At 43.5% G+C, this 286,300-nt stretch overlaps 8 protein-coding genes and 2 non-coding genes across 24 annotated transcripts; 4 read left to right on the forward strand and 6 right to left on the reverse strand.

Moving 5' to 3' along the window:
* The first annotated feature begins 291 nt into the window (after positions 1-291).
* PEA15 (proliferation and apoptosis adaptor protein 15) lies at positions 292-71,630 on the forward strand. Of its 5 annotated transcripts, none has more exons than XM_076000287.1 (5): positions 292-462; positions 6,252-6,425; positions 7,693-7,848; positions 10,874-10,924; positions 67,038-71,630. In XM_076000287.1, exons 2-4 carry the CDS (start codon positions 6,254-6,256, stop codon positions 10,903-10,905), a joined length of 360 nt encoding a protein of 119 aa, XP_075856402.1. In that variant the 5' UTR covers positions 292-462; positions 6,252-6,253; the 3' UTR covers positions 10,906-10,924; positions 67,038-71,630. The 5 variants fall into 5 exon arrangements, with proteins under 5 accessions (XP_075856402.1, XP_075856401.1, XP_075856400.1 ...); XM_076000286.1 differs by lacking the exon at positions 67,038-71,630 and adding an exon at positions 14,819-17,297; XM_076000285.1 differs by lacking the exon at positions 67,038-71,630 and having other exon boundaries at positions 10,874-12,147.
* DCAF8 (DDB1 and CUL4 associated factor 8) lies at positions 7,886-53,248 on the reverse strand. 7 transcript variants are annotated; one of them, XM_076000282.1, is made up of 15 exons: positions 52,934-53,168; positions 51,954-52,027; positions 37,696-37,770; positions 32,457-33,127; positions 31,341-31,481; positions 29,534-29,628; positions 24,141-24,251; positions 20,292-20,364; positions 19,761-19,818; positions 19,148-19,255; positions 17,293-17,423; positions 13,476-13,595; positions 12,963-13,079; positions 12,214-12,344; positions 7,886-12,111 (listed from the first exon to the last, which is right to left on the reverse strand). In XM_076000282.1, exons 3-14 carry the CDS (start codon positions 37,742-37,744, stop codon positions 12,228-12,230), a joined length of 1,791 nt encoding a protein of 596 aa, XP_075856397.1. In that variant the 5' UTR covers positions 37,745-37,770; positions 51,954-52,027; positions 52,934-53,168; the 3' UTR covers positions 7,886-12,111; positions 12,214-12,227. The 7 variants fall into 7 exon arrangements, with proteins under 7 accessions (XP_075856397.1, XP_012604615.1, XP_012604614.1 ...); XM_012749161.3 differs by having other exon boundaries at positions 7,886-12,344; positions 53,104-53,228; XM_012749160.3 differs by having other exon boundaries at positions 7,886-12,344.
* On the reverse strand, positions 69,992-79,071 carry PEX19 (peroxisomal biogenesis factor 19). Of its 3 annotated transcripts, none has more exons than XM_012749170.3 (8): positions 78,865-78,970; positions 77,347-77,456; positions 76,756-76,921; positions 76,215-76,300; positions 75,835-75,996; positions 74,433-74,609; positions 74,170-74,214; positions 69,992-71,221 (listed from the first exon to the last, which is right to left on the reverse strand). In XM_012749170.3, the coding sequence occupies exons 1-8, from the start codon at positions 78,932-78,934 to the stop codon at positions 71,135-71,137; spliced, it is 903 nt and encodes a 300-aa protein (XP_012604624.1). In that variant the 5' UTR covers positions 78,935-78,970; the 3' UTR covers positions 69,992-71,134. The 3 variants fall into 3 exon arrangements, with proteins under 3 accessions (XP_012604624.1, XP_012604625.1, XP_012604623.1); XM_012749171.3 differs by lacking the exon at positions 69,992-71,221 and adding an exon at positions 72,863-74,000; XM_012749169.1 differs by lacking the exons at positions 69,992-71,221; positions 77,347-77,456 and adding an exon at positions 72,863-74,000 and having other exon boundaries at positions 78,865-79,071.
* A 3,001-nt stretch (positions 79,072-82,072) lies between these two features.
* On the reverse strand, positions 82,073-124,105 carry COPA (coat protein complex I subunit alpha). The gene is made up of 33 exons (XM_012749154.3): positions 123,948-124,105; positions 120,383-120,496; positions 120,120-120,193; positions 115,501-115,581; positions 113,106-113,182; positions 109,873-109,982; positions 104,065-104,174; positions 102,566-102,665; positions 101,806-101,941; positions 100,809-100,891; positions 98,588-98,738; positions 97,627-97,693; positions 96,627-96,702; positions 94,634-94,716; positions 93,816-93,955; positions 93,169-93,254; positions 92,914-93,052; positions 91,835-91,997; positions 91,582-91,728; positions 90,624-90,813; positions 90,407-90,502; positions 88,789-88,877; positions 88,461-88,584; positions 87,007-87,096; positions 86,720-86,829; positions 86,190-86,267; positions 85,952-86,020; positions 85,242-85,378; positions 84,792-84,978; positions 84,598-84,708; positions 84,107-84,268; positions 83,082-83,276; positions 82,073-82,759 (listed from the first exon to the last, which is right to left on the reverse strand). The coding sequence occupies exons 1-33, from the start codon at positions 123,985-123,987 to the stop codon at positions 82,700-82,702; spliced, it is 3,675 nt and encodes a 1,224-aa protein (XP_012604608.2). The 5' UTR covers positions 123,988-124,105; the 3' UTR covers positions 82,073-82,699.
* On the reverse strand, positions 83,853-83,993 carry LOC142869647 (U4 spliceosomal RNA). Its single transcript, XR_012918227.1, has one exon. It is a non-coding gene; the product is annotated as a U4 spliceosomal RNA (small nuclear RNA).
* A 40-nt stretch (positions 124,106-124,145) lies between the features above and the next one.
* NCSTN (nicastrin) lies at positions 124,146-139,053 on the forward strand. Of its 2 annotated transcripts, XM_012749155.2 has the most exons (17): positions 124,146-124,296; positions 125,520-125,624; positions 129,012-129,135; positions 129,560-129,681; positions 130,128-130,273; positions 131,402-131,552; positions 131,849-131,958; positions 132,198-132,350; positions 132,979-133,083; positions 133,254-133,331; positions 134,224-134,396; positions 136,136-136,238; positions 136,371-136,466; positions 136,763-136,850; positions 137,116-137,270; positions 137,527-137,739; positions 138,278-139,053. In XM_012749155.2, the coding sequence occupies exons 1-17, from the start codon at positions 124,215-124,217 to the stop codon at positions 138,398-138,400; spliced, it is 2,127 nt and encodes a 708-aa protein (XP_012604609.1). In that variant the 5' UTR covers positions 124,146-124,214; the 3' UTR covers positions 138,401-139,053. The 2 variants fall into 2 exon arrangements, with proteins under 2 accessions (XP_012604609.1, XP_012604610.1); XM_012749156.2 differs by lacking the exons at positions 124,146-124,296; positions 125,520-125,624 and adding an exon at positions 128,416-128,672.
* Positions 139,054-150,076: 11,023 nt separating this feature from the next.
* Positions 150,077-150,646, forward strand: NHLH1 (nescient helix-loop-helix 1). The gene has a single exon (XM_075993114.1). The coding sequence runs from the start codon at positions 150,117-150,119 to the stop codon at positions 150,516-150,518; it is 402 nt and encodes a 133-aa protein (XP_075849229.1). The 5' UTR covers positions 150,077-150,116; the 3' UTR covers positions 150,519-150,646.
* A 38,401-nt stretch (positions 150,647-189,047) lies between these two features.
* VANGL2 (VANGL planar cell polarity protein 2) lies at positions 189,048-198,611 on the forward strand. The gene is made up of 7 exons (XM_075993119.1): positions 189,048-189,304; positions 189,437-189,557; positions 191,993-192,600; positions 193,384-193,520; positions 194,029-194,164; positions 196,975-197,206; positions 198,350-198,611. Exons 1-7 carry the CDS (start codon positions 189,234-189,236, stop codon positions 198,608-198,610), a joined length of 1,566 nt encoding a protein of 521 aa, XP_075849234.1. The 5' UTR covers positions 189,048-189,233; the 3' UTR covers position 198,611.
* Positions 198,612-255,466: 56,855 nt separating this feature from the next.
* Positions 255,467-255,574, reverse strand: LOC142869734 (U6 spliceosomal RNA). Its single transcript, XR_012918305.1, has one exon. It is a non-coding gene; the product is annotated as a U6 spliceosomal RNA (small nuclear RNA).
* Positions 255,575-255,683: 109 nt separating this feature from the next.
* SLAMF6 (SLAM family member 6) lies at positions 255,684-280,797 on the reverse strand. 2 transcript variants are annotated; one of them, XM_012749221.3, is made up of 8 exons: positions 280,660-280,797; positions 265,081-265,413; positions 262,299-262,562; positions 261,738-261,851; positions 261,353-261,391; positions 260,245-260,324; positions 258,185-258,259; positions 255,684-257,834 (listed from the first exon to the last, which is right to left on the reverse strand). In XM_012749221.3, the coding sequence occupies exons 1-8, from the start codon at positions 280,763-280,765 to the stop codon at positions 257,787-257,789; spliced, it is 1,059 nt and encodes a 352-aa protein (XP_012604675.1). In that variant the 5' UTR covers positions 280,766-280,797; the 3' UTR covers positions 255,684-257,786. The 2 variants fall into 2 exon arrangements, with proteins under 2 accessions (XP_012604675.1, XP_012604676.1); XM_012749222.3 differs by lacking the exon at positions 261,738-261,851.
* Positions 280,798-286,300: the final 5,503 nt, after the last annotated feature.

Here is a 286,300-nt window from a genome sequence, read left to right on the forward strand (position 1 = left end):
TAACCCTGAACTTACTCTGTGCCTCCCAGAGGTCCCAGCCACCGCGGTCATCCAAACGCTAAAAGGAGAGGAGGATGACCTACTGAGAAAGAATTAAATGTGAGAATTGTTTCGCAGTTTAGAAAGCAGCAGCAGCACCCCCTACTCCAGCCCTCCACTCTGTTCCGTCCCCCATCCTAGCAGTCTTCCAGAACCCAAGCCCCTCGGTTGCCCGCCCCCTCCTGCTCCCCTCCCCCTCCTCCTGCCACTCCCCGCCCCCCGCCCCTCCCCGGCTCTGACATCACCGGCCAGCCGGGTGGAGTGAGGCGGCGCTGGGCTCCGGCTCCGGCTCCGCGGGCGGAAGAGGCGGCGGCGGCGACAGAAGCGGCGGCGGCGGCGGGAGCCAAGGAGGAGGCTCCGGACGCTACTCAGGAACCGGGGACCCGGGAGTGCCCGCGCCCTGAGCGCTCAGCTCCAGAGGCGGTGAGAGGGATGGAGAGGAGATATGTCGCGGGGAAGGGGCAGATTTGGGGTCTGGGCTTGGAAGGACTAGGATCCGGGACGCCGGGGGCCAGATGGGGGAACGCGAGGACCCCTGACGGTCCGCTCTGTGTCAGGCCCCGCGGGTCCGATCCTCGCTCCGTGCGTCCCAAGCGCCTGTGTGCTGGAGGCGGCGTGGCTTTGGCCGCCCATTCCACGCTGAACGGCAGTTTGGGAGTCGGACCGGGCCTGGGGATTAGGATGCAGCCTGCTTCCCGCCCAGCCGGCTTGGCCGGGCCAGCTCCCGCCCCTCCCTGCCCGCTGTGGCTTCGGACTCGCCTCCGCTGGCGGTCTCTCCGGCCAGCCCCGTCTCAGTTCTGCGGCCAGCCGCCCGCTGGCACCATGTGCCCTCAGCCCCAGCCCAGTGCACCTGGGGAAGAGGTGGGATTGGCGAAAGCTTGTCCCGAGGGAAGAAAGCACGGGGGGACTGTAGATGAGTGATGTATCTAACGTAAAACCCCTGATTAATTTCATAGAATGTGTCAGAATTGACAGGGACACACAGCATACCTTCAAGAGACACGCCAGCACAGTGACACACACCCATGTGACTCTTACACACATCGTCTCACACACACCAAATCACAAACGTCCCTGCACTACGCATCCAACCACCTACCACACCCCCACTGCTTCCCATATGGAGTCTACTGAACTGTGGGCTCCATGTCATCAATCTAACAGAACAGCTGAGTGGACAGAACGGGCCACCATCCCCATGTCCAACCCTGATTTTCTGGGCAGCTTTTCCCAGCCCCTGGCTTCCTTCTTTAAAACGGTGGGAAAAGATGGGAGAAAGCTGTGATCTCACTCCTCTAGAACAAGCAGATAGTATGCTGAGGGCTAGTGAGCCTGGTCCTCTTAGCTGTGTGAAAGAAGGTAGGGACTTCTGGTGACCTCTCTTGCTGGGTCCAGCTAGAGCTTAGGGTGCTAGGAGTGGCTAGTTTCTGGCCATCAGTGACCAAGGGATAGAGGAGGCGGGTGGAAGAAAGGGAGAGGGAGAAAAAGAATGAGTCAGCCAAGAATGGAGCCCAAGTCAGTGAGAAAATGAGAGGAATGTGTGTGAGAAGGAGACAGACTTCAAGAAAGGGCTAGAGGGCCAGAGATAGGGAACCAGGGAGAGGGAGGAAGTGAGAGACAGAGATGGTCAGGAGTGCGAAGTGTGCTGGAAAGAGGAATAAAGAGGCTCAGAAATTAGGGAGAATGAAAACAGGATGGTGGGGAGACCACAGGGAGTTAGGGGAAACATGCTGAATATGTTTGTTTAGTTAGTTTACCTTGTGTCTGGCCCCTAGGCTGTCAAAAAGATTAGCTTTAATTGCTCTTTCGTTTGTGGTTAAATATACTCTGTTGGAGAAATTGCCAGTGATGCCCTAGGCTACAGGCTTCCCTGGTTGCCTGTTCCTCACTTCTGTGACATCTGTGCCCATCTTGTGTGCATGTATCATCATGCATGAAGGGGGTCACACCATAACACAGTGTCTCACCCAATCACACAGATCCTCAAGTACAAGGTCATGATGGATTTCTCCACCAGCTGATAGGGAGCCAACCACTGGACCTCCAGGCCTCTCCCACTAAAACTTTATCTTTTGCAGCTGGGATGCTCACCCCTTCCCAATAGTAGTTCTGAGCATTCAGATGGGGACACTGATGACAGAACCTAGGAGTCCTAAGTATTCATGGTTACCACCAAATGGGATATGTGAGTGGAAAAAGCTGGAAGGGATGAAAGCCCATCGAAAGGCAAGGAGGAAAAGAGACTAGAGAGAGGAAACAGATGAAGAGAGATGGGGGAGAGAGAAATAGGAGCAGGAAGTGCCACAACCAGATGAGTGGAGACAGAGATAGGCTAGGGAGAGTCACAGGTCCCACTCCCCTCCTCACCATCACACAGCCCTCCTCTGCCCTGCCTGACCTAATGCCAAGTATCACCTGATGCCCCATTTTGGGTCTGGCCCTTTACTTAGACTAAGTGATGAAGGCTTAGTCCCTGTCCTCATGCTCAGCGGTAAACCCATTTTGCTTCTTAGACTAAAGTGAACCTTTTGGGGCCCAGGTCTCCTGCCTTCCCTCATTCCCAGGCTGACTTTGAAGCCTCAAAACCCTAATTATCTTCCTTATTACAGGAATAAAGACACCTTCCATCCCCCACCCAAATCTTGATAAAAGTTTAGGGAAGAAGTCAATCGAGTATGATATTAAAGGAAATAAACTACAGGACTACTTGAATTTGGGGCCTGGATATAATTTAAAATACGATAGCTGGCACCCTAAGCTTTCCCTACAGGTAGTTATTCCATTTGCCAGGCTTCTCGAAGCACTCCCCAGGCCTGCCTCTTCCTGAGTGCCCATGGAGCACCCACCTATCATTCTCCCAACTCCTACCCTAAAAGGTTAGCATACAATGATCCTTACCTCCTGCCCCTTTTCCCCAGCATCCTCAGTTGGTTTGACTTTTATCAGGGCTCTGCCTGGGGCCAGCTTGCAAGGAGAGGGAGGAAGGAAGGTGTGAGGAAGCGGTGAGCAGAGCACAGAAAGCTGGGAGGGAAGGGGACTGACTTCCTGGCAGCCGAGGCTCCGGTTCCTGCCCTGGTATCCTGTCCCAAGAATGGCCTCCGCCCAGGCTGCCTGGTGATTCCTAGGCAGCCCTCTGTAGTGTTCCAGAGATAAGGAGGATTTTTCAGATCCCAAAGGGTAGAAGACCTCTTCTCCACAGGCTCTAAGGAATTCTGATTCTCTGGTGAGGAAAGTGACATGGAAGACGAAAGAGCCATGGCCAGCCCAGCCCAGGGACAACAGTTGATCAGTGAGACTTGAGAGCCATGTAAGGAGATTCCACCTCCCCACAACCTGAAAATTTCCCCCAAACTATTGCTGCCCTTGCCCCTGCTGCCACACCCAGGCCTAGGCAAACGGATCTCCCCAGGGAGGGAGGCAACCAGGCTGCCTTTTCTTATTGCCTCAGGGGGCCTTATTCCTATCCTTTCTGTCCCTTCTTACCATTCCCCACACTCCTCCCATCCAGTGGTACCATTGTCCTAATGACTGGGTGGTGGGGAACCCAGAACTGAGGTTGCTATGGTAACGGCTGAACTGAGGCTTCGAGTTGTGGACTGTGTGCTCCTTCCCCCCACCCCATTCCTCATTTGCAGCCTCAGTCTCTTTCCCTCTCCCAACCCCAGCTCTCTTCTTCCATTATGGAGGCTCCTCTCCCTCTGGATGTGAGCCAGTGGCTATATACCTTCTTAACACATACTCTTGGCTGGTTCAGACACATACAAACACACAGATACTCACAGCCAGTGCACACATAGCCACACATCCAGTGCTGGTGCACACACATCTGCATTACCAGGACACATCCAAACACACTGACAGATACCCACCCACTGCCTCCTCCACAACCCCTATCCATACCCAGCATCCATAGGAGACTGGCAAACACACATTTCTCCTCTGCCACTTTAACATTCCCACCCCCTATTTCTCTTAGGGGCCTCCTTATTATCTTTCACTCTTAGAAATTTCCTACCCACTCTCCCCCCCTTTGTGGGTGGGTGTGTTACACACATTAATCCCTTCCCACCCACCTCCTCTGTAGATATGTGTTTTAGATTCAGAGCCCTAAATCTTAACGCTTCTCAAGAGATACATACACACACACACACACACACACACACACACACACACACACACACACACCTTTCCTCCCACAGGATTTCTCATATTTACAAACTCTTCTTCCCATGTGAAGGCAGGGGAGTATAACTCTAAATTCTGCCCCCTTTTTTAGGCCCCCAAATCTGCTCCTTTGGGGCAGGGTCATCTTGTCTCCTTCCCATGCTACCCTTTCCCTTCCAGCTCTCCTTACCTCCCCCATTTTTATCTCCATCCCTGGACCCCCTCCCCATCATCCCCCTCATCTGTATCTCCCCCTCTCTGTCCTTGGATTATCAGTGGAGGAGGGGAGGGGTTGGGCTCCAGAGCCTGCTGCTGTGACCTAGATTTCAAGGCGAGACAGTTCCTGGTGCTGACAGTCAGAGAGCATTGTTCCTGGCCCAGCCTGGCAGGGCCACCGCTGGGCCCTTCTGTATGGTTGCACCTGGCTGTGCCTATGTGTGCCTGTTTCTCTCAGGGGTCGTGCTAGCCCTGCTGTCTGGCTCATTGTCTGTCTGTGTCACGGTGCCTGCCACTAGGGGAGGCTTGTTTATTCTGGTCCAAGTAGGGGGCTGGGAATGGGGACTTACAGGGCCATACCTCTTATTTTGCAGTGGCCATGCCTCTGCCTCAGTTCCCCTGCAGTAGAGGGGGAGAAGTAAGGAAAAGGTGAGTGTGTCAACCAGCCACTTTGATCTGCCACTTTCCCAGCCCAATGTTGGGGTGATTTGTAGGCAGCCTCAGACAGGTACAAGTTCATCTAGCTCCTTGCCACCCCTTGGCCTAACCACAAAGTGTTTATGACATGATTTACTTTTTAAAAATACTTTGCTTTTCTGAATACAAGGAAATATATACTCATTATGGAAAGTTAAGTCCCTTTTTTGAGCTTACCAGTAGAGATTCACATTTATCAAATCCAGAAAGTTCATTCTAAGGTACAACTTACTTTCTTCTGTCTTAGCCAGTTCCTATCTTAGTGGAAGATAGGCCTTGAATGTTCTCTACCTTTTTCACTTAAGGATCATGATAGAGGGATGGGGGTGAGGCCTAGATGAGACCTGGCCTTGCTCAGCCCCATATGGGAGGCTATGCTGAAGGCAGTGCCAGCAGGATGCTGATGCAAGAAGGGGTAGCAGTCCCCTTCAGCAGACTCTCCCAAAGCAGCCTCTAAACTCCTCTAACTCCCTTCCCTCCCCTCCCCCCACCACCCAGTCAGCCTGGGAACTGGGCAAGGGGCCAGGGGCAGCCGCTTGGTATTCTTGGGCGCGGGGGCTGCAGGCACAGCACAAAGGCTAGGAGAGAGGGCTAAGTGGGGGCCTGGTAACCATCAAGGGAGAAAATGGGCTCTACAAAGGTGGGGGTGGGCCACTGCTTCTCCCACCTCAAGCCCTAATGACAAATACAAGGCTAAGTAAGCATGGAGGGGCCAGGGAACTATCAGACCAAGCAACTAGGCATCCATCCAAAATGAGTCATTAGTGAGGTGGTGGGGAGTTGAAGTGAGGGACCCCTTTGCTTCTGGGGAAGAATGGAAGCTAGAACATGAGCTCCTACCAACCCCTCCAGTTCCTCCTTCTCAGCTTCTGACTGCCACAGCAAGCCTCTCCCTAGTTGTTGTTTTTGAGTGTTTTGGATTTTTTTTCCTGACATGGGGAGGGGTTGCAGGTGGGTGGGGCGATTCTGGGGGGGACTTGGAGACAGCGGGTGAGAAAGTCGGGAGCAGGTTGCTATGGTAACCGCCTCCTCAGTCAGGGGAACTGTTGCCAGGGTTACTGTTAGAGGGGGTAAAAGAAGAAAAAGATGGTGGGGAGAAGGAGGTATGACTTGTCACTCTAGGCTCCAGCCTGGCTCCCAGCTCTGAGTTTCTTCCAGTCTACCCCTATCACCTTCCTAGGTCGGTCTTCCTTTTCTCCCTCCAGCCGTGGCCACCCCCAACCTCCATGTTCTAGGCACATGCCTGGTAGGGCAGAGTGGGGGGATGCAGTAGTTGCCAGTGAGTGAGCCAGATTCCCATACTTTCCCTCATATCTTAAGCTCAACTCCTCTCCCTTTGTTCCCTCCCAACCCAGTCATGGCTGAGTACGGGACCCTTCTCCAGGACCTGACCAACAACATCACCCTTGAAGATCTGGAACAGCTCAAGTCAGCCTGCAAGGAGGACATCCCCAGTGAAAAGAGTGAGGAGATCACTACTGGAAGTGCCTGGTTTAGCTTCCTGGAGAGCCACAACAAGCTGGACAAAGGTGGGGGAGGGGACACAGGGATCCTGCCATCAGCCTTTCAAGCTCAGTTCATTCAGCAGATAGAGATGAGCTCAAAACTCTTATATATACAAAGCGTACCCCTCTATGACAAGGCAGAATAAGAGAGATACTCTAAGAAAGTATAGGCGGCTTTATACAGTTTTGACATTTAGACATTTTTCATTGTGCCCCTTGTCAGTAAAAATGTTATTCAGATACTCCTGTGCTATTATCACATACTTAATAAAAACAGAATTTAGAAGTGGTAAAATTTAAAATAAAACCACAGTTCTAACATTTTTTTATCCACTTTTGGAGACTACTGCTAGGAGTGAAGGGGGAGGAGGTCTATGGGTAGAGCAATCCCATGCAGCTGGGGGCTTTAGGTAAGAATTGGTCTTTAAGATGGCCCTGGAAAGCAAGTGGGATTTCTAGGGCAGGATTCAAAAAAGGCATGCCAGGCAGAGGAACACAGTCACAGAGGTGAAAGAGTATCTGGTGTGTTTGGAAAAGCAAAGTGTCCTGCTTGGCTTGACTGGGACATAGGGTATGTTTAGTAGTGGCTGAGAAGGTAAGTTAAGACTGTTGACAGGGTATTTGATAGGTGAGGCGAATGACCTCAGGGCCCTTCAGATATGCTATTCTGACTGTAGTGTGGATAGCAGGGAGGCTGAAGGAGGACATATTATAGTTAGACTACTGCAGCACTCGGAGGGCAGGAGCCAGGGAAAGTCTATGGGCATCTATAGTCTCCTGGAACTGGCCAAGCCATGGATCATCCTTCTGGTGGTGTCCAAGCCTTTTCTCATTAAGAATAACCTTTTTCACTAGACCCAGGATCTCTCCTAGGTTGTCTAAGATTCTACCCCCTCCAGTCCTATATGTGCTGCCAGCAAATTCTTTCTGATACTTACTTGGAGAGAATGTAGAAAAAGGACAGGGTGGGAGTGGGGTATCTGGAAGGCAAGTTAATTTTTCTATTGTCCCCTCCCCCTCCGATATGGGACCTCGTATCTAACCTAAATCTCTCATTCTAAATCTACAATTGAAAAACTTTACTATCTGCCCTTCTGAGAATAGTGCTTTTACTGTCTGGGTACTTTAGTTTTCTTTTCCTGGCTTAATAGCCCCTCTTCTGTTAGTGCTGTCCCTTCCCATAAGCAATGTGAGCAACTCAGCCTTGGTTCCAAAACACTAGTCTGGCAGAGTGCGGGAATATGACCTTCGCAGCCTAACTCTGACTGTCAATCTCCTGCCTCTTCTACAGACAACCTCTCCTACATTGAGCACATCTTTGAGATCTCTCGCCGTCCTGACCTACTCACTATGGTGGTTGACTACAGAACCCGTGTTCTGAAGATTTCTGAGGAGGATGAGCTGGACACCAAGCTAACCCGTATCCCCAGTGCCAAGAAGTACAAAGGTAAGAGGCCATGCCTTTAACACAGCTGCACCTCTGCCCACTCCCATGATTATCCCTGCATTTTGGGAGAGTCAAGGCTGATGCTCAATGGCCTGCCTGGTATCTCCTACAACTTCTATCCCTGGACACATCCCTTTTTGCCCCCAGACATTATCCGGCAGCCCTCTGAGGAAGAGATCATCAAATTGGCTCCCCCACCGAAGAAGGCCTGAGCAAGGGGGAGGAAGAGGAGGAAGGTTGGACCTTCATCAGACCACTTCCTTCCCCCATCCTCCCGGAGAGGGGGCAAGCCTCCCCCTATCTACCCACTTACTAACCTGGTCCTAACCCCCTTACTGTGCGCGTGTGTGTGCGTGTGCGCACGCTCTGGCTGTATGTCTGTATGTCTAGCTCATCTAGTTCCTCCTTATGAGGGGATGGGGGTCAGGGGCTAGAGGGGGCTTAGTTTCCCCACTCTAGGAGGACAGGAGGTGGGGGCTATTTCTATGCAAATAGAAATCAGCACATTCCTCCTACTTCCCTTTCCTCCACTCTCCCCCCACATCTTTAAAGTGCGGAAGTAGAAGGGACCTGCATTTTCCTACACTGAGGAGCTGAGGTGGGGGTGAGATGGGAGAGGTAGATGAATCCAAGGAAAAGCAGTGGGGAGGGAAGGTGAAGAGGCCACCCAACTCCTACCTGGAAGGGGCAAAGAACAGGCAGAGTTTAGTATTGTACCCTCATGATGAACTGACTGAAGAGTCCAGTTTCTTGGTGTTCCTCAGGTTGGAGGGCCTAGGTGCCAGCAGTCCCTTTCTGCTCCCCTCTCATGGGCCTAGGATGGGTATGAGCCAGGGATCTAATGAGAAGCCACTGGATCCTTTCCTGATCCCTAAGATCAAACCCATGGAGCAGCCAGCATTAGATGCCCCACCCACTTGTGCTCTGCAGAGACTATGCTGGGAACATACACCACTGAGCCTGAGATGGGGATGAGGGCAGAGGGAGGGGGCCCCCTTTTTCCACTCCTTTATTGCTACACAGACTGTTGCATATTCTGACTCTGAACCTAGGGAAATTGGGGAATGAGATCCTTAGGTTTTAACCCCAATCCTGCCCCCACCTACAGGGTCCCAATGTGATTTTTGCAGGCAACAGGCAACCTTCCCTTTCACCTTGGTCTGGAACATCCCAAGCCAGAAAGAAGTGAAGTTAACGACAGTGTTTTCCTTTGCACTCATTCCTGCCCCAATTCAATCCAGGAGGGGATTTAGTAACCCTTCTCGCTTAATATTCTGGACCCTTGGGCTTGTGGATGCCTCCTAGCCAAGTCACTAGAGTACAGTGAGTAACCCCAGCCTCCTACCTGTCCCAAGATGCCCCTCCCCACCCGACCGTGCTAACTGTGTGTACATATATATTCTACGTATATGTATATTAAACCCGCACTGCCATGTCTGCCCTTTTTTTGTGGTGTCTAGCATTAACTTATTGTCTAGGCCAGAGCAGGGGTGGGAGGGGAATGCCACAGTGAAGGGAGTGGCAGAGTAAAATTGCTACATAGTCCAAACAAAAAAGAAAGCTTTTTTTAAAAAAAAAATTAAACTCACATGCAATCTCAGAAACTATTTAAAGAAAGTTGAAGTTAGAAGCTTTTATGATGAGGAGAAAACCTTTAGTGTGAGAGGAGGGCTGGCTGTTGGAAGAAGGAAGAAGCCAGACTGGTTAGAGAGTACCCTTGACTCCTAGCCTGGTCCAGCCTGCCCATCCCCTCTGGCCACCGATGCGGACACCTGCCTTAACACACACACCTTGAGGACTCCACGGTTTTGCCTTAAAGGACCTTCTCAAGTCTCCCCAGCCCTGTCTGGCTTCTCCTTTAAGAGAAAGATACCTATAGAACTAGGAGGGGGGAAATTAGCATGAACTGCCCTTCCATTCGGGATGTGTTATGTGAGAATAAGAGTGAGAATAGGAGCCTTACTTATGGAAGAAATGGGAGAAGAGAGACTGGGTTATTCTCAGCAGAGTCTAATAGTTTCTCTGTAAGGCAAAATAATCTAAAAAGACTAACCTGCCCACCTACCCCTTATATTGCTGTGAGATTGCCCCATCCTGTGCTCCTCTGTCTGCAGTGTGCACGGCCTTGTTCTAACCCTGGAATAAAGGTGACTGATTGTACTGTACCTGATTGATTCTAAAATTTCTGTGAGTGACCAGAATTTTGAAGCCTTTGAATTACTGGGAAGGGAAGGGGAGCAATATTTATCCTCATATCCCTCTTTGTAGCCTATAACAGGGACTGGGGAAATACCCCAAATAATATCACCCCCCCACCATCCTGCCCCTACCTTCTAACTATCACTGAGCCAAATGGACAACAGTCACCAGCTGGAACCCAAGCAGTGGAAGCATGAATATCCTAGATGGGACTTGCTAAATTGTAACATGGACAGAGTGAGAGGGAAGGGTCAGGTACCTACATTGAAAGGAGCAAAAACAGTCCATCATAAATGAATGGACCACATACCACACAGAGCAGCAGTCAGGAAAAAAAAAAAAAAGCTTTACTGAGAGAAAATACAACAAATTCCAGAGTGCATGGTTTTCAACCCACCCCATCACCCCACTAGCAATAGGAACACAGACCACTCAGTCACCACACATTCTCTACCTCAGGGAGGAAGTGCAGCAGCTAACCACAGGTCTGAGAGCTGCTAGGAAAAGGGGCAGGAGGAAGGAGTGTCTGAGAATACCATCCTCTTTTTTCCCCTCCTTCCTGGCCTGGTTTAGTAGAAACCAACTGTCCCAGGATGCAGAATTACTGATTGGATCTTATGGGAACTGTGGGCAAAAAAAATAGCAGCAAAAGCATTTAAGGGCAAGAATTCAACTGGGACTTTCATACTCAGTGACCAGTGATAGGACAAGTGCCCAAATTCCAGCCACCGTAATCAATCCTTAGATTACTGACTTGTTCCTCAATACCAAGATAATATGGTATAAAGTCAAACCCAGGAAGTCTTTCCCTTCACTCTTCCATTAGGAAGGGAGCTGGCGTGGAGTTGGATGGCTTAAAGAATCAAAGCAGCTAAAGGTAAGAGACTCTGTGTGTGTATGTGTGTGTCTTCTGTCATAAACAGTACCAGAAAGAGTCTGCAGTGGCGGCACCCTTCTTGAAGTCATAGTTCAGTCAAGTTTTAAAGACAGGCCAGCCTCAGGTTAAAAGAACCATCCTGGGGACCCCCATAAGATTTAAGGAGAGGTAGGAGATGTGAGGCAAAGAGTTGAGAGAAATTTCCTGTTTTTCCCAAATCCCACACCAAGGCAGGGAAGTGGGGAAGGGAAGAACTGAGGATCCTTCCATTCTTGAGCCTCCTAAAACCTCAGGGATAAGCCCCAATCATTAATGGCCATACAGTGAGTAAGCTGACCCAGTTGTCACCTCCACATCATTACTCTCGCTCGCTCTTCCTTTAAGTCCCTTTATTGCATTCATAGAGAATATATAGGTATTTAAACTTTGACAATTTTACCTTGATACATCCAAGTTTGACTTGCTTTTTAATATATTTATAGATATAAAATTAGGCCTCTAACAGTGATAGGGACAGGGAGATTGCTGCCATCAAACAACTTTTTTTTTAAATAATATAAGAGGTAACATCCTTCCTATTCTTTCTCCACCTCTGCCCCTCCTCCCACTTCTCCCCAACCTCACTCACCTAACTTATTTAGGGGGTGATGGGATGAAGAGAAGAGAGTGAAGGATACACAATCAAGTGCAAAACACTGTGATAAGTACAGAGAATGAATGAGGTGGAAAGGAAAGTGAAGAGTGTGGGATGTTTAGGGACTCTAAGGACTTCCCAGAAAAAACTGGATCCTGGGATGGGGTTGTTAGGGGGGAAACAATGAAACTGTCATAGACTTTTAAAAAAACAAAGGAAAAAAAGGTCAAAACCTAAACCAAAGACAGAGTGGCACTTCTACTTCCCACTCTGGCCCCTTGGTACTGAATAGCCAGGTGTTCCCCCCACCCCCCTGCCCAAGAAACAAGGGAGATTAAAGAAAAAGAAACCCCATACCCTATCCCAAACCAGTTAACAAAATAGGCTCTCCTCTTCCCCCCGCAAAAAGAGGCTTTGAGTAGAGGCCATTTCTGCTGAGTCCTATGCACCTTTCCATGGAACCCCATTTCAGGGCTCAACTCCCATTCCTAGGTATTCTCTGTTGGTTCATTCCTTTCTGGTTTGTCCTTCTCCTGGGATGTCTTTCTTTTATCTAAAGCAAAAAGTCCAAAGTGCATTTCTGCTGAATGTAAGGGCCCGGGAGAGGAAAGGGTTGCCCAGGCAGGATCGGGTTGGTAGCCCCAGCCCGCCCCACCTAGGTACGAGGCCTCAGGATGGCATGCACTGCACCCGGTCGGGGCCCTCCTCCTCGTCCGATGTGTCTGAGGAGCTGGGAGACTCATCAGAGTCCGCGTCTGTGGCCCCAACCCCAGGTTCTCGCCAGCGCTGTGGGATGGGAAAGGCTTGTTAGTAACTTCCCTTGATGGAACAAGGACAAGCCTGTTAAGTCTTAGCTAGAATTCAGATGCTCTAGGACAGGGATCAGCAGAATTTTTCTTAAAGGGCCAGATACTAAATATTTTAGACTTGTAGACCATACGGTCTTTGTCACTACTATTCAATTCTGCCACTGTAGCATGAAAGCAGCCATAGACAATATGCAGAATGGATGTGGCTGCATTCCAATAAAATTTTATTTACAAAAACCAGCAGCATGTCAACTGCCAGTTTGCCAACCCCTGTCCTGGACCTCTTTTGGCATAAAAGGAAAAACAGAAGGGTTACCCTGAGACTTATTTCTTCTCAACTCCTTCCCCACCCTCTTGCCTTTGCCTTTATGAAGATAGCACTATGCTTGTATGACGATGGAGAATAAGAGAAGAAACCACCCTTTTCTGCTGGTGGGCTCTTTCAAGGCTATATCAGGGATCTGATGGAGATAAGGAACAATGGATAGGAAACCCAACCAAGACCTGATTTTTCCTTAAAGTCACTACTCTGCAACTTTTTAGCCCTCTTGAGAGGGTCGCTGCCCTTGGGAGCTCACTTTCAACCCCAGCTTACCCGGTGATGGCGTCTCTGTCTCAGGTGATGCATGAGGAACCAGAGCATGTGGCTATCAAACAGGTCAGTGTGGTGCAAGCTGTCTTCATCCCGCTCCCGCTTGTTCTTCTTAATTACCTGGAACCCAAAAGGGTTGGGGGTGGGGGCAGCAATGTAAAGGAACCCTGGACTTGATCAAGAAGGCTGGTGTTCAATCCCGATAAAAGTTAAGCTGAAGTGGAGTAAATTAGGAAGGATGCCCTGGGTTCAGCCATTGAGAAAGTGGGAGGCTTTAAAATAGGATAATTCTTGAAGATGCTCCCTACTCCAACCTACTCCCAACTAGTGGCACTTCACAGCTGCCCCTTGGAGTAGGACTATTCCTACAGCAGCAAGGACAGGAATGGGGGAGGGAGGGTTAAAGCATTACCTTTAAAGAACTGGGCAGCAAATTATTCCTTCCTATGACAACAAAGAATCATAACAATATGTGGAAAAGTAGAAAGAAAAGAACTTCTGCAGTCAGCTACTTACATCTTTTAACCCCGTCAGCTCAGTGGAGGCTTCAGCTGTGGGTGCCCAGATCTTCACATCATGGTCTAAGCCACTGGTTGCCAGTACAGGTAGGTGAGGGTGGGGCTCAAGACAGTTTACCTGGTTAGGAAGAAAGGAAAATACAGATTCAGGGGTATGTGGGAGTAGGGTTTAAAAATCACTACTCACCTTAAGCCGAATAATTGCCCTTGATCAGGGCTGAGGCAGCTGCTGGAAAGGCAGGCCCACCCATCCTGAGCCTAGGCCAAAGGGCCCTGAGAGTAAACACCGGACACAGACTGGGTATAAGATGAGGCACATCTATCATTTCCTATGTATAAGTCAGAGGTGGCTTCATCCCCAGATATAGCCCTAAGGGAGGCCGAGTAACTGACCAAGCTTACTGCTGGCTTCACAAAAACACAGTAAGATCCAGATGACCTCATTTACTCCAGATTCCAAAGCTCCAACTTGCCCAAGGCTGGAAAAAACCATCTCAGTGGCTTTCACAAAGTGGCAAATAAATTTTAAAAAATGAAGAAAGCAGCAGCTGCCACTGAGCCCCCAGAGAAGAGTCAGAGAACAATTACACTTATTTGGCAGTGTTTACTAGAACTGGAGGAAGGCATAGGCTGAGAAGAGGAGGCTGAGCTAGGGGGTGGAGGTGATGGAGGCTCATGTCTGCTTGAGAGAAGCATGCACATCCCAGGGGGCAACATCCTCCTACCTGCCCTCACAGCACAACAGCTCAACTACAGGGCAGGATGGTACAAGGCAGCTTCCTGGGGCCCCACAGCCTCAATCTCAGCCACGCTCTGGGTACCTTCTTGAACAGAAGAAATGAACTATGGCAGGCAGGCCTGTGGCTGAGGCAGCTTCCTTCTGTTTGAAAGCACTCATGCCCCCTGCTGTCTGACTTGGAAACAGGAGCTTCCCTAGCAGGGTAGGGCAGTTCCCATCCCTACCGGAAGAGCTAGTCCCAGATCTAACTGCTAAAGCATTTTCAAGCTTTTAGTCAGATGAGGAACACACAGGAAAGGCACTCCGCCTTGCAGCTGCCCTGGAGTCCAAGAAAACAACCCCTGGCAAAAAGCCTCTTTTAGTTCTTTCTGGACCAGCTTCCCTTGCCTTGCCTGCACAGCAGCTGAGGAGAAGCCAAGGACAGACATGGAAAATAGAGCTGACCTACAGCTTTCTTTCTTTGACTTCCATTTTACAAACAAACAAACCAATGCTCACAAAAGACCGAAGCTAAGTCTGAGCCTAGAAGTAAAGCCCATTCTTTTCTCCTTCCCCATTCTACATATAAGCTCATTGCAAAGTTTCTGTTTGGGCTCTTTCAGGCAGTGCATTTGGAGCATGAAGAGGAACTAGGAAAAAACTTCACTGCCTAGAAATATTATCAAAAGATATGCAGCAACTTCCACACACAACCTGACCTTACTCATCCATCTTCTGATAAGCCCTTGCTATAGAGCTCTGTACTCTGAGCTAGCTCTGTTTGCATAAGTCAGCAAAATAAAAAAGCCCAGAGGAACAATTCCTTTGAACTTAAAACCAAGAACAAAGCCAATGGCAAGAGGAACAAGAGAATAAATTACATACAGTACCTGAGTTGGAGCCTGCTGGGGGAGCCGACAGAGAACTTCTGGGCCAGGGTACCTGGTCACGTCACCAGACCTGTCTGAATGCCAGGACTTATCCTGTCAATAATGCCTGAGCAGAGAAAAGAGCTCTGGCCTTAGATGACTGGGCTGGGGGAATGCAGAGAATGGGATCAAGCATCAAAGTGCTCTTGGGAGACTTAGGAGTTGTCCTCTGACATCATCCCCCACCCTTGTCCCTATGAAGTTGAATAGGAACGAAGAAAAGACTCAAAAACAGAGTCAGGAGACCTAGGCAAGGTGGACAACAACTTCTAAGATCCCTTTTGGTTCTAACATTTGCTTTATGATACAGAACTGCTATGAGTCTACATTGAGGCTGGTGCCTGGGTGACCCCCATTGCTGGAAGCTTAGAACACACAAAAAAACCAGAGGGAGCCAAGTGACGACCATGTGGATCACTCAGCTTACACAGAGGCAAGAACAAGCAAGGGAAATCACTTCAGGGAGTAGGCTCTGTATCTCTTATACTACTCTTTCATTCTTAGGACCACTGTAACTTAGGCCTGGGGCCCACCCATTCCAAGTAGATGCCCTCCCCACCTGAGCACCTGGATTAAACATCAAACCCTGGTACTGGCTGAGATCAAAGGAAACTGGCCTGCAGAGTGCTTTTGGAGAACGGACAAGTGTTGGCCTGGGAGAAGGCATTCAGCCCTGCATCTCTCTGGAACAGAATGCAAGACAATAGTTTATGATCAAGAAAGGATTCACTGGCACCTTCTGACTTCCTTCTGACTACATGCCTATTGCAGAAATCTCATTAAAACTCCAGTGTTTTGGGTTTGTTCACTGCAGATGACAGTGGGGGACCTATGGAAGAGTAGGAAATGAAGCAGGGAAGAGTAAGACACATCTTGAACTTCTAGAATCCTCTCCACTTATATTCACAGGTCACAAAAGTCCTAGATCTATTTAGATCCCAGGTCCCCCAAATTTAGAGAAAACCAGAAGAAAATCTGAAATACCCTCATACCAGGGCAAGAAAAACCACAAGAAAGAATGGAATCCTGATTACGAGGAACCATTCAAAATTCTAAAACCACTTTCTGAATAAACCTCATCAAGAGATGACTGAGATCTATGAATCAGTACAATCTAGTCTTCTAATCTCTTCCTATCTTCTGTAATACAAAAGCCTAATTACAGAAAGCTACTGAATTCTTTCCCAACTCTGGGTCTCAAAAAAATAAAAAATAAAGTTAACTAGATACATCTTAAGAGCTGATCACTTTTCATTCCCGAATTCGATCCTCTTCCTTTTTGCCCTATGTCCACAAAGGTTGTCTGTGGAACTCAAAGGACAGGCTGACTGTGATAGGATCATGAGTTATATAGCAAGCAGGCTGCTCAGCCACTTTTTAAAAAAAATATTTTGCCACATTTGCCTTCTCCCTATATATAAACATATATATCATGTGTATCTTTGTATCCATTTAAATGTAAGCACATTTCACTCCTAAATACTTCAACATGTATCTCCTAAAAGGATATTCTCCTATATAAATAGATTATCCAATCAAATAAATTTAATACTGAATATCATATTACCTAATGTATAAACCATATTCTGATTTCCCCAATTGTCTAAAAAATGTTCTAGTTTTATCTGCTGATGTAGGTTCCAGACAAGATTGCTACTTAGTCAACCTAAAGAACTAGACATGGAGACATCTTTAGCATCTGTATAGGAGGGTATGCACTCCACCACTTTTCTTTTAGAAAAGATCCACGCCTAGAGATATGTTATCTCACTTAGAACAGAAGTTCTTCCCTAAGATCTCTTTCTCTTCTCAAGAAACCATGCCTTAGAGGGATAGAAGACAGGAAAAGGAAGAAAATATTCCATTAAAACCTCAGCACCTCCAGGCTACTGCCTTTTTAAATTTTTTTCCTTGAAACAGGGTCTTACTATGTTGCCAAGGCTGGACTTAAACTCCTGGGTTCAAGTGATCCTCCCACCTCAGCCTAAGTAACTGAGACTACAGGCACATGCCACTGCACCTGGCCTTATACTGCCTTCTAATTTAGCTGGCCAGACCTCTAAGACATGGTATCACATAATCCCAGTGAACATTCAGTGGCTCTGCTAAAACCTACCTTAATGACTGAAGAGACTAGGGAGCCAGCCAGCCCAGCACATCATACTCACCACGCCTCCCTTGTCCCCCTCCATGAACTGAATGATCTGGCAGGATGATTTCTCCCAGAGGAAGATGTGCCCGCAGTCACTACCGCTCACCACAAACTCACTCTTGGGGCCATAGAAATTGACGCCTTTTACTGAAATGATAAATGAGAGAACAGACCACATGAGGTTGGCATCAGTCCTATATATATTTATCTCACAGGGAATTTAGTTATTCACAAACTCTAAATCAGCTGAGAGCCAAATAATTCATTTTCACAAAACAAATCAAGAGATTATGTGTGTATAACAGATAGTTGCAAGAATCACACCAATCCCAGAAACTATTTATATTCTCCCAGAGATCTCCATAGGGCAGGAGTCTGCAGTCCCTTAGCAACAGCCTCAGTCCCATTAGTCCCACTCTATCAGATAACCACAGGCCTCACTAATGCCTAACCTATCCCAACCTGAATTGCCCCAGCTCTGCCCATTCCTAGGCAGCACTGTCCTATGCCCTAGGATTATCCTTGATATGTGTACTTCATTGGTACCTTGTCAGTTGTTTCTTGGGTCATCAGTTAATCTGAGACTGATGAAGGTATATGCTGCAATTGCTTGTAAGGAAGTGAACTATGCTTGCTGCCAGGACTCCAAATAACATGGCTCCATCTCTAGAATTAAGCCAGGAGCCCTAATTATTATGGCCAATACCATACTGGCCATGAGACTGGCACTCTTCCTTTTGTCTGCCTGTGGACTGAGATAAAAGTACAGATTTTTTCCCTCCCTTCTCACCAGCTCAAGAAAAAAAGGAAAACTAACTGCTAACTGCTGTCTCCAAAATTATTGACAGATATCTGTTAAGAGTGGTAATAATAACAAAGAGCAGTGATTCCTCAACTTTTCTGCACATCAGAATCACATGGGTAGCTTTTAAAAATCCCAATGCTCAAGTTGTCCCCCATATGAATTCAATCAGATGTATGGGGTTAAGGCCAGGCAGCTGTATTTTTTTTTTTTTTTTTTTGAGTCTGAGGCTTGCTGTGTTGCCCAGGCTAGAGTGCCGTGGCGTCAGCCTCGCTCACAACAACCTCAAACTCTGGGCTCAAGCGATCCTCCTGCCTCAGCCTCCTGAGTAGCTGGGACTACAGGCATGCGCCACTATGACCGGCTAATTTTTTTTTTCTATTTATTTTTAGTTGGCCAATTAATTTCTATTTTTAGTAGAGGCGGGGTCTTGCTCTTGCTCAGGCTGGTTTCAAACTCCTGACCTTGAGCGATCCACCCGCCTTGGCCTCCCAGAGTGCTAGGATTACAGGAGTGAGCCACCTCGCCCGACCCTGGCAGATGTATTTTTAAAAGACTATCAGGTGACTCCAATATGCCCCAAAGTTTGGGAACCATGGACATGGAACAAAAAGAGGAATCTAGGGCTAGGTACTACCACCATTCCTCATTCTCTGCCTCATTCAGAAGAATCCTTTACTCCTCCTTCCATAGAGGTACAAGCTCACCCCCATTTTAGGCAATTCAATACCATTAACTAAAGAAGGCTTTCCCTGACTCCCTAATAAGGCATTTGTGCCAATTCTGAAGTTACCTGAAATCATTAAACAAAAAGTCTAGTCTCCTTATGCCCACCAATTAGAAGCAACATCACTGCAGTGGTGAGAGATGCTCTTTAAGCCCTCCTCCCCTCTAGCACAGTGGAGAAAACATGGTAACTCTAGCCCAATTCAGGATAACCTCTCACTGCCCACAGTGATGACAGGAAGCCTACTTCTCAGATAGTTCTCATCTGCACAATCTCAATGAGATACTATGGTTCCCCAAGCCAACAGACTTGGGCTACAGAAACCTAGAAAGACAGTCTCACCTGTGGCGTTATTTCTGTGGCCCTTATATCTTTTAATATACTGGGCCCCATCACTGTGAGAGGAGTTGAAGAGGTAAATGTCTTCATCATTGTAACTGGCCAGGAGCTCTGCCAAGAACAAGAACAAAGCAGTGAAGGCAAAGGCTGAAAAAAGCAGGGACCAGGAATTGGGGGTTGGGGTGGGGCTTCTTGCCAGTAGTGCCCCCTCCAAATACCCAGGTATAGCACCCATCTTAGATGGAACAGCAGGCAAGTCAGGGTAGACTAGGAACATACTGCCAACCCAGGGGTAGCAGAATGCTCAGAAAAAAATCATACCCATTAACTCAGTAATGAGTCAAAGGCATGAGAATCTGCTCAGGCAAGGAGCCTGGGTTTCAGGACAGGCCCTGCCAAATATCATCTGCAGCATTCTGCAAATGGTGCCTGGCATCTCCAAGGGTCATCTGCTGCATCCTCCCACTACGTGCTCACCATCAGCAGCTACTCCCCAGCTGCTCCACTTGGAGCTATAGCACAGTGGTGAGCACTGGAGGGCACATGCCTCACTGGCTCAGCAGCTCCCTAGACAGAGGGGGCATGCCAGCCTAGGAGCTGGGCCCTGCTCACGTACCTGTGCCGTCGTGGCTGTACACAAGACAGGTGATGTTTGCTTTGGACTCACTGTTCACCTGCAATAAGGAGCAGATACTGACTGATGCCCCACCCCCCCATTTGTTATACCACCTTCAGGAAATAGGCTTTCCTTCAAACTCCCCTATATCTTCTCCCAAAAATTGAGAGAAAGACAGACAGAGACAGGAGTACAACTGATGAAATGTGACCACCGCGGGGAGGAAAGTCTTAGGACCTTCTCTTGGTTGTCTGCTGTGTGCCAGCCATTTTATATACACTGTCTCATTAGGCCTCATCGTCATGGTGCAAGGCAGTTATTGTTATCTCCATTTTGTTGATTTAAAAAACTGAAACTAACAGAGGTGAAGTGACTGCCCAAGATCACACGCTGGTAAGTGGAAAAGCCAGGATTCAAATCCAGGTTACTGACTCAAAAGTCCAAGCTCTTCCCATTATACCAACAAGTTCAGGTGCAGCCTTGGGGTCAAGTGAGGGAAGCCTAGAGCCACTGGCCTTTCATGAATCTTACCAGGTGATGAGGACAGAATTTCTTGAGTACTCCATTGTTCTCATTCTCATCAATTTTCCTCTGGTCATAAATCCTATAGTGGAAGAAGCAATGAAAATGTCATAACTTACAAACTGGTCCTTTGAAGAGCTGCAATTTGATGCAGTGGCAAGCAGCAGCCAACTGGAAACATATAAAAGACATTTTCCCAGAAAGCTTTTTGTTTATGCTCTTCCTTAGAGGTCCTCCCTTCCCCAATCCATTTCCAAACCCTCTTTAATCCAAGTACTTCCCATTTCAAGGGGCAATCCTCAATCCTCTGTCAGTTGGAAGTGGTTTATCTCTCAACTTTTGTATCACTTACTGTTAATTTTTACTGAAAAAAGTAACAATTATAGACATGGTTTTTTCCTTCTTTTTTGGGGGGGGGGGAGGGGAATAGAGTCTCACTCTGTTGCCCTGGTTAGAGTGCAGTGGCATCATCATAGCTCACTGCAAACTCAAACTCATGGGCTCGAGCAATCATCCTGTCTCAGCCTCCCCAGTAGCTGCGATTATAGGTGTGCGCCACTATGTCCACCTATTTTTTTTTTTTTTTTGGTAAAGACAGGGTCTCATTCTTGCTCAGGCTGGTCTTGAACTCCTGGGCTCAAATGATCCTCCCACTCTGGCCTCCCAAAGTACTAGGATTACAAGTGTGAGCCACCATGTCCAGCCTATTTTAGAGCTTTATATATATATATATATATATATATATATATATATATTACACAAAAGGGTTTATTACTCATCATCAGAGACCGTGATTAATATAAGTCAGTGGGTCTTCAATCCCTCCTTGAAACCTTCTATATGGTCAGTTCTCCCTCTCAAACACTACAACTATTACAAACCATCACCTATCTCTTTAAGACTCCCTTCTCCTCTCTTCATTACCATCAAGCAAACTACCTTCACCTTCCCGCCTCTCTCCAATCTAAGCTTTATTTTTTTTCTTTTTCTTCAACCAATTACACAATCTAAGCTTTAAATCAAGTATTTATGAAACACATATTTTATGTCGAATATTATGCCAGGTGCTGGAAATACAGGGAAGAACAAGACAGACCCAGTCCCTGTCCTCACTCATCAGTCTCCTCTGATCTCAAAGCCTATCTCTGGACATGTTATTTATTTATTTATTATTTTTTATTTATTTATTTTTTTGAGACAGAGTCTCACTTTGTTGTCCAGGCTAGAGTGAGTGCCGTGGCGTCAGCCTAGCTCACAGCAACCTCAAACTCCTGGGCTCAAGCGATCCTACTGCCTCAGCCTCCCGAGTAGCTGGGACTACAGGCATGTGCCACGATGCCTGGCTAATTTTTTTTTTATATATATCAGCTGGCCAATTAATTTCTTTGTATTTATAGTAGAGACGGGGTCTCACTCTTGCTCAGGCTGGTTTTGAACTCCTGACCTTGAGCAATCCACCCGCCTCGGCCTCCCAGAGAGCTAGGATTACAGGCGTGAGCCACCGCGCCCGGCCTATTTATTTATTTTTTGATTCAGAGTCTTACTCTGTTGCCTGGGCTAGAGTGCCATGGTGTCAGCCTAGCTCACAGCAACCTCAAACTCCTGGGCTCAAGCAATCCTTCTGCCTCAGCCTCCCGAGTAGCTGGGACTACAGGCATGCATCATCATGCCTGGCTAATTTTTTCTATATATTTTTAGTTGGTCAAGTAATTTCTTTCTATTTTTGGTAGAGACGGGGTCTCACTCTTGCTCAAGCTGGTCTTTAACTCCTGAGCTCAAACAATCCACCCGCCTTGGCCTCCCAGAGTGCTAGGATTACAGGCGTGAGCCACTGCGCCTGACCTGGACATCTGTTATTAATCTCACGCCTCCAAGGACCTTGTTTGATTTAGTCCTTTTCTCAATCTCTTCCTAATCACCACCTGCCCACTTTCTAAAAATCGTTCTACTGTCCTTACCTACTATTGCCTTTTCTCTCCCCTCCTTGCAGTCAAATTACTGAAAAGAACAACCAACATTCAAGATTTTCACTCCCTTATTTCCTATTCACTTCTCAACCCATCCTAATCTGGCTTTGGTCTTCAACTCACTGCTGAAACTTCTCTGGCTGAAGTCATCGGTATCCTAACTGCCAAAGCCAACAAGATACTTTTCAAGCCATTTTCTCTAGCCCTGACACTGTTCACTACTCCTTCCATGAGACACCTTCTTTCCTTGGTGTCCAACCACTTCTCAATGTTGTTCATGGGTTTGTCTTTCTTTGTCCAGCCTTTAAATGATGAAGTTCTCCAGCAGCTTTTAAGCTCTTATCTGATTCTATACTAGGGAAATTTAACATGAAGTCAAAGTAGTATGTGAACCTCTGAAGAAACTGTGTTTGTGTGCTGGGGAGAAGGGACTATATTCTCAAAGGGACCAGAGACTCAAAAGGGGGAAAAACCTTACCCCATACTTTCCTTTGGTTATCAAATTCCATTATCAATGCTTTAACTACCACCTATACATGGATACATGACTTAAATCTGTATCTCCAGATCACATTTATTCTGAGCTCTCAATTTTTATCTACTTAACAAATGGATATAATATCTATAATGTTATAATTATGTGTAACATTGAGATGCCCAAAAGTAAACTCATTCTCCTTCTTCCAGAACTAAACTCATTCTAAGTCTATACTTTCCCCCCTGAATCTTTGTTAATATAACACTACCCTACATTCAAGTGGCCAAACCAGAAATCAGGTCCTTTCTTTCCTGTCAATTCTACTCTCTGGGTATATTTTTTAATTATATTTGCTTCTCTACCCCTTGTCATTTTTTGCCTAGATTACTGTAGTATTCTTCTAACTGATTCCTTTGCTCATACTGTCACCAGAATTATATCTAAAATGCAAAATTTCATATAAATTTCCTGCTTAAATATCTTCACTGATGTTTTTTTTTTATTTTGAGACAAGGTCTTACTGTGTTGCCTCGGCTGGTCTTTTTGATGTATGAACCATTTTATGTTCCTCAGTATCTAATACTCTTTGTCCTTCTTTTTTATAGGGATATCCTTACCTTCCTTCTCCTTTCTTCCATAAGTATTAATAATCTACTATATTCTAGATATGATGTTAGACCAAGGGATGGCAAACTTTTTCTTAAAGGACAAGACAATAAATATTTCAAGCTCGCAGACAATCTAATCTTTATTGCAACTACTGAACTCAGCCATTATAGTGTGAAAGTGGCCACAGGTAATATATAAAGAAATATAGTTTAAGTAGGCCAACTGGATAGGGATACAGTTTATTACCAAGGATCAGAGGAAATTAACAGGTACATATAGGGATTGAATCCATGACATCTGTTTTCTTTAGGATATCTCAATAGCCAGTGTTACTACAGATGTTCACAGTAATAAAGATATCACTATGGATAAAGAAAAATGGTTTAGGACAGTGCGAGGCAAAAACCTTCAGTTCAAACTGAGTGTTCCCAAGTCAAACTATTTCTGAATTCAAAACCAGTATTCAGAATTTCTAGTGCATGTTAATTTATATATGAAAATGGTAGAAGTTATTTACTAATACAGCACTTGCTGGTAAACGTGTTAACACCTTAGATGCTATGTGGTAACCTTGGTCAATTCATCAAACCTCTCTAAAACTTGATAATTTATATAATATGTAAAGCCACCCCTCAGAGATGGTTACATTAGGGAAGAGAACACCTCAAATGGCACTTAAAAAAATTCAAGATGATGGTTAATGGATTCCCTGGCAATTCACACCTCTCCATAGGGAGAACCTAAGAGTACACAAATAAATCAGCATTTCAAACTATCAAAGATACAAAAGAGCCACAAACTTACCTTACGAATTGATCTCGTCCACCCACTGCAAACTGGTGGGTATTGGCAGGATTCACATAGATTGTATACAGCCCCACCTTCTTCTCTTTTTCTTTTGTCACCACCAGTTTCCTTAAGTAGAAGAACATACAAAGTTATATTCTCCAAAAGATCCAGATAGTCATGGCAAGTGACAGCCAAGAGAGTAATATAGACATGGCTAATAAGAAACCAAAGAGATTCTCATTTGGAAAGAAAAAAAAAGCTTTTTGGTTTTTTGTTTATTTTGAATGTTGGCACAAGAAAAGCATATACATTTACTATATGCCACTTTGGGTATTGGGAAAAACAAATGTAGTAAAGTCATTTTCTAGCATTCCTTAAAAAGCATAAGCTAAAGGTATATCTATGTGCTATTCCTTAGGAAGCTTCAGTTTAGCTGCAGTCCAACACAATAACAATCAGTCATTAAACAGGCAATACTACCCATACATCTTCCCAATCACCTGGAAACAAAGAGGGGGTGGAGGAAGAATCACAGAAAAAGTGGGCTAAAAAAAGACCTTAAGGTAAAAAAGACCTTCAGAGTCAGAGTCTATCTTCCAAATTCCAGAAAAATATCTTCCGATAGCTAAAGGTCAGAGTCTATCTTCCAAATTCCAGAAAAAATATCACTTAAAACCCAGTTGTAAAAATGAACAATGAACTGAGGAGGGTGAGGCAAGAGGATCTCTTGAGGCTAGGAGTTCAAGACCAGCCTGGGCAACATAGCAAGACCCCCATCTCTAAAAAAATAAAAAAAAAAAAACTAACTGGGCACGCTAATGTGTGTCTGTAGTCTCAGCTACTTGGGAGGCTGAGGCAGGAGGATCATTTGAGCCCAAGAGCCTGAGACCAGCCTGGGCAATATAGTGAGATACTGACTCAAAAAAACAAAACCAAAAAAAAAAAGTATACTGAAAAATAACAAGGCATAGTTTTCTTTTCTTCTTTTTTTGAGACAAGTCTTGCTCTATTCACCCAGGCTAGAGTCCCATGACATCAGCCTAGCCAGCAACCTCAAACTCCTGAGCTTAAGCAATCCTCCTGCCTCAGCCTCTAGAGTGGCTGGGACTACAGATGCGTGCCACCATACCTGGCTAATTTTTTCTATTTTTAGAACAGACAGGGTTTTGCTCTTGCTCAGGCTGGTCTTAAGCTCCTGACCTCAAGTGATCCTCCCACCTCAGCCTCCCAAAATGCTAAGATTGCAGGTGTGAGCCACTGCGCCCAGCCCACAGTTTTCTAACATAGGGTCAACCCAAAGGAAAACAGCATTCTTCCCTTATCTGAAGCAAATTAGGAAAGGGGATTCTTATAAGAGCATTTCTAAATTATTCTCATTGTAACACAAGACAGGTGATCCTCAGGAGGGCATGAGGTCCTGAGGAAACATTAGAAAACTGTACAAAAGCAATTTATGTAACCAAAACATTTGTATCCCCATAATATTCTGAAATAAAAAATTTTAAAACCCTAGAAAACTTCAAGTTAGTCAGAAGAATCTGGCTAAACAAATATAATTTGTCCCAGCTTAAGGGCAGTAATATAAATATTCTTCCCATATCTAAGTGTCCAACCAGTCTATGACATTGTGAAGATTAATAAATTTATAGGAAAAGAAAGACTTCAAGAAACTACAGGAAGGGGCTTGGCTTTAGATTTTGTTTTTAATCGTAACATTTTACTAGTTTCTGATGCCATGGAAACAAAAACACACATAATTATGACAGCAAGTTTCTTTGTAACGAAATGATTTTAGCATCCTCTCTGCATGGTCAAAGTCACTCCAGCCTAGACCTGCTCTAGGCAAAGTGGAGAGATTTTCTTTGATTTAAACTCTTTGCAGGTTTCCATTAAAAGAATACAGAGGTCACTGAAAATGTCACTAAATGAACCCACCCAACACCCCTCAAAAACACAAGGCAGAAAACGGGTCAAAATAACAGTTTCAGGAACAAAACTAGCTAAGCAGAGGCAGCATAATCTGCATTTTAGACAGGGAAAAGGAGTAGGAGGTGATGCTGCTCCTTTTCCAAGGGCCATCTCATTTCCTCAACAATTTGAATTTTCAGAAGGACAAGATCAGACAGATACAAAAGTTACCATGTAGAAGCAAAATGAAGAAACTAAGGGGTAGATTATGAAGTACTGGCTCCACTGTTACATAATCCTAACAAAGAGCTCCATTTTTCTATGCTTCAATATATTTCCCTAAAACATTTCTCTCTCCCAATGGATAAATGCAGAGTGCCTTGAGCTCTCCGGGAACATGCAGAGGTGCTATAAAAATGATTAATCATGGCAATAAGGAGAAAAACATTTTCACATTGGAGGAAACCATACAAAACAAATTCGCCAAATTTTGCCTTAAAATTAATGAGCAGGTATTGTCCCAGCAAAAAGGGAAAGATAATTACTGATTAGACCAAAGGATTCTTTTGAAGAATACCTCAAACTGGATTCCACTGCCTAAAGGAGTATCCCATTCACAGTTTCAAATCACACTTGTTTCCTAAGATGTTTCACCAGCTCACCAATTTCACCAGCTCCTAGAGACTCAGCTATCATATATATACAAAAGAAAAATTCCCCTATGCCAACCTTACACAAAAATGCCTCTGATATAAGCAGATGCTCAGGCATCAGTTTAATATATAAAGATGGGTTGGATTTTCTGGCTATGACTTTCACAATCTGCCCTCCACACCATTCCAGGCTGTAACACTATTTTTTCTATCCCTAACGCAAAAACTTTTTGAAGACTGTCTCTTATTCCTCAAATGTAGGATTTGGGCTTCCTTCTACTCGTAAGTTTCTCTCATGTTCCCCCCTTTAGTTTCTTTTTTTTTTTTTTTTTTTTTTTTTACATCACATTCTGTGTTCATCCCCTTTAGTTTCTATACTGATGATTGCTTGTGTCCAGATCCATGGTCAACTCTCAGCCAGATTTTATGCCTGTATCATTTCATTCCAAATTCAATAATCTGCCAGAATCATTTGCTCTACTCATTCCTTTAACCAGATTCCCAATTCCTTGTGGCCTAACAGTAGTTTCCCTCTGAACCTGATCCACAGGGTAAGATCTCATTCTGATTCACAACTCTCTAACACAGCAGATCAAACAAACTCATTATCATTTCTTGCATTTTTGCTCTACCATGGGAACATTCCCTATGGAAAACCTACTAATGTTCCATTATCATCACAGAACCCCAGAACTTCAGAAATGGAAATAATAAACATCATTCAGTTCAAGAGATTAAATGATTTTCTCAAAGCTATGTAACTGCAGAGCTAGTACTAGAAGGCAGACCCTTTGGCACTTAGGCTTATTTTTTTTCCAGTATAAGTCCATCATCTTCCAACCTTCATCTTCTTGATGGTTATATAAAATAAAGGTCTAATAACAATCAGCCTTCAGATTATGTTTCCTAAACTAATTTATATTTTACTCCTATGTAAATCACTGACATCCCTTACTCAACACTGGTACTGACCTCCAAGATTTGTTATAATAATTTTTGAGACTCACAGGACAATCAATAAACTAGAGACCCATCAACCAGGTAGTGGTAAAATAAACTGTGTTACACCAATGACATGTATGCCATGGTTAAAAATGAAGTAAGCTTTCATGGTCTGACATAGAAAAGTCAGACACATCATAATAAGAAAAAAGCAAATTGAGGAAACATACATATGTGTATGTTTATATATAAATGTAATTGTCCCATTTATGGGAAAAAGTATATGGATATATTTAGGTACATAAATGTATACAAAAGGGACTTGAAAGGTGTTCCAAATTACTAATAACAGCAATAGCTAGAAATACAAGGAGTGGAGGTACAGGAGAGAACACTTAAATTTTGTCTTTATACTTTATTATTTGAATCTCTTGATATGTATTTATTTATTATAAGAGCAATAAAATGAAAAAGGGAATCTAAAATAAGTATAATACAGGGTATCCCAAAAGTTGCCATATGTAGGGAAAATGGGAAATTGTAGCTAAATGTACCTTTATTTACAAAATACTCATTACAAAATTTTACAATATTTTCCCTTTGTATGGAGACTTTTGGGACACCCTGTAGTAGCTACAACTTAATTCCAGCCATCGTGTGGGACACTATACTGGGGCATCTAATACGTGTGTGTGTGTGTGTGTGTACAAACACACACACAAACACACACACACACACACACACACACACACACACCCCAACAATCATCACAGAAAGCCAGGCACAGTGTGGCTCATGCCTGTAACCCCAGCACTTTGGTTGGCTGAGCTGAGAGGATTGCTTGAGGGCAGGAATTCAGACCAGCCTGGGCAACATAGCAAGACCCATCTCTATACATGCACACACAAAAATTGGGTGGGCATAGTGGTGCCTGTAGTCCTAGCTATTCAGGAAGCTTCAGCAGGAGAATTGCTTGAGCCCAGGAATTCGAGGTTATAGTGAACTACCACTGGGCTACTGCATTCCAGCCTGGGTGACAGAGCAAGACCCTGTCAAGAGAAGAGAAGGAGAAGGGGAGGGAGAAGGGGGGAGGGGAGAGGAAGGGGAGGAGAAGGGAAGGGGAAAAGAAGGGGAAGGAAAAGGAAAGGGACAATAAAAAAAAAAATCCTCATAGAAACCCCAGGGACTTGGGAGGATATTATGTCCAGAGTAAGACTGAAGACACTGAGATGTGGAAGGTTATATAAGTCATAAATAGTAAGTGCCTGAGTTGAGATTTGATCTAGGTCTTTCTGGATCCAAACAAGATGTTATTATTTTTTCTTATTTCAGCATATTATGGGGGTACAAATGTTAAGGTTATGTATATTGCCCATCCCCCCAAACAAGATGTTATGTTCTATGACATCACACAGGTAAGAAGGGATACAATTTACCCATGAGTCTCAAATTCATGTACAAATGAGCAGCGATATGACAGAACTCTACTGTAGCTACCAATATTTTTGTTCAAGATTTATCGTTTAATTTTCTGTATGTTTTTACATATAATTAAAAACTTTATAGGAGGATCGTATCTCTAAACTAGTATGTGGAATAATATGCTTTGTGTTAAGTTGAATGGCACCCAAGTGAATGGAGAACAGAAGATTATCAAGTTATGAAAGGCCACATATAATAAGATAACTAAATTTTGTTTGAGAAATGAAGGTAGTAGACTGAATAGGTATTTGACTCCTAAGAAACAGAGGAAGTAAGGAATTTCCCTAAACCTTAAATTATCGCTTTATCATCTGCACAATGCTACTGTTCTAATGGACCAGAGAGTTGGACATTACCAGGATACATGGAATATCTTCAAGGCCAAAGGATACAGTTTTGTAAAGATGTTACTGCTATACTTACGAAGCTGGGCGGTCTTGTCTCAAGTCTATGGTGAAGACAACTGCATCTTCACCTGCAGATAGGAACGTACAGGGAGAGTCTGGTTCCAGGGCCAACTGAAAGAGAAAAAGAGAAAAGATAAGGCTTTTAAAGATTAGAATTAGAGGTCACTTGGTTCATTCTTTTTAACTTCAAGAAGGGCTGCATTTAAAATGTTTTAGGAAGGGCTGGGTGCAGTGGCTCATGCCTGTAATCCTAGCACTCTGAAAGACCAAGGTGGGAGGACTGCTTGAGCTCAGAAGTTTGAGACAGCCTGAACAAGAGTGAGATCCTATCTCTACTAAAAACAGAAAAATTAGCCAGGCGTCATGGTGTATGCCTATAGTCCCAGCTACTTGAAAGGCTAACGCAGGAGGATTGCTTGAGCCCAGGAATCTGAGGTTGCTGTGAGCTACAATGACACCACTGCACTTTACCCAGGCGAAAGAGTGAGACTCTGTCTCAAAAAAAAAAAAAAAATCTCAGGAAGAAAAATGTCTACTTTTGTTATAACATCCTAGGAAAGGAGATAATTTAAGCCCACTCACAGTTGTTCTGTGTGAATTATTTACAGCTTGTTTATTCTATACAAGTTAAAGGGACAGGTGATTTGCTATTTCAACTAAGTCCCCAAGGGATATGAATAGAAATGCCAAGGAAAAACACCAATCATTAGAGTTCATTCTCAAATAAAATCAGTTCTATACCCCAGGTACAGAGTAAAATGGTGCCCAAGTTTCATTCCCTACATCTGAGTCCCAAAAACCAGTTATCTTGTGAGCTGGGAGTAGGCTTAAGAATCAAAGAAATAGGTAATTTTCACATTTCCCAAACCATCTGGGCTAGAAAGGATACTCGAGGTCCACCTACATATTTGCTTAGGGTTTTTTTTTTTTTTTTTTTGAGACAGAGTCTCACTTTGTTGTCCAGGCTAGAGTGAGTGCCGTGGCGTCAGCCTAGCTCACAGCAACCTCAAACTCCTGGGCTCGAGTGATCCTTCTGCCTCAGCCTCCCGAGTAGCTGGGACTACAGGCATGCGCCACTATGCCCGGCTAATTTTTTTTTTATATATATATCAGTTGGCCAATTAATTTCTTTCTGTTTATAGTAGAGACGGGGTCTCGCTCTTGCTCAGGCTGGTTTTGAACTCCTGACCTTGAGCAATCCGCCCGCCTCGGCCTCCCAAGAGCTAGGATTACAGGCGTGAGCCACAGCGCCCGGCCTTTGCTTAGGGTTTTTAAGAAGAAAGTACTATCCTCTTTCCAGGTGTGGAAGAAAACGATGCCTACCCTGACCTGAGACAAGGCAGCTCTTAGCTCCTCGCTGGCTGCCACAACGACTATTTGGCCTATATTCTCAGCTCTAACTAGAGCTTCCAGAAATAGTGCTATTTGCGAGCAGGAAAGTTGATGCTCTCACACATGAGGAACCAACCACTAGCACCTTGGAACTATTAAAATATTCTAAAAACAATTAGAGTAAATTTAAGAGGTTTAGAGGATACAGGAGACCTCAAGGATCTGCAAACTAACCACAGCTCAGCTTAGGGGCCAAGTATAACCAACTGATCTGGGGATCAGTGCATGATCTGGGGATCTCTCAAATACTTGCCTTCCAAGAAGTTTAGGGTGGCTGTTTTTACTTCCTTAACTATATAAATCCTAGGACCAAAAGAAGTGAGACAGGTAACACAACAAAGGTGATGCAATGGGCAAAGATAAGACAAGACCTTGGCTAAGATCCACAGAGGATCTGGATTGCACAAAATTTGGAGCAAGTGCTTACTTACCTTATGGGATGCTCCCTTGTGCTGGGCCACACGTTTTGTATTCTTGCAACACTGTGTGGCAGATAGTTCTGCTACCCGAACTTGCCCATCACGGGCACACATAGCCAGAGTAGAATCGCCACTATTAGGAAGGAACTTGGCCTGAGGTGTTAAGAATGAGAAAAAGGACACACAAAAGAAATGGAAGAGGTGAATTTGAGAGGTAAAAATGCACTGACCCCAATTTACCACCTTTTCTCACATGACAGCTGGAAACTTAGCTTTCCTATTCTTGTACAGCTTGCTAAGCCCAACTTCTTCCAGTAGTTAAAGGAAAGGGAGAGAAAAAAAACTTCCTCTGATGTAAGAGAGCATTTTGGTTGGCTCTGGAAGGTTGAACTGGTATATGATAAGTGCTCAGGTGAACTAGAGCTATACCTAGTAGAGGAAAAAAGCAAGCAATAAAAGAGGAAAATCTACCTTGATGCAGAAAGCAAACAAATTTGTCATAAATAAAAAGGAAACTCAGGGGAAATTTGTTGGAGAAGGAAAGAGAACACACTTAGGGATAAATGGCTAGTATCACTATAGTAGATGAAGCAGGAGAAATAAAATCTCCACAGAATAGTTAACAATATGAGCTAATATTTAGCAAATGTTTAATAAGTACCAGCCATAGTTCTAACTGCATACTTTTATAACTATTTAATCCTCATAACCCTATGTATTAGTCCCATTTTACAGACAAATAAACTGAAGACAAAGGTAAAATAACTTATCCAAGATCACAAAGCTAGTAAGTGAAAGGGCCAGTTTGAACCCAGGCAGTTTTTTGTTCAAGAGCCTGTGCTCTTATGCTATACTGCCTCCTACTAGTATACATTTAATACCTTCCTGATGAGTTCCAAGCATCCTACCTATAACAAGGCTTCCAGTGGTCCTTATTTATGCTCAAGGAAACAAACGGTCGCCATGGGGTCTTTCAGTGTACTGAAGTCATTATGGGAGCCACAGTAAGGGACAAGTCCTGATGTCTAATCCCTACAACTCACTTCCAGCTCCCATTCCAGGTAGCAGCTCAGATTTGTCTAACTCATGCCTGATTCTCTCAGTTACTATTACACTCCCCTGCCTCACCTGGAAGACATTACTTTTGTGGCCGCTCTCAAAGTCCAGTACTGGCTGCCGCCGCACCCAATCCCACACCACCACCTTCAGGTCATCACTGCCACTGGCCAGCCAGGTGCCGCGCTGGTTAAAGTGCAGGGTATTGACACAACCAGTATGGCCCTCAAGCCCATGCTGCAGGCGGAAACGCTGCACAAAGACTCTTGCCCCACAAGCCTCATATACAAAGCGGGCACTTGAACCCAGCTCACGCTCCCGAAGGGCAGGAAGGGCTTGCCAGCGAGGTCGGGGCAGGGCTGATGTTTCCGATGACACCCAGTCCTCTAGGGCCCGCTCATCATCTGATGAGTCCTGATCACGGTTGGCCCGCTTGCGTTGTACATGGCGCCGAGGCTGCTCTTCTTCCTCCTCCTCCTCCTCTTCCTCTTCCTCTGAGCGGTCATGGACTCGGTTTTCATCATTGATGGAGTAATGGCCAGTGTCCTCCATGCTGTCCGAGTCCTTGTCTTCACCTGAGCTCTCTGTGTCTGTGCCTCGACTTTCTGTGCTGGTGCGGTTGGGGCCACCATCATCCCCGGTCAAGCTCAAACTCAGGTCTGAGGCCTCCACTTCAATGCCTGAGGATGTCTCCCTCCCCTCTTCAGCTCCAGACATCTCCTCTGGACTGCTAGACAGGCTTCCTGCATGTTAGTGAGGAACGGGTGGGTGAGAGGAAAAATAAGGAACTAGGAGAGCAAGCAAAAGGATTTTTCAGCTTAGTCTAAGAAATCATCACATCAAAAGACCAAGAAACAAACTTTGGTCAAAGAGTTTTCAATACAAATGCATATAAAGAGTCCCTTCTTTTTTTTTTATTTTTTATTATTCTTTTTTTTTTTATAACTCAGCTTACATCATACTTTGAAGGAGTACTTTCTGAGGGGAGATCATGTAAAGGACAAGAAACTGAAAAGATTAAGATCCAAACCACACACAAATAAAGATACTTTAAAAATGAATCTCAGCCAGGCGTGGTGGCTCACGCCTATAATCCTAGCACTCTGGGAGGCCAAGGAGGGCAGATTGCTCGAGGTCAGGAGTTCGAAACCAGCCTGAGCAAGAGCGAGATCCCGTCTCTACTATAAATAGAAATAAATTAATTGGCCAACTAATATATATAGAAAAAAATTAGCTGTTCATGGTGGCGCATGCCTGTAGTCCCAGCTACTTGAGAGGCTGAGGCAGTAGGATTGCTTGAGCCCAGGAGTTTGAGGTTGCTGTGAGCTAGGCTGATGCCACGGCACTCACTCTAGCCTGGGCAACAAAGTGAGACTCTATCTCAAAAAAATAAAAAAAAAGACCAGCCTGAGCAAGAGTGAGACTAAAATAAAAAGAAATTAGCTGGACAACTAAAAACATATAGAAAAAATTAGCTGGGCACAGTGGCACATGCCTGTAGTCCCAGCTACTTGGAAGGCTGAGGCAGAAGGATTGCTTGAGCCCAGGAGTTTGAGGTTACTCTGAGCCAGGCTTTCGCCAAAGCACTCTAGCCGGGGTAACGGAACAAGACTTTGTGTCAAAAAAAAAAAAAAAAATGAAGAATCTCATGACAGTCTCAGATTATAATAAGTGTTCAAAGACAAAGCATTGGCGTATTGTATGAAATGTGCCTTATACAACACCTTAGGCTCTGTTCTGTTGGATGGGCATCCATTAGTCACAGCAAGTAGTTAAATAGAATATAAGAAAAAAGAATAGCCATCTTCAGCAAGAGCTAGCATAGCTATCTTCTTAAGGAAACATGGAAAATAACTGATAAAAGTCACTCACACCTGTAATCCTAGCACTCTGGGGACCGAGGTAGGAAGATCGCTTGAAATCAGGAGTTCAAAACCAGCCTGAGCAAAAGAAAGACATCCATCTCCACAAAAAATAGAAAAATTAGCTGGGCATGGTGGCACTAGCATATAGCCCCAGCTACTCAGGAGGCTGAGGCAGGAGGACTGCTTGAGCCCCGGAGTTTGAGGTTGCTATGAGCTATGATGACACCACTGCACTCTAGCCAGGACGACGACGAAGCAAGACTCTGTCTGGGGTGGGGGTAGGGGGATCACCCTGACTTATGAATATGGAGTTGAACCAATTCCTACTTTGAGAAGCACCACTATTCCTAGGTTTAGACGTAAACCTTGGATTTATGTTTAAATCCTAGGTTTCTTCCCTTAAGTTCCTAAAATCTACTAAGAAAGGAAGTTGAAGGGGTAAGTGGGAATTGTGACCATTTCAGTGGGTTCTCACTCTCCTTTTGCTAGTATAAATGTATTCTGACTTCCATTAGTTCACAATTTTTAGTCTCTTTTTTAGTCTTTTTATTGAGATAAGGTTTTATGAGGCATATATAAAACTGATAAAAAGCAGGGCTATTACAATAGTGCCTGAGAAAAAAAGTTCAGTATATTCTAGGTCTGCTATGTTGGTAGTTAAAAAACTTGGTCACTTTGCCCCATCCGATCTCCTACAATCCTGCTTTCTCTTATCTAACAACAGCCAAATCACATTACAGTGAGCACTTGGGTAATATCCTAGGGCCAATACAACCACAACTGCCAACCTAAGGTCAAGGTGTGAAGAAAGGAAAGGGAGAATGAGGATTTTAAACACTGTTCAGGGCCTCCTTTCCTAAGATGGCTATAAATTTTATCCTGCCAGAATAAAAGCTGTTACGAAAAGCAGACAAGCTGTATATGACTCTAGTATGAGCTATTCAACTAAAATACCACACTGATATTTAAGGATTCAAAGTTGGAACACCTTAATGCCTAGTCATCTGGATTAGTGCAGTAATTTGTGAACATCTTTAAAGCAATGGAAATTATTTGCAATGAACTCTTAGGCAGAATCAAATTTGGAAAACAACCAATGCAAGTGCTTTGGTTCAAGTAGTAACAGAAGGTTGGGAGACATAAACAGCTCCTGTCAAAACAAAAAAACCTCAACTAACAGCAGTGTGAAAACAAGTGGGCTAGGGGCTAGAAGAAAACAGAAATTTGAACCTAAGAACCACATTTGTTGAGACTGTTATACATTCTGAGAAAGTTTAATAGCTGTGGCTTTTAAAAATGCAATTCTGCCTGAGCTTGAGGGCGATTAGAAGGAATAAATACCACACCTAACAGGTCTGTGGAGAAAGAAAAATAAAACATCAAAATTTCCCTGGTCACCTAGTGGTGAGGAAGAAAGAAAAAAAATTTTAAAATCAAAACTACTAGCATTTATTGTTATAATTATGATTAACAAATTCAGATGATTTTGGAGGATCTACCACATTAATATAAGAGCCAGAGTGTATCACAAGGTCAGCAAGAGAGCCCCAACAGTCACTGACCAAGATCTACCACAGGGGCTGGCAAATTTTCTCTGTAAAGTGTCAAACAGTAAACATTTTAGGCTTTGCTAACCATAGGAAACTCTGTCACAACTCCTCAACTTCACTATGTAGAACAAAAGCAAACCACAGACACTACGTACATGAATAGGTATGACCGTATTCCAAGAAAACTTTACAAAAACAAGTGACAGGCTGGATTTGGCCTGCAGGCTATAGTTTGCCAATCCCTGATCTAGCTAGCGGCCAACTTCCAAATCGACAGCATACCTCAAATTCCTCTAAAAACCTGTACCTTTCAACTAAGCCCAATGAAAAATGTGAACCACTTTTCTTTACAAAAAATGAAAAATGTGAACCACTTTTCTTTACAAAAAATGAATGGTAGAGGCTGGACGTGGTGGCTCACACCTGTTATCCTAACACACTGAGAGGCCGAGGCGGGAGGATTGCTCAAAGAGTTCAAAACCAGCCTGAGCAAGAGTGAGACCCTGTCTCTACCATAAATAGAAAGAAATTAATTGGTCAACTAATATATATAGAAAAAATTAGCCGGGCATGGTGGCACATGCCTCTAGTCCCAGATACTCGGGAGGCTGAGGCAGTAGAATTGCTTGAGCCCAAGAGTTTGAGGTTGCTGTGAGCTAGGCTGACACCACAGCACTCACTCTAGCCTGGGCAACAAAGCGAGACTCCATCTCAAAAAAAAAAAAAAGGAATGGTAGTGATAATAACAAGGGAACAAAAAAGCATGTTGAAAATCTCACCTACTCTTCCTCAACTTCAATGCTCCACCAATCACATCAACTAGAATTTAGCCTATAATCCTGAAATTCAAAGTGCTAAGGAACACTAGACTCTGTGTTGCTCAACTATATCCATTTGAAGATTTCTCTAGTTTGAAAGTTAGCTTAGCATTGGTCAAATAACCCAGGTAGCAGCTATAATCTATTAGAAACTTGGTATTCTACCTTCAAATCTGTCCCAGACCCAGTAATTTAACACTTGTTAGCATTGGTCCTGAAAAATAGAAGAGGGAAAGAAGGGAAGAAAAAGAAGGAAAGGTAGGGAAGGGAAAGAAATAAGAAAGGGAAGGAAGGAAGCCCTAATCCCAGTTGGTTTGGATTGCAACTTCATCTTTTATGTAATATCTCTACCAAACTATGACCTATCATGGTAAGGGACCTCTCAATATAACTGGGAAACTACATCTTCCCCCAAACTTCCTTGTTCCCATCACCAATTGGATCTTATTTTTCTTCTTTATTAATAGCATCTCCTAGGTTCTGCCCATTGTATAGCCTTTCAGAATTCCAAACCACTTAACCTCTCATAAGTACAGCTCTGGGCCAGGCATGGTGGCTCATACCCATAATCCTAGCACTCTGGGAGGCTGAGGCAGGAGGATCACTTGGGCCCAAGAGTTTGAGACCAGCCTGGGCAACACAGCAAGACCCTGCCTCTACAAAAAAATTTTTAAAAATTAACATGCATGGTGCCTGTAGACCCAGCTACTTGGGAGGCTGAGACAGGAGGACTGCTTGAGCCCAGGAGATTACAGTGAGGTACAATGGTGCCACTGTACACTAGCCCAGGCAACAGAGTAAAACCCTGTTAAGAAAAGAAAAGAGAGGAGAACACAGAAAAGAGAACAGAACAGAACTGCTAGCTCTGTTACTGATCTTCTGAAACAATCAGATAAAATTTGAAGGAGCAAAAGTACCAGATAGCCCAAGATGTTTCCTGTGTAGTTTCCTATCGTCAAAACAACACAGGAAGGGTTCCTTCCCTTTACTGAAATCCAGGTCTCCACTCTACATTGAGGGGAGGAGGAGAACCTCAGCTGACAGTAAAATTAGCTTCACCTTCATTTTGGCCCCTTACCATTAGCTAAGTCTGTTTTGCCATCTGTGCTGCTCCCTTTGCTGGACATCTTGAATGATGTTTGCTGTAGCCAGCCTGAATTTGGGAGAGGAAGAAAATAAAACAATTAGGAAACAACCTGGGAAAGATGACAAAAGAGACAAGGAGATTTAACAGTGTACAGGCTTTATCATTTTTATAAAAATGATTGTTGTGTGTGCTTAACAGGGCTTCTCAGCTGCTAAAAAGCACACCAGAATTTTTTTCCCTGTCTAAATTCCATAAAGGTACAAATTTTGGGGAGGTCAACTGCCCTCTCTTTACTTTATTCACCAAGTAACTGGCAGTAGTTTTTCAGATGGGAAACTGGGAACTGAAATAAAATAAAACCTGAAATAGGAGGCACATAAAGTGACAGGTACTGTAAACAAAAAGCCTCAATTCAATACGAAATACAAAAAGCTAGCTTCAGCAATGCCCTCTGCCAATGAATCTTCCAATGTATTTAATAAATAGTCATATATATCTACAAACTCTATAAAATACTTGTTTTCACAAAAAAATGAGGTGGGTCAGATTCTGAGTATCATTTTATACACAAATCAACGGAGATAGAAGAAATCAAGTTCTTAGGGTAAGAGCTTAGGCTTTATGTTCACTCAGATGCCTAGCTTCAAACTTATTATAGGCACAAATACTAACTAAAGATTATAAGAAGTAGAGCTGGAATTAGAACTCAGGAGCACTCCACCCTAAGAAAGAACCTTAAAGCTGTTTATTTGTTTTCTCTTAGGACTAACAGTCAGTCACCAGAGGCAAACGTGGGGGGGGGGGGGATGGAAACATTTCCATTAAACCATCTCAGCCCATTTCATATAATGGCAAACATTTTTTCACCTAATTCCACCAACTTTCACCAGACTTATCTTTTCTTAACTAGGAATAATCAGGGTATCTAGCTTATTTTATTTTATTCTCCCAGGGCCTCACTGCCACCTCCAGTAAATTCCAAAGAGCAAAGAATAATATTATTCAGACCAGAATTTTGTTAAGCCCTTTCAGTGCCTTGGACAAAAGGCACTGGTAAAAGACAAAGTATAATTATGACCCCAGCCCTTGTACCCAGGCACACTGGCCTCTAATCTTTCAACAGCCCTTTCATTCCCATAACAATTATCCCAGAAGCAGCCCATCCTTATTCTTACCCCCTACTCTCCTCTACAGAAATCCAAGCTGATTCAAAAAAAGTGTTCTCTGCCAAGAGATAGCTGCCCAAAGATCAACCATAGTAGGCCAAGGTGGGAGAGTAGAAATACTACAAGAGCAAGGCTGAGGCCAAATCTGAGGAAAGGATATCTGGAAGGGTGGTGATGAAAGTGCCAACACAAAAAAATATGTAAAGCAGCCACATAAAGAAAAACAGTGTCCACATCCATCGGGTTAAAAAAAAGAAAAAGAAAGATAATTTTAATTTAAAAAGAAAAACAGTGAAGAGCTAGTTGAAAAGCATGCTGTTTTCCTCCTCTTACTTTGATGTATACACTTTTGGACAGCATTCCTCACACAGCATTTGTGTTTCCTTCTCAATAGTTTGTTTACACTCTTGAGCATCTCAGCAATATCTTCTACCCCATCTGGGGTTTAAAATCAATCACATTAATTACAAAAGTCCTATGAAGTAGGGAAACTGATTACACTACTTTCTTAAGATTGAAAACTAAAGTCATAAGCAGGCCAGTGTATCATGGTCAACTGAGAACAGATTTTGATGTTTTCCCCCCTCTAGAATCAAAACTGTCTCTGATACCATGATTGCACTCCAATATTATTTACTCCCAGAGAAGAATAAAAAAGCTGCTCCAGAATACCTTTCTCAAAACTAAACATCAACTCCTACAGGAGCCCAGACTGCCTGAACTTTAAACTTGTAATTGCTCTAGAAAACACATGTGCTTTCCAAGCCTCCAAGACTAGGAGGAGCCAAAGCCTAAACTCTCACTCAGCTATGAGAAGTGGGAAAAAGGGAGTAATGAAGGTCAGCCCACACCTAGATATTGCAAAGTAGTCTTTTGGAAAAATTGGTTTAAGGTTCTTCTAAGAAGAGATCTTCTCTTTGAGGAAAATAGTTGACAGAATTTACTGCAGAAGCAGAGAAACCCCTGTGAATGCTTATGCTTACTCTTTAATCACTGAGTTGATAGGCAGATAGCTTCTAAAAGTCACATTTTTGGAAGCCACAGAGTTTAGCAAAATCAGTCTTAGACTGAAAATTAGAAGTCCAGGGTTCTGGTATCAACTAAGCCATTAGCATTCTTTGTACCCTTGGATGAGCTTCTTAATCATCTCTGGAATTCATTTCTCTATTCATTTTCATACTTCATCTATAAAGTACAAATTCCAGAGATGATACAGATAAATAGAATTAAATGTTAAAACTTCTGCAGAAGGGTACTCTAGAACAGTGGTCTCAAGACTTTATGAATCTCTACCAGTGTAAACTCTGAGCATGAACCTCCAATATGTGTATACATTCATGTACATACAATCAACTCACATTAAATATTTAGCTTAATTTTTCTAGAAGAAAAAAGCTATTTCAACATTCTTTTTCTACATACCACTGGATGATCCTGCATACCCCTTAGGGGTGCATAAATTTCCACTTTGGGGAACTAATTCTTTAGAAAGTAAAAAATGATGACAATAATAAAATACAACTACTTTGGGGATGAGTTGTTATGCTTATAATATAAATTTCAATCAAAATGAAGAAACTTAAAACCATTTCAACTCTTGTGTGGAAATCAGAGTCACTGCCTGCTATGGACTGAATTCTGTACTGTACCCCCAAATTCATATGCTGAGGCCATAACTCCCAAGCTGATGTAGAGATGGGGCCTTTGGGAGATAATAAAGTTTAGACGAAGTTACAGGGTGGAAGCTCTGATGGAATTAGTGCCCTTAAAAGAGACAGCAAAGAGTTTGCACATACACTCTCATTCTTAGGCATTCTCCTACACTTCCCCCCAATCCCCACATGAGGACATAGCAAAAAGGTGATTAGATACAAGCCAGGAAGGGAGTCTTCACCAGAAACCAACCATGCTGGCACCCTGATCTTGGACTTCTAGCTTCCAGAACCATGAGAAAATAAATTTCTGTTATTAATATTTAAGCCACCCTGTCTATGGTATTTTGTTATGGCAGCCTGAGCTTAGACAATGGCCAAACTAAAGCAAGTGGAGATACTATGACTGTGCCCTAGGCCCAGTATAGGAGCCACTCTAGAATCTTTTCCATCACCAAAGAATACAATCTTCAATTTTATAATCTGAGGTTAGGGACCATATTTGACCCAAATCCAAACTATCTCCTTCATTCTTCAATGCATTATATTCCCAACAAATTTACTGTTTTTACTTTAACTTCCATGTAAAATCCAGTCCAGAGCAAACCATGCTGAGCTGGGAAAAGCTGTTGAGCTCACTGCCCCAGGTAGCTGTAGGAGTTTAATTAGATTAACTCTACCGCCTGTACTCTAAAAATAACCATAACCCCCTGCCAAACTGAAGGTTAAAGAGTAAACTATCAGAGGATGGGGAAAAAAGACTCAGGTGTCATTTTAATTCCACCAGGAAATTCCTGTGACCTAGATTTTTCTTGTCTTAATAAGAGAGGAGTTAATACACTGGATAAGAGTACTTGTAGGAGAGGTACCAAGCATCTCTTGTTTAAAACCACTGGGGATGATATCAACCCCAATACCGATAAAAGATCTGTAACGTACAAGAGACCATGTATACAGGTTGAGTATCCCTTATCTGAAATGCTTGAAACTAAAAGTGTTTTGAATTTCAGATTTTTGAATATTTGCATTATTCTGGTTGAGCATCCCAAACCTAAAGATCCCAAATCCCCAGATAAGCATTTCCCTTGCACACCATGCTGGTGTTCAAAGTTTCAGGTTTCAGAGCATTTTTGATTTCAGCGGAATGCTCAACCTATACTAGAATAACTGGACACCTAACTACCAAAAAAAAAAAAAGAACTTCAACCCATACGAATAAACAAAATCTAACTCAAAATGGATCATAGACCTAAACGTAAAAGTTAAAACAACTTCCAGGAGAAAACAAAGGAAATAATCTTCATGACCTTTGGTTAGGCAACTATTTCTTAAGATAGGACACAAAAAGCACAAAAGAAAAAAATTTACAAATTGGACATATCAATATTAAAATCTCTTCGAGACACTGTTAAGACAATGAAAAGACAAGCTATAGACTGGAAGAAAATATCTGCAAAACACATACTAGATAAAGGGCAGTAACCAGAATGTTTTTAAAACCATCACAATTAAACAATAATCACTTGAAAAGACCCTCAACATTAATAATTATGAAAATATAAATTAGATGAGAATACAGTAAACACCTATCAGAATGGTTAAAGTTTTTAAAATACTAAAAACTTACTTTATCAAGAACTAAGAAGGAGTAGAGCAACTAGAAACTCTCATACACTGCTAGTACAAATTCAAAATAATACAGTCACTTTGGAAAAGTCTGACATTTTCTTATTAAGTTAAATATACTTACCATACAACGCAGGAATCCCATTTCAGGAATTTACTCAAGAAAAGGGAAAATATATGTCTGCAAAATTTTAAAAACCCTTTAGGTGAATGTTTTAGTAGTTTTATTTAGAGTCATCAAAAAACTGGAAACAATCAAATGTTCTTCAGCTCTGTCATGGATAAACAAATTACGGTATGCCCACACAATGGAATATTACTGAGCAATAATTAAGGAATCAACTACTGATCCAAGCAGTAACATGGATGGTTCTCAAAGGTTATGGTAAATACAAGAATCCAGACCCAAACAGCTATGTGATATATGATTTCATTTATGATATTAATACTTTCTGGGAAAGACAAAACTATAGGGATAGAGAGCAGATCAGCAATTGTGAGGGACTAGGGATAAGGGAATGGAATTGACTACAAAAAAGGCAAGAGAAAACTTTTGGAATAATGGAAATGTTTTATGCCTCCATTATGGTGGTGTTACATGACTATTTGACAGAATCCAAAGAACAGATCAACTAAAAAGGATGAATTTTACTGTATGTAAATTATATCTCAATAAATTTGGCCTAAAGAAATAAGAGAATGGTGGCCGGGTGCAGTGGCTCACGCCTGTAATCCTAGCACTCTGGGAGGCCGAGGAGGGCAGATTGCTCGAGGTCAGGAGTTCGAAACCAGCCTGAGCAAGAGCGAGACCCCGTCTCTACTATAAATAGAAATAAATTAATTGGCCAACTAATATATATAGAAAAAACTAGCCGGGCATGGTGGTACATGCCTGTAGTCCCAGCTACTTGGGAGGCTGAGGCAGGAGGATCGCTTGAGCTAAGTGGTCTGAGGTTGCTGTGAGGTAGGGTGATGCCACGGCACTCACTCTAGCCTGGGCAACAAGGCTAGAGACTCTCAAGGCTTGAGACTCTGTCTCAAAAAAAAGAAATGAGAGAATGGGAGAAGAGTGATAGAGGGGGAAAAGGAAATTATGCAAATAAATTGTTAAATGACAGATAATATTCAGTAATTAGCAACATTAAATTCTTAAAGATGTGATTATTAATAGAAGTTAACTAAAGTGGTCACTATATCACAGCAAATGAAAGAAAAATGTCAGTTCTTCTCACTTGAAAATGAAAGTGCTGTAACGATTTTTGCTGCAACCAAAACTGCCTGTGTGGTTTATCAGCAACCACATTAATGGCAAGATGATTCCTAAATACATAAACCCTATTGTATTGGGGATTACTAAGACTATTAGAAGCTTAAAGTAGTTCAGAGTAGTTCTAGCAGTTATTCTTTTTTTCTTTTCTTTTTTTTTTGAGACAGAGTCTCGCTTTGTTACCCATGCTAGAGTGAGTGCCATGACGTCAGCCTAGCTCACAGCAACCTCAAACTCCTGGGTTCAAGCAATCCTGCTGCCTCAGCCCCCAGAGTAGCTGGGACTACAGGCATGCACCACCATGCCCAGCTAATTTTTTCTATATATATATTAATTGGCCAAGTAATTTCTATTTATAGTAGGTAGAGACTGGGTCTCGGTCTTGCTCAGGCTGGTTTTGAACACCTGACCTCGAGCAATCCACCCGCCTCGGCCTCCCAGAGTGCTAGGATTACAGGCGTGAGCCACAGCCCTGGCCTATAGTAGTTGTTTATACTATTAATTTGTATGTTTATGCTTTTTATTTTTTGTATTTCTCTCAAGTTCATTTTAATCCTTTGGCATCTAGGATCTATAAACACTGGTCTGACAACTCTACCTTCCTTGGGCTCAATGGAAACACCAACATCTAAAAAATATTATTGTCCTTGATCTCTTTACTAAGATCTGAACTTGTCTTTGTCAATTCTCATGACTTACATAATCCCAGCATTCTCTCAGGCCAGTCTCATTGTGCATGCCTCATTCTGCTACTCAAGTGCCCAACTCTCCTACACAAACACCCATATTTAAATGAGACAAGGTTTTAGAATTTCCTCTGAAACTGAAGGTGATGGTAAAAAATACTTCAATTATTAGTAAGACAGAAAGCCACACAATCCCTAGTTCCTCTGGGGAGGACAGATGTCCCATACCACTCATAATTGAGCAGCTGTTCAGGGCTGAGCTCCATCCAAAGTACAAATTTGCTTTTCTAGGACCCACAGTCCATCTGGTACCAACTAGCTCTTTCCCCACCCACAATTTTGGTTTTCAAGCTGAAATGGCTCATTTTAAATTCATTTTCCTTACCTTAATATTTTTCTATTTCACAATATCTCTCCCAAGCCAACTTTCCTGACTCCTTGCTGCCAGCCACAACTATTAATAGTAAAGTATTTATTAATCAGAGAAACTTAGATACTAAAAATCAAAGGATAACCTCAAAGAGACAAACACTCATCCTATTGATATATAAAAAATGGTTGGCAGGACTTTAGTTCTGGGCTACTTTCTATTAAGTAATTGGAGGAGTTGAATATATGACACTGTTTTCATCTCCTCTGGTATGTTGGATAGAGAAGCAGAAAGAAACTGTGAATGTTTCTGGATCAGGGAAATTAATCTCCATTTCTACTATGCAGAGGATTTGACAGCACAGGGCAAACCAACTGTACAGAGGCCAGGTACCGTCTGTGGCCTGTTAGGAACCAGGCTGCACATCACAGCCTGAGCGCCTCCCCACTCTGTGGAAGAACTATCTTTCATGAAACCAGCAAAAAGGTTAGGGACCACTACGCTACTCATTTTTTATACAAATTATAGGCCTCTGGCACCACCCAGTGGCCTATCTATAAACAAACATGCTTATTTGAAACAATGTAACAGGCAATATAGAAGCTACAAATAAAAAAAGCAGTCACAATCCCTTTTGTAGCCAATTAATCAATTAGGAAAAATGAATATACAAGTATGATACAAGAGATATAAGTATCAGCATCATTAAATATAAATAAATAGAATGCTGTTGCAGACATTCCATAGGATCAGAATGAAAAAAGATATGGATATTAAAAACCTGACATGTCCAAAAAAATATATGTGTAGTCTGGTTTGGCTAGATGGTAAGGTATAGTTGACTAGTTAAGAAGTATAACAGAAGGTTGCAGGGGGAGGCAACAGGGAGATTATTTTGTCAAAGATAACAAGATGGACTGAAATAAACAGAAAAGGAAGGAGAAACACATTTAAAGGTTATTACAGTTGCCAACATAAAAAATAACAAGGGCCTGTCTTAGGTTGATGACAGCGGGAATTAAAAAGGGATCAACGTGAAAATCGTTGTAGAGGTAGATAAAGTATTTGGCTCAATACCCAGTTAAAAAGCTGAAAAAGTAAAAAAGATAAGTTTTGAGTCTGGTGCTCAGAGAAAATCAAGTGCCACAAACGAGAAGCTGGCATGTGGTGGAAAAGGTAAATTTGATTTAGAGTATGTTTAAAATCCAAATTGACATGTTAGGAAGGTAGTGAGAAACCAGTGTTTGAGTCTGGAATGTAAATAAGTTAGGGTCAGAGATGCAGATTTGTGAATCAAAAAGAGAAACTTCAACACCAAATACCTTGTAAATTATACTTCATTAAAGCAAACAAACAAACAAGGACCTAAGAAAGCCCTGAGGGAGGAAGTTCAAGAAAAGAATGTTAGGGAATACCTATCCTTAGTAAAAAGAAAGAAGAATGGAGACAAAAAATGGCCAGAGAAGTAGAAAGAATAATGAGAGAGTTAAATGCCTTGGAAGTCAAAGATAAAAAAGTTTCAATAAGGTGAGGATGGTTCATGTTTCCAATGTTATAGCAAAGCACAGAAAGATGTATACTGAGAAAAGACTGTAAGAGAACAGCTTTCCCTGTGGAATTACCTCAGAGATTGAGTGGAATGCTAATTTTTTCCCCATTTGAGGATCATAAAACACTAGGATTCAGCTATCTCTTAAGTATACAAAAATTATTTCCTTCAAAAACTCATTAATCTGCCTGGCCCAGTGGCTCACGCCTGTAATCCTAGCACTCAGGGAGGCCGAGGTGGGCGGATCCTTTGAGCTCAGGAGTTTGAGACCAGTCTGAGCAAGAGCAAGATCCAATCTCTACCAAAAATAGAAAAAATTAGCCGGGCATGGTAGCGCATGCCAGTAGTTCCAGCTACTCGGGAGGCTGAGGCAGGAGGATTGCTAAAGTCCAGGAGTTTGAGGTTGCTGTGAGCTAAGCTAATGCCATGGCACTCTAGCCGGGGTAACAGAGTGACACTCTTGTCTCAAAAAAAAAAAAGCAAACCAAAAAACAAAAACTCATGAACCCACCAATTTATCATAACCTGAGACCCACGTCTAAATAAAATGTTTTTATTCCTACTGTCATTTGAATACTTTACATGTACTTTTATAAGAAACATTCAACTCTACCTTTCAGCTCATCTGCTTCATCACTTGGCTTTGAAAACCCCTGTTTTTAAAGGCAGCATATGGTATAAGAGATAGAAAAGGGCTTTAGTGTGAGACCTGGGTTTGAATTCTACTTCTACCACCTACTTTTCAATTTGTTTCTTTTGTAAAATGGGATAATACCATTACCATGTAGGAATTGCTTTAGAAGACAACATATGCAAAGAGCCTGCCTGTACATAGTAGTCACTTATATTATTTTTCTAGCTTCCTATCTCTATAACAAACTGCACTTCCTAGAGAAGCCTGGGCTTCTTTGCCACTCAGCAATGATCCTCCAAACATCGTACACAATTTCCAAGTCTATGAAATCTGCTCACCCACTCTCATTGGCCTTTTAAAGAATTCAGAAAGCTCTGTTAATATCTTCTTTTGAGCCAGGCACGGTGGCTCACGCCTGTAATCCTAGCTCTCTGGGAGACCGAGGCAGGCGGATTGCTCAAAGTCAGGAGCTCGAAACTAGCCTGAACAAGAGTGAGAATCCGTCTCTACTATAAATAGAAAGAAATTAATTGGCCAACTAATATATATAGAAAAAATTAGCCGGGCATGGTGGTGCATGCCTGTAGTCCCAGCTACTCGGGAGGCTGAGGCAGGAGGATTGCTTGAGCCCAGGAGTTTGAGGTTGCTGTGAGCTAGGCTGACGCCACAGCACTCACTCTAGCCTAGGCAACAAAGCGAGACTCTGTCTCAAAAAAAAAAAAAAAATCTTCTTTTGAGCACATTCATGTTCTACAAACTGGGGTAAAGTAATTTACCCAGGAACCCACAATATAAACCTCTAAGTTCTTCTCCCTCTTGAAGGTTCTGAGGATACCCAAGATGGAGGGATACAAAACAGTCACCACAGATGAAGATGAAGAAGTCCTCCATCAATCAAACTATAAATAAAGAATTTCATTCCTTCTTTGGATTAATGTAATGTCTGCTGGTAATACCAAATGCCCAATGTTTATAGTTGATTGGCTTTGAGTCTAATAACAGTATTTCAGAGTATGTTAGGAATGTACTCTAACCCTTAAGTGCTGATCACTAGTAGCAGAACTCAGGAACTTTTTTATAATAACATCCAAACCCATTTATCTCAATTTAACTAATTCTAAGGAACAAACTTTTTCTATTGTGATTCCACCAGGATTTACCTTTACATTAGAATTCAGTTCTCATTACCAGTTCTTGCTGGAAAAGACACCAGAGAGATGAAAGGATGATGCTCCAAAGGTACAACTTCCTAATCAAACAATAAAAAGAGGCTTAAAACATCAAGAAGTGCCCTCCTATCCTCATTAGGTTAGAGGGCAAAGGCTGGGTCCTACCTAAGGTTAACAAAAAATACCTGATAATGTGCCAATGATTAAAGTACACTAGAGGAATATATTTTCTGGTTACCACTAGAGGTGAATCTTACAGTAGCTTTCCAGTTGGCTAAGAAAAGACAAACAAAAAAATGGCATGTGAGGCAAGCATGGATGCTTCACATTAGAACTTGGCCAGACCTCCTTAAACAGAATCCTCAGAGGATAAAAGCAAATATCTAACTTCTCAAATACAACGATAAAAATTTTTGCAATGGCCCAATCCATTAGACATACATTTCACTGATAAGATGCCATCTTTGTCATGTGAATCACTCCCCAATGCCTCACTGGCAAACTCAAGGCAGGCTCAGTTCATTAGTTTATCTATATCATAACACATTCCTGGGGTAAGGTGGTACTTGAGAAATTGGGCTTCTGGCCTAGAAACTATGTCCTGCAGAGGCAGAGATAAAAGACTGCTATAAAAAGTGACTAATTCACAAAATTCATCACACAATTTTTGAAGAGTTTTCATGGACTTTCTTCTCACTCCAAGAGTAGAATGACTAAATCAGTAAACAAGAGCATGTTAACCCCCTTTCTGACCAATTTTAACAGCAATGAAGTTTCTTGGATACATTCATGAAAATGAAAAATAAAGTCTTCAATATTATTACAAAGATAATCTAAAACTCACTGGCATTTGGCTCTAAAATGAAGATATACATAGTCACTACCTCCATACCTGTTGCTGATTCAATTAACTCAGTTGCCTGGGTTCCAAATGGGTGAGGGTAAACAACAGATTATCTTGGCTCACTGATAATCTGCTTTAAAAAAAAAAAGCTAATTCAATCTGAGAGACTTAAAAACTAACTCTAACACCAATGTTATGCAATAAAAAAATTCTGTTTGGATACCCCTTTTCTCTTTTATAATCCGGACATTTCCTAGACATGTTTAAAATAACTTTTCTACAGTAGAAACAACCCAGTAATAAATCAATCTATTATAAGCAGAGTTTAACTAGTCACTTCATGATTTTAAAAGCTGTAACTCACCTAAAAGGATACAGAACCTAAAGCATGAAACTCTGAAGATCTGTCTTCCACAACAGGGCATACTTCTCTACAGAATGTCTTGAGTCCTTTTGGCTTTTGAAATGCCAGTATTGCTTTAAACTGGTAACAAAAAGGCTGCTTTCTTTTAGCTCTCTGAAGACAAGCTTCTGTCTTAGGTTGGTCCAAATGAACACTAAGGACCATGCATTGGGACTGATTCTTATACATTTAATAGGCTATATAAAATGCCCTGCCAAGTTGGTGGTAGAAAATAAAAAGTCACAAGCATACCTAGCCTCCCACCCTAGCCATCCAAGGAAATATTTCCTAATGAGATATCACAATTCTTAGGTAACACCTAAAACCCTAAAATATAAAAATGTCTTCAGAAAGATAAGAATTTTAGAGTTGTGGTCCACAAACTAGAAATACTGATTCACCTGGAGCATAAAATGTGATACTCTTCCTGAAGGTTAGGGGGAAGGGGATTCTTATCCAGCACTTAAAGAAATAAAGAACAAAGTTCTTCCTCTTTCAACATATTTCCTTTTCTCCTCCTACCCTTTCCCTCACCCCACATGGATCTTCTGATCTCATAAAATAAAAACGCAATTTCAGCAGACCTTACCCTCACTCCCACCCTCACAAGTCTTTACTTTACAATAGAGAATTCAGACCCTAGTGATGATAATGAAAGTTGGTTAACCTTAAAATCACTGGTCTGAATAAGTAAAGTTGCCTTTACTACAATATTATCAGTACTTTCTTAATTTTCATGTGCCCCTGCCTCCTCCAAAAAGATGTGGAAGAAAAGCCAGCAAAAGGAGGTTTAAAATTCTTCATGTGTTGTCATATTATTAAGGTGGTCCACCTGTGAAAATGAAAAACGAACTCTGCTATCCTAAACTCCCTAGCCCTAATTCACTTCAGAAAGAAGTGCTTTTCATGGTCTAGTTCTTTGACAATCTGTTGATGATGACCACTGTGGAGCCCAACATGTATTCCCTCCATGGCAAAAAGGAAAGGCATAAATAAAGGGTAGTTACAGCAGAGGTGAAAAATGTTGTAATTGCAAGGGAAAGAATTACCACACTGTCAACTCTCATCAGGTGTGCTAACAGAGAGACCTTGAAGAAGAAAGCTTAAAAACAAAATTGATGTTTAAGAATGCATTTAGAAATATATATATATACACACACCAACACCTAATATTCCCTCCATCCTCTAGTCACTAACTCCACTGAACTGCCCGGAATCATGTTCAAAAGACAATCCTAGGCTGGGTGGCTCACGCCTATAATCCTAGCACTCTGGGAGGCTGAAGCTGGCGGATTGCTCGAGGTTAGGAGTTCAAAACCAACCTGAGTGAGACACCGTCTCTACTAAATATAGAAATTAATTTACCAACTAAAAATATATATACAAAAAATTAGGCAGGTATGGTGGCACATGCCTGTAGTCCCAGCTACTCGGAAGGCTGAGGCAGTAGTATCGCTTGAGCCCAGGAGTTTGAGGTTGCTATGAGCTAGGCTGATGCCACGGCACTCACTTTAGCCTGGGCAACAAAGTGAGACTCTGTCTCAAAAAAAAAAAAAAAAAACCAAAGACAATCCTAGGTGGGCACTTACAATGCACACATCTAAACTGACCAATTAAATATGCATTTTAAAAATTAAATGGGAAAACATGTTCTAAAGCAAAATGCAAAGGAGTATAAAAACTAAGATATAACTTATTAAAAGCTCTATCAACGTTGTACCAAAAAAACCCACAAAATATTTTTTGAATGTCTACCGTATGCTAGGCATAATCTAAGAGCTTTATATAGGTTTCCTCATATAATACTAACAGTAACTTTGGGAGATAAATGGTATCCCACTTTTAGAGTTGTGAAAATTAAGAGTCAGAGAAGTTTAAGTAGCTTGCTCAAGGTCACATGGCTAATAAATCTTAATACAGTATTTAAAGCCTGGTCGGTCCATCTCTAATGACTGTACTTTTCTCTTTGTATCTTTTTGATAAATACCCACCATCATCAATAATTTTATTCCAGTCCACAATAAGCATTTTCAAATCCAGGCACTACAAGGAATAAAACTTACCAATGTAAATCTCAACCTTTCCCTACTACAAATCATAAAGATATTAAGAATTGGCCAGGCCTACTTTCCAGAGCCACTCAGTTCTTCTGTCACATCCCATGAGCCTCTATTCTCTACTACTAGAAACCTATGAGCCTTACAAAAACTGCATTTATAAGTATGTTCTGACTCCCTTTTTGGCACTGTTCCATGCTGCTAAATGCACAGGATGATTCCTTTGCTAACCAAGAATTCTTCAAACCAGCTACAAAAGAGCAGCTATTTTACTTTTTTATCCAAAACTTCCCACTATGTCCTGAAAGTTGGAATTCTGAGGTGGACTGGACTCAGACACCAACTAAAGGCAGCATCACTTTCCAACTTTTAGTCACAAGCAGCTAAATAACTTCTTACTAGCAAGAGATGACAGGCCAAAGTCATTAGAGGGGGAAAGACCTGATTTGATTTGACAAAAAGGCTGAACAGTACTCAGGCAAACTAATACTCAGTGTTCAACAACATAAGAAACATGAACTACACAAAAGTAAAAGAATAAAAAGGAAAGAATAAGACATGGAGTGGGAAGCACACACATTCACTTCTAGGCTTAACTCAAGTCATTTGAAGATACATAGTAATATTTAGGACAGAAAGACAAGAAACCCACAGCCAATTAAACTTGTAAAAGTAATTTAACCAGAGCTGAAACAAAGCCAAGAACAATATCCAAAATGTTTGGAAAACTGTGGTAGGAATTTTATGACTTAACCCGTCAGCACTGAGCATCAGGGCAGGGTCTGTCTGGAACTCAGGAATTTAAATGCCTTCAACTCCCACTCACCTTTCCTCCTTTTATCACTGAAGTAAGGCCAGGCTGAGCTCCTGAGAAAATAGGTCTGTAGATTCACTGAAGGACTGAGAAAAGTTAAAGTTTACATGGCAAAGATGTGTCTTCTACTAACATAATAAAAATATTTATGAACACATTTCAGTAGTTTTAGGCTTCCTCAGAACTATATAAAACCAGAATAATTTATCTAATTCTGATCACTGAACAAATAACCCACACATATAAGGAAATAAAATGAACCAACGCGAGAATTAGAAGCCAGGCAAGTAATCTCCCAGCTCCACTAAAACATAGAAGTCATTTTAAAAGGAAAACCTGAATCTTTTCAACGCTAAACCATAACCAAACCACCTCTCAACAAGCCACAGAGCAAGGGGGGGAAATCCCGGAGAGAATGTGATAGCGCTAGTGCAGGTTTGTTTACAGACTCCAGTAACAATCATATGAGTCAGAAATTCAAACCACCAGATGCTTTCCAACTAACAGGGACCAAGTGGGACCGTTCTACGGTGTCCTGAAAGATTTGGGAGTAAAGGGAGGTAAATTAAGAAAATTATATCACAAAGGGTACAAGACCAGATGACAACTGACTCCGGGATTCTTGGACCTCGGCCTTCCGTACAAGGTGCTGGGCCTGAGAACTTGGGATGGGGGAGGGGGACACATTGCGCGGTGGCCCTGAGGTGACGGGGAGACGCTGGGTGAGCCATGTCCCTAAATCTAAGGGGAGAAATGGGAGCACACAAATAGGTCACCCGACGAAGGAAGACGTCCCTGTGAACTCTGGGGCTGGCTCTTGGGGACAACCCCAGAGCTAACCTGAGGAAAGGGCAACCAGTCCTCCCAGCGATAACTCGGTTCAGGGGAAGGAGAAAACCTGAGCCCTAGAAGCTTAGGAAAGGGGTCAGGTCCATCCTGAGGGGGAACTAGCCAGGGAGAGGGGTCAGGCCAAGCCGGAACGAGACACGGACCGGTTAGGTCAAGGGGGGGGTGTCCGGCTGGGGCAGTTACAAGCACGGGAGTCGGCGAGGCTCAGCAGCCTGCTTCCCGTCTTGAGTCATCCTTCTGCCAGCGGCTGCTCCGACTGTTCCAGGCCCAGCCGCCCCGTCCACTGCCACCACCAACGCCGCCGCCATCTTACACTGGCCAGCGGCCGCCACCGCCGCCGCCTCCGCTCTCTGCGCTTGCGCCTGCGCTTCCACGCTTTCCGGCCCCGTTTGCGACGATGTGCTCGAAAAGACTGAGGGAGAGTGGTCGCGCGAGCTCTCAGCTCGCAACCCGCCTCAAAGGACGCATACGGGGCGGGGCTTAAAGCCAACGGAAAACAGAGCAGGGGCGCGTGCGCATTACCGAGGATGCAAAGTTTTGTGACAAGAAAAACAAATGCGAGTTAGGAACGTCTCACAGTTGTTTCTTGAAATAAACTTCGTTTCCAAGAGACTGGCAAGCAACTTCCTGGGCGACCGCCAATTTTGCCGTTTTTTAAACACTGGGAATGAGCAATTGTTGCCAGAAAATTTCTTCTGAAGTACCCCATTTCCTTTCAGGACTTTATTTGCTTAAGTGGTTCATTTTATATGTCACCGAGGACTGCTTCCCTCTGAGAGCCTCCATTGACCCATTCTTAAAGTTGGGACTCAGAAACTTGAGGTGTAGCAAAGCTATTCAAGAGACTCTTTCTCCAAAGAGGTGTGGTGTGAAGGTTTCCAAGAATGGGTTAGATGATGTAGGGTGGCTTTTGTAACTCTTCTTCGTTCTGACATCTAAAGGAAGAATGTGAGGCCAGACGTGGTGGCTCACGCCTGTAATCCTAGCACTCTGGGAGGCCGAGGAGGGCAGATTGCTCCAGGTCAGGCATCCAAAACCAGCCTGAGCAAGAGTGAGACCCCTGTCTCTACTATAAATAGAAAGAAATTAATTGGCCAACTAATATATATAGAAAAAATTAGCCGGCATGGTGGTGCATGCCTGTAGTCCCAGCTACTCGGGAGGCTGAGGCAGGAGGATTGCTTGAGCCCAGGAGTTTGAGGCTGCTGTGAGCTAGGCTGACGCCATGGCATTCACTCTAGCCTGGGCAACAAAGTGAGTCTCTTGTCTCCAGAAGAAAAAAAAAAAAGCATGTGGAGGATTACTCCCAGCTGCCAGGCTAGGGGATTTTTTTTTTTTTTAACCAGAAAGCCAGAGTGCAAGAATCGCACCCCTCACCTCCTCTACCGCTGCCACCCTATTCCAAGTCATTATATGTTACTTAAGATTACTGCAATAGACACTGAGCTGGTTTGTCTCCTTCCATTATTGCCCTGTTTCAGTTAAACATAGGACAGCTGACGTGACATTGTAAAATGTAAATTAAGTCACGTTATTCCTCTCCCCCACCACCACTCAAAAATCTCCAATAGCTTCCCTTCACATAATAAAAATCAAAATTATCACAATGGCCTCTAAGGAAGACCTACATGATTAGCACCTATTTTTCTCTGATTTCATTTCCTCCCAAACTGCCTAGCTCTGCCCTAGCCACACTGGCTGTCTAGCTGTTACTCCAACCAAAGCAAGTCCCAGCCCCAGGGCTTGCTTCCTTTTCTTGGCATGTCCATCTACTAGATCTTTACTAGACTTGATCTCTCCCCTTAATCAGGTTTCTGTTGAAATGCTACTTCCTAAGAGAGGCAGCTCTTGACTATTCCAACTAAAATGGAATCCTGCCCTATCATCCTCCTCTATCCTCTTAATCTGCATTGTTCTTTCCATAACTTTTTTTACCTATACCATTTAACCTATAATTATATATTTGTAATCAAGCTATACTACTAGAATATAAACTCTCAAGAGCAGGGACTATGTCTTTTTCATCTTTGTAACCTCAACACCTAGAAGAGGGCTACAGCACAAAGCAGCTATTTAATACCCAACCATCCTATTCATTCTTTTATTTACTCTGTCAACAACTACTTATTGAATTCCTGCTACATGGGAGGCCCTGTTTTAGGTGCTGGGACTGCAGCAGTGAATATTACAAATGAAGACTCTTGCATCCATGGAACTTGTTAGTAGAGGGGTTAGGATTGTGGAAGAGAGATACATACAGACAATATTAAGTGATAAAGAGTACTGTAAAGGAAAATAAAGCAGAAAGCAGTGAATAAAAAGGTATTACTGGCCAGGCGCGGTGGCTCACGCCTGTAATCCTAGTACTCTGGGAGGCCGAGGCAGGTGGACTGCTCGAGGTCAGGAGTTTGAAACCAGCCTGAGCAAGATCGAGACCCCCATCTCTACTATAAATAGAAAAAAATTAATTGGCCAACTAATATATATAGAAAAAATTAGCTGGGCATGGTGGCGCATGCCTGTAGTCCCCAGCTACTCGGGAGGCTGAGGCAGCAGGATTGCTTGAGCCCAGGAGTTTGAGGTAGCTGTGAGCTGGGCTGACGCCACGGCACTCACTCTAGCCTGAGCAACAAAGTGAGACTCTGTCTCAAAAAAAAAAAAAAAAAGGTATTACTGCAGTGGTTGGGAGTGTATGGGGAGAGCAACATACAGATAATAATATAAAGTTATGAAGTTATGGAGAGTACTGTAAAAGAAAATAAAGCAAGCTAAAACTGGGTCACCAGGATGGGTGTGCTCTTTTACACAGGTGGTTCAGGAAATGAGCCCCCCACAACCTGCTCAGGTGACAATTGAATAAAAGATCAGAAGTGAGAGCGAAAGCTATACACACTTGGAAAAGAACATTCCAGGCAGAGAGAGTAGCAAAGTAAAGACCCTGAAGCTTCAGTGTCCTTGGCAAGGAAGCCAGTGTGGCAAAAGAACACATAGGAAATTAGTTTGGAAAAACAAGATGGGAGCCAGATCATTTATGAACCAAAGAGAGAACTTTGGATTTGTGGACCAAAGAGAGGACTTTGGATTTCATCCTAAGAGTTCTAAGAAGCCATGAAGGGTTTGGAGTAAAAGAGTGACATGATCTGATTTATAATTGAAGAGGTTCACACGGTTGATTCTTTAAGAACTGCCTGCAGGGAGGCAAAACAGAAGATGAAAGATCCGTTAGGAAGATATTGCAGAAGATCTGCAAGACTGCTGTTGCAACATAAGTGGTACAAAGTGGCTGGATTCAAGAGATACTTTGAAAGTGGTATAGAGGACTGGGCACAGTGGCTTACACCTTTAACCCCAGCACTTTGGGAGGCTGAGCTGGGAGGATTACTTGAGGCTAGGAGTTTGAGACCAGCCTGGGCAACATAGACCAAATCTCCACCAAAAAAATTAGCCAGGTGTGGTGGTGCATGCCTGCAGTCATAGCTACTCAAGAGGCTGAGGCAGGTAGGTTGTTTGAGCCCAGGAGCTTGAGGTTGTAGTGAGCTATGATGACGCTACTGCATTATAGTAGGGGCAACTGAGGAAGTCTCTCTCTCTCTCTCAAAAAAAAAAAAAAGTGGTGTAGAGATGACTTGCTAATTGATTGAATGTGGGGCACAAGATAAAGACAAGAATCAAGGATAGGATGTGTCAGGTTTTTTTTTTTTTTTTTTTGCTTCCACAAACCAAATAGCAATAGTTTTTTTGTTTGTTTGTTTGTTTGAATAACTAGATAAATAGTAATGACATTTACTGAGATAGAGCACCTGAGGGGACAAGAGTAGGCTTTTTGGAGGGAAACATCCAGTTCTATTTCAGACATGTTGAATTGGAGATGCCTATTAGATTTCCAAATAGAGCTACTGAGTAAACAATTGGAAATGTGAATCTGAAGCTCATAGGAGAAGAGACAATTGGATGTATAAATTAAGGAGTCATTAGGTTATGAATGGTATAGATAGCCAAGGAGTGGAGAGAGCTCACTTAATATGGAAAAGAAGCAGTCTAAAGACTGAGACCTCTAATCCTGAGGGATTCCAACTAATAGAATTCAGAGAGGAGGAATATCCAGCAAAATTTATTAGATGTGCTGCCAAAGCAAGCACACAGAAAAATTTGTTAAAAAGGAATACCTTGGAAATACAAAGAATAAGAAAACTCAAGAGAGTGAGGGGTCTTATAAAACAAACCAAAAAAAGTTTCAAGGAGTCACTATAAATTGCATCATTCCTGCTCAACAGACTGAGGTTAAGATGACTAAAAAGGACTTGGAAATGTGAAGGTTAAGACCATGACAAGAGCAATTTCAGTGGATCTATGGGGATAAAAGCCTCCTTCTCTATGATTTGGTTTCTGTACTCATTATTTTGTGGACACCATTGCTATTACCACCAAATCAATTAGATACTCAAACCATGGGTTTCCGTGACACTATATTGCATGGTCCCAATTCTTTTTCTCTGATCAGTTATTATCTTTCAAGCTTTAAACTCACATACCTGGTGGCCAATGACATTTTTTAATAAACAGCTTTATTAAGATTATATAATTAACATACAGGTCATCCATTTAAAATACACAATTCAGTGGCTTTTAGTATATTCAAATATGTGCAACCATCACTACAATTTTAGAACATATTCATCACCTCTAAAAGAAACCTAATACTTTTTAGCTATCACCCAACCCCTATCTTCCCATGCCCCCACCCAGCCATAAGAAACCATTCATCTACTTTCTGTGTCTATAGATTCCCATGTTATGGACTTTTTTTTTCAAGATAAAGTCTCACTCTATTGCCCAGGATAGAGTGTCATGGCATCAGCCTAGCTCACAGCAACCTCAACTCTGGGCTTAAGCGATCCTCCTGCCTGGCTTAGCTTCCAGAGTAGCTGAAACTACAGGCATGTGCCACCATGCCCAGCTAATTTTTTCTATTTTTAGTACAGATGTGGTCTTGCTCTTGCTCAGGCTACTCTTGAACTCCTGACCCCAAGTGATCCTCCTGCCTCAGACTCCCAGAGTGCCAGGATTAGAGGCGTGAGCCATCACGCCCAGCCTTGACTTTCATATGAATGGAATCAGATAGCACAATGTTTTCAAGGTTCATTCATGTTGTAGCATGTATTAGTACTTCATTTCTTCTTCTTCTTCTTTTTTTTTTTTTTTTGAGACAGAGTCTCACTTTGTTGCCCAGGCTAGAGTGAGTGCCATGATGGCCTAGCTCACAGCAACCTCAATCTCCTGGGCTCAAGCAATCCTGCTGCCTCAGCCTCCCGAGTAGCTGAGACTACAGGCATGCACCACCATGCCCGGTAGTTTTTATATATATATATTAGTTGGCCAATTAATTTCTTTCTATTTATAGTAGAGATAGGGTCTTGCTCTTGCTCAGGCTGGTTTCGAACTCCTGACCTCAAGCTATCCACCCACCTTGGCCTCCCAGAGTGCTAGGATTACAGGCGTGAGCCACCGCGCCTGGCCGAGTACTTAATTTCTTCTTATGGCCAAATAATAAATATTTCATTGTATGGATGAATCACATTTTGTTTATGCATTCATATGTTGAGGAACATTGGGGTTGTTTCTTTTGGCTATTATGAATAATCCTGCCATAAACATTCATTTACAAGTTTCTGTGTGCACATGTTTTCATTTTTTAGGGGTATATACCTAAGAGAATTGCTGGGTCATATGAGTAACTCTGTTTAAAGTTCTGAGTGCCATTTTACACTCACAGCAGCAGTGCATGAGGGTTCTGATTTCTCCCCATCCTTATCAATACTTATCTCGCTTTTTGATTCTTGTCATTCTAGTGGGTGTGAAGTGGTATCTCATTGCGGTTTTGATTTGCAATTCTAAGATGACTAATGTCAAGCATTTCTTCATGTGTTTATTGGTGGTCACTTTTATGTCTTCTCTGGAGAACATCTACTTACGTCTTTGCCAATTTTTAAATAGTGTTGTCTTTTTTTTCTTTCTTGTTTAAGAGACAGGTGTCTATGTTGCCCAGGCTGGAGTGCAGTGGCTATCCATGGATGTGATCATAGTGCATTATAGCCTTGAACTCTTGGCCTAAAGCAATACTCCTGCCTCAGGCTCCCAAGTAACTGGGAATACAGTTGCATGGTATCGCACCCAGCGCGTTATCTCCTATTATTGAGTATATATTCTAGATACAAGTCTCCTAATCAGGTATGTGATTTGCAAATATGTTCTCCCTTTCTGTGAGTTGTCTTTTCACTTTTGTGATGATGTCCTTTGAAGCACAAAACTTTATTTTTATCATATCCAATCTATTTTTGTTGTTGTTGCTCATACTTTTGGTGTTGTATCTAAGAATCCTTTGCAAAACCCAGTTGAAAAGGTTTTGTCTCTGTTTTATTGTAAGAGATTTAGTTTTAGTTCTCTTAGGTCTTGGATTCATTTTAATTTTTGTAAATGGTGTGAGGTAAGGATAGAACTTAATACCTTCGCATGTGACTATGCAGTTTTCCCAGAACCATATGTTGAAAAACTATGCTTTCCATATGGGATGGTCTTGGTACCCTTGTCAAAGATCAGTTGATGACAGATACATGGATTTATTTCTGGACCCTTAATTCTATTCCATTGATCTCTATGTCTGTTCTTGTGCTGGTACTACACTGTCTTTGTCATTGCTTTGTAGTAAATTTTTTTTTTTTTTTGAGAGACTGGGTCTCACACTGTTGCTCAGGTGGGAGTGCAGTGGCGTGATCAGACCTCACTGTAACCTGGACTCCTGGGCTCAAGGGATTCTCCTGACTCCTGAGCAGCTGGGACTACAGGCCCCCATCACTGCACCTCACTACTTTTATTTTTTGCAGGGATGGGGTCTCACAAAACAGACCCCATCATCAGAACCAGCCTGTGTTGCCCAGGCTGGTTCTGAACTCCAGGCCTTAAGTGATCTTTGCATCTGGGCTTCCCAAAATGTTGGGATTATAGGCATGAACCACCATCAGCCATCTTGTAGTAAGTTTTGAAATTGAGAAATGAATCCTACTTTATTCTTCATAGGGATCGTTTTGGTTATTATGGTCCATTGCAATTCCATATAAAGTCTAGAATTGACTTATCAATTTCTTTCTTTCTTTTTTTGAGACAGAGTCTCGCTTTGTTGCCCAGGCTGGAGTGAGTGCCGTGGCGTCAGCCTAGCTCACAGCAACCTCAACCTCCTGGGCTCAAGCAATCCTGTTGCCTCAGCATCCTAAGTAGCTGGCACTACAAGCATGCACCACCATGCCTACCTAATTTTTTCTATACATATTAGTTGGCCAATTAATTTCTTTCTATTTATATTAGAGACAGGGTCTCGCTCTTGCTCAGGCTGGTTTTGAACTCCTGACCTCGAGCAATCCGCCCGCCTCGGCCTCCCAAAGTGCTAGGATTACAGGCGTGAGCCACCGAGCCCGGCCTGACTTATCAATTTCTACAAAGAAGTCCTCTTGGATTCTGATAGAGATTGCATTGAATGTGGAGATCGATTGGGGAGTGTTGTCATCTTAACAATGTTAAATATTCTGATTTGTGAACATGGATATTTTCCCATTTATTTAGATCCTCTTTAATTTCTTTCAACAATGCTTTGTAGTTTTCACAACAGTTTTTTCCTTCTTTTTGTTAAATTTACCTTTTTTTTCCTTTTTGATGCTGTAATGAATAGAGTCATTTTCTTGACTTCATTTTTGTATTATTCATCGTAAATGTATAGAAATAGACTTGACTTTTGTATATTGATTTTGTATTCTGCAACCTTTCTGAATTCATTTATTAGTTCTAATAGTTTCTTAGTGGATTCCTTAAGATTTTCTATATACAAAACAATGCCATCTGTGAATATACTTTTATTTCTTCCTTTCCAATCTGGATACCTTTTATTTCGTTTTCTTGCCTAATCATCCTGGCAAGAACCTGCAGTACAATGTTGACTAGACGTGGCAACAGTGGATACCTTTGTCTTGTTCCTGACATTAGGAAAAAGTATCCAGTATTTCACCATTAAATATGTTAGCCATAGGTTCTTCATAGATGCATTTTTATCAAGTTGACGAAGTTCCCTTGTATTCTGACCAATGACACTTTTTTTTCCCCTTTTGAGACAGGGTCTTGCTTTGCTACCTAGGCTAGAGTGCAGTGGCATCATCTTAGTTCACTGCAACCTCAAACTCCTGGGCTCAAGCAATCCTCCCACCTCAGCCTCCCAACTAGCTGGGACTACAGGTGCCTGCCACCACACTCAGCTGATTTTTCTTTTCTTTCTTTTTTTTTTTTTTTTTTGGTAGCAACAGGGTCTCACTGTGTTGCTCAGGCTGGTCAAACTCCTGTCCTCATATAATCCTCCTGCCTCGGCCTCCCAAAGTGCTAGGATTACAGGCATGAAACATTGTACCTGGCTTTTTTTTTTTTTTTTTTTGAGACAGGGTCTCACTCTGTTGCCCAGGCTGGAGTGCGGTAGTGCAGTTACAACTTACTATTGCCTCCTGGGCTCATGTGATCTTCTTGCCTTAGCCTATCAAGTAGCTGGGACTACAAGCACATGCCACCATGCCAGGCTAATTTTTAAATTTTCTATAGAGATGGGGTCTCACTATGTTACCCAGGCTGGTCTCAAACTCTTGGCCTCAAGTGATCCTCCTGCTTTGGCCTCTGGAATTACAGGTGTGAGCCACCGTGCCCAGCCCTGACACTTTAACATTCCAAAACTAAACTCACCTTTGGTTTACCTTCTGTCAAACCCAATTTCTCCTATTTTTGTTATCACTGAGAACCCATTATTTGCCTGTCTTGGGTTGGATTCCATAAAAACAGCCCGAGAAAGGGATTCTGTGCAAGTGATTTATTGAGGGATTGTTCTCAAAACCTGCAATAAAATGAGGGAGGCAAGATAGGATGGGGGAAAGAGGCAGAGATATAGGTTCAGGTGATAAGTTTAGACTCCACTGGGAAGTCTGGGACATAAATGGCACCATATTTGTCCCACCTTGAGGAAAGGGAGGAATTTCGTACCCTAGTATCACTTGCTGATAACACAATTACTGATTGCATATCAGCACTGCTAATGTCTCTATCAGAATTGCAGCTGACTTCTTTGTAGAAATTGACACCACTCCATTGGCTGTGGTGCTATCCCTGGGAGGGCATACCTCCCAAGAAGGTCCAGAAGTGGCTTCTGTTTACAAAAGGTAATTCTCAGGAGAAAGATGCAGTGGTGAGCTATTAGCAGCCTACACTCATTTCCTGGTTAAAGGACTCTATCTAGCACTGCTCAGATCCATTTGCTTTGTACATTAAGTTCACTCTATCCAGGTAGTTGTTCCAGCATTCTGGTTAGTCACAATTTATAGGGACATGTGAGAGGAGTTTTGCTGCAGTTGGTCCTGAAGCTATAAATCATTCTTTCTCTTCTCTACCACCCATTCTGGTTTCATTTCCCCCTGGACTAGCACTTCTGCTGGTCTAGATGGCTTACCTGGTGAGGTGACCTAGACTCTCATTCCTGAAGGTTCTAAGCCCCTGGTAACTATGCCCTTATCAGGCAGTAATTGTTTACTTACCCACTTCAGTTAAAACTGAGTATGGGAGGACCAGAGGACATCCCAGAAATAACACATCCATCACACACTTTCCTCTTACGTAGCAGCAGTTCTACCTCCTCATAATGATCAATTATTCCAGACAGTATGGTAAGTTCTTTTCTTTGCCTATAAGTGCTGGCATTAGGTGCCCAAGCTGACGAGATGGCAACCATATCTTTAAGTTTATTGAGATTCTTATGCTGTGCCTGGTGGAAGCATAGCCCTTGTGGGAACCAGGACCTCCAGATCTACAAAGCTTAAAGTTGCAGAGGGGAAGGACAAATTCCTCAAATGGATTACTGGGAGTGATGCTGAGCAGGGTAACTCCTACTTCCACCCTTGGTTCCAGAGCCTACTAGTGGTAAAGCACCCTATTATGGTCAAGTAGGTTCATATTGCATTGGGAAGGATAGTGCCCCATCCTTGCTGGCACCACAACTGTACCTTCAAAAGGCCATCCTACTGCTCTACCAGGCTAGTACCTTCTGAATGGAAAGACATTTGGTCAATCTCATTGCCCATATGACCAAAGTCATGTGCCCACTGCCACACCTACTTTGCTATTTAGTGGGTCTCTTGTTCCAAGGCATTATTATGTAGGATCCCATACTGGCTGAGGCACCATAGGCAGAATATGGAAAATGGGAATGGTCTCCCCTTCCAAGACCTAGCAGGGAACTCAATTTGGCCACAGGGCACCCATAGCTAGGGCAGGGCAATTTCCACTATGGCAATATCAGATGGGGGCTTGAATGCACAAGGACAGCCAGTAGGGTATTATTGGACTTACACAAATCGGGATCCTAATGTGGGTGCAGACAGTGTGAGAATAAATCATTACCATAAGTGTATTCTGGCAGGCCTCCAGAGGGAAGTGCCTAGACAGAAGAGTTAAAACAAGGTCCAAAAATTATAACCAAAAGATGATGAAGATCCCTCTGAATTTTTGGAATGCATCTATCAGGCTTATTGGATATATACAGATGCAGATCCAGAGGCCCCTGAAAATTTGTGCATCATTAATATGACTTTTATAGGACAGCATGTTTCAGATATAAGGTGAAAGCTGCAGTGTGTGGAAGGGGCAATTGGCATGAATCCCTCACAGCTTGTTGATACCACCTTTAAAGTATATAACACTAGGGAAGAAGAGAAACTGAAACCTATGTATGTTCTGTTAGCCTTGCCACCCAAGGGTAGAGACAACCAAAAGGAAAAGGGTGGAAAAGGTTGCCCCAGGTTGAAGCTTTTATAAAGAGGAAGAAGGTTGGAAAGAACCACCCAAAATTGCAGAAAGCACCAGGTAACAAGAAACCCCCAGGAAACCAAATGGCTTTTCAAGTTTAGGACTTAGATGACGAAGAAGGGAGCCTGGGGCTCCATGCCTCACTAGTGGCTCCAATTCAAATATCCCCACAGGAGCCCCAGGCTTGACTGACAGTGGGGGGCTCAATAAATGAACTTTTTCATTGCCATGAGAGTGGTGCCACCCCAGCCCCCTGGCACCAGCCTCGCACGGTGCACTGAGAGTCAGGCAGGGGACAGGGGAAAGAGTGGTGGCTGAGAAACTTCTTGTTGCAGGCCCAGAAGGTGGGCCCCGGGGAGCCACTGCCAGAGCTGGCACTGCTCCGCCGCCGACTCTGGTGACCCCAACATCTTCAGTGGTCAGGCTGAACCTGGACAAGCAGCAGGAGTATTAGGAACTGTTCCAGAAACAGTTAGAAGCTTGCTTCCAGGGTGCTGCCAAGCTCCTGTTGGCTTTGAATACCAGGGCCTGGTGAAGCACACAGGAGGCTGCCACTGCAAAGCAGTTCATTTTGAAGTTTGAGCCTCAGCAGACTTGCACATCTTGACTGCAACTGTAGCATTTGCAAGAAGCAGCAGTTTCTGTTCTTTCTCAGGTTTACCAAAAAGGTAAGGCCTGGCTGGGTACAGTGGCTCACACCTGTAATCCTAGCACTCTGGGAGGCCGAGGTGGGAGCATCGCTCAAGGTCAGCCTTTTGACCTCTGCTGCCCAAAGCATGTTTCCACATCCAGGCCCAGAGTACCTAGTCTTTATCCTAAGCTCTGGTGGCTTTTGCTCCCACAGAACCAAACCAAACCAAAACAAAATAAAAAGCAGGAGAGCCACCACTACTATAATTAAACAGGCAGGTGGAAAGAGAAAGACAACTGATATGCAAAAGTCTGTATTTATTAAAATTCCTATTTCCAAGTATTGCAGAGAAGGCTTTGCTGGGCCCTAATGATGGAGCCCCAATAAATGTCACTGGATGGCTGGGCTCAGTGGCTCATGCCTGTAATCCTAGCACTCTGGGAGGCCAAAGTGGGAGGATCACTCGAGGTCAGGAGTTCAAAACCAGCCTGAGCAAGAGCGAGACCCTGTCTCTACTAAAAAAAATAGAAGTTAGTTGGCCAACTAAAAATATATAGAAAAAATTAGCAGGGCCTGGTGGCGCATGCCTGTAGTCCCAGCTACTTGGGAGGCTGAGGCAGAAGCATTGCTTGAGTCCAGGCCCAGGAGTTTGAGGTTGCTGTGAACTAGGCTGATGCCACGGCACTCTAGCCAGGGCAACAGAGTGAGACTCTGTCTCAAAAAAAAAAAAAAAAAAAAAAAGGTAGGGCCATATGGTCCAATGGGGCCCCAGGACATGCAGAAAGAATTTAAATTCTCTATACCAATGAGTATATATTTTTGCAGGATCTATGAGCCATTAATGACATTGTACAAGTGACTATGAATGGTCCTGAGTCGTATCTGAATGACAGGATCCCAAGACTAGGATGACCTCACAGCATTGCCTCAGGGGATTAAAAAAATTCTAACCTGTTTAGTGAGAGCTTAGCAACAGACTTACAGAACCTGCAATTGGACAGATTTGCAAACAGCAGGTTACTTATTTGGGATTCCAAATTAGCAAGGGAACCCATGGCAACTGCATGACTTCCTAGGAATGACAGGGTTCTGTTGCTTCTGGATCCCAAACTTTGGACTAATAGCAAAGCCACTGTACGAGGCCCTTAAAGGGACAGATGTAAAGCCTCATCTGGACCGCAGACTGTCAAAATACCTTTGAAAAACTAAAGCAGTCTTATGACCACCTGCACTTTGGGGTTGCCTGACTTGCAGAAAGAATTTAAATTGTATGTTCATGAAAAACAAGGAATGAGCCATGGAGTCTTAGTACAGATACTGGGAGACATCCCATAGCCAGTGGCATACTTGTCAAAGCAAGTGTAGACAATACTGGGAGAGAATGGCCTCCTTGCCTCCAGGCAGTAGCAGCTACTTGTTAAAGACTGTGTCTACTCCCAAACCTGCCACCCTGTTACCAGCTGTAGAGAATGAGCCTTTGCAGCATAACTGTTTAGAGGTTCTGGAGGCTGTCTATTCTAGCAGGATCGATCTATCATATCAGCCGATGCCAGAGCCAGATTGGGATCTTTTCACCAATGGAAGCAGCTTTATGGACAATGAAGGGCTGGATATGCGGTGATCATGGAACGACAGGTATTAGATGCAATGGCACTGCTGCCTGGTGCTGCAGCTCAGAAAGCTGAGCTGATTGCTTTAATCAGAGCTCTTCAGTTATCCGGAGGAAAAAACGTAAACATTTATACAGACTCTACATATGCTTTTATGGTCGTGCATGCTCATGGTGCCATTTGGAAGGAAAGAGGGCTCCTGACAGTAGGGAATAAGGATATTAAATATGCCACTGAAATAATGGCCCCAATATAGGTCATGGATGAGCCCATGCACTGTCCTGGTGCCCCCCCCCCAAAAAAAAAAAGGACACTAAAGCTGATCTGTTCCTCAGGGCCTTCATATCCTGGCTAGATTTAGATTATAAACCTCCTTTAAGACTGAAGACTGGGGCTGTGACACGGGATGACACAGCTAAGTGGAGACAGAATTCTTACAAACTCATTCTTCTACTCGAGGCTTATGAGGCATCTACATGAATGCACACACTAAGGGCATGATGCCTCACCGGTATGGTGGAGTCTCATTTAAGAGGACCCTGTTTGACAAATAACTCAGGGGTGCCCTTTATGTGCGCAAAACAAGCCAAAGACAGAAAAGTGACCGGCTCCATGAGGAACCCAACATGTGGGGACCCACCTTTCAGTGATTGGCAAAGTGATTTAAACTTTAAATGCTTGCTTATATTAGATACCTTTTCAGGTTGGGTAGAGACTTATCTTACCTGAATGGAGAGAGTGTCTGAAAGTTACCAGAATCCTTCTGAAGGAACTCATTCAGAGGTTTGGGCTCCCTTCCTCTATACAGAGCGATAATGGACCCTCCTTTATATTGGAGGTAACTCAGCAAGTAAGCAAAGCTCTACATCTAGAAGGGAAATTGCATGCATCCTGGGAAAAACTGATGCAGGAAACCCAACTAAGGTGGAATAGGGTATTGCTGCTTGCCCTCCTCCAAATAAGGGTAGCTCCTAAAAGCAGGCTTAACATAAGCCCTTATGAAATAGTTTATAGGATACCCTTTCTAGCACCCCAGGGTAAGTATGGTAATGTTAACTATAAGTGAAGAAAACAGAGTAAAGCAATATATCCGATACTATCCACTATGCATGAGTTTGCTTTTTTCAGGTGCCCACCCCAGTTGGAAGCAGAGAAGTGGAAGGAACCCTACAATGTATCTCTAACAACTTACACCTTGAAATTATGAGGAGTAAAACCTTTGGTCTATCATGCCAGGGTAAAGAGGTGACACATGGAGGAAGAAGACCCAAGCCTCCAATGGATGGGCCAGACTTTGATCTGAAGTATCTGTTTAAGAAGGAAAAATGAAATTGTTGATATTTTCATTAACTGTTCCTTGGTTATTTCTTCCGTCTATAGGATAGAGAGAAGACTCCTTAGTAAGGATTTCCTGGGCTACTGCCTCTTCTGCTGATCTGCTTCACTGTTGTTTGCCATCCTAAACTTCATTCAGTGCAAATATTCCTGTACCAGGCGTCCTCCGGCCCACCGGGTGTTTTTGCCACAACTGCCTGTCCTGCTTAGCAGCCAACTTGTCCCAGGCTCACAGTGCGCATGTGTGGAACGTGCGCCATACTCTCCAACGGCCCTCCAACGGTCTGAGGGACAGTGAACTGGCCCCCCCGTTAAAAAGTTTGAGGACCCTGATACAATTTCTCAATTTCTGGATTTGCAAAAGCTGGTCTCCCTGATCACCTACAGGGTGCAACTAATGGTTCTGTCCATACTCAGATATCCCATGTTTCTTTCTTGCCCAGCCCTGTATCAGACATTATGTACAAGGTGACAGCAAGGACCCACAGTCCTACTGGTGTCTTAGATACCAAGTAGGGAAAAATAACTCTTATCAGGTTATCTTCCATTTTGCCTTGTCAATCCTCATGGTTGTTGTTGCTTATGCCCTTGTTACCTGGTAATCGGTTATATTCTTTATTTTTGTAAATCTACTGCCAAAGTTTTGCAATGGCATAAGTAAGTACAAACTTTCCATCTAATTCAGCAGGAAGTAGCTTAATGATGGACTATGTCAACCCTCTTCCAACAGATATATATGGAAGAGTAAAACTGGCAGTGGGGAATATGTAACAGAGACAAAGGCCTGAAAAAGAGCAAAAATGTTTTATGAGTTGTCTCTTTAAAACTCCCTCACCCTTTTTGGGAATTAAAACCTGCATTCCTGCCTGAGGCCAGTAATCAAAGGGGCAGAAAAACATTCTTTATTTTTTCTTTCTAGTATCTTAAACCACAGTAGACAGCTCAATGAAAGAGTGGTCAGGAGATCATCTTCATCAGAGATGCTACAGCTGAACTATGAGATCTTCACCAGAAATGCTATAATTGAATAGCAATAGCCCAAAGCTGAAAACTCTCTTTTAAAAGCTCTGTATTTCTGCTAAAAGGAAGATGGTTCTTTAAGATAAGAGACTACCATCCTCCTCATTTGCCAGCAAATTAATGAACTTTTCTTTCCTTTTCCTCAAACTGCTTGTCCTTGTTCTCTGTTCAGCCACAGGAACAAGTACCAAACTTTTGGTAACAAAATCTTCCAGGTCATATAGCCCCTTCAACCTCCTGCAGAGTGCTTCCTTGCCTTCCCAAGTACAGAACATGCTGGCTCCAAAACTGTAAGAGGCCTGCAATAATCTGTCCTTTACTTTAGAGATGTCCCAGAATGCTCCAGACCATTGGACTGAAAATGTCACCAATGTGTCAGGCCCCTGCATCTTTCTAGGACTGCATCTTTCTAGGACTTATCTTCTACCACCTTGAATATGTATATCTCACCAAGGAATCCAGAGTACTTGATACTGCTTGGTCATCAAGTTAAGTAACATATCCTTATTGCCTAATTAGCATAATCTTAATATAGCAAAAAAGGTGATATTCTGCAGAATATCCAGTTCCTTTTAGACTATACTATGACAGAGAGGTTGATAAATTAACATCTATAAGTCAAGACTGTGAACATACAATGTTGCCCACACTGTGTGAATGCAAACTGCTTTCATACTCCTTCCTAATAAGTATTGAGTGAACATATTCACTAGATCAGGGGTTCATGAACTTCAGATAGTAAATATTTTAGATTTTGAAGGCCATATGATTTCTGTCACAACTACTACACTCTGCCATTATAGCAAAAAAGCATCCATAGATGATACATAAATGAATGATCCTGGCTGCATGTCTATAAATCTTTATTAACAAAAACAAGTAGCAGGCCAGATTTGGCTTGTGGGCTATAGTTTGCTGATCCTTGTGCTAGACTAACAGAAGAAACTATATCCAACACAGCACCGCAACTGGGACTACTACTTAAGTTTGCAGGTAGTCCATTGTCATCCACCATAAGTCATCCAGTTTTTGCAAGGCCCACACAGCTGAAACTAAATGAGGATATAATGGAGACCAATATCCCAACAACCTTTAAATCTTTAAGGGTTGAACTAATTTCTTCCATTTTCCCCCAGAACGCAGTATTATTTTTTATTGACTATCTTGGCAGAGGTGGGGGTACAATTTCAGGAGCTTCTATTTGGGCTCTCTGAGAACTGCTAAACATGTTCAATCTCATTAAATATTTGGAAACTGGGAAATGACCATCAAGTGGGTTTCTTGGACACACTGTGAGAAAGATTTAGGCCAGCACTTCATTTTATTACCTGACCGACCACATACTTCCCCAAAGTAATGAAAGTAGTTAGGGGTATTGGGAGGGAAGGCACTGCAATGGTGTTTTGGGTCCCTGGATATCAGTGTCAACTTAGACTCTGTATACCTGTTTCCCAACTTATAAAAAATCTGGTATTCTTTCCACAGTGTATGGTTGTGATATTATAAAATATATATTTGGTCTTTGACCCCTTTTCTTGGTATACCCAAATCCTTAAAATCTTCAAAGTGATACCTTTGTATTCTAGTAAGTTGACTGATGGCTAGCAGCCCCTTGGCAGCTTCAAGATGGGAGCTGGTCACCAAAAAGACCACAGCTGGATTAGAGGTTTGGAACTTTCAGCCCCAGCGTCTAACCTCAGGGGAGGGGAAATGAACTGATGACAGAGTTAATCACTAAAGGCCAATGGTTTAATCAATCATGCCTACCTATAAACCCTCCATAAAACAACAAAAGGACAGAGTTCAGAGAGCTTCCAAGATAGCTAAACACCTGGAGGTTCCTGGAGGGTAGAGTGCCGAGAGAGGTCATGGAAGCTCTGTACCCCTTGACTTATACATCTTTTCTTCCATATTTGTTGTAATACCCTCTATAATAAACTAGTAAGTATAAGTGTTTCCCTGAGTTTTGTGAGCCGCTCTAACAAATTAATCAAACCCAAGGAGGGGGCTGTGGGAACCCTGATTTACAGTATAGGCAAAATAACCTGTGGCTTACAGCTGACATCAGAAGTGGGAGGGGGCAGTCTTGGCGACTGACCCCTCAACCTGTAGGATCTGACACTGTTTCCAGGTAGACAGTGTCAAAATCAAATTAGAGGACGCCCAGCTGGTATCCACTGCAGAACTGATTGCTTGCTCGTTATGTGGGTGGAAAAACCCACACAGTTGGTCGCTGAAGTCTTCTGTGTTGTGTTAAGACAACAGAGGAAAACAGACTGTTTTCCACTCAATAGTTAACTGAGTAAATGGCTCTCTTTCAACTGATGGTTTGTGAGTGTAAGAACTTTCTAAGGCTCAGAAACTGGACGAGGAATTGTGACTTTTCATCAAAGTTACTGACCTCAGCCTTCTGTATATAAATCAATACTCTCCTTGTCTACTGTCTTACCTCTAGGACCACCCATGTTCTATTACCCATCTCTACTTTGACCTTGCTACCCTTATTAAAATGCACCCACCTTTTCTGAGAGCTAAGTGTTGCCATCTAGCCTTTATTATGTCAGAATCCTATTATCCCCATTGCTACCAGGGAAAGCAGTTCTTTAACATCTTCTACCAGTTTCAATCTACAGAGACATCCACTTCTAAATTTCTCAAAGATGCTAGTGCTCCTTCACCAGTGCCTTTCCTATTGCCTTTATTTAAAACAACAAAAATTCCCTAGGACTTTTTGAGGTATATATGGTCAGTTGATGTATTTTCTAGTGTTACGTAACATTCATTTCTACATGCCTACTTCCTCAAGTCTTTTGGTCCTTTTTTGTATTGTCTGCCATCTCCACTTCATTTAACATGGGCCACTTTTTTGCTCAAGCTTCCCAAAGCCATCTCAACAGCATATTATAACTGCTTCTTGGAGCCTTGACAGGATGTTCCAGAGTCACAGGAAAATGTTCCTATTATAACAAATTCTGTATGAATTCAATTCTTAATTCATGAAGCCAGTCATACAACCACAAATTTGTTATCTAACATACAGAATTTTGGAACAGAGGAGCAACTCCTTTAAATTTTGAGAGTAGCATAAATATTTCATATAGCTTAAACCTAAGCTTTGTAATGGTTATTTTTAAGCAGCAGAAAAGGCTAGAGAAATACTACAGATGTTCTAACAGTGCCACATTCTTGCTGAAGAACAAGTTCTCTAGAGGCAATCCTCAAATAGAAGAACAAGTACAGATATGTATCAGTTTGGCTAGAATCTAGGGAGAGATGGAGAGCCGTAGAGCAGTGCTATTCAAAAGTGGTTTGCAGACTTGTGGTGGTCTGTGAACAGTTTTTTTTACCTGTCTGAGACATGATACATTAGAAAATAAGAATGTTTAGAAACTTTCTAGCATTTTGACATTGCGGTGATACCCAAGTACGTCATCAGTGGACTTAATCTGTTGAATAGGGTTTGGCCAGTTTGGGTGATTTCAAACTTGCATGGTAGATAGCATACAGTGTGAAATGTATACCTGTCACGGGCAATAGGAACACATATTGACACATAAAGGATTGAATATTCGAAACACCTGGTCCTTTACCATATATAGTTTGAAAAGGATTGATAGAGAGTACCAAGCTCCATACCTCTACAAGTTCTAGAATAAGTCAAATAGTGTTTCTGAAACAGAAAGTAAACTGAGGTTAACTAGTTCAAATTTAATCAAAATAAAAATGGACTAGGGTATCTATTTAGATTCCTGGAGTAAGCCCTGGCCAGGCTAGCAGAAGTGAGAATCTATAAAACAAAACTGGCAAGACAAGAGGCACAAGAGTCAAGGGGCAGGGCCCTTTTGTTCTTCCCTCCTCCTCTCCTTGTCCGGTTTTTGGTTGGAGCTTTAAGGAGAAAATTTGGGCCTTAAGGCTCTGTGACAATCATCACAAGTCTGCCTGTACTTTTCCATCTCTCAAAGAATACACAAGTCTCACATTCAGACCTAGGCTCTTCCATGCTCTGATAAGGTACAGTAGCTGGACCTTCCCAAGCAGCCTGAGGCCTCGAGAACATTTCCTTCCCTGCCAATACCACAGAATGTGTGAGATCTTCAAGGGGTGAAAAGTCTTAATCCAAGGGGAAGTGACATGTCAGGAGCTCAAAGGACACAGATGATAAATGTAAATCTGCTCTGGCAGATTTTCTGAGTGAAAATAACTCACTCAGCTGGGCTGACCAGAGTATCCTCCAACATATAATAACCAAGGTCCACAGAACCACTGGGATCCACAGAGAAGGGCAAGGTCAGCTCAAAGAGAAATAATTTAAAAAAACATGTTAACAATATATTACTAACATTAACAATGGGAAATGTTAAAATAGAATTACAAGTTGAAGGGCTTTCCAGATTGAAATACTCAGGAGAAAATGAAGAAAAGATGGCCAGCCAGTCTCCTTTGCCAACTGAAATACAGAGTGAAGTGGGGAAGTGTGTGGGGGGGTGGAGCCCAGCACTACAATATCATGTAGAACTAGTCTCCTAACATTCCTCACTCTGCAGCTTATAGAAGGTGAGGGAGATCAGAAACAGACCTGAAGGAAAAACAGGCCACACTCCTCACTCAGAATATTTATTAGTGCCTCATGGGGCCTGCAGGATAAGGGACCCAGTCTGTACCCCTCCCCCTTATCCAAACTACCTTCTTGAACCAAGGGACAGGATTCTAAGGGAATGAAGTATCTTAAATAAGCCAGTATGTACCTGGGGAAGTATGGCCATTCATTTCCCAGACCTGACACTACAACTATTTGCCAGGCAGAAAGGAAGCCAGTGAGACTGGTGGATAGACTAGACAAGGGAAAATAGGATGGGCCCTTTATTGTCACAGCTTGGGCTCAAAAGGGTTAGAATAAACAAATATTTAAAAAAGAGAGGAAGTAAGAGGACAGGCAGGGGACAAAGGAAGGTCAGGGGCTGGGTTACCCAGATCACATAGCATCATAGGAAGAACCAGGGTAGTGACCTGAGTTCTCAGGCTAGAACAGGGACTAATGGGCTCAGCACCTGAGGAGAAGAGAATTTCAGGGCTTCTCTTCCAACCCTTCCATGATTAGATGCAAAAGCCCTTTCTCCCTTTAGAGAATTCATAACAGTCTGTCTGACGGTGAGATGGCATGGTGACAGACCTGTAACCCAGCCCAGACTAAGCTTCTCCGCATTCCCAAAGGCCCTACGAAGAGAACTAGAAATACAAGAATCCCAGGACTCTGTCCCTGCTCCCCAGATTCAAGAGAGGGAGTAGAGACAAGGCACAAAGTCCCAGGCATAAAGGTGAACATCAGTGTGGCCACATATATTATTTTGGGAGAGGAAAGAAGGTGCATGCCACAAAAGGGATGCCTTCCTTCACCTGGCATGGAGCTAGGCCTTTGATAGCAGCAGAAACCACAATGGAGTAGGGCTCACAGAGATGGCCTGCAAAACAGACCCTACTCCTAGAAAGACAGAGGAAAAGCCTCAGCTGGTATGGCACAGTCTTGAATGGGATGACAAAAGGGCAGCGGGCAGACCGCTCCCACAGACGACACTCCTGCCTCTGTTCCCAGTGGTTCTGCTGACTCCAGATGTTCCCCATGGCTGGGACTCAGAGAGGAAAACGTGTTGTTTTTCACATGATCAGACACTGTTCACCACTGGCACCTGGTGGGCCCGAAAGATTGAGGGCATCCAGGTCAAAGTTGAGGCCAGGAGGCTGGAGAAGAGATGAAGGGACTCAGATACTGCTCATATTTCAGGTCAGAGCTTCCGAAGGTCCATCCCAGTAGCCATAATTATCACCTTAAGTGGATTCACTAGAGGTTATAGATTTATGGAAACTGTGGGAGCTCAGATTAAAATCTAGGAGGAGAAGACATACTCACCATCTCCCCAGCCAGCTCTTTTGGAGGATGGCCCAAATCCTGTAACTGGAAAATGAGGAAAGAGAAACGTGAGATAGAAGAAACCCCAGAAAAATAGCAGCTCAGAAGAGAAACCTGATTAATGATCTTTCCAATTTCTTTTGAGAACCACATTATGTGGCCTCTCTTGTGATCCCTCCTCCACCCAGGTGTGGCAGATTCCCTCCTCTACTGAACATCTAAGTCAGCAGCACCAGTGGGCAGATGGCAAGAGGAAGCCTTACCTGTTGCATAAGATCCAGGACTGTCTCAAAACGAGCCTTTTGAGTGGCCTCACTGTCTGTGGGGGTCTCTGCCTCAAACTGCTCACATATTTTACCCATGACACTGTGCTGCTCCTGATATTTTTCAAACTGTTCTGGAGGTAGAGATTCCCGGTGACTCTGCAACCATTCTGGATACTAAGGAAAGAGAGAATGGGTAAAGAACAATTAAGCAAACAATGAATATGGAAAGGTACTGAGAACAATACTTAAAATGTGAAGGGAGGCCAGGCGCGGTGGCTCACGCCTGTAATCCTAGCTCTCTGGGAGGCCGAGGCGGGCGGATTGCTTGAGGTCAGGAGTTCAAAACCAGCCTGAGCAAGAGCGAGACCCCGTCTCTATTATAGATAGAAAGAAATTAATTGGCCAACTAAAAATATATAGAAAAAATTGGCCGGGCATGGTGGTGCATGCCTGTAGTTGCAGCTACTCGGGAGGCTGAGGCAGAAGGATTGCTTGAGCCCAGGAGTTTGAGGTTGCTGTGAGCTAGGCTGACGCCATGGCACTCACTCTTGCCTGGGCAACAAAGTGAGACTCTGTCTCAAAAAAAAAAAAAAAAAAAATGTGAAGGAAAAGGGAAACAGAAGGAAAAGCTAAATAAGCAAGTTCACCATGAAAAGCAGCATTGCCTCCAACTAGATCACCTGGCCATATCAGCATTTACAGTCACCAAAGATTGGCAAACTTTTCCTAACGATGAAGGGCCAGATAGTAAGTATTTTAGGCTTTGGGGGCCACATATGGTCTCTGTTGCATATTTTTTTTCAAACAACCTTAAAAACGTAAAAACCATTCTTTGCTTAAGAGTTGAATTGGTCTCACCCAGACCTTGGTCTGCTCATTCTTGGTCCACACTATTCATTTTACACTTAACCATATGTTGCCCTGTGTCACTGAAATGCTTCCATGCCTATATTTTATATCTCCAGCTAAACCATAAACTCTCTGATGGCAGGGACCATTATTTAAACTACTCTTACACTATTCATGACATAAAGCCAGTAAATGCTCAGTGAATCCTTGCTGGGGAAATGAATGAAGTCAGAAATGAAAGAAAGGATTGATTATACAACAACCCCAGAGTCTTGAACCAGTTTACAAAAAACTAGAGCTGAAAGATTTCCCCTTCTGCCCTAGACATTCTCAATGTGGTAGCTTTATTCTCTCAGAGATACAACTTTCCCCACCCTGCAACTCTTCCCACCCCCAATAAATGAACAAAGGAGAAAAAAAAAACAAACAAACAGAGGGATTTGCACACTCAAGTTACTCTCTCTCTGCAGGCTATGAGTAGACAAAATAGCCCATATGAGTTGATATAATGGAGAGTGAGGAAAAAAAGCAGAAATGAAAGTTAACAAACCTTTTCTGTGATCTCCTTCAGTGATGGGTATAGCACATCCTTGGACAATAGGTTCTGCATGATACTCTGCATGATGGGGAGGATGTTTCCTTCCCCATCCCCTTCATCCATGCCCAGCCCCTCCATGGCCTTGGTCAGCTCCTCTTCTGACATGCCTGAGTTCTAGATAGGACAAGAGAGAGGTAAGCAAATATATTGCTTTATTGGGATGCTTCCCACTCTTTTTGGTAGGAAAGATAACTTATCTAAACTTGCCTGTAGCAAAACAGTGAGGCAGAGACAGACCTGGGATGATACTCAAGACCACCTGTCTTTTGAGACCCTGCTGGTGAAGTGTCTGGGAGTGGGACCCTTGTGGCCCCTGACCCCCGCCCCCTCACCTGAAGGTCAGTGGCATTTTTGGCTAGTCCACTTAGTGTCTCCTTTAGGCAAGAAGTGAATTCTTGTTGGGAGGTTGCATCACTGCCTAGGAAAGATAAAAAACAAAAACAAACAAACAAAAAAAAAACAGTGTCATTTAAGATTTTAACTACTTCTTTGCCTAGAATGAACGGGTTATCAGTTTGGATATGAAGCATTTACTAGTGAATCACTATCACTCCAAATCTTTGAATTCTATCATTATCCTCAGTCATTTCATAAATCTACATTATGTGTTAAATTTATTCTTTAGATAACATCCACAGTAATACTATGGCCTTTAAAATGATCAGTTTTAAATAATCTTTTCTATTACTTTCCAACTTGTCTTCTCCCTTTCATTGAGTGGGGTTCCCATCCCTCCTCCCATCACCTTGCCCCACCCCATGGCTGTGACATCATGACTGCTATCAACTTTACTAAGAACTCTGGTGTTCTCAAGCAACAAAGACTTAAGAGGTCTGTTCAGATGTATCCATTTGTCTGAGGCCCTCTCCTCACCCACTCTCCCTGCAGCTTCTGAGAGCTTTTGGAACTGTTCCACCAGGTGGGGTTCTTCCTCAGCCAGCTCCTTCATTGCCTTCTCAAACTCTGCAGTGGCTTGGGAAGCCAGCTCACTGTCGAATAGTTCCTGGAAAAACTTCTCTTGGGAGGCGAAGAGGGCATCCTGCAGGGAAAGGGTGGCCAAAATGCATCTTACTTGGCATGGTACTGCACCTGACCTCTGACAGAAGCCACAGGCAGTTGTTCTGGGAAATCCAGTACCTCCCTCCTGCCCACTTCCACTGACATTCTAACTACTGCTCCTAATGAGGACAGCAAAAAAGGTATCTGGCCATTGAAGGAGGGTATGGGGTGGCATACTAATCCAACTATTTAAACCTGCTCTTTTCTCAAGGACTCCCTTGAGATCCCTCCACTCAACCTCAAGTCCCTGTTTTACAAGGACTGAGGTCTGTAAGAGCACTCAGCAATGTGAGGCCAACGCACCCTCCCCCAACCTCTTCCCCTCTGGCCCACAGGGCCTGCCCCACCTCTATTCAGAGCTACATGCCCAACCCCTCCCCCTCCCTTAAGGGGTGGAATTTATACTTTGGCAGTGTCTCCTGGCGATCTCTTCTGGGGCCCCGAAGCATCAGGGGCCGTGGTGGTAGGAGGGGGTGCTGGGGAGGGTTTGGCTTTATCGAAATCATCAAGAGCACCTTCAGAGACAAGAGACATGGTGTATGTGTTGAGGATGAATGAGGATGGAAGGCTGGGTAGTTTCTGGGCAAAACATTAGGAAAAAAATCTTTCAAACTGCCCACTTTTCTCAATTTCCTCCTTTTTTTTGAGTCTTCCCTTCCCACCCAATAAATAAGCCTCCCACTTCCCTTTGAATTACCTAATTTATTGTGATCAAAGGGTTAAAAATCCCTTAAGGTGGAATAAGTGTCCATCTCAGAGCTGGAAGGAGACAGTTAAAAGAAGTTCTGCAGAGACATCACCATTTACACAGTGTCTCCTCACCACACTCTAATGATTCCCTAGAAATTTCATATAAATATCCAACAGAAGCATAAATATCCTTATCCCTCTGAACTCACTGTGGAGTCCTAAAGGGAATAATCTTTGGCAAGAAGGGACAAGATGTCCCACCCAGCTTACCACTGGTCCTGGTACTAGTACAAACTGAGGGACTACATATTGCACTCCATGGGACAGCATTAAACTCTCTTCTTTTATCCTCCAGCATAGCTCTTAACCTGCAAGCTCCTAGCGCTCCCTCTGGCCTCATCTCTGCAGATAACTGTATGCCAATTCAGAGTCACTTGGCACACCTCACTGTTTCTGTTCATTTTGCTGCCTGCCCACATCTCTGTGACTAGGCAGGGAATAAAAAATTCACCTCTGCCCTGAAAAGCCTGTGTTGTCACCACCACTCTGTCTGCCAGGCCTAGGGAGAAGGCACTGGCCCAACTCTGGGAAGGAAACCAACAGAGTTAGAGTAAGGGACAAGGCACCGTCTTTCAGGAGAGTGAATTGTCTTCCCCTGAAATCATGTCGTCCTCAGTTTCTCAAAATAATAGGATAGGAGTCTTCTTGCGCTACTGACATGAAAAAGAACTGTAAGGGGCCTGGTAAGAGAAACAGAAAAGACTAGGACGAGAAAAAAAAAGTGTCTTTTGTGTTAAGGAAGACAGGACAAGGCACAGAAGGATGGGCTGCAGGCTTGTTAGGAGTTAATGTTAGTGTCGGTTCGCTGCCCACTGAGGACCAAATGCTACTGGCCCTAACGGGGCTTGGGGCGGGGAGTCAGACTTCCAAGAACTTAACTAACCTGAGCAAGAGGAGTCTGGAGGGGGATCGTGGCTTACTGTTTCCTCCTCCAGCAAGAAAATCCAAGGCATGGGACGCTCAGGGACCCAAGTTGAGCTCCCCAACTCCCGCCGGGGAGATGGGACAGGGTGACCCAAAGATTTTTTTCGGGGTCGCAGTCAGACACTCCGCCCCCGGTCTAACATTTGGAGAGCATCTTCCACCCTGCCCCAAATATCTCAGGTTCACTTAACCCCCTGACTGGGTCCTCACAATCGCCCCTGTCGGGCCTTTTCAACAACGGGCTCTTACTTTCCAGAAGCTCCTCCAATTCCTGGTCCGCTTCGGCGCCGCCACCACAGTCACCCTCAGCAGCGGCCATCTTGCTGCTTCTGACGTGCCGTAGGAGGCGGGACCTCTCGGCGCCGCCACGCGCCCCACCCCTCGCTCGCGCGATTTGCCTCGTGCACCCAATGGTATTGTTGGCCAGTGCGGAACCGCCATTTTTAAAGGGACAGGAAGCTCTGGGGTTTGGGTGTTTTTTTTTTCACCCCTTCACCTGGAACCAGAGAACTAGGGAGAGGGCGAACTTACTGTTATCTTCTACCTGGTTTCTTAATGGCCTGGCCTCCTTTCTTTCAACTTACCACATTACCCGGAGAAACTTTCATTACTTCTTCCTGAGCTGAGGGTAGGCCAGATTGGGACAAACTGCCTACAAATAACTAGAATCTGTGCATATGTAACCGAGAAGACATGGGGCGTAACATACTATTTTCTCTCCCTTCCTTCAGTATATCACTCAAATGTTATCTTCTCTGAAGCGCTTTGGCCTTACTAAATAAAATTGCAAACCCGTCCCAATACACACACACACATCCACACTTTCTATGTCCCTTCCTTCTTTTTCTCCCTAACATTAACACTATCTAACATACTGTGTCATAACATAGACAGTACTTGTTTATAGTCTGCCTCCCACCTTGCAGAATTTAAGCACAGATTTAGGCAAGGATTGTCTGTTGTCTTCACTGCTGTATCCCCCGCTCCTAAGCTACACCTTAAAACTTACTGCACTCATTGGCCACTCTGCTCTCTCCAACTGTAATTAGGCATATTTGCCGAATCTAGTGGATTTCTCTCATTTCCTATTCTCTATTAGTACTGTCTGACTAAAGAACATAGGGCCAGGGATTTAGAACTCAATGTTATAAAAAGAGACTCTGGGGCCTTGGACTGAGCAAGAGGGCAATTTGAATATACTTGCTTTCCCTGACCTATCTCCTTTTCTACATACAGAACCCAACCTCCAATTGAGTAACAATGAGGGATGCTCAGATAAACTCTAGGCTTCCTTTCCCTCCTCTGGAATTGTTCTATTTAGATCTGTCAGAACATAGCAACTGTTTCAGACACAAATCCATTTTAGCAATTAGAGAATACCTTGTGCTGAGGCTGGGTGCTGTGTCTCATGCCTGAAATCCCAGCACTTTGAGAGGCTGAGGCAGGATTGCTTGAGGCTCAGAGTTCAAGACCAGCCTGGGCAATATAGGAAGACCTTATCGCTACAAAAAAATTAAAAATTAGGCTGGGCGCAGTGGCTCACGCCTGTAATCCTAGCACTCTGGGAAGCTGAGGAGGGGGGGGTCGCTCAAGGTCAGGAGTTCGAAACCAGCCTGAGCAAGAGCGAGACCCCTGTCTCTGCTATAAATAGAAAGAAACTAATTGACCAACTAAAATTATATATTCAAAAAATTAGCTGGGCATGGTGGCACATGCCTGTAGTCCCAGCTACTTGGGAGGCTGAGGCAGGATTGCTTGAGCCCAGGAGTTTGAGGTTGCTGTGAGCTAGGTTGACGCCACGGCACTGCAGTCCGGGCAACAAAGTAAGACTCTGACAAAAAAAAAAATTAAAAATTAGTTGATGACCAGGCATGATGGCTCATGCCTGTAATCCTAGCACTATGGGAGACAGGAGGATTGCTTGCAGTCAGGAGTTTAAGACCAGCCTGAGCAGGAGTGAGACCGTCTTTACGAGAAACAGAAAAAATGAGCCGGGTGTGGTAGCATGCGCCTGTAGTCCCAGCTACTCGAGGGCTGAGGCAGGATTGGCTGAGCCCAGAAGTTTGAGGTTGCAGTGAACTGTGATGATGCCATTCCACTCTACCCAGGGTGACAGAGTGAGACTCTATCTTAATAAAAATAAAAATTAGCCAGGCATGGTGGCGCGTGCCTGTAGTCCCAGCTACTCTAAAGGCTTAGGCAGGAGGATCATTCAAGTCCAGAAGTTGGAGGCTGCAGTGGGCTATGATTGTTCCACTGCACTCTAGCCTGGGTGAGAGCAAGATCCTGTCTCAAACAACAACTTGTGCTAGGCACAGTGCAGGACAGAGAGAAAAATCAGGACTAACACCTGCTGTACAGTAGCTGACTGGGGTTAGGCTAGAGGTTGGATTAGATATACACACAAGTATGACAGAAGAATCTTTTTTTTTTTTGAGACAGTCTCACTTTGTTGCCTGGGCTAGAGTGCCTTGGCATCAGCCTAGCTAGCAGTGTAGTGTACAAATACATCTTACTTGATATCTATCATTCCTGCTGATGAAACCATGTATCTTACACTGAACCATTTTACTGTTTCCAAAACCTTTGTTGTGATGACCTTCTTGTCCCCAAAGGCAGGTACTGCTGATGTAAGACTGCCCAGGCCACTGCTCCCTGCGCTGCTGCCTGGTGCCAGGCCTGGTGTTGGCAGCGCAGAGGGTAGTGGTGGCAGGTGGCTGCTGGGTCTCGGCCTCACTGCTCATGGTTGCAGTGATGGTGACTGGGGCCAGCTGTGGCAGCTATGGCTCCTTCCCATGTGTAATGGTAATTAGGCCAACAGCAGCAGTGGAACTGCTCAGGGCTCTCTGGGGGTTGACTCTGTGCTCCCGCTACCTATTGAACTCCAGTTATTCTTAGTATGTGACAAGCAAAATACTCAATTGCCAATGTAATCATTGTAATACAACATAAAGTACTAACTATTCATATATATATGTAAAACATGTAAAATATCAAAAACAGTGACAGGCACATGGTAGGTGCTCAATAAATACTGGCTACAATTAGCAACAGATGGAAGGTTGCAATCAAAAATAAAATAGGGGCGCTACTTGCTTTCTATCATCCTCATAGCAGTTTAGGTCTATGCCTCACATATAGCCTATGAAAAATATGTGCTTTCTTCCTTTTTCAATAGTGAATATTATGTTGTAATTAAAACTAATTATCGCGCCAGGTGTGGTGGCTCACTCCTGTAATCCTAGCACTTCGGGAAGCCGAGGCAGGAGGATTGCTTGAGGCCAGGAATTTGAGACCAGCTTGGGCAACATAGCAAGACCCTGTTTCTAAAAAAAAAAAAAAAACATAGAATAAAAGAAAAAAAAAATTACTGAGAGAAAGGTATCTGCTTTGGTGGACAGCTGCATGAGGTAAATAAGAATACGAGTATGTTCAGGAAATAAATGGAAAGCCAAGAAGCTCTTGTAGAAATTTATTTAGTGTAAGAAACAAAATATGAAAACAGTGGCTGTAAAGGACAAATTAATAGCAAGTGGTTATGCACAAGTGGTGTGCATTTTGGAAAACCAAACGATTTCTTCTCAGACCTTAAGTTTCTGGGTACGCTGCCTGGGAATTTAAATGCCTAAGGAAAATAGGAAATGGTAAGAGCTGGTATGACTGACTCAAAAAACGGCACCTTGTTTATCACATCCTACTACTCTCTAGTAAAGAAACAAAGCTGGTGGGGAGGGGAGGAATAAATACTGAAGGAATTCACTAAACATATGTTCGTTATAGAGTATTCATTTGTTCCTTGAAGGAGCTAAGCGAGAAAGGAGAGACCAACTCTGACCATAACTGTAGTCAACTTCAGAAGATATGTCTTCAAGAGTCAAGTTTCGACATTTTGATTTGCCATAGAAGAAGAAAAAAATGACACTAGGTTTTAGGGCAGAGAGGGTCAAATATCAATAATCTGAAGGGTAGATGCAGGGCTGGAGTGGGGGTAGGTGGGTGGGCAGTGGTGTTAGAAGGAGAATATAAAGATTAATACGTTCTGGGGGGAACATATGGTAGCTGACCCACACACACAAAGGGGGCCTTAGCGAAACTGCAGAGGACTGATCCTTAGACCAATCACATCTTTGCCAATCTCTGTCACCTGCAGAAGAGGAAACAGAGGAACAAATTAGAGATTCCTGAAGTTAAGAACCCTAGAAAGTTTATTCCCTATACCCCTCAATGAGCACGGTAGATGGGTATATTTGTTGCTGATTGGTAAAGAGCAATGGGGAGAAACTCAAGCTTTCTCTAGTGCACACCTCAGTGGAGTTAAGGGGGAATACAAGAGAAAAAAAGGACCATCATGCTTTCTCTTTCCTCTTCCTTCAATACCATATATATTTTTTTTTCTTAAATTTCTTTCTTTTTTCTTATCGCTTAGGGAGGTAGAATTAAATATATTTCTTGAGAATAGTACTTACTGTAGTGACTTTGCAGATCTGACCCTTGAACTCAGGGGAATAGCAGGCCCCGCTGAGCGGACACTTCTCTACTGGCTTTCCACGGTAGATGGGCCGATAAGATGCAGCACAGATGTCGAAGGGGTTGTGCATGTCATAATTGAGCTGGTAGGCATCTGTGGGGTTCTTCTCACAGGCTGACAGGATTTTTCGGGTCTAGGAGAAGGAAGGAGTGTTTTAGTTAGGACAGAAAACTGCACGCAACTCTAAGGATCCCATTACCATGGACTGGTAATTCCTTTGATATGAGATGCAACTGTATTATGTGGATACAGGTCCCAACCTCTGTACAGGATGTATGTGAATAGTTAATAGTCACCATTCCTGTTGTATCAAGCTTTCCCCCTCTCAGTACTAAAGCAGACTGATGGATCTAGACCCACATTCCTCCATCAAGTCTGGGGATTATCAGGGTCAGGCCCCAGAAAGGGATAAAACAGGCTTCCATCACCCAAGAAGAATGCTTTTGGAGGGCACAAGTAATAGGATGTGTATGTGATAGTTAGTGGTGGTTATGTTGGGATATCTGAAGCTTAAGGATAGAATTGGGGCTCCTTTCAAGTGAGACAGAGCCTTTTCCAGGTTGCAGATCACTTTTACGCCAGTGGCATCTATGAATAAATTAAATTCAGTTTCCAGGAACAAAAAGAAGCACCTAGGTCAGTAAGTAAACAGAGGATGGCATTCTGTTGGCTTTTTTGGTTGAATATTTTTTTTTTTTTTTTTTTTCAGTCTCCGTAGAGACTGTCAAAAATTGCCAATGCCGACTATATTTCAAGTCGTCATGGCGGGGTATTGGGAAAAGTTTTCAATTAGCAATAATCGCGCCTCGGATAAACCTCATTGGCTACGATACTGCCACTGCGCAAAGCTTGGTTGAATATTATATATTGCTTTATTTCAGAGGCAAGGACTTTGGTCTGCTCTTTCCATGTAAGAGAATAATATCTGGCTCCCCTTTGGTCACTGAAAGAGTTCCCACCTACCTGTTGAGCCACCTCAGGCTTGGGACCAAGTTCCAGCAGGCGCCGAGCAAAGGTGGCAGCTGTCTTGAAGTTCTTGAGCTTGAAGAAGAGGTTGAGGGCTGTACGCAGCACCAGGATCATGTGCACAGGCTGCAGGTTTGAGTGGGTGAAATAGGCTGCCATCTGGTGGACAGAAAGAGGAATACATGCCAGGCTGATGCCATAGCTAGTACAGGTCATTTCTAACCTGCTACATGGGCAAAAAAACAAAACAGAACAACAACAGGACTAGCCATAAAACAAAGAGTTACCCTCCATAACTAGGAGTCCTCCTAATTATGGAGGATTGATGAGATAAGGAAATAGCGTGAAGAAATGTAGCTTCCTCAAGCAGAAATGGACCCAAATTTCTCCCCCAGAGTCAGATCTGGGTTTGGAATTAAAGAATTTAGACCTAATGGAGGGAGAAAGGGAGGATGCCTATGTAATGCTCACAGTTCCATAGCTCTTACCTCACAGATGCGCTTCTGCTGTTCTAGAGTCTCTTTGGGCAGCTTCTTCCTTTCTATCTCCATCGACAAACCCACAATGTACTCGCGGCAAATAGTGATGAGCTGCTGGGCCTGGAGAGATGGCAGAGGAAGGTAATGGAAGAGAGACAATGTAGGGGTGCCCAGGACTGGCACAGTGGCTAGACCCCTCCTACCTCTGCAATCTCCTGCTTATTGTCCACAACAAGAAGTGGCACACTCAGGAGGATGGAACGGAATTTTTCCACAGCCTCCTCAAACTTGCCAACTGTGGTGAGTTGGTAGCACAGCTGCAACCGTTGGATGAGGTCATTAAGCTTCAGGCCCACAGCCGGTACACCATTCTTTAGCCCTGCATCCTTCCTGGAAAGGGAAAAGTAGGAAGGAGGATAGTCAGTAGCCAACTAGGACTCAACTTTTTCTGGCAAACATCATCATAGCCATCATCCTGTGAAATTAGCTGGAGATAGGATGGCAGTAGGTATAAACCCCAAACCCCATAGAATAACAAACCAAAAATCTTTTCCTACTAGGAAACCCTGGTTCTGAGGTGATTCTGTGTCACTGAGGCTACTATTTGAAATACCTACCAAAACCTCCTGGAAAAAAGGAGCAAGGAGCCTTACCAATTACGATTAGGGTAGCCATACATGGAAGGCAGGCAGGGCAGAGCCTGATAGGTGGTACGGCCTCGGGCATATGTCTGTAGGAACAGCTGCTTGTAGGGGCCAAACTGGATTACCCCTACCTGGTCATGAAGGAGCTGGGACACAGAAGGAAAGAAACATAAGGTTTTTGGTCCTGCCACTTAAAAACTAATTGACCTTAGGCAAGGTACTTAAATTCTCTGTACTTGTTTCCTCATCAGTTATAGACACTTAATTATAAGACCCTACCACATTTAATAATACCTATAACATATTTAGGATAGTGCCTGGCACATAGTGAACATTGAATAAATGTTAGTGGTTGTTGCAGTTGCTATTATTGTTGTTAATTTTATTATAATACATGGTTTAGTGTTCAAACATATACCTATTCAGGAAGGGGTGCTAACTTCACTGATGTGAGCTAGAAGGCAAGCTGGAAATAGGTGGAATTGGCTGACGGATCCACCTTAAGAGATTGCTATGCCAAATGTAAAGCAGGCAAGAGGAAGACCTTATGAGGTAGGTATACTTAAGCAAGACCAAGGGCTTCCATGATGAATATATACCTCTGCCCTTTGAGTAGGATCATTTCCATTTGATTAAAATCAGTTAATCATCTATCTCCCTGTGACCCTGAGCTAGGCACACTGAAGAGGAAGAGCCAAGATTACTTTAAGAAGACTTACCCGCATGGCTGTTTCAAAAGAGCCTGCCAGGATGTGATCAACTGGAAGCTGAGAGTTATTGCACCAGATCTAACAAGAAACCAAAAACCCAAGCCAAGTAAATATTTTGCCCCTTCTCTTCCCAAACTATCCTCTTCCATACCTATAGTACAAAAATATCCAACACTTTTTATATGTTAATCAAGTATTAGCCAGCTCAGATATACTCATCCCTACAGGGCTGTGTTTTCCTGCTTACCTGAGTGGGGCTTGTTCCCTTGGTTGGTGGCACAAAGAATCCATCTTCAGCCCCACCCGCTGCCCCAGAGGGTACATCCTAGAAGAAAAACAAAAATTCAGTCACGTTTTAAGCCATTTTGTTCCAATGAATCTAAAACACAACATTTACCTTATTCCCTGCCTCTGTTGAGGAGGAAGGGTATTAGTTGTGGGAGAAGATCCCCAAAATAGGAGCCACCTCATTAGGGACAAAATGACACAGCAAAAAGCTTGTTGCCTTTTCAGAAGCTACTACTTGTACAACCCTGACTCTTCTTTCAAATGAGACAAAAGCATCTGATTTGAGGATAGATGGAAGAAGGCCTTATCAGGATAAGGCCTCTGACTCTCATTCTTCCTTCTTTGAATGGGAGATAAGCATCAGATCAGAAGAAAGGTCTAGACTCCCTTCCTTTTGGAGTCTTCAGTATAGGGGTAGGGAACAGTAAGGCCACTGGCTTCCACAGGGAGGAATGGAAAGAACCTCACAAGGGTAAGAATTCTACATACCAGCTCAGGAGGGAGCTCTAGATCCTCTTCTACATCCCAGCCACCTCCTTCTTCCTGTCCTTTCCCAAGAGCATCATCCCCCAAACCTTCTGTGGCCTCCACAAACCCATCTGTAAGGAAAATCACACTCAAAATAGATTTGGATAGTCGCACAATCTTAGCAAATGAAGCCAAATGTTGGAATCCTGGTTGGCTTTATGGTCTGGAAGCCTGTAGAACTGTTCCATAACCCAGTCCTATTCCAGGGAATCCCTCTTCCCAGAACAGTCCTAAAACAGCACTCCTACCTTCATCCAGCTGCAGCTCCGCATCTTCTCCCCAGCCCTCAGTACCAACAGTGTCAATGTCAATGTCAGCAGCCAGTGCTCCTCCCTTCCCTACAGAAGGAAGGAACAGAAAGAAGCTTGTTACACCCCAGCAAGTCTGAGATTCTGAAATATGGCCTTCTTTGCAGGCAAGCTGCATTCCTTCAAAATCAGGTACCAAGGTTCTGCCCACTTATTACTTTTATGTGTCATTTATTTTTGTGGTATATATGTTATGCTAACTTGCAATAGGTTTCATAGAGGAAGAGAATATAAGAGAGATGGATGCAACTGGCCTTCATGTTACCAAAAACTGGCTATTACACCATTTTTTACTTAACAGCCTTTTCAAATTTCTTCCTGATGGCTTGGCAGGGCTTTAGAACATAGAGTAGGTGGAGGAGACAGAGGAAAGAGCAGTGCTGGGCACAAAATGTCCAGGGGTCTATTTAACCCTTTGCACTCGGATGTCGAGTGTGATTCGACATGGTTAGCAAAAATTATAGAAATTAAAATTACTCTTTGAATATATCAATTATTTGAAATATAAAAAAATCCAAATAAATAAGTTTGTATGAAAAGAAACTCCAGTTTTTTATTCTACTGCTGCACTTTGTAAAATCTGGGGTATTTAAAAAATTAAATCCCAAGTAGAATAAAGGAATTGGGCAAAAAAGCAAGCGAGTGTAAAGGGTTAAGCCCTTATTCAGAAGTGAACTAGGAGACACATCCAAGAAACAGGAGGAGAGTAAGGGAGTGGTGGAGGGTTGTAGCACACATCTGCACATAGCCAAATAACAGAATTAGAGGTAGCTGAAGTTGTTGTTGTTGTTGTTTCTAATTGAAACAGGGTCTCACTCTGTTGCGTGGGCTAGAGTACAGTAGTATCATCATAGCTCACTGCAACCTCAAACTCCTGAGGTCAAATGATCCTCCTACTTCAGCCTCCCAAGTAGCTGGGACTATAGGTGTGTGCCACCATTTCCAGTTAAATTTTTTATTGTTTGTAGAGACAGGCTCTCACTATTGCCCAGGCTAATCTCAAACTCCTGGCCACAAGTGATCCTCTTGCCTTGTCCTTCCAAAGTGCTAGGATTACAGGTGTAAGCCATAGCACCCAGCCAGCAGCCGAAGATTTATGTCATGAATAATAAAATACTGAACAGAGACTATGACTAGATACATATGGTAAAACCTAAGGGAATAGTAAGGCATCCCTGCTCCACCCCCCCATTTTCCAAATTTTCTTTAATGATCTCAAAATGCTTTTATTTAGTTTTTAAGACTACACTATAACTCTGATTGGCATTTTAGTGCTTCATGAGGCTTCATACAGAAAAAAAGACAGATGAAACTAATTACTAATGGTACTCTTTAGGACAGTTCTTCACAAAACATAATACAACAAAAATGCTATGACCGAACTGGGCACTTACCCTTGCCGGCAATGGAGCCTTCAAAGAATCCTTTGGACACAGTCAATAAAGGCCAATTGGTATCTAATGGCATGATAGGTGCAGGAGGCTGAAGCAGCTTGGCATTAGGGTCAATGTCTGGGATCTGAACAGCAGAAGAAGAAAAGAGACAAAAAGCAAACAGCTCTCAGAAATCATGTAGGCAAAGTTATAGAGCTTCCTTTGATCTTATTTGTTTCTCTGCCTCCCCGAGTAATGAGGTGGGAGAGTGACATTTATAGCTTTAAATGGTTCCCAAGACCTCAGAGTTAATCCTATAATCAGAAACAATATGTAAGTAAAGACTCACTGTCTCCTTCTCTGGGTCAAATGTCTCCTTCAAGCTCTCAGCTTCTTCATCTAAGCCATGGGTAGCAGCTGTGAGATAGGCCAGGGACTCTATAGAAAAAAACAGACTTTGTGGTACAGGTACACCAAGTGAATGCTGTTGTGGCAGGCAGCTCTGAGATGAACACCACATGATCCCTGCCTCCTGGCATTCAAATTCAAATTCTTGTGTAATGCCCTCCCCCTAAGTGTGGGCTGGACTTATTAACTAGCTGCTAATGGAGAGAACATGGCAGAAGTGATGGGATGTCACTTCTAAGATTAGATTACCAAGACTGTGGGTTTTATCCTGGGTGTTGTCTTTTGTTCACTTGCTCTGAGGGAGACCACTTGTCATGTGAACTGCCCTATGGAGAAGCCAGCAAGGCAAGAAACTGATGTCTCCCAGACAACAAAGAGCAAGGACCTGAGGACTGCCGACATCATGTGAGTGAGTGTGGAAGTGGATTCTCCCCCAGTTGAGCCTTGAGATGTCTGCACCTTGGCCAGCACCTTGACTATAGCCTCATGAGAGACACTGAGCCAGAGGTACCTAGCTAAGCCATATCCCAAATTGTGGGATGATAAAGGTTTGTTTTAAACTACTAAGTTTTGGGGCAATGGTATTACATAGCAATAGATAACTAATACAGTTGCTTATCTTTAACATCTATCATCGTGTTAATGACAACTTTGGCATCATCCCTGACTTGTCTCCATCACATCTCATATCTAGTACTTCAATAAATCATGTTGTCCCTGCCTTCAAAATGTACCCAAAGGCTAGGTGCGGTGGCTCATGCCTGTAATCCTAGCACTCTGGGAGACCGAGGCAAGTGGATTGCTTGAGGTCAGGAGTTCGAAACCAGCCTGAGCAAGAGCGAGACCCCATCTCTACTATAAATAGAAAGAAATTAATTGGCCAACTACTATATATAGAAAAAATTAGCAAGGCATGGTGGCGCATGCCTGTAGTCCCAGCTGCTTGGGAGGCTGAGGCAGTAGGATTGCTTGAGCCCAGGAGTTTGAGGTTGCTGTGAGCTAGGCTGACGCCACCGCACTTTCTCTAGCCTGGGCAACAAAGCGAGACTCTGTCTCAAAAAAAAAAAAAAAAAATGTATCCCAAATCTGACCCTTACTCCTCCACTAATAGCACCTTGGTCCAAACCACATCATTCACCTTTCTTGTTCCCTAATGCATGTCAAATGCTAGTATAATGCTATAGCAGGTACTCAAAAAATATACTCTGAATACAGAGTATATTTTGAATGAATACATAATGAGTGAAACCTCTAGAATTAGAAGTAAAGGAATAAAATTCCAACCAAATATATTTACTAGAGTATCCATTCTAAGCCTTCTAAAACCTCCAATCTTCCCCATGAGTATTTTTCTAAGGGTGTTTGGCCAGACTGAATATTCTGGCTGCGCCTCCATTTGGCTTTGAAGAAAATTTAAGCATGATAGGAGCATGTTGTTTCTCCTGAAAAAATGCACAATAAAGACAAATCACACACCACTATATAAAAATAACTCAACATAAAGAGAAAACACTTGCTAAGGCTCCAAAGGAGCCGGTGGGTTCTGGACAGATACTTACTCTGTCCACAGTTCTTTAGGATCCGTACTCGCTCTGACACGTCACCCAGGTATAGGGCATTCTGATAATGGCCACTCATGTCCTTTCGGATCTCAGCTGCATCAAGTCAGTAAGAGAAACCATGTTATGTCTTCTCTCTTAAGTTCTCTCTATCCTCTATTCATCCTCCTCCTTCTCCCAAGAACCCTCTTTCCATCCTTAGTTTCAGGGGCCTCACCAATCTTCATCATCTTGCGAAGTTTCTCTAGGTTGCCAGTGATAAGGTACAAGAAGGAAAGTTTGTCAAAATTTTTGGTACGCTGATAGCACATTTCCACAATCTGGTGGTTCCCCTGTAGCAGGGCCACTTCTCCCAGCTTTTCCCAGCAGTTCTTATCATCCAGTGCTTTGGCTGCTTCCAGAGCAATCTAAAGAAATCCCCAGGATCAGTGTTAACAGGTTGGAGAATACTGTGATTCAAAACCAGGGACTCTGCAGTCAAAACATTTGCCTCTAAATAAAGTTCCCAAGGAACTTCCTATATTTTCAATCACTCCTAGCTTTTAATCTAATTCTATTGAAAATCCTATCAACAAATAGCACCCCTTTGAATCCATGGACAGAAGAACCACATCACACTATCCTCCTCAGAAAGTTACTTTACAACAGAATCACCTAGCAGTTGCTGATTCCATAAGGGCAGCTTTTGCTTAGCTACCTTATTTCCTACTTGAAAGGGTTTGAAGATACACAGGGACTTTAGGAAAAAAAGAAGAAATAATAAAAGGAGGAGGTTCTGAATTAAAAAAACAATCTCCCTAAGCACTTTCCCCCTTTGAAAATAATGCCTATATAATCTGAGCCCCAAAACTTAATAGGTACTCCATATAAGTAGCTAGTCAGCAAGATTAAGTGTTAAGAAAATAATGAGATCTTCAAATCCCATGATACCTGGCTTTTAACATAGAAGTTTTGAATTCAGAATGACAATGGTACAAATCTATGGCAGAAGCAGAGACAGGAAAAAATAGAGATAAGCAAATAGCTAAAAGAGAGCTTAACCCAACAACTAAAAAAATTCCAAACTTCATTATTCTGGCTAAAGAAGCAAGCCCAAGATAATGCCACCCCAATGCTACCGTAACCCTCTCACCTCCTCTAAAGCAATATGGGGCTGATAACCATATTCCTCTCACCTCAATGTTTCCACACTCCAGCGCCAGACTAAAGCGAGTTTTCTCATCCTTGACAAAATGCAGTGCCACTTCAGGATAGCCCTTCTTCTGGAGATAAGCAATAATAGACTGGCCTACTAATTTGGCATTCCTCACCATGTGCAGTACCTAGACATTTGGGGTGTGGTAGGGCAGGAAGTAGAGATCACTTACAGGAAAAAAAGAAGAGTGCTGTCCCTCTTAATACTCCTGGTATGCATCCCCACCTTCATACCTCATCATATTTTCTGTTGATCAGAGCCAGCTTGAATTTGAACTCAGTGGGATCAATGGTAAGTACCCGAGGACGACACTCCCTATCTAGGCAATATACATTGTTGCCCTTCACTCGTGTGACATAGATGGGTAAATCCAGAGTTCGAATGATTCCATGGTCCCTAAGAATAGGGGATAGAGGGCACAATTTTCAGTAAGTGAGGGGAAAAATACAGCCTGTAAAGAAATGGAACATCAGACTTGTGGGGGGTGGGGGAGAAAGGGCATTTATTGAAACCTTAAAATTTGTACCCCCATAATATGCCGAAATAAAAAAACAGTATAGGCCGGGCGAGGTGGCTCACGCCTGTAATCCTAGCACTCTGGGAGGCCGAGGTGGGCGGATTGCTAGAGGTCAGGAGTTCAAAACCAGCCTGAGCAAGGGCGAGACCCCGTCTCTACTCTAAATAGAAAGAAATTAATTGGCCAACTAATATACATAGAAAAAATTAGCTGGGCATGGTGGTGCATGCCTGTAGTCCCAGCTACTTCAGAGGCTAAGGCAGGAGGATTGCTTGAGCCCAGGATTTTGAGGTTGCTGTGAGCTAGGCTGACGCCATGGCACTCACTCTAGCCTGGGCAACAAAGTGAGACTCTGCTCAAAAAAAAAAACAAACATTAGGTGGTAAAATTGTGAAGAAAAGCAAGAAAGAAATCACCGTAAAAATCAGAATGTTATTTTTGGGTGGGAAAGAAGGGGGCTGTGATCAACAGGACCCACAACAGGACAAAGGGCTTCTGGGTTGTCAGAACCGCTCTATTTCTTGGCTTGGGTGGCAGTTACACAGATGTTCACTACATGACTTATTTGCTATTCTGTGTATTTATAATTTATACAATTTTCTGCATATGTACTATATTTCATCATAGTTTTAAAAATAGTTGAGAAAACAATGCTTAGATGCCCCTACCATATATATGCCAGATAAGGCTTTTCCATGAAGAACAGTGATGAGGGCCTTTACCCACATCTCAAGACAGGACAGTAATTTCATGAAACTGCCTTCTCCCACTCTGTATCCCAGATAATTAACTTACCCAGTGGTGACAGCATATTTGATGTGGTTGCTTGTGGTATAGATAAATACCCCACTCTCATCCCAGGCCCCACTCTTGACACGAATGTTCTCATGAATGTTACACAGAGCATCCAGTTTGCGGTTACAGATCACAATGGCTGTAAGAGGCAAAGGGCATGAGTGCTCTGTTGGATAGGGTGAGTGCAATACACTGGCAGGGATGGGGGAGGGAGGGACTGGTCTCTAAATCAAGGTGGATATAATGAAGACTTACCATGTTTGGCTAGTAGTGCTACATGTGACATGTCTGCTGACCAGATAACATATTTCACCTTGGAAATCTTCACGGATGCCAGAGTCCTGAGATAGAGGGCAAACATGAATGGATCTGATTCTTTTATCTCAGGCTACGATCTACATCCTTTCAACCCTAAATTAATGTAAATCCCAATTTCTTAATGTAATATCACATAAAATTCCCCACATAGTAGCTTAATGATGTAAACATCTTGGCTTACACTGTGCACTTACTTCCCCCTTCTTCAACCTCCTATCCCTCATTCCCCTGTATTACTGAGGATTTGTGCATATCTTCACTACTGGATCATAAGCTCCTTTAGGTACAGGAACTATGTTATTAATCTCTGTGTCACCCTCATTCTAAGCCCCAACAGCAATCTTTATTTAGGTAAGTACTGTAAAAACAGATAAACAAGCCTCTTTGCTGTAACACTAGTGTGTATGTGCAGGATGGAGGGTGATCATGGAAAGGAAAAAAGGGCTAGAAAGAGTCTTGGAGTTATAGCATAAGAAGTGGCCAAGCCAGAAGACAAACTTACTTAGGGAAAAGAAAGCTCCTACTAAAGATGTACACTCTCCCCTACTATCTGCCTGTCTGCTTAGGGGCACCAGACATATTACCGCTTCTGCTGCACATCAAAGAGTGTGATAGAGTCTGCATCTCGAAGCAGGAGGTTGCCTGTGCCAGCATAGAAGATCTCATCACAGTTGGGCACCTGTACCTTTTTGGTGATCTCATTCTTCAGATTCTTGATAAGAAGCTGAAATGAGTATTAAAAATGGGGTTAAGAGAAGAATTGTGTACATAAGATAATGGCCACTAATGATGTCCCTCAGTAATTGTTCCTTACCTTCCATAAACTATGGAGCAGATTTTCCCCTGTCCAAGTCAATTACCACTCCAGGTAGACCACTCCAACCAAGATCCTCTCCAAGAGCCTTAATACCCCTCCTCTCCCTGCCCAATTAAAACATTTTGAAAAGTTCGACTAAAGTCTGATTTCCTCAATCAACCAGACAGAGACAACAGAGCTTTTGGGGCTTACAGTTTGTTAAACATTTTCTTGAGAGAGCACTGCTTATCTTGTGCTAGACCTGTTACATTTCAAGTACCAATGGAGGCAGTAGAACGAGGGAGAACTACTCCTCATCCAGTCCACCCACTTCAAATTTGATGCTTTTCTGGCTCCTGAAGTCAAGAGTGACTGTAGCATGGTTCTTAGGACCTGAGCCACAGTGATCATCAACCTAATTATATCAATTTTAGTCTTTTTCCCCCAAGGGGATTGGCATAGGGCTAGGGATAGAGGTAGAGCCAATACATGAAGATCACAGCTGCCCAGGGGAGAAAAGGAAGAAACGATGCTCTTTATTCTGCAACACACAGGCCACTGCAACCACACCCCCCAAATTAGTTTCTGCTTTTAGTCTTAACTCACCGAATGCATCCGATCTAGGACAGCAAACCGATTTCGAGCAACCCAAACGGCTGTCAGGCCTGAGGATCGTTTCCCTTCAGGGGCTGAGAAGAACAAAACCAAAGGCGGGAGCATGTGGTGAGCCACTGGCAGGTGACAGAGTCAGGTGCCATGGAGCTGCCAGTCTTGCTGCCTGCCATCTTGGCTTTGCCAGTTCAGCTGCTTCCTAACTAATTCAGCCATAACCTGGGGCTATTGTCAAGTGACTTTTCCCCACCAGTCCCCTCCAAATTCCAACCTCCACCCTTGCCAAGCCTCTTTTCTCTAGGCCAAGTGGCTGCATTTCAGCTAACACCACATACTGGCAGAAGGGCCGCCCATCTTGGGAGACAGCACACTCCATCAAGCTAACGAGCAGGGCCACCCTGGCCAAGCTGTGGCAGAACAAGCAGCCTGTCAGTGTCATAGGACCCCCTCCCCAGGATGCAGCTGCTCTGCTGCTTTTAACATGCAAATGCAGACCTCCAAGTAGGGCAGGGTGGGGCAAAGCACTCCTAACTAAACCTTGACACAGAGCTCAGTGATGGGCAGTATTTAGCACCAAGCTGTTGCTTTGTAAATGTCAATTGCAGATTCTTATCACCCTGAAGAGAGTTGCAAAATATTCCTCAGTTTATTGCCTGATTAGAATTTTGAAATGGATGTTCCACTCTCTGGGAAACTTGTAGATGGATAAGCAGAAGAATGCATCAAAATACTCTTTTGCCTATTCAAGCAGCAGAAAAGTGGACAGAACATGCTGGACAGCCTTGCCTTTTACTTCTCTGGCACCTGGAGTGGGCAGGCAATTTACAAAACTAATTATTATCACAACCAATATTTCCATTTTTCCAGGGTCCAGGGAACCATACTCTTTAAGCTTTTGGTTTTTCTCTTCCTCTTCTCTGTTGCCCATTATTGGGCTGCACTTTTATTATCTCCCCTTAGAAATGGAGTAGAGAAAATAAAAGTGGTAATAAAAAAACAACAACAAAGATATTTTACACTCTATTACTTGCAAACAAATATGGGGGGGAAGCAAGGGAATGAGTTGGGAGGGACTAAATTACATGATTTAGTCACAAATGGCTTAACTGACTAATTTATAAAGGGGAATTTGATTTATGGGTACTAAATACATACAGGTTTTCTTTCTCTTTTCATGATCACATTTAAAAGAGTAAGTCAATTAGCAACAATGGTTATTACCTAATTGAACACTGGATATTACCCAGTGGTCTCCATAAAAGGAACAGAGCTAGTAAAATGGTTCTCAGGAATTTGTTGATGGGGTCTAAAAATATCATGAAAATATGCTAGTAAGAGTGGGGATCTGAAGAATAAACCTCTGACCTAGCAATATCCACAAAGCCACTGGAGGAAGTGCACTGAAAGGAGCATAAGCAATAGTCAAACCCATTCCAATAATGTTTTGTCAGCAAGTTCTAATCACAAGGATATCAGTAAGGGATGGTGGTGATGGAAGAGTTACACAGGGGTCTCAGCTGGATCCTAGGATCCCAGGTGGGGTGTGGGGCTGTTAGCAGCCTCATCTTTTTGACATGCAAAAGGAAGCAAATCGGATCTGGACGTGGATGGGAGAGTATAAATCCCTAGTCCCAGGATGAGACATTGTAAGATTGGAACCACATTTTTAAATAAATGAAACTACCAGGGTGAAAGTCATCTCAGTTGACAATAAACTAGGATAACATGCTGTGCTGAAAGAGAAAATGGAGAGTTTCTAATAACCAAATTATAAAATATATATATCTAGCTGGGGTAATAAAATGGAGGAGGAACATGAATATTTCACACCATGGTTGCCTCTGATGCAATTGTTAGCAGCACCTGCCAACAGACATGAGTGATGTGGCAACGGCCTGGGGATGGAATGTGTAAAAACCTGAAGAGAAGTGATGCTGTGGGTGAGGAGAGCTGGAGGCAGAGTGAGGTAGACAAAGAGAATGCTTACCATCAGGGTTCTGGGAGTCAGCGTCCTTGGGAATGGTGTACAGATCATAGGTACTATTTTCTAAATTGCTGGCTCTCTGTAGAGGAAAAGGGGAAATTATAATGTTAGTGAGAGGCAGCCAAGACACCAATTTACCAGTTTATTCTGACAGAGAAAACAGTTCCATTGCACAGACAACAATCTGAAACCATACTTTTCTCACACTTCATCTAGTGGGCATTTGAATGCTTCCATATCTAAGAATTATAGGGCTCTTTGCCAAACAACTCGGCATTGATGTCACTTTATTTTCCTTAACCTCCAATGAAAGCAAGAATTGCTCTCTACTCTACAAATTAACAAACTAAGACCCTGATATTCTAGTGCCCCACCTGAGTACTCATCAACTTAAAAGTATGCTTGAAAGAAAAAAAAAGATATCAAAGAAAATTGCCAAGAGAATATGGGACTGCTAAATATTAAAGAATGACTGAGATTAAACACTAAAAGTTATATGGGGAAAGAGAAGTTTTCATTCTTTTTAAGTTGGCCACCAGGGCACTAAAATTAGGATGTCATTTCTTTTCTTTAGCAAATTGTGTGGCAAGACATGGGGAGGGCTCCTTGATGACTCTGAAGGCAACCCCAGTAAAAAAAAAACTCCCTCTCAAAATCACAACAGTTCTTCTATTTTCACCCAAAGGAAGGGACAAAGATAACACAAGATATAGTCATAAACATTCTCTCAAATTACTTTTAGTGATCTAGGTCATTCATCTTGATACTCCATTAAATTTAGAGATTGTTAGCTTCAAGAGAGATACAAGTTTACAAATGCTCAATTTGTTTATGACAACTAAAGTCTACCTGGTTTGAGCTTCTGAGCTTTCACTGTGTTAGCTCTAGCAAAATGACCATTAAATAGCTTATATTATAAGGAGACATTAAATATCCCTTAAGGGCATGAGAAAGAGACCTAAGGAAAATGGGGAAACCCAGGACAACTCCATAGGTTACTTACCGTACAGAGTAGGACTGCATTTTCTGCTGGATTGTATGACATATTGAATACTGGAAACTTGGAACCACTAGAGAGATATATAGAAAAAGCAGAAAACAAGGAAAAGGCATAAGAATAGAAGGAAGAAAGGAATTACCCCTGTACTTCTTACTTAGCCAATATTTACATATATATACTTATCACTTTTATAATCAGGAATAAAAATAAATATTGCATTTATTCTCTTCCTTCCTTTAAGGCTTAGGAATGTACCTATCTCATCTTTGAACAAACAGTTTAAAAAAGTAAACTGTACAAGAAGTCAAATTATTCAATAGAAGGTAGGGTTACTGTAGTGAGTGGGACTTGTTCTGCTTGGATTCAAATTCCTACACATAATTGCAGTGGACACCACAGAGTAACATGATGTGATTTGTCTCTGGCTGGTTTCTCCTGTCCCTTTCAGTGTTCACATAAACCCATCTTTTTATTGTAGTGATGCTAGAGGGTGGTTATCAAACCCTCATGCCAAAGTTTGCCACCATTAATGTTTCAGAATGCTGATGCAGCTGGCTTTCCAAAAGGACAGTTCCTTTTGCCAGACATCCCAGAGGTTATCATTCCAGGGACACATATTCCAGTTTAGAATTGTGTGCATTTTAGCAGAATAATGCCAAATAAAAGCAAAAAACCCTGTTAACCATTTGGGCTACTCTCTACCAAGAAACTTTCTCTGGTTTGCAAGAGATCTGGCAAACTATGATAGTATGACTTCCTATCCACAGGGTCACTAGCATTCTCAACAGGGGAACTCCTTGCCTACAATGCTCCTAGGGTTTAAAGTGAACAGGCTCATCTAATGGGGATTCCATCTATGACAGGAAATGAGATCCAAAATGTTCAAAAGAAGACTCTTGTTTGTGGGTATTGTATCACAGTGACAGGTAAAAGGGTTTAGAGGGAGGAAACAAGATTGATTTACCTCCGCAACTGCATCACAGCTACATCTTTGGAGCTGTTGAAATCCAACTGACGTAAGAATCGGTCCTTGACATAATGCAGCATATTGCCATGAACAGCATAGGCTGGCCGTTCCCGTTCCAGCTTAAACACAATCATGCCACCATCATGGCCTGGGGGAGAAGAAGAAGAGAAGAAAGAATTAGCTATAGGCAAGAAAGCTGGAAACAGGAGATACACAAGGATGAAGATTATATATGCTAAACACAAAGCAAGACAGAGTCTCACTTTGTTGTCCAGGCTAGAGTGAGTGCCGTGGCGTCAGCTTAGCTCACAGCAACCTCAATCTCTGGGCTCAAGTGATCCTGCTGCCTCCGCCTCCCGAGTAGCTGGGACTACAGGCATGTGCCACCATGCCCGGCTAATTTTTTGTATATATATATATATTTATATTTTTTTAGTTGGTCAATTAATTTCTTTCTATTTTTAGTAGAGATGGGTCCCGCTCAGGCTGGTTTTGAACTCCTGACCTCGAGCGATCCTCCCGCCTCAGCCTCCCAGAGTGCTAGGATTACAGGCGTGAGCCACCAGGCCCGGCCAATTATTAGAATCTTTATTCAAGTAGTTCACTGCGAATCCTTTCCTAATACTATTCATACTGCCACATTTAGACATGCTCTTCTCTGTGTTCCCCTAAAGTTCTGCACTAACCTCTCTTATAGTACTTATCGCCTTGGGCTGTAATCATTTATCACCCTTACTATACTAGGGAAAGTAGAGTTCCCTGAAGGCAGAAACTATAATAATTTCCATCCTTCCCTAGTCCTTAGCATATAAAAAGAGCATAGGCTGGGCATGGTGGCTCATGCCTATAATCCCAGCACTCAGGGAGGCCAAAGCAGGTGGATCACTTGAGGCCAGGAGTTCAAGACCCACCCTGTGAGGCAACATAGTGAGACCCCACCTCTACAAAAAAATTTAAAAATTAGCCAGGCATGGTGGCTTGTGCCTGTAGTCCTAGCTACTCAGAAGACTGAGGCAGGAGGATCACTTTATCCCAGGAGTTCGATGTTACAGTGAGCTATGATTACACCATTGCACTTCAACCTGGACAACAGGGGGAGACTCTGTCCCTTTAAAGAATCATAAAAAGTATTTGCTGAAAAAATTAATTTTAGTTTAAAAAGCCTATATGGTTCTGTTTTTAAAAAATGTTTTGCTCTTTCCCTACTAGCATCATCCATCCCTTAGAGCAGTGGTCCCCAACCTTTCTGGCACCAAGGGCCAGTTTCACAGAAGACAATTTTTCCACAGACTAGGGATTGGTGGGGACGGAGCTCAGGCAGTGATGTGTGGTATTTCCTAAGAGGCCACGGACTGGTAATGAGCCACAGCCTGGGGATTGGGGACCACAGCTATAGAGAACCCTTCTACTCTTACCCTCCTACTATCTGCTCTCTACACATAAACCAGATCATGCCATTTCCCTACCCAAAACCTCCCAATGGCTTTCCATTCATTCAGAAGAAAATCTAAAGTTCTAACCATGGCCTATAATACAATACACAATCTGACCTGGTCTCACCTCCTATTACTTAGTCCCTTACTCACTGTGCTCCAACTGGCCTCTTTGATGTTCTTCTAACATGCTATTAAGCACCTCTAACATCCTATCTTTGCATTTGCTGTTCCCGATCTCTTTCCCTTTCACTTTTCTAAACACCCAATATCAAATAGATCCCACACTCTCATACCTCTTACCTTTGTTTTTCTTCAAAGCATTTTTCACCATGCATCATTTTATATATATATTGTTTTACGGTCTATCTCCCCTTATTACAAACACAAGCTCCATGAAGGCAGGGACTTTGTTTTATGCACTGCTACAACACCAGCACTCAGAATAGGGATGGCACTCAGTATGTATCTGCTAAATGAATGTATAAAACTTAACTCCTAGCTTCTCAGTCTGAGAACTATAAATATCCAGTATTAGCCTCCTATGTGAGCTCTTAGTAGCCAAAGAGTATGGGCTATATTGTTAAATGGATCTTGGTAGAGAAAGAACACTACTCCAAGGAGGCAAGGGGGGGAAAAAAAGCTTCAACTAAGTAGCTCTGAGAATTTGCTTCTCCTTGTCATCCAACTGTGCATTTACTGGAGACAAAGCTAATAGAGAATCACTTTCAATTCTTAAAAACTTTGAAGTGAAGCAATTAAGAAAGAGAGGAAATGGCCTTTACCTGCTGCAAAGAGGTTAAGGTTAGGGTGAGCAGCTAGGACCCAGAAACGATCATGGTCCCTACGGAAGGTCTGAACCCCAGTCCTAGGAAAGCAAAAGTACACAAAGAAAAATATTAACTTCCCAGACATCTTTAACCCATCATTTATAAGAATATTGAGTAAGCTAATTAAAAATGTAAATCAAGGAGAGTAAACCGTGTATCCTAAGTAAAGGTAGTCATGATAAATTCTACCGACGATTGGTGCTCAAATGGTGGTAGTATTCACCAGGGATGAGGGGGTAGACCCACATTTTAGGAATGTGGTGAGCATTGTGGAGGGGAAGGGCATATCTCTAACCCTTCTTAGGGAGAGGCAAAAATACAAAATGTTACCAAAATGTCAAAAAAACCCCAAAACTTTTATCCGGTGTCAGGCAGGTAGGAGGGGGGAGGAGGGGATGGGTGTATACTGACATAATGAGTGCGATGCGCACCATCTAGAGGATGGACACGCTTGAAGCTCTGACTCAGTGGGGGGGGGGAGTGGCAAGGGCAATATATGTAACCTTAACTATATTTGTACCCCCATGATATGATGAAATAAAAAGAAAAATATAAAAAAAAATTCTACCGAGGAATACAAAGAAGAAAAATCAAACCGACCATATTATTTTGATATTTTAATTTCCTCCATTTATCACAATTTTCTACTGTATTGCTTTCATTTCTTATTTCTTCTCTAGCTACAGAATTAGTGGAAAGGGGAGGAAGAACAACATGTTTAAATTTAGAGGAGAAGAAGAATACACATGGTGACTTCTATTTAACGGAAAATTTGTAAACACCAGCCGATCTCTAGGTCTCTTCAGGTTTCCACAACATAAGATGTGATTTTTCTACATGCTGAAGATGTTGAGACAAAAGAAATATTCTAATCTAATTTTAAAAGAGAGAGTAAGAAAGACAAAGGGGCATTCCCCTGGGATTGGTCACACAACATCAATGACTCCCTTACCGCTTAGACATATCCCAGACTCGGATACTCTTGTCCTCAGAATTGCTGAGGATCAACTCTTGGCGAGGGTGGAAGACAGCACAGGATACATTGTTGTAATGGCCCCGGCAGGTATCAACCTCCCATGCCTTTGATTCTAAAGGACAAAAAGAATTAGGTCATCACAATTCCCTACCACTATAATTTTGGGATTTGGAGATATGACATGTTTTTAATCGAGTGCTAGGTACTACTACAAAATGTGAAATTAGGAACTTCTAATAGGGCAATTTTCTTCATTTAAGGCTCTTAAACTTTACATATTTCTCTGTTCTTTCATTCTGATCCACTTATCAATTGTAACACCTCTTCTCCATCATTGCTTATCCCTTTACTCTATTTTATTTGTCCTGATAGTAACTGTCACTAGCTGCCATTTTAGAACAAATGCAAGCTCCGTAAGACAGGGGCTTTATCTGTTTTAGTCACCACTGTATCTCCAATGTTGTTGCCAATGTCTAGTAAAATGTAGGTATGCAATAAATATTTGTCAATGAACGGATGAATTCTTACTCTTATGTTCATACTCCTCAAAATTAGGACCCCACCACAGGGAAAAAAAAAAAAAAGGGAAAGGGGTAATTTCTGTGATCCCAGGATTAGTGTAAGATAATCACCTAAGGTAGGAAAAAAGAGCAAAGTCCAGAAGACCTGGCTACTTTACTTGGCTGACCAGCAGTCAATTTCTTAGACATGGTGATGCTGCCACTGGTTCACTCACCATTCATACGCCAGATCTTCACCTGACGGTCATCTGCCCCAGATACAATAAGGGGCATAGTGGGGTGGAAGGCAGCCCAGTTTACTCCACGATCATGACCCTGTAGAAAAAAATCAGTTGTTCTTCTAAAACAGTTTTATAACTGTTACTCAAAGCAAATCAATGAACCACGCTGGTGGTTATAAAAGATGTCTCTCATTTATTCTTCATGTGAAAAGACTCAAGAGACTATGCTGCTCTAAGATTTTGAACATCAGAATTAGTATGTCAATCTATCCAACATTATACTAAATTCTCATAGGAATTTCCAAATATGTATTTCCAACCCCACACGTAGTTTCATCTGCATTTAGTATATACTGCCTTATTTTTTACTTATCTACTTATATCTTATTTCTCCAATTAACATTTCAAGGATAAGACCAATTTTATAACAATGCAAAAATTCTCAAAGTGTGACCTGGAAACCCTTGGAGGAACCCCAAGATCCTTTTAGGAAATCTGCAAGGTCAAAACTATTTTTTGTATAATACTAAGACTTTGTCTTTTTCATTCTTATTCTCTCGTGAGTGTACAGTGGAGTCTTCCAGAGACATGATGTGTGATAATGTCACCGCTCTCATAGCTAATGTGTGTTGATATATTTTACACTTTTAAAAGTTCTCAGTTTTAATTTCTAATATGGTAAAAACTGACAGATATAACCCACATTAAAAAAAAAAAAAACTCTTTGGGGTTCTCAATAAATTTTAACAGTATAAAGAGATCTTCATGTAGTAGGCACACTGAAAAACAAAAAAGGAGAGCCTCAGACCAAAAACTTTAAGAATTGCTTATTTTAAGATAATTCTATACCCTACTGATACAGTTGTACATTATACAGTGACAGAATCTGAATTAAGGCAGTTCTGAATTAGCAGTATTTTTGAGAAGTATCATCTGTGAATCCCAGTTCTTCCATTTAACAGATACATGTGGACTTTGGTAAACTGCTTAATTTCTCTAAATCTGAATTTTTTTCCTCTGTAAAATGAGGTTAATACCAACTACTTCGGTGGATAGCTGTGAGGATTAAATTAGATAATATTCTTAAAGAAAAATTAGTTTCTTTCCCTTATCCTTTTCTATTATCTTTCCATGAACAAAAGTTACTGACACATGGCTGGTTCTCAGTAACTGTGATTAAATTTCGTTCTGCTCTACTCCTTACAGAAGGCTTGAGAATGGGCTCTGCCTTGAGATGGTGAAGGAGCCTATGCCCAGATTTCTCTCCTTCCCCCCACTAGGTTTATAAGGTAACATGACTCTTCCTCAGGTGGCATGTAGGCTTCCTTTCTCTGTTGGTTGGTTCACTCACAATTCTATTTCCAGGGCCTCAAATAGTGCCTGGCAATTAATAAGCACTCCATAAATATCTGTTGAAGGAATAAATGAATGGTATGTTGTGACTTTCCCTGGATGACAGCCCATACTCAGCCACTGGCTGTAGAGATAAGTACCTCTAGTACATGCTTCACCACTGCATCCGTAGTTCCAAACAGATCAACCCCAGTAATTCCTCTCACATCCGACTCCACCGCACCAGGGGACAAGTTTTTTTTCCTTAGACCTTTGAAGGGGTAAGGAGTGAGATGAAAGATGTAAACAAAATGTTATCAAAAAGAGCACAGTAGCAGAAATACTGAAAGATACAGTGAAGAAGAAGAGAAAAAGAAATTGAGAGCTCCTATCTATTTCCAAAAATATTCAAAATATTGAAGTACATTCACTATCTTCTCTTCTGCTCCCTTAAGACTTAAACAGACTAACTACTAGAATTTCTTTCTACAGGTCAACCCAAATTTCTGACACAGCTAACCTCTTCTTCAACAAATCTCACCTCAAAGGCTGTCTAATTCACTTATTGCCCACTTTCCATTCTTCAGTGTTTTTCAATGTGGCCTCAATTGGCAAACATTCAATCTCCATTTTCAACTTCATGAATTCTATAGAAACTTTATTCACCATCATCTCAAAAAATTAGAAAGAAAAGCCATATGGGGAGGATATAACTCACTGCTTCTCAAACTGGAAGCTTTTAGGCAACTCATGAGAAAGTTGCAAATGCGTTATAGAAACTAGACCTATTAAGTACAAAACAGCTCAAGGTCAGGAGTTCGAAATCAGCCTGAGCAAGAGCAAGATCCCTGATCTACTAAAAATAGAAAGAAATTACTTGGACAGCTAAAAATATATATAAAAAATTAGCTGGGGCCGGGCACGGTGGCTCAAGCCTGTAATCCTAGCACTCTGGGAGGCCGAGGCGGGCGGATTGCTCAAGGTCAGGAGTTCGAAACCAGCCTTAGCAAGAGCGAGACCCCGTCTCTACTATAAATAGAAAGAAATTAATTGGCCAACTAATATATATATAGAAAAAATTAGCCGGGCATGGTGGCACATGCCTGTAGTCCCAGCTACTCGGGAGGCTGAGGCAGAAGGATTGCTTAAGCCCAGGTGATTGAGGTTGCTGTGAGCTAGGCTGACGCCACAGCACTCACTCTAGCCTGGGCAACAAAGTGAGACTCTGTCTCAAAAAAAAAAAAAAAAAATTAGCTGGGCATGCTGGTGTGTGCCTGTAGTCCAGCTACTCGGGAGGCTGAGACACTAGGATCGCTGGAGCCCAGGAGTTTGAGGTTGCTGTGAGCTAGGCTGATGCCACAGCACTCTAGCCCAGGCAACAAACTGAGAGTCTATCTTTAAAAAAGAAAAAAAAAAAAAAGACAATTATGTATAATAGAAGGAAAATAAAACCTAAGTAATTTCAAGCCTAAATTTTGCCATCTGTAGGAAAATATGAAAACTCAAGTTTAATGACTATACTTATATTCATTGTTTTAAAATTATATCACTTCTGTTATAGTGTTACCTACATATTGGCATTAGAGAAGCAAGAGCTTACAAGGCCATGACAGTTTTAATTATCTTATCCTCTGCCCAAGATGAGCATTTAACTAATAAAGAGAGAGAGATAAAGCTGATGCTTTACAAAAAATTTACTCTTATGAAGCAAAGTTTCATAAATACAGTATCACTGGGATTCTTCCTTTCACTTATTTCACTTGTCCCTTTAATAGGATCTGTCGACTTTTTCTAATGAGTTGGTATATGAAATAGATTCAAAGGAAGATACAAAGACAGACAGCTGTGAGGAACTTCACCTCCAATAAGCTTCAACAAACACATTAAAAAGAAAGCTGTACAACAGAATGGAAGCCTTTGTTGCACTTGCACGTAATGATCCAGGAAAAGGGGTAGGGCAAAAACAGACAGATGAATAGTGACAGGCACTGAAAAGATAACTTAGAGAAGAAATACTTGAGCCTTCAACAAGCCACTCACTAGGACTAAACGACAGATGGAAAATTTCTACAGAAGCTACCCAAATCCAGAGGAAGAGAGGACACTCTCAGAATGGACCAGTTTGATGCATGCCTCCCAATGTGGACCAGGGGAAGCAGTAAAAAGAGATGGATGAGGACAGGATTTGGCAGGATATTAATACTTTTTTAGTAGCCATTTCAAAGATTGAGTCTGAATTACATGGGCTTGACATGCAAAGGTATAAGCACATTAAAATAATTTAACTGTCAATTTACTTGGAAGCTCAAGCTAAGAAAATAACCTATCTTTTTTTTATCTAGGTTGTAAATATATTCCCTTTTAAACAAATAGTTTTTGCCAGGCTAACACAAAAGATTCATCAGGGCCAGCAGTGTAATCATGCCTGTAATTCTAGCACTCTGGGAGGCAAAGGCAGGAAACTTACTTGAGGTCAGGAGTTCGAGACTAGTCTGAGCAAGAGCAAGACCTCATGTCTACTAAAATTAGAAAATATTAGCCAGGCATGGAGGCATACATCTGTAGTCCCAGCTACTGGGGAGGGTGGGACAGGAGGATGGCTTGATCCCAAGAGTTTGACTTTGCAGTGAGCTATGATGATGCCACTGCACTTTAGCTAGGGCGACAGAGCAAGACAATGTCTCAAAAAAAAAAAAAAAAGAAAGAAAGCTTCATCAGGTTAAGCTAAGCCCCATGGGGCTCAATCTTCATGTAAGAAGTATCAAAAGACCTTTAAATATTTCTACATTCTCTTACTGCTTATCTAGCTCCAAAAGAGACAATCAAAAAAACTAGAATTTTCAGTAGTCCTCAAAATTTGGCAATACTCACTCTTACTCAGAACTAATGTTTCCCTCTTGGAAATATTAGTATTAGCTCTAGTCCCTAACAGATCTAAAAGCTAATTCCTCTTCCTATGTTCGGTCTTATCTAAACACAAGCAAAACAGATTTCTGCTCAAGAGAGTACACTGGTTTCTAGACCAAAAAAAAAAGATAAGTACAAAAGTCTAACCCCAAAGCTGCTGCTTCTTAGTTAAATACAAAAGAATCTGCTTCCACTTTGGTTAAGGGGTTGGTTACTGGAAGTAAAGAGAGTTGTGGGTAAAGAAAAACACTTAGAAATGGTAAAGAGAGCATTAACATTAATACAGCAAGTTAGCACAAAATTCTCACAATCACATATACTAAGTATAGCAATTGCAATGTGATTATATAGTAATCCATGCACTTCACACATTCAAGAGCAAGTATAAACCCCATGGGGTCACACTTCCTCCCTCTCTTCTCTGATCTAGGGCCCTTAATTTTAATGCAAAAATGTTCTTAGCCTACAAAAAGTGAAGAAGAGTATTTCTTGCCTTGGGCATTTCATGATCACCAACCCCTTGATTACCCCAAATTGCTTTAGCTAAACCAAAGGGAACATGCTGTGTTAGCATCAGATGGCACAAACCATACTCTTAGAGTGAAGCGGTATAAGGGTCTTTTTCAACCTCATGTTAAGAAAGAATTAACCCCTAATGCCCAAAAGCTTTAGTTTAGATATATAAAAAATTAACTACAATCTAGAATGGCATTAACTGTATACCATTCTTGGAAGAATTGAGTAAATAGTCATGGAAAGTACTTTCTGTAGCACATAATTCTCTCACAGAATCCAGGCTGGGAAAGGATATTCTAAATAACTACCCCTGACCAGGTGGAACAGCATGAATTGGGATCCAACCCCATCAGGCTCCTATATTCTGAGATAGAGAGGGTGCTTTGAATGTGTGCACAGTGAGAAACCATGGAACGCCATAGCTAGGTTACTGGGAGAGTAGATGCTAAGCTCCCTGGTACTGGCAGTGAGGAGAGGGCACAGGCTCATAGTGCCTGGGCCTAGCTCCTCCTGTTGGCATGGCTGGTCATATCTGGGTGTACTTCAAAAAAACCTAGTCGGTCTGATGAAAAACTGCAATGGCAAAGCCCTAGAGAAACTGTTGCCCTTTCTCCAATACAATCTTATATACATCACTCCCTTCAATTCTAAACCTTTGAAAACTACAAAGATGGCATGATCTAGACTCGATGCTCTAATCTACAACTGTCCCTATCTTCCCTTGGATTGTTTCTATGCTATATATATATATATATTTTTTTTTTTTTTTTGGAGACAGACTCTCACTCTCTTGCGTGGGCTAGAGTGCCATGGGATCAGCCTAGCTCACAGCAACCTCAAACTCCTGGGCTCAGGCAATCCTGCTGCCTCAGCCTCCCGAGTAGCTGGGACTACAGGCATGCGCCACCATGCCCGGCTAATTTTTTCTATATATTTTTAGTTATCCAGCTAATTTCTTTCTATTTTTAGTAGAGACGGGGACTTGTTCTTGCTCAGGCTGGTCTCAAACTCCTGACCTGGAGCCATCCTCCCACCTCGGCCTTCCAGAGTGCTACGATTACAGGCGTGAGCCACCGCACAGAGACTTCTATGCTACATTAATGTAAACAACTGCTACTGCAACATTCTAAATGCTGTATCCAGGAATCCCAATTTCCAACCAGATGATCATTATTGGTCTATAAGAACAAGAACCATATTTCCCTAGTCTACCATGCAACAAGGGAGTTGGGAAAAGTTATCACCTCAGCTGCACAATGCAGAAGGGTTACTCCTTTATTACCACAAAGAACTAGGCATGGACCTATGAGGGAGCCTTCCTTTTACAGAATGAAATATTGTTTTGTAGTTTAGCTGCTGACATTTCAGGGAACTCAAATCTGTGAGAATTTCTAACACAACAAATAGAAAGAGATAATTATCAAGTTATAAGTAAATGTAGCTAGGCAGAGAATCACAGCATTTTGTGTCTCATTTCCCTATTCCAACACAAAGAGTTTCCATATGTCTCATAGGTACGGTCCTTTCCATGCATTTAAATTCTCTAGTTAGGGCCGGGAGCGGTGGCTCACGCCTGTAATCCTAGCACTCTGGGAGGCCAAGGCGGGTGGATTGCTAGAGGTCAGGAGTTTGAAACACACCTGAGCGAGTCCCCATCTCTATCAAAAATAGAAAGAAATTAATTTACCAACTAAAAATATATCTACAAAAAATTAGCCAGGCATGGTGGCGCATGCCTATAGTCCCAGCTGCTCCGGAGGCTGAGGCAGTAGGATCGCTTCAGCCCAGGAGATTGAGGTTGCTGTGAGCTAGGCTGATGCCACGGCACTCACTCTAGCCTGGGCAACAAAGTGAGACTCTGTCTCAAAAAAATAAAATAAAATAAAATAAAATAAATTCTCTAGCTAGCAAGTTCTTAGCTCTCCTTTATACAGCACTAAACATTTAAACCCTTATCTCAAAATCATGATATGTAAACTATGAAAGGACGAATTGTCTCAACTATCCAAAATCTACAAATTATTTAGTTTCTGGTCCTAGAAGTCTGCCTAATAAAAATATGACCATTAAAAGGTATTCTGGACATAAAAATCACCAATCCCAACTGTGCTCCTTACACTACAAGAAATCTAATAGAGTGTTTTTTTCCTATTTCTAAATAAAGCAACAGGATCCAAGAATCCAGTTTCCCTGCATTAATCTATTCTCAAAATTTGTGTCCAAAATGTATTTTTCTTATTTTAGCAGAAAGCTTGATTCTTAATCAAATACCCCAACAGTATATAGATTTTAACTAAAAACTGATCTAACTTAAAGTTAACATTTCTTCAAATCAAATGATCTTCTAGAGTAACCTCCTTTAGAGAATACCTTGAATATAAAGAATCATCAAAGCAGACTCATTACCCTCAGAAATAAAGATACTATTATATGTGAATGGAATATTCTAAATTTTCCTGTCGTAAGTCAACTATCTTCACTATTTTAAACAATTGCAGTTTTGCACCAGACATGACTAGGTGGTCCCCTGAACTTGGGCAGCTCACCAGAAATATCCCAAACGCGCACAGTCTGGTCCAGGCTGGCTGATACAACTAAGTCTTCTGAGGGATGAAACTGAGCACACATTACATAATGGTTGTGCCCCGTTAACACACTGCAAGAAAAAAAAAAGACAACACCAAATTAGAGGTGAGAATCAACACACTCCTAAATTAAATACCTTTTTCCATATTTAATAGATGCTTATCCAATTATACTTTTATGCAGGCAAAGGTAGGTCATCCTAACAATTCTGAATAAGAATAAACAAGGTCAGCCATTTTATTAGGATATTAAATATGAGATGTCCGATTTCAAATCCAAAGTGTAGTTTAGGCCGGGCGTGGTGGCTCACGCCTGTAATCCTAGCACTTTGGGAGGCCGAGGCGGGCGGATTGCTCAAGGTCAGGAGTTCGAAACCAGCCTGAGCGAGACCCCGTCTCTACTAAAAATAGAAATAAATTAATTGACCAACTAAAAATATATATACAAAAAATTAGCCGGGCATGGTGGTGCATGCCTGTAGTCCCAGCTACTCGGGAGGCTGAGGCAGTAGGATCGCTGAGCCCCGGAGATTGAGGTTGCTGTGAGCCAGGCTGACGCCACGGCACTCACTCTAGCCTGGGCAACAAAGTGAGACTCTGTCTCAAAAAAAAAAAAAAAAAAAAAAAAAAGTTTAGTTTATTATATCTCAAACAAGAAGCAGAACAATTAATCAAAGTATGCACCTAAACTATAGACACAGTTTTGTCATCTTAATGGTAAAGCTTGCTTATGCCAGCAGCAAAGAAGCCTGTCGAGCAAGTGGTGATGAAAACATGAAAGGTTCCACAGCCTGTTGAGCATCAAACATTTTTCCTTGCAAGAAGTGGTCCAAAACCTGGAAGAAGTGGTAGTCAGTTGGTGCAAGGTGTGGTGAATGACAAGAGAGTTTCCAAGTCCAGCTTCTGTATTTGGGCAGCATTGTTTGTGCAACATGTGGTCAAGCATTGTCTTGCAAGAGGATTGGCCTGTCTCTATTGACCAATCTCGGCTGCTTAATTGCAAGCATCCTCATCATTTCATCCAACTGGTTGCAGTAGACATCTACTTTAATCAAGTGACCAGGTTTCATGAAGCTGTAATGGATAATACCAGCACTGGACCACCAGACACCATTAGATTTTTCTGATGAATATTCAGATTTGGTTTTATTTCTTTTTGAAATAGAGTCTTGCTCTGTCACCCCAGCTAGAGTGCCAGTGGCGTCATAATAGCTCACTGCAACCTCAAACTCCTGGGCTCAAGTGATCCTCCTGTCTCAGCCTCCCTGAGTAGCTGGGACTACAGGTGCATGCCACAAAGCCCAGCTAATTTTTCTATTTAGTACAGTTAGTTATCTTTTTATTTTTTTTTTTTTTTGAGACAGAGTCTCGCTTTGTTGCCCAGGCTAGAGTGAGTGCCGTGGCGTCAGCCTAGCTCACAGCAACCTCAAACTCCTGGGCTCGAGTGATCCTTCTGCCTCAGCCTCCCGGGTAGCTGGGACTACAGGCATGCGCCACCATGCCCGGCTAATTTTTTTTTTTTATATATATATATCAGTTGGCCAATTAATTTCTTTCTATTTATAGTAGAGACGGGGTCTCGCTCTTGCTCAGGCTGGTTTTGAACTCCTGACCTTGAGCAATCCGCCCGCCTCGGCCTCCCAAGAGCTAGGATTACAGGCGTGAGCCACAGCGCCCGGCCCAGTTAGTTATCAATCCTCCCACCTCAGCCTCCCAGAGTGCTAGGATTACAAGTGTGAGCCACTGTGCTGGGCCTGAACAGTCCATTTTGGACTGTGTTCTGACACTTTGTCTTTATCCAACCATTGTGCCAAATGCTTGCAAGTGTCAAAAAGAATCCATTTTTCATCACATATAAGAATATGGTATAGAAATGGTTTGCCTTTATGTCGTGACAGCAAACAAAAGCAAGCTGCAAGACAATTTCTCTGCTGATGCTTGTTTAACTCATGTGGAACCCATCTATCCAGCTTCTTTACCTTGCCGATTTGTTTCACATGGTCCAATATTGTTGGAATAGTAATGGTGCTAATTCACATGTAGGTGGATTCGTTCCTACTACAGCTTTTAGCTCATCATTATCTACCTTGGTCTCAGGTAGCCCACAATGCTCATTTTCAAGATTAAAATCACCAGAACTTTTGAAGCTATCGATATACTGTGCATTCACAGCCACATCCTTCCCAAACACAACATTGATATTTTGAGCTGTGTTGCATTGGTTCCATGACGGAACTCATATATGAAAATAACACGAATTATTGACTTATCTACAGTTTCACAAAAGTTACTTTAAAAAAAATTGTGAAAGGGCAGGGCATGGTGGCTCATGCCTGTAATCCTAGCACTCTGGGAGGCTGAGGTGGGAGGATTGCTTGAGGTCAGAAGTTCAAGACCAGCCTGAGCAAGAGCAAGACCCCGTCTCTACTAAAAAAATTAGAAAGAAATTATCTGGTCAACTACGTCTCAAAAAAACGTGAAAGATAATCATAAGCCAAAATGTGTGTGTGAAAACAATTGAGATGTATCTTCACAATAAAAATAAAATGAGAAGTGTCAAAGTGAAATGTCAGCGATATCAACTATTAAACTCAGTAATTAAGGAAATCAGACATTTCATACTTAATAACCCAATAACAATAGCTCTCTTCTTGCCTCTAATGCTTTAGTATTTAAATATTACTAATTTCAGAAGAACTGAGATTAGATAGCTCTCTTCTCAGATTAAAGAAATATTAAAATATCAAAATAAATGGAATCTTGGTAATTCACACTGGGAATTATCTGTTAGATTTTAGTAGAGAATTCCTTTTAAAGAACATCATTTTAAATTGTCCTTATCTCTTCATGGAAAGTTCTATATAGAACTATAGTCCCAAATACAAAGCAGGACAGAAGTCTAGACTTTGACTCAGGTTTTATGGAAAAAGGACTGAAAACCAGCTAAAAGTTCTTATTCTAAAAGGCTAGCTATATGACCTCTTTTCACCAGTAAGAAATTATCAGAAGATCCAGATTCATACATTACTAATGACACTGCCTCTATATTTATTATTTTGTACTTAGAAACTTTTTACAAATATAACCAGTAATCAGCCAGCATACATGGCTCATATGTTCTGAAGAAAAACTCATTATGAAAAACTAAGAATTAAGACTCTTTTTAGCCCTCTTTTTAGCCCTTCCTGCTTTACCAGACACAGGTTCTAGATTGCCAGTTCCACACTCGGATGGTTTGATCGTCTGAGGCACTCAGAATCCAAGGATACTCCTGAAAGATATTCCAAACAAAGGCTTTAAACATTAAACAAACTTGTTCTGTCAGGTTCTTGTAATCACTTTTCTCTTTTACAGGAGCATTCCATTGCCTAACGCTTCAGCTAGATTACTAACAGCAATGTGGCTGCTACTTCTGATATCAGGCTAGCTATTTCCTCTTCCCCACCTCTCCAGCAGCTTTGCCCAACTCTGGCACTTTCACCTGTAAGATTTAAGAATGGAAGCCAGACAGATGCATAATAGATTCTGAGGGGCAGACAGCATAATATGCATTTAGTAATACATTTACTTCTAAATATCATGTGTGTATATTTATATGTAATCTTATAAATGAAGATCCTGTGAAAGGCTCTAACTCATTAACTCTAGGATGGGAATACTGTTTTATGGCATGATTTCTTCCAGTCAGACTATCCAGTTTCAAAAACTTCCCAAGTCTCAGTAACCAAAGCAGAAAGAAACAGGTAAAGATGATTTAGCCTATTTGGAGTCCATAAGATTGTTCAAAAAAGGAAGTATTCCTTATTCACAGATATATCTCCAGTGTTTAGCAAGTATAAGGCACAGATATATTTATTAAACTCAAAAAGTAAAAGAAAACAAAGCTTTCCATAACTTTCTAAGTAGATGGCAACTTGTTCTAGGCAAGGTCTTTAGCAAGTCCTTTATGGCAATGACAAATAGTTTCTACCTAATAGATTATCTTATTGAATAGTTATCATTCATAAATGTTTCAGTTATAGTTTCCTCATTCTCTCTTATCCTAAAATTTTTAAATTTTAAGAAATGAAATAAAGTATACTAAATTAGTAAATTCTTAATAATTCCACTATATTCTTTCTAATGTAATCCAAGAGACTTAGTTTACTGAGAGCCAAAGAATAATACAAGTTAATATTAATAGCACAGAGTTATAGGGAAATCCTGCCAGGTTGGGACTGGATTAAGAGGTAGGGAATCCCTAATACTGTGTTTTCCCCAAAGTAAGACCTACCCATAAAATAAGCCCTGGAAGGATTTCTAAGCATTTGCTCAATATAAGCCCCACCCCGAAAATAAGACCTAGTGATGGGAGTGGCTATGTAGCTTATCTGCACAACCCAGGCATTTCGTCGTGGAGCGGTAGGTAAAGAAGACGATCAGCCCTTCTAATCTGCCCCAAGAGAGCTCTATTGCTCTACATGAGAGATTGGGGCCAATGGTTCTAAAGGAAATAGAGTCACAATAAATTCAGGATGGATTCGGGGTTTGGAGAGTTATGATGAAGTTCCAAAGAAGACGATTTAACTATATTTGAATAAATGTAGATTGTTGTACCGTACTTAAAAAAAAAAATAACACATCCCCTAAAAATAAGCTCTAGGGTATCTTCTCGAGGAAAAATAAATATAAGACCCTGTCTTATTTTCAGGGAAACACGGTATGTAACTCAGTATCTAAATTGACTATGAGGCCGGGCACGGTGGCTCATACCTGTAATCCTAGCACTCTGGGAGGCTGAGGTGGGAGGATCGCTCAAGGTTAGGAGTTCGAAACCAGCCTGAGCAAGAGCGAGACCCCGTCTCTACTAAAAATAGAAAGAAATTAATTGGACAACTAAAAATGTATAGAAAAAATTAGCCAGGCATGGTGGCACATGCCTGTAGTCCCAGCTACTTGGGAGGCTGAGGTAGGAGGATCGCTTGAGCCCAGGAGTTAGAGGTTGCTGTGAGTGAGGCTGATGCCACGGCACTCTAGCCCGGGCAACAGAGTGAGACTCTGTCTCAAAAAAAAAAAAAAAAAAAAAAAAAAAAAAAAAAATCAACTGTGATATCTGATAGATCAAAGAAGGTAGTAAGGAATAGCCTCCTTTGGCTAAGGGAACAGCCTCCACTAGACCCCAAAATCCTAGGACAGAGGGGCATGATTGCTAATACCTCAAAACATTTTTTAGCTTGTCAAAATAGCACCTTAGCTTGTCCTTCTTCCAGATACATCTACTACTTACTGATAATACTCCACATGGAATTTGCCTGCCAACTTTTGTTTTCTAGCTCAGCAAACCTGAAATCAAATCCCTACTTTCCCTTACAGAAAAACAAGGACTTCCTCATAGAGCCCACTGAATCCAATTAAATTCAATTAAGTGCAACCCCACGTGCTTCCTTTTGTAGACAGAAACAAAGCAGAAAGGTCATTACCACACAGATCCTAGAAGAGCTACTCCAAAAACACAATTTGTTATCAAAACATGGATTCTTGAGAGTCAAGTAGATTACTACAGAGAAAATGAAGAATGCTCCAAAAACTAGAGCCACAATGACTACTTACATGATGAAAAAAGGTAGTGCGAATATAATCTAAGTGCCCAAGCAATGTGAAGAGACACCGCCGAAGCTTGTAATTCCAAACCTGCAAAGACAGAAATCCAACTAAGAAACAGAACAGAAGGGTCTTGGGCCTCTGAAAGGTTCAGATTTCATAATGAACAAGTTTGGGTTTATATTTTGGTATTTCTAAATAGGTAGGAACCTTGGTAGGAAGTCTGGTTAAAGATTAATGGGAAAAAGAATAAAAATATTGGTCAGCTAAACAACATGGGGTCAGAGGAGTGGGGACAAGGTTAGGGAAAAGCTTTTCTTTCTTTGGGGTGACACCATCTCTATCTAGTAACAGGAGACAAGATACTTATCCAGGGCCTAACTTGAAACTCTTTTTCCTACTGTATAATTATGTTTTCAGCTTGAATACAGAGCCCTGTTTTATCTGTCACCTTAAAAAAGCAGGACAGGCTGGGCACAGTAGCTCACACCTGTAATCCTAGCACTCTGGGAGGCCGAGGCAGGATTGCTTGAGGTCAGGATTTCGATACCAGCCTGAGTAAGAGCAAGACCCCATCTCTACTAAAAATAGAAAAAATTAATTAGCTGAGCATGGTGGCATGCACCTATATTCTTGGCTATTCAAGAGGCTAAGGCAGGAGGATTACTTGAGCCCAAGAGTTTGAGGCTACAGTGAGCTATGATGACACCATTGTACTCTACCCAGGGCAACAGAGTGAGACTGTCTCAAAAAAAATAACAAAGTAGGACAGATACCATGATTCCAAAGGAAACAACATATAACTATGGCATTTTCTTAGACTAATTTGGTGGCAAATGATGCCCATACATTTTTGGTCTGTACTCACTTATCAAGCAAACGGACTTTAACTTATTACTATGGAAAATGCTACATTGCTCAGTTACGCTGAGCTAATCAGAGAAACAGTATCACATTCGAATATGAAGTTAAGACAACTACCAAAGCACCAGGCATCAATGGACACAAACGAAGATACTAAAACCAGTACCATAAATATAAAACAGCTCATCCAGAAAATGCCCCCAAAAAGTATAAAAATGAGAGGTCAGGTGTATTGTTTTTCATTTAATTTTTAAAAATTTCTTTTTGATATTAGTTTATAATCTATCTGGACCAGCTTGTTACTATTTTTCTTTTGTAACTTATAAAAAGTAATATCATTTCCTATAACAAATTCAGACAACCCAAAAGTATGATCTTCCAAACAAGAATGTAATCTCCTTGAAGGCAAGGTTCTTTGCCATCATGCTCAGCACTACTATAGCCTTAGCACCTAACATGGTGGCTGACGCTAGATAGTGCTCAGTAAGTATGTGTACAAATGAGAAAAGGCAAATAACGTGAAAAGTGAAAAGTACTCCAATACTTTTACCTTCCTCTGTTCAATCATCTATATAGCATATATGTACACAAAAATTAGATCATATCACATATACAACTCTTTAACTGCTTTTTTTGCCTTATAGAATTCAGTGTTTTAAATTTTCTTATTTCTAGCTTCAAATTATCTTGATTCCTGTCAAGCTCCAGAACTATGAATTCTTAAAGACCTATAGAATTTTTAGACCAATACTTTGGCCATTTGTTGGGCTTTCTTAATCTTCGTAAATCATGATTGCATTAATGCTACATTTATCTGGATATATAATAGCAAGCAATATGATGATCTATAACATGACTTTTCTAGATAATTCCCCTTTTTATGAAAAAGTTTTCAACTTTATTAGTCATCAGAGAAATGTCAACCAAAGCCATCGCCTAATACTACACCTACCAGCTAGCTAGTTCCTTTATTTTAATAACAGCTTTATTGAGATACATTTCAAATACCACACAATTTACTCATTCAATGGTTTCTAGTATATTTACAGTTGTGCAACCATCACTACAATCAATTTTAAAACACTTCTATCATACTAAAAAGAAACTCATACCAATGGGTGGTCACCGTCCATTTCCTTCCAACCCCTCAACCCTAGACAACCATCAGTCGACTTTCCTTCTCCATAGATTTACCTATTGTGGACATTTCATAAATAGACAATAACTCCTTTTCTAAAATATTAATCATTTTGGGAATAAATATTTTTCTTAAATGGTATCTAGTCTTTCCTTTCTGAAACAGATTATATAAAACCCAAGTTAACCATACTTGATACTCAATGTTTATCACTATAAATAACAAATACATTATTTGAAATATTACAATGAGGTGATACCTCATTGCTTTTGAGATCTATCAGGTGGTTTGAGTTTCCACTGCCCCCAGGATACAGTGCCTAAAAATTAGAAAGCAGAAAGAACTGTTCTTCCTATAATTCTTTTTTTTTTTTGAGACAGAGTCTCGCTTTGTTGTCCAGGCTAGAGTGAGTGCCATGGCGTCAGCCTAGCTCACAGCAACCTCAAACTCCTGGGCTTGAGTGATCCTTCTGCCTCAGCCTCCCGAGTAGCTGGGACTACAGGCATGCGCCACCATGCCCGGCTAATTTTTTATATATATATCAGTTGGCCAATTAGTTTCTTTCTATTTATAGTAGAGACGGGGTCTCGCTCTTGCTCAGGCTGGTTTTGAACTCCTGACCTTGAGCAATCCGCCTGCCTCGGCCTCCCAAGAGCTAGGATCACAGGCGTGAGCCACAGCGCCCGGCCCCTATAATTCTAATATCTCTTTTCTCTGCAGGCTGCTGTCAGTCTTCATTCCTGTCACAGAAGTTCTGCTGTATAATGTACAACATATAACTTCCTGAAGTAGCTTATGAAAAAGATAACCTTTTTATGAAGTAAATTTCAATGGTTTGGTTGGATACATAGACTTAATGAAAATGACTTACAGAAGTAAATAGAGCAATTTTTTATTTATTTTTACAGGCTCCAAGACACTGCCTCTAACTTTTCCTTTATCACAATCTTCTTCAAAGAATTGCCTATATTCTGTCGGCTTCCTCACTCCACATTAAGGTGCTAAGATATCTAATGCTCTCCTTCTTTTTTTTTTTTTTTCGAGACAGAGTCTCACTTTGTTGCCCAGGCTAGAGTGAGTGCCATGGCATCAGCCTAGCTCACTGCAACCTCAAACTCCTGGGCTCAAGTAATCCTCCTGCCTCAGCCTCCAAAGTAGCTGGGACTACAGGCATGCAACACCATGCCCGGCTAATTTTTTCTATATATATTAGTTGGCCAATTAATTTCTTTCTATTTATAGTAGAGGCGGGGTCTTGCTCTTGCTCAGGCTGGTTTCGAACTCCTGACCTCGAGCAATCTGCCTGCCTCGGCCTCCCAGAGTGCTAGGATTACAGGCGTGAGCCACCGCCCCGGCCTCTAATGCCATCCTAATTAAGCAATTCAAAGGTTACTTCTCAGTCTTTGTCTCATTCTGACCACTTTCTCTATCCCCAAATTCTCACCTTCCTTGACATCCACAAGGCTTCTGCTTCTCTCTCTTGGTTCATCTCCAACCCCCAAATCATTCTTTCCAACCCCCAAATCATACTAACTCTACTTCCTCTCCCTCTCTCTCCCTCCCTCCCTCTCTCTGTCTCTCTCAACTGATGGTTTGTTTTTTTATTCAACCTGCTCCCTTAGTAATATCTTCTGCTACTTCTCCTGTGGCTCCCTCCTTCATGATGACAACTTCCAAATACATCTCTAGTGCAGACATACCTCTACTAGACTGCCCCTTCCTCAGGTATCTCAAACTCATCAGAGCCCAAGATGGAATTCATTACCCATTCATTACCCATTCTCCAGACAACTGTTTTCTTCAACCCAGTGACCTAAACAAACTAGAAGCCTGAAAGTCACCTCATGTACTTTCCCTTGTTGACCCTCCACCAACCATCCAACAAACTTACTGACTCATTTCCTAAAGCTCTCACATCTATCTCCTTCTTTTCATTTCAAATGCTACTGCCTAAGCTCAGGTCTGTTCATGTCTCACATGGACTTATACAATAGTCTAATTGGTATTTCTGCTTCCAGTCTTGCCTAAATCATCCAATCTTTTCTTTACACTATTACTCAAGTAATCTTTAAAAAAAAACCATGTAAATCTGATGTAACTCCTATATTTAAACCCCTTTAATGTTAATGGCTCCTTATTACCTGTATGATAATATCTAAACTCCTGAGCACTACAAACAAGTACTCCATGATCTGGCCCCTCTTGTCGTCTGCCCCCTCTCTCACCTTTTCTCCATACAAAATTAATTAGAGTTTCTCAAATGTATCCAGCTATGTCATGCCTTTTGCCCTAGCACCTGGACTTCTCTTTCCCAGTTCACTTTAAATATTTATCACTCACCAAACTGTACATGCTATTATTTGGGTATATGTTTATCTCAGCTATTAGAATAAAAGCTCTTTCAGAACAGAAGCCATTTCTTATTTATTTTTTTTTTAATTATCAAAACCAAACAGTGTCTAGTACACAGTAAGCATCCAATAAACGTTTGCTGGATAAGTTCTCCGGATAATATTGTCAGAAATCTGAGCTCTGTATGAATTGTACTATCTTTTAGTCCATTCTACAATCCCCAAACCTTTCCACATCCTCTGTCCTTTATTCCCAGTTATGACAGAACCTGTACCTTAATCTTATAGTCATCTCCTCCAGAGACAAACAGTGGCTGCTGCTTATGGAAGTCAATGCCTCGCACTGGACCTGGGGGAGAAGGTAGGCAATGTATGTTAGAGAGATCTATGTTTTCTAACTTCTAGGGTGATTCCTATTCAAGATTTTTTAGTTCTATCATTTGCACATTCTTTAATCATAGAGGAATCCATCTCAAACAAGACTTAAAATACCTCAGAATATAATAAACACTTCTCTTTTAACTTCCTCTTGTCTTACCATCATGTTCATCAAACTTGTCAATGAGAGTGCACATCCGATAATCCCATAGCTGGATGACCCCATTGTGTAAACTAGTCAGGATCCAGGGTCTTTTGGGGTGAAAGCTGAGCCCTGAAAAACAAAACAAGACAGAAAATGATACAATGAGCTAAGTAAGCCCCCACAATGTGACCTTCTGTCAATTCTGATAAGAAAAAGGAACAGCTAGATTAATCCTAGGTTCATTTATTCATTCAACATAGCGGATGATTTTTTTTACTGGATGTCAGACATTGTGAATTTCAAGATGTTTGGTACTGGATTTTTGTTATATTACTTTAAATATTATTGGGCCGGACGCGGTGGCGCGCGCCTGTAGTCCCAGCTACTCGGGAGGCTGAGATGGGAGGATCGCTTGAGCCCAGGAGTTCTGGGCTGTAGTGCGCTATGCCGACCGGGTGTCCGCACTAAGTTCGGCATCAATATGGTGACCTCCCGGGAGCGGGGGACCACCAGGTTGCCTAAGGAGGGGTGAACCGGCCCAGGTCGGAAACGGAGCAGGTCAAAAACTCCCGTGCTGATCAGTAGTGGGATCGCGCCTGTGAATAGCCACTGCACTCCAGCCTGGGCAACATAGCGAGACCCCATCTCTAAAAAAAAAAAAATAAAATAAAATAAAAAAAATAAATAAATATTATTGGGCTTTGTTCTAGAATGCAATCAAGTTACCTGGAATAAACTGATTTTTCCAAGGCTTGTTTTTAAGTTTCATTACAGCGGGTCACAACAGCTTTTAGTCTAAGTCTAATTTGGAACCACACTGTTAAAGTAATACTCTTCTGAGATCTGTACATGAAAACTCGTAGCATTAGGAAGTCTTTCCATTCTGGCTAGTAGGAACACAAACTATTCCCAGTCCTGTGTGAGCTCTAGGGATTGTTCTACCTTCTCCTTTCCAACGGTTCTTTTCTAGGTTTTAGATAGTTTTCTCATACACATACAGATCTGTACTCAAAGGCCTAAGGGGACTCCTTGCAGATATCCAGCGCTCTCTCTATGCAGCTCACTCTTGTCTGGCATTTTGTCCAGCAAATTATAGCTATCTTTGCTTTCTCAAACTTTTGTCTCCTCAGAAAGATCACAGGGTTCTTCCCTCTCCCTTCACTGCAGCCTGGAAACTCTTCCTGGGCAGTAACCTAAAATGACCACAGGACTCACCTTGTTTATTTCCCTTCTCTCATGAATCATTTTTCTGTACTGCCTGTTGTCTGATATCTAAAAACCTTTTTTTCATACATTTTGTTCAGTTGTTTAACATGGGAAGACAAATCTGGTCCTTGTTACTTGATCATGACTGGGAAAGAAAGTTCCCATACGTAACAACTATTAACAGTCTGGAGTATATCCTTTCAGACTTTTAATGCAGTTATGTATAAACATAAGCTTTATTATATTATGAACATGGGGATCACATTATAATGTTCTGCAAACTTCTTTTCTCACTTAACTATATGATATGGACCTCATTATATTTAAATACATATAAATATAACCTCGTTCTTTTTAATTACATGGTACAAATGTACCACACTTATATTATTCTGATAGGCATTTAAATTTTTCTCCCCAATTTTTGGCTAACAGAAGAGCCTCCTGAAGGTACTTCTACATATAATCTAGCCTATTTGCATTATTACTGCTTTAGGCTAAAGACCTCAAAGTGGAATTGCTCAGGAATAGACTATGTATATTTAACATTTTAGTAAATACTGTTTAATTGTAAAAACGCTGTACAGTCTCACCAAGTTTATGAAGGTACTCATTTGGCATACATTGACCAACACAGGATGTTATCAGTTATTTGCTATTTTGTTTTACTAATTTAAGACCCCCAAAAAATTATCACTTTTTTTCCATTTCTTTCATGATTAGTGAGGTAGAGCTATTTTCATAATTTATTAAACATTTATATTTCTTCTAAATTGTCTATTTTATTTTCAGATTGTTCTTTTTTTTAATTATGATATGCAGGAACAGTCATTAATGGTTATTAATCCTCAAATATTCTGACATCTTTCTTTTTCCTTTTCTATTGCCCAAGAAATTAGGAGAAGGGAAAACTCAAGCATTATGAAGATCCATTTCAACTATCCAGGTCCCAGAAATTCTTTTATTTATTTATTTTTTAGAGACAGGGTCTCACTCTGTCACCCAGGCTAGAGTGCAGTGGCATGATCACAGCTCACTGTAATCTCGAACTCCTGGGCTCAAGTGAACCTCCTGCCTTAGCCTCCCCAGAAGCTGGGACTACAGATATGCACCATACCTGGTTCATTTTCTTATGTTTTGCAGACATGAAGTCTATATTGCCCAGGCTGGTCTCAGACTCCATAGGCTAAAGTGATCCTCCTACGTTGGCTTCTCAAAGCACTGGGATTACAGGCATGAGCCACCATACCATTCATGATCACAATTCCCATGAGACTTAGAAAATGCTCAAAACATATTCTCACATTTTTTAAGCTAATGAGTCTACTTGAAACACCATTATACTTTCCCACTTTAATTCTCTCTATAAGAGAACATTACTTTTTAGATGTTAAGTAGGTCCCCCAAGGTCATTTACCTTGTTAGTGGATGTTTCAGGATTCTAAAGCAAGCCCACCTGACTCCAAAGACCACATTCCTAACAACTTTGCTTGCTATGCTGCATCTTGCTAAATATTCCATATATATTTTTTCCAGGTCTCAGGAAACCTTACTTCTCTGGTTTTCCCATTCTAACAATTCTGAAAGACTACTATTGTGATCTCAGTCCTTTGCCACCGACCTACATTCCACCTCTAGCGTTGCCATATTTAGCAAACAAAAATACAAAATTGGCCAGTTAAATTTGAATTTCAGGTAAACAACGAACAATACCAAAAAACCATTCGCTGTTTGTCTGAAATTTAAATTTAATTGGTCGTCTTGTGTTTTATCTGACAACTCTATCAGGTTCAGATTTTATTGGGGCTACAAGCCTCAATGTTCTATTTCCGGATAGGAAATAAAGCCCAATAGAGGCACTGGATGTTGAGATGGTGCAGCCAAGGCCTCCTTAAGTGAGGTAGCCAGTGCTCGTCTCCAAAAAAGCTACTGACTCGGGTGCGAGTGACAGAGGTCGAGACTCGGTCCCTAGGGCCACTCCACATAACAGTAATCAAAAAGCCACTGCTCTCCTTGCTTATAAAGTCTTCACAGAAAAAAAATAAAGGTTGCAGGGCCTTGGTAACAGAAGAATAAAAAGTCGAGAACACAGCCTCTAGAAGAGCAATGGAGGGGAAAGAATAAACAGCGGACTTAAGGGAATCCTCTGCGGTGAGCGACCCACGTTATACAGGTTAAGTCAAAGGCCCAGGACATGCCAAACAAGAGAGGACTGGAGAAGCGCTGGCCAAGCCTAACCTCTCTTCCTTCCATCTGCCTGTGGGTCCGTCTGGTGGGCCCAATTCGGCCGGTACGTCTACCCATTCTCTCTTCCCCTCTGTCAACGCTGCCGCTGACATCAACCCTCCGTGTTCCCCTTTTTCATCTCCACTACCTTTGACCCGCGCGCTCTTGGTCTCGAATTTGGTTAGCATCCTTCAGGCCTCCGAATCGGACGTCCTGATGGGAGCCCCGCCACTCCCCGCTGATCTTCGGGCGCTTCCACGTCAGCGACCCTGGGCCGCGGATCCCGGAAGCTCCCAGACATACGAACTTCCGGCCTCTGGACCTCCAAGCCACAGAGACTGCGTCACGGGGTAGCCTAGAGAGGCCGCTATCTTACAGGAGGGAAACCGAGGCTTCCGCTCAGCTGAGAGGCAAGATGGCCACGGCTGGGGGCGGCTCTGGGGCTGACCCGGGAAGTCAGGGTCTTCTGCGCCTATTTTTCTGCGTCCTACTGGCAGGTGAGGTCTCCTCGCCCGTGAGCTCCCTTCTGTAAGGGTAACGCTCGGGATCTGTCCAGCCGTAAGCGCCGCTGTCTCCTTTCTGGTCCCAGCAGCCCCTCTGTCCCCCCACCCTGTAACTCCTCTTTCTCTTTCGTTCCCACGACAGAAGTTCCCACTGTACCTAGACCTGAAGGTCCCTTCTCCCCCGCGGCACGTCGTGTCGCTTCATTCCCTCCTTCAGGCCTCTTCCTGTACTTCCAGCCCGACCCTCTCCCACTTAGTCCGGGTGCCTCATTTTCCCTACAGTCCCAGCCGCCCCACCCACAATCAAAAGGAACAGGTGTGAAAGTTCAGCTTTCTTCTCCGTGTTTAGATTTTTTGGGATGAAAGCAGACCCGTTCTGTGGGTTCTGTGCGACGCTTAAAACGTAGAGTCCTCATTTTTCCTCTTTGATTGCACCATAAACCCGTATCTCTATGTCTTGCCTCAGTTTCTTTCATCAGTAAAGTGAGACGAAGGTAAGATATGGATACTTTTAACTGTTAGGATCATGAATTTCTTCCTTGAAGATTCAAGGAATTTTAAACATTTATAATGTACATAAGTATTTGTTTACACGCGTTTATTTTCTGGTATATGGCTTTCAGTTGGTTGAGCCCTAAAACGCAGACATGCCTGAATATAACCATGACTGTGCTTTCCTCCAAATTCACATTGTTTTTAAAGATACCCAAAGGAGAAACTATAGCTTTTCCACACTGTGGGCCCACGCAGATAACCTACTGATGTGTGATTAACATCATGGCATAATGTTTCTTCCAATTCTGTTCACACTCCTGGAAAAATGTCTCAGAAAGTTTTTATTATTATAATCGATGTTCTCAGACCAGTACCTTCTTATTAACTAATTAGTAATATACACACAGGATAGAAAAGCAGAAGTATGGTCACCCATGCAACCAGAATCTTACACATCTAAGGTTACTTTACTTTGACAGATGAAGGTTTTTTCTCTTAGTTTCACTGTCAATTGCTCTACATGTGACGCACATATCTGGGTGGTTTCTAGAGCATTTATCTGTTCTAATAATGTGCCCAAGAAGTGAGAAGAATGGTCGTTAGTTCCATTTTAGAAAGTATGATACTGAATTATTTACTCCAGGCATACATGGAGCCAGTGACATAAGAGAAGCTGGTACCCGTGTCTCAATTTTTTCTAATACTTTTTATCTTCCAATCAGGTTTGTGCAGGGGAAACTCAGTGGAAAGGAAGATCTATATCCCCTTAAATAAAACGGCTCCCTGTGTTCGTCTGCTCAATGCCACTCATCAGATTGGCTGCCAGTGTGAGTTGAGGTTGGGATTTGTGTTTGTGGACGTTGATATTTCAGTCTGTGCCCTAGATACTAAGAAAGACCCATGTCCTGCTTAGGAGTTTCAGCACTCAAATTAGCCTATGTGAGTAGGAGGTAATTGAGAACCATCTGTCAAACCAAGCAAGATAATTAATAAGAGCTAACATTTAGTAAATGCTGCATATCAAGCTTTTTACATGTGAATCTCATTTTAGTTATCCAACTTCCCCCCCCATTAACTCACAAATGCATCTCATTTAACCACCACAACAACCCCATGAAGTAGGTGTTGTTATTATCCTCATTTAACAAATGATGAAACTGAGACGTAGAGAAATTGACTAACATTCCCAAGATTACACAGTAATAAATGAGAAAGCCAGGATTTAAAGCCTTGTGGTCCAAGTTCTAAGCCAGGACTCTTAACCATCCTACTCTACTGTTTTCTAAGCAGACAGAAGTCTCATATTCTATAGAGTCTAGTCATCTCCTGCAGTCTAAATGATCTTTTTGGAACCAGTTGAACTGCTTAAAGGCAATGAACTATTTGAAGAGAAGACATTGAAAATGCCAAATAGTTGCAAGAGGAATTAGTGAAGCATTCAAATTTATCTTTATACTTTGTAAATGTGTTCCAAAATTAGGTACCATGGCACCCTGGTTCTAAAACCTATAAAAAATCATGCATGGGTTGGGAAGGGAGTTGTGATTTGAAGGCTAACCTACTATCTTCAGATTTTGTTCTTCCACAGAGAGTACCTCTGTCAGAATATAGTTTTGCAGGTAAGCAGGAAGTTTAGAATCTGATCTTGGCTTCATGATTAAATCGATCACCTCTGAATTTCAGTTTACTCTTGTAATAATGGTTGGATTAGTCTTGCTTAAAGTTGAAAGTCAAACTACCTTTTAATAGATATTTATTGATAATGCTAAGTAAATAGTATGGTTTCAACAGTACTGTGTGATTGCCTGAAACCTTCCAATTTAGTAAAAGAAAGCTGAGAAACTGGGAAGTGAAAGACTTGCTCAAAGAGGCAGTTACTACTTTTCTAGCCATCTTTCCCTTCAGTTTTCCCATGTTCCTGCTATATAAAGCACTGATTGGTTCCATACTGCCTCGAATATGGTTTTTGTTGGACTTAGTTTCTAAACTGGTTTTATGGGTGGAAGAGAGCTACGTCCAGTGTGGGCTAAGATCAGACTGCTAGAATCGGTCTTGCTAGAACCTCACTATAAGTACAAAAGATCAGGACCCCATCCTTCTGGAACTGGGCTCTAAGAAATCCCCTTTGAGAATGAGCCATTCTGCTGTGTGTTCTTAGAGCAGCTCTGTGGGAAGCAAAGCAGTAGCCTTTAGTGATAAAGCCAAGAGCCAATACAGAGAAACAAGAGGGGAGGAGCTGGACTCTGACCACTTCCTCATTAAGACCTTATTTCATCATATCTATCTCTTCTGAGCAGGCTACACCCTCTTTAATTAGGATTACTAACATGATAAAACTAACGTAAAAAAGTGATACCCAGATTTTGATTTCTGGTTATGATGCCCTGCTTCTATTGGATCCTCTAAATTGCTCAATGGGAACTATGTATAAGTTTTTTCCCTTCCTTTCTTTTTTAATCTCTCCCCCAGTATGACATGAATAGGGGTAGAAAAGCTCCTTATTGCAGGCACAGAGAAAATAAGCAAGTTGTTAAAGACTACACAGTTTACGGCTTCCAGATGATTGCAGTAAAAAGACAAAAAGTATAATAAATAGGCCGGGCATGGTGGCTCAGGCCTGTAATCCTAACACTCTGGGAGGATGAGGCGGGTAGATCGCTCAAGGTCAGGAGTTCGAAACTAGCCTGAGCAAGAGCAAGACCCCATCTCTACTAAAAAATAGAAAAAAAATTAATTGGCCAACTGAAAATATACATAAAAAATTAGCTGGGCATGGTGGTGCATGCCTGTAGTCCCAGCTACCCAGGAGGCTGAGGCAGGAGGATCACTTGAGCCCAGGAGGTTGAGGTTGCTGTGAGCTAGGCTGACACCATGGCACTGTAGCCTGGGCAACAGAGTGAGACTCTGTCTCAAAAAAAAAAAAAAAGGAGGCCGGGCTTGGTGGCTCACGCCTGTAATCCTAGCACTCTGGGAGGCCACGATAGGAGGATTGCTTGAGCTCAGGAGTTTGAGACCAGCCTGAACAAGAGCGAGACCCCATCTCTTCTAAAACAGAAAAATTAACCGGGCATCATGGCATGCATGCGCCTGTAGTCCCAACTACTCAGGAGGCTGAGACAGGAGTTTCACTTGAGCCCAGGAGTTTGAGGTTGCTGTGAGCTGGGCTGATGCCATAGCACTCTAGCCCAGGCAACAGAGCGAGACTGTCTCAAAAAAAAAGAAAAAACCCAAAAGTGATTCTGACACACAGCCAGGGCTAAGAATTACTGGCCTAAAATAATTTATGAATAACACATCCAATTTTCCGTGGGGAGTAGACTCACAGGGAGACCCTCGGATATCCCTACATGGATCATTAGGGATTTGAGAGGTATAATCTAATGCCTTAAATTACATAGAATTCAAGGCATTCTGGATTGTGGATCTTCCATACTTTAGAGCAGTGCTTCCCAATCTTTGTCACGTCATGAAACACAGAAAATGTTATTTGTGTAGCATCCTGGCACTTGTGGAAATTGGTGATAATTTGCAGGGCCTCCTAGGGTAAATAATAAGTCTGCTTCTGGCTGGAAGTGACTAACTCAGAAACATTCCTAGGTCCCCAGGAATGAGAGGAATGGATTAGTCACATCTCTGATCCATTCAAGGCCTAGCAATTGAGAAGCTCTGTTTCACAGACCTCAGAATTCTTGATTAACCTCACCTAAAACTGGCCAGAAGCAAGTAAAGTCATTCCCAAATAGGGCAAAGGAATGGCGATCCAGGAAGGCTACTGAGGCCAAGGGAATCTACACATATGTTTTCACAAAGGAAGATTCAAAGCTAGAACTCCAAGCTAGAGATCTAAAGCCTGGCATTTCCTGGATAAAATACAGGTTTGAAAACTTTGGTGTTTACTGTTCTAGAATTTTATATATGTGGCTAAATGAGGTTGGGGGAAGAGGGCAGGAAAATGAAGTTCATAGAGCCTTTTTGGCATTTAGTGAGTAAAGTGTTTATTTAATGAGTCCTCCAGGGTTCTCTTGTCTTCCATTGCCTCCTGATAACCTTCAGATGGAGCTGGAAAAATTCACCTTTCAGTTCAAATCCAGAGGTGCCTGTATTCACCCAAATATGTCGTAACATATTTGAAATAAAAGATTTGCAGAATCAGTGAGGCAAAGTTAAAATTGTCAACTATGGGAGCTTTAACTTGTTTCATTCTGTCCTGGCAGCTTCAATTAGTGGAGACACAGGGGTTATCCATGTAGTGGAGAAAGAGGAGGACCTGAAGTGGGTATTGACTGATGGCCCCAACCCCCCTTACATGGTTCTGCTGGAGGGCAACCTCTTTACCAGGTAAGAACTAGATGTTCCTGCTGGGACAATGCATCCAGAGAGGGAAGGATTCAGTAAACAGTCCTCACAGTTGTTAGTGAAAACATTTCTTGGCTGCCCTGGTCAGGTCAGGGAAGGGACCAGGGGTCCTCAGAAGGAAGAGACTATCTTGATGGAAGGAATCATCTTGATGACCTTAGAGTGAGATCTAGTAAGTAAGTACTCCAGGGAGGAAGAGGAGCGGTACCCAGGGTTACTCAGGGACAAGGTAGATGAGATTAAGCCTTGAGCTCAGATTAGATCATAGTCTAGAGTCAGAAGTTAAGACCGAAAAGAGAAGAAATCAACAGTCAACAGTCTGATTCCCCTAATTCCCCATTTGTTTCCATCCTGGAGGGCAGGATGTTGGGCTGTCTGATACCTTCTTGTCTCTTCCCTATTCCAGGGATTTAATGGAGAAGCTGAAGGGGAGAACCAGCCGCATTGCTGGTCTTGCAGTATCCTTGTCCAAACCCAGTCCCGCCTCAGGCTTCTCTCCTAGTGTGCAATGCCCAAATGATGGGTTTGGTAAGAGCCCCAAAGGATCAGGAGAGCCCGCCGTCACCCAAGGCTCATTTTTGCTTCAGTCTCTTATCTTTGTGAGGGGTGTACATGTGTGTCTGTGCATAGTGTCAGCAACTGACTGCCAAGCAGAAGATATAGTGTTTGTCTTTGCCACTCATCCCTTCCCTCTCCTGCTTCCTTTTCCTTTGCTTACTTTCTATCATCCCCTTTTGTCACATGCTTGGATTGTTAATCTGCCAGGCTAGGGCTCCCTGATACCAGTGTCTCTCTATTTTAGTTTGGATGGTGGTAGATTCATGCCTGCTGCCTTGAATCACCGCCTCTTTTTGAACTCTCAGTCCCAACCCTGTGATATCCTAATCTTTCTCCCTTACCTGATCCCTAAGTGCTTGGTGTCCCAATAACCTATCACCCACCCATCCACCCTCTACCCCCATCCTCTCCTTCAGGTGTTTACTCCAACTCCTATGGGCCAGAGTTTGCTCACTGCAGAGAAATACAGTGGAATTCCCTGGGCAATGGCTTGGCTTATGAAGACTTTAGTTTCCCCATCTTTCTTCTTGAAGACGAAAATGAAACCAGGGTCATCAAGCAGGTAATGACTCTGCCAGCTCCTAGCAATTCCAGTTAGAAACTGAGGACTATTTTTTAGACTCTCTTCCTGTCTGGAGGGAGGTGCATTCTACTAGTACCCTCTGCCAAGCAGTACTAGGGTACTTTGAGGGTACTAGAGTAGGGTACTACAGGGTACTTTGGAGTACCCTCTGAAAGACGGTTGCTCCAAAAACAACCAAGAGGTTTATTTTTCTCACATTTATCTCTTGCCTGATATCATAGCACTAAAGGCTTTTAGACTGGAAGAAAATATAAAGAATATTTGAAAGAATAATATGAAACAAGGTGTACAGCACTGGTTAACACATTAACTGCCATATGAGTTGTATTTAACTCGGGCTAGTTTTGAGCCCGGGACCGCATGAAGCAAAACCCTGCAGTTGGTTTGTGAAAATCTTACATGTTGATGTTCTTACTGTTACAATTAATAGTGACAATTTAATTCTAAAAACATGAATTGCATTGCATGTAACTCGTGCACAGGAAATAATAAAAAATAACAAATTAGAAAGGATCATTTTGTTTTAATAAAACACCATATCCCCAGGAGAAAAAAATTTTTTTTTCTAGTGTGGCAGTCAATGTGTTAAGGACCACTAGTATGGTAAAAAGAGCATTGGGCTAGGAATCGAAAGATTCAATTTGATGATTTCTGAGGTTCTTTTTAAGTTTAATATGCTCTAATTCTAGTCCAGTTTTTTCATTTTGACCCGTAGAGCAGTTAGGAGATTTGTCCAAAGTTACATAATGAGTTGATGTGCAAGCTGTCTTGAAGCTGATTTTTTTTTTTACCTCTGTTATGGTGCTCTTTATATCAAATCACACTGAATCTTATTCAGTGGCTGAAGCTCCACATTAAGCCAGGCCCTTTGGGATGGGGTAATTTCATCTGTTCCAATTAAGCCATTGAATCTGTGCCCCTTTGCACCTCTTGATGAGTTCTTCTCTTTGAACTTATAGATCCTGTGGTTGTACCAGGACAACTATAGCTCAGGGACAAATGTCTCCCAAAAGGGAGTGGCTTAAGGCTGGAGCTGGGCCCTCTTTCTGGGAAGTGAGGGAGGGCCTCCACAGCTACCGTCTCAGTGGGATCCGTCTCCCTTTCCAGTGCTATCAAGACCACAACCTGAGTCAGAATGGCTCAGCACCCACCTTCCCACTGTGTGCTATGCAACTGTTCTCACACATGCACGCTGTCATTAGCACTGTCACCTGCATGCGGCGCAGCTCCATCCAGAACACCTTCAGCATCAACCCAGGTAGGGCAAATCCAAGCCGTGCTGGGTGTGTTTGAGGGGTGGGAGGGAGACTATGGTAGGGAAGGCATGGGCACTGGTAGGGAGCACTGGGTGGGAAGAGTGGAAACAGTTCTGAACAATTTAGGCAGCTTCGTCCTGAAGCTGGTAGTGGCTGAGAAACCAACCTGAACCGGTTGGAGATAGAGAAAATTACTCAGAATGTCCATGGGGCACTGGTCAAAGAAGTCTTCCATCCTTCTTTATAGCTACCCTTTCCCTTAGTCCTGTTGATCTCTTACTGTTTATGTTCTGCTTAGAAATTGTCTGTGACCCCCTGTCTGACTACAACGTATGGAGCATGCTAAAGCCAATAAATACATCTGGGACATTAAAGTCTGCTGACAGGGTTGTGGTTGCTGCCACCCGGGTGAGTGTTGGCCCCTGATCAAGATGGGCAGGGCTGGCACAGGAAGAGTTGGCAGGCCTCTCTCTGACATATCAGATTTCAGAGTTGCTATGTTGGGGAGCCTCAAATGGGGAGGGATCTGGGCTGTGGGGCTTCTGGTTTGTCTCCATTGCCCCAGGACATGTATTTCCTCTTGGCTGGAGCAGGAAAGGGGGCTTGGGGCCAGTTTTAAAGTTTGCCTTTTCTTCTGCCATATCCAGCTGGACAGTCGTTCCTTTTTCTGGAATGTGGCTCCAGGGGCTGAAAGTGCTGTTGCCTCCTTCGTCACCCAGTTGGCTGCAGCTGAAGCTTTGCAAAAGGCACCTGATGTGTCCACCCTGCCCCACAATGTCATGTTTGTCTTCTTCCAAGGGGTAAGGGTATTTTGGCTGGGTGGGATGGCAAGAAAGGAGGGGATGGTAAAGTGGGAGTGGCTATTGGTTGGGAAGACCTCAGCATTTGACCTGATTTATTAACAGACACAGCTTTTCAATGTGTCTACATGTGTCTCCCCTTCGGATTCCTCCATTTTAGAAAGCTTCTATACCCTGAGTTGGTGTGTTACCAACCTCCAATCTCCCCCACTGATAAAATCTATTTGAGGCATCCTTTTACTTTTATTCTCTGGACCCCTTTACTGCTGTCCACACCCGGAACCCTGAGGCTCCTGCCTATCCCCATTGGCATCACAACCTGGCCCTAGAATAAGGGAATAGTGGCCGTGGCTGAGTCAGAGGAGGTGGGGGAGAGTTAAAAAGCAGACATATAACACCTGGTGTTCACCTTAGACCTTTATTAAGGTTGCTTTCCCCATTTCTGGGCTTGAGAAGTCCTGTGATACATACATGTGTGTGAGAGTCACATGACTGTAAATTGACTAGCAGTTGAGATGACCTGAGACAGTGGCCTTCTTGCCTACAGTTTCGATGATCTGGCCTTCCTTGACGCTTTCCTAACCCTTTGGAGTCTCAATGCCCTTTCCCACCCATGTCTACCCGTCAGGAAACTTTTGACTACATTGGCAGCTCTAGAATGGTCTACGACATGGAGAAGGGCAAGTTTCCTGTGCAGTTAGAGAACATTCATTCATTTGTGGAGCTGGGACAGGTGTGTAGCATATGTCCTCCACTCCCTTCCTTCCTACTTAAAGCTTCTCCCTCTGTTGTTCTGTTGTCCTTACTGCAGATACCTCCAACTCTTCCCTTTACTCCTTTCCTCTAGGCATGAGCCAGAACAGGAGACTGAATAACAATGTTGCTTCTTCATCCTCCCCCCAGGTGGCCTTAAGAACCTCACTAGAGCTTTGGATGCACACAGATCCCATGTCTCAGAAAAATGAGTCTGTACGGAACCAGGTAACCTGAGCATTTCTCCTCATTTCCTGTTTCAGCAGCTGAGTATGGACCACAATCCTGCCCTGTTCCCATCAACCCTCAGGGCTTCTGAGTTAAGAGACAGGATTAGATTGGGTGTTGGTTAAAGGATGAAAACCACAGCTGTTATTCCTTGCGGTGGGGTGGGGGGAGGGGATCAGGAGCTCAGTGATATCCCACTGGTTCCCTGGAGTGGGTAGTTCTCTGGTGCCTAGCAAACTACCACTGCCCATTAAGGTGCCTAGCAAACTACCACTGACCATTAAGAACAGGTAAGTGACTAGCTCCCTTCTCTCCTTGCTGCCTCATGTATCCAGTTGTCAAGGCTGCTCTGCCCAAGTCCTAGCTATGTCAGACTCCATGCCCAAATTGTCTTTGGCTTTCTTCACTACTTGGTCAAGACCCTCCCTCCCCTCTAGGTCCAGCTTTAGGCCTGCTTTTTCCCAGGTGGTCCTCTTTCTGCTTTCAGTGTCATCTCTGCTCTGGACTCCTATAGCACTTACAGGATTGGTTACCCGGTGGGCATTCAGCATGCAGTTTTCTGTTGTTAGTTCCCCCCTTAAGTTCTGTACAATAAAGAAGTGAGGCACATACTGAGGATAAGGCAGAGTCCTGAGGATCGTGGAATTTACCTGTAAATATGAAAAAACACTGGCCTCTTCTTTGTGCCCTGATTTCCTAACTCTAAAAAGAATGAGAGCTACAGGAAATTCAAAGCGCCTTGGTCCCAAAAGGCTTGAGGGATATAGGTCTAGGAGCACACAGGGCAGCTCCCAAAGCAGGGGACTTGAAGTATAGAGCATTTCAGGCCTGAAAGAGACCTCCTGCTTCCCATTCCCCAGCCTCCCATTAGTTAATTTCTCTCATCCCCCAGGTGGAGAATCTCCTGGCCACACTCGAGAAGAGTGGTGCTGGCGTCCCTGCTGTCGTCCTTAGGAGGCCAAGTCAGTCCCAGCCTCTCCCACCATCTTCTCTGCAGCGATTTCTTCGAGCTCGAAACATCTCTGGTGTTGTTCTGGCTGACCACTCCACTGCCTTCCACAACAAGTAAGCATGACTTGGCCCTACACCCTCTTCATTCATTTTTTTTTTTTTTTGAAACAGAGTCTCACTTTGTTGCCCAGGCTAGAGTGAGTGCCGTGGCGTCAGCCTGGCTCACAGCAACCTCAATCTCCGGGGCTCAGCGATCCTTCTGCCTCAGTCTCCCGAGTAGCTGGGACTACAGGCATGCGCCACCATGCCCGGCTAATTTTTTGTATATATATATTTTTAGTTGGTCAATTAATTTCTTTCTATTTTTGGTAGAGACGGGGTCTCGCTCAGGTTGGTTTCGAACTCCTGACCTTGAGCAATCTGCCCACCTCGGCCTCCCAAAGTGCTAGGATTACAGGCGTGAGCCACCGCGCCCGGCCACCCTCTTCATTCTTGAAGAGCCTATTCTGTAGTCTGGGAGAAAGGTCACTGCTCTCCCCTCTTCCCACACCACTCCCTCCAAAACCTTAGGTCAGTTTGTATTCTTTGCTCAGTGGCCTATTCACATCTGACCTACTCCCCTCATTTGACTTGATGTTCATCTTAGAAAACCATCGTCACCTTCATTCCTTTCCTAGCACAGTCATCTGTTACTGTTCCGCTTCTCCCAAGCTCTCCAGGGGCCTGAGTTCCCTAGGGCTGCCAGCAGAGGGCATCACCTCAAACAAGAGCACGGGAAGGATGGATGGGGGTTCTTTGGAGGACAGAAAGCAGTCCTTCTCTGGGGCCCTCCAGAAAGGGTGCCACAAACAGTATTCATATTATTTGAAATGTGACATGTTCTTGCCATGTGGTAGGTACACATGGTTCAATGTGAGGGTAAAAGTGTCTTCTACAGCTGAGGGGGCTCCAGAGATAGGAAGTGAGGTACTATTAATTACCAGTTAGTCACTGGTGCCCTTAAACTGCTCCTAACCTGAGGCCTAGAACGACAGGAGACTTCTTACTCAGGCTGAATTGCCAAGTCCCCTGAGGCTGTGGGGCCTAGTGAGTTTCTGAGTGAAAATGCTTGAGCTCTGACACCAGCGAAGTAGCACCTTCTTATTTGTTTAGGGGAGTGACAGTTCTAGCACTTAGGGTCAGCTTTCTTCTCCAAATTTTTCTTTGCACCACTTTGGGGTGAGGGGCAGTTCATCATTTTGAACACATTTTGGACTTGATTACGTGGCTGACGTGATTCTGTGTGGGGCAGGGATTTATTGATGGTAAAGGCTGGGAGCTCTCTTCTTCTAGCCCCTCTTTTAAGATCTGTCTCCTAGAGACTCCCCAAGCATCTTCATGGTGGTTTGATCCAGTTTGTTTTTATATATCTGTGAGCAGACCTGATCCTAATACCTCCTAATTCCACCTCTGCTCCCAGCCACCTTCAATATAAATGTTCATTGGAACAGTTATGTGGTTGCGCTGACGATGTGTGGCAGAGTTCTCTGAAATCATCTTAGCCATCCCTCTATATCTTCAGTCCAAACGATATGGAAGAGTCTCTTCTGTGTTTAAAGATCTGAGCTCATTTACCTTTTCTACTCCATCTGTCAGGCAAGTCTTTGTGTCTCACTAAGCACTCCCATACTCACTCCTACCTCCCCACTCTCCACACCTTCTTCAGTATATTAATAGGACCCTGATTTTCTCTCACCCATTTCCCCTGAATGATGAGAAATGCACTACCGAGTTCCTACATAAGGGGCGTTTGAGGGAGGAAAGGGGAGAGCGCTGGCTGCATGTAGCTAAGGCTCATGCCTCTTTCCTGGCAGGTATTACCAGAGCATTTATGACACTGCTGAGAACATTAATGTGAGCTATCCTGAATGGCTGAGCCCTGAAGAGGACCTGAACTTTGTGACCGACACTGCCAAGGTAGCACTAAGCTGGGCTGGGTGGGGGAGCATGGGGAACTCAGTGAAGACGGTTAGAATGCTCATGTTTGAGGATAGAAGAGGCAAGTCATTCAGTAACCGTCACCCCTTGCCTCAACCCCAAATACCACAGGCTTTGGCAGAAGTGGCCACGGTGCTGGCACGTGCGTTGTATGAGCTTGCGGGAGGAACCAGCTTCAGCGACACAGTTCAGGCTGATCCCCAAACGGTAAGAGCAGATGGGCCCTAGCTCCTCTGCCTCCATTTACACAGCAGGCTGCCCCGATCCTTCAGTCCCTTGCCTAGCATCCCAGACCTTGGAATTCAGCATGCCTGTTCATGCCAGTGAGGACACCCGATGCCTCACAGGGCGCCTGGGTGGGCCTCATCTGCATCCTTATGAGCTGTCTCCCAACTGCAGCCTATCTGGCCAGTCTGCATCCTGTCCCCTGACTGGATCTCCACTGATAATTCTTTCCCTGGGCTTGCTCCAAGGGTGTTCTCTTCTCACTGTTCTAACCCTAGGTTACCCGCCTGCTCTATGGATTTCTGGTCAGAGCCAACAACTCATGGTTCCAGTCTATCCTCAGGCAGGACCTAAGGTCCTACTTGGGTAAGCATCTAGTGTGAGAATGGGACCCTTAACAAAGGAAAGGGATAGAGAAGAAGTCATCATTTTGGTTAATTTTTATTCTCTTTTTTCTATTTTCTCCCCTGCCCCCTGTTTTTTCTTTCATTGTCCTGATATTTGTTGGATCCTTTTAACCTCTCTCTTCTGGTCTTATGGCTCCTGCCAATCTTGGGCTCTTCCTATTTTTGCCTACCCTCACCCCACCTTCCACCTACCAAATCCTCCCTTCCCATTGGTCTGCGATCAGGTGATGGGCCTCTTCAACATTACATCGCTGTCTCCAGCCCCACCAACACGACTTACGTTGTACAGTATGCCTTGGCAAATTTGACCGGCACGGTGATCGACCTCACCCGAGAGCAGTGCCAGGATCCAAGTAAAGTCCCAAATGAAAACAAGGATGTGAGTGGTGATGGGTGTCAGAGGTTCCCTGGGTTGGAGGTTCTCCTGGGCCCAACTGGACCCAGGGGATTGGGGTGGAGAGATAGAGGGATGTAGCCCTCAGACCTTGAGTGTTGAAGAGGCAGTAGCCTGGGTGAAAATGGACCCCCTAAAGGGTAAAGGGACAGCAGCCGGTCAGCTCAGTTGCTTAGAGTATGATGCTGACGAAGGGTAAAGGGAGTGAGTGAGAGTACTCACACAGCATCTTCCTGTGCAGCTGTATGAGTACGCATGGGTTCAGGGCCCTTTGAATTCCAACGAGACGGACCGGCTCCCCCGGTGTGTGCGATCTACCGCACGATTGGCCAGAGCCTTGTCCCCTGCCTTTGAGCTGAGTCAGTGGAGCTCTACTGAATACTCTACGTGGACTGAGAGCCGCTGGAAGGATATCCGTGCCCGGATATTTCTAATCGCCAGTAAAGAGCTTGAGGTGAGACGGGGCAGGAGGGGAGGTGGCAGACATCTATTGGACTTCATTCTGTGTTTTCTTGTCTCATGTCCCCTGCCATCTCCCATTTGCCCCAGGGAGAAAACCCACTACAAATCTGTCCCTGGTCAGCCAGTGAGTCCCATTAGGAGGCCTTTCCTCACAGATAGTTTGAGTTTATGTTAATTCTGTGGATCCCAGAAGCTCCTCCACAGCTCCCGCTCCCATCTGGCATTCTGCTATCTATTGAGCTCCTGTCATAAGTCAGTAATGCAAATCCCGTGGGAGAATCAAAGCCATGGGTCCTACCCTCAAGATGCTGAGTAAGTACTAACAAATGGAAGCAAGAACAGAGATACTCTACTTCTCTTTTCAAATGGGGAGAGTAAGTCTACAGGTTGGGAAGGTGTTGCCCCTGATTGTTCCATATTTGGTGCTTGGAGCCAGCATCAGGATTCCAGTATCCTAGCTCCCAACCCCAAATGATAACCGAAAACTACTCTGAGTTCTGAGAACACTTTCTCCTTCTCTGCCCCCACAGTTCATCACCCTGATGGTGGGCTTCGGCATCCTCATCTTCTCTCTTGTCGTCACGTACTGCATCAATGCCAAAGCCGATGTCCTTTTCATTGTTCCCCGAGAGCCAGGAGCTGTGTCTTACTGAGGAGGACCCCAGCTTTTCCTGCCAGCTCCAAAGTTTACTTCCTAGGTTGTTTGTCCCATTGGGCCACACACCACTTGTTTGTCACTGGAACTCTCTGTGCCTGTCTCAGACTGGGATGAACATAAAGGAATGGAACTATCCAGAAGAGACATGGAGAGATAAATAAGTTGCCTCCCCATCTCCATTTCCTCCTTCTCTACCTTTGCCTGATTCCAGGATTACAAATAGAAGCTTTCTGCTCCTGTTTAACTCCCTAATTACCCACCTGAATTTGCCCTTCTTCAGCATTTCTCTCCTACTCTGTACCCACCTGTGCTCCTTAACCCCTCACCCAAACACTTCCTGACTAGGAGGAAGGACATGAAGGGTTGAATGTTGAGATCAAGCTACACTGAAACCCTGAGGAGGAGGAGAACAGGGGATCTCTGGGCCAGCCCTGGTGTCTCCTTCCCACCGTCCTTTCTCTGGGTCCGCAGATGGCACATTAGGGTGGGCGTGCTGCTGGGTGGGTATCCCACCTCCAGCCCACAGTACTCAGTTGTACTTTTTATTAAGCTGTAATATCTATTTTTGGTTTTTTTCTTTTTCTCTTTTTTTTTTTTTTTGTAAATATATAAATAGCGAGTTTCATTAAAATAGATTATCCCATACAACTTGTACTCCTATATTTTATTCTTTCCAGGCCACCTTGTTCAGTGACCCCAGACTGGAAGTCCTGGCATTGTTAATCCGTGTACTATCTTCTTGGTCTCCAAAGGATCCAAGGAATAAGGCTCTGTCAAAAACAATTGAAGTCCTGAAAGAAGGACTCTTTGCTGAGTCCTGGAGCCTTGGTTTCCCCTCCTGTAAGAACAGTGTTAGCATGGTTTCTTCTCATTTTGTAAGGGACAAACATTTCTTTATTCACTCTGGGACACTAGTTAGGGTAGAGAGATGAAGGGAATATGATGCTTACCCTTGAGTAGCTCATAGTTAGGGTAGGTGAAGGGACATACATACAACTGGGTGTAATCCAGTGTAATGCATGGAATAATTGCAGTATATCCAGAGTGCTCTGGTAGCACATAGAGGAAGTCAGGGCCAGGGAGTTGACAATTGAGTTATGATTCAAAGTGTTCACCAGGTGTAGAAGCACAAAGTCAAGAAAAGGCAGAGTCGTGTTTGGGAAACACGACTCTGGGAAACAGTAAGTTATTCAGAGTGCCCGAGCCATGAAGGTCAGCAGGAGGCCAGACCCTGAGGGCTCTTGGGTGGCATGCTAAGGACTTTGGGCTTTCTGTTGATAGTGGGCATTTTGTAGACCAAAACAAAATGGGGCCGGGCGCAGTGGCTCACGCCTGTAATCCTAGCTCTCTGGGAGGCCGAGGCGGGCGGATTGCTCGAGGTCAGGAGTTCAAAACCAGCCTGAGCAAGAGCGAGACCCCGTCTCTACTATAAATATAAAGAAATTAATTGGCCAACTAATACATATAGAAAAAATTAGCCGGGCATGGTGGCGCATGCCTGTAGTCCCAGCTACTTGGGAGGCTGAGGCAGAAGGATTGCTTGAGCCAGGAGTTTGAGGTTGCTGTGAACTAGGCTGACGCCACGGCACTCACTCTAGCCTAGGCAACAAAGTGAGACTCTGTCTCAAAAAAAAAAAAAAAATGGGTTTGGACCATTTTAGAAAGAGAACCTCAGCTCTGTGGGGATGCTCTAATTCCCTGGGTCTTCATGGAGGCAAAATTCTGGAATATAGCAGAACGGGTAAATGATCGTGGGCAGTGGCTGAGTCAGCTGAGGGGGAAAGAGAAGCAGGAGTGGAAACCTAAACCCAGCTTTCTCTGCAGTGCTGGCCAAGAGGCTGTCTCTGGTGCATGCCTGAAGACCAGCAGCAATGGAAAAGAACTGGCCATTTTCACAGGGTCCCCAGCACTCCTCTTACTTCCTGACTGGGCTGTTTACCTTTTCCAATATTGTTGAGAAGAGGTGATTTTTCTCCAGGTTTCTCTTTGAGTTTCCTTGAGGGTGAGGGGCATGTTTGGGGTTCTGAGATATGGAAATACACCCTGCTGCTCCCCCCCCAGCCCAGCCCTCCCAGTTTGAGCTGGAGAGGCTGTGTGCTGTGCTGGCGGGAGTTGAGCACAGCTGCCACCATCGACTGGGCCAGCTCCCCACCTCCCTCGGCCAACAGGTCTCCCAGCGGACAGAGCAGTAAACTCCCTCATCCTGCTGGCAGCTTCAGGAAGCAGAGAAGTGGCTGGGTACCAGTGAGGGGGCTGAACAGGGAAACGGAGGGTTGGGCAGAATCAAGGGATCAGGAAGTGAGTAAGGGTACAAGATGAAGAACCTTCAATACTGCAGTCTTTCCCTAGAGAAGAATCCTGAACATAAGCTAGTCTCTGCCTTCCATGCTCCCCTACCTCACTGCCCTCCCCATCCCCCGCCAAAAAATGTAACTGGGCTCTTCCTGCGGCTCTTGGAGAGGCTGGGCTCAACGGAAGGACCACAGCCACCTGGCTGACCTCCCAGGGCTCCCAAGCACCCTCCCTTTCTGAGACCATGGTTCTGGCTCCTCACCAGGTATCTCCTGTGTCCTGAAGACCACATGTGACTACCTGGCCACATTTTATGGGCCATGTACTTCTCAATTCCTTAGCCTCCTTCTCCTCCTTGACCTAGGCCTTGCTCACCCCTGTGCCTTCTGAAATGTATCATTTTCCAGCCTCTTTCCTTTCCCTGAGGGCTTCCCACCCCCTGCCCCAGGACCCGGCCTGTCTTGACTTACTGTGACACCTCCTTCCTCAAGACTAACACTGAAGGCTTTCCTACCAGCTGGTGTTTCTTCCCCAGCTTATTTGAATAAAGGGGTTTACTATTTTTTCTTTCCCACATCTAGGTCACTGCTTCCACAGGCACATCTTGAGATGAGATATTTTTTATCCAGAGTCTGATGCTCTGTACCAAGACTCCCGCCTGATTCAATAGGACCTTGTTTCCTCTAGGGGCCTTAGAAATCATGCAGAAGTCATGCAGATGGTCTAACTCCTTTGACAGATGAGGGAAATAGCCCTGAGGAGTGATGTGGTTTGCCCAAGGTCACACAGCAAATTAGAGACAGAGTTGGTACTGGAACATCCCTTACATCTGCACTGGCAACCTCAGCAGCCATAAGCATTTATTGAGCATGGCTCTGGGCAAGGCACTCTGTCGCAGCATCCTCAAGGGGCCAGAGATATGGTGCCTCGCCTTGGAGACTTGGGATGCAGAGTCTAGATGGCAGGATGGGACATGACACAAGATAAATAAGCAGACTGGGCAGTTACGAAACTCGGTGATACAAACAGGTTCTACCCAAGTTGGGAGGATAGAGGGTTCACTTCAGGCAGACAGGGCCATAAAGAGGAGCTTCACAAAGAGCTTAGGGCCAGATTTTCTGGGCTGCCCGCTAATGCTCCCTGTGACCCTGGAAAGGGCATCCTCCATTTTATGTGGAGTTGGACAAGGGGCTGCTCTCTGAGGTCCCCAGCCCTGTCAGTCTGGTTCTGTGAAGGGAGAGCTAGAGTTGTAGCCTCCTGTCCCTTCTCCCTTTCATTTTAAACTCCAGTGCGGGGGCGTTTTGAAAGTCTGGTCAATTCCTGAACTCTCAAAGGTGGCACTTGGGTCAGTTCTAGGGAGGAAGGCCTGAGGGGCACTATTGCCCTCTAACCCAGGGGCAGTAGGAATTTGGGGAAAATTGTGGCACAATCTCTTAGAAAAAAGACCCTGTCACTCAGCATCTCATCCTCAAAAAAAAAAAAAACTTATCAGGACTTGCTGAGGTTGAGCTGGGAAATCAGAGACCCTTGGAAGGTTGGTTGGGGTCCAAGTGGGCTGCCGCTTGGTTTTTACTCCTTCCTGAATTCAAAGTCAGAAGCTAGAGGAGCTCCCACACTTCTGTTGTGGAGAAGGGCAGCTGCAGCCCCAGTCCCCAACCAGAGGAAACCTGGAGCAGAGTGGAGAGGTCATCTCAAGAGGCCTAAGGAGAAGCCATTAGTCTGAGGTGACGCAATTGTGAGTAAACGTTACCCTTCTCTGGCTCAAGCTGGCTGGGGCTAGGACCCTAGAGTCCCTACTCTCTCTCCCCCAACTCACAGTGAGGAGGGGTTAGAGCAACGGGAAAAGAAAGAAAATACTGAGATAAGAGAGGGTATCCAGAACTAAATAAGCTAGTGAAAGGAAACTAGGGAAGTAGGGTTTCTGGTAGGGCTGAAGGAGGAAAGGGAGGCCCGAGAGCCTGAGGGGAGAAAGGCCAGGCGGGCGTGGCCAGGAGGGGAGTAGGCCCAGAGCTGGTGGTGACAGATGGGTGGACACAAAGAAGAGAGCTTCAGGGAAGACAGATGGATGGGGGAGGGAAGGGAAGAGGCTGGGTGGGGGAGGGCAGCACAGTGGTTGGAGGCCGTAATGAGATTGGAGATGGGCTCAGAGCTGAGGAGAGGTGAGTGGAGAGGAAAGAAGAAAGGGGAGGCTGCCTTAGGAGACAAAGCCGACAGGCCTAGGGGGCCAGGGGCGAGAGGGCTCGGGCTGGGTGCTGAGAAGGGGGGCTTCCAGCGGGCTGGCAGCAGAGAGAGTGACAGATTGTGTAGTGAGCCAGAGTGGAGACCCGCTGTCACCTTCCAGAGGCACAGAGAGGTGGAGACAGAGAAAGACAGACTGACAGAGACCATGTGGAAACAGACAAGGAGAGAAACTCAAAGGTAGAAGATGCTCCAAGATGTGCTACCCTTTTCCAGAAACACAACAGCTTCTGCCCAGGCTCCTCCTGCCTGTCTTGCTCCTGTGGCCCCAAATGCTACTGGTAGAAAACAACACCCCAGCCATGAGCCACTCCCGGGGAAGGGTCGGGCAGTGTGGCACAGCGAGGGTTAACGCCGTCTGCTCTCCCTGCCAGCGGCTTGCCTGGTTGGGTCCCCAGGGCTCCCCACATATGTCACCCCCCTCTCCTGCCAAACCCACTGCCTCCCAGCTCCTCCAGGCCCTCCCCCCACCCTCAAGGACAAGGCCCAGGCCCCTGTGTCTTCCCTGCACACCAGTCTCCCCGACGACAATCTACCTCACAGGCTGTCTGGGCACAGAAGGAGATTTGTGAACCACAGTCTGAAAAAGTGAACACCTATAAAATGTAAAATAACAGGGAGCACTCACTCTATCACACACACAGCGAGGTGTTGCCCGGTTCTAGAATCACAATAAAAATCGATGAAGATTTTCAAGCTTAAAAAAAAAGTACAATAACAACAATAAGCCATAAAGCCACATCCCCAGGCCCTGCTTCTCCTGCCCTGCATACACTAAAGACGCCCCCATGGCTGCCACTGTTCTTCCCCCTGGGGCCTGAGCCTGCTTCCCTCAACTGAATGCCTCAGATATATATGTGTATGAAACTTCTGCCACCTTGAAATCACTGTACAGCAGGGGTTGGGGTGAGCACTTTACAGTTTACCCAGCTCTTTCCCACATGCTGTTTCATCTGGGTGTCACAACAACCCTATGACAAAATAAGACTCGGTCAAGGTTAAGTGACCTGTCCAAGGTCACCAGGACTTAGACCCAAGTCTAAGTGGCCCCCAGGTTCAGTAAATGTTCTTTCCACCATTTCATGCTTTTAGTTCCTCTTTATCACATGAGTATGTTCTTTTTAGCTACTCCCCTAAGGTGCAAAAGCTAAATCCCTGAGTGAAGACTGGGGCTGGGGGCCCCAGAGTCCAGGATCCAGAGATGGCAGATACAGAGGAGGAAGTGGTCCCTGGAACACTCACCCTCCTGCACCACGGAACCTCAGCTTGCACTGGGGACAGCTCTGCGGAGAGGATAGCTCAGCTGGGTGCTTCGGGAATGGGGATTGCAAGGCTGAAGTGTCTGAGCAAAATGGCCTAAAGGAGGCAGGGTGGCAACAGGGGCTTGGCTCCTTCTTCCATCCTCCATGCCACCCCCGTGCTTCCTTTCTGCTCAGGGGTCTCTGCGTTCTGCTTCTGTTTTCCTCAACATCTCACCCTTTGGGACCTGGGCCTCCCATTTCAGTAATAGTCCCTCTTCTCCATCGTGTTTATCATCTCCTGCCTCACCTCGGTGTCTCTGGTATTTTTTGTTTCCTCCCAACTGTCTGCTCTCTGCCTCCCCCATGCCTTATGTCTCCACCCTGCCTTGAGGCCGCCTCAGGACTCTGTGTCACCGTGTCAGTATCTGTCACTAACTGTGTTTCCTCCACGCCTGTGTCTCCCTAACGGCCTCCTCTTTTCAAGTTTCTCCCTACATCTCTAGTTCCCCCATATCTTGCATTTCCGAGTCTTGCACAAAGCCGTGGCACCCTGGCAATTCTGCTCCCGTGCTTTTTCATATTTCTGTCTCCCCTATGTCTTGATCTCCCAGTGACTGTCTCCCCATTTCTCTGTGTCTCCCTCATGTCTGTTACCCAACGACTCTGGCTTCTCACTTTTCTCTCTCCCTGGGTCTTAGTATCTCCCCATAGCTTTCTCGTCATTTCCCTCCACTTCCCCTGTCTCTCCCTCCATCTCCCATTCGTTCTGTAGCTCTCATCTTCCCCACAGCCCTCTCTCCTGAGTCTCTTGGTCTCCCAATTTCTTGGACGGGGTGGAGGGCAGGAGGGTGGGGGAGGTAGGATTGTTGTTGCTGGGGGCTCATTAGGTGGAGATTGGTTTTTAATCAGCACCATGGCAATGATGATGCAAGAACTGAGATGCCACCTGATCCCCTGCCCCTCCAACCCCCCTCCTCAAGCCTCCTTTCCCCTCCAGCTCAGCCCATCTGCTGGCGCCTGAGCACCTGTCTGGGCCTGCCCAGGTGAGAATTGACACCTCCCAGACCCGGGGGTGGAGATAAGTGGGAGAGCCTGGGGAGGACTTGTGGGGCTCCCCTTAGGGAACGCCTCACCCTGGAGAAAGCCCAGAAAAGGTTGATCGGCAACAGGGAAAGGGCAAATCCCTCCGACCTGAAAGTAGGCCGTGCTCCTACTAAGCGGCACAGTATCTCAATCTCCATGGCAACCTAAGAAGCAGCTATAATTAATCCCATTTTACAGAAAAAGAGGTTGAGGCTCAAGAGGTTGTTACTTGCCCAAGGTCACACAGCTCACAGCCTTTTTCACTGCAGCACACTGCCTCTAGAGTACTCACCCAGAGTACTCACCCAGAGTACTCACCCAGAGTACTCACCCAGAGTACTCACCCAGAGTACTCACCCAGAGTACTCACCCAGAGTACTCACCCAGAGTACTCTGCATACTCACAAAGGCTTGATGAAGACACTCAACAGCTGAGTAGGGGAAAGAAGTTCAGATACTGAAACCCAGCCCATGCCTCTGTGCTTCTCTTGGTCCTGGTGCCCCCCTCCTCGATCCTGCCACCCAGTGACATGCACACACGTGCACATGCATACTAGAGGAGCCTGAGCTATTGATGTGAACCTAATCTGTGCTCATTTGCATAAAATGTTGAATCTGGCCTTCTTACTGCTCATTTGATGCCCCAGCACACCCCAAACCTCCCTGGGCTGCCCTGCCCTCCTCTCCCAGTGTCTTTCCAATCCGGTTCTTCCTCTCTTGGCACTCCACTCCTCTCCTTTTAGCCCTTACCTCTTTCCTCCTAAGCGCCCCTAATTCCTGGTGGATCAGGTTTGGCTGGCCAGCCTAGAAAGGCTCCTTGTAGGGTCTGTGTTCAAAATCTGCTTCCACTCCTGCCCTGGTGAAGGGGTAGGTAGAAGGATAGGGGCTGGGATGAGAGGGTGTGGGGGTGATTGAGTCCAGGGTGATGAGGGCAGGGGCCTGAACAGTAGCCACAGATGGCTTGGCGAGCTGTGGGCCCCAGCTTTATGAAGGATGAGAGCTTGAGGGCAAGGACTCTTGGGTCCTCTTCTGCATTTTGGTGCTGTCCACTTGCTCTTTTCTCTGTTTCCCTGTTCGTAACCTTAGAGAGTCTTCTTTCCAGGAAAAATGAAAGAAGGGGGAAGGGGCTGTCAAAATCACTCAGAATGGGACCGACCATGGCATTTAACCCTAGCTTGCCGGGAGCCTCTGTCCTGCTGCCTCTGGTGTGGGAGATAGAGGGGGTTCATCTGTGGTCCTGCCCTGGCTCTCGCCCCAGCCCCACCCCTTCCCCAGCTCTCCATTTCTTGCTTATGAAATATGCATGGAGAACAGATGTCCCTGCTCCCCCACTCCCCACCCCCCCCAGGGCCAGCCCCCGCCCCCAGCTCCCGGGGGGTTCCCAGATCCCTCTGCCAATGGCTGCCTGGCCTGGCTGTTTAATATTGATGAGGGGGGGGAGGCTGGGCCAGCCAATGGGGAGCTGGGGGTGTGTGTGTGTAAGTCCATATATAAACATAGGGCTGGGCCAGCTCAGGTGTGTATGAGTCTGTGAGTGTGAGTGTGTGTGAATGCGGCTGGTCCCTGCACCTGGCCAAGCCCACCCCGTCCACCTGGGCCCTACATCCCCACCATGTGTAGCCCTCTCATCTGCCCTGGAGCCTGTACAGCCATGCCACGCTGCCCCTGAGAGCTCTAGAAAGCTGGTCACTAACTTTGCAGACGGATGAGCCCTGAGCAGCCAGAGGAGACTGGGGCTGTCAACGCTGCCCCCTGTCCGGCTTGGATTCCCTGACAGGGTCCTCCTAGGTAAAGAGGGAACCATGCGCTGGGGAGGGTTAGGCATGTCCCTTGCATTCTCTGGCTCAAGCCCCCTCCTAGGGCTTGCCTCTCTCTGTCTCAATTTTCTTTTCCTCACTTCACTCTTTTGATGCTTTGTGCCTGTCTATCCTCAGTTGGGTTGGGGTCGCTAGAAATGGGGTGGGAAGTCCCATCCTAGATGCTTGGAACTGCTGCTCCCTTGATCCTTGGAGCCTGGAACTTTGAGACCAGAAGTGGATTTGGGGGTGAGGTCTTGATGGCAAAATAGAAGCTGCTGCCGGGACTGAAGCTGGGGGAGACAGTAGCATCAGGTGGAAATGGGACTGGGGCCAGATGGGGAGCATGGGCAGGAGAAGGAAGGGCACAGCAAAGAGACGGGGGATGAAGGAACGTGGGGACTGGGCAGAGAGAGAATCAGGCTGTGATGGACAGATGTGCTGAGAACCTGCACCTGAACTCCTGGTCCCAACCCAAGCATGGGGGTAGGGAGTTGTGAGCACTAAACATGTCCTGAGAGATGTTGACTTTGTGGCCTCACAACGTTGCCATCCTCTCTTGTTTCTTTGGACTCCAGAATATGGAGAGTATTTGAAATTTCAGCACCAACCACCCTGTTTTGTGTTAGGGTTGTGTGTGTACTTGTCTTCCCCACAATCAGACGTTGTTGACCTTGCATCCCTCCAGAGCTTAGTAACTGTTTGTCAACTTGACTTGAACTTGTCTTGTGTGTAGCGGGGTGAAGCAAGCCTCGGTGAGGGTGGGGATGGGGGTGGGGGTCCTGATCCCCGTGAGGGTATCTGTCAGGCAGGAGAGCCAGGGTGGGGAGAGAGGGGAGATGGTGATTGTGAAGGTGACTCAGTGCTTCTGTTTCTGATTATGAAGTAAGGCTGAGCTCACCAGGAGTGGCCCACTGTTCCCCTCTGACACTCCCCCCAAGCAAAGCACTTTCCCCAGCCTTTCCCAGGCTGTGTCACTGCTGCCTTGTCCTGATCTCCTCTGGTCCTGGGACAAGCAACCCTTAGCCAAGCCCCATTAGGGTTGCTCCAACAAGCTCTGCACGTCCCCCTCTACAGACCACCTGTGAACCTACCTGGGCCATGGGAAAGTACAGGAATAGAAAGCTGATTGTGTGTTCCCTTTCCCTGGTCTTCCTTGCAGAGTCTCCAAAAGGGCCAGGGAATGGCAAAGGGTGAAGTGTTGAGGACAGAGGTGGGGGGAAGGGCTGGTCCTGCACAGGGGGGATAGTAGCGAGAGGCGGTATCTTCCCTTGGTTCTAGTGGACAGGATGGTGTCCACTAGGTGATGGTGGCTATGTTGGGGAGGTTTGTGGGCCTGGGAGGGACTGAGGTGGGGCAGCTGTGCAGAGCTCCATATGTCCTAGTCCACTCTACAATGGGCAATCTGTGTGTTTATCTGCTTCCCAGGCAGCAAGGGTGGAGAGGGGCCCTGAGAGGAAGAGGATTGCAGGGCCAAGGCTTGCAGTTCTCCCCTCACAGCTGGGAAAGGTCTAGCTAGAGTCATAGCTAACCTCTCTTGGAACTGTGGCTCCAGTCTTGCTCACGTTCACCCCGCTTATTTATTTACCTATTTATCATCTTAACCATTTTTAAGTGTACAGTTCAGTAATGTTAAGTATATTTACATTGTTGAAACAGATCTCTAGAGCATGTTCATCTTGCAACTATGTAACTCTATTCCCATTAAACAACAACTTCCCTGTCTCCCTTCTCTCCAGTCCCTGGCAACCACCATTCTACTTTCTGTTTCTATGAATTAGACTACTCTAGATACCTCATATAAGTGGAGTCACACAGTATTTTTGTTTTTGTGACTAGCTTATTTCACTTACCATTATGTCCTCAAGGTTCATGTAAATTGCAGCATGTGACAGAACTTCCTTTCTTTTTAAGGCTGAGTAATATTCCTTTTTATGTATATACTGCATTTTGTTCATCCTTTCATCCATTGATGGGCATTTGGGTTGCTTCTACCTCTTGGCTATTATAAATAGTGCTGCTGTGAACATGGGTGTACAAATATCTCTTGGAGACCCTACTTTATTTGGATATATTTACAGAGGTGGGATTGCTGGATCATATGGTAGTTTTATTTTTACTTTTTTGAGGAACACCTATACTGTTTTCTACAGCAGTTGCACTATTTCACAATCCCAACAGGACAAAAGGATTCCAGTTTTTCCACATCCTTGCCAACACTTGTTTTCTGTTTTTTTGTTGTGTTTTTGTTTTTATAGTAGCCATTCTAATGGGTATGAGGTGATATCGCATAGTGGTGTTGATTTTCATTTCTAATGATTAGTAATGTTGAATATCTTTTCATAAGCTTCTCGGCCATTTGTATGTCATCTTTGGGGAACTGTCTATTCAAATCCTTTTGCCCATTGTAAAATCAGGTTATTTGATTTTTTTTGTTGTTGAGTTGTAGGATTTCTTTATATGTTCTGGATATTAACCCCTTAACAGATATATGATTTGCAATTATTTTCTCCCAATCCATAAGTTGCCTTTTTACTCTGTTGATTACGTTCTTTAATGCACTGAAGTTAAGTTCAATGTGGTCCCATTTGTCTATTTTTGCTTTTTGTTGTCTGTGCTTTTGCTGTCATATCCATGAAATCATTGCCAAGTCCGATGTCATGAAGCTTTTCAGTTTTAGGTCTCAACTCTTGCTCACTTTTATCCTGCCTGGTGTGTCCGCATCGCTTCTCTTGTTACTCATTTTCTGGATTCTCTTCCCTTCTTACCATTTGCCCCCACACTCACAGTTCCTTACTCCTCCCAGCCCATCTCAAACCCCTCTCCCCAGTCTCCGAGCTGCCCACTCCTTCTTCCCTCTGCCCCTATCAATTTTCCCTTCTTTTTTAGGCTCCAGTCTGGAACCCTGACCATGGAACCCTGAAGCGGCTCTGACTTCCAGAGCTCAGTGGCAGACTCCACCACCCCAGGCCCTTCCTGCCCCTCCCACAACCAGCTTTCAAGCGCCCGGAGGGAGGGGTGGGGAGGGGATTCTGGTCTCGCGGGGCGGGGGCCTTCCACCATGATGCTCAACTCAGACTCCATGGAGCTGGACCTGCCTCCCACCCACTCAGAGACCGAGTCGGGCTTCAGCGACTGTGGGGGCGGGGCGGGCCCTGACGGGGCTGGGCCCGGGGTTCCTGGAGGGGGCCAAGCCAGGGGCCCAGAGCCGGGAGAGCCTGGCCGGAAAGACCTGCAGCACCTGAGCAGGGAGGAGCGCCGGCGCCGGCGCCGCGCCACCGCCAAGTACCGCACGGCCCACGCCACGCGGGAGCGCATCCGCGTGGAGGCCTTCAACCTGGCCTTCGCAGAGCTGCGCAAGCTGCTGCCCACGCTGCCCCCGGACAAGAAGCTCTCCAAGATTGAAATCCTGCGCCTGGCCATCTGCTACATCTCCTACCTGAACCACGTGCTGGACGTCTGAACTCGGCCTGTCTCCCGCCCTGGATTCTCCCCTCCGCCAGGGCCTCTCTGGAGTCCCTTCTCATGCTCACTGCTTCGAATGGCGCCTCCTCCCTGAGCCCCTGTCCTTGGCATGGAGTTCCAAATGCCCTGGGCCCAGGCAGGGTGCCAGCTGGCTGGTCCGGTGGTGAAGGCGACTTACTTTTGCTGACCTAGGCACCCTGAGGGTTATTCTCATGGATTCCTTCTGGGGTTGGTTTGTGGAGCCCAGCTGGTCAGAATCATTTGCTAGCGTGGTTGGTATGGAATCCTTGCTGGATTCACTAAGCCAGCACACTTGGAATCTCCCCACAGCTCTCTCATGGGCTGCTGTCCCTTCTACCCCATGTCCAAATTTTCAGAGACCCCAGACTCCAGCTCTGTCTCCCATTGGTTCTGGCTTCTCCTGCCCATGGTAGGGATGGAGCATCAGAACTGGGAAGGGAGGAAGTCTGGGGTTAGAGTGGGGAGTGGGTTTCTTCCTCCAAGATCTCAGTCTCTCCAGCTTGGCAGAGGGGTGGGGACCTGGGGAAGGCTGCGTCCCTCCTGTGTGGGGAACCTCAGTAGCCAGGAATTATGGGAAAACTCTTCCTGTTTTTCTTTTGTCCATCTTGTCCCTGTGGCTTAGCACATACAGACCTCAGATCTTACTTGGTAGTGAGTGCCTTGCCCTCTCTGAGCTATTTGGCCACCTCCCTGCCCTGTCTCACCCCTACTGTCCGATTTCTCTCCCTCCCTGTTTGCCACTAGAGAAAGAAAAACCTAGATACTGGGGTAGGGGATGACACCCCCAAATAGCCCAGAGTATCTGATCTCACTTCTGCTTCCTCCACTCCATCCTACCCTGAAAATGTGCAAAACCTACACTGGTTCCTCCCTCAGACACAGGGAGGCTGTGCTATTATTGCTCTCTTGGAATGCTCAGTTCTCCTGGCCCTAGGACCTATTTATTACATTTTTTCCTCCGTCCCTAAGCTGCCTTTGGCAAGGGAAGAGACCCCCACCCCACCTTGTGGCATTCTGTGCCCCCAACGTTGCCGAGCCCCACCTGCTCACTATGGCCCAGGGTCAGCAGTAGAACAAAGAGCCTTAGACCCTGTGTAGAATAATTGAACTCACCGCACCTCTATCGCACCACCTCCTCCCTCGCACCAAACTCCTAGCTCTACAAGTATATTTATTTATGTATTTATTTATTCATCTATTTATTTACTTATTTATTTATTTATAAATATTACTATTTATTGCCGAGTTGTGCACTTTGGCGTAGAGTGAGGGGAGCTCCCAGCAGCTCTAGCCGGGTCTCTCTTGCTTCCTCCCTGGTTACTCCTTTCCTTTTCTTGCTCCTGCTCCAACTCCAGGTGTGTGTGAGGATCCCCTTTACTCACCACACCCATATCCTTCCTCAGATCCAACTGTCCTGACACCCTAGTCCTCTGGGACAGTGTCCTTCTCCCAGTTCCGGGGCTCCTGGATGTCCTTCCTGATCTCCTTCCATCCCCAGACAATCCCATCCCAATCATACCTTCCTCTTTTCTCTCTCCAGCCCTCCCCCATGACCCTTGCTTTTTCCTGATACCCCCAAGAACAGGCCCCAAGGGTCTGTTTCCCATGTGTAATTCCTTCCTGTTGCATTTCCAATTTCATACAAAAAGAAAAATTAAAGTGACCTCGTTCTAGCACCAGGTATGGTTGTGGTTCATTGGATTGAGTCGGGAAGCTGGCCTGCAGGTTATAGTAGAGCGGGTATTGAGGGTCTTAGGCTTTGAAGGCTCTTCTGATGGGTCATAAGAGCTCAGTATGGTGGATAAATGAAGACAGGGAGAAGAAGGGGCCACAAGGTAAAGAGGTACAGAGGAGGGTGTAACACATATGGGTCCCAGATCTCTCTACCTAATGTCCTGGATACTCCCATCTTGGCAATCATTGAGTGACACTTTCTGACTTCACTGATGCTGTGCTTCAGCCCCTGTTCCCTAAGAAGGAGGGCCTAAGAAGGAGCTGAGTGTCTCAGTGGAACCCAAGTTAAACATGTGTCTGTGGGTTTATGCTGCTGAGAAAAGCCATGACATAAAATTGAGACATTATCTTTTCCTTTTATTGTATCTAGGCTGGGTCAAAATTCCTTAAAATCTCAGTTCATGGCCCATTTTGTGTTCCCCAGCCTTAGGATACTGGGAAGAACATGATAGAGGACTTGGGACTGAGAGAATAGTGAAGAAATGGATAAAAAAAAAAAAGAGTGCTGCAAGAGACCCCAAAACAATTTATACATGAGGAAATGAAAGCCCAGAGACAGAGAGGCCATTGACCAGGGTCACACAGTTAACTGGGGGCACAGCTAAAGCCCAAATCCACATTCTTTATGCCATATGCTACTAACTCCTCTTTGCCTCCCTAAAATGACCCAACCTGACAGGTGGCACTCTTTTGGACCCCATATTTTAATAGGAACACTGAAACAACCAGAGAGGATTCAGGGTTCAGGTGTGGCCAAGAAGCCAAAAATTCTGGAGACCACTTCATAGAAGGAATAGCTGAAAACCTGAGGATATGTACCTGGATGAGAGTAGATTTAATAGCTTTAGGATATAATGCCCATCTTTAAATATTGAAAGAAGAATCAAAAACAGACATTCTGTGGGGCCCCAGGAGGCAGAACAGGGGAGTAAAACAGGCAGACTGGGGAGCAAAAGTTAGAGGAGAACGGATTTTAATTCCAAAAAAACTTTGAGACACCTGGAGCTGTCCAGCAACAGTAGTGCCTGCCTCTAGAGAAGGATCCAAATAGAGAGGCTGGTAAATCAACCCAGTGCAGAGAAACGTGTGAGCACATTCCTGCCTACGATGGAATGCTGGCTAGGTACACTTGAAGGTCCTTTTGTAACTTAAGGTCATATGAGAAGGCCAGAGGCAAATAGTAGGAAGGAAATGCTGAGATATCTTTTGTCCCTAAGTGGTTTTCATCTTTGATGAACAAAGAATGGCATAAGCAGCAAGAGGGGTTTCAGTTAGACTTCAGGAAGAACTCCAATACAGGAAGGACTTGACATCTTCCCTTCCTCATGTGAGTTAAATGAAACATGCTTTGCCCAGAGCCTGGCAAAAGGAAGGGCAGAACTGAGATCCAGGAGAATCTTAGGACTATAAAGGGCAAGAGTGGGAAGGGAGCACAGAAATACGCGAATCCAACACCTTTGTTTTAAAGGCAAGTACTGTCCAGAAAGGTGATGTAGCTCCCCCACGATGATGCACTGGCATTAGAACCCAGGTCTTCCATTCCTGGCCCCAGCGCTTTTTGCCTCCCTGCTCAGCAGCCTGGGCTGGAGAGCAGAAGGGGTTAGGGGGCCCCTCCCCTCAGGGATCCCTCAGGGCCTGGGGGTGGTGAGAGGGGCAGCTGCAGCTGTTCTCCTGCTAGCTCCGAATTTCTTCAGATAATCAATTGGCCTTGGCTGCCTCTCTTCTCTAGGCAGGACAGGAGAAGGAGGTGGAGAGTGGAGGGAGGAGGAGGGAGCAGGGGACCAGGCAGCAGGAGATGGACGTCCCTGGGCACAGGAGAAATGAGAGCTGGGGGCTCACTGACAGGGAGAGGGAGGAAAGGGATTGTTAGAAGAAGACCCATTCTGGGGCCCTCACTTCACATCCCTCCAAACCCAGCTAGTGGGCATGGGGCAGGGGCAGGGTAGGTTGGGGGCCTCAGGCCAGTCACCCCTCCCTTCCTCCTCTAGGCCTTTCCCAAATATTTCATGCAGGGCCATGGCCTATTGCTCCTTCCAGTATAGGTCCATGCCCTCTTCCAGGCCTAGTGACCACAGGCCCCAGACCCTCCATTCCTGTCTGTCATAATTGCCCCCCTCTGCCCTCTGCCTCAGCAAACCCCACTGCCAGGGACAGAGCAGAAGGCAAGGCCCCAGGGGTTTGAGAGTGGGGGGGCTCTAAGCCACTCCTCCCTACACACACACACACACACACACACACACACACACACACACGCACGCACGCATTGTCGTAGGCTGCCAGGCATATGGCCCTTTTGTGCCCACACAATGAAGGCCCTGTCTGTGCCCCTTTTCCCAGTCTGGGCACAGTGTGGGGGATGCTCCTCTCTGTCACTTCGCCCACCTCCCTTCCCTCTCTGCCTTCTTTGCCTTCTCTTCTTCCTCTGTCTGGAAGGCCCCTTATGTCGCCCCCTTCCTGGATCTTTCTGCTTCTTTCTTGTGTCCTTTCCTGAGCTCTCGAAAATCTAACTGGCTGAGGACCGCGGCCAGAAGAAAGAAGCTAACAGGAGGGTCACAGTCCTAGGAAGCAAGCAGAGATGCCATCTGGAAGGCCGAGAGGGAAGGGGGGAGAAGGGAGGCAGTGGTGGCAGCAGCAGCGGCCGCGGCAACATTGTGCTCAAGGGGAGAGAAACCTCACACCTGGCAGCCAGAGGACCTGCGTCCCAGTTCCTTATCCATCTTTCCTCTTTGTGCCACAGTGAGCAAACCACATGCCCTCCCTGGGTGTCAACTTTTCTGTCTGTGAAACAGCAAAGATAATAAGACCCACCTTTCCAGGCTGTTATGAGGATTAAATGAGATCACGGTGAAGGTTTTTAGCACCATAAGTGCTCATCAAATGGTACCTCAGGGCGGTAAGCAGCAGCGTCCACCTGTCCTGTTGTACAGTCTGTACACTGTCCAAGGCTCCAGGCTAGGGGGGTGCAGGGGCCTGACAGGCAGCCCCCCTCTGCCACCAGACCAGCTATGCACCAGGACGCATGCAGCCCCTGGGAGGTGGCCCTGGAATGGAGCCCCTCGTGTGAGGAGTCCCAGTGAAAACTCAGGAGTCCTGATCATCTTGGAAACCAAGACAGAGTGGAAGGGGACAGGCTGTTATGGCGGGGGTCTCTCCCTGAGGGGAAGATCCCTGAACTCAGTCCTCTCTGGAGAGTGGGGAATAGGTAAGCTATGAATCCACTAAACTGAGGATGGAGAAGCTGCAGCTGAAGAGAAACAGGGGGCTGACGAAGCAGCAAAGAAGGGAGAGCTGAAGGGAAGGGCGTGATCAGAGCAATGTGTTGGTCTGAGGACCTTTCTCTGGTTCCCTCCTCCTCCGTCCCGCTCTTAAACAAGTTTCTGTATCACTGTTTGTTGAACACTGCCCCCTGCTGGCCACCAGCAGACATGCTTTCCCTTTTCTCTGTCTCTGGCTAGGAGCTGCTGAGAGACTGGAAAAGACAAGAAGCCACCACCCTGGGGACAAAGGAGGAAGGAGATGCAATTCTGCAATCCCAAATTCTGTGTTTGTCAGAGGTTTCTGGAAGGCAAAGGAGGGTTAATCGCTGACTGGGGATAAATAGAGAGTAGAACTCATAGGTGTTCATTTGCATATACTAATAGTCTAATTTTCAGATCAATTTTTTTCTGGCCTTTGCCTATTTCGTTTGCTGTGTGTCTGTGTGTTCTGTATTGGGGGATGCTTACCTGTGTCTGTGGTTTTTGTACATGCCTGCATCCATGTGCTTGTTGTTCGTGGTTTTTTTTTTTTTTTGAGACAGAGTCTCACTTTGTTGCCCAGGCTAGAGTGAGTGCCCTGGCATCAGCCTAGCTCACAGCAACCTCAAACTCCTGGGCTCAAGCAATCCTGCTGCCTCAGCCTCCCGAGTAGCTGGGACTACAGGCATGCGCCACCATGCCCGGCTAATTTTTTCTATATATATATTAGTTGGCCAATTAATTTCTTTCTATTTATAGTAGAGACGGGGGTCTCGCTCTTGCTCAGGCTGGTTTCGAACTCCTGAGCTCGAGCAATCCGCCTGCCTGGCCTCCCAGAGTGCTAGGATTACAGCACCCGGCCCGTGCCCTTCTTTATGTCAGAATCTGAGTGACAGCTGTCAGGTATGGAGCAAGGGCAGTCAGCTGTTTAATTTCCCAACAGTGAAAAGCATCTGTAAGAAAGAGAAGTAGTAGTGCCAGGAAGGGAGTGATTACCTCAGGGGGTTGTTGGTGAGGGAAAAAGCAGGTAAAATCTGAGCTGGGGTTTGAAGACCAAAAAGTGCTTACAGTGAATCTGTGGTGTGCTGCCAAGACCCCCTTTCACAGATTTTCTCCTTCACTGGCCAGGCTGCTCACTTCCCCTGCTGGGGCAGTGTTGACTCACAGCTGAGTCCCTCTCCAGAAATTGCCTCTGGAGGAAGGAAGCTGCCTTGCCCAAGGTTCTGCTCCCTCCCCAGGGCCATCTGCAGGCGCTGGCCAGTTGGTGTGGGGTTACAAAGCGATCCCAGTTTGAGAGCCCTCACCGAATTGCCAGAGGCCTCTGCTGGCAATTGCATTGCATTTTAGCTTCTCTATCTGCTTAATTCAGCTTCTCTCACACCTAACAGGTGTTCCCAAGAGCACTCCTGAGAGCAACCTCCTACATGCAGTCTCAGAGTTAAAGAATCCATTTGCCAGGGAACCCTACCTAAGGTGTGATATTCCAGGTAGAAGGCACTGTAACTACGAAGGCAGGGAGCCCCTGGTGAGCTTGGTGAGCAAGAGCACACTATAAGCATTGTGGTATTTCTGGGACATAAAATGCAAGGGGCTGGTGGGACAGGAGAGTGATGGAGAGTGGTCTGCAGAGGTAAGCAGGGGCCCGGCCAGGGGAGGCCGTGTACGTTATGCCAGGGAGCTTGTACTTTGCCACATAGTGATGGGAAACCAGCGGATGTTCTCTAGTAGAGCAGATAAACACTATCATCAGATTTACATTTTAGAAATATCACTTTAAGGACAATTCTGGAGATAGCTGAGCAGGGGTAAGGTCTGGGCAGGGGTAAGGTCTGAGCAGGGGTAAGGTCTGGGCAGGGGTAAGGTCTGGGCAGGGAACAGCTTTAGGAGGCTATTGCAAGACCATCTGCAAGAAGATGAGAGGATCTGTATTCAGGTAGCAGCAATAGGAATGTAGAAGGGAGGAGAGATTTAGGAAACCTATTTACATGGTAGATTGAACAGAACGTTGTGATTTATTAAATGTGGCAGGCTAGAAGAGAACTCCCGGGTTTCCGGTCTGGGAGCCTGGATGAAGAGTGGTGCTATTTTCCAAACTAGAGCACATAGGAGGAGAAACTTTGTGGGGAACTGTGGTGGGGACAGTGGCAGCAGTGGTGATGTAATGAGGACAAAGTGAACAAGAGTTGTCTAGGAGCCTTCCCGGGGAGCTGTCCAGGTGGAAGCTGGCTCTCTGGGTTTGTAGCTGAAGAGTGGAACCTCTTTACTGGGACATCTCCCAAGGATCTCCAACTCCACTCACCGCACACTGGCCACCTTATCTTCCCCTCTCCTCAGCCCTTCTCCTCCCTTGGCATGCCCCACATCAATAAATGGCATCATCAGCTTTCAGTTGCCCTGACTATTATACCTTTCCCCCCTCTACTCCCACCTCCAGTCCATCATCAGTAGTTATTCATTTTTACCTCCTGTGTTTCCACCAGGACAACACCTTGTCCCTTCACCTGGACCATTGCAGTTGCCTGGCTGGGTCTCCCTGCCTCTTGGCTTCCCCTCTCTTACATCCACCCTTGGAACTGCCATCAGACTTACCCATCCCAAATGCAAATCTAACCAGGACACTCCTATACTGTCCTTTTAATGGTTCCCCCATTATTTCCAGAATAAAACTCAAATTCTTCAACATGACATGAAAGTTCCTTCACAGTGCAGCTCCTGTCAGTCTTTCTAGCCCCATGTGGCATTTCATCCTTTGTAGTTTATGCATTTCATCCTTTGTACTTTGTGCTCTAACAGTTCTAAGGAGCTCAAAGCTCTCCGGCATGCACCATATTGTTTTCTACTTTGGTGCCTTTCCTTACATGGTTCCTCCTCCTGTGCTCTCCTGTACCTCCCTCATGTGAGCCCTACCTTCAAGACAATGCAGATGTCCTCACCTCAAGAAAAGCTCCCCAACTTGGTGTGTACCTCCTATAGCCCAAGCTTGCCCCCACCCATGCTCCTTGTCTTTCTGTGCATATCTCTATGATTGCACATGCCACACTGACATCATCTATCTTCTGTCACATGGGTTTCAGTGTGACCTGGGGTGAGCTACTTCAACTCTGAGCATGTTTCCTCATTCAGAGATATCATGTAAAGCCCTTAGCCCGGTGTGAGTACATAACGAAGCTCAATAAATGGCGGCTGTATTAGGATAAGTGATGCTTTTACTATCTCCCACTTTAAATCGCTGAGTTTTCCCAAAGCCGCCTGTTACCATTCACCTTGAGAATACAGATTTGTTCATCTATTCCAATCTATTGGGCATTTCAGGTGAGATTCCCATGAATTATTTCTCTCCAGAAGTTGTGTCTTATCTTTTTCACTTTTCACTAGAAGCCATAGGACTACTTGTTTTTTAAAAGTATTTAAAAAATTACCAAGGTAATATATATGCCTATTGTAATACATTAAAATAATATTCAAGTATATAGAGTTAAAAGTAAATATATGACCTGTACATACCAATGAGACAGCCCTGCCGAAAAGTAATCCCTATTAACTGTTTGGACTGTATCCTTCCAGACTTTACATTTTATAAATATATTAATATACAAACATGTAGGTGCATGCATTTAAAAATTATGCTGTACATTTACTGTTAGACTTTTTTTTACTTAACATGTGTTGCTACTTACATTTCCTTTAACAATACATTATAAACATCTTTCTGTGTCTATACATATAGACTAAAAGGTTGTTTTTTTGTTTTTTGTTTTTTTTTTTTGAGACACAGTCTCACTCTGTTGCCCGGGCTAGAGTGCCATGGCATCAGCCTAGTTCACAGCAACCTCAAACTCATGGGCTCAAGCAATCCTCCTGCCTCAGCCTCCTGAGTAGCTGAGACTATAGGCATGTGTCACCATGCCTGGCTAATTTTTTCTATATATTTTTAGTTGTCCAATTAATTTGTTTCTATTTCTATCTATCTATCTATCTATCTATCTATCTATCTATCTATCTATCTATTTATTTTGAGACAGAGTCTCGCTCTGTTGCCCGGGCTAGAGTGCCGTGACATCAGCTCAGCTCACAGCAACCTCAGACTCCTGGGCTCAAGTGATCCTCCCTGCCTCAGCCTCCCAAGTAGCTAGGACTACAGGCATGTGCCACCATGCCTGGCTAATTTTTTATATATGTTTTAAGTTGGCCAATTAATTTCTCTCTATTTTTAGTAGAGACGGGATTTCACTCTTGCTCAGGCTGGTCTTGAACTCCTGACCTTGAGCGATCCATCGCCTTGGCCTCTCAGAGTGCTAGGATTACAGGTGTGAGCCACCACGCCCACCTTGCCTGTTTTGTTTTTTGAGACAGAGTCTCACTCTGTCACCCAGGTAGAGTGCAGTGGCGTCATTGTAGCCCACTGCAGCCTCAGACTCCTGACCTCAAGGGATCCTACTGCCTTGACCTCCTAGAGTGCTAGGATTGCAGGCATGAGTCACCAGTGCCCTGCCTAAAAAGTTTTTTTTTTTTTTTTTTTTTTTTTTTTGGGGCCAAACCACGTGGCTTTATTATACACTCGTGGACGAGGTTCTGGGGTCCCAAGAGAGGGGTGCCCCAGAAGTCGCCGCTGTTTGAAGGGGCCGAGGCCTTTTATATCCTTTGGGCCTGGCTAGGGACTTTTGGCGGGAAGAGCCGGGGATTCTAGGAGGGGCTGGAGGTATTTGTGGAATCCAAGAGCCAAAATGTTCTTATCCAGGTGGACATCTGGGTGTGGATCCTCTCTGCGGGGCCGGCAGTTTTGTCCTTGGCGTGTCTGGTCTCAGGAGCCTTTTCTTTGTTGATCTATGGAAAGGAGGGGGCCCCCCCACCAGCCTCACACTGGCGTGGAGCGGGGAAGACGGGGGCTGCGTGAAGGTCCAGGCACAGTGGGCCGCAGGACCAGGACGAGAGCTGCATGCCCAGGAAAGCTGCTCAGCTTCTCTGAGTCACTGTCCCCATCTTCAACATGAGGGTGACTGCCGACAAATGACACTACCCCTTATCTCTCGCCGGAGACAAAAATCAAATCAAACTGGACAGAAGGCTTAAGTCTAAGCTTGTTTCTCTATTTTTGGTAGAGACGGGGTCTCACCCTTGCTCAGGCTGGTCTCCAACTCCTGGGCTCAAGAGATCCTCCCACCTGGGCCTCCCAGAGCACTGGGATCCTAAAAAGTTTTTTTTAATTAACTTTTTTAGAGATGGGGGGTCTCACTCTGTTACCCAGGCTGGCCAAACCTCCCGGTCTCAAGCAATCCTCCTACCTCAGCCTCCAGAGTAGTTGGGAATAGAGGTGGGTGCCACCGTGCTTGGCTTTAACTTCAATTTTTAAACATCTGCATAGAACGTATGTATATAATTCATTGACCCTCCCTCCTACCGATGGACATTTAGGTTGGTTTCAATCTTTCGGTATTAACAATGCTGCAGTGTGCATCATTACATGCATATATTTGTGAACTTATGTGAGCATTTTTGAAGGAATAGATTCCTAGCAATGGGATTGCTGGATTAAAGAATGTTCATTTTAAATTTTGAAATATACTTCCAATTGCCCTCCAAAATGGATTTATCAGTATACACTATTTCCATCCACATGTGAGAGTTTACATTTCTCCCCACCCTTCATTACAATGGATATCATCATCATTCTCTCTCTCTCTCTCTTTGTGCCAATTTGATAGGCAAAAGGAAATATCTAATTTTTCCTTAATTAAAATTTTCCTTACTATTTGAGATTGATGATAATTTGATGCACTTATTAGATGTTTGTATTTCTTCTGTGAATTTCCTATTCATATCCTTGGCTTATCAAATTTTTTATTTCATTCTTTTATTTGTTATGTAATATTTTTCTTTTAAAAATACAAATTATTTTAAATAAAGTAAAAATGTTTTTGTTCTTTACAAAGTTGAATACTCTAATAAATTATATTACTCACTTTGTGGCATGCTAAATAATCAGTCCATGCCTCCCTTTTTGTTACTTCCTCTTTTCCCATCCCTAGCTCATTCTCCTTACCACCCCTATAGTCATCTACTCATTTATTTAGCGCATGTCTTTGAATCTACCTTTCCTTGCTTTATCTACACATAGATGTATCCATGATCATTAGATTATTTTGCATATTTTACATTTCAGAACAATATTGTAGTGTCCATCTCACTCTGCTTTCTTCACTTTTTCTTTTCTTCTTTCTTGGTAGTAAACACTGTGTTTTTATATTAGATTCTGGTTGGTATTATATATGAGATGGAATTTAAACACAATTTCTGGTGACCTAGATTATTCTTTTTATCTACATATACTATGTGTATATTCCATAACATTTTTTTTTTTTTTTGAGACAGAGTCTCGCTTTGTTGCCCAGGCTAGAGTGAGTGCCGTGGCGTCAGCCTAGCTCACAGCAACCTCAAACTCCTGGTCTCAGGCAATCCTACTGCCTCAGCCTCCCGAGTAGCTGGGACTACAGGCATGTGCCATCGTGCCTGGCTAATTTTTTCTATATATATATATTAGTTGGCCAATTAATTTCTTTCTATTTATAGTAGAGATGGGGTCTCACTCTTGCTCAGGCTGGTTTCTAACTCCTGACCTCGAGCAATCCACCCGCCTCGGCCTCCCAGAGTGCTAGGATTACAGGTGTGAGCCACCACGCCCAGCCTAACATATTTATCATATATGATTTTTTTCCTAATATTTTGCTGCAATGAATATCCTTGACTATGTCATTTTATAGATACTTAGCAAGATCATTTTTGTAATATACTCCTAGGTATGGAGCTAGATCATAGACATTCAATTTTATGAGACACTTTTTTAGATTGCCCTTCAAAAGGTATCAATTTATACATACACTATCAGCTCATGATGAGCTCCATTTCCCATCACTTCACTGACACCTGACATTATCCAACTTTTACGTTTTTCTGCTCAGATAAAGTGATGTACAATGATAGGTATTCTTTTTCCATTTTCTGTTTGATTGTTTGAAATTTTCCAATTGATTCTCGGATCTCTAGGATTATAACATTGCAAGATTCATAGGATTATAGATAGTAACTCTTTTGCCACACAGAAAATTTTTATTTAGCCAAATTTATAATGTTTTCTTCTATGATTTCTGCATTTTGGGCCTTGGCTTTCCTTGCTTCAAAATCATAAAATAAAAAAAAAACTTCCATTGTTTTCTATATTATTAATGTATTGTTGGTGGTGTTTTGCCTTTGACTCTTTGATCTATCTGCATTTTATTAGATATAAGAAATGAGGCAAAAATCCAACTTTATTTTTTCCAATTGGTTACCCAATTGTCCCAATACCATCTATTGAACAATCCATCTTTTCTTTATTAAAAGAACAGTTTTAGAGGAAGGGAAGGCAAGAAAAAAATAAAAGAACAGTTTTATTTCTTCCTTTGCAATATTTTAATATATTTTTTCCTTTTTTTTCCCCTTCTTTTTTAGTTTTGAGAATTATTTATGTAATCTGGATACAAGTTTTTTTAAAAATCAAATATGTGATTTGTAAATATTTCCCCCCAGTCTGTGGCTTGTTTTCTCACCTCTTACAAGTACCTTTTGAAAGCAAATTTCCGAATTTTGGTAAAGTTCAATTTATCATTTTATTTCTTTTATAGATCATGCTCTTAGTGTAAGAAATCTTTGCCTGATCCAAGATCACAAAGAGTTTCTCTTATGTTTTTGTCAGGAAGTTTTATAGTTTTATAGGTTTTATATTTAGTTTTGTGATCAATTTTGAGCTAATTTTTGTGTATGATACAAGGTATGGATTGGAATTCTTCATTTTTTTTTTTGCATGTAGGTATTCAACTGTTCTTTATTGAAACAGCCCTGCGCCTTTGTGAAAAATCAATTGACCATATGTATGTGGGTCTATTTATGAACTCCCTATTCTATTCCATTGATCTTTTTGTCTTTCTTTATGTCTATACTATACTGCCTTCATTATTGTAGTTTTATAATAAATATTGAATTTATTTAATAAGTCTTTCAACTTTATTATTCTTTTTCAAAGTTAATTTTGCTATTCTATGTCCTTTGCATTTCCATATGACATTTAGAATCAGATTGTCAATTTCTATAAAAACAACTGCTGTGATTTTGTTTGAACTGCATTGAATCAATGGATCAACTTTGGGAGAACTGAAATCTTAACAACATTGAGTCTTCCAATTCAGGAATATTGTGTGGTATGTTTGCCCCATTTATTTAGTTATTCTGTAATTTCTCTGAGCAATGTTTTACAGGTTTCAGTGTACAGGACTTGTACATCTTTTCTTAGATTTATCTCTCAGTATTTTATATTTTTTGGTGCTATCATAAATGGTGTTTTAAATTTAATTTTGAGTGTTCATTGTTAGTGTAATGAGTTGAATTGTGACTCCCTCCCCCAAAGAGATATATTGAAGTCTTAACCCCTGGTACCTTTGAATGTTACTTTATTTAGAAATAGGGGTCTTTGCATATGTAATTTGTTAAGATGAAGTCAGACTGGAGTAGGGTGAGTCCTTAATCCAACATGATTGTTGTCCTTACAAGAAGAAGGTAATTTGGACACAGAGAAGGAAGATGAGGTAGACATCCACAGGGAAAAGATGGCCATGTGACAATGGAAGACAGAGAGTGGAGTGATGCATTTACAAGCTATGGAACATCGCATCACGGATTGCCAGAAAAGACCTGAAGCTGGAAGAAGCAAGGAAGGAAACCTCCCCTAGAACCTTCAGAGAGACCATGGCCCTGCAAATACCTTGCTATCAGATTTCTAGCCTTCAGAACTTTGAGAAAATAAGTGTCTGAGATGTTTCAAGCTATTCCAGTACTTTGTTACAACAGCCCTAGGAAACTAGTACAGCTAGTATACAGAAATGTAATTGATTTTTTTGCATATTGATCTGGCTTCATAAAATGAGTTGGGAAGTATTTCCTTTGCTTCAATTTTCTGGAGGAGTTTCTGTAGAATTGATATTACTTCTTTCTTAAATATTTGGGAAAATTCACCATCAAAGCACCATTTAAGCCTAGTGTTTTCTTTGGGGGAAGGTTTCTAACTATAACTCAGTTTCTTTTTAGTCATAGGATGATTGTGATTATCTACTTTTTCTTGAGTGAGTTTGATATTTTGTCACTTTTAAGATATTTGTACATCCAAATTGTCAAATTTATTGGCATAAAGCTGTTTATTATATTCTCTTATTATCCTTTTAGTATCTGTAGAATCTGTAGTGATGTCACCTCCCTCATTCCTGATATTGGCCATTTGCATCTTTTCTTTTTCTGATCACTCTAGCTAGATTTATCTATTTTACCTATCTTCTCAGAGAACCAGCTTTTGGATTCATTGATTTTTCTCTATGGATTTTCTATTTTTTATTCCATTGATTTCTGCTGTAATCTTTGTTATTTCCTCTCTTTTGCTTACTTTGAGTATAATTTGTATTTCTCCTCTAATTTTGTAAAGTAGAAGCTGATATCATTGACTTGAGACTTTTTTTCTTTTCTAGTATAGGCTGTTAGTGCTATCAATTTCCCTCTAAGTACTGCATTAGCTACATTCCACAAATTTTATTACATTGTTTTATTTTCATTTGGTTCAAAATATTTTTAAATTTGCCCCTTGATTTCTTGTTTCATCCATGAATTATTTAGAATTGGGGATTTTTTTAGATATCTTTCTATTGTTGATATCTAATTATTAATAAACACCATTATAATTAGAGAATATATTTTTGTATGGCCTGATTCTTTTTAAATGGATCAAAACCTTTTTTATGATATTAAGATATGATCTATCTTGGTAAGTGTTCTATTTGCAATGTTCCTGAAAAGAATATGTAGTTTGTTGTTGTTGAGTGGAATATTCTATAGTCGATGGAGAAAAGTTAGCTGATAGGGTTGGTCAAGTTATGTATGTATGTATGTGTAAGATAGGATCTCACTCTGTTGCCCAGGCTAGAGTGCAGTGGTGCAATCATAGCTCACTGCAGCCTTGAACTCCTGGGCTTGAGGGATTCTCTTGCCTCAGCCTCTGGAGTAGCTAGGACTACAGGTGTGCACCAACACACCTGGCTTATTTATTTATTTTTTAGTAGAGATGGGGCCTCACTATGTTTCCCAAGCTGGTCATAAATTCTTGGCCTCAAGTGATACTCTTGCCTTGGCCTTGCAAAGTGCTGGGATTATAGGCATGAGCCACTGTACTAAGGCTTTTTTCCTCTTTTACTCAGGAACATATATAACTTAAATTCAAAATAGAAATATGGTAAGAGAGGTTCAGAGAAAGATTTGGGATTTTAGAGAAGAGAGAGATTAGGTCAAACAGGTGGTGTCAGGAATTATTTAATAGAGAAAATATCATTTGAATTGGATCTTGAAATATTTTGGATATGGGTGATGGTGTAAGGAAGTTGTTCCATATGGAAGGAACAGGATGAGCAAGGGGTTGGAGGCAGGAAAGCATGTGTTTGGTTCAGGGAATAATAGATTGCCCAGATAATCTGAGGGAGAGTGGCAAGAGAGGTGTGGAAGGTTCTTATGTTATTAACAGTTTCCTATGGACGTCTCCACCCTGATGGCCCACAGATACCTGAGACACCTGTCAAATCAAACACATCATCTACTGTTTAAACCTGTACTCTCTCATTTGCCCTTAATTTGATGTGTGACATCACAATCTTCTTTAATATCTATACCGGAAGCCTCTGAGTCATCTTAAATGCCTCCTTGTTCCTCAACCCTGTCCATCCTACTTGCAGGTCACCTCTCAAATTTGAGCTTTCTTTTCTACCCTCATCTATCTTTACAGTCTCAGAGCCAGCCTCCCCCTCTGAACCACTGCATTAGCCTCCTTCCTTTTCTCTCCACTTCTAGATTCTTCTCCTTTCGAGCCATGCCTCACACAGCTACTAGTCTTCTGTATCCCCTGAGAATGGATGTGAAATTCTGTGTGTATATACCATATGTATGTTTTTCTTGGAAGAGCTTATAGCTTTCATGAAAGTCTCAAAGAGAGAGTCTGCAAAAGGCTAAGGGCCACTGCCCTGTATTTTTTATTTCAGATGTAACAATTAGTGCTTAGTCAACACGGTGCACTGGGCAGACCACTGAACAAGAAATCAGGAGACCTGGGTTCTAGTTCTGGTGCTGCCACTAATTAGCTGTATGATTTTGGGCAATGAGGCACCTGCTCTGCAACTGTTTCCTCATCTGTAAAATAGAGAAGCATCTTTTCCAACCTCAAAATACTATTATTTTATAGTACAAGTAGATTCCTTTAACACCAAATATTCCACAGTTCATTTCCTCTCAGTCTCCTCTCCTGTGTTCTATTTCTTTCTTTTTTTTTGAGACAGAGTCTCGCTTTATTGCCCAGGCTAGAGTGAGTGCGGTGGCGTCAGCCGAGCTCACAGCAACCTCAAACTCCTGGGCTCAAGCAATCCTGCTGCCTCAGCCTCCCAAGTAGCTGGGACTACAGGCATGCGCCACCATACCCGTCTAATTTTTTCTATATATATTAGTTGGCCAATTAATTTCTTTCTATTTATAGTAGAGACGGGGGTCTCACTCTTGCTCAGGCTGGTTTCGAACTCCTGACCTTGAGCGATCCGCCCGCCTCGGCCTCCCAGAGTGCTAGGATTACAGGTGTGAGCCACCACGCCTGGCCTTCTGTGTTCTACTTCATTAGACAAACATTTACTGCTGTGTGCCATTCTCTGAGCTAACGGGTGTAGAAAGCTAAATAAGGCACTGTTTCTGTTACTTCAGAAGCTCACAGAACAGCTGGGCAGACATATATTTAAATAAGAAATTATGATATAATGACATAAATGCTAAAACAGAAATACGCAGAGCTCCAGGAGTACAAAGAAGGCTCTCTGGGTGCAGCGGGTATCTAACTTTGCTTGGGAAAGTTGGGAAAGAGTTGCAGAGAACGCCACAGACACAGAAATCTCGAAGGATGAACAGAACTTTCCAAGCAGAAAAGAAGTAGGAAGTATTTCATGCAAAGGAAACCCTGTGTGATGGCAGAGGAGTAATAGAGCCCAACTTGGCAGAACAAGTAGTTGGGTATGGTTTGGAATTAGGGCGTTGAAAGTCTGGGCTTTGAATGCACACACAGCAGCAGGAGATAAGGCTGGAGGAGGAGAGTGAGCCATGCACTGAAGGTGACAACCTTTACAAGTAGCACCAAGAAGTTTCAACTTTCTTTTGCAGACAGTGGGAAGCCATTGCATTGTTTTAGGCAAGGGAGGGACAGGCCGATTTCCCTTTCAGAAAAATCACATTGGCAACAGGAAGGAGGATGATTTGGAAGGGAATGAGACAAGTTTGGAAGTGATAAAGGTGTGAATAAGCCAAGGGCATAGAGGTGGAAGAAAGATAATGTGCTCCTTTCAAACTTACAACATTTAAGGTACTCAAGGAATAGCCAACTTAAAATATCTGGTAGGAAGTTGGAAATATGAGTCTCATGCTCAGAAGAGAGACCCGGATTGAGAAGCATTAATAAGTAAGCCCTGACTGAAGCCACAGGAGTGAATGGCATTGCATTGAGAAAGCATGTAGAATGGGGAGAGAAGGGGCCCAAGGCTGAATTCTGGGAAATATCGATATTTGAAGTCAGGTGGAGGAAAGACATTGAGAGGGTGGCTGGGGTGCAAGGAGCTGAGGAGTGAAGGGAGGAGGAAGGATGTTGGTGAAGAATCTACTCTTTTAAGAAAGTTGGATGAAAAGGAAAGGAAAGAGAGGGCTGAAGCAAGAGGAGGTTGCCGAGTGGAGGGAGGTATTTTATTTTGTTACATCTGCTAGGTGAAGATGAGTGAAGAGTTCGAAGTTAGATACAGGAGAGACAGGGATAATGGATGGAGGTAGGAAAGGACAGGATATAATGCATACCTGGAGGGATTAGTCCTAGGCAAGAGAGGTGGGGAGGGGCATTTATTCTTCCAACAAGGGAGGAAAGAAATCAGAAAAAGTTTAATTCCATGGTTCTCACATTGGAACCACTGAGGTAACTTAAAAAAAAAAATGCCAATAGCTGGGCCGCACCTTGGAAGTTTCTGGTTTAATTAGTCTGGGATGAGTCCAGGGTATTGGTATGTTTTCAAAGCTTCCCAGGTGATTAAAATCTGCAGTCCAGGTTCAGAACCACTGGTTTAATTGTAGGTAACTTTTTAGATTTGTGATAATGGGATTGGATTTGAGGAAACTCACACTTAATAAGGCTGGATGAATAGGGAGTGGTCAAGGTTTAGGACAGATGAGGATTGAGGAAAGAGAAAGAATTTAGAAGGGCAGGAACTAATGCTAACAGTGACTTTTATGTGCCAGAGAAATAGAAATGAATGAGGCTCCATCCTTGTTCTCAGAGATCTGGATCTTTTGTGAGAGACACCTCACAACAGCCCTATGACATAGCAGAGTTCTTGACCAGTGACTTTTTTTTGGCTATTTTTCTTCCTTTTCCAATAAAAGTGAGGGAAAAAAATCTCACTAAGCCCAGGTATTTCACAGTAGAGACTGGGTCTGTAAATACTTTCGTAAGCTCTGAGAGTAGCCTTTCTAGTGAGTTGGGTGCTGGGGAAAGAGCTTTAATTTTCCTGGGAGGCTGAATTATCCCTAGGTTCCTCAGCAGGGTACAAGAAGGGGGTGGTTGTGGTCTGCCATGTGGGTACATTACTGTGCTCACCTGTACCTGGGAGGTGGCTGCGATTGCCACTTGCTCACACTGATACACTCTGATGACCGACCATCCTGCTGAAGGTGTGAAGCTTCTATGAGCAAGTTACTATGGATTCTCCCTTCCCAGAGCAGTGCTGTAAAAAGGCCCTACTTTCCACCAGAGCAGAAAACCTAACCTTTGCAACTGTGGTCCGGGACCGACCTCCGGGGACAGCTTCGTCTACACAGGAAGCAAGCACTCCTCTGGAGCCTGAGCCTTCTCTTGGAAAAGGTCCACTGCCACTTCTGGAGCTCCGTGCATCTTCCCCCGGAGACTCAACCTCTCAGGGCTCCTGAGAGGCCTCGGTCTCCCTGCCCCGCCCCTGCCACCTAGGCCCGTGGGTCTGGTGAGAAGTTGGAAGGGCTCTAACTGGGGGCCCTGGCTTTTTGACTGGGAGCCTCCTTCCCTGAGCAGGACTCCCAAAAGAACTGGGAGCACCCCAGGCACATAACAGAGAGGGGAAGCTTGTGTGGGGCTTGACTGTGGTACTATGGGTACGTAGAAGGGGCTCCTTCTGTGACCTCATTAGTCCCTTTTATATAAACAGAAATTGAGGCTTGCAGAAATTAAGAAACTTGCCTATGTCCTCAAGCATAGGAGCTGTGCAAAGTCAATCTGCTCCACTCTGTCGTCCTTCAGGCTCCTGGCTCCCTCTGTTGCTCTAAGTTGGCCCCTTTGGGAAAATCTCAGTTGAAAGTCACCTCAGTGCTCTCTTTCCTCCAAAAGCAAATTAGGCCAGATCCCTTGTACTGTAGGGCACATGGGCCTTCTATTAATACTTGGGTCTCTGTTTCCTCCTGTGAAGTGAAGATGTGTGAAATCCAGATGGGTTTCTATCCCAGGGGCGAGGGTAGACCATAGTCCAGAGGATTGCTGGATGGCATACATCACTCCAATTAAATCTGCAGTTGGGCCTCTTCTCTGTAACCTAGTGTTTTCACTGCAGCGATGTAATTGAAAGCCCCCAATCTCACCCTCAGAGAAGAGGAAGAAAGGACCAGACTTATTCTAGCCTGATGCTTGATATCTGCTAATCCTGAAGCCTCATCTGTTGAAATCCAGACCTAGGTTTCAAGCTTTATGTGGGCGCCAGTCTACAGAAGTCTCTGTGATTCTGGCATCAGAAGCCGTTTTTGATTCTTTGGACCCCTTTGAGGTTTGTGAGACAGGCTAGCGGCAGGTGAACATCATTCACACTAAAACCTGCGGGAGAGTCAGACAGCGGTGCCATGGCAGTCCTGACATTGCGACAAATGATACCCTTGCTGCCCAGCACAGGGGTGTGCTCTTGACAGGGCTGGGACACCCTTGGCCCTTCCTACCTCCCTCACCCTTCCACAGCTCTCCTGCCACTTGTCTTTCATACGCCTACTTATAGTCACTGCCAGGGCCCCCAGTGCAGCCCAGTGCCTGCACATGATAGGCACAAGGTGGCTGAGTGCATGGTTGTGTGCAGGGATTTGAAATGATTTTGCATATTTCATGCAGTCGTGGTGCTGAGTCACTCGCTGGCCCATACTATGGAAAGAGGGGTTGAGGAGAGGCAGGGGTGGCAGGAAGGAGAAAGGAAGTGTTCTTTTCTTTCCTCCCTCCCTCCCTCCCTCCCTCCCTCCCTCCCTTCCTTCCTTCCTTCCTTCCTTCCTTCCTTCCTTCCTTCCTTCCTTTCTTTCGTCTCACTTTGTTGCCCAGGCTACAGTGAGTGCCGTGGTGTCAGCCTGGCTCACAGCAACCTCAAACTTCTGGGCTCAAGCGATCCTCCTGCTTCAGCCTCCTGAGTAGCTGGGACTACAGGCACGCGCCACCATGCCCGGCTCATTTTTTCTATATATATATATTAGTTGGACAATTAATTTCTTTCTATTTATAGTAGAGACAGGTCTCTCTTTTGCTCAGGTGGGTTTCAAACTCCTGAGCTCAAACGATCTGCCCATCTCAGCCTCCCAGAGAGCTAGGATTACAGGCGGGAGCCACCACGCCCGGCCGGAAGTGTTTCTTAACATTCTCCATCTTTGAACAATGCAGCAAAGGTGGTTCTGTCCTCATCTTTGGACAGGTTAGAATAGACCTCTGAAAGAGATGAGATTAGGTCTCAGAGAAACACTTTCATCAAGGAGGAGCAAAAATCCCCAAACAAGTGAGGAACAGAGTCTGGGGGTCTCCTTCTCTGGGATTTCTTAATGACAGGGTTGGGAGAGCAGGTACCAGGATGGGGAGCTGGAGGAGGTTGAGATGTTGAGAAGGCCTTGCCCTGCTTGGAGAGAAGTGTGTGAAGATGCTTTTGAAGTAATACTACTCTAAATAAGTGTTGGGTTGCTCAGCAGTAACACTAATGATAATATAATACTTCTGCTTTCACTCGCCGCAAGGGAAACGTGGACTTCCCACAGCCCAGGCTTTTAGGAGCGGGTCCCTATGGGTGGGGTCAGATCTGTCGCCCCACTTCATGAACCCTAACTGGTTTCTTGGCGTGCTTCGAGGCAGAAATGCTCCAACTGTGTCAGATATTCTGTGAGACCCTACGATCCCAGTGTAGTATTTCCAACTCTGAAGTATTTGAAACTCCTGGGGCGAAGAGCCCTGCCTGACTTGGGGTTAGGGACCCGACTGGCCACGGCATTTTTACTCCTGTTAGGTTTCCCGGGATAAGGCCCCCTCTCCTGCGCCATCCTAACTCCCTGGCGCCGGAGCCACCTCCTCCTCCCCCGCTCCCCCAGGGCAGGGTTCCCTTTGTAATTAATCCCAACACTCAAACCAGAGGGGAGGAAAAACGTGTTAATGAGGGAGCGTCCCAGACTGACTGGGGCGGTCGCTGCTCGCAGCTAGAGCACCGAGTAATTAAATTATTTTTGGAAGGGGGGATATGGTGGTGATGGTGTCAGGGAAATCCCGGTATGCAGGGGAGCGTCGCTCGCCACTAATTAAAATCAGGGATGACACTCCCTTCTTGTAGCCCTAGGGGAAAGAATCAACCTTCCCACGTCTCAGATTTCATTGGATTTTGTGTAGCCGGGTCTGTGGCCCCAAAGGAGAGGCTGCGGCCAGCCCCGGGGGTCTGGGGGCTCCGTGTCTCCCAGGAGGGTCGAGGAAGACAGCCCAGGAGGGGGGCTGCGGGCTGGACCAAGGCCAAGACTCGAGCGGCCCCCCGCCCACCGTTCGGGGCCGGGGTCGCAGCCCCACCGCTGATTCCCAGGATCCGGGAGGGCAACCGGGCATCTGGAGGCGAAGGGCTGGGGGAGCGGCGACTCCGGGAAGAGCGGGGCCGCAGACAATGGACGCCGCGGCAGGAGGGGCGGCGGCTGCGGGAACAGCCGGGAGGCGGCACCCGGGAGCGCGCGCTCCCCCGCCCCCTGCACCCCCCACTCTCGTCCCCTCCCCCTCCGCCCCCTCCCCCTCGGCCGCCGGCTCCCGATCTGATTCCTGATCCCTGATTCCTTGATCCTCGGTCCCGCCATGGGAGCCTGAGCGCCCCTATTCCCCCCCGGCCCCCTGCCCCCGGGGCCTTGAGGGGGAAGAGGCAGCGGTCTGGGACGGAGCAGGGGGTGACCAGACTCAAGAGCCCCCCTTAACACCCCCCATCGCCCGCGCTGCCCGTCCGGGAGCACGGAGTTCGGAGCGACCCGGAGCGCTGCGGATACAAAGGCGCCGGGCCGAGCCGGGCGCCCGCGGAGCCCACCCGGCAGTTCGCAGCGGCGGGTGAGTGCCGGGCCGCGGGGGCGCGGGCAAAGTTTGCAAAAAAAAAGAAAGAAAGAAAGAAAAAAAAAGAAACTGAAAAGGAGGACAATTCTGCAAGAGGCCAGGGGGTGCCCGGCCCCGGAGCGAGCGGGGTGGCTTACGGGGAAAGGGCGGCTCGGGGCAACCCCCTTCCGGTCCTCTACCCCACAGCACAGCGGAGCACCCCCCCCAACTTTGGGCAGAGGAAGGGGCGCGCGGGGAGGGGGCGGAGCCGGGGCCTGGAGAGCCGGGGACTTTCCTGGGCCAGGGCCGGGCGGGGGCCTTAATGATCCCAGGGGAGCCGGTTGAAGCCGGAGACGGGGAGCGTGTGTTGGAGGTGGGGGGAGAGGCGGTGGAAGGACCGGAGTCTGGAGGTATTGGAAGCCGAGGGTGTTTCGGGGGTGCATACACACCTCAGGAGTGTGGGGAGGGCGGGGGCAGGCATGTGTTCAGGGTGTAGGGTGGTCTGGGGAGCGGGCTGGGGAGAGTAGTGGGGGTGTGTGTACAGCCCGAGGATGGGGCTGGTGGCAGTAGATTGTGTATGGGGGCCCAGGGGATAGGCGCTGGCATCCCTCTCTGCGATCACATTTACCCCTTTAGGGGCCTGTGGGCTCTACGTTAGTGAGTTTTAAAGGGTTGGTGAAGGATCAGTGTGCATGATTCTTTGTTTTTGTGTGTGTGTGTGCACGCCTTTACGTGCTGCATGTTCCTGCAGGTGGGCCCCTAGGTTTGGATGTATAGGTGTTTTTCTGTTCTAGAGTGTGTGTGCACCCAGGAAGCAGCTGACCATGCATCTGCTGTGTGTTTGGATATGTATTTCTGTGTATACTCCAGGGAAGGGGTGTGAGTCTGTGTGTGTGTACTGGGAGAGGGGTTTGTGGGAAAGAGGTGTATAGGTACTGAGGAAGGTGGGTGTGTAAGGGCAGATTGGGGTACATGTGGATGGGTGTGTGCACCTGTGTACTGGGAAGGGGTGTGAGCGCATCTGTGTTCTCTTGTGTGTAAACTGTGTTGATGGGTAAGTATCAGTGTGGGTGCCTGCCTTAGCTGGTGTGTGTGTTTCCGAGTGTGTGTTGGGGGTGCCTCTTGTCTCTGCAGGCAGATTTTCCTGGTTTTAAGCCCAAAGGGAAGGCTGTCTGCAGGATTCTGAGGCTTCTTGGATGGCCCTGCCTGGGTTCCGGGGAGTGCTTTAAGTATCTGAGACCTCTGGATGGGAGGGAATGAGTTGTCTTATGAAGTGCCCATTTTGGGAGATGAGTTTTTCTGGAAGAGCCTATGTGTTGTGGGGAATAGGGAATATGGGTTCTTGTCGAAGTCCTAGAGGAATTTGGGAGATTGGAGGAGTCAGGGAGAAGAATAGGAGGAACTTCCCTCCTCACTATCATGAGTTGGGTTCTAGTGCTTGGAGAGGCTCCATTCTTGGTTTCTCAGCTGTAGTTCAACCCCCCAGACCACAGTTCTCTTGGAAAGCTCTTTTGGAGTTTGCTGCTTCAGAGCCTGCTAATGCTGCCTGGTCTCTAGGATCCCAGAGTTACAGATGAGTCTTGGGATTTCGGTGTGGGATGGAAGCAGGAGGAAGAAGCATGCCTGGAAGGATGAGACGTGGTAGGGGACAGCTTAGGTTCCCCCTCATGGGGTTGAGAAGGTGGCATGGGGGTGTTTCTTCAGCACTTTCTTCAAGGTAGCCTGTGTGGCATATCACATATCTTTTCTCCCTGGTGAGAAACATGGTTGGGATGGAGCTGTGGGTGAGGGGCCAGGGCTGGGTGCTGTGTGTAGGGGAAGGGGCAGGCACTGTGGGGCTATACTCATCATCACCATAGTGCGTTGGGAGGTCAGTGACTACCTGGGAAGTGATGTCTCTCTCCTCAGTGAAGCAGCAGCTACCTCCTTTCCCTCTCCTCTCTCTTGTCCTTTCTCTTTTAGGGCGAAGGGAAGGGGCTGGCCATGTCCTTCTTTAGGACGCTAGCCTTGTTTCCCCATTGCACACTCTCAGCCATTTTCCTCTTGCTGCCAGAGGCTGGGTTGAGACACCTAGTTTTAAGAGCTGAGGCCGTGATTGCACATGCCCATTAGGGTCTCTGGGCAATTGGAATTGGAATGTTAGACTCTCTAATAGGCACTCGCAATTGGAATGTTCCCTCTTTCAGTCCTCAGGGCTCCCTACCCTTCCTAAGGCCTGGAGATAAAAGTAGTGAGGGTTAGAAAATGTTGGGACCCAGGAGAGGGGCAGAGTAGGAAAAGACCAGATTTTCTTTTTTTCTTTTTTTTTTTAATGCATGATTACCCCAAATCCAACACCTGTGTGATGGTTAGGATTCCCATGGCTAGCAAGGGACTTGCACGAGATGCTATGCCCTGGCCTTCTGGAGTTCCTTGTTTGCTCTCTATATACTCGCCACTTGCATGGTGTATTATACTGGTGGGCGCTCTCTTCCAAGGAGGAGGAACTGTGGTCAGACAATAGGAAGTGCCATTTCTGAAAGTACTTCCAGAATGGAAGCTAGTGGCCACATTGGCCCCTCCTCACCCATTGTCTTGCTCCTGACTTGCATTTCCTCTAATTCTTCCGGGGCAGGCCTCTGGTGTGTCTTCCTCTGCTCTTTCTGATCTGATCCTTGTAGGTCTGAGAAAGATCCTTCCCTGGTCCTAGGGCAGGACAGACTTTTATGTGCTCATCTGGTTTCCAAGAGATCCTTCAGTTAGGGGGAAGGGAACTTGGCTAATAGAAGCTCTGGGTGGAAGAGGGAGGAGATCTGGGACTCTCCGGACTCCCTCTGAGTTTTAGGAACGCCAGTCTTCTCCTTTGCTTATTCTTCCCAAGATAGGCCCCCACACTGCCGGGCCAAAGCAAGGAGCCAGAGAGTTGGTTGGAATTAGTACTTAACAGCGGTGTGACCTAGGGCAAGTTATTAAACCCTATTCCGTAGCCTGGTAGGTATCTTAAGGCACCATCCTCTAAGCTCAGACTGAGCCCTTCCACGAGGAACCCCTGGTCCCTACAGTGGCCTCTTTCCCTTGCTCTTGAATTCTGGCTTTGCCACTTCCTGATTCTGTGACCTCAGACAAAATAGATATCTTTTTGAAGCTTCACCTGTAAAATGGAATTAATAAGAGGCCCTGCTGTTCAGGCTTGTGAGGGTTAAATGAAATAATCTAGAGACAGCATGTGGCACAGTGCCTGGCACACAGAAGCACTCAGTTACCTGGACTAGTCTGGATTCTGCTGGAGGGTTATTGTAAGGGAAAGAGGTCTGGGTAGTGGGGTGGGAAAGCTAGGCTTTTGGTTCTGCTCTTCTTCTTAGGCACTACCTACCATCTGCCAGGAGTTGTGTGAAGCACGGGGGACAGAGAGGTATTAGGAAAGGCTTTCACAGGGAGACATGCATAAACACGTTGATTTGCCATAAAGCGGTGAATGGTTGCGTGGAGGTGTGTTCAGGAGGCCACCTGAGCATAGAGGAAGAAGAGTGCTTGGCCCTAGGGTTGGGTATAGGAAAGGTTCCTAGAGGAGATGTGCCCTTAGCTAGATTTTTTTAAAAAAAATTAAGGTGAAATTCACATAATGCAAGATAAACCATTTTAAAGTGAAACAGGCATTTAGTACATTCACAGTATTGTGCAACCACCACCTCTGTCTTGTTCTAAAACAGTTTCACCATCCCGAAAGGAAACCCCTACCCATTAAGCAGTTGCTCTGATTCTCCCACCATCCACCTTAGCTCCTGGCAACCATCAATTTGCATTCTGTCTCTATGGATTTACCTATTCTGGATATTTCATATAAATGGAATCAAACAATGTGTGACCTTTTATATCTGGCTTCCTTCACTTAGCATAGCGTTTTCAAGGTTAATCCACATCGTAGCATGTATCGGCAATTCATTTCTTTTTATGGCTGAATAATATTCCCTGGTGTGGATAGACCTTGGCTGGTTAAAGGATGAGTTAGGCCGACAGGGAGAGAATGAGGAGGGCACTTCTGGCAGAGGCTGAGTGTGAGCAAGAATGAGCACTGGTGTTTGTATCATCAGATCTTTTGGCCTCAGTTTCCCTGCGTTTACAACAAAAGTTAATCATCTCTTTCCTTCCTTGTCCTGTGGAGTTGGTGGGGGTAGAGGTGTTAGGGGAGGAGAGGCCCAGTCAGGATCTGGGCTGGGGATGGGACTTTTAAAAACTTGCTTTTTCTTCTTCTTTTGCTGGGCAGCTCCCTCCTGTCTGCATCTACCTGCATCCCTGTGGGTAGCCATCTCCCTGTTTTACTTGGCATCAACTTCCCCTTTCTCTGAATTGACCTGAAACTTTTCCTCTCAGCCTCTACAGGTGGGTCAGCTGGTGCATGAGATCTGGCCAGCAGAGGTGAAGGGAAGGCCTGGCGTGAATCCTACTCACACTCTGCCCAGCACCGGCCCTCTCCTCTATCCTGTCTCTTGCTGATCTGGCTCAGGCAGCCTTCTGCCACCTTCTCTGTTGTGCTCTGGACAGAACCGTGGTGGGTCAGGGAGAATCTCTGCGTCCCTTGCCTCTCCCCTGCTTGGTACGGAATAGGAGGCAGAGGCCCTTTATGGTGGGGCCCTTTGGGAATGAGGTGTTGCTCGCTTGTTTGATGCCCCTGGCAAGGTTGGTAATTACAGACATGACAGCTGGGAACTGGTTTGAGAGGAGCAGGCTTGGAATCAGCAGAGCTGAGGATATCCTGGTAATCAGGGTGGGGCAGTGAGCATGGAGGGGAGAGTGGGAAGAAGTTGGGGGCTGGGGTGGGGTGGGAAGCTTGGGGCCCCCTTTCCCTGCCGCTCTACACACAGCTGGGCCTAAAGCCTAGAGGAGAGTGGGAGGTGATTGGAGCCCAGGCCCTGCCTCACTGTAAGTGAGGAAGGAGGGACAAGAGGGAGGATGAAGTTTCTGGGAGCCCCTAAAGAAAGAAGCAGAGAGTGGGAAGAGGGGTTTTGGCTGCTCTCTCAGGCAGTGCCTGGATGTGGTCTAAGTTAGGGAGGGACCAGCCTTGTACTTAAAGGTGATTCCATCTTATTCTGGGGTGTCTCTTCTTACAATGAGACTATGGGAGCAGGAAGTGTAGGGGATTGGCTGTGTACACCCTAAAGCAGAAAAAGGTGGGAAACTGACATTTTATTGAGCATCTATTATGTGCTAGACTTCATGATATTCTGTACATGTTATTTTGTTGGAAACTCTTAACCTTCTGAAGCAGGCATTGTTATACCCATTGAATAGATGAGAAAACTGAGGGTTAGAGAAGGTGAGCCGACTCACCTAAGATTACATAGCTCGTAAAAGGGTGTGTCAGGTCTATCTGACCTCACTGCTGTTCCTTTCCCAAAGTGCTCTCTTTACCTTTCCCTACTCTCATTCCAGTTAGGTCTGATTGCTCATTATTGCCTTTAATCTTGAACTTGAATAATTCCTCTGTCCCCCAAAAAGCAGACATGAGTCCATGTGGGACTTAGGGTGGGAGTCAGGTGGGGTGTCCTGGAAGAACCTGGCTCCATCTCTAGGAGGAGCTCATCGTTGCTGTGAGCCTTGGGCAGGGCTCTTCTCTGGGCAGAAACCTCTCCTGGGGCTGGCCTCTTCCTCCCTGCGGGGCTGATATTTTGGATGGGAGCTGTGGGAAAGGAGTGAGTGACTGTAGGCTCTGGCCACCACAGCCCATGGGGTCTTGTTTGTGATTTGGAGGGGCCTGATCCTCACTGTCTATAAGGTTTTCCTACATCCCCCTAATAATGTCCTTCAGACCCCTGCTTTCACCAGAGCATTCCTGGCTCTCTCAGCCTGGCCAGAGAGAGAGAGAGAGGGAGAGAGAGAGAGAGAGAGAGAGAGAGAGAGAGAGAGAGAGAGAGAGAAAGAGAGAGTGTTTGTTGTGGGTCTGGGGAGGAGGGGGCTCTGGCTTTTTAGGGTAAGTGGGGGTTAGGCAGGAACAGGTGCTGAGCCCGAGGTGTGAACACAGTAACTTAAAAAACATCTGAGTGTGAACAGAAACACGCATTCTGTCACCTGCTTTACTCCAGGAATGGAGGTGGCAGATATAAGGGATGGGGGAGCTGAGAGTCCTCAGAAAAGAGTGAGAACCTCAAGGGGGTCTTGTCGAGGTGGTGGAGCTGGTTGAAGCCCAGGCCTGGCCCCTGCCCCCAGCCACACTGCGTCTCACACTCTGAGGCGCACTCCGCTGCTGCCTTCCCGTACAACCTAGCCTTCATTGACAGTGTCCCCATATGTTCCGCCCCCACACTCCTTCCCCACAACTCAACTCTCCCCACAGTGAGCCTAAGACTGGCTCACTTCCCCTTCCCAAGTGGCTGCTTTCCACTTCCTTGTTCCTCGAGGCAGGGGCTGGGTGAGCAGGCTTTGAAGGTCTTTTGGGGTCAGGGACAGTTCGGGGCATACCTAGGACAGCAGGCTATGAAGAGAGGGAGACATTTATTTTTCGGTGCATAGGAAGCTGGCTTGTGGGTCCACACAGCTCACCCACCTCCCACTGTCCTGAGGACACCTGGAGGTGCTTGTTTTCCTTCTTGGTTCTTCCACAGCTCACCTGAGCAGGTGAGCAGGTAGGGGCCAGTCCTCTCCCCCAGCCGAGGGAGAAAGCAGCTCAAAGCCCAGTGGGTGGGAGTTGTAGGGCCTGGCCGCTGGTGAAAAGTCAGTGGAGCACCCAGGCATCTAGAAGCCCTGGTTACCTCCCCACCAGCTTAGTGTCCTGTCTTCCCTCCAGTCCCCACCTGGAACAGATGCCAAAAGGATTACTCATCCTTTCTCCTGCAATCCCCAGCCCCTCCCCCAGGTTCTCTTCAAGATTGGCTGGGAATGGGTCTGGGAGGCTGGGGAATGGGGTGCCGTGGGGTGTGGGTGTGTGTGCGTGTGTGTGTGAGCGTGTGCGTGTGTGTGCTTGTGTGTGCTGTGCTAGGGGGCAAGGACTTTTCTGAGAGCTGGGATAGGGGTGGGAGTGCCAGAGAGACGGCAGAGCAGGTCTCTACAGAACCTGCCTAGCCAGGGTGGGTGGAGCTGGGCGGGGCAGGCGGGAGCCGGTCCAGGTTTCAGAGGGGGAGAGGGGGAATATGAGTGTGGGCGTATGTGTGTGTGTGTGTCGCTGTTTCAGTTGTCTGTGCAGTTTGGAGGGTACTCAGCCTCACCCCCTACGTTAGACTGAAAGAAATGAAGGAAGTAGGTGAAGAGGGGCTCCTTTTTGATTAGAACGCCAGCTCAGGTGTCCTGGCCAGGAGGGTGGGTCCCTTCCCCATGGTGCCCCCTGCACTGGGGTCTGGTGGTGAGAAGCTGCACGGAAGCACAGATGCCTGGGTGACCCAAGCACGGCCCCTCCTGAGCCGCAGCCCGGTGAGGAGAAGGCTCCTGCCCTCACCCTGGGGCTATGAGGATGGTGAGCTCATGTCTGGGCTGTCCTGGGAGAGAGCTGGTTAACAGGGCGGGGGTGGGGCGCCTGGTCCCAGCTCTTTCCCACCCCTCAGCCCTCTGGAGGTATAGCTGTTCTCCTTGGCCTTCTGGGCAGCATGTCACCCAAGGACACTGGGGCCTTTTTCAGGGATGATGGTGGGGACCATTTTTGGTCTAGGATTGGGGCGAGTCCTTGCCCACTTTGTACCTTACACTTTTTGTAGCAGGGAAAGCCCAGCCTAGGCCTCTTCAGATGGTGGTTTGCCCACAGCCCAAGGCTGGATGGGAATGAATGAAGGAACACCAAGGCTCTTAGGACTGGGAGTGGTGGATGGGTGGGTGCAAAAACCACCCCTTTGTGGGGTAGGGGTCTCTGGTCTCGGCTTTCTTGGCTTAGGCCTATCTAGTCTCTGTCCCTTTGTCACTGGTGAGAAGGTGGGGAGGGCAGGAGTCGGCCGATTTGCTCCTATCCTGGTCTTCTCATAGTCTTGGCTACTCAAAGAACCGGAGTCCAGAAGGAGACTCATAGAGGAATCTGGTCTGACTCCAAGAGGCGCACACCCCAAAGTCACAGGGTTGGTAAGAGTTTTCAACAATAAGAGGAGGCCAGACAAAAATGGGCTTCTGTAGAAGCAGTGACCATGGGCCAGTTACCTGCTTTCTATGGGCCCCACTTTTTTATCTGTAAAGTTTGGGGGTGTACCTCGAAGGCCCCTTTCAGCTTAGGGCGGGAAGTGGGTGGGTCAATCACTGTCTCCTCCTGCAGTGGGAGAGAAAAGGGCAGTGGGGAGGGCGTGGGCACCCCTCTCCTCTGGGGAAGCCATGTTAGGTGTCCACGTGTTCACCCCGCTCCAAGCACCCCAGCCCCGCAGTGCTGACAGGGTTGGGCTCCTCTGGAAACGCAGGGAGTAGCACATGGAGCCAAGCAAGGAGTCTGAGGTGGGACAGCTGTGCCTTTGACTCTCTGAGCGCTGTCTCGTGCTGGGCTTACGACTTGGTGAGGTGCCTGGGCTCTGGAAAGACCTCTGGCTCCTTGCATACTGGGCTGGGAGGCTGGAACCCCGGCTCAGTTCTTGCCGTCTCCCCTCCCTGCAAAAGGTGGGCACCCAGCACTTTGAGCGGAATTCGCATTGACATCCTTGGACCTTGGCGCTGAGTTTGGTGAAGGTGAGATCAGGGTGCGGGGGGCTGGGGGTGCCCACATGCACACCCTTGGCCCGTGGTGGTTGTAGTGGGGAAGGCGATGGAGGGCACGTGCGGGAAGGCCCAGGCGCTGGTGCAGGGATCAGAGACTGCTCATGGGCAAGGGCCCACAGACTCCTCTCTGTGCCCCTTTCTTTCCCTGCGTCCAGGCAGGGCCGCTCTTCCCTAGTCCCTGACTGGGGAGAGGAAAATGGTCCTATCAGAGATTGGCTTCTTGTCCTGTTTCCCATCCTCTTCCCCTCTCTGGCCGGAAGTCCCTTCTAAAATCCAACCCAAGTGCCTTCCGGGGCACTACTGGCCTGGTACTCCCAGCCCCTCCTCGGTAGAGATGAGGAACAATAGGCCCCCTTTTTAGGTGCATGTTTGTGATCTGTCCCTGCCCCACCTTTTCTTCTCTGGCCATCATCCTGGCTTCCACAGCGCTTACTCCCAGCCTGGCCCTCATCTCTGCTGTGCCTCATTTCCCCACCCCAGGCCTAAAGTAGCTGGGACTGGGCTGCTCTGCGGGGTGGGCCAGGGCTGCAGCAGTGGCAGGAGGTGGTGATTACAGCTGCCTGCGTCTGGTTGTCCGTCCTCAGCACGCGCCGCGCTTGGGGGTGCCTGTGCCTTGTTCCACGCCTTGTCCACTTGAGCTGCCTCCTCTGAGTAGGGGATGGGGAAGGGTCTGTCCTGGTCTGTGCTTTGGCCAACACCCTCCCACCCTCCTCCAGGGCTTTGCTCCCTCTGCCTGTTGCCAGGTTCTGAGTGTGTTTTTTCCAGAGGCCTCCAATTGTTTCCTGAAGAAACCTGATCCCAGAGCTCAGACAAAAGCTGGGGCCGCCAGAGGAGAAACCCCATTCTCTCCCCCTCTGTCCCTATCCCCCCACCTCAATAACCTCCCTCGCTTTGGATGATGGGTATGGGTTCCAGGACCCGGCTGCCATCACCTAGGCAACAGGGGGCTTTGGTTGCCATGGTGATCAATGTGGGAGAAGCTGGGCAGCCGGGACAAAAGCCCCCACATTCCCCCCCAGCCCCCTCCTCCAATCCCCTTGGGATGATACTGAGACACATTCCATTAATTTTATTTCTGAAAGGCCTTTGGAGGGGAGAAGGGTCTCCTTTTTGTGATGGGCTCTCTCCTCCCTCCCTCACTCCACTCTGGCCTCCTTTTAACCCCAGATAATCCATGGTTGGCTTGAGCAGGGGACTGAGTGCGTGTGTTTGTGTCTTGGGGAGTGGGGGGCAAGGTGAAAAGCAGTGGGACTCATTCCTTTTTACAGCCTCCCCCTGCCCCCAGACTAGGGCAGCTCCCTGCCCTGCACGAGTCTGGACTTCCCGCCCGGGCTGGTCCCTCTGCGGTTTCCACTTGTTGATCTCATCCAGTGATCCCCTCCCCCCACTCTCTTCCATGGGAACGCTGCCCACCCGGGAGACCCTCCAAACCCCTGATTCCTGAGACTGATTAAATAAGAGGAACTTGTGCCCTTCTCTTTGCTCACCCCCTGCACCCGTCCCCTCTCCCCCAGCCTCTCGAAGCTTGGATTATTTCCCTGGGGCACTTGAAGGGACAGCAGGCAAGGGTCTCAAGAGTGGGGTTCCTTTTTGGCCCCTGTGTTTGGTAGGGGAAGGAGGAGCACACCATGGTACTTTCTGGGCTGGGAGGCTAGGGGAGCAGGGTTTATGTTGGGTCTTTAATAAATAGCTGAAGAAGAAGGTAGGGGGCTCTAGGCTGAGCAGCTCAGAACAAAGGGTTGGGAGGGGACTGGCATCCTTGTCTGGTTTGAAATTTATCTGTAGGGGAAACACAATGGCATCAGCTTACCTCCTGGGTGTGCTTAAGTGGTGGTTGTATTTGGGGGGTGTGGCTGTGTGTGTGTGTGTGTGTGTGTGTGTGTGTGTAAGACTTCTTTATTTAGTTGTACAAACGGCAGGATTTATTTATTTTATTTTATTTTTGAGACAGAGTCTCACTTTGTCACCCCAGGCTGGAATGCAGTGGTATCACCATAGCTTACTGCAACCTCAAACTCCTGGGCTCAAGCGATCCTCCTGCCTCAGCCTCCCGCGTAGCTGGGATGACAGGTGCACACCACTGGCTAAGTTTTCTATTTTTGGTAGAGACAGGGTCTCGCTTTTGCTCAGGCTGATATTGAACTCCTGACCTCAAACCATCCTCCTGCCTTGGCCTCCCAGAGTGCTAGGATTATAGGCATGAGCCACTGCACCCGGCCATGGCAGGATTTAATTATACCACCTCTTTCCCTAGTCTCAGAGGAAGTGTCTGGGGATTGGAGCATGAGTGATCCTGGAGCTAGAGCTTATTCATTGCTTAACTATAATTACTAGCTGAGCAGTTTATAAAAGCATTCTTTTGTCCCTGTGATCCTCACAGCAACCCCATGAAGTAGGTATCATTATCTTCCCTATTTTACCAATGAGCCTTACCAGATTATAAGCACAGAGATGTTAAGTAAGTTGCCCGGGGTCACACAGCTAGTCAGTGGGAGAGTTAAGTTTTGAACCTAGATCTTTGAGTGCAAATCTCAGGCTCTTTTTGCTATTGGCTCTGGCAGATGTGGGTATTTAGGGTGAGGGTGAGGAGATGGAGGGCCTGGGTTCTAGCGTCTGTGTCTGGACTCTAGTCCATGGCCGTTCTTTTTACCTTTACTTCTCCACCGCCCTCACTCTGTAACCCTACTTGCTGTCTTTGAGACTCCTGGCAAAATTCAGTTTTTCTTTTTTTCTGAGACAGAGTCTCACTCTGTTTCCTGGGCTAGAGTGCCATAGCGTCAGCCTAGCTTAAACTCCTGGTCTTAAGTGATCCTCCTGCCTCAGCCTCCCACACAGCTAATTTTTCTGTTTTTAGTAGAGACAGGGTCTTGCTATTGCTCAGGCTGGTCTCGAACTCCTGAACTCAAGCAATCCTCTTGCCTCGGTCTCCCAGAGTGCTAGGATTACAGGTGTGAACCACCACACCTGGCATCAAAATTCAGTTTTTTTTGGTTTTTTTGAGACAGAGTCTCTTTTTGTTGCTCAGGCTAGAGTGAGTGCTGTGGCATCAGCCTAGCTCACAGCAACCTCAGACTCCTGGGCTCAAGCAATCCTCCTGCCTCAGCCTCCCGAGTAGCTGGGACTACAGGTGTGCGCCACCATGCCTGGCTAATTTTTTCTATATATATGTTAGTTGGCCAATTAATTTCTTTCTATTTATAGTAGAGACGGGGTATTGCTCTTGCTCAGGCTGGTTTCGAACTCCTGACCTTGAGCAATCCGCCTGCCTCGGCCTCCCAGAGTGCTAGGATTACAGGTGTGAGCCACAGTGCCTGGCCAAAATTCAGTTTTTAAGAGGAGGACTAGAATGAATAGACTGGAACCACATCAAGAGAGATGTGGGGCCGGGCGCGGTGGCTCACTCCTGTAATCCTAGCACTCTGGGAGGCTGAGGCTGATGGATCGCTCAAGGTCAGGAGTTCGAAACCAGCCTGAGCAAGAGCGAGACCCTGTCTCTACTATAAATAGAAAGAAATTAATTGGCCAACTAAAAATATATAGAAAAAATTAGCCGGGCATGGTGGCGCATGCCTGTAGTCCCAGCTACTCGGGAGGCTGAGGCAGGAGGATCGCTTGAGCCCAGGAGTTGGAGGTTGCTGTGAGCTAGGCTGACGCCACGGCACTCACTCTAGCCTGGGCAACAGAGTGAGACTCTGTCTCAAAAAAAAAAAAAAGAGATGTGGGTGAGACATGTAAACTATATGGAGGAGTAAAGCGCTGGAATGATTTCTCAGGAGAGGGGGTAGAGGAGCCCGACATGTAATTTGCAGACAGGGGGACGAACAAGGGCCCTGTTGTGGCAAAAGGTTTTAGAAAGGTTTAGGGTTGGATTAAGGTACTGTGTCTCTGTCCCCTAAGTGTGTCCCTATCACACATTTGTTTTGACAGGGGGATACTGACAAATATATACATGCCCATGGATTGTCTTCAGATGACTCTGTTAGAGGGATAAATGACTGGACTTCACATTGATTTCATCTCCTTACAGTTGTAATTTCTCTGAGTGTCAGAGAGACACACAGTCATGCACCGGCCGCATAGCCTCGTTTCGATCGATGACGGACCACATATATGAGGGTGGTCCCATAAGATTACAATATTGTATTTTTGCTGTGCCTTTCCTATGTTTAGATATATTTAGTTACACAGATACTTACCATTGTGTTACACTTGTCAATTGTAATGAGTACAGTAACGTGCTGTACGGGTTTGTAGCCTGGGAGCAATGGGCTATACTGTCAAGCCGAGGTGTATAGGCTTGACAATGCATAGGTGCATAGGCTACACCATCTATGTTTGTCTAAGTACACTCTGCGATGTTTGGACAACGATGAAATCACCTAATGATGAATTTCTCAGAACGTATCCTGTCGTTAAGCAACAAATGACTATATTCATTTACTAGGTCCATACCAGTTACTGGCCCTGTGCCCACTGGAGGGGAGATGGATACAAATATGTGTCAATCATATTGCTAATTCTCAAGGTGCCGAGGGTGTAGACTAGTTGGAAAAAAGTTAACTACACAAAGCAAATCCATTTTAATTCTTAACATAATTGACCTCTCAACAGCATTTGACCTGGTTGACTTCATTCCCGCCTTGAAACACCCTTAAGTTCTTGGTTGAGTTGCGACCCCACTCTCCTGGCCCTCCTGCTCCTCTGGCCTGGTAGTTTCCCCCAGTAGTTTCCACCCCTCACCATTCTTAGCCCCTTTGCCTATTCTTTCTCCTCTGGACACGTGTACATATTGGAGTTCTTGGGGTCCTGTATGTATTCCTCTCCCTGGGTGATCCGTTCATCCCCACCGCCTTGCACACTGTACATACCTCCAGCTCAGACTCTCTTTGGAGTCCAGCTCCTTTGACACCCAGCTGTCTGCTGTCTCATGGCCATGAACTTAGCACCTTGGAAACTGAGCTCATCATCCTCCCCAAACTTGCTTATGATACTGCCTTACTGATGGCACTACCATCCACTGCCTTGCTTCGGCCAGAGATTCTTTACTATTATTTATTTATTTTTTGAGACAGAGTCTCACTCTGTTGCCCGGGCTAGAGTGCCATGGTGTCAGTCTAGCTCACAGCAACCTCAAACTCCTGGGCTCAAGCGATCCTCCTGCCTCATCCTCCCAAGTAGCTGGGACTACAGGCGTGCGCCACCATGCCTAGCTAATTTTTTCTATATATATTAGTTGGCCAATTAATTTCTTTCTATTTATAGTAGAGACGGGGTCTCGCTCTTGCTCAGGCTGGTTTCGAACTCCTGACCTTAAGCGATCCATCAGCCTCAGCCTCCCAGAGTGCTAGGATTACAGGCGTGAGCCACCGTGCCCGGCCAAGGGCCAGGGATTCTTTTTTTTTTTTTTTTTGAGACAGAGTCTCACTTTGTTGCCCAGGCTAGAGTGAGTGCCCCGGTGTCAGCCTAGCTCACAGCAACCTCAACCTCCTGGGCTCAAGCAATCCTGCTAAGGCCAGGGATTCTTGATGCTCCCCTCCCCTTCAGCCAATCTTTCCTTAGGTCTGTTGATTGGACCAACGTAAGTCTCAAACATGACTATTTCTCACCTCTGCTGCTGCTCTACCCCTAGCCAAGCCTGTGATACTGCAGTAGCCTCCTTACTGATCCTCCTACCTATTTCTACTCTCCCCCTTTTAAATCCTTATCTGCATAGCTGAATTCTTCAAAGGTTTCCTATGGCCTTAGAATAAAACCCAAGCCCTTCACCTGGCTCCTAGCTATCTCTGTAGCGCCAGCTTCTACTGCCCTCTGCCTTCATCAGTTCTGGCTCCACTGGCCTTTTTTTGGTTCTTTAAATACACGGAGCTTTTTCCCGCCTTTGGCCTTCGCCTGTGTGATTCCTCTGCTCCACGGGCTTTTCCCTCCACTCTTTTTCTGCAGGCCTCTGCTTAGGTGTAATTTTCTCAGAGAGACTTTCCAGAACCTTTTCCTGTTCTTTTCCTTCCATCACCCCTACAGTTGGTGATTTACATTTACCCGAGTGCTTGTTTAGTGTGCCTCTTCCCCAATACACTGTAAACTCAAGGTCTGTTACGCCACCATATACCCAGGGCCCAGCAAAGTATACGGTTGGTAGAAGGTATTTAAACAAGATTAGATGAATCAGTCAATGAAGGCAGGTGATAGTTATTAGTGGAGTCGAGGTCCGAGGGGAAGATAACACTGGGTGCTGGAGTAGGTGGGGGCTCCTGTGAGGGGTGGGGGCTGGGCTCTAAAGAGTGAGCAGGATTTTGGTGGGAGTTGTGGAAGAAGGGAGAAGGAGAGGTCTTTCTCTTATGCATAATTAGAAGGTTGAAAGAGGCTGCCCCTTAGCCCATAAGTAGCCAGAGAAACCCATACCTTGCCTATTTCAGGTCTTTAGGCTTTTGGAGAAGAATGCAAGTTTCCACTTGTACTTTCCTCCCACCCCTTATCTTTTTTTTTTTTTTTGAGACAGAGTCTCGCTTTGTTGCCCAGGCTAGAGTGAGTGCCCTGGCGTCAGCCTAGCTCACAGCAACCTCAAACTCCTGAGCTCAAGTAATCCTGCTGCCTCAGCCTCCCAAGTACCTGGGACTATAGGCATGTGTCACCATGCCCGGCTAATTTTTTTTTTCTATATATATTAGTTGGCTAATTAATTTCTTTCTATTTGTAGTAGAGACGGGGTCTTGCTCTTGCTCAGGCTGGTTTCGAACTCCTGACCTCGAGCAATCTGCCCGCCTCGGCCTCCCAGAGTGCTAGGAGCCGGCCTCCTTACCTTTTATTATCAGTAGTTTCCACCCCTCACCCCCTAGTGTGCATGCTCACATACACAAACACTACACATACAGCCTCAAGGAGAGCCACCAGCCTGACCTGGCCAGTAACTGTGGGTGTGTTTGAAGTAGGTGCTGAGAGATGGTGCCAAGAGAAGCAGCCTCCTCTGTGCACGCGCAGAAATTATGAGTGAAGAGAGAAGGGATGGAGGGGGAGGGAAGGGCCTGGAGTAGCCAGCCTCTGGACAGAAGCCACCAGCTGCCTTCTGCTGTCTGAGGTCTCCATTGGTTCAGCCTGTCGGCCTGGCCAGAACCTACCCTCTCCTAGCCTCAGTTTTCCTGGCTGAGACGAGGGAAGCTCTGGCCCTGAGTCTCCCCTCCAGGAGGTTCAGGGTTGGGTCATTCTGGATGAGAACCTTTGCTGGCCATCTCCCCCCCGCCCCCCCATGCGTGAGCCCTTAGCATAGTGTGGGGGGGCTCTTTTTAGGAGGTGGGGCAGGAGGAACTGGGCCCACTGGACAGAGCAGGAACCTGGGTGGAAATACGCTCAGGCAGTAGCTAGGCTCATCTGAGCCAACTGTGGCTTCCGTTTGGGGACGGTCTTTCTTTCTGCCCTGACCGCACAAGGAGCTCAAGCTACCTCTAACCAGCTTCTTCATCTCATCAGGAGCGTCGCTTGATTTTCTCTGAGACAAGCCCACCTGTCCAGCAAAATAGAGTCCCTCAGGGTGACGGTTGATTTCCTGAGGGTGCCCCTTGGCCTGAAGAAGCCAGTGCTGAAGGAGGTGGCTGTGGGGCCCCCCAAGAGGCCCCAGCCTGCGGCCCTGGAGCGCTACAAGGCGCGGCGTTCAGACGCCATGGACACCGAGTCCCAGTACTCGGGCTATTCCTACAAGTCGGGCCACTCCCGCAGCTCCCGCAAACACAGGTGGGCATGCGTGTGGGGGTGACGCCCGTGGGGAAGTGGGCACGTGCGGCCGTGGGGCGGTGGGGGTGGCTGCTGAGAAGCCCCTGGTCCTTCCCTCGACTTTGTGTCTGTTCCTCTGGCTTCCTGCTGCAGGGACCGCCGGGACCGACACCGCTCCAAGAGCCGAGATGGGAGCCGTGGGGACAAGTCGGTGACAATCCAGGCTCCAGGAGAGCCCCTGCTGGACAATGAGTCCACGCGGGGGGATGAGCGGGTGAGCATCCGGGGGATGAGGTGGTCCGGACCTGGCATTTTCAGAATGCTCCTTGGAGGAGCTGGAGGCTCCATCGGAGACCGGAAGGGCCTGGAAACCTGTTCTCTCCATGAAGAGGCCAGATCAGGGAGGGTATCTTGTGGTATACTTCCCTCAGCTTAGTGTCCCAGGATAGGACCTTGTTTTAGTCGAATTCAGGGAATTTCTGTGGAGACCCCTTTGGAAGCAGCAACCTCTTCCTTCCTTATCCCCAGAGAGGGAGCTGGGTGTGTAATGGGAATCGCCCAGCTCCTCTGGAGCGGATCCCAGCCAGTCAGGCTGGTGGGGCGTCTGGAGTAGGTGGGCAGGGGGGTGGTGGGTGGGGCCTGCGGGGGTGTGAGGGCGAGTCTTGAGTTTTCCCTGAGCCTTAAGGTGTGGGCACTCCTGTGCCCCCTGGTGGCAGCCTGTGGACTAGCACCACCTAGGTCTAGGAAAGGAGGTGTGGGAAGAGAGGAAGGGGGACTGAGAAGTGAGGCTGAGGGTTGAAGGGGGATGTGGGCGTTGCAGTCAAATAGCATGATCTGCATGTAATCACAAGGAAACAGTCTTCATTATTTTAGCATTTACTCTTAAATGCTCCTCTTGGGATCATTTAAGAGTACATGCTCCTCTTACTCATTCTTCTTGGGATCATCTTACAGGGCTGGAGACTCCCAGCTCCGTTTGCCTCAGAAGAAATCTCTGTGGCTGACATTGGAATTCCTGGGTTTGGGAGCAGGTCAATACCTGAGGGAAATGTTCTTTTTCCTTCTTTCTCAATCCCTTCTTCCTGGGACCTGGCTTCCTGAGTTCTTGAAGTGACCCTGAGACATGGTTGGCTCACCTGTTGTTGAGGGGGAGTTCCTGAGCCCTTGATCGTTGGAGAGGGTAGGCGGTATGTCTGGGGGTCAGTGCATCTGCCTTCCATCTTCAGATTGGGCTCTTCTGCCATCCTGCAGAGAGGAGATTCCTCAGCCTCCCTCATCACTGGCCCTGCCAGGTTGTCGTCTGCTCCCCCGACCCCAGTGTCTCAGTCCTGTAGCCTGAATCTCCTGGGTGTCAGGACATGACTCTATAACCCCTGGTTGTCCGAGGAGTGAAGGGTGCAGGTGCTGAAGGCCACTCATGGTCTTGGGACCCACCTGTGGGACGGCCCTCAGCCACTGCAGGGAAATAGCCTGAGCAGACCGCACTCAGAAGGCCACCTGGGCACCTCAGCCTGTCTACTCCCTTGGTTCCAGGAACAGGTGGCCCCTATGCTGTGGGCATTCAGATGTCCCAGCAGAGCTGGACTTGCAGACCAGACCAGAGACCTAGAGCGGCCTTGAATCTGCACTGTGTCCCTCACACCGTGCCCTGATCATTCTCTCCCCACCAACCTCCTTGATGGCCTCTTTTCTTCTCCATGCTGCTTTTGTCAGGTTACTCCCTGAATCAGAAACCTTCAGTGGCTCTCCACGCCTGGAGAACACGTGCTTACTGTCTAGCCATTGCGGTATGGCCTGCACAGCCCCCTTTTCCTGGCTGTGCCACACTCTGCTCTTACATGTGGATCCCCGATCTCATAGTTCTCCGGGTACCTCAGTTCACGCCATTCCTGCCCTGGGTGTGCCTCCTCTAGCTTCTGCTGAAATCATGGAATGATGCAGAAGCTGGAGGGAACTTAGGGCAGTACTTCTAGAACTGTAATGTTCTAGTGATCCACGGGGATCTTGTTAAAAGGCAGGTTCTGGCTCAGTAAATGTGGGGTGGGCCTGAGCTTCTGCCTTTCTAACAAGCTCCCAGGGGATGTCCACACTGCTGGTCCGAAGATCACAGTTTGTGTAGCCAGCCCTTAGAGATTATTGAGTTCAGTGATTCTCAGTCTTCGATGACCCTTAGAATCATCCAGGGAGCTTTTTAAAAGAAAAGGGTGACAAGCAGATCCCATTCTCCAATAATGGGCATTATTTTCCAACCTCCCTAGGTGATTCAGATGTGTGCGGCTGGGGCTGGCAACCACTAATTCAGTCCAACTTCTTCATGTCACTTGTCCCCAAGGGTCAGCTCAGGTTCCACCATTCCCGGGAAGCCTGCCTGCTTTGCCTGGCGAGTCTGCCCTCGGATCCCAGTCACTGCCTGAGCAGTCCTGGTGTCTCTTGCTCTCTCCTCTGGGGGTTACTGATGCACGTGCAGTTTTCCTCTCTCACTGACCTGCGTAGAGCTCCCCAAGTGCCTGGGTCTCCAACTTGGATATCTGCAGAGGCCAGACTTGGACACACAGTAAATACTTTGATGGTTGCATATTTGTTGATTACCCTCTCTTCTTTCTGCCTTCTTTTCCTTGCCTTCCCCTCTTTTCCTTCCCTTGTCATTTCTCATGTCCCCCGCTTCCCGCATCCGTGTCCCTTCATCGTGCGGCCCCCTCCTGCCGGCAGGATGACAACTGGGGGGAAACGACGACAGTAGTAACCGGCACCTCAGAGCACAGCATCTCCCACGATGACCTCACGCGCATCGCCAAGGACATGGAGGACAGCGTCCCGCTGGACTGCTCCCGCCACCTGGGCGTGGCGGCGGGGGCCACTCTGGCGCTGCTGTCTTTCCTCACGCCACTGGCCTTCCTGCTGCTGCCCCCCCTGCTGTGGCGGGAGGAGCTGGAGCCGTGCGGGACGGCCTGCGAGGGGCTCTTCATCTCCGTGGCCTTCAAGCTGCTCATCCTGCTGCTGGGCAGCTGGGCCCTGTTCTTCCGCCGGCCCAAGGCCTCGCTGCCGCGCGTCTTCGTGCTGCGCGCCCTGCTCATGGTGCTGGTCTTCCTGCTCGTCGTCTCCTACTGGCTCTTCTACGGCGTGCGCATCCTGGACGCGCGCGAGCGCAGCTACCAGGGCGTGGTGCAGTTCGCAGTGTCGCTGGTGGACGCCCTCCTCTTCGTGCACTACCTGGCCGTCGTCCTGCTGGAGCTGCGCCAGCTCCAGCCTCAGTTCACGCTCAAGGTCGTGCGCTCCACCGACGGGGCCAGCCGCTTCTACAACGTGGGCCATCTCAGGTGCGGGCGCGTGGGGTAGGCGGGAGGCGGCGTGGGCAGGGGGAGGTGGAGAATCCACTAGGATGGGAGGGCGTGATGGTGGGGCTGAAGGTGATGGCTGGGAGGGCTGTGTGTGGGAAGGAGTTCTTTGTGCACAGTAGGTTTTGAACGGTGTTTGCTGCTTAATGGGAGGGTCGTGTGCAGGGTTGTGGCACAAGACAGGTGGGAGTTAAGAGTTGAGAATGAACAGGCAGTTAGAGATGGGGACTCTCAGAGGGGGGTGAAGCAAAGGGGAGAAGAACGAGGGTCACAAGCAGAGGCTTTTTGGAATTCCTTTTCTAGTCCATTCTTGGAGGCACAGCTTCTTGTGAGCGCTCAGTGAAATGAGCAGGCCAGAGGAGGGGCCTGGAGGAAGAGATAGGGAGGAGAGTTCTTCCTTCCCCTAAACTTGTGGGCAGGGTCCCCACTCCTGCCCCAGGCTATACAGAGTATCAGTGGCAGGTCCTGGGTCCTATAGAGAATCTTGGGGGAATGCTGGAGGGGATGAGGTGACCCTTGGCTGGGGACCCAGGCCCAGTGCCCTTTCTCCCCTGGGCTTCGGCACGGCAGGGAAAGACTAGCAGGCCCAGCCCTGGGGGAGGCTTGGGAGCCTGGTGAGTAGACCTCAGGCCTGAGCCAGGCTTCTTGGAAGCAGCTTGTCCCTGTCCTGTGTCCTCTCCTGCCCTGCCAAGCTCCCTGATGTGTCCCTTCCCCTATGCCCCTTGTCTGTCCCTTTTCCCTCCCTCCCTGCCGTCTCCCCCACAGCATCCAGCGCGTGGCAGTGTGGATCCTGGAGAAGTATTACCATGACTTCCCTGTCTACAACCCTGCCCTCCTCAACCTGCCCAAGTCCGTCTTGGCCAAGAAAGTGTCTGGCTTCAAGGTGTATTCCCTCGGAGAGGGTGAGCAGCCCTGCTCCTCGGCCCCTCCCGGCCTCTTCCCCTGCAGGACTCCAAGTTACCTCCTCATCTCTCTCACCCTTCTTCCCTTGCTTTTTCCTTTCCCCGGCCCATGTCCCAGCCCCTTCTGTTCTGTCATTCCCCTTGACTCCAGGTGGCTGGTCTTAGCTGCTGATTCTACTGGCTGTCCCTTTATGCTACGGCGTGTCCCCTGATCTGGCTCCTCTGTGTCTGCTCATCACCCCTGGTTTAAGCCTTTTGGCTCCCTGAGCTGCAGAACCTCTTGACCCAGGGAGGAACGTGTGCAGGACTCCTGCCCCTTCACTGCTTTCCTTGTTGACTTCCTATGGCCTGTCCCAGAGGTGGCCAGGAGGGTTGGGAAGGGGAGGTATTGCTGGATGGTGGGGACAGCTTCCTCTGGACATGTCAGGCTGCTGTCTCCAGAGTTCATGGAGTGGGAAGAGAGGCCACACTCTGATGTGACCATCCCCTCTCTCCTGCTCCTGTGCAGAAAACAGCACCAATAACTCCACGGGCCAGTCTCGGGCTGTGATTGCAGCAGCAGCCCGGAGGCGGGACAATAGCCACAACGAGTACTACTATGAGGAGGCTGAGCACGAGCGGAGGGTGCGGAAGAGGAGGGCCAGGTGGGTCCCTGGGGGAGAAGAGGTGGCAGGAGGTGCCTGTGGGGTGAGCTGGGGACAGGAAGACCAAGGGACTTCTGTAACTGCTGGAAATACAGAGCAATGATAATACGGGTGGGATTTTCCATGAACTCGGCTGCTGTGAAACAGCCCACATTCGTTATCTCCCAGTTCCATGGGTCAGGAGCAGGCTAGCTGGATGCTGTGCTCAGGCCTCACAGGCTGAAATCAAGACGTGTCTCATCTGAGCCTGGCTTCTCTTCCAGGCTCACTCTTGTTGGCGGAATTCAGTTCCCGGTCATGTGGCCGCGTAGGCAGTTTACAAGATGGAAGTTCACTTTTTCCAGCAGGAGCAGGTCTCTCCGACTACTTCTGTCTACAACCAGCCGGAGCAAACTCTGCTTTTAAAGGGCTCGTATGATTAGATCAGGCCCAACAGGATAATCTCCTTTTAAGGCTGCTGACTTGGCACTTTCATTACATCTGCAAAACATACTGAGATCGTTGAATAACGAAGGGATGGGAATCTGGCGGAAGTCAAGGGGCATCTTTGAATTCTGCCTATTACAGTGGGGTAAGAACCCTATAAAGGGGCTTGAACCTTACCTGCAACAGCAGGGACTGAGGCTGGACTAGACTTCCTACCAGTAGATTTTGAAGGCTTGCTCAGCACGTGGGTGTTCTTTTTTTTTTTTTTTGTCTGCAGAAAATGAGGTTCTAGTGCCCATGTTTTGGTAAATTCTTAAATGCTGTCCTCCCTCCTTTTCCCTGTTCACATTATTATGTGAACTTAAGTCATGCCTGAAGAATCCTTCTTGGTGCCTACGGCTACCAGGACCCGCCTTGGTGTAGGGATTTCTACAGGGGAGGAGCAGGGCGCCTTGGGGCTTGACCCTGCACCTCCCCTCCGCGCCACCTCCCCCAGGATCTTCTGGCTGCAGGGGAGGGAGGCAGCCCAAACTAGTGATGTCCTTACCCCTCTATCTTCTGCCCTGCTAGGGTCTTTGGGTCTCCTGTGCTGCCACCACCCTTCTTGGCACTTAGGGGGCTTGATCTTTCCCCCATTACCCTGCTCATAACTGGGAGAAAATTTTTTCCTTTGGTTTACCTGGGACAAAAGGATCTTTTCAAAAGGAACTTTACTGAGAAACTTAGGAGAAGCAGAAGAATAAACAGAAACTGTAGCAGTGCACAGGTCCACACATACCCAGAGTCCCATCCTGACCCCGGGTTCCCGGGTTTCTGGATACTGAGCCACAGGCCTCGCCTCCTTTCTTTGACCTGTCACCTCAGGCTGGTCCTGCTCTTAGGCCAGAGGCTTTTATTTTGGTTTTGGAACTTCCAGTGCAGAGAATTGCGTGAATCACCCTTTGCAGCTCTTAACACACAGCCATCATGTGGGTCTTCACGGTGCCTAATTCTCTGTTTCCCTTTCCCCCAATCCTACCTTTATTCTCCACCTCTACATTTTAGCATCCACTTCAATTTTTTGATTTCCTTGAAACCCGTGTGTGTGCTTGTACAAATGGAGTGTTGGCTTGTTTGTCTCTATGCTTTTGATGCAAACTGACTTCTTTTTCCTGCTTCCTCCTTAATACTCTTTGAGAATCATCTACGTTGTATGTACATCCAGTTTGTTGCATCTTCTCACTGCGTAGACTACTCCCAACATCCTATTCAATATTTGGATCATAGTCATCTTCTTACTTTTTCCATCTTGATGTATAGTTAGTATCTTATTAATGTTTTAACTTGGCGTCTCTCTAATTGCTAGCCAGGAACTACTTTGTATATTTTTTAGCCTTTCAAGCCTCTTGTGAATTTTCTGTTCACTTCCTTTGCCTGTTTTTCTATAGGATTCTTGCTTTTTTCTTTTTGATAGAAATTGTAGGGAATCTTTGTACGTTTTAGATGTTAATCTCTTGCTGGTTTTAGATGCTGCATATATTTCCCTTTACCCCCTTCAGATGTCAATTAATATTGTCAGCACTGTCATGGTTGAAGAGAAATCTGTTATTTTGATGTAATCATACCTGTTAACTTTTGACCTGATGAAGTGTGATTTGGGTGTCCTGTTTAGGAAGGCTTTTCCTGGTGAGGCTCAGTGACTCATCCCTATAATCCCAGTACTTTGGGAGGCCGAGGCTGGAGGATTGCTTGAGGCTGGAGTTTGAGACCAGGCCTGGACAACATAGTGAGGCCCCATTTCTACAGAAAGTTTAAAAATAAGCTGGGTGTGGTGGCATGTGCCTATAGTCCTAGCTACTCAGGAAACTAAGGCTGGAGGATCCCTTTTTAAAAAAAAATTTATTTTTTATATAATTAGAGAGTTTATTTGGGCTAAGTTTGAAGACTGCAACCCCTGGAGGATCCCTTGAGCCCAGGAGTTTGAGGCTACAGTGAACTATGACTCAACGCGGTACTCTAGCTAGGTTAACAGAGTGAGACCTTGTCTCAAAAAAAAAAAAAAAAAAGACTTTTTCTAGGTTTTTTTTTTTTTTTTTTCTTTTTTTTTATTTTTGGAGTTGCCAAGACAGATGAATTTTTCTAGGGTTTGATAGAATGCTTGGTCTTTCCTATAGCACGGTTCCTACTTTTCTCTCTTGGTTTTCTCTCTCTGAATTTGTCCTCTTTGTGTCCTTGGGCTTAGCTCACTGAGCTCTATGTCTGTTTCCCATTCCCAGTGGGGGAAAGGCGCTATTGCTCCCGGGGACAGCATGAAGGCCTGACCCCACTCAGGCTGCTGGACGGTTGGGGCCAGGGGGCAGGGAAGAGAGAATGGGCATCTGGTCCAGACCTTACCTGTCCTTCAGACTTGTGGTGGCAGTGGAGGAGGCCTTCACGCACATTAAGCGGCTGCAGGAAGAGGAGCAGAAGAATCCCAGAGAGGTGATGGACCCCCGGGAGGCAGCTCAGGCCATATTCGCATCCATGGCCCGTGCCATGCAGAAGTACCTTCGGACCACCAAGCAGCAGCCTTACCACACCATGGAGAGCATCTTGCAGCACCTGGAGTTCTGCATCACACACGACATGACGCCCAAGGTAGGCCTGCTCTGCCCATCGTCCTTCCTCTTTTCCCAGCTTCTCTTCTTTTCCACCTTCATTTCCCCTTAGTCTCTCACTTCTTTCCTCACTTCCCACCCCTCTCTTTCTCTCATCTACTCCTCTTCCTTACAATCTCTTCTCTTATCCCCACCCCATCCGCCCTGTCTGCATCGGGTGAAGGTGGATGAGGGGAATGGGGGTTTTGAGATCATTTTGGGGATGGCTGAGACCTATTTCTCATCTCTATAAGGGCTCTGGGATTTCCAGATCCAAGTTCCACCTTTACCCCCTACCCTCTTCCCCTCCTCTGGATCGTCTTTGCTCTGTGCTCATTTTGAGCCATTGCCCGTCCCTCAGTTCTATTGCCAACTTCCTAGAATTGCTTTCCCTGAGCCCCCTTGGTGGACAGGTAACTAAAGATGTTGCACTTTAACCTTGACATCTCTGGCTCCCTCCCGGTTGGCATGAATCATAGGAGCTGTGTGGGAAGGAAGAAAGAATGAGGGAGGGCTTGCCTAGGTGCCTGGCTGGGTGTAGGGAGAAGGGCAGAAGATGGTGTCAGGGGCACCAGGCTCCAGTCCGGACTCTGAGGAGCTGCATCACTTGTGGGCTTCAGCTTCCTCTTTTATCTTTGTTTATTTTTGAGACAGAGTCTCACTGCATCACCTTGGGTAGAGTGCAGTGGCATCATCATAGCTCACTGCAACCTCCAACTCCTGGGCTCACATGATCCTTCTGCCTCAGCCTTCTGAGTAGGTGGACGGACACCTGCCACCATGCCTGGCTCATTTTTTCTATTTTTGGTAGAGACGGGGGTCTCGCTCTTGCTCAGGTGGGTTTTGAACACCTGACCTCAAGTGATCCTCCACCTCAGCCTCCCAGAGTGCTAGGATTACAGGCATGAGCCACCACGCCTGGCCTCCAGCTTTCTATTTTATAAAACAGGTGTCTGCAGCAGCTGATCTCAGGCCCTTTCCTGCTCTACCATTCTGAGATTCTGGTTGATATGCATAGAGTGAGCTCAGGGACATCTTAGTTGTCTGTAGAAGCTGCGCCCCAGGGGACAAAGGATAGTGGGTGAGTGAGAGAGACTCCTACACAGCTCCTTCACTCCTACACAGCTCCTTCCCTCCTTCCCAGGCCTTCCTGGAGCGCTACCTGGCGGCTGGACCCACCATCCAGTACCACAAGGAACGCTGGCTGGCCAAACAGTGGACACTGGTGAGCGAGGAACCGGTGACCAACGGGCTCAAGGATGGCATCGTTTTCCTCTTAAAACGCCAGGACTTCAGCCTGGTGGTCAGCACCAAGAAGGTCCCATTCTTCAAACTCTCCGAGGAATTTGTGGATCCCAAGTCGCACAAGTTTGTCATGAGGCTGCAGTCTGAGACCTCAGTGTGACTGTGCAACAGCAGGGGGAATGGGAGACCCTGGGGGGCTCCTGAGGGGGTGGGAGGGGCACGGTTCTCAGGCCCAGCCACGCCCCTACCACCCTTCTTCCTCTTGCTCTTGTTTTTTTTTTTACTTGAATTTAACTTACCCCTCCCCCAACCCCCACCCCACCCGTCTCCTCCCCTCTTCCTCATTTTACCCCGTGTGAATCTGGAGAGACCATCCTGCTGTCAGCAGTACCTGGGACCACCCCCCACCCTGCCAACTTTTGTGTAACCCCGGGCCCTGCAGGTGTCGGTGCCCTTCTCCCTTTCCTTTCCCTCCCCTTTCCTGGATGGCAGTCTCTTCCGAAAGGGCACAGGGCCCTGCTGCTTATACCTCTCCTCTTGAGCCCCCACTCCCAAACCCAAGTTCTTGTAGCGGGTCTCTTCAGTAGCCCCGACAGGGTTTCTCTGGTGGCATGGATGTGACACCAGAGAACACAGTGCCAAACCCCTCCAGGGCAGCAGCTGCCCCCTCCTGCCTCTCCTCCCACGTAACAAACCCTGAGTCCCGGGGCAAGGATACTCCTGCCACACAGCTGAGTTAGGAATCTCCCTGCCGGGGTTGTTTGCTTCCGGCTGGTGGAGCCTATCTCCTCCAGCCACACATATTTAGAGCAAAGGAAGATCTCATCCTTTTCCCAGAAGTCTCCAGCTTCCCTTTAGGAGTTGCATGGTCACCTGACCACAGGGAAACAGGTGGAAAGACTCCATGACCACCTTTCCTGGGCCTTAGGGAAGGTACCTTTCTTCCAATGTGTCTTTCCGAGGCAGCCCCTGAGTGAAAGGGCAGAATAGATCCCTGAGGTTTTGGAGAGACCCATCACTGACCCCTGCCCTCTGACCTCCCCTCACCTTTGTTCCTGCCCTCCCTAGTGAAGGATGGCGTGCAGACTCCTATACAGACTTAGCGGCTTGTAGACCCCCACCCAGCCCCCATAATCTTAGACCAGTGTTTTTTTTTTCCTTCACCAGCCACCCCCTGTCCTGCTGTCTTCTCTTGACTCCAGAGACTGTTGCCTCATCTCTTGGGGACGAGCCAGCAGCTCCTCCTCATCCCCTGCCTTAAGTCCAGTTCTTTGCCTCAGGGGTCTATTTTCTTGGCCTTCCAGGGTCCCTACCCCTTCTCTCCCTGCCTGATTCTCCGGGCTCTGGGCTCCCTCTGTATTGGGGTGAGGGACCAGGATTACTGCCTTTTGTGGGTACTTAGGCTCTCACCCTATTTTAGCTTCCATAATCTTTGCACCAAATCCAAAATCTCAATAATTTTGATCTCATTTTGAGCAAAATTTGCTGGCCCTCTAACACATTTCAGTGTGAATCTGAGCCTTTAAATTAGACACTTTTAAATTGTGTGCTTTTTGCCAAGGAGGATAGAAATAGGAAGTACCCATAATGCTCCAGCCAGGATCCTCCTGGAGGACCTTTCCGCTGGCTGGGATGGAGCATGCCCCTGGGCCAGGCCTCTAAATAACTCAGTGTCCTCTATAGGCCCTTGTTTCCCCTGGAAAACTCATCAGTACTTGCCTTGCGGAGGGATCCCATGATCTCTCCCCTGGGAGGCGTCCTCTCTGTGGTCTAGTGGCAGCCCCGAGGGTGATGGAGCCTAGTGATGGGCATCTCCTGCTGTCCTTTCAGAAAAGGCACACCTGTTCCCCTCCCCCACCACTTGCTAGAGAGGGGCTCATCAGCCAGTGCTTACCTTGTCCCCCTGGGGGGCGAGCTGGGGGCGTTGGGATGTGCTTGTGTGAAATACGTCCTGTCTTGGGGGTCTGGGAAGGTATCTTTTCTTCTCTTCAAAAACCTGGTTTCAGAGGAGTCCCTTCTGGGTCACATAAATACCTCACTATCCTGGAAAACAGGGCCTGGATGGTGACCGGAACATCGCCTTAGCGGGCAGGATGGAGTGTGGCGGGGCTTGGGGAGCAGGTTGGGGATGGGGAGAGGGAAAGTATTGGGGATCTCAGTTGCTGCCCTAGATTAGGGGCGTGGGGGGGGCGGGAATGTTTATTTTAAGAACCTGCCATGTTTTTAATCACTGTGATTTTTTTCATTCCCTTTTCCTAAAAGCAAAAAGAATTCTTTTCCCCTCCGACTCTCTCACTAAGCATTAAGGGCTGTGACTGAGAATGGTAGCATTTTGGTCTTCTGCGTCAGAACTGTGGTATCTTTGTCTTTGATTTTTATTATTATTATTTTTTGAAACGTCAGGATGGACTGTCAAGCTGTGTGTTTTGTCTTTGCTTCCCCTCCGCGGGAAGTTGTCTCCATGCTGTGAACTGCTGTGGGCCTACGGCTGCCTCAGTTGCTCTGAGCAGTGTCCCCAGTCTACCTGCCCCAGCGCGGGACCAGGGACGGATGGGGGGGCTCTCTCTCCCGCCTGGCGCCCCTCCCCCGCCACAGGGGGCGGTGGCTGGGCCTCTCCAGCGCTCTTACCTGTCACTCATGGCCTCCTAGCTCATGCCTGCCGTGCCTACTGGGCTTCCCTTCTCATCACCTCACAACGCTTGCCCTCCTTCCCTCCACACCAACACACTGTGTGCCTCGGTCCTTCACCTACCTCGCCGCTCTGCCGCTGTCCCCCTCCCCATTGGTCCCTTTCTCCCAGACGAGTCTTTGTGCGCCCTCTGTTTACGCTTGTTTATTTCCGAGTCTCTCATTTTTCTTCCCATCCCCCTCCATTTCAGCCCTTAATCTTTCACTTCCCCATCCCGCCCAGTATTCCCCTTGCAAACCCTGACGCAACACAGTGACCAGACATCGGGATGCCTGCAACCTCTCTCTGCAACACCTGTTTCCCAGGGTTTGTGCTTGTCCCCGCCTCCCTCCGCTGGGCCCAGAGGAGCCCCGTGGGCCCCTCCGTGGTGTCTGTCAGTCTGTCTGTCTTCTTTTTCCTCTGCCCTTCCCATGGGGCAGTATCTGCTGATGGATTCTGTCCTACTGTGTGATTGTTGTGATTTGTTCCTCTGTGCGCAAAAGGGAAGGGGTCTTTTGGAGTCCCTTCCAAGTGAGATTGTAAATGTAGAATCTTCCACTGTTGGATCTAGATATTTTTTTTTCTTTCTTTCTTTCTTTTGGGTTACAGAGCTGAGACCTTGTGCATGCATGTAGAAAGTTGTAAAATGTAAATTTTTTTTTTAATATATAAAAAGTTTGTTTTTACAGTTTGCAGTGGATCTAAACATTATGGCAATTTTAGGGATTTTTTTTCTTAAACATAGGAACTAAAACTGTACAAATTTTTTTTTATATAAAATAAAGACATTTGACTTTTGTGGGGGCATTCGGCTGCTTTTTTTTTTTTTTTTTTAAACAGGAATGGGAGTAAAAGAGGGTCAGGGAACAGTGAATGTATACTCCTTGTTAGGGTGTGAAGGGCCAGGAGGGGGCAGTGTGAGCTTGCCAGTTGCTCTGCGGGTCCTTGGCATGTGTTGAAATTGCTTATTCAGAATCCTGGTTCTGAGGAGAGAGAAATGTAAAAATGGGGGGACTCAGCTGCTCCCCGCGGGGGGGTGGGGGATTGTCAGAATGAGAAGGGAAGAGAGATGACTGTCTGGGTACATCCTCTGGAGCAGGCTTGTGTCTGTGTGGCCTTCAGGGGAGGGGCAAGAGTATGTTTCTAAACATCTTTCTAAACCAGAAGGTGTCATAGAAATTTCAGGGAATAGTTGAGATTTCAGTCAATAGTGACAGCTCATAACATTTCATTGAGAAAAGCCCCCGAAGAGCATATCTTCAGTTCTAAGTATGTAGAGAGACCCTTGTCCAGTTGTCACTGCATTGCACTGGAATCGCCGTCAGGAGATTAGGCCCTTCTCTCAGCCTTACCCAGACTTGACCTTCTGTGTGACTGTGGGCAAGACACTTAGCATAGAAACAGCCTCTTAAGGTTAACAGCAAACAAACTTTCCTGTGTGGAGGTGACCTGTTTGCTAACTAGATTTACAACTCCTCTCCCCTGCCTCATGCTTTGCCAGGCTCTGGGATGCAGAAACAAGACAGATCAGTCCTTGTCCTGGAGGACGACCCAGTCTGTAAGAGGTGACAGAGCAGGGGACCTAGTGCAAGGCTGCACGGCATGTTCTCAGGCAGAGTGCAGACAAACCCTGGCTGGATTCTAAGAGCTTGGGGGGCTTTCCTTTGAGAAATTTAGGGAGTTTGTGTAAGGCTCAAGAGAAAATAACACAATCTCCTTGAGCTTAGGTTTTTTTCACCCAAGTATTCCTAGAATCTGTACCAGTTCTTCATGTATAGTTGGCGCTCTATAAAAAATTATTGTATAGCTAATGAATTAAAAAACTAACAGTACAATAGGGACATATGAAAGGGATCATTTACTTGCTTCTTCTCCCTTTAAAATAGCACTCAAAGGATGGGTGTGGTGGCTCACACCTGTAATGCTAGCACTCTAGGAGGCTGCGGTGGGTGGATCGCTCAAGGTCAGGAGTTCAAAACCAGCCTGAGCAAGGGCGAGACCCCGTTTCTCCTAAAAATAGAAGGAAATTAATTGGCCAACTAAAACTATATAGAAAAAATTAGCTGGGCGTGGTGGCGCATGCCTGTAGTTCCAGCTACTCGGGAGGCTGAGGCAGGAGGATTGCTTGAACCCAGGAGTTTGAGATTGCTCTGAGCTAGGCTGACGCCATGGCACTCTAGCCTGGGCAACAGAGTGAGATTCTGTCTCCAAAAAAAAAAAAAAAATAGCACTCAAGTCTTTCTCATGTGAAAACAAACAAAAACATTTCCCTTGAAGCTGCATCTGCATTCTCACAGCTCTGTTCTTTTTGTAACTAGGCTTGTGGAAGAACAGTTTCACTTGCTGTTTTCTATTCACCTCAGAGTCAACTTTTGACTTATTGTGACTAAATTTCTACCCTAGATGCCTCTGAAATTATTCTTTCTCTTAATGGCCAAGTACAATAAGCACCTTTTAGTTCAGTAAGTATTCAGTGTTTATGATGTTCCCAGCCTGGTACTAAAGTGCTTTGGCTGGTGTAGATATTGGATATGATCTTGCCGCACTGAGCTAACCTTTGTGGACCCTTGAGGAGCCTATCTGACCTTATGGACCTCCTCCCCTGCTGATAGCCCCAGGAATTAATAGATTTAAGATCAGATCTCGATATTTGATCAATGGCATCATATTTTCTCTAGGAGTTTGCTGAAAGCAAAAGTGATAATCCCAGCCATTTGTCATGTAGCAAAGTGTATTTCTAACTTAGCTGAAAGGATGTGTTTTCCACGGAAGTACTTCACATATCACTGAAGATTGGGACTCAGCTCGGTGGATGGTTAGGATTATGCCTGGGAATTCATGACATTATATCTGATTATATGACATATGTGATCACATATGTGCTGCCCATATGTGATTTTCTAGCCTTTGCCTTTGAAATGCAGCCAAGAGAGGGAACTGGGGGCTGGGGCTCTAGATGAAGAGACAGAAATATCTTTTTTTTCTTTTTTTTGAGACAGAGTCTCGCTTTGTTGCCCAGGCTAGAGTGAGTGCCGTGGCATCAGCCTAGCTCACAGCAACCTCAAACTCCTGAGTTCAAGCAATTCTGTTGCCTCAGCCTCCTGAGTAGCTGGTACTACAGGCATGCACCACCATGCCTGGCTAATTTTTTCTATATATATTAGTTGGCCAATTTCTTTCTATTTATAGTAGAGACGAGGTCTCGCTCTTGCTCAGGGTGGTTTCAAACTCCTGATTTTGAGTTATCTGCCCGCCTCAGCCTCCCAGAGTGCTAGGATTACAGGCGTGAGCCACCACACCTGGCCAAGATCTTTTTATTTTTTTTTTTTGAGACAGAGTCTTACTCTTTTGCCTGGGCCAGAGTGCTGTGGCGTCAGCCTAGCTCACAGAAAGCTCAAACTCCTGGGCTCAAATGATCCCCTTGCCTCAGTCTCCCGGGTAGCTGGGACTACAGGCACGTGCCACCGTGCCCAGCTGATTTTTTTCTATTTTTAGTTGTTTGGTTAATTTCTATTTATAGCAGAGATGGACTCTCGCTTTTGCTCAGGCTGGTCTCCAACTCCTGAGTTCAAGCAGTCCTCCCGCCTTGGCCTCCCAGAGTGCTAGGCTTACATGTGTGAGCCACTGGCTAGAAAGATCTTTAGACTCAGTTCTTAGTGATTTGTTATTGGTTTTGTTAGTTCTTTTGTTTGGGGCAATTTGATGACTTCTGCAGAACTGAAGGCCAACTGCTTAAAATACCCTCTGGCTTATTTGTTAATTTAAGCATGTAATGGGAATGCTTTTCCAATTGCTGGGAAGGCTGGGGTGGGGGAAAGTCAGCCTTTGGAAAACCATTACAACATTAGTGCACACATGGTCATGGAAGATATTAGAAAGTTAGCAAAGGACCATCCACATAGTAGATCTTGGAGAACAGTCATCCCTGTTCAGTTCCCCAGTTTATCTTTAGGCTGAGAATGGGGCCCCTTTTATAAAGGGCAGGGCAGACATGATATCCTGGGAGCTCATAACAGCAAACGCCACTTTTAATTATGTGTGCAATAGTGGGAGAAATTACTGGTGTAGGGCTGGGAAACCTGGACAAGGCATTGGCTTCTCCCATTTTATCTCAGCAAGTTTTGGGGAAACACTTTCTATGTGCTAGGCACTGGGGTACAAAGATAAATAATACATTGCCCCAATTCCCTAGGAGCAAAGGTCCTAGGGAAATTTTGGAAATTTTATTATTTTATCATCTATTATAGGCAACCCAAGGAAGTACACTGTTCCCTAGAGGTGGTAAGTACCATCGGCAAGAGGCAGAGCCAACACTGTGAGTGTACTGAGCCTGATCTATAAACTGTTTTGATGTCACTGCTCAGAAGGAGCCATCTGTACTCTCTGATATCCTGTAAGGAATCACTATGGTTGAAAAAAATTAGGAGTATGAGGTCTTTGGGTGTGCCTTGTCTCTTCTTGCTTTGGGGCACAATTAGCCCATGTTGCTGCTTCACCAAATATATAAAGTGTGGGGTTTTAGGATTTTTAGGGTAGTGAAACTACTGTGTATGATACTATGATAGTGGATATGTGTCATTATACCCATAGAATGTACAACACCAGTCATGAACGCAATGTAAATTATGGACTTTGATGCATCGATATAGGTTCATCAATTGTCACAAATGTGCCTCTCTGGTGGGGGATGTTGATCATGGCAAAGCTGTGCATGTGAAGGTAGAGGGGGTTTATGGGAAATCTCTGTACTTTCCACTCAATTTTCCTGTGCACTTAAAGCTGCCCTAAAAAATAAATTCTCTTAAAAAACAAAGAAGCAAAACAGCAAGCACAGTGTTACCTAGTTCTAGACACAGGTCTAGTAAAAAGAGTAATAGTATAGGTATTTGTAGGACGGACGCAGTGGCTCACGCCTGTAATCCTAGCACTCTGGGAGGCCAAGGTGGGCAGATCGCTCAAGGTCAGGAGTTCGAAACCAGTCTGAGCAAGAGTGAGACCCTGTCTCTACTATAAATAGAAAGAAATTAATAGGCCAACTAAAAAATATAAATAGAAAAAATTAGCCGGGCTCATGCCTGTAGTCCCAGCTACTAGGGAGGCTGAGGTAGAAGGATCGCTTGAGCCCAGGAGTTGGAGGTTGTTGTGAGCTAGGCTGACACCACAGCACTCACTCTAGCCTGGGCAACAGAGTGAGACTCTGTCTCAAAAAAAAAAAAAAATAGTATAGGTATTTGTGATTCAGGAAAAAAAGTGAAATTATATGCTATTTCTCCTGAATCCTTTAAACTGTGTTACTGTGGAGCTTGGAAATTTGATAAAGACAACTGAAGAGGAAGAGGAGGGTCTGGTAGTTCATCTGTGACAGCCGAAAAAATTTGCATGAGCAGAATTAAATGAGTCAGAGACTCATTAAGTGAAGGTTTTTTTCTCCTTTCGAGTTCCTGTTAATGTTAGTTCTCTTTGATATATGAATGTGTGATTTTAGGGTGGGGTGGACTGGGATAGTTTTTACTGTAATGAAGAACTCTTGTTGAGGGACTGCTTGTCTTCTGCCAGTTTATGTATATCCTAACACAGTACCTCTGGCCTCAAAGATGGAATCCAGTTAAAAATCAAGCAGGAAAGCAGGGCACCGTGGCTCACGCCTGTGATCCCAACACCCCAGGAGGCTGAGGCGGGGGTGTTGCTTGAGGCCAGGAGTTTGAGACCAGTCTGAGCAAGAGTGAGACCTGGTATCTACAAAACATAGAAAAATTAGCCAAGGGTGGTGGCATGTGCCTGTAGTTCCAGCTACTTGAGAAGCAGAAGCAGGAGGATCGTTTGAGCCCAGGAGTTTGAGATTGCAATGAGCTATAAGACACCACTGCACTGTAGCCTGAGTAACAGAGAGAGATTCTGTCTCAAAACGAACAAACAAAAAAACAAAAAACAAAAACCAAAACAACAGCAAAACAAAAACAGGGAAAGCTGACCTTATAGATTTCATTTTCTTTTTTTTTTTTGAGACAGTCTCACTCTGTTGCCCCAGGTAGAGTGCTGTGGGGTCAGCCTAGCTCACAGCAATCTCAAACTCCTGGGCTCAAACAATCCTCCTGCCTCAGCCTCCCAGGTAGCTGGGACTACAGGCATGCGCCACAGTGCCCAGCTAATTTTTTCTATTTTTAGTTGTTTGGCTAATTTCTTTCTATTTATAGTAGAGATGGGGTCTCACTCTTGATCAGGCTGGTCTTGAACTCCTGAGCTCGAGCAATCCTCCCGCCTTGGCCTCCCAGAGTTCTAGGATTACAGGCGTGAGCCACTGCGCCTGGCCTATAGATTTCATTTTCAAGGACTGGTATGAAATCTGGGAATTTGAAACCAGGAAACCTGTGTCCTGGGATTGAATTGTTCAAATGGTTTTTATTCCATCCTGAAGTAGATCCCCAAATGGAGCTTTAACTGTGCATAGAAAGTGTGCAAATCACTTGAAGATCTTGTAAGACTACAGATTCTGATGCCGTAGGTCTGGGGTAGATTCTGAGATTCTTCATTTCAAACACGTGCCCAGGTGTCTTTGGCAGCTCAGGCTGCCATAACAAAATGCCACAGACTGACCGGGTTGCTTAAAAACCAGAAATTTATTTCTCACAGTTCTAGAGGCTAGAAGTCTGAGATCAGGGTGCCAGCAGCTTGGTTGGGATCTGGTGAGGACTCTTTTCTTGGCTTGTAGACAGCTGCCTTCTCACTGTGTCCTCACATAGCAGAGAGAGACACACAGAGAGACAACTGTCTCATGTCTATACTTACAGAGCACTAATCCCATTAGGAGGGCTCTACCCTCAGGGCCTCATCTAAACCTAATTACCTCCCAAAGGCCCCATCTCCAGATAGCATCAAATTGGTGGCTAGGCCTCAATATGTTAATTTAGGGGGAACACAATTCAGTCTGTAGCACTAGGTGCTGCTGCTGCTGCTGCTGTTCTGCAGATCTTACTTTGAGTAGCATGATTCTAAAAGAAGCTTTTTATATCCCTGACGGTTTGAGGGGCCCAAACATGCCATATTTAACACTAAGATACTAGATGCAAGAGATCAAAATTGTTAAGAGATCTAAATTTCATGAATGTAATAAATAGCTTGGTAAAGTCATTGTTGCTTATGTTGTAAGATCGCACCATCTGTATCAAATTGTGATTTTATGAGACTCTTAAATGATATGCTGTGAGATGGCTTTATATGTGCAGTTTATACAGAAGCAGTTCAGTGGACCTCTTAACTGATTCAGTGAGACATTTACAATGACACAAAAAAGAGCCAACCTGGTGAGACCTTATCACTGAACGCTACAGCAATTAAAAGAGCAGTTGATGATATAAATTACTTTGGCCAGAAATTTCTTGCCAACATGACCAATAGAACAGAGGAAATTCAGGAGTTTTTCCAGGTTTAGAAAATTTCAGATAAGATCATGCAGTGTACTTCAATATTTACATTAATTGCTCTGGGTGTAGAATGAAAGTAATATCATATATCAATAATTATGTTACAAGTAGCATCAAATATCAATAATTTAGGAATATCTTCTTAAGTTTCTTTCTTTTTGTTTTAGAGATGGAGTCTTGCTCTGTTGCCCAGGTTGGTGTGCAGTGGCACGATCATGGCTCACTGCAGCTTCCAACTTCTGGGCTCAAGTGATCCTCCGGCCTCAGCCTCCCTAGTAGCTAGGACTACAGTTGTATGCCACCATGCCCAGCTAATTTTTTACATTTTTTTTGTAGAGACAGGGTCTTGTTCTGTTGCCCAGGCTGGTCTTGAACTCTTAGCCTCAAGCAATCCTCCTGCCTTGGCCTCCCAAAGTACTGGGATTACAGGCCTGATGTGTCACGCCTGGCCTCTTCTCAAGTTTCTTTGCCCAATTTGTCATCACTGTGCAAACTTCAAGATCAAGATCATCATGATCATGTAGTTGAATGTTGCTAGAAACTGTCCTATCTGTTTTCAGTGTTTTTCACTCATTCTATCATTCAACAAATATTTGTTGAGCACTTTCTATGTGTCAGGAGCTATGCTAGGTACTGGTGACATGGCAATGAATAGCACAGATGTGGTCTTTGTTTCAAATAGTGATCACATAATTTCAAATGTGATGAATGTAATGGAGGAGTATAGGGGACTACAGGATCTGACCAAATGAGGGATGTCAGGGAAGGTTTCCTTATAAAAAAATTCATTTCAGCTCCATGGAAAAACTTCTGCTTGAAAGGGTGGGACACAAAAACTTTTTGACCAGGAAGAGTCTCCTCTTTTTTCTTCAATGAGGAAAGAAAAATCCAGGTAATTGATGTCTAAGAAATGAGTGTCAAAATCATTAGACCTTGAAACATTGTCCAAAGATTTCCCGAAAATGCTGACAATGATGTGGAGAAAGGGAATCTTGGTACACTGTTGGTGGGAATGTAAATTAGTGCAACCGCTGTGTAAAACGGTATGGAGGTTCCCCAAAAAACTAAAACTAGAACTACCATATGATCCAGCAGTCTCACTGCTGGGTATGTATATATACAAAAGAAAGGAAATCAATGTATATTGAAGAGATAGCTACACTCCCATGTTTATTGCAGGACTATTCACAATATATGGACTCAAGATACGGACTCAACCTAAATGCCCATCAGTGGATGACTGAATAAAGAAAATGTGGTATATAGACACAATGGAATATTATTCAACCATAAAAAAGAATGAAATCCTGTCATTTGCAACAACTTGGATAGAACTGGAGGTCATTATATTAAGAGAAATAAGCCAGGTACAAAAAAGACAAATATCACATGTTCTCACTCATATGTGGGAGCTAAAAACAAAACAAAAACAAAACCCCAAACTGAACTCATGGAGATAGAGAGTAGAATGATGGTTACCAGAGGCTGGGAAAGGTAGTGGCAGGGGATGGGGATAGAGGGGGGGATGGTTAATGAATACAGAAATGTAGTTAGACAGAATGAATAAGACCAAGTAGTTGGTAACACAATAGGGTGACCATAGTTAACAACAATTTATCGTATATTTTAAACTAACTAAAAGAGTAGATTTGGAATATTCCTAATACAAAGAAATAAATGCTTGAGGTGATGGATACCCCAATTACCCTGATTTGATCATTACACACTGCGTGCCTGTGTCAAAACATCACATGTACCCCATAAATATGTGCATCTATTCAGGATCCATAATAATTAAAAATAAATAATTAAAAAAAAAGATTTCCTGAAGAACCAAGGTAGTGCTATTTTATTAAGACCCAGGGATGGCAACTGAAATAAAAGTTATAAATGAGTCTTTTTTTTTTTTGAGACAGAGTCTCACTTTTGTTGCCCAGGCTAGAGTGAGTGCCGTGGCGTCAGCCTAGCTCACAGCAACCTCCAACTCCTGGGCTCAAGCAATCCTCCTACCTCAGCCTCCCAAGTAGCTGGGACTACAGGCATGCACCACCATGCCCGGCTAATTTTTTGTATATATACTTTTTTTTTTTTTTTTATGAAATTGCTATCTCATTTTATCCTCATCAGCATTGAGTATTATCATTTATTTATTTATTTATTTATTTATTTTTATTTTGGCATATTATGGGGGTACAGATTTTAAGGTTTTGTATATATACTTTTAGTTGGTCAATTAATTTTTTTCTACTTTTAGTAGAGACGGGGTCTCGCTCAGGCTGGTTTCGAACTCCTGACCTCTAGCAATCTGCCCGCCTCGGCCTCCCAGAGTGCTAGGATTACAGGCGTGAGCCACAGCGCCCAGCCTATAAATGAATCTTTTGCTTTAAGAATAAAATAAAAAGAGAGAGGGAGAAGAACTGGAGCATCGGATGTGCTCTGTGTATATGCACATGTACTTGCTCGATGCTAAAGAGAAGAGGACCATTGTGGGAGTCCCTCCTGTTTACGGAGCCTTCACCTGGAACTTGCTACCCCTCAGCTGCCGTGGCTCTTCCTGAGGGCAGGGTCTTGGCCTTGCCAAAGCCCATCAACAGTTGCTGAGACAGTGTGTACTGTTTGAGGAGCATTCTGAGTTAAACATCTCAGTTGAGAATTTAACTTTCCCTTGAATTTTCAACAAGCCACATGGAAATCTTACTTTCTAGGATTCCTGGTATGGCACATATCGTGGCTAAAGAAATGCCCGGGAAGGTCTTCTGGGTGCTCCAGGTAGTACCCCACAGAGTGTTGGCATCTTAGGAGGTCATTACTGGTCCAGACATTCTGTTTTCATCAAGTAATTAATAATATTAACAACATGCTGGGGATGGAATAAAGCCAGCGACACATTGTAAATAAGAATTGTAATTTATCAATTTACAACAACTGGTGGATCTAGTTTGGGAACTGGAGTTGGTCACCTGTACAGGCATATTCCTGATAGGACAGACCAAATTGACAAATTAGCATCTTGTTTGTTAAGTACAGAACCAGGCAGGAAGAATTGGAAATTCTTGAAAGGACATGACTAAATGGTGCAGTATTTCAGTGTTCTTTTCCCTTTTTCTACATACTGCCCTGGGTGTTCTCATCTAGTCCCATGGCTTTAAATACTACCACCTGTATACCAGGTATCACAGGATTGTGATAATGAGCACGGGCTCTGGAGTCAACTTGCCCGGGTTTTTCTTCTACTTTTTGCCCCTAGTAGCTGTGTGACCTTGGAGAGATTTTCTGTTTCTTCATCTTTAAAATGAAGATAATAATACAGTGCCAGCTCCATAGGGATGTTGGGAGTGTAACCGAGAAAATATTCGTAAACTGCTTAGATATGCCTGGCATGCAGTAAGTACCCAATAAATGTCAGTTATATGCCAAGTACTCCAAAATCTCTATCTCTTGTCCTGACGTTGCCCCAGAACTCCAGACTCATAAATCTAAGTGCCTATCTGTCACCTACACAAAGACATGTAAGAGATATTTTAAACGTACTATGGCTAAACAGAACTGATTCCCTGCCCAGATCTGCTTCCTCCCTGGTGATCATAGCTCGTTAGACAGCACCAGCATCCGCCTACTTGCTCAAGCTAAAACACACAGGCGTCATCCTTGATGCCTCTTTTGCTCATTTCCCACATTCAGTCCCTCCATCTGTTCCTGGAACATGCCATGCTCATTTTCAATGTAGAGTCTGTGCATTAGGTGTTCTCTTTGCCTGGATTCTTTATCACATCTTGAATTCCTGACCTCAAGTGATCCTCCAGCCTCGGCCTCCCAGAGTGCTAGGATTACAGGCGTGAGCCACCGAGCCCGGCTTTACCACATCTCTTTACCACTTGATTTTCACATATCAGGCTCTTGTCGTTCAAATGTCAGCTTAATGTCACCTCCTTATAGAGAGGCTTTTTATAACCAACACAAATATAAAGTAAAGCCTTTAATGTACTTGGAAGATAGGTAGTGTTTGTATCTGGGGCAGAGGGCAATGACTGAACCAGGCTCTTGGGTGTGGCTCTGTGTCAACGAGCAAAGTTTTGGGTTTACCTTCAGTTTCAAGAGACTGGTAGTGGTCCAGGCTCAAGTAAACAAACTTCTGGTTTTAGTCTACCCACAGCTCTGTACCTTCACCACCAACACCATTGCCCATGGCCCAGGAGGTAGCGTGAGCTTCGTGTTTGCATCGGTTCCTCTTGCTTCAAGTTCCACTGGGTGACACAGAGCAGCCCAGGTGGATGCTCTGTATATCGTAGGTATGTTTCCCAGCTGAAGACCCCTGATCTTAGGAAACCCTAGCATTTTAAAGGACATTTCCATGGGATGCCATATCTTCACACTCTGCCTATTTCACAGTGTTCTTTTTCAGACTTCTTTTTCACTGGTTTTCAAATTTTGTTTTTAAGTCCCTGACCAGGTGGGACAACCTATTAGATGCTGCCCGGGAGTCAATGTAGGTTATATGTGCCTCGGGCAATTTCTCCTTCCAAACAAGGCGAACAAGTAGATACGCTGCTTGAAGTTCTTCCTTCTGGAGAGAGACTTGGAAGCCTCCGCTGAGTGGGGCTGTAGTGGAGAGCCCATTCTTGTCCGTCTGGGGCTGGCAGGGTGTGCAGACGCAGGCCCAGGCTCTTTCTTCCTCCACTAACCGTTGCTGGGGAACGCCCCGTGCGGCTGTAGGTGTGGGCGAGGGAGAGGTAGAAAAGCAATTGGAGGAATTACTAAGCCACCTGCTTATGCCGTTTACTTGGGTATCCTGGACCTGTTAAGATCCAGTTTTGTGTATTCCACTTCTGTTTTATAATGGATTGCTGCCAGGCACATTTAGTGTTATAGTTGGTGGTTCAGATAACACCCAGGTCATGATGGGCAGTGCGTTTGTTGCATGATACTTTGGTGTCCCAAGGCAGACTGGCAATCTCTACCAGCTCTCGGAATTGGGGAACTGCTTTTCAAACGGAGAAAGGTTGTCAGCACAAGAGGGCACCAGCTTACTGCAAATCTCTAGGGGGTCTCAAAGACCCCTAAAGGGCAGGAAATCAATCTAGGTTTGATTGCAAATAAATGCAAGAGACTTCAGGCCTATATTTCTTTGTTTTGTAAAAAGATAAAAACGATAGATTTATTATAATTTCAGTTATAAATTTAAATTTATAATTTAAGTTATAATTTTAAAAGGCTAGAATAAGATCTTTTGTACTAAGTTTTAGAAAGTTTCAATATTATTTGGTAAAATAAAAACAAAATAACTAAATTTTAATTCAATTTTGCTTACACTCCTAATCAAAGTAAACCATATAATAAATTAAATTGTTTTGTGATTATTTGGGGTTAAATTATGTCTGCCTCTTTTTGCTCCTTTTTTCCACAGCAGGAAATAAAAATGCAAGCATGACATATTAATTAATTCAAAACTATGTATTTCTGTTTTAACAAAAAACTAGATGATATAGAGCTATCTAAATTCTTTACAATTGCTCTATAGGTCAAATAAGTAATTACCTATTCTATTATTTAAAAATATATAAATCTAAAAATAGATACATGCAACTACATTCAGTTATAATTTAAATAAATGGTACATCTGTATAATTACTTCTTTTATATAAACCTTAGGCAATATTGCACATTATGTAGACCTATCGACCTAATCTATTTATATTATCTATAGAGTTGTAAGGTGTTTTTGTTTTCTGATAATTTCTTAATATGAACAGTGTATTACATCTGAATATTGATTTAAATATATTTTCTAAGCTTCTTACTGAAATTTGAATGTAATATAACATTGAATTAATATTTAATATAAGATAATATATGTATAATATTCAATTAATAAATCTTTGGCAACTTTTAAAGAAATTAAAATCAAGAAAGATTAAAAAATAGTACTTAGTCATGACATAGTGCTCATGTGTGTTTTTAACTTCTATATTCTTATAGGCATATTTCTTCTGCAAGTAATCACATTGATATAATAAAATTAATGTATTATAAGATTTTTCTTGGCCAGGCGTGGTGGCTCACGCCTGTAATCCTAGCATTCTGGGAGGCCGAGGCAGGTGGATTGCTAAAGGTCAGGAGTTCTAAACCAGCCTGAGCAAGAGCGAGACCCTGCCTCTACTAAAAATAGAAAGAAATTAATTGGACAACTAAAAATATATAGAAAAAATTAGCCGGGCATGGTGGCACATGCCTGTAGTCCCAGCTACTCGGGAGGCTGAGGCAGGAGGATTGCTTGAGCCTAGGAGTTTGAGGTTTCTGTGAGCTAAGCTGATGCCATGGTACTCTAGCCCGGGCAACAGAAGTGAGACTGTCTCAAAACAAAACAAAACGATTTTTTTCATAAAATACTTGATGAGATTATGTTTTATAAAAGAGAATTTTAAAGGCTTAACTAAATATTATCATTTAAAATAGTTGTATCAAACAATATGAATGTCATGCTAAGGTACACTGAATTTTAAAGAAATGTGTAATACTGAGGTGAGAAGATGAGTAGCTGAGAGAAATGAAAGTTTGCCTCTGGTTATACAGCCTGTGCTTGCTGTGTGGTAGCAAAGAGGCTTTTTTGTTTGTTTCCATGTATGCTGCCCAGGTGGCAAAACATTGCCCTGCCAGAGTGGGTCCTCTTCCCAAAATTAACATTTAATGTGGTTATGCTTTTGGGTACTTCATTGATCATAAAAACAAAAATTTTTCAGTTCTGGAAGAATGAACATTTCTCTAGGCTCTTTTCTTACCTTCTGTTGTGGTTGTTTTAAACAGTTGGTTTGATTAACAACTCAGTCAAGGCTCTGGGCATTTTCTATTCACAGGTATCTTTGTTCTGAGCTTTGTCAATTGACTATATTCCACTGGCAATTCTATCAAACGTTTCTATTCTCTAAAATAAAATCCCACATTCAAGATTTTGGGAAACAAATAGAATGTTTTGTTACTGTTTTTTCATTGTTGGGACTCCTTACGTAGATGCTGGGCAGCAGCAAGCTTGTGTAGCTATTGTATTGCACATATGAACAAAGAAAAAGTTCCAGGAATTTTATTAGGCATGGCTGGTTTGCCCCATATGTCCTTAGTTTTTAAATGGTATTGTGTAGGTTATCGTGTTATCTGGCCTCCAGGGAAAGAGGGCAGTTCATCCTCCTTTGTAGGGGCTTTGGTAAACACTTGGATTGATTTTATACAAGTGAAGCGTTGCTCACCTGCACATGCTTTAGTGACTGTGTATTACTTTATACCTTTATAGGATGTTCATCTAGCATGTTTATAAGTAAAGGTTTATGGTCAGCAAATGATTTCTGTCAGTTTGCAATATCCTTGTCTTATTAATAGTAATCAGGGCACACACTCCTAATTTGAAAACCTCAAGATTATCAATGCTTTTCATTGCCTTCAATTTCTTCCAGAATTAAAGGAGGGCAATAAAAATATTAACATAGAACTTAAAAAAAATTCATCAAGAGTTGTGGTAGTTTATTTATTCAAAGTACAGGGGCCAGACGTTCTGTCCGTAAGTCTAATGAACATGAGTGTTATAGCAAATATAAGGCTAGTTCTCTCCCAAATGAAATATGAATGAATAGGCTCATGAGATGTCTGGTTACTAATGGCTTTGCACTGGTGAGACATCTATGTAATGGATAATGTTGTGTTAAATCATTGTAAAACATTAAGGGCAATTCATTCAGAGGTTCAAGAAACCCTGACTCAATGGATTCAAATCAAGTTTCATTCCCAAAAGACATTGTTGGAACTTTACTGAGAGGGGTATAATTAAATCAAGCTACTAATTAGGCCTCTGTTTCAAATCCATGTCTTACAATAAGAAAATATCATCCCCACTCATGTAAACAGCTGTTTTCTATTAATCTCTATTTTTTTCTTAGACATTGGGACTAACAACAAATCCACTTTTCCTTGAGTTTCAGATGGATGGGAAATTTACAGGAAGCTCCTAATGGTATCCTGAGACCGTAACAGTAGCCGGTAGGCCTTCTATTATAATTCTAACTGTAAAATCCCAAAACTTTCCAGACTTGTTCCAAGTAAATTCCGTTCTACAACTGATAAAAGAAATTTGCAGCATGTCCACTCATGCCCATTTGTTGAAAAGAAGGTCTTACTTGTGACTTCATTTGTTTATTCTTTTTTCATTTGTTTATTCTCAACTAGACTGGAATTTTTCTCCCATCCACACAGTTTTGCCTTTGCCCAGCCCTGCACTACTTCCCTCCCCCCAAATATCCATAGTTAACAGTTTCCTGTGTAGCCTTCTACATTTTCCTTACATGCATACAAAATACAATTATATTTTCTTCCCTTGTTCACCTTTCATACAAATGGTAGCATATTTTACTTACATCGCTCTGCACCTTGTGCCAAGGCACAAAAAGAACAAAATATAAGAGAGAATACTGATAGATTTCACTATATTAAAATAAAAATCCTTTTGTTTATCTGAAAAGTTTCATGAAAAAAGTAAAAATGGTAAGTCATATGTTGGGATAAGATATTTGTGATGAATATACTTGTATTATTATAAAGGATATACATTTATAGATCTCATTAAAACCACAATGAGAATTCTTATCACATTCATTAGATTGGCAAAAGTGGAAGTCTGATAATATTGGGTACAGGAGAGGAAATGAGACAATGGGAGTGTGAAAGGCTTCAGTCATTTGGAAAATAATTTGATAATATCAGGTAATCTTGACAAGGCCTCCACCTGATAGCTCTGTAATTCTTCTTTTAGACAGAGGCTCTAAAGAAACCCAGTCTGGGTGTGGTCCTAGCACTCTGGGAGGTGGAGGCGGGAGGATCTCTCAAGGTCAGGAGTTTGAAACCAGCCTGAGCAAAAGTGAGACCCCCGTCTCTACTAAAAATAGAAAGAAATTAATTGGCCAACTAAAATATATAGAAAAAATTAGCCAGACATGGTGGCGCATGCCTGTAGTCCAAGCTACTTGGGAGGCTGAGACTGAAGGATCGCTTGAGCCTAGGAGTTTGAGGTTGCTGTGAGCTAGGCTGACGCCACGACACTCTAGCCCTGGCGACAGAGTAAGACTCTGTCTCAAAAAAAAAAAAAAGAAAAAGAAACTCTTTCAACATTTGCACTTTTAAATAAAGAAAGCAAAGCAAACAAAAAAACTTAAATATCCATTATTGTGGGTGACTCATATAGTGGAATATTATTCAGCACTGAAAACACATCACAGAAACATGAATCAACATGAATGAATATTTTTGAACATAATATTGAGCAAAAAAGGAAGTTATAGAAGAATACATAGAGCATATCACTTTAGAACTTAAAAACATGCACCATAATACCTTTTATTATGTAGGGAGACAAATGTATTCAAAGTATTAAGAAAAATGCATGCAAAGGATAAGCACCGAATTCAGGGTAGTGGTTACCTCTGGGTGAAGGGAAAACTCTCCAAGAGTGGTCATGGGGGATTCAGCAATATTTTAACTTGGAAATGATATTCTAAAATTTGTAAGGAAAGGTAATTTATATGGTAATTTTTATTCATTAAACTAGGTGCTGACTACATAGGTGTTTATTATTTTTCTTTATACTTTTATTCATCTGTAATATTTTTAAAAACCCACCTGATTCCGTATAATGCTGCTAACTTTGCTAGGAGATCTGAAAGTTATGTCATTCAAATGTTCAAGCTAATTGAATATTTGAATAGCACTTAAATTTCCAAAGCATTTCCTTGTTATTTTATTTAATCCACAGCACACACAATTTTTGATCAGTGGTTATAAAGAAATCTTCTGACTTACTTAATAAAATAACAAATTTGCCAATACATATACTACTCAAGTTATGATGGGGTTATGGTCCAATAAATCTATTGTAGGCTGAAAATACTATAAGTCGAAAATGCACTTAAGACACCTAACCTGCTGGGGGTTATAGTTTAGCCTGGCTAAACATGCTCAGAACACTTACATTAGCCTACAGTTGGACAAAATTATCTAACACAAAGCCTATTTTATAATCAAGTGTGGACTATCTCATGTGGTTTATTGAATACTGTACTTAAAGTGTAAAAAACAGAATGGTTGTATGGATACTAAAAGTATGGTTTCTACTGGAATGTGTATCACTTTTGCACCATCGTAAAGTCAAAAACTCATCAAGTGAGACCATCGTACGTTGGGGCCTGTCTGTACAGCGAGACTCTCTACATGGGCTAAGTAGCCTGGCTCCAGGTGCCATTTCTCCAACTTGCACCCTGGTTCCCCATTTGCCCTATCCATGGGCACCTCCATTCTGGCCAAACAGTGGACTCATGACCTTCTACTTACTTCCCCATAGCATGGTCAACACTTTCCCATCAGGAAAAACTTCACTCTTGCCCAAAGGGATGAAGTTTTATAAGCTCCACATAAGAGCAAAACATCACAGGCAGAAGGGCTGGAGGGGTTGCTGTTTTGTGTAATAAATTAATGGGTAAGAACCTTAACTATCACTGTGGCCCCTCATCCACTGCAAGGTAATAACTAGGCCAAAATAATAGTACAGGTGGCTGTGGGATCCCTGAAGTGGACTGACGTACGACAGTGGTCATTAAGATTTGCCAGGTTTCCCATCACTTGCAACATGTCATTCCAAGCTCAGCAGTTGGATACCTGTCAAATGACTAATGGGGTGATATCTCAATTTTAGCTTCGTAATCACCATCCAGTCTGGAATAAGGATTAAACAGACAACTAAGAACCTTCTTCGTACATTGCTATGTCTGTAGCTGGACCATAATCTTCACTCAGTTTTAAACACTGGAGTTGGTTTTTGTGGGTAACAATGGAACGGGACCGGGGTGAATTTTGGCCAGTGCAACTGAGCAGCTAGAGCACACAAAGTCTAGGATAGGATAACCCATGCAGTATGTCCATTTTGATCACCTTTGCAGGTGGTCCTTATAAGGTAACTTAACAGTCACAAAACCATTGACAGTTTTTTTTTACTTCTGGGCCATACTTTCTGGTGCTCACCAGCATCACTATATGAAGTAAATAACCATTCTTGACTAGTCTAGTTGCTGTAAATAGAGTCACTCACTCATACCTATTCAAATATCATCTTAAGGCCGGGTGCGGTGGCTCACGCCTGTAATCCTAGCACTCTGGGAGGCCAAGGCGGGCGGATTGCTCAAGGTCAGGAGTTCGAAACCACCCTGAGCAAGAGCGAGACCCTGTCTCTACAATAAATAGAAAGAAATTAATTGGCCAACTAATATATATATATAAAATTAGCCGGGCATGGTGGCGCATGCCTGTAGTCCCAGCTACTCGGGAGGCTGAGGCAGAAGGATTGCTTGAGCCCAGGAGTTGGAGGTTGCTGTGAGCTAGGCTGACGCCACGGCACTCACTCTAGCCTGGGCAACAAGCGAGACTCTGTCTCAAAAAAAAAAAACAAAAAAAACAACAACAACAAATATCATCTTAAGAAGGGCTTCCTCTGGGTAAAAGACAATGTAAATTAAGCGAGGGAAGAATAATGGGAATGCTCGTATATTTATTTTCGGTTTGATTTTTTATTAATGTTTGGTTTATTTTGAGTTCCTGGAATAGTGTTGGCACATATTGCCAAGATCACTTTTTACACCAATAAAGGATTAACCCAACAAAACAATGGCCCAGAGATTAGACCTAGATATCTATGTCATGGGCTCAAGAAATCTCAGAAAATTTTTGGAATTTGTAGCTGGCACTTTCTTTTGAATTTTGGGAAGTCTGTTGTATTCTCTCAATTCACCCAACAGTACCAGCCAAACTATAATATAAAACTTGAGGTTCTCACCTGAAATATGAATGAGAGAACTATGCTATGTTTACATTTTTACATAACTGGCCTTCTTTCCACATGCCTGGGTTTTTGTTTTTTGTTTTTAAACTAAGTTAGTTGACACTGAATATAAGATTAACCAGGGATTTTAAGCTTTCTTCTCATCCCAAATTTAAACTGAGCTTCCAGCCTTTGGTGCCTGTTGCTAATGGGAGGGGGCGGGGGTGGCTTGTGAGGTTGGGGTAGGAACCGTTGGCACAGTCTATTCCGTTTCCACGGCAGATATCTCCTATTTCCTGTTTATTTTCTAATGTTCCATATAGAAATACTTTCTACAACGTCTAGTTTTAAAAAGAAGAGTTTCAGAGTGGAAAAACCAAGCCATCTACAAAGCCTAGAGAGGCAGAAATCCACCCTAGTCTGGGCAACCTGAAAAAGAACGTTGCACACTCAGAGCTGCTGCTCTTGGTACCCGGGAAGTCTTGGCTGACCATGCCTCACTGGTGCAGCTGGGTCCCCTGGAAAGGTGGCTTGGGCTTTGTATTACACTCCTTTCTGGGCCTTGGTTCTTTATCTGTGAGTTGAGGGGGTTGGATTGGTTGACCTCTAGCTGGTTTTTTGAAAGGCCTTTTTCTCTTGATTTCAAGAATCTCAATTTTGCACTAGGTGCTTTGGGTCAGGAAAAGTCTGGTGTTTTAATTCTCTCTTAAGAAATTCAGGTATTCTGTTCACATCTAAGACTGCGTGGAAGGTAGTGGTCGTTCTATCCTAACTCCTTTTGGCTGTTTTGTCTCTAATGTCACCAAGGTGATAGCGTTGCTTTTGTGATGAATGACAATGGACTGATGTGGGCATGTAAGAGGATAAGAAGAGTGATAGTCATGGTGCTTGCATGGAATCTTGTGTTTTTTAAAAAACATAGTCACATAAGTCTTCATTTGCGCTTTTCTGTAAACCTTTGAAGAAATGGGACCTAATTACACAACTAAGATTGGTTAAGTCATTTAAAAAGTGCCAGGCACTAAGCTATTTATATACACTGTTATAACACTTCATTTGTATTTTATACACACACACACACACACACACGTTTATACATTTCTTAGTAACTGTGTAAGATAGGTACTATTACTTAACCCTGCTTTACATATGAGGAAATCAGTAGCCAAAAAAATTAAGTAATTGGGCCAAGGGGACATAGCTTATAAGTGGCAAGGCCAGGATTCAAACCCGAGTCTGCCATCTGCAGAGCCAAATGTTTGACCACTAGCCTACACTGCTTCTCTGTAGAAACTGAGGTAAAGGATACTTATGTAGTCTTAGAACTCAGACCTGTCTTAGAAGCTAGGTTTCCTGACTCCTAGGCAGTGCTGCTTTCTTTGAGCACTTTTTTAGATTGTGAAGTGTATCAGACACAGACCCTATTGCACGAACACACACATAGTTTTTGTTAAACTGTGTGAAATTGTCAATATTTGATCAGATTTGGCACATAGCAGTGGTAACTTCATGATTTAATATACTATGTCTTAGTCTAATGAACTAGTTTGATGTTAAATCAAACCCCAGTATAACCACCACACAGCGTAAAGACTGGAACACAGCTCTCCCTGTGCCCTTCCCCATCTCATGCCCCTCCTTCTCCTCTCTAGGCAACACTACACTGACTTTTGTGATAATCGTCTCTTTTCTTTGTAGTTTAACAACTGTGTTCGCATCCCTAAAGTTTGGTTTTCCTTATGTCTTTATATAAATGGATCATATCACGTATTTTTTTTGTGACTTGCTTTTTTCATTCAATATTATGTTTGTGAAATTGATCCAGATTGATGCATGCAGCTATGGTTTTTGTTTTCGTTGTTGCATGATATTCCATTTTGAGAATAAATCACAGTTTGTTCTTTATTCTACTGTTGAAGAGCATTTTGGTTGTTTTAGCTAATTAGCACAATACTTTTGTGAACATTCTTGCATGTGTCTGCTGCGGCACTTGGCGGGAGTCCCTCCAAGTCTAAGGAACATACTTACGGCTAGAATTACTGAGTGGAAGAAAAGCTAAACTGTTTATACCAAATCACTGCGCACCTAGCAGGTGCCAAGTTTCCATTGCTCCATCCTCTCTTACATGTAGTATTATTAGACTTTATTATTTCTTCCATATAGGGATGTGTAATGGTACTTCACTGTCATTTTATTTTGTATTTCCCTGATTATTAAAGAGGTTGAGCAGTTTTTCATGTCTTTTTTTTTTTTTTTAGCATATTATGGGGTTACAAGTGTTAAGCTTATGTATATTGCCCATGCCCCCCTCCCCCCTCAGTTTTTCATGTCTTGATTGATCATTTGGATTTCTCTTTCATCCTTTGAGAAATGTTGTTCATGTATTTTGCCTCTATTTTATTTTACTGTTTGTCTCTTTCTCTGATCATATGGAATGAATTTAATTCATTATATATATGAATATAATGAATATGAATATAATTCATTAAATTCATTATATTAAACATGTTTCTGGATATTAGTCCTTTGTCAGTTATATATATTGTGAATATCTGCTCCCAGTTTATGCCTTGGCTTTTTCACTTTCTTTATGGTTTCTTTAGGTAAATAAATTTTAAAAAGTTTAATGTATGAGTATGATTACTGCTTTTTATGTCTTGTTTAAGAAATCCTTTTCTGGGACAAGATCATGAAGATATTCTCCTATATTGCTTTTAAAATCTTCATATTTTTGTCTTTAATACTACTGGAATTGAATTTTGTGTATGGCATCAATTAGAGGGAGAAAGTTCAGTTGTTCCATTGTGATTTATTTAAAAAATCCATCCTTTCCCACTGATATGCACTGACACCTCTGTTTTCCATTGCATTTTCCAGTGTGGATAATCATTGTTCCCTGTTCAAATTTAAGAACAATGGAATTATTAATTTTGTGCACCTGTTCTCTCCTCTTCCCTATTTACTGTTTCCTTGTGGTTGTTTTACAGATGTAGTATTGTGAAAATACTACAGTGTAATTAGTATTATTTTTCTTAACTCCCTCAAGTTAGTTCTAGTCAGATTACCACCTTTATTAATGATTTATTAGTCCCCTGGATCCCATGTCCCCATCTGCAGTCTTGTCCCAAGTCATGCAGATCAGAGCTTGTGAATAGCTGACCCTCAGGCTTTGATACTTTGGGGTGAACAAGATGATAATTCAAGACACCAAGCAAAGGACTTGGGCCTGCAGAAGTTATGTACTAACCTGGAAGCAAGAAGATCTGGGTCCTTTCTTTAACTATTTCCTGTGCAGCCTGCGGCTGTCCTCAGTTTTCTTCTTTGTTGGATTACATGCACTACGATATCTCTTTCACTTCTAAAATTCAAATAGGATACTGTCACCATCTTTCTGTGTGACTATATGTATCTAAACATCCTTTTGGTTTCTATTAGAGACATTATCCAGAGTGAGTGCTAAATAAATATGTGATTTCTTCCTGATTTGGGCAGAACAGCAATGGGATACGTAAGAAGGAAATGGAAAGGAGGCCTCCTTGGTGAGCGTTGAGAAGTTTATGAAAAAGGGTGAACGCCTGTTCAGCCTGCCCCTGGTCACTTTGAAGCCCTGTAACAATACAGGCACCTCTCTGAACCTGTTTCCTTCACTAGCAAAGAGGATATCAATAGCTACCTCACTTATTTTATGCACTTGTTGGAACAATCAAGTCAGAGACTGTACATATAAATAATATAGTATTTAAAAAATGGAAGTACTTGGCCGGGTATGGTGGCTCACGCCTGTGATCCTAGCACTCTGGGAGGCTGAGGCGGGAGGGAAGGTCAGGAGTTCGAAACCATCCTGAGCAAGAGTGAGATCCTGTCTCTACTAAAAAAAGAAAGAAATTAATTGGCCAACTAAAAATGTATAGAAAAAATTAGCCGGGCATGGTGGTGCATGCCTGTAGTCCCAGCAACTCGGGAGGCTGAGGCAGAAGGATCGCTTGAGTCCGGGAGTTTGAGGTTGCTGGCAGCTGGGCTGATGCCACGGCACTCTAGCCGGGGCAACAGAGTAAGACTCTGTCTCAAAAAAAAAAAAAAAAAAAAAAAAAAAAAGGAAGTACTTACACAGACACTCACTAAGTACCTACTCTGATCCTGCCAAAACAAATAACCCACGATCTCAGAACTTCCATGGAGGCAACACGGCATTGTGGAGAGAATCCTGGAGTAGACACGAGAAGCCTTGTTTCCTGGGAGCACACTGTGTGCGACCTTGCCCAAGTCTTCCAAATTTCCTGAACCTGAACTTTTTTATTTGTGAAATGAAGAACGAGAAAGACAGATCAGAGAGCTGATAAGGTCTCTTCTAAAATTCTCTGACTCTGTGCCCTTGAACAAAACACAACTATTCCTCATCTTTTTTGGCCTCCTTAGCAGTCAGCCTGTAAGGGTCAAGTGAGATGTGTGTGAAAGGACTTAGAAACCCTAAGGGGCTGCACAAATATGATGTGTGGTTATTACTGTCATCCCCAAACCCAGGTTTCAATGGGTTTCACAACTGGCCACCTAACTTGTGGGACTTATTTCAAGATGAGAACAGGGGCCCCTGTTAAGAAATTATTAAGACTTTCAGAATGGCAACAGCAGAGCATTAAATCAAATGTTATGGTCCAGGGGGATTACACAAGTCACAAACCCATGAATCCAGCCCTGGTGATTTTATTTCCATGCAAGCTATTATTCACTTAGCAGGAAGTGAGGGAATTCATCGAATTTATAATATACCAAAAATGTAAATAATCTTAGTTTCAGTGGTTTTGGTCTACTTTACTGATGGTTCCTTTTGACTTGGTTGATGTCAAAGTTCTGCCTTGAATGGTTTTAAGCTGTCACTTGGACTTTCCCATTGGTGTCTCCTACCTTCTTACTCTGTTGCTCCTTGTCCTGTACCCAGAACATACTCTATAGCCACCGCCACCCCCCACCCCACGGCACCAGCCCATCTTTGAATGCTGTGTTCAATTCCCTTGGCCTTTCCTCCTGCTTTAAAGCTTGCAGGCTTCTTTTACTTACTTCAGCCTTCTGTTTGAACCTCAAGTGCTCAAGAATAATTCCTTTTAAACCTTTCCTGCCACTCTCCTTGGATACTAATGTAATTCTCAGTTCCAGAGGTTGCCAACTTTTTCCTAGAACAGAGCTAATTTTGATTTTTATAAAATCTTAAAAGACTACTGGGCTGAGGGTTAGGGCATATGGGGGGATTACCCATGAAAAGCTTCAGTGCTTCAAAGTGAGGAGTAACTGTGTAATAAGCAGACCCGGCCAAGGATGAAAGGAGTTGTTAAACAAGACAGTCCCTTTCTTATCACTGAATGTTGTCTAACTAGGCTGGGTAACTACCTACCCATCAGATGTGTTATAAGCGGCATTTGACCATGGGGTGGGAGTTTGAGTTAGGTAGTATGAAGAGCTTTCCAACACTCAAAATCCTGTGACTCTGTGTTAGTATATTTACTAGAAGGTTGACCGCTCTTCTACTTTTTTGAAAAGTCTCTTAAACTGAAAAGGGGATCTTTTTAGGGTGGAGGAAATGTTCTAAAATTAGATTGTGGTGATGGTTGCACAACTCCATAAATTTACTAAAGATCATTGAACTGTATGGTTCAAATGGATGGCTTTATGGTATGTAAATTTTACCCCAGTAAATCTGTTGTTTAGAAAGTCTCTTAAGACTATATATGCCATATTTTTAAAACAGTGTGTTCATTTTACAATATACATTATATATGTTTAAAGTATGTGCTAAAAATTGAGGTACTTTTAAGAGGCTAGATATTCAAGTAGGAAGGTAAATGTAATACCTGGAAAATTATCTAGAATATATATATATATATATATATATATATATATATATTTATTTTTTCATCTTATGATTACATGTCTTTTATTCAACTATAAACTCCTTGAACATGGGCCAGGAAGAGGTGCTATAGAGCAGAGATTTTAATTGCCAGGGCTCTAGAGCCAGGCTGTCTGGGTTCAAATTCTGGTTCCATTACTTATGATTTGAGTATCCCTGAGCAAGTCATTGTTTTCTTTTCTTTTTTTATTTTAGCATATTATGGGGGTACAAGTGTTAAGGTTACATATATTGCCCATGCCTCCCCTCCCCCCCTTGAGTAGGAGCTTCAAGCGTGTCCATCCCCTAAACTAGAATATATTTAAATGATGCGAACTTTTTAAAAAAGGGATGCACATCACCAACAAAGCTGCTGCTATATTTAAAAAAATGTTTGTTTGGTGAGTTTTAGATTTATATACAGTAAAAGTTATTCTTTGTGGTGTGTAGTTCTATGAGTTTTCACAAATGCATACAGTCATGTAACTACTCTCACAATCAAGATACAGAATAGTTCCATTAGCCTCGAAAGCTCCCTTCTGCTGCCAATTTGTAGTCAACCCCTCTCCCCACCTGCAAACCCTGGCAACCACTACTCAGTTCTCTGTCTCCATAGTTTTGCCTTTTCAAGGACATTGTATAATATATAAATTTTGAAAAGATTTTCGAACTTAAAACATATCAATTTTAATTTTTGAATTATGAAAATCATATTTATTTTGGGGTTGGGGGGATTTCCCTGCTGGTAACTAGTCAGATTGAGAAGAGCAAAGTCACAGACACAGGATGAGATTAGTCTGAATTCATTCACATTCATAGGGTCACAGGTGTTTAGACCTGGAAGGGCTTTCAGAGCCATTTAGCTAACATCCTAATTATACATATAAAGAAGCTGAGGTCCAGAAGAGAAGAGAGTCTCAAGTTTATAACTAGAAATAGAGCTGGTTCAGCACTCAGTTTCCCAACAGTCAGCTTCAGTGTGCTTTCAACTACCATATACCATGATTCTTTCTATCAGTTTTGTCTGATTCTGAGTTCTAGCACAAATTCTGCCTCCTTGTACTTCCTCTGCTACATCTCTCATAGCTGACAATCAAAATAATACTTGGTGTATATCACTAGCCCTGGAAAAAGGATGATTTTTGAATTATCATCTCATTAAGTTATTATTTCTGATTCTTTGCACCATGAAATCATACCTTATTCCCTACTTCATTATGTGAAGATGTCATTTCTGCCAAGGATAATAAATTCATTTTAATTTCAATAAAAAATTATAGGTTAAAAAGTATTTATTTTGCTTTCGTTTCTTAAGGATATTTTCTCTGGATAGAATTCAAAATTTAGTGGGTTTTTTCTCTCAACACATTAAAGATGTTGTTTGTCTTCTAGCTTTTAAATTATTTTTACTAGAATTTGTCAACATTTCTAATCTTTCTTCCCCTGTATGTAATGTTCCTTTTTCCTCGGGTTGCTTTTAAGATTTTCTTTTTATCACTGATTTTCAGCAATCTGGTTATGATATTACTTGATGTGGTTTCTTTATGTTTACCTTATTTGGGGTTCATTGAGTTTTTTGGATCTGTGTGTTTACAGTTTTAACAATTTGAAATATTTTAAGCCATTATTCCTTCAAATATTTTCCTGCTACCCCCTCTTTGGGCCTCTGATTACATTTATGTTATACTGCTTAACAGTGTCATGATTTGCTGAGGCACTGTTGCCTTTTTTTTTAAGTTTTCTTTTTTCTATCCTTCATTTTGGGTGGTTTCTATTGAAAGTCATCAAGTTCACTGATCAACATTTTTGCACCTGTTAAGCCTAGCTTGTGAATTATTATATCAGATGTATTTTTAAACTTTATAACTTCCATTTGGTTCTTTTCTGTATCTCCATTTCTTTCCACATGAATACCACAAGGAGAGAAGTAGAAGATACAAAAAAAGAACAAAATGCAACGTCTACCTAAAAATTTTAGTTTAGTTTGGGTTTGTAGGACCTCTGGGCTGGGTGCAGTGGCTCATGCCTGTAATCCTAGCACTGTGGGAGGCCGAGGTGGGAGGATTGCTTGAGCTCAGGAGTTTGAGACCAGCCTGAGCAAGAGTGAGACCTTGTCTCTACTATAAATAGAAAGAAATTAGCCAAACAACTAAAAACAGAAAAAAATTAGCCAGGCATGTTGGCATGTGCCTTTAGTCCCAGCTACTCGAGAGGCTGAGGCTAGGGAGGATCACTTGAGCCCAAGAGTTTGAGGTTGCTGTGAGCTAGGCTGATGCCACGGCACTCTAGCCCAGGCAACAGAGTGAGACTCTGTCTCAAAAAAAAAAAAAAAAAAAAAAAAAAAAGGACTTGTGAGCAGCCACAAAAGTACACCACTCAGATCTTTTGTTTTAGGAGGCTAATTGATGGACGACTCCAGCAGCTGTTCTCTGAATCCACCATTATGTTTGTACTGAAGCTACACTTTTAGCAGGCTGCCCCTAGCCAATGATTGAATGTGATACAAATTCTAATGCAAGCCTTTTCCTGAAAGATGCAGACTCCTCTGGTGGGTGACTTTGGCTTGAAGACTCCCCATTAACCTGACTGCAACTTTCTTAGACAACACAGCAATCTGAGACTCTACTTACTCAATTCTTTTCCTCTCTTTTTCCTAGGGGTCAGATCTACGTCATGTTCTAAAGAGCTTCCCCACCTTCTCCAGCTCTCCATTTTTTTTTTTTCCCTTCACCCGCATTGTGCCCAATAAATCTTTGGCATCTGCTCCTTGGAGGATCTGAACTAACGTCTTTATTATTGTCATTATTTTATTTTTATTTCCACTCAGTGTAGGATTCCATTCAAATAAAAGGTTTCACACTTATACAATGTTGATGGGAATGTAAATTAGTACAACAACCTTGTGGAAGACAGTATGGGGATTCCTCAAAGAACTAAAAGTAGAACCATTCAATCCAGCAATCCCACTACTGGGTATCTACCCAAAGGAAAAGAAGTCGTTGTATCAAAAAGACACCTCCACTTGAATGTTTTTTGCAACATAATTCATAATTGTAAAGATATGGATCAACCTAAGTGCCCGTCAACTATTGAGTGAATAAAGAAAATATGGTACATGTATACCATGGAGAACTATTTAGCTGTAAAAGGAAATGAAATGTCTTTTGCACCAACTTGGATGGAGCTGGAGACCATTATCCTAAGTATCTCAGGAAAGGGAAAACAAACATCACATGTTCTCATTTATGAAAGCTAAACTTTGGGTATATGAACATAAAGTGGTATAGTGGACATTGGAAACTAAGAGGATGGTGGGAAGGGGGTTAGGGATCAAAAATTACATATTGGGCACAATGTACACTATTCAGGTGACTGGTACACTAAGAGTCCTGACTTCACCACTATACAATTCTTCCATGTAACAAAAAACATTTGTACCTTCTGAATGTATTGAAATAAAAAAAGGAATAAAGGATAATAAACAAACAAACAAATAAATAAAAAGTTCCAGATCTAGAAGTATTTGAAAGCTGGTGATCTGTATTTCATCATTTTATATTTGAGGAACTAAAGCTCAGAGGTACCTTTTGAATACAGAATTTACAAACCTAAATTATGGCAATAGTCAAGTCATAAAAGCTCACTCTTTTTTCTGGGGACCTGAGGCCCTGGACCAAAATTTAGAATCCCAATATCCTACTCATGACACTACTACTAATTTCTTTTTAGTACATGACAAACCACTTAACTTTTACAAGCCTATTAAAGGTGTTGGGCTAGTTCATCTATATAGATGTTTTCACTCTAAAATGTAATTTTATAGGTGTGAAAACTTAAATAATTTACTTGAGCAATTATCCAAAAATTTGTTAGAGAAAGAATGTATGGATTGGATTTTTTTTTCTCTATAACAGTCAACAAATTGCTCAAGATTTTTTCTTGTATTGAACTGTCTTTCGAAAAATATCCTGATAAACCACTCATAGTAAAGGATGAGGCCATGGATTTCAGGATTTTGGGAACCAATAGAATTTAAGAAAAAGTGGCTGAATTGTTTTACACAAGAAAGGGAGGGAATTTGGTTTTGGTTCTATGAGGGAACAGGAAAGCAAGAAAGGAAAGAAGAGAAAGGTAAAGGAGCCAAGCCATTAAGAGGGTATAAAACTAGAGAGCTACATGAAGTGAAAGTTTTTGGATATAGAATGGGGAAAGGACTTTTAAGGTTAGAGATACTCAATGCTTAATTGGAAGCTATTTGCTGTATTAATTAGGCTTATTTTTGAAAGTGACACAAACCCAGTTCCAAAAGCTTATGTATTAATAGAAAAGCAATCTTAGTGGCTCACAAAGTTTGGAAAGATTCCAGGATAGTTTGCAGCATCTAAAGGAGAATTATGGAAACTATAATAGAAGTACAGAAACTGGAACCGGAAACTAGAATTAACATTACTGGATCTCTCTTTCTCTTCCTTCCTCCCTCCTTTCTTTTCCTGTCTTTCTCATTTCTGCTTTTTGACTCTGTTTCTCTTTCCATGTTGACCTACTGTGAACAGGACTTAGTAATATGGTGGGAAATGTGGTTGCTGCAACCATAGAGAGAGAGATTTCTTTTGTCCAAGTATCCATGCAACAATTCCAAGGACATGTTATAATTGGCTCTGCTGGGATTACATGTCTATCCCTTGGGCCGGTCATCTATGCCAGAGAGATAGGGCATGTGCCTCCATTGTTCTGTCGGTGGGAACAGTTGATTATAAAAAGAAAAGATCCTGGGCCTTGCCTAGGTTTAAGGTAGTAAGGAATAAGGAAAAACACACAGGTGGTTAAATGATTCATAAACTGAACTAATTGGGCATCAGGAATTTGGAGCCGGAAGTGACCATGAGAACCTTGCTAGGAAAGAGGGCATTGGATTGGATTCCCACAGGATATAGAATAGAAGTTTGAGCACATCTTATGTGCCACTGTGACCTGGAATATAGCTGATGTATAATTGCTGGCTATTTTTCCCATAGGTTATGTTTCATTAATTTTAAATTATTATGGGTACATAAGAATTGTATATCTTTATAGGGTACATGTAATGTTTTGATACAGGCATACTATGTGAATTAATCAAATCAGGATAATTGGGGTAACCACCACCTCAGGCATTTAACATTTCTGGGGTAAGAACATCCCAATTCCACTCTGTTAGCTGTTTTAAAGTATGCCCTAAATTATTGTTGATTAAAAGTCACTTTGTTGTGCTGTCAAATACTGTTCATTCTATCTAGCTATCTAACTATATTTTTGTACCCGTTAAACATCCCCACTTTGTCCCCCTCTTCCTGCTACTCTTCCCAGACTCTGGTAATCATCATTCTACTCTCTGTCTCCATGAGATCAATTGTTTTAAATATAAAGCTCCCAGATATGAGTGAGAACGTGTGAGATTTTTCTTTCTGTGCTTGGCTTATTTCACTTAATGTTCTCCTGTTCCTTCCATGTTGTTGCAAATGGCAGGATTTCATTCTTTTTTGTGGCTATATAATATTCCACTGTGTATATGTACTACAATTTCTTTATCCATTCATCCATTGATGGACACTTAGGTTGATGCCATATCTTGGCAATTGTACGTAGTGCTGCGATAAACACGGGAGTGTAGATATCTCTTCAAGATATTGATTTCCTTTCTTTTGGATGTATACCCAAAAGACGTGGGATTGCAGAGTCACATGGTAGTTTTATCTTCAGTTTTTTGAGGAACCTACATACTGTTTTACTTAGTGGTTCCACTAATTTAAATTCCCACGGACAGTGTTCCCCTTTCTCTACATCCTTGCCAGCATTCGTAATTGCCTGTCTTTTTGATAAAAGCCATTTTAACTGGGCTGAGATGATGTCACATTGTAGTTCTGATTTGCATTTCTCTGATGACTAAATATGTTGAGCATTTTTTCATATACCTGTTGGCCCTTTGTATGTCTTCTTTTGAGAAATGTGTATTCAGGTCCTTTGCCCATTTTTTAATCTGATTATTTGATTTCATGGGGCATGTTTCTTCAAAGATTCCTCTGCTGGGAACTTTTAACTGTAATTTCTGTGATGTGGGTGATGCTTCTTATCTGACTGGATGCTTTTAATTTCAATTCTCTGTTGGTCGTGGGGAACCTCTATGAGTCACGAGCTTTCAAGCTGGCTCCGTGCCAGCTCCATCTTGGAGCGCCTAGACCTGGTCTGGGGAAATGCTCCTGCATTCCTGTCCCACCCTCTGTGGACGATGGTCTGTCCTCTTTCTTTCTCTGCTCTGTGTCCTCAGGCACATCTATGCACAGCCTCTCTTCACACTCCTTATATACCCCAAACTCCATAGGATACATGTCACTCTGAATGGTCTTCCACTTATAGTCCTATTGAAACCTGTCCAGCTGGTCTAAGGTGAGGGGAAATCCTCCTTCCCTCTGGGAAAAGAAGAGTAGGACACAGCATTCCAACAACTCTTTCCAAAGAAATGGTCTCTCTCCTCTTCTCTTTGACCTTCAACCCTGATGCAGGTGATGTGCTAAGAGTCACTGTAAGATACTGGGCTATAAGGACAAGGGACACCTTCCAGCTTCTGTTTACTGCTTGTTTGCTAACCGCAAGCCATTATGAGTACATTATGGGATGCAGAGGAAAAAGACAGAAGAACACGGAAACCGGGGTGTCTCAGCTAGGACCTGGAACAGATTAGAGCCTATCAGGGGCAGGATGAAGTAAGAATCACTGTGGGGGCGGGTGCATGACCAGTGTGTAAACAACCGAGTTATAAAAAGGGGACTAACACACAAAGGAGGGTCCCTGCCCAGAGAAGAGGCCACTGCGCTGGCACTCTGGGGGCTCGGACCCTAGCTCGAGCTAGACAATAAAACTCCTTTTGATAATTACAGCCTCGGTGACTCTGTCTCTCTCTCCTGCGGCCTTGTGAATCTCGAATATAACATCACAAAGCCAGTTTTTGGTAATCTCCTTAGTAAATCCCTGAAAAAGCAGGCAAGCTTTGAAATGTGGGGAGGGCTTAGCATCTATTGTTTGGTTTTTGATTTTTAGAGCTTCAGGTCAAACTAAATAAGAGAGAATCTCTTTTTAAACTCCTTGTACACACATATTATCTCAATTATCTAGGTATGTTGGTCCCATTTTACACATGAGGAAACTGAGGCATAGAGAGGTTAAGTGATTTGTCCAAGGTCACATAGATGGTAAGTGACAGGAACAGAATGTGAACCCAGATTTTTTTGACTCCAAAGTTTGTGCTCTTTTCAATTTAAAACCCTTGATTGATTACTGGCAGGCCTGGAGTCTTGTGATTAATGCCTGAGTTGGCATGGGGAGTCTTGTTCAAGTGCTGGTGCCTCTGACAAACTGTTGTGTTTTTAGTCCAGTTACCTTTGTGCCTAAATTTTCCTTTATGTAAGCTGTGGAACATAAAAATACTTAAAAAAAAACAACCCTGCTTCCCAACAGAACTGTGTTGATGATGGCATTTGGGGAGTGGGGGTGGGTGGGCAGGAAAGAAAAGATAGAACTAAGAATTTTATTTATTTATTTTTGAGACAGGGTCTCACTCTGTTGCCTGGGCTAGAGTGCAGTGGCAGGATCATAGCTCACTGCAGCCTCCAACTCCTAGGGTCAAGTGATCCTCCTGCCTCAGGCTCCCAAGTAGCTGGGACTACAGGTGCATGCTACCATGCCAGGCTAATTTTGTTTTTATTTTTTGTAGAAACAGGGTCTCGCTATGTTACCCAGGCTGGTCTTGAACTCCTGGGCTCAAGCGATCCTCCCACCTCAGCCTCCCAAAGTGCTGAGATTGCAGGTGTGAGCCCCCGTGCTGGGACATAAAACTAAGACTTATTGAACATCTACCACTGTGTGCCAGACAGGCTCTGTGATGGGATCTTTACATACACTATTTAATTTAATCAGAGTTGACTGAAAAATATCTAGCACCTGCTGGAGGAGGCTGAGCATCTCACACAAGCCAGGTGGCCAGTGAGCAGGGGCCAAGATTTACTCTTAGGGCTGAGCTGATCCAAGACAAGAGTTCTCACTCTTTGTAGCTATTTCAACACTTTAGAAGAAAGCAGCCACACCAAGGCTAGCTATTATTCTCAGAGGCAGTTACACTGACACTGCTAAACAAGGCTAAAAAGTTTCATTTTTATAGTTCCCCTTTCAAAGGAACACTGTTTTGCTCCTTTCTCTCTTATCTGTCCCTTTCTCATGCCATTGGTGGACTAACAGTCATTCAGTTATGAGCTTCAAAATCTTATGCTCAAACCTTACTTCCTGTTCTTGTGGTAACACTCCACAAACAAGATATATTTAAGGCACTAAAAGCAACACCCACCCAAAAAAAAAAGAAAGAAAGAAAAGAAAGAAAGAAAAAGACAGAAAGAAAAAGAAAAAAAGAAAGAGAGAAAGGAAGAAAGAAAGAGAGAAAGAGAGAGAGAGAGACAGAGAAAGAAAGAAAGAAAGAAAGAAAGAAAGAAAGAAAGAAAGAAAGAAAGAAAGAGAAAGAAAGAAAGAAAGAGAAAGACAGACAGGAGGGGAAGGGAGAAGATCATGAGGAAGGAAAGAAACAAAAGCAAAGAAAAAGTAAAAAGAAAAGAAAGGAAAGAAAAGCAAGGAAAGGAAGAAGCATTCAGATGAGGGCTAGGTTTGGAGTTTGTATATAGACATTTAATCTGATAGGCTCACAGTGATTGGAAAGTTTACAAATTTAGAAGTAATTTCTGGCTCCCTAACAGTTTTCAACATCAAAGTGCGCGTAACAGCCCCCAACATAATTCACTCAGTACCAGGCTGTGATAATCATGACCCAGAGGAGTGGGGGTGAAAGGTAGACAATTACTTGTGGAAAAACCAAGGACAAACAGGAAGAATTAAGATAGGAAATGACTCATAAACAATGGAAGGGGGCGCTCCCCTCACTTTTATTATCCCCCTCACAGAGAGGAGAGTTTCCGTTTGCTTTGTTTTCAGAAGTTTTCCTTCAACAACAACTCAAACCCTCCTAACTCCCTTCTTTGAGGGAGACTCAGTTTTTCCGAGGTTGCAGCAAACTTCCCTGCCCTCTTCTCTCACCCTGACTTCTAAGTCATCTCAGTACTGAATATGGTGTTCGGTATTTGCTACTGAAGAAAACAGAGAATTACTCAAGGATTTGTAGATGGATTATTAAAAAAACCACGGCAGCAGTTGCAAGTTTTAGGGATGTTGGTAACATTTATCTGAGAAGTAGAAGGCTCTTGGAGGAGTGGGGAACCTGCGGCCTCAGGGCCACATGTGGCCCTCCAGATCCCCAAGTGCGGCTCCTCAACCCAATCCAATCTTCACAGAACAAGTCCCTTCATTAAAAGGATTTGTTTCTCGCTGGGTTTCATTTTCCTTAGGTCTCAGCACATACCCTTCCTGGGGGCCCACACTCAGTCTCACTCTGTTCTCCATGTTCCAGGTGCCCCAAAGCTAGTACCGTGTTTCCCCGAAAATAAGACAGGGTCTCATATTTATTTTTCCTTAAGAAGACACCCTAGGGCTTATTTTCAGGGGATGTGTTATTTTTTTTAAGTACGGTACAACAATCTACATTTATTCAAATATAGTTAAGTCTTCTTCTGGAACATCATCATAATTCTCTAAACCCCAAATTCCATCCTGAATTTCTTGCGACTCTATTTCCTTTAGAACCATTGGCCCCAATCTCTCATGTCGAGCAATAGAGCTCTCCTGGGGCAGATGAGAAGGGCTGCTCGTCTTCTTTCCCGCTCCTCGACGAAATGCATGGGTTGTGCAGATACACTGCGTAGCCACGCCCATCACTAGGGCTTATTTTCGGGGTGGGGCTTCTATTGCGCAAATGCTTAGGAATCCTGCTAGGGCTTATTTTATGGGTAGGTCTTATTTTCAGGGAAACACTGTAGTGTGTGGGATGCTGCTCATTCAGGCTCACCTGAGTCAACTGCTGAAATTTCAGGATTTCTGTGAGCCAGTTGTTAAACATACCATTATTAAAAAATAGATTAGATGAGTTTACATTTAAATAAATCATATATTTTAAAAGGTAGTAAGTACTCAAACACATCACTTTCTAATTATTTTACTACACTTTATTATTTTATGCTCTTGAGGTTATTTACATCTATGGTACCATGGATGACACGGTGACATGTATAAAAAGCGAGTCCCAAAAGTTATGCCAATAATATTATTACAGAAATTGCCCCAGAATTCTGTAAACTTTTAGACATTCAGATTACCTGACCAGGAGAGACAATAAGTAAAGAAGAGCTAATCTGCTAATTCACCACCATGGTTTTGTCCTAAAGCCCTGTAGGGGAGGTTCTAGGGTCATCTTTTAGAATCTACCAACTCTTTATTTTTTTGACAGTCTTGCTCTGTCACCTGACTGGAGTGCAGTGGCCTCATCATACTTCACTGCAATCTCAAAGACCTGGGTTCAAGTGATGCTCCTCTCTCAGCCCCCCGAGTAGTTGGTACTATAGGGGTGTGTCACCATGCCTGGCTGGTTTTTTATTGTTTGTTGAGACAGGGTCTCGCTCTTGCTCAGGCTGGTCTTGAACTCCTGAGTTCAAGCAATCCTCCCACCTCAGCCTCACAGAGTGCTAGGATTACAGGCGTGAGCCACCACATGCCCTGCCTAAAAAAATGTTTACAACAAAAAGACGTTACTCAGAGGTAAACTTCAGTTATTTGAAAAGAATGCATTAATACAAATCACTTTATTCCTTAAGAATGCTGAATAAATGCTGATTTACTACCCAATTCTTATATTTGAGTTTTAAAAAATTATTTGTAACCACCTTCCTAACTTATCAGTATTGTTTGAATATTAGCAAGAAGTCTAAATTATGCCTCTGGCTACACTTTTTCACTTGATGTACCACTTTTATCTCATTCTCAATTTATTTACAACCAAACTCATAAATTCTTCCAAACTTTCTATCCACACTACCAAGTTTCTATTTTTCTAAATCACTAAGCCTGAGGCCTTGGGTTCATCTTTGAATAACTATCCTATTTCCCAGGTGCAATCAGTTTTAAGGTTCTGTCAATTTTTCCTTGGTTATTCTATCTCTCTAGTTTTATTCTCCTGGTTAACCCCTTTCAGGGGTCCTCAAACTACGGCCCCTCGGGCCACATGTGGCCCGCCAACGACATTTATCCGGCCTGCTGGGTGTTTTTGAGTGAGAACATGCAGTGTTTAAATTTCTGTTCCTGGCTTATTTCACTTAACATGATGTCTTCCAGTTTCATCCACATTGCTGAAAATGACAGGATTTCATTTTTTATGGCTGAATAGGATTCCATTGTGTACCTATACCATATTTTCTTTCTTTCTTTTTTTTTTTCTTTTTTCATGAACAGCCGAGAAAGTAAGTATACCATATTTTCTTTATCCATTTTTCTGTTGTTGGACACCTAGGTTGATCCCATATCTTGACTATTGTGAATAATGCTGCAATAAACATGAGGTTGCAGACATCTTTGATGTAATGATTTCCTTTCCTTTGGATAAATGCCCAGTAGTGGGATTGCTGGATCATGTGGCAGTTCTACTTGTAGGTTTTTGAAGAATCTTCATACTGTTCTCCATAGTGGACGTACTAGTTTACATTCCCATCAACAGTGTATAAGAATTTCTTTTTATCTGCAGTTCTACTCTAGTTTTTTGAAGAACCTTCATACTGTTCTCCATAGTGGACGTACTAGTTTACCTTCCCGTCAACAGCGTATAAGAGTTTCTTTTTCTCTGCATCCTTGCCAGCACTTGTTGTTTTTTGTCTTTTTGATAATAGTCACCCAGACTAGGGTGAGATGATGCCTTGTTGTGGTTTGGATTTGCATTTTCTTGATGGTTAGTCATATTGAGAATTTTTTAAAATATATTTTTTTGCCATTTGTGTGTCTTCTTTTGAGAAATGTCTGTTTAGATATTTTGCCCATTTTTAAATTGGTTTTTTTTTTTTGCTTTTGAGATGTTTAAGTTTTATGAATATATGAGATATTAATCTCCTGTCAGATGAATAGTTTTGCAAATATTTTCTCTCATTCTGTAGGTTGTTTCTTCACTTTGTTGACTGTTTCTTTTGCTGTGCAGAAGTTTGTTAGTTTGTCTTAATCCCATTTATTTTCGCTTATGTTGCCTATGCTTTTGAGATCTTATTCATAAAATCTTTTCCCAGACCAATGTACTGAAACATTTAGTAGTTTTGTAGTTTCAGGTCTTACATTTTGGTCTTTGATACATTTTGGAGATAGTTTTTGTATAGAGTGAGAGGTGGGGATCTAGTTTCCTCTTCTGCATATGGATATTCAGTTTTCCCAGCACCAATTATTGAAGAGACTGTCTTTTCCCAATGAGTGTTGCTGGTGCCTTTGTCAAAAATCAGGTGGCTATAGATACATAGATTACTTTCTGGGTTCTGTATTCTGTTCCATTGGTCCATGTGTCTGTTTTTATGTCAATACCATGCTGTTTTGGTTACCATAGCTTTGTAGTATATTTTGAAGTCTGGTAGTGTGATGCCTCCAGTTTTGTTCTTTTTGCTCAGGATTGCTTTGGCTGTTTGGAGTCTTTTGTGGTTTTATACAAATTTTAAGATTTTAAAGAAATTTTTTGCGAAAGATATCATTGGCGTTTGGATCAAGATTGCATTGAATCTATAAATTGCTTTGGATAGTGTAGTCATTTTCACAATAATTAATTCTTCTGATCCGTAAGCATGGATGTCTTTCTATTTGTATCCTCTTCAGTTTCTTTCATCAATGTTTTGTAGTTTTTCCTGTAGAGATCTTTCACTTCCTTAATTAAATTTATTCCTAGGGTTTTGTTTTTTTGTAGCTATTGTAAATAGGATCACCTTCTTGATTTCCTTTTTAGTTAGTTCATGGTTCGCATATAGAAATGCTACTGATTTTTATCTGTTGATTTTTGTATCCTGCAACTTTACTGAATCTGTTTAACAGTTCTAAGAGTTTTTTTTTTTTTTTTTTTTTTTTTGGTCTTTAGGGTTTTCTATATATAAAATCATATCGTCTGTAAACAGGGACAATTTGACCTCTTTTCCAATTTGAAGACCTTTTATTTCTTTCCTTGCCTAATTGCTCTGTCTAGGACTTCTGAAATAAGGTAATTTTTATAGAATATCAGCATGCTGCCTGGTATATAGTTGCTTCCTCCTGCCTCATTCACCACTCCTTGTTAGATTCCTTTGTTTTATCTTCCTTTTCAGAGGCAGAAGTCTGCCTTTGATTTTTCTCTTTTCAATCTATACTCACATCTAGGTGATCTAGTCTCATGCCTTTAAATATCATCTATATGTTGGTGATTCCCAGGTATGTGTTTTCTGTTCCCATTAGCATTTCTAGGTTGTTGACTTTTTCATCTCCAAATTTGGGATATATAAAGCAAGAAGAAAACCCAAGAAACTTATCACCTAGTAAGTCATTCCTTGAGTCCTGAGATCCCTAGCCTTTCTGCTTTCTTTTGCCTACCTTTCATATTCTTTTTTTGTTTTGTGTGTATACATATGTGTATATATACATATAAATAAAATGTCTAGGGTTTTTGTTGTATTTAGTGGGAAGAATAGGAAAAAGTATATCAACTCCATCTTCATGGAAGTGTCTGGTAAAGGTTTTTTCAATTAAAAATATTTAAATTGTGATAACACATAATATAAATTTAACCTCTTAGCCATTCAGTATACAGCTCTGTAGTGTTAACTATATTCATATTGTTGTGTAACAGATCTCTAGGACTTTTTCATCTTGCAAAACTGAAATTCTATATCCATTGAATAACTCCTCATTTCCTCCTTTCCCTGTTCATGGCAACTATCATTCTACTTTCTGTGATTTTGACAACTCTAGATATTTCATTTAGGTGAAATCATACAGTATTTCCCCTTTTGTGACTGGCTTATTTCACTCAGCATGATGTCCTCGAGGTCTATCCATTTTGTAGTATGTGACAGAATTTTCTTTATTAGGGCTAACTATCTATTGAGTTTCTAATTTTAGTGATTATATGCTTAATCTATGGAAATTAAATTTTATAAAATCTTGCTTTTTATTTTACTTTATGTTTTAAATAATTTTAAACATAAATACTTCATATTCTAGTTCATGTTGCCAACCTATTATTTTAAGTGCTTAAGGGCTTTAATTTTTCTCTTTTTTTGGCATTCATGGTACAGAGAATTTTCCTCTTTTTTATATGCTTTTACTCACAATGAAATTTTTTTAGATGCATATGGGTTTTTTAAATTTCAAAGTATTATAAGGGTACAAATATTTTTGGTTATAAGGATTGCTTTTGTAATGTTTGAGTCAGGGTTATAAGCATGCCCATCACACAGATAGTGTTCATTGTACCCGTTAGGTAGGTTTTTGCCCATCTCCTCCTACCTGCCCAAATGATTCCCACTGAGTTATACTTTCCTCTATGCACAAGTTTGTTCATTGGTTAGTTCCAATTTAATGGCTGAGTACATGTGATGCTTGTTTTCCATTCTTTAGATACTTCACTTAGGATAACGGTCTCCAGTTCCATCCATACTGTTGCAAAAGGCATTAAGTAATTCTTCTTCATGGCTGGGTAGTATTCCATGGTGTATATATATATACCACATTTTGTTAACCTACTCATGAATTGATGGGCATTTGGGTTGATTGCACATCTTTGCAATTGTGAATTGTACTGCAATAAACATTCAAGTTCAGGTGTGTTTTTGATAAAATGACTTCTTTTCCTTTGGATAAACACCCAGTAGTGGGATTGCTGGATCAAATGGTAGGTCTACTTTTAGTTCTTTGAGGAATCTCTATGCTGTTTTCTATAGAGGTTGTACTAATTTGCAGTACCACCAACTGTATATAAGTGCTCCTTTCTCTCTGCATACACACCAGCATGTATTGTTTTTGGAGTTTTTAATAAAAGCCACTCTAATTGGGGTAAGATGATATGTCATTGTGTTTTTAATTTGCATTTCCTTGATAATTAGTGATGTTGAACAATTTTTTCAAATGTTTTCAAATTTTTCAAAATGTTTCAAAATTTTTCAAATTTTTTCAAATGGTCATTTGTCTATCTTCTTTCGAAAAGCTTGTGGTCATGCTTTTTGCCCTCTTTTTAATGGGGTTGTTTGATTTTTTTCTTGCTAATTTGTTTGAGTTCTCTGTAGATTCTGATTATTAGCCCTTTATTGGATGTATAAAGGGCTATATTATATATTGTATAATGTATATTGGCTGCTTGTGAATATTTTCCCCTGTTCTGTAGCTTGTCTGCTTGCTCTGTTGATTATTTCCTTGGCTATGAAGAAGCTTTTTAATTTAATCAAGACCCATTTATTTGTTTTTGTTGTTGCTATGATTGCCACTGGGATCTTCTTCATAAATTATTTGCCTAGTCCAATATCTAGAAGAGATTCTCCAACATTTTCTTCTAGAGTTCTTATGGCTTCATGCCTTACATTTAAGTCTTTTATCCATGTTGAATTAATTTTTGTGAGTGGTGAGAAATATGGATCCTGTTTCATTCTTCTGCATATGGCTATCCCATTGTCTCAGTACCATTTATTGAATAGGGATTCTTTCTCCCACTGTGTATTGTTGTCTGCATTATCAAAGATCAGTTGGCTGTGTGGAAATGGTTTTATGTCTGGGTTTTCTTTTCTATTCCATTGGTCTATGTCTCTGTTTTTGTGCCAATACCGTGCTGTTTGGGTTACTATAGTCTTGTAGTATACTTTGAAATCTGGCAATGTGATGCCTCCAGATTTGTTCCTTTTGCTTAGGATTTCTTTGGCTATTCAGGCTCTTTTCTGGTTCCAAATAAAGCACAGAATTATTTTCTCTAGATCTATGAAATATGATACTGGTATTTTGATGAAGATTGCATTGAATCTGTAAATCTCTTTGGAAAGTATGGACATTTTAACAATGTTGATTCTATGGGTCCGTGAGCATGACATATTTTTCCATTTGTTTGTATTATCAGTGATTTCTTTACTCAGTGTTTTGTAGTTCTCTTTGTAAAGACCTTTCACCTCCTTGGTTAAGTATATTCCTAGGTATTTTATTTTCTTTGTAGCTATTGTGAATGGAATTGAGTTTTTGATTTGACTTTCCACTTGATTATTATTGGTGTATAGGTATACTACTAATTTATGTATGTTGATTTTGTAACCTGTGACTTTGCTGAATTTACTTATCAATTCCAGGAGTCTCTTGGTGGGATCTTCAGGGTTTTATAGATATAAGATCATATCATCAGCAAAAAGCGATAGTTTGACCTCCTCTTTCCCAGTTTGGATACACTTTATATCTTTTTCTTGCCTGATTGCTCTGCCTAGGACTTCCAGTACTATGTTGAATAGAAGTGGTGACAGTGGGCATCCTTGTATTGTTCCAGTTCTTAGTGGGAATGCTTTCAACTTTTCCCCATTTAGTATGATGCTGGATGTGGGTTTGTCATATATGGCTTTTGTAAGTTTGAGATATGTTCCTTCTATGCCAAGTTTGTTGAGGGTTTTTTATCATGAAAGGGTGCTGAATTTTGTGGAATGCTTTTTCTGGATCTATTTTGATGATCATCTGACCTTTGTTTTTGCTTATGTTTATGTGGTGAATCATGTTTATTGATTTATGTATATTGAACCATCCTTGCATCTCTGGAATGAAGTCCACTTGGTCATGGTGGATTTTTTTTCTTTTTTTGATGTGCTGTTGAATTTGGTTTGCTAATATTTTATTGAGGATTTTTGCATCTATATTCATAAGGATATTGGTCAAGAGTTTTCTTTTTTTGTTATGCCCTTTCCTGACTTTGGTATCAAGGTGATACTGGCTTCATCAGATGAGTTTGGGAGGATTTCCTCCTTCACAATGTTATGGAATAATTTCTGCAGTATGGGTACCAGCTCTTCTTTGTAGGTCTGCTAAAATTCAGGTGTGAATCCATCTGGAATGGGTCTTTTTTTTCTTGGAAGATTTTTTTTAGTGCTGCTTCAATCTCATTGCTCATATTGGTCTGTTCAGGATTTCTATTTCTTCCTGATTGAGTCTTGGGAGGTTATGTGTTTCCAGGAATTTGTCCATTTCCTCTATGTTTTCAGGTTTATGTGCATAGATATTTTCATAGTATTCACAGATGATATTTTGTATTTCTGTGTTATCACTTGTAATATCTCCTTTTTTATTTCTGATTGAGCTTATTAGGGTCCTTTCTCTTCTGTTCTTGGTTAATCTAGCAATAGGTCTATCAATTTTATTCATCTTTTCAAAGAACCAACTTTTTGTTTCATTGATCTTCTGTGTTATTTTCTTATTTTTGATTTCATTTAATTCTGCTCTTACCTTAGTTATTTATTTTCTTCTGCTGGCTTTCAGATTGGTTTGTTCTTCATTTTCTAGTTCCTATAGATGTGTCATTAGATTGTTAACTTGTGTCTTTTTGTCTTTTTGATATAGGCATTTAAGGGTATGACCATCTTTGTCTTTCTTTACTATTTTTGATGTAAAGTCAATTTTATCTGATATAAGGATGGCTATACCTGCTTTCTTTTAATTTCCATTTGTATGGAATATTTTTTTCATCCTTTCACCTTGAGTCTATATGAATACTTGTGGGTTAGATGTGTTGGCTTGTAGTTTTCATCTGTTTAGCCATCCTATGTCTCTTGAGTGTGGAATTGGAATTGTGTAAATGGAATCAAACCATTTACATTAATTGATAGAATTGATATGTGGGATGCTGTTCTGTTCATCCTGTTGGGTAGTACCTTATTGCTTTATTTTACTTCTTATACCATTGTGTTATACGAACTTTATCTGAGCTTTAACTTTTGGGTGGTTTTACACTGGTGGGTGACTCTGTGCTGATCCATGTATAATGCAGATCTGAGTGTTTCCTGCAGGGCACATCTGGTCTTGACAAATTCTCTCAGTGTTTGCTTGTCTGGAAGCATGTTTATTTCTCCTTTATGTATGAAACTTAGTTTTGCAGGATACAAAATTCTAGGCTGGCACTTGTTCTGTTTAAGAAGACTGAAGATGGGCCCCAATCCCTTTTGGCTTATAAGGTCTCAGCTGAGAAGTTTGCAGTTAGCCTGATGGGTTTTCCTTTATAAGTTATTTGATGTTTTCACCTTATGGCTTGTAGGAGTTCCTCCTGCATGTTGACTTTGGCCAGTTTGATGACTATGTGTCCTCGAGATCACCTCTTTGCAATGACTCTCCCAGATATTTGTTTAGCTTCTTGTACCAGGATGCCTATATCTCTAGCGAGACCAGGGAAGTCTTCTTGAATTATTCCCTCAAATAGTCTTTCCAACCCTTGTATGCTTTCTTATTCACCTCAGGGATGCTTATGATTCTAACATTTGGCCATTTTACATAATCCCATATTTCTTGGAGGCTTTGGTCATTCCTCTTAATTCACTGTTCTTTATTCTTGACTGACTGAAGTAATTCAAAAGAGTTGTCTTCAAGCTCTGGGATTCTTTCTTCTGCCTGGTCTAGTCTATTCTTAAAGCTTTCTGCTGTGTCTTGTATTTCCTTAAATGATTTTTTCATTTCCAGAAGTTCCATTTTTTTTTTTAATATGTCAATCTCTTTAATGAATTTTTCATTCATTTCCTGAATTATTTTTCTGGTTTCTTTGAGTTGGTTTTCCATTTTCTCTTGGATTTCATTGAGCTTCCTTTAAATATATATTTGGAATTCTTTATCTGTCATTTTAATATTTTCATTTTGATTGTTATGCTAGAGAACTGGTGTTCCCTTTTGGAGGTGTCCTTTTCTCTCTGATTTTTTGTACTTCTAGAGTTCTTTTGCTTATTCCTTTTCATCTGGAGCAGCTGTTGCTTCTTATTTTTGGATTTTATTTTGTTTAGATGGGGATTTTTCCTCTTTCCTCACTCTTACAGGTGTGTTTGTAGCATATGTTGGGTAAGAATCTTTGGCTTTGCTTGTGGGTGCTTTGATGGTGCTCTAGTTTCTGGATGAATGCCTTGTTATAGATATCCTTAGTGTAGTGGTTTTCTCAGTTGCTAGTTGTTTGTAGGCTGTAGCTGTGGTAAGATATTTGAGTGGTCAGATTACCTGTCTCTCTTTGATCGGGGAGGATGGAAGTCTTTGAAATCCTTTCTCTTTCCTCAGCCCTGTGGTCTATTTAAGAGTGTGAATTGTATTGCCATGACCAGTTTAATTTCTGAGACTAGGTGCTGCTTGTAGATGAGAATCAACTGTGCCCTATATAATTGAGTCAATAGATGCTATAAAGAGCTGTACAGATTGACCTCCCCATCAGTAGGTCATGCTTTCCAGAAGGCACAAGCTGCAGTATTGATTTTGGGACCTGTGACTGGCTCTAGCTTCTGAGGAGAAGCACTCAAATGCCCCAAATGGTGGGTGGGGCCCTGGAACTTCCAGGTGTGTCCCACCAGCAGGGGTGGGTGGGGGAGTGAGGCTGGGCAGCAGGAGTCAAAAGTCCACTCTCAGATTCTGGGGAAAGCCACTAGGGTGGGCCCGAATTGGCCTCACCCAACCAGAAAGCCTGCTTATGAAGATGGAGCCATCTGAGATGCACAATCTGGCTGTCAGGAGCTGGTTTTACTCTTCTCTCCACTCCTCTGCTCAGCAGTCTCCCTCCAACTTCTGCTGTTAGGCAGGAACTCGAACTAGCTAAGCTCCCCCAGGATTGTGCTGAAGGCTGGGGAACTTTCCTGCTCAGAATCCTGGCCTGGGTTGAGAGAACAGCCTTCCTGTGGGAGGAGGAGTGCTCCACAGCTGGGACCCACACTCCATTCTCCTCTCAGTTCAGCCCACACAGGCTTCCTCACCCCCTTAGGTTAGTTTACAAATCCCCCCTCCATGCCCTTGAGCAATACAAATGAGTCCTGGGGGTACAGTTTCTGGTCTGTGGACCTGCCCTCAGGTCCCCAAAGATCAATCCCTGACCATGCCAGGAAGAAGTGTGCTGGTCCCAAGTTGCCTATGGGGTGCTCAAGCAGGTTTGATATCCCTCCGCTTTAGGGTATGTCCTGCTCTGATGGAGTTACTGAGCATGCAGCACCAGGGAGGGCTGGTGAGAAGGGAGCTCACAGTCCGAGCCGCCCTTAGTCCACTGCAGGACTTCAAGAGGAAATGGTTTGAGCCCCACTCTCTGTAGAAGCCTTATTGAGGTGGCTAAATTGTCTCTCTTGGCAGCGAAGGTGGGGGAAGGGAGGGGGGAGGGGAGGAGGGGGAAACAGTCTGGATGGAGGAAGCTGACACTCTGGTTGTCTCCATACCCTTCTCTGCAAGGCACCTCACCTGTTATAACTAGGCTCCGGGGTCACGCAAATTCCCTGGGACCCATTGGACTCCTGTGTCTCCTGCAGTCTGGGCTGGAGTTGGGAAATGTTTGCATGGGAACGAGCAAGCTGAAAACTGAGATACTGAGGCCCCCTGGGGAGGGCAAAAGTGCACTATGGGTCGAAAAGCCACATGGTGCCTGCCATTTCGGTTCAGTTCTATGGTCCTGGGAAGCACCCCAGGCGGGCTGGGAGCCTGGTACTTTGTCCACAAGAAGCTCTCAGTTCTCTGGCAGCAGCAGCTTTTGGGCTCATGGGGACAGAAAGTTCCTCCAGCGGCTTGGAAGCCTGCCGACTGTCAAGAGATGGGAGGGTGGGAGAAACAAACCGCTCTGCCTACCCTTTTCAATGGACTCCAAGCCTCTCAGGGGTGGATCTCTGCTGATATCTTGCTCCTACTGTTCTGCTCTATGACTTTCTCCTGTGGAGTTACACTCAACCTATGTTTATCTGTTTTTTTTTTTTTTTTCTTTCGTCTAAAACATTTCCTTCCTACTGAGACACTCTGGCACCTGGTGTGTCTGGTCAGCCACCTTCCCTCTCCATCATCCATCCCTGAATTGTTTTTTTTGTGTGCTTTGAATTTTTTTTTATGTGCATTTGTGTTTCACAGGTTTTTGTGTTTTTTTTTTCCTGTGAGAATTCCTAGTGGTCTAGTTTTTGGCACTATCCCCTTTGAGCATGTGTGAGTGGGCTCTAGAGGGTTATCACAAGTTGAGACCAACTTTGGTGTTAATTTCTTGATCTGAGGCTTCCAAGGCTATATGGACAGCATAAATTTGAGCCCTAAATCTAATAGGTGAAGGAGACCCATGGTTTTGAATTCTCAGGTTCTCAGAGGAGGCATTTCTTTCTTCCACTCAGAGCCCAGGCAGACAGACAAGCCTCTTAGTCAACTCCCAATTCAGGTGGATGGATTTTTCCCCTAATCCATCAGATAGTGCAGCCAGGGGACGGTCTTAATTTTAGGTGGAGTTTTCTGTTTCATCTCTCCACCTTGAAAGATCTCAAGGCCTCATTTCTTGTTCTTAAGTGAGCACTGAGGTTCAAGACCCTGTGTTAACTTTAGCATTGTTTTCATTTTGAATTATACCTGGTTGAAGTACTAAGTAATTAGCCTTCAAGAGGGCCTCTATGGATCCCTGTTTCCTGGTATTCATGCCCTTGTGTAAAATTGTTCTGTATGACCAATAGAATATGGCAGAAGGGATGGCATGTCACTTCCAAGATTTAGTTTAAAAGCATCAGGGCTTTGTTTATTCTCTCTCTCTCTCTCTGATCATTCACTCTGTGGAAATCCAGCTGCAGTGTCATGAGGACATTCAGAGGCTTGTATGGCTGGGAACTGATGTCTCTGGTCAATAACCAATGAAGATCTGAGGCCTGCTAACAGCCAACCATGTGAGCGAGTTTGGAAGCAGATCTTCCAGCCTTCAGATGACTAGTCTTGGCCAGCATCTTGACTGCAACCTCATGAGAAACCCCGAACCAGAACCGCCCAGCTAAGCCATTTTTGAATTCCTGGAGCTTGGAAACTGCATAAGGTAATAAATGTTTTTTACTTCAAGCCGCTTAATTTGGGGGTAATTGGTTACATAGCAATAGATAACTAATACAGGTACCATAATTGTTTTACTAGCTTAAACCTTAAAGGTATAAATCTAGCCTTGACAATTTTGATCCAGCACTTTAATCTTCTTGACTCATCTTTCTTGTTTTTAACCATCCATAAACTAGACCTTGCCAATTATCACCTAGAACAGCTCCATTCTTCTGAAATATTAAATTTCTGTGCCTTACCTTTGACCACAACTTTATATCCTTTTATCTCTTATGTCATTTCTTGACACAAATTATAAGACTCATCAATGACCCATTCATTTATTCCTGATTTATTTTTCTCCTTTCTGGCCACACTGGTTTTTAACCATAGTCAACCTATTGCTTTACTATGTGTGAAACACCTACATCTTTTGGGAATGGCTCTTTTTCCACTCCACATTGTGTTGGTGGGGCTGTTGATTATGTGGCCTAACCACTGCCACCACAGGTGTGGGCTCCTGACCCAGACTGGCCAAGCGACTTCTTTTGGGAACTGATAAGTAAACTGTGAGAAAAAGGGCCAGAGCCTGCTTATGGGGTCATGAGCTCTAAGGAATGTGCAAGAATAGAACTGCTGGTGGTTGTCCTGTTGTATTTGGAGAGGATGAAGTCAAGCAAAGGCAAGCGGAGCTGGGAGACTAAAGAGAGATAACATTCTTATGACATTATTGGAACCGTGGATTCCATTTTACCTGAGGCAAGGTCTATCACTTAGACTTTCCAGCTATATAAGCCAAAAAAATCCTCTCCCACCTTTTTTTTTTCTTGCACTACTTTATAATATTTTTGGTTTTGTGATTAACACCTTTACCTAGCCTCAACCTCTGTTTTAGTTATGAATGCATTTGGTTGCACATCACCAGAAAATACACAAAAAAATGTGTCTTACGTAATAAGGGTTTATTTGTCCCACATGACAGAGGGTGGAGTAGGACAGTCCACAGCTGATATGGCAGCTCAGCAATACCATCAGGGACCAGGTTCTTTCTACATGTCTGCCCTGTCATCTTTACTATGTTGACTTTGTCCTCCTACTTGTTGCCAAGGGGCTGCACTTCTCTAGGTCTCATGACTGTACTCTAGGCAGAGGGAAGTGGAAGAGGCAGAATTTATAGACTTCTGTTTATGTCTCATTAGCTAGAAGTGTGTCACGTGGCTTCCCCTAGCTGCAGGGGGGCTGGGAAATTAACTGTTTAGCCTCTTCTCTGTATTAGAGTTTGGCAAAAAAGAGTTGGAAGTGAACAAACCCAAGTAAGAAACTTGGATTTTTCTCTGGATTACAGCACTATATTTTACCTTTTCACCTGCCCTACAAACCACCAGCCATCTGCTAGCTCTACAAATCATTCTGTATTTGAATGCTGAGTGTTATTGGATAAAAACCACAAATAGACAATAGAGCTTCTACAAACAAATGGCATTTAATATCACCTAACACTCAGAGCTGTTTGTTAGTTCTTTTTATTTTGGTTTTTTAGCTTCCTCTCCTATTCCCTTTAATTATCATTGCAAATGTTTAACCTCTCGTACTTTCCTTAAGCTTCCTTCTCATATTCCCCTCACTCTCAACAGTTTGTAGTCTCTTGCTTTGCTAAGAAAATTGAGGCTATCACATTCAAAGTTCTTCAATTTCCTATAGTCAACTTTTCCTCCTTTCCTTGTTTTTCCTTTTAGTTTTTAGACCAGGACCTCCAGTGGTGGTCTTAACTTCACCCATATCCATTGTGCTACAAGTTACCTGATGTTTACTTTACTCATTATTGTACCCCAACACTTGCCATCATGTGGTAATAGGCACACCGTAAACATTTGTTGAATGTATATTGAATCCTCTTTGCATAACTTTGTGACATCAATTATTCCCTTCCTCTCCTGAATCTGTTACCTCTTGTACCTCCTATCTTTCGGTCTATAAACACGCTCAAACTTTTTTTACCTTAAAAGAAAAAAAGGCAGACATCCCAAAAGAATAAAACCTTTCTCATGTACCTATATTCACCCCCTAGTTAACAGCTACATTTTCTCTTTCTCTATTAAACTAAGCTTCTCAAAAGAATAATCTTCAATTTCATTCTCTACTTCCATTTCTTCCAGTCATTTCTCAACTCTTCGTGTACCAGAGTCAACCCTACCAATGTGAATGGAAAGTCCCTGATCACTTCCTACTTACCAAACTCATATATTACTTAAGTTTTCTGCAGAATTTACTTATAAGTTTTCTATTTCTTGGAACTCTTCTCTCCCTTTAATTTTGAGAATTAGAAGATTTTTTGGTTCCTCTAACTCTCCATCAATTCCTTTTTTCCCTTCTCCTAGGATTCTCTTCCTCAGTGGTGTTACATAGGGCTCTGTGTGTGATCATCTTCTGTTTTCACTGAACACTCCCTGGGTGATCTTACCAATACCATGGCTGTAGCTGCCACCCAAATAAAATGGCTCCCAAGTCTATATATCTCCAGCTCTAACTGTGTTTTTCTGCTCCGACCTCAAAGAGGGAATGAATTACGTGACTGTCTGGAACAATCACCTTCCAGTGAGTGGAAATACCAAGTGTAAAGGCCCTGAGGTAGGAGTGTGTTCATCATGTTCAAAGAACAGCAAGGAGGCCATTGTAGCTGGAGCTGAGAGCATGCAGAGAAAATTAGTAGGAACTGAGGTTGGAGAAGCAATGGTGAGGGTGAAGGTGAAGTCATGCAAGTTATATGCTATTTTAAGGACCCTGACTTCTACTTGGAGGGAGATGAAGAGTCACAGGAGGGTTGAGCAAAGAAGTGATATATTCTGACCAAAGTTTTATAATAAAAGGACCACCCTGTTGAAAATAGATTGAAAAGAGCAAAATAGGAATCAGGGCAACCAGATTAGGAGGCTATTGCAGTAATTTGGATGAGAGGTGATGATGATCTGGACCAGGGTAGCAGCAGTGAAGTAGCTGATTACGAATCTATATGCTATTGGGGAACCAATAGCCTGTGGCGATGGATTTACATGGGGTTTGAGCAAAAAGAAAACTCAGAGAGTTTGTCCTGAGTAACTGGAATGATGGAGATGCAATTTACTGAGCGTGGGGAAAACAAGTTGGGGGGAGAATTAGGAGGTAATGTTTGGACCAATTAAATATGAGATACCTATTAGACATTCAGGTGTAGAAGTCTTGAGGTAGTTGAATAAATAATGGAGTTTATTGGTGAAGTGGGACTGGAGATATAAATCTGGGAGTCATGATCCTGTAGATGGTATTTAAACTGATGAGTTAATACTTTGGGAATAAATAGAAAAGAGAAACATTTTAAGAACTGAGCCCTGGATACAACCTGATGTTAAAAGGCAGAGAAGAGGAGGACAAACCAGCAAAGGAGACTAAGGGATGGCCAGTAGGTCAGAAGAAAATCAGAAAAGTGATCTTCCAGGCGTCCTGGAAGATAACTGAAGAAAATATTTCAAGGAGGGAAGGATTAACCATATCGAATGTTGCTGATAGATCAAGCAAGTTGAGGAATGAGTGTTTTAATGGGCCAAGACAGTGGGAGGAGAGAAATAGGAATTTTGCTGTAAAGGAAGGAGAGAAATGGGGCAGTAGCTAGAGAGAGAAGTGGATTCAAGGGATTTTTGTTTTGTTTTGTTTTTGATTAGATGAGAGAAATAAAAACATGTTTGTAATGTGACGAGAAAGATCCAGTAGAGAGGGAATTTGTGAAAGCAGGGAGAGAAAGGGGAGAATTGCTGGAGTGATGTCCTTGGGCATGTGAGAAGAGATGGAGTCTAGTGCATAAGTAGAGGAGTTGCCTCTTGCTAGAAGCACAGTTAATTTGTCCATAGTAGCAGAAGAGAAGACAGAACAAGATACAGAATTAGGCAGGTAGGTAGATGTCATGGTGAAAGTGTATAGAAACAGTCTTCAGATGGCTTCTGTTTTATCAATGAGGAAGCTAAGAGTGAAGATGGTTGTGGAAGTATTGGAAGATTCATGCTCCCTATTATTTCCCTGCTTTCATCTTCTAGTTGTCTAGGAAAGTGACAGAATGAACTAGGGCAATAAAGTATAATTTACTGGCAGCATTGAGGTTAAGGATCATAAATTTAAATGGGAATAATCAGCGAGGTTATGTGCTTTCCTCCAGCGACCTTTAGTTGTACAAACTCAGGCATGAACGACTCAAAGAGTTGGATTTAAAAATTATTGACTTTTATTATTACTATTTAATATTATTTTTTGGCCTTTTGGGTACAACACAAAGTTGAGGGACAAAGGAATTGAGGGTGTATGGGAGGGAATGGTACACTAGAATCACCTGGGTAGCTAAAAATAGTGTTGCCTGAGTCCCACCCTAGACCAATTAAATCAGTATCTCTGAAGGTTGGCCCTGACTTTGGTAGTTTAAAAATCCCCAGGTGATTCAAATGAGCAGCCAAGGCGTTAGGAACCACTGGATAGGTGATAGGGTGGTAGGATCGAGAATATGTAAAGTGTGGAGAAAGTGTGGAATACCTGGAGGAGTAAAACTATCATTGAATGGAACAAAGGCCCAAAGAGAAATTGAATGGACTTGTGGTGTGCTGCATGGTTCGTGATTTCCTCTTATGGGCTTTACAGGTTAGCGAAATCAGGATGGGGGTAGGGAATACTTTGGACTGGATATTGGCCCAGCAGAGCTGAAAGCTAAGGAAGAGGGTACATATAGTATTAATAATGGCTTTATTCATCTGTGAACAAGGAATTAAAGGTAGTCAGATAGGGGCGAGGGGAAGAAACACGAGTGGGTATAGGGGGAGTGGAAGAAAGAGGGGGAGGGGTAATTTCAAATTTGAGATTTCAGGGGCAGATCACGTTATTGTGATGAGGAAGTTTGGGGTTTGTCATCCTGGCTTGATTCCTTTGAAGACCTGTCCCTTCTGTGTGGAAGGAACCCCTACTAGGTTCTCAACATTCCCCAATGTTGGTTGCATTCTAACAATCTTAGTTCATTCTTTCTGCACTCCTGTTCTTTCAAGTCTTTAAAACTTCTATCCACCACCCCTATCCACTAAAATTACTTCCTATCTATTGTTTGTTCATGTGTATTCAGCAAGTATTTAGTGAGTGTCTGCTTTGATAGATTAGGATACCAGGTGAAGTTCTGGGGACACTGTCCTTATTCTCTTAGGACTTAGGGTCCAGTGGAGATAGATATATAGACATGTATAATATATGTATATACAATTACATAAATGCTTATAAAATTACAATTGTTATAAATGATTAGCAAAATACAGGGAGCTATGAGACCATGTCACAGAGAGAACTGACCTAGCTGGGGGTGAGGGTGAGTATGTTAGGGAAGGCTTCTCCGGAGAAGTGATGTAGAAACTGGGTCCTGAAGGATGAATAAGGATTAGCCAGCTTCCGTGCGTGTGTGTGCGTGTGTGCATGTGTGCAGTGTGTGCATATGTGCGTGTGTGCAGATGATGTTCCAGAAGAAACTGAAAGTGCAAAGGCGCAGAAGCAGGAAGGACCTTTTGGATTACTCTAGGAGCTGGATGAAGAATGGTGTGGCTGGAATGCTGTGAAGGAAGAGGTGGAGATGTGAGTAAAGGTCTTGAATGTAGGCCATGACAAAGGACTGTGACCGCCCAGTGGGTGTGACTGGGGCTGCTGAAAAAGGGAGAGGATTTTTATTCCCTTTCATTACCTTCCTAGGACAGCTAATTACAGCCTTCTTACCTCAATCAAAGCAGTTTAATGGGTCTACAGTTTCCTCCATTCTCCAATAAAAATAATAAAGAACAAACTTTCTGGACAAAAAAAATATTTTTTTGATAGGAATTTCTTAAGCATTGCATGTTTTCTTCCCTGCTTACAAAATGCATAATGTATCTTTGGGAATGAGGCATTCAGGTCTTAATGTATTAATATTTACCTTCAGAACAATGGGTTAGTTATCATTGGTTAAACCCATTTGTTTCTCACAAGAAAAGAAAATGATTAATTACATGGTGAGTACTGGGTGGTCTTCAGGCCTGTAAAGGGGATCCGATCAAGAATGTCCCATAACAATGGTGACATTTACTGATGTGAAAAAGAGTAGTAGAAGAAAAGGCTTGGAGAGAAAAAATTAAGAGTTTTGACTTTTTTTTTTAAAAAACAACTTTGATGGGACATACAAGTGGAGATGCCAAGTAGGCAGTTAGTGATGTAAGCCAGGAGGCCAGGGCTAAAGGTATAAGTTTGGGAACTGTTAGCTTATAGAAATGGGAATGGTTGACATCAGATAAGGGGGACACATAGATGGAGAAGTGAAAGGGACCCACGTCTGAGCCTTAGCTCCAGCCTTCACTGGTCCTGCAGAGGAGGAAGAGGTTCACATGGAGACTGAGAAGCAGCTAGAAAAAAAGGAGCAAAAGGAGGAAAACAGGAATGTAGAGTCGCAGAGGCCAAGAGAAGAGAGTGTGCCATTGAAAATAAATACAGAGAAGGTTTAAAAGATGCAAGGAGGCCGGGCGCGGTGGCTCACGCCTGTAATCCTAGCACTCTGGGAGGCCGAGGCGGGCGGATTGCTCGAGGTCAGGAGTTCAAAACCAGCCTGAGCACGAGTGAGACCCCCGTCTCTACTATAAATAGAAAGAAATTAATTGGCCAACTAATATATATATATAAAAAATTAGCCGGGCATGGTGGCACATGCCTGTAGTCCCAGCTACTCGGGAGGCTGAGGCAGAAGGATTACTTGAGCCCAGGAGTTGGAGGTTGCTGTGAGCTAAGCTGATGCCACGGCACTCACTATAGCCTGGGCAACAAGCGAGACTCTGTCTCAAAAAAAAAAAAAAAAAAAAAAAGATGCAAGGAAATGTAAGAATCAGGAAGTCTATATTTTATTAGCTGGAATAGAGTGAAATTTAAATTTAGTTTTGCTTGTAAAGCTCTTCTCTTACTTGCCTCGTAGATATCCATACACATGTTTCTAGTTTTTGTTTCAGCTGTGATCCTCCCCAGTGCAATCCGGACTCAGTAGACTCTGGTAGATTTCTTGCTCTAGATGGATCAGCGTTCCCTTCCGTGACATGCCCCCTCATTTTCTTGCTGATTTTGGACACCCTAGATGTGTTTCTCTACCTGCCCTGACTTCACTGATTATTTCTTCTCTCCCTCTGAAGGACCTTGGACATCTTTCAAGTTTCAAAAAAAAGTAAGCCTTTTATTTTGTTTTATTTATTTATTTTGTTATGGACCGCTTCAGGAATCTGCATGTCATCCTTGCGCAGGGGCTGTGCTAATCTTCTCTGTATTGTTCCAATTTTTAGTATATGTGCTGCTGAAGTGAGCACACATTTTTATTCTTCATCATCTTGATAAGGGAGGTACTCTTTTACCTGCCCGGCAAGATTTCCAGTGAGCTTTAGGCCATATTACGTGGACATGACAGTAACCCTCTTCTTTCTCTTTTCTTTTTTCTTTTTTTTTTTTTTTTTTGTCAACACAGGTGTGGTTGATTTTCTCTTTTCTTTAAAGCCTCCATGACTCTATTCCTTGGAAGTACTTCCTTCTTCCTGATTAAGCTTTCTCCGTCTTGTCCCATTCCACTGAGTGATAATGTAATTAATAGCCAGCATTTGAGATTAATTTAACTTTGGTGAATTTTGTTTTTTGTTTGTATTATTTGCAGTCATTATTTCAGTTCTTCCCCATTCCACTCCTCTTTCCTGCTCCAACTCCCCCACCCCTTCCCTTTGAATCGTGAGGTCTTGAGAGCTAGTCTTTGTCACATGTCTTGTTGTGCTGAAGGTCTGTGGGACGATTCTATGAGTTCAGGAGAATGTAACTTAATAATAATAAATTATTAACTTATATTAGTTATATTAGTAATGATACCAAGAATGATGACTGACATTTATTGAACTCTTTTATGTGCTAGAAACTGCTAAGAGCTTCAGGTGTATTGTCTTATGTCATTTTCACAAACCCCATTGCAGATTAATATATTTATTAAAAAATATTTATTGAACATTTGCAATGTGCTAGATATTATGCTAGGTGCTAGGCTTATAATGATAAACAAAACAGTTATAATGTCTAAATAGCTTATGGTATAGTGGGAGAAATAGACAATAAAAAATAAAAATAAATATTTAATGACAAATGACATGGAAGATGTGACAGAATAATAAGAGGATCAATTTTTTTTATTTATTTATTTATTTTGAGACAGAGTCTCACTCTGTTGCCTGGGCTAGAGTGCCATGGCGTCAGCCTAGCTCACAGCAACCTCCAACTCCTGGGCTCAAGCAATCCTCCTGCCTTAGCCTCCCAAGTAGCTGGAACTCCTGGCATGCGCCACCATGCCCAGCTAGTTTTTTCTATATATTTTTCATTGGCCAATTAATTTCTTTCTATTTTTTAGTAGAGATGGGGGTATTGCCCTTGCTCAGGCTGGTTTTGAACTCCTGACCTTGAGCAATCCTCCCCGCCTTGGCCTCCCAGAGTGCTAGGATTACAGGCATGAACCACTGCGCCCGGCCAGGGATCCATTTTAGATAAAGAAGTTTGGGAAAGTCTCTCTTAAGACGTGACATATTTAAGCTATGGGTAAAGAATAAGGAGGAACCCAGCAGGCAGGGGAAGGGCCTTCAGGCAGATGTAAATGACTTTAATATAGAGAAGCTTTTCCTGTAACAGAGGAGCTGAAAGACGATCAAGAAGCCTAAATAGAGGGGGGTGTGGGGAAAGTGATGCTAGCTGAGTCTGGAGATCGGTCAGACTATCCAAGGTCATGCAGACTGGATTTCACTCTGAGTGCAATGAGAAGACTGCAGGGCCTTAGCAGGCAAATGAAAGACCTGCTTTATATTAAAAACATTACTCTGGCTATCTTGTGGGGAATGGATTGAAAGGGGACAAGAGCAAAAGTGGGGAGAGCTGTTCCAAGGTTGTTGTTGGTTCCAGGTGGTGATGACTGGATACAGGATGGTGGTCAAGGGGTTGGAGAGAAGTGGATAGACAGGTCCAGGATATATTTTTGAGGTAGAGTCCAAAGGGCCTGGTGATAGAGAAGCTGGAGTCAAGTATGACTTAGATTCTTGGCTTGAGCAATGGAGCTGATGTATTACCATCCTCCCGTTTTTTTCAGTTTAGGAGACAAAAGCTCCAAGAGGTTGGGTAATATGTCTCAGGTGGTATGTCTGGTAAATGTTGTACAAGTTGAGCACACCAAATCCAAAAATCCGAAATCCATAATCTCTCTGTCAACCATAATTCCATTTGTTCAGTTACCAAAGAGAAAGTCAGTACTCAGTTGTGTTATCTGAAGCATGTTTTGGTCCAGAGTGGACTGGAAAATATTTGGATCACATGCTGGAAATGATGTTATCCTTAGGTATATGACCTAGGTAAGCAGGTTCAAGTCTGAAGGACTGGAGGTGATAATCCTAGATATTCAGATTCTGTTGCCAGGCACAAACTCAAGCTTCCTGCTCTTTGTCCTCTCCATGGGATCAGGAGAAGATGTATCATTCTCGAGTTCCTTTGAGACCTTTCAGAAACTTATATGACCTTGTCAAAGGCAGTTTCCCTGGGAAAAGTGGGTTTACTCTATGGGTAAAAGAGAAAGATTAAGTAGTTAAATAGGGACCGGAACCTCAACCCACCCATCATGGCTACAGAAAGAGGACAGAAGAACACCAATAGGCAGTGAGTAGAAACACTGATAAGATAAAGTAGGATTGAATTAAAAAACAGGAAGGTTGAAAACTCAGATTTGCATGGTGACCCTCATACAAGACGACTTTTTGAATATGTTTTGGTGATGTCCTGAGACTTTCTGTATCCTGCTGTTATTTGTGCATCTGTGAAATGACCCTTTTAGGTTTGCTTTATTTGCAAAATCACAAGCCTGAAGAGAAAGGTAAGAATGTAAGAACGTAGGGCAATCATGGGCTTACCTGTTTGGAATGATTAATTGTAGAGTAAATTGTGACAGAATCATTGTTTTTCATAGGTGTTGGGATTTCTGTTTCCTGTAAAAAGAGTCATACCCGTTTGGTTTACACAGAAACAAAAAAATCCATACATACCATGTTTCCGAGAAAATAAGACCTACCCATAAAATAAGCCCTAGCAGGATTTCTAAGCATTTGCGCAATATAAGCCCTACCCCGAAAATAAGACCTAGTGATGGGCGTGGCTATGCAGCGCATCTGCACAACCCATGTGTTTTGTCGCAGAGTGGTAAAGAAGCAGCCCTTCTCATCTGCCCCATGAGAGCTCTATTGCTCAACATGAGAGATTGGGGCCAATGGTTCTAAAGGAAATAGAGTTGCAAGAAATTCAGGATGGAATTCGGTGTCTGGAGAGTTATGATGATGTTCCAGAATAAGACGACTTAACTATATTTGAATAAATGTAGATTGTTGTACCATACTTAAAAAAAATAACACATTCCTGAAAATAAGCCCTAGGGTGTCTTCTTGAGGAAAAATAAATATAAGACCCTGTCTTATTTTCGGGGAAACACGGTAGATATATTGTTAGGAAAGGTAGTGTGATGAAAAGTTAGGAAAGGTAGTATGTCAAAGTTCTTTGGGCGGAAGGACAGGGCACATTTAGCAGAAGAGCAGGCACCACCAGCTCTCAGACTTGTGAAGGTTTAGTGGCATTTCTTGAACCTCATATAGAAGAGCAATACTCCAGCAAACCAGTGGGATCAAGGACCAGAGAGAGACAGAAAGGCAGCCTTGTTGTAGGAAGGGAAGGAATTGTTCTTGTCCTACATCCAACTCTACTTTCCTTCCTCCATCTTAAAGAACGAACTTATATATCAAATGGCTATCATATCTTTTGTCTCAGATTGTTACTAGCTATAACTAGAGCTGCCATTTCACCTGCTTCATTTTTCACTACAATTCTAACTGCCTGGTCACCATGTCACTGTGGCCTCCTCAAGCCTGGAGAACTGGTAGAATAGGAACACTTGGTCTTAAGCATGGTGCTGCCTGGAATACACAGAACAGTAATAACAGTGGAATTCCCCATGCCCCTCAAAGAACCTGCTCAAATTTTTCGACACTTTAAATTAATTAAGGAATATTTAAAGAATTATCAAGACCTCAGAAACTCTCCAAAGTACAATAACTGGACAGTGATTCAGACTTGATTTGAATTTGAATTCATTTCAGCAAATTCAAGAGGAATTTCAAGGAGCGTACTTCACAGATTCCTGTGAGAGGCTGTGGGAGGGGAGATTTGCTTGGGGAATCCAAGATTTATAGCCAGATCAATGCTTCCATCATTTGGAAAATGCCAGTTTTCTTGGCTTATTTTTCACAAGACATGAAAACTGGCCTCCCAGCATGTATAGTATTATTTAGAATCGTGCCACCTGCATGTGGTTTATTTAGGGGTGGTGGGGAGTTGCTGATGCATGACCAAGGCCATCCTGTTATGTTGCTAGAGGGGAGGGGAGGAGTGAGGGCTTCTCATGGTTTAGTGGCTGGTACTGCGGAGGAGTTGCAAATTCTTGCCCACTTCCCCTCTTGAGAAACTACTTCTGAGGTCCTCTAACGCCCTACGCCGCCACATCCAGAGTGAGGAGCCAGCCCCCTGCCATAGAGCTATCTCCTTAGGAAACTTTCAAACTTAACGGAACTCTGATCTATTCAGCAAGTCTTTACTTAGTGTCCTGCTAGGATATAGGGGAAGAGAGAGGAAGACATAATTTGCACTTCTAGACAGCTTGTAATTAAGCTGAAGAGATGTGCAGATGCATCAAGCAGTTAGAGAACAGCGTAAAGCAGGGTGTCAATAAACATCCCCTTGGGCAAAAGGAGCAAACCAGAAGGCGGGCACTAGAATGGTCTTGCGTGGAACTTTGCAGCCCCTGTGGCTGCCTTCTCCTCCTCTCAGTGGTGTAGGTCATTTGATCCATCAGACGACGGTGGTGACAAATTTATGAATAATGACTGTTGAAAATGGCAGTAATGGAGTATGAAGCGGAAAGACTCACCCTGTTGGGATGAGTGACTGAAGCATACACAGTGCTGCTGGCTGGAGAGACGGAAACATTCTCTGTGTTCCTCGTGGACTCTGCGGTTAACACAGGAAGGCAGGTTCAGTGGCAGAAGATCTCTGGGCTGCTCTCCCAGCACCTCGCCTTCCCCAGAGCACTTTCTGTCCCCAAATAGGCAGTTGTTTGAAGCATCACCCTTCCACTGGGTTCATTCATTTTTGACAGTCTTTGGATGTCTGGGTTGACAGAACCTTCTCAGTCATGTGGTCTATTTCTGATCTCTTGGGGTCAGGAGTGCTCTTGAAGTACCCTAAAGCTTCAGAGTGTCCCTGAAGCTTCCTATGTGTGGGTCAGGAAGCTTCTGGGACCAAACAGCTCTGCCTACAGAAGAGCCAGAGATACCTCGCTGGTGACCAGAATGGAGCCAATTATCTCACACATGGGATGTTACTAAACTTTTCAGAGGTTCTAGAGTTGGATTTGATTATTTTAGAGATGAGGAACTGGAGGCCCAGAAAGTTCCATTGACTTGTGCATAGTCACACAGGACGTGATAAAACAGGAACTTGAACGTGTGTCTTCTGACTAGAGCTCATGCCCTTTCCTGTACAAGTGATGTCATGCATCACTCATCTGTGAAATGAGACTCAAAGCCAATCCGAGTCCAGAGCCTGTGTTTGGGGCTCTAGATCACACTGTCTCTTTAGACTGTGTCTATCCATTGCCTACATCCTGGGTGAACAGTAGTGATGCAGCCAGGCAGTTTGGTTTTGTGCCTTTGCTGCTCTAGTCCTGTGTCTGCCCTGTACTTGCTGGGTGGCAGTGCACCAGCCCTTTCACTGGCACTTAGCTTATTCATCGGCAGGGCGGCCAGTGACCCTGATCTCATCATGAGAAACTGTGAGTGACCAGTTAGCATGCTTGTGAGGGACCCTATAAGTCCCACGGTTACAGATCAGCTCCCCTCGCACCATGTAGTCTGTCTGGGTACTGACATTCTGACTCTCTCCTTTCTCAGTATCCAGCCCTTTGCCATCCCCCTTCCTCTTCCATTTGGCTCCTCCCATCTGCTCTGTGACTGGGAGTTAAGAATCCGCATGCTCACCGGGACCCTGGCCTTGCCGTGGAGACCAATAATGGGAACCTGAAAGATGAAATCAGAACATTGAAATGTGTGACTACAGTGAGAGAGGACTTCCACCCCCCACCCCATGGGAGTCTCTCTAGAGGATGTGGCAGGAGGGACTCCAAAAGAAGGACAGGCAGCCCTGAGGTAGGATCCTGCCTTTCCCAGTGGGACATCTCCCTCAGGATATTAGCAGGTGCGCGGTCTCACCCCAGGGGTCATCCTAGTGGACCAGCTGAGCCAGGGTTGGCATCCTTCCTCCCTTCACCCGTGCTCCACAAGAGATCCTTGGGAATCAGAGGCCCCAGACCCTAAATCCCCTAGAACTTTGGAGAACAGACAAGTTGCAAGAAAGAAAACCTGCCTTTTTTCCCCCTGCAAACAAAGAATAAACACAGCCCAATGAAGACTATGAATAGCACAGTAGCCACAATCACCGTAGTCCGTATGATACCTGCATGTGGATTTTTATTAAAACCTGAAAAGAGAACAGAGAAGTGGCCCTTGAGACACATTGTGTGAGGCCTTCATGGAGCCTCTTCTTGGAGCCTATGGGGGCTGTGTGGGTTGTCTACACCCAGAGGCTCTGGCGCTCTGGGCAGGCAGGCTTTCAGGGAGTGGGAGTCCCATGTAGCAAGCAGGGCAGGGTGGGGCCCAGTGGAGTCCGGGGCAGAAAGCACCCCTGCCTTCCTGAAGCCTTTGCCCGTGGGCTGGGGGAGGGGCGGGGGCAGGGGGGGGCAGGGATGGAGGGAGAAGGGAGACCTTTGGGAGCCACGAGAGGCACAGAGCTCCAGAGGGCATCTGTCCCCTCCCAGCAGCGGCTGCCTCCCACTGGGCCACTGTACTGGAAATCACGTAGAATGTGAGGACCTGCTACACCCCACAGAGGCTCAGGGCTCTCAGAGAGACCTGGGCAGCCTGTTACCTTTGCAGAAGTTCTGGGCAGAGACAGAGGAGGATAAATTGCCAATGGGGTTCTCAGCTATGCAGGTGTATTTTTGTTCACTGGAATTTTGGGGGTCCCAGGAGATAGTGAGGTTCGGTTCCTTTCGAAGTATGTTTCCTGAGGCCTGCCACCTGAATGAGACATTGTCATCTGGATTCTCCACTGAGCAGGTCAGGTGTATCTCGCAGGTCCTATTCCCGGATAGTTCACTGTGGCTGGTAATGTTTATGTTCCTCAGTTTTTCTGTGTGGAGAAAAAAAGACCGATTAAGGACAAAAGGCTTGGCTCAGTCCTCTGTGACAAATCCTTCCCCTCGATGTTTTTGTATTCCACTTTTGCTGTATGTTATGGGCTGCAGACTCCGTAACTGACTCTGCTTCTATTGCCCAATTGATGGTAGCAAGGTCTGGGACAGCCCGATGATGAGAGACATCAGCATGGGACAGGGTGGCCCTTGGGAGAAGTGGGAGGGGAGAGAAGCACTCACGGCTTCCTTACATACCATGTGTCACTTGTTTATTATCATGGGTATCGTTTATTGCCTGCCTTACTTCCCATCTAGAATGCCAGCTCTATGAAGGCAGGGATCTTTGTTTTGCTCACTGATGTATTCCAAGTGCCTAGAACAGTACCTTGTACATCGTCTGTGACCCCAAAGGCTCTATGAATAAATTTTACATGGCTTCAACATCTTTCTTAACACTGAACTCTACGCAGTCACTCCCAGTCAATTGGTATTGGTTCATAAAATCAAATCTTTACCATTCCTATCCTGGCATAGACTAAGAGATTGGTCAATGTTTTTTTTTTTTTTTTTTAAAACCTACATAGTTCGTAACTTGAAATTCCTTTGCACTATTTTTTTTCCCTTTGCACTATTGTAAAGCTAGTTGGTATAGCTTACACATCTGTGTATGTGCCTTTGAAGAAGAGGTATGTGCCTTTGAAAGCCATTGACATTGAACCTCGTGAGTGTGGCTACTGCAGGAGAAATCATGCTTGGTCTTCTCAATAGCATCAGAAGAACATTGTCTCAGTTAGTGTGATGGAGCCTGATATGGAGTCTAGTCTCAGGATTTCCACTGCATGTTTCTTTCATCTCTCAGTGTCCTGGCACTGTCTTGATGTTGGCTGGTCACCCAGAATGATCCTACCTGTAGTGGGTTGAATGACGACCCCACAAAAGACATGTCCATGTATTTTCCAGAATCTAAACATTCCTTTATTTGGAAAAAGGAGTCTTTGCAGATAGAATCAAGTTAGATGAGGAGATCAGCCAGGATCATCTGAGTGGGCCCTAAATCCAATGACACGTGTTCTTATAAGAGAAAAGCAAAGGGATATTTGAGACAGACAGAAGAGGAGAAAACACAGAGAAGATGTGACCATGAAGGCAGAGCCTGGAATGATGCAGCCACAAGCCCAAGACCACCAAGGAATGCTGACAGCAACCGGAAGCTGGAAGCGGCAAAGAACACATTGTGCCCCAGGCCCCAGCCCACACCTGGAGTTTGGATTTCTGGCCAGAACTGTGAGGGAATAAATTTCTGTTGTTTTAAGGCACTTGGTTTGTGGCATTTTGTTTCAGCAGCCTCAGGAAATTGCCCCAGGGTGATTTTGCCCATTTTGTTGGAATCTCTTGTACAGAACTTTTCCAGACACCCTCTCTCTCCCACCACATTTACCTGTTCTGTGTCTTGTTCTTTCAAGGATGTGACTTTGACGAATCTAACATGGTGAATCTGTCAAATCCTCAGGGGTAACATGTAATCCATTTGTGGAGACATTTTAGTTTAACAGTGATTTTGAGGGATACCATGTTTTAACCCAAAGAACTCTGAGTGAATTTTAGACACCATGGACTCTCTAACAGATAAGAATTATGGAATCTCGGTGGCCTTTAATGTTGTGTCATCTGATTGCCAAATTAATGCTTGGATTTATCCTACGACGTTGCTGCTAAGGGATTGTCCCAAAGCCACTCATGGCATCTCTGAACATCACTGATTGCCAGAAAGATTTTTTTTTCTGGTATTGATTCAGAAGCTATCTCATCATAGTTTCCATAATTTTACATTGTAGATATTTTCATTCTTTAATCTTGGGGAGGCAGAGTTTTGACCAGGAATCAACATGAGCTGTCTGAGGGAAAATATTGTTAGACATTAAATAACTTTGGCAGGAAAGACATTTCTCTTTATCAGCTCATTCTTCCAGAAAACTTTCTAGATAGACTACTGTGCTGTACACAGACCATTTTATTGGGTCAGACTAGCATTTGTGTAAAGGGAGGTACCATGACAGGGTGGTTTTGCGGGAGGTGCTGGCACCTCTGCGACTGTAGGCAAGTTACCGTGACTGAGGCTGTGCCTCAAGGGTAAGGATTGTGTCTGTCTCATGGAACTTTTGTGAAGATTATGTGGCAGATGCATGCAATACACATGATAGTTGTATCATGAATAGTTCACGTCCATTACTTTTGCTACATTTCTAGTTGAAAAGGATCATTTTATTGGGTGAGGGGGAGTGAGGTGATTTTGGGCCGGGAGTCACAAGACTTAGGTTCTATTGTCAGCTATGTCCCTAACTGGCTGTGCTGTGTCATAGGGTTGCTTCACTGCTGGGCTGCATTCTGACTCCAAATGCTATACTCTACCACCATACTCTAATGCTATACTCTACCACACGTACAGTCACATGGGATTGAAATGTATTATTGTTTTTTAGTCCATATATAATCATACCCCACATTTAGACTCACCGAAGATCCTCAGAGTGTAGCTGGAAAGTGTTGCAAAGGCCTCTGTGGTCATCTGGGCACTGTAAGATCCTGTGTCTGCCATCGTCAGGTTGCTGAGATGCAAGGAGTAGGACTGGGTGAGGTTCAGTCGCTTTCTCCATTTTGGATCAGTCACTTGGATGAATGGACTTTTGGCTTCATTTAGATTTATGAAGGCGATAGATGTTCCATTGCAAAGCCAGGTGATGGCACTGACCTTCTTTCCTTCAGGAAACTTCAAGATAAGAGTTACTGACTCCCCCAGAACTCCATTCACCGTCGATGGGATTAAGCTGTTTTGTGAAACTACATGCCCTGTAAACACAGAAGGAAAAGGTTTTAAAACTGTCCCTGGTGGGCTCTATCCCCGACAAAATGTCTGGTACTCTTGGTTAATGCACTGTTGGTTCAGATGGTCCCTCCCGGCTCAGTCCACCCTCCCATACTGGCTGTTCCCTCCTGGCTCATGACCATACTCTGTGACCCAGCCTCTGAATTCTTAGGGCATTAGGCTGCAGGGGACAGCAAACTACCGACTCCAAAAACTGTCAGTCATTGCTGATGTAGTATAATTAAAGCCTGACATTTACTGATTACCTACTGTGTGTCCAACATTGTAGGCTTGTGCAATTTAGAAGACTAATAACAGGGACTAACCTCAGGGATTTGTGGCATATACAGTTCTTCTTATACATGATTTCATTGATGCTGACAATTCTGAGAGACAGGCAGGATGGGTATTATTATCTCCATTTATAAATAAAGAAACTGAGAAACAGAAAGGTTAACTATTTTTCCCAGGATTACTCAGCCAACAAATAGCAGAGTCAAGATTCAAACCCAGATCTTCTAACTACTTTGTGCTCTTTTCATGATACCAGAAGATATCTTCTGTACTCTCAAAAAGATTATAGCATAATAGTTGAGAAAATAAAACTGATAAATACACAAATAGTTAATATAATTTCAAAGTAACATATAATGGCCACATTCTTGTGAGCCTCTCTCAGAGCCATCGATGTTTGAGCAAAAAAGGTGAAATGGTCACGATGATTCTTAAAGAAGGGGCTTCCCTTAGCATCCTTTCTCAAATTCTTAGCAATTATCACAGCGTTCTATACTGCTGTGTTTACTTGTTTGTTTGATGATGTCTTAATTATGCTTGCGTCTCAGCACTCAGCCCGGTGTCTGACACAGAGTGGGGTCTGTGGAAACATTCCAGTGGGTCAATGAACACATAACCATAACCATGGCCTTAGCTCTCTCGGGATCTCTTATTTCTCAGGAGAGGAGCCAAGTAGGGCAGATCCTGATACTCAGCTCCTAGCTGAGCTTCCTCTTTGTCTCTCTTTGCTGGATTGTCATATGGGTTCCAGGCATGTGGACACTGCCATCATCAGTTCCTCCCCTGCACTACGTCTTTCCCATCAGCATGTGAACATGCTGTCATTCGTCATCTTGACTCCCTTTCCCTCTTGCAATCACATGGGTGAATGTCACATGCAAAATCCTGAGCAAAAAACCCCCAGATACAAAAAAACCACAAGACACTACAATGGTATGATTCCACTTATTTAAAGTTAAAAAACAGGTAAAGCAAATCTATGCTGTTACAAGTCAGGAGAATGGTTGCCCTTGAGGAGGAGCGGGGGAGAGCACAGGAGCGCTGTGAAGGAGGGATTCTGGGGTGCTGATGATGTCCTGTTTCTTGGTCTGTGTTTGTCTACACAGATTTATTCATTTTAGGAAAATCCTTTGATCTGACACTTAGGATTTGTACAGTTCTTCTCTTTGTATTTCAGCAAAGAAAGTTGAAACGGTAACAAAAGCAAGACAAAACAAAATCATTACAACAGCTTATAACTGCCAAAATGATATGGCCATTTCTGTCTCTTTGACCTAGTTCCTATGACTCTTCCCCTTGCTCAGTTTTGCTCCCACCCACCTGGCTATTTGTAGAACAAGCCAGGGCTTTTGCTCTTGCAATTCCCTCTGCCTGGAATGCACTTCCTCCAGGTATCCATGCGACTCCCTCTTCTGCCCCCATAAGGTCTTTAATGTAAATGGGCACTCTCAGAGAGGCTTTGGATAAGTGTGACCACTGACCACTCTTTCCTCACTACCACCCCCCACCACCTCTTGCACAACCAGCTGATTTTGGATTTGTTTTTCTCTGTGGTACTTAACCATCTAGCATACTTAATAATTTACATGTTTGTTTTGTTTATTCTCTCTCCTCTCCACTAGAATGTAAGCTCCATGAAAGCAAGGGTTTTTGTCTGTCTTGTTTACCATTGTGAACATTCTTGAACAGTGCCTGGCACACAGTAGGTGATCATTTGTTAAGTGAATGGACACATCTCTATCCCCTCTCTTGGAGGTTCTCTGTCCAGAAGGTTGAGGTTGAATTAATTCCTCTTAGTAAGAGATCTGGACTTACTCAGTGGCCCAGGGACTCATTAGGAGCTGTTCCTCCCTTGCCTAGCACACTCCTGTAAGGTCCTTTGCTTTTATAGATTGCAATTATTAGTTTATTTAAAAAGTCATTCATTTTTACCATTCGTTCAGCTATATGAATATAAATGCATAAAACCTTAGCAATCATGGCATTCAGACTCCGTTTATTCTCTTTTCTGTACCAGTTTCTGGGCCGAGCATGGAATACAAATATGAATAAGACATCGTCAGTCCTCTGGGTCCACAATCTATCTGGCAGAGGAGTCTGGCAGATTAATGAGTAGTTAGTTAGGATGCAGTGGGTTGGGCACTGACCAAGGTGGGGCTCACCTCTGCATGGCCCTCATGCCACTCTTACATCTTGTGCACTCAACAGCACATACTTCTTTCTCTTTGTTATAATACACGATTGTTTTCCTTTCTTTTCCATAATCTTGAGGGCAGGGATTCTGCTTATTGTTTCTGTATCCCTAGGATTTAGCACAATTTCTAGCTCAATAAATGTTGAATTGATAGAAGTGTGTGCTCTATGGGAGCACAAATTGTGACGATGATGGACTGGGGACAGTTGTGGGCTGTCAGGGAACACTTCACAGGACATGACATTGTGCCAGGGTTTTGAATGAAAACATAGAGTGCTCCATTGCTCAATTATTTGTAATTCTTGTAAGAATGTCCTGCTTTCTTTGCACTGCTGTTCCCTCTGCCTAAAATCCCCTGCCCTACCTTTTCTACATGGTAACTTCCTATTTATGCTTCAAGGATGAGCTAAAATATCTATTTGCCTCTGCTTATATTTGTGGGGTTTTGCAGTGGTACAGCGGGAGGAGAAAAGAGTTTGTTGTGGAGCAAAGGGAGAAGGAATGCAGGTTGGATGAGGTCATAAGAGTAGTTCCCTGCAGGTCCAAAAATAAAACTAGATTTGTGCCAAGATGCTCAGGGATGGTAAAAGTCAGATGCTCCAAAAATGTTCAAGAGACCCTCTGTGAGACTTTGGACACAAGAAGAGCTGCTTTGGGGACCAGGTGATGTGGTGTGGCCAAGAGGGCACAAGGAGGTCATTTTCTCTGTTCCGCCTGGAATCAGCACTGGTGCTTTTTTGGGGAGCATCCTGATTCAGCACTTTTGGAATGGATATTGATGTTCTTGGGATTAGGCAGGGCATCCAAGTAGCCCCAAGGGTCCATCCCTTAAGTAGAGAACTAGAGTTAGAAAAGGAGATGAAGAATTGGAAAGATACCTCAGGGTAGCTACAGCTGGCAGGCTTCTTTGGTGGCCCATGAGAAGCATCCCTTGGGGACTCTCAGACATCACTGGGTACCACTTAGAGCATGGAGGTGGTGCTGAGGTCTTGCCCATCCTCTGGTGAGGATCTCAGGCCAGAAATTTAGGGTACATTTGTTTACATGTTTCATCTGTTGGATGATGAGTTTCTGGAAATATGAATAATATCTTACTCAGCTTTTTATTTCCCCAGAACCTGGCCCAGGGAACTCAGTGAATGCTAAGTAGAATGCAATTTGAATACAGAAAGTTTTGAAGGGTCACCTGAACAGTGGGGGGATTTACTGTGGAAAGTATTAAGAAATATGGAGTATGCCTGAGAAGTGGGATGGTATAAAGAAAGCAGTGTTTTAGAAAGGAGAGATGAGAAGTCGGACCATATTGATTCTGAAAAAGAGAGAAAAGTCAGAAGAAACTTTGAGGTTTCTAAGCTGGGGAGCTGGCTTAAGCCTATGTATAGTGAGGAGGGGTATAGTGAGCTGTTTTAGCTCAGTGTGAGACAAGTCCAGTGTGAAGGAGGGTAGGGGCTGATGTCTCAAAAGATTTAATAAGAGAAGGTAGGAGAAACATAGGGCAGGATCTTGAGAAGAAGGCAGAATAAGGGAAAGTTACTCTTTAGGGTAATAGAGTTTTGAGTAATTTTGGAGCAGAGGGAAATAGCTGGTGGAGAAGGAGAGACTAAAGATATGGTGAAAGAGGGCATTCAAAATAAGGAGTGTCATTTCTGCGGAAGAAGCTAGGGTGTGACTCAGGAGCACAAGTAGAGGAGTTCGTGTTGGATAGAGGTGGTTCTCCTCTTTCATTATCAAAAAGAATGAGTTTAATGATCTCAAGAGATTTAGAGGCTAAAGGGGGAGAAGTTGAGGTATTTCATTTAAGTTGGCCTCAAAGTTGTTCCAAGAGGCGTAGATCTGATAGGGCCTGGAGGAAGAGGGACGAGGCTCATAAAAGTCACTGTGAGGAATTTTTTAGGAAACTGACAAGTGATCAATAAACTAGTGTGGAAGCAATGAGGAGGACTTGGCTATGGTGGTTGATAGGCATCGTTTGTAGAGTCTGGACAGGTTTTTGACTTTCTCCAGTGTTGCTAGCCCATGTAGCCCAGTAAAAGAGAAAGAAGGTACTGGGAATTACTCAATACCAGCATTGGGCATGGGCGGGGAGAGATATGGTATCAAAGGGGTAAGAGGTTTCAAGAGGATAGTGGTTACTTTGTTGAAATTGCTAGCCAGAAGTCTGAGGGTTGGTGGCATCAATGAAATTGGCACAATAAGTAGGTTCAAGGGTCCATCCCTCCACAGCAACACACACCCACATGCATGTGCACACACACCCTCCCACACACAATGGGCAGACATTGTCAGAACTCTGGCAACTAGTCAAAGGTTACCAAGCAAATGATGAATCAAGAAAAGAGGCAACTTGGCCAGGCGCGGTGGCTCATGCCTGTAATCCTAGCACTCTGGGAGGCCGAGGCGGGCGGATTGCTCAAGGTCAGGAGTTCAAAACCAGCCTGAGCAAGAGCGAGACCCCGTCTCTACTATAAATAGAAAGAAATTAATTGGCCAACTAATATATATATATATATATATATATATATATATATATATATATATATAAAATTAGCCGGGAATGGTGGCGCATGCCTGTAGTCCCAGCTACTCGGGAGGCTGAGGCAGAAGGAATCCTTGAGCCCAGGAGTTTGAGGTTGCTGTGAGTTAGGCTGATGCCATGGCACTCACCATAGCCTGGGCAACAAAGCGAGACTCTGTCCTCTGTCTCAAAAAAAAAAAAAAAAAAAAAAGAGGCAACTTAAAAATTGCAGGAGTTAAAAAGAGCCAAATATATAGAAACAGAGAATAAAACAGTGGTTAGGAGGGCCAGAGGGAGGGTGGGATGAAGAAATGGGGAGATGTAGGTCACAGGGTACAAAGTTGCAGATATACAGGATCAATTTTTTTTAAGTCTAGAGATCCAATGTGTTACACGAGGAATATAATTATAATATTATATTTTATACTGGAAATTTGCTAAGAGTAGATTTTAGGTGCTCTTACCACACCTGCAAAAAAAAAGGGGGGTAACTATGTAAGATAATGGATATGTTAATTTGCTTGACTACAGTATTTATTTCACTATGTATATAAAGATGTCATGTTGCACACCTTAAATATATATAATTAAAAAATGGTAGGAAAACTTTGCAGAATAGTAGAATGCTAGGAGTGCTTGTCCTTCCCCTAATCTCTCTTCCCTAGTTTTGTGGCAGTCTTGAAGATAGTAGTCTACATTCCCAGTGTGAGACCATGGCCTCTGGTTCCAGGGGACACAGAGCTGACCTTGTTTGGAAAGCATGACCTTGTTTGGATCTGTTTTGACCTATCTGGGTGCTTCCTAAAGAGCTGATGGAAGGCACCCAAATGGGCACTGTCAGGTGGAAAAGTAGCTATGCAGAGGTCATTCCTCATAAACAATGAAAGGCAAATAAATAACCCACTGCCACCTGGGGCAAAACATTCAAGTGGAGACAAACAATAGACATGCTAAAAGCCTGGAAGGAAAAGCTGAGGAGAGAGATTCTTTGGAGAATTAGGGTGACAAGTGCCTACTTATAATGGGGAATTTAGAAAGCCACATGCATGTCCAGGGCATGGCATATGCTTAGAAAAGTTCTGAGAAGACCCTAAGATTTTTCTGATGGCTGATATTTGCACTCAGTGCAAGCAGAAAGTCAAGGCTAAGGCAGTGTGATAAATAGCCTGTCTAAAGCATTAAAGGAGTGCTACAACACAGAGCCAATCTGCAAAGACAAAGATAGGACTTTTCTTTTTTTGCTCCTGATATTCAAAGAAGTATCTGTCAAAACACTAGCTGACCACAAGCTAAAGAAAAAGAGACTTCAGAGACCATATGTAACTAATAATACAATCTTTATAAAAATAGTTTAAAAAGTCACTGAGCAAACAAAAACTACAACCCACAGCAAGCAACTACAACAAATACTGAGGAAGCAGAAGATTCTGATTCTAGAGTTTTAATATTCAAAACATCTAGTTTTCAACTAAAAATTATAAAGCATGGGAAGAAAAAAGAAAGTATGACTCACTCACAGAAGAAATTAATAGAAATTTTCTCAGAAGAAGTATAGGTATTGGACTTACTAAACAAAGACTATAAATCAACTGTCTTAAATATGTTCAAAAACTAAAGGAAATTATGGACAACAAACTAAAGGAAATCAGGAAAAAGACATACAAACAAAATGAGAATATATATATAAAAAAGATAGGTACTATAACAAGAAAATAAATAGAAATTTTATAGCTGAAAAAGTACAATAACTGAAATGAAAATTTTACTAGATGATTTCAATAGCAGATGTGAGCAGGCAGAAGAAAGAACTAGCTAATTTGAAGCTAGGTCAATTGAAATTATCCAGTCTGAGAAGCAGAAAGAAAAGAGTGAAGAAAAATGTATAGAACCTTAGAGACCTGTGGAATACCATCAAACATACCAAATAGCATAATGGGAATGCAAGAAGGAGAGGAGAGAGAGATAGGGCCAAAAAGGATACTTGAAGAAAATAATGGCCCCAAACTTCCCAAATTTGATAAAAGATATGAATTTTTACATCCAAAAAAGTCAATGAACACCAAGAAGAATAATCAAAAACAGATCCACAAGATAAATTACAATCAAACCATTGAAAGACAAAAACAAAGAGAATCTCAAATTCAGCAGAAGAAAGCTACTTAACATGTTCAAGTGATGGTCAATAAAATTAACAGTCAACTTCTCAGAAGAAATTATGGATGCCAGAAGGCAATAGAATGACATATTTAAGGTGCCAAAAGAAAAAAAAACTCATCAAACAAAAATCCTACATCTGACAAAAACATCCTTCAAAAATGAAGATGAAATTAAGACATTCCAAGATTAACAAAGACAGATGGATTTTGTTGCTAGTAGACCTGTATTTTAAGAAATGCTGAAGGGAATCTTTCTGGATAAAATGAAAGTACACTAGACAGTAACTCAAAGCCTATCAAGAAAGAAAGAACAAAGGTAAAGATAACTATTTAGATTAATACAAAAGCCAATACTCTTGTATTTTTGCTTTGCAAAAATTCCTTTGCAATTCCTTTTTTGACATGATTTAAAAGACAAATGAATAAAGCAATAATTATACATCTATGTTAATGAACACACATGTACAAAGATGTAATTTTTGACAATAACATAAAGGGAGCAGAATGGATCTATATGGGAACACAATGTTTACATGTTTTTGGAGCTAAGGTGATGTGAATTAAAAAGAACTTGTTATAAGTTGAAGAGGTTAATTGCAATCCCCAGGATAACAACTAATATATTAACTAAAAAAGTATACAGAAAAGGAAATGAGAAATGAATCAAAACTAAAAATTATCAATTATACGTAAAAGAACAGAGTAATGGAGAAATTGAGGGAAAAATGTAAGACATCTAGAAAACAAATATTAATAGCAAAATGCGAGAAGTAAGTTCTTACATATCAGTAATTAAGTATAAATGAATCAAACTCTTCAATTAAAATGTAGAAATAGGCAGAAAGGACTTCAAAGCATAATTCAACTACTTGCTATTGACAGAGACTCATTTTATATTCAAAGGCATGAATAAATTAGAAATAAAAATATGGAAGAAGATATTTCATGCAAATAGTAACCAAAAGAGAGTTGTGGTAGCTATACTAATATCAACAAATTGACTTTAAGTCAAAAATTATTATTAGAGACAAAAAAGGACATTGTACATTGATAAAAGGGTCAATCCAGCAAGAAGTTATAACAATTATAAATACATACACACCAAAAAACAGCCCTAAAATATATGAAACAAATATTAACATAATTCAAGGAAGAAATAGTTCTACAATAATAGTTGGAGAATTAAATACCTTCAATAATAGTCATAACAACTAGACAGAAGATCAATAAGGAAGTAGAAGACTTGAAAAACAATATAAACCAACTAGACCTAATGGATATACATAGAACACTTCATCCAAACAGCAGAATACACATTTTCCTCAAATGCACATGGATTATTCTCCAGGATAGATCATATGTTAAGCCACAAAACAAGTATCAATAATTTTTAAGACTTAAATTATATAGTCTTCTCTGACCATAATGGAAGGACACTGGAATCATGAAGAGAAGAAAAATTGGAAAATTCACAAATATATGGAAATTAAACAAACAGTGGGTCAAAGAAGAACTCACAAAGGGAATTAGAATCTACCTGAGACAGGTGAAAACAAAAACAAAATGTATGAAAACTTATGGGAGGCAGCAAAAGCAGTGCTCAGAGGGATATTTATAGTCATAAATACATACATTAAAAAAGAAGGAAGATCTCAAATGAATAATTTAACTTTAAATTTTAATGAAAAAAGGAGCAAACTAAGCCCAAAGATAACAATGAAGGAAACAATAAAGATTAGAGCAGAGATAAATTAAATAGAGAATTTAAAAAATAGAAAAAAAATCAATGAAACCAAAAGTTGTTTCTTTGAAAATATCAACAAAATTGGCAAACTTAGTTGCATTGGCTAGGGAAAGAAGAGAGAAGACTGAAATTACTAAAATTAAGTGAAAGTGAGGACATTACTACAGACTTTAAAAAAATAATAATAAAAAAGATTATAAGAGGACACTAAGAATGACTTTTTGGATTATAAGAGGACACTAAGAATGACACTAAGAATGACTTTTTGCCAACAAATTGGATAACCTTGATGAAATAAACAAGGTTCTTATTTCCAAGAAACATATAAACTATTAAGACTGACCTAAGAAGAGATAAAAAATCTAAGAGGACTTATAACAAGAAAGGATATTGAATCAGCAATCAAAAAGCTTCTGACAAAGACAAGACAGAAGGCTTCACTGGTGAATTCTACTAATTATTTAAAGAATAATTAACACCAATCATTCTCAATTCTTCCCAAAAATAGAAGAAGAGGAAAACACTTTCTACCTCATTTTATTAGGTTAGCATTAAATTATATAGAGCATTAGGTCAGCATTAGACTGATACCAAAGCCAGTATCATAAAAAAAGAAAACTAGAGACTAATATCCTTTATGAATATTGCTGCAAAAATTTGTAGCAGAATACTAACAAACTGAATTCAGCAACATAATAAGAGCATTATACAGCATGATCAAATAAAATTTATATCTGAAATTCAAGAATGGTTCAACATATGAAAATCAATCAATGCAATATATGATGTCAACATAATGAAGGATAAAAAGACACATGACCATCTCAATTGATGTAGAAAAGGCATTTGAAAAAAATGCAACATCCTTCTGTATAAAAACGCTCGAGAATCTAAGAATAGAGGGGAACTTCCTCATCTGATAAAATGTATTTATGAAAACCCACAGCTAACATTCTACTCAAAGATGAAAGATTAAAAGTCTTCCAACTAAGATCAGGAAAAGGCAACAATGCCCACTTTCACCATTTGTATTCAATATTGTACTGGAAGTTTTAGCCAAAGCAATTAGGCAAGAAAAAGAAATAAAATACATCTCAAATTGAAAAATTGAAAAAGAAATAAAACTATTCCTATTTTCAGATGACATGACCTTATAGATAGAAAATTCTAAAGAATCTATAAAAAATTATCAGAATTAATAAATGAATTCAGCAAAACTGTATTCCTACACACTGGCAATGAACAATCTGAAAAAGAAATTTAGAAAAGCAGTTTCATTTACAGTAGTATCAAAAAGAATAAAATACCCAGGGATAATTTAATAAGGAAGTTCAAGGCTTACACAGTGAAAACTAAAAAAGTTCTGAAAGAAATGAAAGACTATCTAAATAAATGGAAAGACATCCCATATTCATGAATGGGAAGACCTAATATTAATATGGCAGTACTACTCAAGGCAATCTACAGATTTAGTGCAATCCTTATCAATATTTCGATGACTTTTTTCATAAATGGAAAAACCAATCTTCAAATTCATATGTGATGGCAAGAAACCCCAAATAGCCAAAACAACACTATAAAAGAAAAACAAAATTGTATGACTTGCACTTCCCAATTTCAAAATTGACACAGTTAAAGTAATCAGAACAGTGTGGTACTGGTGCAAGGATAGATAGATGTCTATGTGGAATTGAATTGAGAGTCCAGAAAGAAACCCATACATTTATGGCCAAGTGATTTTTGACAAGTGTGCCAAGACTATTTAATAGTGAAAGAAGAGTCTCTTCAACAAATGATGCTGAAACAACTGGATATCCACATACAAAAGAATGAAGTTGTACTCTACCTCTCACCATATGGAAAAATTAAATAAAAATTTATGAATCTCCTAAATATAAGAGATAAAACTATAAACCTCTTGGAAGAAAACATGAGTAAATATTTATGATATTGGTCTTGAACTCCTGATCTCAAGTGATCCTCCCACCTTAGCCTCCCAGAGGGCTAGGATTACAGGTGTGAGCCACCATACCCAGCCAATATTCATGATATTGGATTTGGCAATGGATTCTTAGATATGACACCAAAAGCATCAGCAACAAAGAAATATATAAATTATACTTCATCAAAATTAAAAGTTTTTGTGCATCAAAGAACATTAAAAAAGTGAAAAGACAACTTATAGAATGGGAGAAAATATTTGGAAATCATATATATGATAAGGGTCTAGTATCAAGAATCTTTAAAGAACTCTAACAATTCAACAACAAAAAGACTATAATCCAATTAAAAATGGGCAAAGGACTCCAATAGATATTTCTGCAAAGAAAATATACAAATGACAAATAAATACATGAAAAGATGCTCAAAATCATTCGCCATTAGGAAGATGCAAATCAAAACCACAATGAGACACCACTTCATACCTACTAAGATAGAAATAATGATTTTTTTAAAACGAAAAATAACCAGTGTTGATGAGGATGTGGAGAAATTATAACCCTTGTGCATTGCTGGTGGGAATGCAAAATGGTATAGCCACTATGGAAAACAGTTTGGCAATATCCCAAAAAGTTAAGCATAAGATTATTATGTGATCCAGCAATTCCATTCCTAGGTATATACCCAGAAGAATTGAAAACAGGTATTCAAATACTTGTACACAAATCTTCATAGTAGCACCTATTCACAAGAGACAAAAGACGAAAACAACCCAAATGTCCATTGGCAGATAAATGGATAAATAAAATGTAGTAACACAGAAAATGGATTATTATTCAGCCACACAGAGAATTCTTTTTTCATAAAAAAGAATGAAGTATCGATATATGATATAATGTGGGTAAACCTTGACAACACTATGCTAAGTGAAAGGAGTCAGACACAAAAGTTCATATATTGTATGATTTCATTTATATCAAATATCCAGAATATGTAAACCCAGAGGGATAGAAAGCATATTGGTGTTTGCTATGGGCTGGAGGGAGGGGAGAATGGAAAGTGACTGCTTGGTGGGTACAGGGTTTTGTTTTGGGGTGATGGAAATGTTTTAGAATAATAGAGGTGGTGGTTGCACAAAATTGTGAATATACTAAATGTCACTGAATTGTACACTTTAAAATTATTATTTTATTTTACATGAATTTCACCTGAATAAAAAAAGTCTGAGTGTGGATAGAGAAACAACTGAAGCTGGATGTGGGGTGAGGGACCAAAAACTGAGAGGCATGGGTGGCGGGAGATCACAGTGGGGACAGACCACAGCTTCTGAGAGGTGGAAAGCTATGAGTGTCTTTGAGGATGACAAAATGTAAAGAAGCTTTCTGCTTCAAATAAACATTTGAAGATGTGGTTGGTTGGTAAAAAGCAGATAATGCTGTTCAGGGGAAAGGGACCCATCAGATCACAATCTCTTAGCAGAAGAACCTTGCATTTTTGACTCAAAACCTCAGAATCAGCCCACATATATTGGCTATACCTACATTTCCAACTGCTGCTCTCTCCTGGACCTTAGAATTCTCATATCTGCTTCCTGCAAACACACTCAAGGAATTAGTTCCTATTTCACCCTTCCTCTAATCCCAGTGTGATTGACGTTCGATGGAATTTAGAACTTCACTACTAGCTTGTTAGCAATGCAGAATCTTAGTCTGAGTCCTAGAATCAGGATTTTAATAAGATCCTCAAGCAACTTATATGCACATTAAAGTTTGACAAGTTTCCATCTAGAAAGAATAAAATGAAGAAACAAATGAAATTCATTTTCTCCAGGACATCATGATGCTTGACTTCAGTTATAACTACTATTCTTTTGTTCTGTTAGTTTTGCCACCCAAGGCTTGAATTAGAGAAAAATGACATTTTTTTTCCTCAACTTTGTCTTTTCAGCTGAATTTTCAAAAACGAGTCAGGATGGCATCCAATCCACTTGAAAGGATGTAGGCCGCTGGTGAGTCATTGTCCTTCATGGTTGTGTACAAGATTGATTTAATTTTCTCACACTTTTGCCAAAGTGGTCTTCTCTCCCTTCGCAAAGCACTCTGAAGTCTTCCCTGCATCAGGGCCTTTGCACATTGCCTCAAATGCATCTTCATTTGACTCTTCCTGTTAAACTTTTCACACCCCTTTAATATCTCAGATGGCATGCTGCTTTTCCACAAAGTCCTTTCTTCCTCACTCAGTCCAAAGCAGGTCCCCTTGTTTTTCTTTATCATGCTTGTTTTCTTCCTAGCCTCACATTTTGTAGTTATATATGCATTTGTGTGAATATGTAACCATGTGTAAGCTAAATAGCATAGTGAAGTGGTTATGAGCTTGCACCCTGGGCCAGGCTCCCTGGTTTCCAATCCTAGCAGCCCCTGATCTCCTCCTGGGGCCCAGAACACCTGCATCTGCCACCTGCAAACACATTCAAGTGTGTTTCTCTTCCTACACCCCTCCCTCCACAACTGTGGGGCAAGTTACTTAAAGCAAGTTACTTAAATGTTTCATGCCTTCTTTCCTCTCCTATAAAGCGGGGATTAGAGCAGTGTATATTTCATAGGGACATTCCAAGAAACACCCATGAAAATGGGGAGAAGGACAGAAGTTTTAACATGAGGACATTCAGAATATTTCATTTGAGAGGCTACTTTTAGTTTGCAAGGAGGTAAAAATGAGGCAGAGGCTTGAGTTTCTGTCTCAGGTCAGGAAGTATGTCTAATGAATCAAAGAATGCTCCCTCTTTCTGCATCTTATGTATATTTCCCAAAGTTCTGTCCTCTTTCCATCTCTCTCCTTAGCTTCATTTGTTATCTCTATGTTGTTGACTGTCAAGGCTCCAGCCTCAGCCCTTGTCTTAAATTTCCAGCTGCTTTCAAGAAATCTCCTCTTTGATATCACCCTGCCATCTTAAAATCAAAATTGAACTAGCTTTCCTCCTAGTGGCTGCTCCTCATCTCTCAATTTTGTCCCCTTCTTTGGCTATCCTATCTGAAATTGAACTGCCCTTTCACCATATTTCATGTCTCCTTTCCCTGATTTATTTATTCCATCCTTATCACTACCCAATATACTATTTTACTTTTTATCTTGTTTATAGTTTGTCTCCCTTGCTAAAATGTTAATTTCATAAGAACAGGAATTTTTGCCTGCTTTTTTCATGAGGTATTCCCCCAAAACTAGAACAGTGCCAGACATCCAGTAGGTGCTTGGTGAATATTTATTGACTGGCTTAATGAATCCCCTTTCTCCGGTTCCTGTTGAGAATCAATCTAGTTCGCGCTATTTCTATGGCATCTCTTGCTTCAGTCTCTTCTTTCTCTTGCGCTGCTGCCCCGTTCGTTCAGCTGTCATCATTTCTCAGAACTATTGCAAGAGCTTGCCACATGCTGGCTAATGAAATCTGGGGATGTTATTTAAATTATCTTAGCCTCAGTTCTTCATTTGAGACAAGATTGGGCACATTCAGGGTGGTCTGGCCATAGACAATTCTTATTTTAAAATGGAGATAATAATAGTATAAATTCATAGAATTGTCTTGAGACTTGTAATGCACCTGGTGCAGCACCTGGTGCAGTCCTTGAAATAGAATAACCACTCAGTGAATGCTAGCTACTTTGGTCACCTGCCCTGGGCCAGGCAGTGCTAGCTTTCCTGTCTGGTCTCCTGTCCCCTCTCTCTCTCTGAATGCTATCCTGTGGCCCTAGTGGACCACCCAAACATGATATGAACCTTCCTGTCCTCCATGTAATCGGACAGCAGGGAGCAAGAAGCTAGCTGGTCAGTTCATTCCTTTCTCACTGTGATACACAAAGTATCGCTGTACTAGCTAGCCCTGATTTGCATCAATGGAACGGGGAGCTGGAGACCTATTTTTTTCACAGTTAGCAAAAGATGAGAAGACTGTTTCTAGCGTTTTTGCTTGGGCCCAGAAATTTTGTAGGTTTTTTTTTAGCATTTTAGATGAGGATAGTGAGGCTTAGGAAGCATAAGTTACCAAATTGGTATGAGGACTCATTTTCTTCACCTCAGCACCCTTTATACCACAATATGCTGGTCACAAACCACAGTCTGATTTTTAAAAAGTTCATTTCCCATGCTCCAACAAATGATTCTCTTACATGCAGACACAGTTGTTCACTGTGAACCATCTCAGTCTCTAGTATTCAAAGTTAAGAGGAAGCAGTTTATTAGGCACTACCGTGAGGCCCCCCAGCTGCTCCACCTGCCCTCCCCCCCATCCCTTGGCAGAGAGCCAGACTGCTGTGTAGAGGTAGTTTAGATTAAGCAAGACACACAAAACCAGGGAGTCACTCAGTGACTACCGAGGTCTGTGTCAACATTTACCTGGGCCAAGGCAGAAGACAAGCAGGAGAGATGGGAACAGCCAGAACATGCTCTCAGCAGTGGAGGCCGGTGCTGGTGAACTCGAGGCAGTCCACGTCGTTGTCATTCTGTCATAAATTGAAAGTACTTATGGAGTACTTACTAAGACTTCCCCTTCCTCTCAGAGGCGTGGTAAGAACTTCTTCCCCCAACATTAAAAAAATCCTACACTCCTACACTGTTGGTGGGACTGCAAACTAGTTCAACCTCTGTGGAAAGCAATATGGAGATACCTTAAAGCGATACAAGTGAATCTACCATTTGATCCAGCAATCCCATTGCTGGGCATCTACCCAAATGATCCAGTGACACTCTACAAAAAAGACACCTGCACTCGAATGTTTATAGCAGCACAATTCATAATTGCAAGGCTGTGGAAACAGCCCAAGTGCCCATCAATCAAAGAATGGATTAATAAAATGTGGTATATGTATACCATGGAGTACTATTCAGCTCTAAGAAACAATGGTGATATAGCACACCTTATATTTTCCTGGTTAGAGCTGGAACCCATACTACTAAGTGAAGTATCCCAAGATTGGAAAAACAAGCACCAGATATATTCTCCAGCAAACTGGTATTAACTGAGTAGCACCTAAGTGGACACATAGGTGCTACAGTAATAGGGTATTGGGCAGGTGGGAGGGGGGAGGGGGGCGGGTATATACATACATAGTGAGTGAGATGTGCACCATCTGGGGGATGGTCATGATGGAGACTCAGACTTTTGGGGGGAGGGGGGAAATGGGCATTTATTGAAACCTTAAAATCTGTACCCCCATAATGTGCCAAAATAAAAAAAAATAATTAAAAAAAAATCCTAATTTAAAAATTTATTATTTTGTTTACTTTTTCTGAGCCAAGTACAAAAATCTTTATTGTGCAATGTCAGCTGGAATTTTCACTTTCTATCTGCACACTTTTTCCATTTTGGGGAAATTATTTCATTGTGGTAAAATAATCTGACTTACATATTGTGGTTATGTAACCTAAAATTTATCATTTTAACCGTTTTTAAGTATACAAATCAGTGCATTAATTATATTCACAATATTGTGTAGTCATCAATACTATCTATTTCCAAAACCTTTTCATTACCCCGGACAGAAACTGTGATCATTAAATAATGACTAACCATTCCCTTTCCTTCCAGATCCTGGCAGCCTCTAATCTATTAATACTTTCTGTATTTATGAATTTGCCTCTTATAGGTGCCTTCTATAAGTGGAATCATACAATATTTGTGCATTTGTGTCTGGCTTATTCACTTGGCATAATATGTTCAAGGTTTGTCTGTATTATGGCATATGCAGAACTTCATCCCTTTTTATGACTGACTGAATAATATTCCATTGTATGTATATACCACATTTGTTTATCCATTTGTTTGTCCATCTGTTGATGGAAACTTGGGTTATTTCTACATTTTGGCTATTGTAAATAATGCTACTATGAACATTGACATATAGGTATCTATTTCCTTGTGTTCAGCTAGAAGTTAAATTGCTGGATCATATGGTAATTTTATATTTACCTTTTGAGGAACTGCCAAACTATTTTCCATAGTGGCTTCACCATTTTACATTCTGACATGGAATTGGAGCAAGAGTTCCTATTTTTCCACATTCTTGCCAACATTTGTTATTTTTCATTTTTTGGTAATCACCATCCTAATGGGTATGACGTAGTATCCCTCTGTGGTTTGGGTTTGTATTTCCCTAATGACTAGTAATATTGAGCGTCTTTTCATGTGCTTATTGGCCATTTGCATACCTTCTTTGGAGTAATGTCTAAGGCTGTTGCCCATTTTTAAATTGGATTATTTACATTTTTTGTTGAGTTGTGGGAGTTCTTTATATATTCTGGATATTGATCCCTATTAGGTATTTGATTTGCAAATATGCTTTCCCATTTGATTTTCCACTCTCTTGAAAGTGTCTTTTGATGCACTAACATTTTTTATTTTAAGGAAGTCCATTTTATCTATTTTTTCTTTTGTTGCTCATGTTTTTAGGATCGTATGTAAGAAATAATTGCTGATTTTTTGCTCATGTTTTTAGTATCATATGCAAGAAATCATTGCTGAATCCAATGTCATTAAGATTTTCTCTGTTTTCTTCTAAGAGTTTTATAGTTTTAGCTCTTACAGTTAAGCATTGGATCCAATTTCAGTTAATTTTTGTATATGCTGTGTGGTAGGGGTCCAAGTTCATTTTTTGCATATGGCTATCCAGTTGTCCCAGCACCAGTTGTTGAAAAAACTGTCCTTACCCTCATTAAGTGCTTTTAGCACCCTTGTCAAAAATCATTTGACCACATATTAAAGGGTTTATTTCTAGGCTTTCTATTCTATTCCATTGGTCTGTATGTCTTTATGCCAATACTATGCTGTTTTGATACCTTTTAGTAAGGTTTGAAATCAGAAAGTGTGAACTTTGTTCTTTTTAGAGATTATTTTGGCTATTTGAAGTATGTTCACATTTGATATATATTTTAATATAAATTTTCTATTTCTGCAAAAGCATCTTTGGGATTTTGATAGGGATTGCATTGAATCTGTGGATTGCTTTGAGTAGTATTGTCATCTTAACAATATGAAGTCTTTCAGTCCATCAACATGAGATGTCTTTCCATTTATTTGTCTTCTATAATTTCTTTCTTCAATGCCTGGTAGCTTTCAGTGTACAAGTCTTTTGCCTCCTTGGTTAAATTTCTTTCTACCTATTTTATTCTTTTTGATATTACTGTAAGTGGAATTGGTGTTTTTTTTTTTAATTCTTCCTTTGGATTGTTTATTATTAGTTTATAGAAATACAACTGATTTTTGTGTGTTACTTTTGTATTCTGCAACTTTGCTAAGTTTTTAAATAGCTCTAACAGTGTATGTGTGTTTGTGTAACCTTTAGGATTTTCTACATGTAAGATTATGTCATCTGTGAACAAAGATCATTTTGCTTCTTCCTTTTCAATTGAGATGTCTTTTATTAATATTTCTTCTTCTTGTCTAATTGTTCTGGCTACAGCTTCTAATACTACATTGAATAGAAGTGGTGAAAGTGAGCATCCTGTCTTGTTCCTGATTGCAAGAGAAAAGCTTTTAGTTTTTCACCTGGAGTATGATGTTAGCTGTGGATTTTTCATATATGGCCTTTATTATGTTGAGAAAACTTTCTTCTATTACTAGTTTGTTGGATATTTTTATCATGAAAATGGGTTGAATTTTGTCCAATGCTTTTTCTGTATCAACTAAGATAATCAGGCGTTTTTTCCTTTCATTCTGTTAATATGGTGTATTACACTGATTGATTTTTATATGTTGAATTATCCTTGCATTCCAAGAATAAATTCCACTAGGTCATGATAAATAATCTTTTTATTTATTTATTTATTTTTTGAGACAGAGTCTCGCTTTGTTGCCCAGGCTAGAGTGAGTGCTGTGGCATCAGCCTAGCTCACAGCAACCTCAAACTCCTGGACTCAAGCAATCCTGCTGCCTCAGCCTCCCGAGTAGCTGGGACTACAGGTATGCGCCACCATGCTCGGATAATTTTTTTCTATATATATTAGTTGGCCAATTAATTTGTTTCTATTTATAGTAGAGACGGGGTCTCACTCTTGCTCAGGCTGGTTTTGAACTCCTGACCTTGAGCAATCCGCCCGCCTGGGCCTCCCAGAGTGCTAGGATTACAGGCATGAGCCACCACACCCAGCCAAATAATCTTTTTAATAGGCTGCTGAATTGGGTTTGCTACTTTATTTTGTGAACTTTTTTATATCAATCTGTAGCTTTATTTTCTTTTAGTGTCTTCATCTGGCTTTGGTATCAGGGTAATGCTGGCCTTATAGAATGAGTTAGGAAGTAGTCCCTCCTTGTTAAGGACTGCATGTTTATGCCTCTCCAAACTCATATGTTGAAGCCCTAACCCCCTATGTGATGGTATTTGGAGGTAGAGGCTTTGGGAGGTAATTAGGCGAGCTCATGAAGGTGGGACTGTCATGATGGGATTAGCATGCATATAAAAAGAGGAAGAGAGACCAGAGCTCTTGCTTTCTCTCCACCATGTGAGGATGTGTTGAGAAGGTGGCCAGCTACTATCCAGAAAGAGCTTTACCAGGAACCAAAGGGGCTGGCACCTTGATCTTGAATATCCCAGCATCCAGAATTATGAGAAATAAATTTCATTTGTTTAAGCTACCCAGTCTGTGGTATTTTGTTATGGAAGACTGAGTGGACTAATATATTCCTCTTCACTTTTTGGAAGAGTTTGAGAAGGATTAGTGTTAAATATTTTAAAAATGTTTGGTGACTAATTGAGCTATCCAGTCCAGGACTTTTATTTTTGGGGAAGCTTTTGATTACTGATTTAATATTCTTAGTAGTGATAGGTCTAGCCAGATTTTCTGTTTCTTCATGATTCAGTCTTTGTGGATTCTATGTTTCTAGGAATTTGTCTCCTTCTCAGCTCTATTCCTACCCTCCTGTGCCTTTCTCTGTTTTTCAGAGGGTTGGAAGCCTGTAAACTACATTTATCTTTCCTTTTCCAGATGACTTCTGATTAGATTTTATCAATGGGAGCTGCTGGTGAAAGCTGGGAGGAAGGAAGAAATGATGTGTTCCTCTTAATCTTGGTTTCTAGTGATGTCTTCAACAGTGGCAACAGCAGTGGAAGATGGTCCAGCTGCAGGGTTCCTGATCTAGCAGTGCAGAGCCAGTGAGCATTCCGGGAGTCTTGGCAATGTGGTACTTCTAGGCTGAGGCTTTTTGATGGTGGCAGCTGCAGTGGTGAGTGACTTTTGCCTTTTAGGCTCTTATAATTTTGATGAGACTGTGAACTCCTGGAATCCTGCAAGGCAGCAGCACTGGCTCCAAAGGCAAATTTCTTTGGAAGTGATATCAACTTCCCGTATTTATTGTTTGGTGACCTCAGCTTCCTTGTTTTATTCCTTCATCCCTTTTGTAATTAGTTTCCCGTATTCACTTTGCTGAATTTGCCATATTTAACATGGTTTCGGTTTTCCTAACGGGACATTGACCGAAACACCTTCTATTTTTAGCTTGCTAGTAATTTTGTTTTTGATGAGTCATGGGTGTGGAATTTTATCAAATATATCTTGTGGAATCTGTCAAGATGATTATGTTTTTTTCTCTCTCTCCTTTAATTGGTTTAAATGGCAAATTACAATAGGTGGTTTCTTAAAGATAAATTCTTACATTCTGAGGATAAATCCTACTTGTTGCATTTTTTCTTTTAAAGCACTGCTTGGTTCAATTTGCTAAAGTTTAAATTAAGGTTTTTAACATTTATAAGTGACATTGGTCTATATCAGGATGTGGCAGACTTTTTCTGTAAAGTTCGAGATGGTGAATATTTTAGACTTTGTGTACCATACTCAACTTTGCTGTTGTGCGTGAAAACAGCCATAATCAATAAATAAAAGAATGGGTGTTGGCTGTATTCCAATGAAACTTTATTTATGGACACTGGAATTTAAATTTCATATAATTTTAACACACATCAAAATGTTATTCTTGCCAGGTGTGGTGGCTCACGCCTGTAATCCTAGCACTTTGGGAGGCCGAGGGGGGCGGATTGCTCAAGGT

Source organism: Microcebus murinus, chromosome 2 (assembly GCF_040939455.1).
Source record: "Microcebus murinus isolate Inina chromosome 2, M.murinus_Inina_mat1.0, whole genome shotgun sequence".
NCBI classification, from domain to species: Eukaryota; Metazoa; Chordata; class Mammalia; order Primates; family Cheirogaleidae; genus Microcebus; species Microcebus murinus.

Bases quoted from the DNA above. Each gene is read 5' to 3' on its own strand.
- PEA15 (XM_012749175.2), top strand. From the start codon at position 6,254: ATGGCTGAGTACGGGACCCTTCTCCAGGACCTGACCAACAACATCACC. The intron at 6,426-7,692 runs GTGGGGGAGGGG...CCTCTTCTACAG, and splicing joins CCACAACAAGCTGGACAAAG to ACAACCTCTCCTACATTGAG. The intron at 7,849-7,995 runs GTAAGAGGCCAT...TTTTGCCCCCAG, and splicing joins CAGTGCCAAGAAGTACAAAG to ACATTATCCGGCAGCCCTCT.
- DCAF8 (XM_012749163.3), bottom strand. From the start codon at position 37,744: ATGTCCAGCAAAGGGAGCAGCACAGATGGCAAAACAGACTTAGCTAAT. The intron at 19,819-20,291 runs GTAAGATTCATG...TCCTTATTGCAG, and splicing joins AATTCTGTCCTCATCACCTG to GTGAACAGTGAGTCCAAAGC. The intron at 17,424-19,147 runs GTGAGACTGTCT...TTATCATTTCAG, and splicing joins CCACAGAAATAACGCCACAG to TAAAAGGCGTCAATTTCTAT.
- PEX19 (XM_012749169.1), bottom strand. From the start codon at position 79,056: ATGGCGGTTCCGCACTGGCCAACAATACCATTGGGTGCACGAGGCAAA. The intron at 75,997-76,214 runs GTGAGGGGGCGG...TGTCCTATCTAG, and splicing joins AAAATGCCACTGACCTTCAG to AACTCAGGCATGTCAGAAGA. The intron at 74,215-74,432 runs GTAAGGCTTCCT...CTCATTTTCCAG, and splicing joins TCCTGGATCTTATGCAACAG to TTACAGGATTTGGGCCATCC.
- COPA (XM_012749154.3), bottom strand. From the start codon at position 123,987: ATGCTAACCAAATTCGAGACCAAGAGCGCGCGGGTCAAAG. The intron at 109,983-113,105 runs GTAAAGCAGGAA...TTTTTCTTGCAG, and splicing joins CAATCTAGAACCTGTGTCTG to TGTGTTAACGGGGCACAACC. The intron at 100,892-101,805 runs GTAAGGGAGTCA...TTGCTTTCCTAG, and splicing joins GTCTGGGATATGTCTAAGCG to GACTGGGGTTCAGACCTTCC.
- NCSTN (XM_012749155.2), top strand. From the start codon at position 124,215: ATGGCCACGGCTGGGGGCGGCTCTGGGGCTGACCCGGGAAGTCAGGGT. The intron at 129,682-130,127 runs GTAAGAGCCCCA...CCTCTCCTTCAG, and splicing joins ATGCCCAAATGATGGGTTTG to GTGTTTACTCCAACTCCTAT. The intron at 137,271-137,526 runs GTGAGTGGTGAT...CTTCCTGTGCAG, and splicing joins TCCCAAATGAAAACAAGGAT to CTGTATGAGTACGCATGGGT.
- NHLH1 (XM_075993114.1), top strand. From the start codon at position 150,117: ATGATGCTCAACTCAGACTCCATGGAGCTGGACCTGCCTCCCACCCAC.
- VANGL2 (XM_075993119.1), top strand. From the start codon at position 189,234: ATGGACACCGAGTCCCAGTACTCGGGCTATTCCTACAAGTCGGGCCAC. The intron at 194,165-196,974 runs GTGGGTCCCTGG...CCTGTCCTTCAG, and splicing joins GTGCGGAAGAGGAGGGCCAG to ACTTGTGGTGGCAGTGGAGG. The intron at 197,207-198,349 runs GTAGGCCTGCTC...CCTCCTTCCCAG, and splicing joins CACACGACATGACGCCCAAG to GCCTTCCTGGAGCGCTACCT.
- SLAMF6 (XM_012749221.3), bottom strand. From the start codon at position 280,765: ATGACAACGACGTGGACTGCCTCGAGTTCACCAGCACCGGCCTCCACT. The intron at 262,563-265,080 runs GTGAGTCTAAAT...TTCTCCACACAG, and splicing joins CTACACTCTGAGGATCTTCG to AAAAACTGAGGAACATAAAC. The intron at 257,835-258,184 runs GTAAGCCCATGA...TTTTACCCATAG, and splicing joins CAATTAATCATTCCAAACAG to AGTAAACCCACTTTTCCCAG.